General features: G+C 44.4%; 6 protein-coding genes across 12 annotated transcripts in view; 2 read left to right on the top strand and 4 right to left on the bottom strand.

Annotated features, from left to right (window-relative positions):
- NPY4R2 (neuropeptide Y receptor Y4-2) overlaps positions 1 to 953 on the bottom strand; it is a gene marked incomplete at its 3' end in the record, with an annotated part of 1,160 nt that extends 207 nt beyond the window's left edge. Inside the window, exon 1 of the mRNA XM_081158035.1 lies at positions 1 to 953. This exon is cut by the window's left edge and continues 207 nt beyond it. Within this exon, the coding sequence (XP_081014161.1) occupies positions 1 to 921 (921 nt within the window). The 5' untranslated portion in view covers positions 922 to 953.
- Positions 954 to 66,000: 65,047 nt separating this feature from the next.
- GPRIN2 (G protein regulated inducer of neurite outgrowth 2) lies at positions 66,001 to 78,880 on the bottom strand. The gene is made up of 2 exons (XM_081158417.1): positions 78,819 to 78,880; positions 66,001 to 67,837 (listed from the first exon to the last, which is right to left on the bottom strand). Exon 2 carries the CDS (start codon positions 67,829 to 67,831, stop codon positions 66,458 to 66,460), a length of 1,374 nt encoding a protein of 457 aa, XP_081014543.1. The 5' UTR covers positions 67,832 to 67,837; positions 78,819 to 78,880; the 3' UTR covers positions 66,001 to 66,457.
- A 10,314-nt stretch (positions 78,881 to 89,194) lies between these two features.
- LOC308566972 (synaptotagmin-15-like) lies at positions 89,195 to 99,473 on the top strand. Its single transcript, XM_081158050.1, has 8 exons — positions 89,195 to 89,343; positions 90,177 to 90,357; positions 90,873 to 91,015; positions 91,840 to 92,132; positions 93,635 to 93,805; positions 94,348 to 94,468; positions 95,529 to 95,735; positions 96,661 to 99,473. The coding sequence occupies exons 1-8, from the start codon at positions 89,337 to 89,339 to the stop codon at positions 96,801 to 96,803; spliced, it is 1,266 nt and encodes a 421-aa protein (XP_081014176.1). The 5' UTR covers positions 89,195 to 89,336; the 3' UTR covers positions 96,804 to 99,473.
- A 19,476-nt stretch (positions 99,474 to 118,949) lies between these two features.
- On the bottom strand, positions 118,950 to 233,194 carry SHLD2 (shieldin complex subunit 2). 6 transcript variants are annotated; one of them, XM_081158049.1, is made up of 13 exons: positions 233,147 to 233,194; positions 208,927 to 208,972; positions 208,514 to 208,564; positions 198,686 to 198,893; positions 176,144 to 176,215; positions 161,141 to 162,664; positions 158,543 to 158,650; positions 148,558 to 148,752; positions 148,293 to 148,427; positions 140,936 to 141,142; positions 135,375 to 135,603; positions 132,435 to 132,550; positions 118,950 to 122,886 (listed from the first exon to the last, which is right to left on the bottom strand). In XM_081158049.1, exons 6-13 carry the CDS (start codon positions 162,657 to 162,659, stop codon positions 122,714 to 122,716), a joined length of 2,682 nt encoding a protein of 893 aa, XP_081014175.1. In that variant the 5' UTR covers positions 162,660 to 162,664; positions 176,144 to 176,215; positions 198,686 to 198,893; positions 208,514 to 208,564; positions 208,927 to 208,972; positions 233,147 to 233,194; the 3' UTR covers positions 118,950 to 122,713. The 6 variants fall into 6 exon arrangements, with proteins under 6 accessions (XP_081014175.1, XP_081014171.1, XP_081014170.1 ...); XM_081158045.1 differs by lacking the exon at positions 198,686 to 198,893 and adding an exon at positions 232,129 to 232,232 and having other exon boundaries at positions 233,147 to 233,193; XM_081158044.1 differs by lacking the exon at positions 198,686 to 198,893 and having other exon boundaries at positions 233,147 to 233,193.
- A 294-nt stretch (positions 233,195 to 233,488) lies between these two features.
- GLUD1 (glutamate dehydrogenase 1) lies at positions 233,489 to 266,672 on the top strand. Of its 2 annotated transcripts, XR_014000241.1 has the most exons (14): positions 233,489 to 234,187; positions 247,256 to 247,336; positions 248,094 to 248,149; positions 249,123 to 249,186; positions 252,743 to 252,837; positions 256,659 to 256,838; positions 257,590 to 257,727; positions 257,924 to 258,061; positions 258,650 to 258,730; positions 259,594 to 259,717; positions 260,506 to 260,597; positions 264,355 to 264,417; positions 265,328 to 266,392; positions 266,505 to 266,672. XR_014000241.1 is itself a non-coding variant. In XM_081157950.1 (13 exons), the coding sequence occupies exons 1-13, from the start codon at positions 233,740 to 233,742 to the stop codon at positions 265,445 to 265,447; spliced, it is 1,680 nt and encodes a 559-aa protein (XP_081014076.1). In that variant the 5' UTR covers positions 233,489 to 233,739; the 3' UTR covers positions 265,448 to 266,672. The 2 variants fall into 2 exon arrangements, 1 of the variants encoding a protein (XP_081014076.1); XM_081157950.1 differs by having other exon boundaries at positions 265,328 to 266,672.
- Positions 266,673 to 279,791: 13,119 nt separating this feature from the next.
- Positions 279,792 to 282,321, bottom strand: FAM25A (family with sequence similarity 25 member A). Its single transcript, XM_081157935.1, has 3 exons — positions 282,205 to 282,321; positions 280,911 to 280,973; positions 279,792 to 279,984 (listed from the first exon to the last, which is right to left on the bottom strand). The coding sequence occupies exons 1-3, from the start codon at positions 282,275 to 282,277 to the stop codon at positions 279,851 to 279,853; spliced, it is 270 nt and encodes an 89-aa protein (XP_081014061.1). The 5' UTR covers positions 282,278 to 282,321; the 3' UTR covers positions 279,792 to 279,850.
- Between the last annotated feature and the right edge of the window lie 6,037 nt (positions 282,322 to 288,358).

Here is a 288,358-nt window from a genome sequence, read left to right as displayed (position 1 = left end):
GCACACCAAGAAGATGAGGTTGCCATGACAAATGGGAATGGCCTCATGGTACCAGTCTTCCAGACTGTTGAACACATGCAGGGGCAGCCAGAGCAGGGCAAAGGCAGCCACCATTGCAACAAGGATCCCGTTGATCCGCTTTATCTGCCAAGCCTGCGAGCTGTAGGAGCCCTTGCGGAACACCCTTCTCTGCTTCCTTAGGCGCTGGTAGATGCGCACATAGCAGACCAGGATGAAGGCCAGTGGGATGCAGTACTGGAAGAGCAGCAGGAAGGTGGTATAGATGATGCGGTGGTGGTACAGTGGCCAGGACTCAGTACAGACCACCTTATCTGCCAGAAATTCCAGAGCCTTGGAATGGTTCTTGTGAAAAACATCCTCCAGGACGCTGTTGGCCAGGAAAGGCAGGGAGAGGAAGCAGGCAGTGAGCCAGATGACCACAATCCCCAGGTAGGCCTGAGAGACACTGGGCTTCCAACCTGTTGGGTTGATGATGAGCTGATGCCTCTCTAGGGCCACAAGGACAAGCGAGAGGATGGAGACTGTCACTGACATACACTGGATGAAGGCTGACATCTTGCAAAGGGCCTCGCCAAAGACCCAGTAGTCCATGATGGTATAGATGGCCGTGAGCGGCTGGCAGATGAGGCACATGAGGAAGTCGGAGAAGGCAAGGTTGGCGATGAGCAGGTTGGTCACATTGGCCTTCTCCTTCTGCCTAATGGTCACACATATAAGGCAGAGATTGCCCAGGACCCCCACAATAGTCTCGATGCTATAGGAGGTGACAATAAAGACCATCAGGTCTAGAGAATCCTGGCAGTGGTCAGAGAAGTTATACAGGATGCCCTTTGACTTACTCCTGTTTTGACTCTGCAGGGATCCTGGGAGCAACAAGGATGGAAAATGAGAGATGTTCATGGTGCATGTGAGAAGATTCCAGGAGGTTCAGTGACGACACCTGCAAAGCAAAGGCAAAGAGGCAAATAGTACTCAAGGATTGTGCTTCCTGTGTGAAGTCCAGGGAGCAGAGGGGTGCAGGTAGAGATGTTCATGGCTGCTTGGACCCGAACGCTGGGACTTAGAGGACCCATAGCCACACAGCTAGTAAGTTAGAGGGCCCAAATTCAAACCCAGATCTGTCTGATGCCAAAACTTGTTCCAGAAATTGTCCTGACCTCAGGCCTTGAGGCAGTTTTGATAATAAAAAATATTTGGATTGTTGTATGCAAAGTTCAGGGAGAGAACAGCTCAGGGAGCATGAGTAGAAATCTCCCTGTCACATTTTATCTAAATAGAAACAACACCAATGCCACCATGTGCTAAGGTCCTTCCACGGCATGTCATGCCCTTTAGGACAGATCTAAACCTCGGGCCTTGACACACAGTGCGATCTTGGACTCAGCCACTACCTGCCCTGCCAGCCTTGTTTCTGAGATGACACATGGCAAAGTTGAAGGCTGCCAGGTATGCAGAAACTGGGTCATCAGCACACCGGCTCTCTCTTCCCACCCACCATGTGTACACACATGTCTGGCCAAAGTCATGGGACACCCACCACTCTTCCTAGGGGTTCCCTGCATGCCTATGCTCAAGTCACCTGAAACAGCTTATGGTTCCCAAATACAGCTTCCTGGCCCACACCTCCATGCCCTGGTATACCTCTCCTTTTTCCTCTGGTGCCTCCTCTGCCAAGGATAAACTGGAATTTGGACTCCAGAGCCTCCAGGTGGTGATGCCAGCGACAGATGTTCTGAGATGGAAAGCCACCATATCATTACACACACCATTGTGACTCACCTTCCTCACAAGTCCCCTCATCACCATTAAGCCCACAAGCAGTTCTCAAACTTCAGGGAACATTAGATCACTCTGGGAGCATGTTGAACATATAGACTCCAGAGCCCCCTACCAGGAGATGCAGTTAAGTGAGTCTGGAATGAGGCACAGGAATCTGTATTTTAACAAGTGACCCATGTGATTCTGACACACATGGTCCTGGGACGCAATTTGATAAACCTGTTCATAGAGGAATACTCTCAGATATTCTTTAAGTCCCATACAATGGTCACATCTGTTCTTCATGATCAAGTGCTAAGTTAGAGCAGTTATTTCAGAGTATGGGCAAAATTAACTAGAGGTCAGTAAAATCTATTTGTCAGCCATCAGAAATGTCACCGTGCATCTGGTCTGGCTTATAAAGATGAGTCCCATTTGGCCAGTACAAGATCAAGGAATGAAGTCCACTGACTATTTACAGTCTGCTTATTTTGGTCACCAGGTCTCATAGGTAAGGAGATTTTTCTAGCACCACAGTCATCTGGCAAAAGGGGCCATTTGGAACTGGACGTGACAAAAGGAAATATACCAGGGCCAAATGTGAGGTCCAGTGTTGAAGTCAAAAAACAGCACAGCTGCCTGAAACCGTGGTGGAGGCACTGTGCTCAGTCCCAGCAGCAAGTGGGACAAAAGCCCAAGGTCCCGCTGGCCATCAGCCACAGCTGGGTCAGTGGTGGGGAGCCACACCAAGAGCTCCGACCTGGCCAGGCGCAGCAGGATCGGAGAGGAGTTACCAGGCGGGGAGGAATCCAGAAAGTTCCCCGCTGCATCCACTCATCCTCTCAGTAAACCCCTGCCAAGCCCCCTGCTACAAACAGGGCTGCAAAGATGACACAGGGGGCCCGGTGTCCCCCAGCCCCCAAGCCAGAGGAACTGAGCGCAGGAATGCAGATGCACCCCTAAGACACTGCCGTCACCAGAGCCAGTATGAACGCAATCGGGGGGCTCTGGGTTTAGTGCAGCCCTGGGGAGGCCTCCACCGCGCCTGCCGCCCGCCCTCCCGTGTCAGAGGCAAACAGACGGTGCGAACACGACCAACCCCGTCAGGGGAGACGGGAGAGCCGGACGCCTGCTCTGGTCTCTGAAATCGCAGCAAAGAGCCCCGTCCCCTTCTGCCCGCGGTGCCCAGACACTTCCCACGCATCCCTTACCTCCTCTCCTCCGGCTCACTGGGTGGAGCAGCGTGCCACCCACGTCTCAGGTAGGACACGGGCTGCGGGAGCCCAAGTCCACGCGAGGGAGGGGCGCTCCTCCCAGCCCAGGCCCTCTGCAGCCCGCGCGGCGCCCCTCTCCAGGCGCGGGGCGCCTTCCCCGCAGGCTCCTGCAGCCCCGGCCCAAGCCCTGCGCCCGGGACGCACGGGGCGCGCCGCGCAGCGCCCGCCCGCCGGCCGAGCCTCCTTCTGCGTCCAGAGCGGAGCCGCCCGCCCGCCGGCCCGCTGCGCGCCCTCGGGGACGCGGGGCCGCCCCGCCCGCTGCGCGCCCTCGGGGACGCGGGGCCGCCCGCGCCCAGGCGCTGCCCGGAGCTGCGCGCCCGCCCGGCCGCCGCGGGACGCGCCCCAGGCCCGTGCGTCCGTGGGAGTGGCCCCGGAGCCGCGAGCAGGGCCCTTTCCCAGTGGCAGTGGCCGTTTATAGCCTGTGTGGACTCTGCAGACACTACCCTATTTGACCATCGCCACAGCTCCCAGAAGTGGGCATTTTTCTCCTAGTTTTTCTATTGAAGCCAAGTGAGGCTCCAGGACCGAGCCGCTTTCCCCAAGTCCCCCAGCTGAGGAACGCTCAGACCCGCCTGCCAAGGTCTCTGCTCCTGGCCCCGGGGGCGGCACCTGCTGTCCCTTTTCCGGGACCTCTCCCCCGGCTGGCCTGCCTGGAGCACTGCTCCTCCTTCCCACCCGCCGGTGTCCCCACGCTGTGAGGCGCTCTACTGCCCGGGTAGGTGGCGCAGCCTGGTGGTTAAGTTCGCGCAAGCAGCCTTGTCTCCCTACTGCCCGTGTCTAGGGCCCGTTCTTGTCTCTGCCGGAGAGCCCAGCATGGGTCCACACACGGCACAAGGCCTGCCAGAGGACCCCACTGTGATGGTGGCTTCCCGTCGTCTAAAATGCAAAATATTTCCCGCGCAGAAGCCACTCAACAACAGACAGCTGTTCCTTGTACAGGCCAGAGCTAGCACTGTCACCTGCTCCTCGTGGGGCAGCCGTGTGGGGCCTGAGCCGCCGCAGCCTCTGAGGCCTTGCCGACCAGCCCTGTGAGGCCGGCTGCCATGGGGCCCTGTTTGAGAACCACTGCCCCGAGCACAGGCCTGAGCCCTACGCCCATGGGTCAGAGCACAGCAGAGGAGCTGAGGCCGGTGAAAGCAGCGAAGGGCTCTGGTGGCAGGAGGAAGCACCTGCTCTAACTGCACCCTCACATCCGCCTGGTGTAGTATGATCGTCCCATTTCACATGTGAGAAAACTGAGCCTCAAAGAACTAGAGGGCCTTGTCTTAGCCACCCGACTTACAGATGGTGGAGCTGCGATGTGAGCCCAACGTCCGAGCTCCTTCTCCAACATCTAGTGCCCCTAAGAGGGCAAGGGAGCTGCGCGCAGCAGACTCGGGTAAACCAGCACTGCGGGCGCTGTCAGGCCCTTGGCGTCTGCTGCGGAGGGAAACAGCGCCCCCTGGTGGCAGCAAAGTGCCGCACCGAGCACAGCTGGAGCCCAGGAAGCTCCCAAGGAGAGTAAAGCTCACAAGCAAGAAGCTGGGAGCTGTACTTCCCCACTCACAGGATTGGGGCCAGGACCCCAGTCTGGAAGGCCCTGCCAGCTGGCCAGGCTGCATTCTGCTGTCTCTGGGAAAGGGGCTCAGTAAGGTTTTCTCTGCACCGTAAAAGTGGAGCTTTGTCTGACCTAGACTGACCCTCAACAGCTTAGTGACATCACCTCACTTCTCGCCCCTTTGAGAAGGTTCCACTTGAATCATCTTGGAGTCAAATGGGAGCAGGAGTCCCTCAGGCACGTTCGGCCTCCGCAGCTCACAGTGTGACCTCTCAAGGTGGGTATTCTCCTTGGCCTGATGAGAAAGCTGAGGGTCAGGAAAGGGGATGAGCTCCAACCAGCCCCTTTGCTGGTAATTACTGTTATTTTCACCACCTTGAGAGCCAGTGGGGTGAGCAGTCACATGCTGGGCTTGGAAGCCAACTCACCAAGCCTCATATTCCCTTCTTTAAAATGGAACTAATAATAAAATCCACCTTGAGGGTTTTTATAAGGAGAAATGAGATGAGATGCAAACAGCTGCTGGCACGGTCCTGGCAGGAAGCACATCCTGGAGATCTGGCAGCTGTTATGATTCCCGTGTCCTATGTGCCCGCCCACTTCCCTGAGTTTCCATCCCACAGCTCTGAGCAGTCCCCCATCAATTCTAGCTTGAAGCTCTCTAGCTGCATGGCAGGGCCCACACCTCTCACCTGAATTCACCCAACACAGTCCTAGCAGACTCGTCCACAGTGAGCTTCAGCCCCAGACAGTCAAATGAAGAAACATTGATGGGAAGGTAATGTACAGGGTTAAGGGAAAATACAAGAAATGGTGAGGCATCCAAAGACTAGCAGCAGCAGTTACCACCTTACAGCTGGAGTGAAAATCCATGTCATTAGAGCCAGGGGGCTGTGTAGGAAGGGCCACCCGAGGAGCTGCTATGGTCTGGAGGCGTGCCGCCATCACCAGAGGCTCAGCATGGAGGCAGGGGAAGTCGGAAAGAAGCGTACCAACCCTCTTCCACTTCCAGTCTCCTGTAGGTTCCTATCATTGACCAAGTCCAACAGGAATCCAGCCAGCAAAGGACCTTCCAGCGTACTGGGCATGGAAGAGGGCAGAGAGCAATGGTGGAGAATGGACTTGTGAGGAGTATGAACTGAAATGGCCAGCACAGGACTTCTCCGTAATGAAAGAGACTTCCCCAGGAATGTAGATTGAAAGGGCCTCTGGTGCTGCTCCACGTCTAGACAGGTCACTGTGAAATTTTAAAACACCAAGGATAACGGGAAGATTCTAAAATGCTCTGCAAGGGGGGAAAGGGTTGCATACAAAATAATAAATAAAGGTGAGAATTATCAGCAACCTAAGATGACGAGAGACTATGACATTATGGAAACATACTTTTTAAAGTAAACAGATCTTTTTTAAAATATGTTTTATTGATTTTGGAAAGAAGGAGGAAGGGAGAAGGAGAGAGATAGAAACATTGATAAGAGGAAAACACTGTTCAGCTGCCTCCTGCACACCCCTACTGGGGATCGAGCCCAAAACCCAAGGATGTGCAGGGACCCAAAACTGATCTGATGACCTCTTGGTTCATAGGTCAATGCTCAACCACTGAGCTACACAGGCCAGGCTGGAAACATATTTTTAAGGCTCAGGGAAATATAATTTGAGCCTAAAACTCTATTCTCAGCCATAATACCACCCACTGTACCTGCAAAATAATGATATTTCCAGATTTTCAGGAACTCTTCATGAGCCCAGCACAACTGACATTAAAAGCAAAAAAGGAGACATGAGGTGAAAGAAATGGTGAACCAACCCAGGCACTTTCCAAGTCTGGAATTTTCTCTCTCTAACCAAATAATAAACTAGCATTACTTCATCCTGAGGTTAATTTCAGAGACCCATGATATTATCAAGACTTCAAAGATGCAGGGATGCCTATCATATTCCCACTTAACTCACTTCTTTAGCTTGTGAAGAGAAGTGCTGAATCCTGGAGAATGACTATAGATTATTATCAATTTCATCAGGTGTTGCCAGGCCGGCGTAGCTCAGCAGTTGAGCATCGACCTAGGATCCAGGAGATCGAGGTTCGATTCCTGGTCGGGGCACATGCCCAGGTTGCAGGCTCGATCCCCAGCAGGGGGCATGTGGGAGGCAGCCAATCAATGACTCTCGTCATTGATGTTTCTCTCTCTCTCTCTCTCTCTCTCTCTCTCTCTCTCTCTCTCTCTCCCTTCCTCTCTCTGAAATCAATAAAGAAATTTTTTTTTTTTAATTTCATCAGGGTTGACTCCAATATTAGCCACCAGATGTGATATAGAACAACTTAACCACCCCTGGCACTTAATCTGCAGCTATTTATCTGGCTCATAATTTTTTTCCCTCTACATCAATTAGGAAGGACCATCAGAAGTTTGCTTTCACGTGTCAAGGGTAGCAGCACAAATTCAATGTCCTCTCTCAGGCTTTATCTGTTCTCCAGCTTTCTATCACAGTGTAGTGTACAGAGACCTTGATCATGGCCCAGTATACTGATAACAGTTGCTGATTGAGCAGGAGAGACAAACCAGGGGCTTCGTGTTCTGAGGATGAAAGATACACTCCACAAAAATGTGGGGACCTGCCGCTTGAGTGAGGTTTTCAGAGATCGGCCCTGAGCGGGTTCTGAAGGCACAAGGAAGTGCAGAAGCAGGCCACTCAGAGCCTCTCCCTGACCCAGGGCCGCCTCTCCCTCAGCCTGTACCTGCAACTACAAATAAACACATGGCCTGTGACCCATTGTCCTGGAGAGTGTCCTGGAACCAACTAGGCGCAAACTGTTGCAGCCTACAGTCCCACTCAAGGGTCACCCTGAAAGACAATGGGGAAGGAAAATGCTCCAGAAGGCAGAACTGCCAGCTGCACACCTGGTGTCCACTCTGCCAGGAGGGAGCGATGGCCACAAGTGGAGATCGATGCTGACCTAGGACATGGGCAGCAGCTAAACTTTGGCCAGATGACTAGTGACTCAAGAAATGACTATAGAATTGATAATAAGATCTCAAAAGAACACGTGGATGCACATCTCAGGATGAGCACAGAGTGAACTTATTTGTGTCCGATGAGAATGCTAACGCAGCACACAAGGCGATCCGTCCCGTGGGCACCCGTCAGCCTCTTTCCCCAGACACCCTTGTGTTTGCTCATGGACTCAGTAGAATGAGGATGTTTATGGAGATTATGAGTGAGCTCAGCGGCATGACCTTCCCCTCTCCAAGACAGACCCACTTGCCTGTGTTGCTGAGTGCCCATCCTGCCAAGGGCAGTGCTCATCATGGGGCTCCCGCTATGGCATCACTTCCTGGGGAGAATCACCAGCCCCCTGTTGGTAGGCTGGTTGCCTTGTACCTTTTCATCATGGAGAGCATGGGATCCGATGCTTATTCCGGAAGTGGATTCGCCTTCCTTAAGATCTTCTAGCATCCCCATCTTTTGACTTACAGAGCTCTTCTATCTCCACCTTTCTGTTTGCCCACCCAATGCTTCCAACCAAGGAACTCGCTTCCCAGAAGAAAAAAAATCTTCAGTGGGCTAATGCCCATGCAATTCACTGGTCCTTGTACTATCAAAAATTATACTCTTTTTACAATTAATACGTACTTCCATGGAGGTATACATTGAGTCTTTGTAAATATCCTGTTCCTCAGCAATAGGAGGTGGGGTCATATAAGTAAGAAAAATTGTCACTTTAATTGCTGAATGAATAGATAATGCCTTAAAATGGTAATAAAATGATAAAAATGATAACAAGTAGTGTTATACACATTAGGTTGCTTTAGGAGTTAACCAAAAGAATCCAAACTGAAATTGTTAAAAGGTGTTGCTTAAAGATCTTGGATAATTGTTGAATGTAGGGGATGAGTATTTGGAGATTATTACACTATTTTCTGTAGTTCATGTGCATTTGAAAATGTTTCAAATTTTTTATGATTTTATTGATTTGAGAGAGGAAGGGAGAGAGAGAAAGAGAAACATCGATGTGAGAAAGAAACATTGATCATTTGCCCCCACCCCATATGCACCCCGGCCAGGGATCAAACCCACAACCTAAGTATGTGCCCTGACCGGGAATCCAACCCACCACCTTTTGGTGTATGGGAGAGCGCTCCAACCAACTGAACCACCTGGCCAGGGCTCAGGTAAAAAATTTTGGTCTTTCTCTTTCGTTCCCTACCCTTCTGAATATCCATATCCATAGCTGGAATTGGTTCCAAATTCTTCTATGATGAAGAAACAAGTTAGTCCAAAAGCCATTAGGTGGGGCTGAGCAGGATGCTGTCCTATGAGGCGGGGGCTGGGGTCAAGAGCAGGGAGTTGGAGTGCAAGAGGAGTGAGAAGATGTCCCCCCAGGAGCTGATGAGGTGGCTGGAGGAGACGAGTGGGAGAGGAGTAAATCCACATAGGGCAGTGTAGCCACTGCAGCCCAACACTGTCCGAGCCAACTGTGCTGACAATGGCACCCTGTGGGGAGGCTGGCTTGGCATGTCAGAGCTGGAGTAAGACAAAGAGAGTGTTCATGTGGGGTGTGGGGATTGGCGTCCCAACACAGGGGGTTAAAGCCCAAATACAATGAAGAGGGTATCCACATGATCGATGAGAACAGCCCAGGTGGAGTGCCACAGCCCAGCAGAGTGAGGTGCTGGTGGGAGGGAACTCTGCTACAGGACGGCAGCTCCCCACAGAACGATTGCCCAAGTAAAGCAAATATATTAAGAATGATAGGAGGAGAAGGCAGCTACAAATATGGAAAGGGGGGAAACCAGAAGGAACCGTGTGGTTTGAATTAGAATTGAAGGCATTAGTTTGAACTTGTGGTTTTCAATACATGTATATAAATTGATGTAAATTTGACACACACACACAACCTCCTTGCTCTGTCTACCGAGAGAGCTGAGGAGCAGTGACATCCCAGTAGCAGTGAGGACTCGAAGCACCCATATTTGGTTTCTAAATGGCATTCTCCATTGAAAGGATCCATGGGGCAAAGAAAATGCAAGATGACCCCAAGAGATCTTTGGGAGCTGAAAATAAAAAAGGGCACTCAGAATGACGGAGCATATTAAAAAGACCCCGAATCCAGCTGGAAAGGGCCCTCACTGGCCAGATCTGGGACAATGTGAGCATTAAAACAAATAATGATAGTCATAGATAATAACCCATTGAATAAGACAGAAACCTATGAGTCTACTCCAATATAAAGAAATGAATAAATAAAAGTTTACATGGGATATTTACATGGCTTCAAGGTACCTCATCACAAAATACCTCTAAATACAAACAGAAAGGGAGTTACTTTGTAGTAGAGAAGCCTAGAAGACGTGACTTACTCCAGTGATCAACGTGACCACCGTCTCTAGCACTGAAAACTGAACTCATGTACCCTTGATAGGTTTCAAGGAGAACACAGCACTACCTTTGGGAAATTTCTGCCAAAGGTGCGTAAACATGAATCCAACCCTGAGAACTATCATACTAACAACGTGAGGGACACGCTACAAAATAACTGGCCTATAATCTCGAAACATGTCAAAGTAATGAAAGTCAAGGAAAGACAGAACTGTTATAGAAGGAAGGAAGCCAGAGACCTGAGCCAAATCTAAGTATTTTAGGACAACTGATGACACTTGAATGGAGGCTGGAAATGAGAGGAGAGTTATGTGTCAGTGCTAAGCGTCTGAGTCACAATGGTTGTGTTTTGGAAAAGTAGGAGAATGTCCTTTTCGGTAAGAAATAGACAATAAAAGTATTCTTTAGAGAGATGGATATCTTGTTGGCAGCTAACTCTCAAATTGTTCAGAAAAAAATGTTCTTTATCCTCGCTTGTAATTTCTCCGTAAGTTTAAGATTGCTTGAATTACATGCTTTAATAAAGAATATCAAAAAGTTTTCTCACCTTCATGGAATAAAACAGAAATAAAAGGTTGAAAGTAGTACCCTCTAGAAATTGAATTGGGAGAAGGCAGACTATTTACATCTGAGCAATAGGAATAAAGGTCATTTGTTTGTTTCCTTCTTGCTGCTAAAGAAGATTAATAATTCCAATTTTATAAAGAAAAGAATAAATAAAAGAAAGGAAATAACATCCCAGCACTGAGGGTGAAGAAGCTGGTGACAACCAGTTCAGCTTCCATTTTATCATCTGGAAAATAAAGGCAAGACTGGTTCAACCTCAGGACAGGCTGGTAAGAATGCAAAAGATTAATGGACAACGAAAGGATTTTCCCATTTTTTAAAGCCCTGTGGAGATGTGAGGGAGGGGCCTCAGGACTCCGAGTTGGGAAGCAAGTAAGGTCGTTCTTCCAGGAAGCCCTCTAAGTGACAGGCAGGGCTGCTGAAGAGGGCACACCTGTTATGGGAGGTGGCTCCCCAGGCTCTAAGGGATCACATGTTCTTTGTTTGCCTTGCACCCTGCTGAAGCCATAAAGAGGCTAGGCTATAAAATAACCTGCTCTGGCCACAGGGAAGAAAAGATAAGGGATGCCAGCTGGGCGACCTACACTTCTCCTGCCTCCTACCCCATACAGCTAGTCCTGCCTTGGCTCCCTGTCCCTGACTCTCTCCAGCGTAAAGCGGGACATCCCAGTGCCTTTTCCCTACCACTCCGTACTCATGCCACCCACCTTCTCTACTCTGTTTCAAGGAAGGGCAATGCAGAACACGCTCACCAACCAGAGAGAGAGAACAAAGAAGGCACAGTTGCCACCAGCCACTAAATCTCCATCCCCAGAGTCCAATCCAGGTTCTTGAAGTTGACCAGCTTGGAAAAGCATTTTCCTCCTTAACAGAGAGTAAGAGAAAAACAAGGACAAAGGAAAATCATTCCCCTAGAGGTCTATATTCCCTGTTAACCTGGCCCACAGTGGGTCAACTGACCCTCTGTGGAGGAAAGAGGAGAAATATCAAAGCATTCCAGCCTGCATTCTTTTCATCCACTCCCCCAATCCCTGCCCCTGACCTCTGGGACCTTCTGAGATTTATTCAAACAGTCCATAGTCACTCAACAAATATTTTCAAGCATCTACATGTGCTACACACTAGAGACAAAGTTCAGCTGCCCAAGACATGTTGTAAAAGGGTTTTGATCTAGAAACTTCCCAAAAAAGGTGTACATAATCCACCAGATTACCCTATGCCTTAGATGAAGAATTCACTTGATTCTATTCCCCATCTCAGATTGTGCTTAGCTGCGCTATCCTACCAAGTTTACCTGGCACAATAATGTATGGGCCAGCTATTGCTGAGTTGCAAAAAACCACAAAATCTCAGAGACATACAAGCATAACTACAAGTTCCCTGGGAGTTAACTCACCTAGGCTGGGCTCAATGGGGCACCTTTGTTTTGGGCTGTGGCTCCAAGTGAACTTGACTCTTCACTGAGGCTTGGCTCCTCCTCCTACGTTCATTTTGGGGCCCAGTTTGAAGGGGAAGTTCAAAATAATCTTTACTCATGGAGATGGTAAAAGTGCAAACTTATTTCCAGCCCTACTTGAGTCAAAACAGCTAACATCCATTAACTAAAGCAAGCTGCATGGTTAAGCACAAAGTCAAGGGTCAAGGAAGAAACCCCACCCACCCTGAAGCCAAAGCAAGTCACAGAGCCACAACCAGCATTAATAGAACCAGGAACATACTCTTATGATGAGATGGGGCAGGGGAGAGTAAAATATGTTTGAACAATAATCTAAGCTATCACTGACAATAATACAATTCCAGAAATACTAAAAGAACCAATTTTTGCATCTATCCCATTAAATTGAACCATGAAATTTCCCCCATTCTCCATTAATAAGTAAAAATCCTTTTTTCCCACAGATCATTTTAAATCTTCCCCCCAAAAGGAAACCCCTTCCATTTTCTCATGAGAAAAATGAACTCAAAACTTCCTTTTCCCAAACTTCTGGTCAAAATGGAAGAGTAGGTGAACATTGTGCTCACCTTCTTCAACAATCACATCAAAATTACAACTCAATTATAGAACAACCATTATTGAGAACCACCTGAAGGTTAGCTGAGTAGCAAACAACCTTTAACTAAGGATATAAAGAAGAAGCCACATCAAGACTGGTAGGAGGGCAGAGATGCAGAACAAGCTGGTCCCACACCCATGACGTGACGTTTAAGAATCAGGAAAGATATCTCAGCTGCAAAGTTCTCCCCTGAAGGGCAAGGGGCCACAGTCCCACACCAGGCTCCCCAGACCACAGTTCCAGTGCCAGCAAGAGGAGTCCCCATAACATCTGGCTGTGACAACCAGTGGGGATTGTATCCAAGTGAGATGGAAGCTCTTGGAGACCTATGCACTGCAGGTTTTAAAGGGCCCAAATACAGACTCACTCACTCACTCACAGACGCACTCACTCTAGGCTCCAGCATAGAGGCAGCAGTTCAAAAAGAACCAGGAATGTACTGGGGGAAACTATATTGACTTGCTTCAGGGTGAGGGCTGGAGGGGCAGGGCTCAGCACAGTTCTCTCCAGGGGCAGCATCTATTGTTCATTTGTTGAACCCTCCTGGAGCAGACAGGTGTAAAATATGAGTTCTCCATTACCCTGGCTAGCACCATTCACCCCACCTCAGTGATTTCCTAAGACCACACCCAACTTATTTGTTTGGCTGAACCTTTTCCAGCAATTCCTCTACACAAGCAATCTACCTTGCCTTGTGCTGCAGAATTTCCTAAAATCTCTCAAAGGTCAACAAACAGAAGATTAGCTGAAGCAGAGGATTAAATCTGTGATTTGGGAGACAAGGTAACATAAAACACCCAACTGGAACAGAAAAATGAAAAAAGAATTTTAAAAAATGAGGGCAGTTTAAGAGACCTCTGGGGACCTTATCAAGCATTCAGATCAGAGGGAGACCGGAGGAAACAAGAGAGAGCAAGGGATTGAGAACTTATTTGAAGAAATAATGAAAGAAAACTCTGGTGAAGAAAATAGACATACAAGTCCAGAAAGCACAGAAAAGCCCAAACAATATGAATTCAAAGTGGCCCACACTGAGGCACATCATAATTAAAATGCCAAAGGTTAAAGACAAAGAGAGAATCTTAAAAGCAGCAAGAGAAAAGCAATTAGTTACCTACAAGGGAGCATCCATATGACTGTCAGCTGATTTCTCAACAGAAACTTTGCAGGCCAGAAGGAATTGGCATGGAATATGCAAAGTGATAAAAGTTAAAGAACCACAACCAATATTACTCTACCCAGCAAAGCTATCATTTAGAATTAAAGAAACCATAAAGAGCTTCTAAGACAAGAAAAAGCTAAAAGAGTCCAATACTACTAAACCAGTATTACAAGAAATGTTAAAGAGACTGCTTTAAAAAGAAAATAAATGATGAAAAATACAACTAAGAAAACACAGGAAACAAAAAAAAAAAATTCTCACTGAGAAAGGAAAACAGTAAAAGCAGTGGATCAACAAATTATAAAGGTAGTACAAAGGTTAAAGGGAGAAAGTAGGAAAACCAGTGTAATTACAACAATAAATTAAGGGATACAAAGAAACACACATGAAAGAAGTAAAAAAATAATCACAAAAACATAAATGTGGAGAGGGTGGGTAAAAATTGTAGTGATTTAGAATGTGTTTGAACTTAAGCAACCATCAACTTAAAATAGGCTGCTATAAACATAGATTTGTATATATGGAGCACATGGTAACCACAAACCAAAAACCTGTAAGAGATAACAAGAAATAAAGAGAAAAGAATGCAAGAATAACACTATAAAAAGTCATCAACATGCAAGAGAAGAGAGTAAGAAAGAAACACAGAACTACAAAAACAATCAAAAGACAATAAAATGTCGATAACTACATTCCTATCAATAATTAATTTAAATATAAGTGGACTAAATGCTCCAATCAAAAAAACATAGGGTGGCTGAATAAAATTTTTTTTAAAAGACCCACACGTATAGGATGCCTATAGGAGGCCTACTTGAGATTGACAGACACGTACAGACTGAGAATAAAAAAAACATGGAGGCCCAGCCGGGCATGGCTCAGCAGCTGAGCATTGACCTAGGATCCAGAAGACTGAGGTTTGATTCCCAGTCAGGGCACATGCCCAGGTTGTGGGCTCTATCCCCAGTGGGAGGCATGCAGGAGGCAGCCAATCAATGACGACTCTCTCATCATTGATGTTTCTCTCTCTCTCCCTCTCCCTTCCTCTCTCTGAAATCAATAAAGATATATTTAAAAAAAAAAATGGAAAAAGGTATTTCATGCAAATGGAAACTAAAAAATAAACTTGAGGTAGCAATACTTATATAAAACTAAATTGACTTTAAAGCAAGGAGTAATAAGAGGCAAAAGGGAATTTCATAATGATAAAGGTAAACATTTATGCACCCAATATAAGAGCACCTAAATATATAAAGCCAACATTGACAGTTATAAAGAGAGAGATCAACAGTAATACAGTCATAGTAGACTTTAATACTCCCACTGAAATCAATACATAGATCACCCAGAAACAAAAGTAACAAGGAACTGCCTTAACTGACACACTGGACCTTAATTGATATTTTTAGGACATTTCACCCCAAAACAGCAGAATATACATTCTTTTCAAGTGCACATGGAACATTTTCCAAGATAGACCATGTTAGGCCACAAAACAAGTCTCAATAAATTTAAGAAGATTGAAATACTATCAAGCATCTTCTCTCTTCACAATGATATAAAACTAGAAATCAATTACAAGAAGAAAACAAAACAAAGCAAAAAACACACACATGGAGACTAAATAATATGCTACTAAACAATGAATGGATTAACAAAGAAATTAAAAGATATCTTGAGACAAATAAAAATCAAAACACAATAGCCCTTGGCACACAGAGCAATACACAGATCTTGTAACATAGAAACCCATACCTGAAACCTATATGTTCATATTAACCATTGTGACCCCAATAAATTTAATTTAAAAATTTTAACTTAAAAAAAATACACAATGGCCCAAAATCTATGGAACACAGCCAAAGCAGTTCTAAAAGGGAAATTCATAGAAATACCGGTCTACTTCAAGAAACAAGAAAAATCCTCAGTAAAATATCTAAACTTACACCTAAAGGAACTAGAAAAAGAACAACAAACAAAACTCAAAATGAATAGAAAAAAAGAAATAATAAAGATCAGAGAGCATAAATAAACAAAAGAGTCCAAAAAATTTACAAAAGATCAATGAAAACAAGAGCTGCTTCTTTGAAAAGATTTTTTAAAAATTGACAAACTTTTAGCTAGAAAAAAAGAGAAAGAGCCCAAGTGCATAAATAAAATCAGAAAAGAGGAGAAGTGACAACTAACAAGATAGGAATGCAAAGGATTATAAGAAAACATTACAATTTTCTAAGACTCAATCAAGAAGAAACAAAATCTGAACAGATTGATAACTACTAACAAATTTGAATCAGTAATCAAAAAACTCCCAACAAACAAAATACCTTGACAAGATGGTCTCACAGGTGAATTTTACCAACCATTCAAAAATGAATTAATACCTATCCTTCTCAAACTATTCCAAAAAACTAAAGAGAAGGGGAGGCTCCCAAATTCATGTTATGAGGCCAACATTACCCTATTACCCAAACAAAATAAAGACACTACAAAAAAAGAAAAGCAAAGTATACGCCAATATCCCTAATGAACATAGATTTAAAATTTATCAACAAAATATCAGCAAACCAAATTCCACAGTACATAAAATGATTATACACTGTGATCAAGTGGAATTTACTTCTGGGATGCAAAATTAGTTCAGATATCTTCAAACCAATTAACATGATACACTACATGAACAAAATGAAAGATAAAATCATATAATCATATCAATAGATGCAGAAAAGCATTTGAGAAAATCCAGCCTTCATTTATTATTTTTTTAAAACTCTCAGCAAAGTGGGGATAAGAGGGAACATACCTCAACATAATAAACGCTATATATGACAAACCTACCAACAACATCATACTCAACAGTGAAAAGCTGAAAGCTTTTCTTTCAGATCAGAAACAAGACAAGGATGTCCACTTTTACCATTTTTATTCAACATAGTATTGGAAGTCTTAGCCATAATATTCAGACAAGAAAAAGAAATAAAAGGCATCCAAACCAGAAAGGAAGAAGTAAAACTGTCATTATTTGCAGATGACATGATACTATAGAGAGAGAACCCTAAAGATTCCACCAAAAAACTATCTGAACTGATAAATGAATACAATGAAGTAGCAGGATACAGACTTAATATTCAAAAATTGGTTGTATTTTCACACACCAATAACAAACTATCAGAAAGAGAAATTAAGAAAACAATCTCATTTACAATTGCATCAAAAAGAATAAAATACTGAGGAATCAATTTAACAAAGGAGGAAAAATACCTGTACTTGGAAAACTATAGGACATTGAAGAAAGAAATTGAAGAAGATACAAATGAAAGGCTATATATATACTATGCTCATGGATAGGAAGAATTAACATCATTAAAATGTGCATACTACCAAAAGCAACCTATAGATTCAATGCAATCCCTAGCATAATAACAATGGAATTTTTCACAGAACAAGAACAAATAATCCTAAAGTTTATATGGAACCACAAAAGACCCCTAACCAGCAAAAGCAATCTTGAGAGAGAATAAGAAAGTTTGGGGTATCACGCTATCTAATATCAAACTATTCTACAAGACTAAAGCAGCATGGTACTGGCATAAAAACACAAACACACATGGATCAATGGAACAGAATAGAGAGTCCAAAAATAAACCCATGCCTACATGGTCAATTAATCTATGACAAAGCAGGCAAGAACATACACTAAAGATAGTCTCTTCAATAAGTGGTGCTGTGAAAATTGAACATATACATGCAAAAAATAAAACCAGACCACCTTCTGACATCATATACAAAAATAAACTCAAAATGGGTTAAAGACTTACATGTAATACCTGAAACCATAAAACTCCTAGAAGAAAACATAGGCAATAAATTCTGTGAACATCACTTTTAGCAACATATTCTTGGATATGGCTCCTTGAGTAAGGGAAATGAAAGAAAACAAAAACAAATGGGAAACTAAAATTTTTCACACAGCAAAGGAAAAGAAAATAAAGAAAACAGAAAGACAGCCTACTGAATGGGAGAAGATACATTTGATAAGGGGTTAATATTCAAAAATTATAAGGAACTCATACAACTTAATATCAAAAAACAAACAATCTGATTTAAAAATGGGCAGACTCATCTATGCTTCCATGTCATTGAATCTATTCTGTTCATCAGTTTATTAAGTTCTTTAGATTCCACGTATAAGCGAGATCACGTGATGAGGGATGGAGGAGGGCGGGAGGGTGGGGGGAGGGGGAGAGTAACCAAAGAATGTATATGCATATATGCACAACCCAAGGACATGGACAATGGTGGAGAGAGGGACTGGGGAGGGGGAAGGGACGGGGTGGGACGGGTCATTGGGGAGAAAAAGGGGCATCTGTAATATTTTAAACAAAAATAAAATTAAAATAAATAAATTAAAAAAATAAAAATAAAAATGGGCAGAGGACCTAAATGGACATTTCTCCAAAGAGGACATACAGGTGGCCAACATACATGTGAAAAGATGCTCAACGTCATTAATCATCAGGGAAATGCAAATTAAAACCAGAGTAAGTGTTGAAGAGGATTCGGAGAAAAGGGAATCTTCATGCAGTTGGTGGAATTGTAAATTGGTGCAGCCACTATGGAATATAGTTCAGAGGTTCTTCAAAAAATTAAAAAGAGAATTACCTTATGACCTAACAAATTTCACTTCTGGGTATTTATTCAAAGAAATAGAAAATGCCAATTCAAAAAGATATATGCACCCCTATATTCATTGCAGCCTTATTTACAATAGTAAAGACATGGAAGAAATAGACAAATGGATAAAGAAGAGGTGGTACATATATACAATGGGTTATCAGTTGGCCATAAAAAAGAATGAAATCTTGCCATACGTAGATGGACCTAGAGGCATTATGCTAAGTAAAATAAGTCAGACAAAGACAAATACCATATGATTTCACTCACATGTGGAATCTAAAAAACAAAATAAATGAACAAACAAAACAGAAACAAATTCAGAGATACAGAGAATAAATTGATATGATCACCAGATGGGAGGAGAGTTGGGGGGATGGGTGGAAAGGTGAAAGGGATTAAGATTTTCAAATTGTCGGTTATTAACACAGGCACGGGATGTAAAGTACAGCACAGGGAACACAGTCAATAACATTACAATAACTATGTCCGGTGCCAGGTGAGTACTACACTTATCACGGTGATCACTTCATAAATTATATAAATGTCTAATCACTGTTTGTACACTGGAAACTAATATAATATTGTGTGTCAACTGTGATAAAAAAAATTTAATTATTTTTTTTAAACTTCCTTTTCCCTAGAGCAGTTTTACTCCAGTGTCTGGGTGGAGTCTCTATTTCCTTAGTGTCGCTATTCAATTGTGATTTTTCTTTCCCACAAATGTTTAGTGAGTCTTGTTTGAAGGCCCATCTTAGATTGAAGTTCTCTAAGAACCAGCAGTGAGCGTTATTTTTGCTACTCGTAGGCAGTGAAGGCTGGGAAGGTGTGGGGGCTACTGTACTGCTACACTGGGTGTGCCAGTAGTTAGTTAGGCACATAAATTCACAAACTGCTACTGAATAGAAGTCGAATTAAAGAACGCCTGGATTTTGAGAATGAGCCATTCTGAGGAATGGAATTGGTGCAGTTGATCCCTGCTTGTTTCAGGGGAGGGCCAGACTTTCCCTAAATCTGGTTTTTTAGTGTTTTGTTAGTATAATTGCATTTATATTCATAAAAGATACTAGTTTGTAGTTTTCCTTCCCTGTGATGTCTTTGTCTGTCTTCAGTATCAGCGTGATAGTGGCCTCAGAGTGAGTCTGGAAGTGTCCTAACCTCTTCTATTATTTGGAAGAATTTGTGAAGAATTGGTAAGAATTATTCTTTAAATGTTTGGTAAAATTCACCAGTGAAGTCAGCTGGGCTTGGTTTTTCTTTATGGGTAGTTTTTTAATAAAAATTTTTATTACTAATTCAATCTCTGTACTTGTTATAGGAATCTTCAGGTTTTCTATTTCCTCCTGAGTCATTTTCAGTTTCCGTGTCTTTCTAGGAATTTTTCCATTTCATCTAAGGCATTTCATTTATTGGCACACAATGATTTCTTACTTTTCAATTCTATGGGTTGGACAAGTGAGTCTCCTGCTGACCTCTCCAGGACTCTCTCACATGATTGCATCCATCAGGTAGTTTGCCTGGAGGTGGAGGGTCTAAAATAACCTCACTCGTGTGTCTGGGACTGAGGCTAGAATCTCCCTTTCCCTGTGATCTCTTATTGTTTAGTGGCCTAGCCCAAGTGTGTTGCTTGGCAGCAGGATCCCAATAGGTGCAAGCAACAGGGCATCCTAAGACTTACACTTGGAGCATACCACATAACACGTTATTAGTTACACGTGAGTCATATTCAGAGAGGGAGGAGATTCTACCTCTTGAGAAGGTGAGAGGCAAAGTCACATTGCAAGAGGGGCATAGATTGGTGAAGTCAACACACCTCTCTGGCATAGAGTAGAGAGTGAGTGGAAGGGGAGAACCGTGAGCAAAGGAGCCAGCTGGGAGGCTGGGGTAGAGAGAGGAAAGGGGCCTGTGGGACCATGGTGCAGTGTGGAGGGGTGAGAAATAGAACTGACAGACCTCAGGTTAGGAAGTGAGGAGTCGAGGACAGTTCTGGCTTGGGGAACCGAGGGGAAGGGGAAGCCATTCTCAGAGGTGGTGGGGAGGAGTCCAGTAGGCCTTCTTTTACGTTCTGACTCATACCCACACCCAGGTCTGCTCCACACTCACTTCACTCCCTACATGCCTGGGTCAGCAGTGGCCTGGGCCTTTGCACAATGTCCTGCAGTATCCCAGGGCAGGCCTTCTGGCTCCCAGGGCAGCATTTCCGCTGGCTGTGCCTCCCCTGCTCCCTTCCTGCCTGGGTCCCTTTACTGAAAATGCGACACGTGGCAATGAGGTTTCAACTCATGCGCTGAAAATCCCGCGATGAAAGAATAATACAATCAACAAAACTTTTATTATTTGTTAATGAACATTTTTTCATTAAAAACCTGATACTATCATAAAAATTTAATTCAGACTCATTATAAAGTTTTGCCAATTTTTTTAATTTGACATTTGTTTTATATTGTTAGCAAAGTTTTCCAAATTGGGGCAATATATGCTTAACAGTAGATAATAAACAATAATAATAAAAGTAGCTGAGTTTTTTCACAACTGGATTCTTATTTCTGGCCAGATTTCTCAAGGAGAAAAAACTTGAACCACAGAAGATGAAAGGAAACATGATTCGAACAGAAAAGGCCAAGTGCTGATGCAGGTCTGGGCCTTCCCTGAAACAAGCGGGGGTCACCCCCCAATTCCATTCCTCAGACCGGCTCATTCTCAAAATCCAGTCTTTTTTTATTTTGACTTCTATTCAGCTTCAATTTGTGAATTTATGCACATAAGACTATTCAACAACATCTGAAAAGGATCATACACCAGGGTCAAGTGGGATTTATCCCTGGAATGCAAGGTTGCTTTAACATCCAAAAATTGATCACTGTAATCCAGCATTAATAGAAATCAAAAACCACATGGTTACCTAAACAGCTACACTTTAAAAAAAAGTGACAAAATCTGAAACTCATTCATGATAAAGACATTCAACAAACTAGGAATAGGAGGAAACATTTAAAGGGCATCTTTATAATTTTTTAATTGATTTCAGAAAAAGAAAGAGAGAGATGGAAACACCAGTGATGAGAGAGTCATTGATCAGCTGCCTCCTGTAAGCCCCCTACTGGGGATGGAGCCCGAAACCCTGGCATGTGCCCTGATGAGGAATCTAAGCATGACCTCCTGGTTCATAAAGGTCAATGCTCAACCACTGAGCCACACCTTCCAGGCTAAAGGGCATCTTAAAAAAAGAAAAAAAAGAGCTAACATTGTACTTAATGGTGAAAGACTAGATGTTTTCCCTCTAAGATCAAAAAGAAGACAAGATGTCCACCCCCACCACTGTTACTCAATATTGTATTAAAGGTTCCAGCCAGATAAGAAAAAAAGGACATTCAGATTGGAAAGAAAGATGTAAAACTATCTAATTGTAGATGACATGACTTAATACATAGAAAATCCTAAGGAATCCACAAAAAATTAGAACAAATGAATGAGCTCAGCAAGATTTCAGTATACAAGATCCGTGTTCAAAAAATAACCTCTACTATACTTAGCAATGAATGATCCAAAAATTAAATTAGGAAAACAATTTCATTTACAAAAATATCAAAAATAATACAATACTTATGAATAAAAATAACTAAAACATTCAAAACTTATCCTCTGAAAAATACAAAACATTGTTTTTGTTTGTTTTTAACATTTTTTTAAAATTTTTCAACTGCTGTTGACATGCATTATGTTAGCTTCAGGTGGACAACATAGTGATTAGATATTTATATAACTTATGAAGTGGTCACCATAATAAGTCTAGTACCCATCTGACACAATACATAGTTATTACAATATTACCGAGTGTATTCCTTATGCTGTGCTTCACATCCCCATGACTAGTTTAACAACCAGCAATTTGCACTTACTAATCCCTTTAACCTTTTTCACCCATCCCCCCAACATCACTCCAATCTGGTGGCCATCAATTTGTTCTCTGTATCTATTAGTTTGGTTCCATTTTAATAAAACATTATTGAAAGAAATTATAAAAGACCTAAATAAATAAAAATACATATAACTGTTCATGTATCAGAAGACTTAACATGTTAAGATGACAACACTCCCAAATTGATCTATCTACATAGATTTAAAGCAATCCCTATCAAAGCCCCAGAGGGCTTCTTTGCAAATATTGATAAGCTGATCCTCAAATTCATATGGAAAGTCAAGGGAGCCATAACAACCAAAATAATCTTGAAAAAAAAGAACAAAGTTGGAGGACTCAAACGTCTCCATTTTAAAATTTACTACAAAACTAAACTAATCAAAACAGTGTGGAACTAGCATAAGGATAGACATGCAGACAAATAGAATAGAATAGAGAGTCCAGAAATAAATCCATATGTCTATTGTCAATTGATTTTCTCTCTTCAACAAATGGTGCTGGGACAACTGGATATCCATCTGCAAAAGAATGAATTTGGATCAATACCTCACACCATATACAAACCTAACTAAAAACGGATCAACATCCTAAATATAAGAGTTAAAACCATAATACTCTTGGAAGGAAACATAGGGATAAATCTTCATGACTTTGGACTTAGCAATAGATTGATATGACGCCAAAACCATGAGCAACAAAAGAAAAAGTAGGTAAATTGGACTTCATAAAAATTATTTTTAAAATGTGCATCAAAGGACATTATGAAGAAAGTGAAATGGCAGCCTACATAATAGGATAAAATATTTACAAACACATATCTCATAAAGATCTAATATCCTTGAAAAAACTCTGACAACTCAACAAGAAGACAAATAACACAGTTTAATAATGGGCGTAGGGCTGGAAGACACTCTCTCCAAAGAAGAGATTCAAGTGCCAACAGCATATGAAAAGTTGCTCAGAGTCCTTAGTCATTAGCAAAATGCACATTAAAACCACTAGAATTAATATAATTAAAAAATAGAAAATAACAAATGTTGGCAAAGATATGGAAAAATTAGAACCATCGTACAATTGCTGGTGGAACATAAAGTGGTGCTCCCGCTGTGGTTTCTTAAAAAGTTAAAGATACAGTTATATAAGCCCACAATCTCACTCCTCAGTATGTACCCAAAATAATTAAAAACCAGTACAATGCATGTACATGTACATACATGTTCGTAGCAGCACTATGCACAACAGCCAAAATATGCAAAACAGACCAAATGTCCATAAAGGTGAGTAGATGAACAAACTGTGGATGATGCGTTGGTACATTGTTGTGACTGTTAAATTAGCATTTATTAAGTGCTAGTGAGCCGCCGTTCAATAAGAGACCACAAGGGACATTTACTTTTTTATTTTTTTTTATTTATCGTTATTGTTGAAGGTATTACCGATGTCCCCTTTTTTCCCCATTGACCCCTTCTACCCCCCAAACACCCCCCCACCCCAGGCCTTCCCCACGCTATTGCCTGTGCCCATGGGTTGTGCATATATGCATATAAATTCTTTGGTTAATCTCTCCCCACTCACCCTCCCCCACCTTCCCTTTGAGATTCATCAGGCTGATCCATGCTTCCATGTCACTGGATCTGTTTTGTTCCTCAGTTTATTAAGTTCTTTAGATTCCACATATAAGTGAGATCATGTGATATTAGTCTTTCTCTGCCTGGCTTATTTCACTTGCATAATACTCTCCAGGTCCATCCATACTGGAGAGTACGAGATTATTCTTCTTTACAGCTGCGTAGTATTCCATGGTGTAAATGTTCCACAGCTTTTTTATCCACTCACCTACTGATGGGCACTTGGGCTGTTTCCAGATCTTAGCTATTGTAAATTGCCCTGCTATGAACATAGTGGAGTATATATTCTTTCCGATTACTGTTTTGGGATTCTCAGGATACATCCCTAGGAGTGGGATCACTGGGTCAAAAAGCAGCTCCATTTTTAATTTTTGAGGAACCTCCATACTGTTTTCCATAGTGGATGCACCAGTCTGCATTCCCACCAGCAGTGTACCAGGGTTTCCCTTTCTCCACACCCTTCTCAGCATGTGTCATTTGTTGATTTGTTGATGGAGCCATTCTGACAGGTGTGAAGTGACACCTCATTGTAGTTTTAATTTGCATCTCTCTGATGATTAGCTACGTTGAACATTTTTTCATGTGTCTCTTGGCCATCTGTATGTTCTCTTTGGAGAATTGTCTATTCAGGTCTTTTGTCCATTTTTTAATTGGATTGTTTGTCTTCTTCACAAGGGAAATTTAAATAGAGAGGGTTTTTTCCCACACAGTCCTGGAGGAAATACCTGGCACATCTCAAGAGGCTACATGAGGAGTTTAAGGCAGGGTGCAGGCAGAGCCCATGAGGCACAGAGCTTTATTGAGGTTTGTGGCTAGAGTGCTTTGAGGTTCCCAGTCTAAGAATGGGTTGGTCAATTAAAACCAAAAAGAGTGGGGTTTTGGTAAGTTCCACTGGAGTCTTATCCAAGGGGTGCACAAGGGGAAGACCCTGAGAGTGGGGGCACACAGTTCCTCACAAGGGATGCTAAGGATGTCATTTCAAAACTTTCCATTTGCTGGAGATTTGGGGCTGTTATCTAGGGCATGTGCTCACGGGAGGGGCTAGTTTGAGTCCAAGGCCCCTGCAGGCTGCTTGGCCATGCAGAGTGGATGCCAAGGCAGCAGGATCATGGAGTAGGTTAGCCAAATTCTCAACATGCATTCTATACGTACATGTGCCTCTGGACCCTGCTACCAATTTACAGGAAACATAGAGGACAGAGGGACATGCTGATGAACACCATGAGAATGCAATCAGCAAAACATAGACTGGGAAACTCTACAGGTCAAATGACCTGGGTCTTCAATATGTAAATTATAAAGAATAAAAAAGAAATGTAGGAAACCCCTGAATATTAACAAGCATTTAAAAGATGGGTCATATTTTTATAAAATAGGTAAGACAACTATAGAGATGCCCTCCCGGGTAAAAATTAAACTACAGAGCAAAGAAAAGAAATGATTATTATGAATTAGGACAGTGGCTGCTTTGAGGGGAGGGGAAAGGATAAGGTTAAGATGGTACACAGGCAGGTGCTTCCAGCAAACTTGTATTTTCTTGGTCTGAAGGTGGTTATAAGGTGTTTGCGTTATAAAAATTCATTATCGTGAATTATTTTGTGTGGCTTCCTATAGCTTTGTTTTGTTTTTTGTGTGGTTTTTATTTTGTGGGGGTTTTTTTTTAATTGATTTCAGAGAAAGAAAGGGAGAGGAAGAGAGAAATAGAAACATCAATGATGAGAGTCATTGATGGGCTGCCTCCTGCACGCCCCCTACTGGGGATCGAGTCCGCAACCCAGGCGTGTGCCCTGACCAGGGATCAAACCACGACTTCTTGGTGCATAGGTTGACGCTCAACCACTTAGCAACACCAGCCGGGCCCTATAGCTTTGTTTGATTTTCAAACAATGTGCTAGCACAGAGATACTGACTCAGAGAGTGTGGGACAGGGCCCAGGTACGGGTTTTTTTATTAAAGTATAGTTAACATATAATATTATATTAGTTTCAGGTGTGCAACATAGCGAGTCAACATCTATATCACTGCAGTAGGTTCAGTGGTCACCTGTCACCCTTCAAAGTTGTTATGCTGCGCATTACATGCCCGTAACATACTCACTTTAAAACTAGAGGTTTGTCCCTCTTATCCCCTGAACCTTTTCACTCATCTCCCCACCCCACCCCTCTGCCAACCATCAGTTTGTTTTCTGCATATAGGTGTGTGTTTCTGATTTGTTTGTTCATTTGTTTTGCCTGTGTGTGTGTTTATTTTTATTTACTGATTTGGGAGAGAGAGAAAAAGAAATATCAGTTTGTGGCTCCACTTATTTACGCATTCATTGATTGCTTCTTGTGTGTGTTCTGACCAGGGATTGAACCCACAGCCTTGGTGTATCAGGACAACACTCTAACCAACTGAGCTACGTGGCCAGGGCTTCTTCTGTTTTGCTCATTAGATTCCACATATCAGTGAAATCATGTGGTACTTGTCCTTCTCCGACTTTTTTCACTGAGCATAATACCCTATAGGGGCATTCATGTTTTCGCAAATGGGAAGATCTCATTCTTTTTATTGCTGAGTAGTATTCCATTCTACATATATACCACAACTTCTTTATCCTAGGAAAAAACATAGGTAGTAACCTCTGCCATTGCTCATAGCAATACTTTTTTTGATATGTTTCCCATGGCAATGTCAACAAAAGCTAAAATAAACAACTGGGACCACATCAAAGTCCTAGCCGGTTTGGTTCAGTGGTTAGAATGTTGGCCTGTGGACTGAAGGGTCCCAGGTTCAATTCCAGCCAAGGACACGTACCTCAGTTGCAGGCCTGGCTCCGGTCAGGGTGAATGGGGAAGGCAACCAATTGATGTATCTCTCTCACATCGATGTTTTTTTCTCTCTCTCTCTCTCCCTTCCAGTATCTCTGGAAAGCAATGAAAAAAATATCTTCGAGTGAGGATTGAATTAAAAAAGGAAAAGAAAAAGCTTTTGCACAGAAAAGAAAACCACCAGCTACAGGACAACCTACTGGATGGAGGAAGATATTTGCAAGTGATTTATTCAATAAGGGGTTAATGTCCAAAATATATAAAGAACTCATACAACTCAGGATATAAACCAGGTATGTTTTGGAATTCCCCAGGTGCTTGATGTGCAGACCAGGCTGAGAACAGCTGAACAAGAGCATCCTGGTCAATCTTAATACTCAGGAGAAACAGAACAAGAACCAGAGCCCAGAAGTATTTGAGCCAAAGAGCCCTGTGTTCACAAAACAACTCTGAAGATTTTTCAAAGATTCATCCCTTGGAAGGACTTCTACCAGATACACTAGAGAGGGTCCTTGTGAGGAGAGATGGGAAGGAGAGGGGCAGATCAGAAAAGACTGGGAAAACAATGATAAAATAAAATTTAAGAAGAAAAGCAACTTGCCTCAACTGATGGCGATGAGTGCCATGAACTGAGGATTCTGATGGAAAGAAATTACTAACCCCATTTTACAGATTAAAAAAATAGGGTCGAAGTCACATGGCCACAATGTCACTTGTCACTTGTGACAAGCCACGAGTCTCTTCTGGTTCCTTGTCTTGTCTCTCCACTCTTTCTGCTCAATATCTTCAACATCCCATCAGACCACAGCAAACCACATTGCTGGTCACACTTGTGGGTTTGCTGACATTGGAATGGGGCATCATTCATCCATGGTGCCTCTGCCAGGAGGTCAGGCTGAGTACACATAATGAGAGCTTCCATTTTGTGAGTGTCCATAATGTGCCAAGAACTTTCTACTATGTTTCCCACTTAATCCTGGGAGTCAGTGTTATCCCATTTTACAGATGAGCAAACAGGCTCACCGAGCAGAAGTGATATGCCAGGTATAGTCAGTAAGTGGCATTGATGGAGGTATGGCAGTTGAGGCACACCCTGGGCCAAGCACAGCAGTGGTGTGCAAATCCCTGCCTACTGCACCCCTGAAAACAGCAGGCCCACCGTCTCCTCTCCAGGGTCACTGTTGCTCTTACCTCTCGCCTAGCAGGGAAAGTCCTTTGACAAGAACCAGCACCTCCACACTTGGCCAGGAGGAGCAAGAGGAACAGGACGCTGGGAGGGACCCTCTAGGGGATCCAAAGAGGAGAAAAGTCGACCACGTGTATCTCATGGCTACAGTGTTTATCTATACCTCCTTCCTGCTGGGCCTCAGCAATGCTACTGGATGCTCTTGTCCTGTGCCCAATGCTGAGGACCCAGAGGGGAGAAGAGGGGTCCCAAAAGCTGAGACCCAGTAATGAACAATTAACTCTAAGATGTGCTAAATGTCCCAGGAGAGGTGCAGAAGGCACCATGGGAACCAGGGCCACCACCATCACTGAGCTGCAGAGGTGAGAGACAGCTGCCCAGACAGAGTAAGGCACATTTGTGCTCTGCAGAATTCCCTAAAATTGTTTGAAAATTACAACTGAACAACAGTTAACGAAGATCTGTCAAACAAAACTTCATAATATTCAAATCTGAAAACAAAAAGGATTCATCCTGCTCTGCAGCTCTTTCAGAGACAGACCAGGAGCTTTCCCCTCTCCTGAACAACCTGAAATGGACAGCATCCTGCCTGGTTCTCTGCTCAGAACAGAGGGTGGCTCGCTGCTGGCCAGGGCTCCGCCTGTGTCTCCCCGACCCTCTCTGCTGCCTCTTTGCTTGCCACTCAGTGCCCAGAGCTGCCTGACTGCACAGACACTTCTTTTCTCTGCTTCCTCTAATGTCTGGTCTTCAGCAGCAGGTTCTCTGCAAGCAAACGGGGCTAATTCAGATGGAGCGGGGCAGTCTGGTCTGAGCTGCAGCACATGGGCCAGAAATGCAGCACCTCATCAGAAGCCACAGCCTCGGGAGGGCCCCAGCCACTGTCCCACCAGCACGTTGTGATGAGCTTCAACCATACCCGAGAACTTTCCACCCTGCAGGGTTTCTCTGGCTTGGCTATGAGCACCTCTGGGTGGGGCCTTAGTCATTTCCAGGTGGCCAGGGACACAATCAATATTTGCTGAATGAGTAGTTCACATATAGGTCAATTGTTTATTTTATAAATAGATATTTTGGAAACACAACTGTCTTCAACCCCTACACAAAAACCTGCCCTTTGGTGAATGGCCCTGCAGATGCCCCTCTCTGACTGTCCCTCACAGCTGTGCAGAGAGGCACAGAGGGAGAGTTAAGCATGGCCTCCCCGAGCCTGACAGATGCTTCATTTTCCTTTCCCCAGGTTTTATTAAAATAGTGGAAAACACCAAGCAGACATGCTTAGAACTCAAGAATTATTCAACCAAAATGAGAGTATAGGTCCCTGAGCATTCCCAGAGCACAGCCTTCATTGTGTGCCCACAAGTCTTAGAGCCACTTAGCTGCGTTCGCCTATGAAGGGAAACAATAAAATGAAAGCCTATTATGATCTGCTAGCCACACAATCTCGAGCGCTGTATCCAGACTTGGAGGAGGAAGGAGGAAGCAGGGATTACACCATCTCTCATCTCTTCCTTACCCTTCCGAGAAGAGACCCCCCACTCACACACCTTAGAAAGTCAGTCTGCACTCAGCCTCCATACTCTTGGCCTACCACCTGCTCTACAGAGGTGGGCAGGGAGCCCTGCTCTGTAGTTGAAGCTGGCTTGCTCCTGGGAGCACGTCACACGTGGCCTGCTGTGCAGTGTTGTATACATTCTTCAGTCACTCAGTAAACTGTTTCTGGACAGCAAAGGTCACTGGCAGCCCAACCTCTACCTGGACAAGGGGAAGGTGGTGGCTCAGAGCTCTGGACCTGCCCCTTAGGAGCTCAGGGATCTCAGGCAATTTGCCCCAATTCTCCAAACCTAGTTTTTCCCAGTCTATAAAATGGATACAAAAATAATATCCTCTCCGGATGTTACAGGGATTAGATGAGATAACAAATGTGCAAGCTCTTTGGAACTCATAAAGTGCTATATCAATATTGGTTGATCTTGCTGTTATTGAGGTTGTTCTATTAATAACTCATCTCTAATCACATATTTATAGAGGATGAGTTTGTGCTTCTGTGGGCTGGCTGCTCTCCAGGCACGGAAGCCAGAAAGATCTCATGAGGAGGCTAGTCCTTCCTCCTTTGCAGGGCTGAGCTCAGCCTGAGTGGGTTTCCCCCAAAGGGCACTCAGCTCTCACACACATGTTGGCCCCAAAGAGGCCCTTCACAAGGGCAGCAGGCCTGTCCAGCCCAACCAGAGAGGGCCATAGGCTTTGTCCATGGCCATTCCCCACAATCCATTGTACTTCACCCTGGCCGTGTACGGGGACATGGGCACTGGCTTCTCCCAGCACCAGCCTCTGCATCTGTCAGTTACGCAGCTGTTCATCACCACGTGTTTATTGCACACCTTCCAAGCACCTGGTACCAGACCACCTGCTGCATGTAAAATCCAAACAGACATGAAGCCAGAGTCAGCCCTTGAACCAATGTCCCATTGCTACAAAAGAGAAGGCCAGGGTGACCAAGGATGGGGACTGACTTGGCCTGGGGGTCTCTCTCAATGTCCTTGTTTACCCTACTCAGCCTCCTATGCCCGTTTTCACTCTGAAGAGAAAGTTCTCTCTCGGTGTCTTCTCCTGCCGTTTCCTCCCAACCTGCCTCCCACATCCTTTCCTGTCTTTTCATCTCCTTACAGCTGTGAGTTGCTTCCTCTCTTTCGGTTCACTAATTCTACCTTTGACTTTCTCATCTATTGGCTTAATTAGCATGTTTTTATACCCAGATTTCTAATTAGTTATTTTCCAGAGCCAGCCTGTGTTCAGGTCATATCTTCCTGGCTTCATTTTATAATTCATGTGCACGTGAATGCTATTCTTTCTTCTTTGAGGGTCCTTATACACTTACTTTTTTTTTAAGATTTTCTCGTATTTCCATTTCTTTGACAGTGAAGTCATCTTTTGATTGTTGATTCTATTTCTCACTTTTCTTAAGAGTATTTTTCTTGTGTGCTTTGGCATTTTGTTTGTAATAGACATTCTGTTTTCTTTGTTGCTCTTCTCGCTGCATCCACCCCTATGCCCATCCCTGCCTTCGGGGAATTTGTAATTACTCTGACTTGGCCTTCCAGAGTACTCATCACCAAAACACATTTTGCAGTAGAAAGTTAGAGCTTCTGAAATGCCAGTATGGAGGGTGCAACCAATCCAGTTGTAGGCCCAAGGCTACCTTCACAATGTTCTCTGCACCCATTCACCCTCTTAGGGATGCAGGGTTTTCAAGCCTTAACCCCAGGTAGCAGTTCCAGTTTTATCCAGACTCCTTTCACAGGTGGCTGGACCTGCCCCAGCTCCCAAATTCTGAAGTCTTGCCACAAGTGAGGTGCCTTTGGTTTCCAGAACCTTCCCATACCAGAGCCCAAAGCCAGTAAACCCATGGCCTCCCTGTTGTGTGCTCTGGGGCCCCAGAAGACAGTCACTAACTGCCCAAGGGAGTCAGGGGAGGCTGAGAAGAGAAAGCAAGTTGGTTTAAAGACTGCTAGTGTGAGTCATGGCCAAAGTAATTGTGACCTGTGGAATGACCCTATTAGAAGCACGTCAAGGGAGAGGGGGTGAAAACCAGGAGTGCCTCTCAGCTCTAGAGAGGGAAGAAGCATGAGCTCTTTGAGATCCCAAAATTGCGGGGACACCGGGGTATGGGGGAGGCAGTCATACAGGACCTTAGCCAGGTCCCCTGCCCAAAGGCAAGAAGATAAGAAAAAGCCTGTAGTTCATGAAAACTGATCCACAGGTAGACTGGTGCCACCATGAGGACAAACCGCAGAATTGTACAGAGGAGGCCACCCTTCTCCCTGCCTCAGAGACCTCCCTTCATCATCTGGCACTTCATCTTGGGCAATCGCTCCGTCCAAGGGGCACAGTGACATCTGCCTGAGTCACTAATCGGTAAATAATATGTGTGTGCCATTGGTCAGTTGTCATTTGTATGAACACTTTTTGGAATGTATGTGGGTCAACACCCATTTGGGATGGATCTAAAAGATAAATAAGAGTTCTTCGGGTTTGGGAGGTGCATCCAGGAGGAGAGAACACCAGGATTAGAGTATCAGGAAGAGGCAGAATTAGAGAGGAGCGGTGTGGGGTAAGGAGGCAGGTAAGATTCCGAATCTTGAGATTTAGCCTAAGTTGTTGAGAGGCTTTCAGAACCTTTGGGGCGGGGGAGTAAAAATGTAATATTTATATAGTAGAAAGAAAGCTGGTGGGCGGATGGGTGGGTGAGCTGTTGGAGGGGGAGAGGTGGGAGGTAGGGAAGTTGCCACAGCCCTGATGGAAGTTGATAGGAACTCACAATTTTAGGGATTGGGGGACAGAGAAGGAAGAGAGAGGGGGAAGGGGACCGAGAAGGACAGAGAAGAGGAGGGCAGAGGGAGGAGGGGGGGAGGAAAGCCTTAGGGTGAGGTGCTCCACCCTGACCCAGACATTGTGTCCATTTTCCCTTCCTATCCACATCCTGCTTCTCTCCATCATCTCTGGTCTCCTGGCTGGCGAAGCAGCCCCCAGGCCAGCCCGCGTCAGGGAGTGGCCTCCAGAACCAGGCTTTGGGCCTCAGAAGCCGGGCTGGAAAGAAATGGCATTCCTCCAGTCATGCCTTCTGGCGGCACGACACTCCGACCAGGCTGCTAGCGAAGGAGGCCCTTCTCCAGGTTGCAGTTCTGTGCTCTTGGTAGGAGCCTTGGTTCTTTTCTTGGGTACAAGCCCAGCTCTCCCATCTTCCTGCGACACTGTGAGCTAAATCCCTCCTTAAGTTCACCGGTGTTTCCTGGCCGAAGTCTCAGCAGGCTAATAGACACGGCGCATTCCAAGGTTATCTTGCTGAACCCTCGTGTCTTTTCAAAGAACTCAGGAGAGCAGGTCGCTCCCGAGGACACAGCTGTCAGACAGGCATCGGGGGTCCCAACTCCATGCGTCATTCCACCCTCTCCCTGAGGCAGGATCCTGAGAACAGCAAGCAAGGGTTCCCAAATGAGGAGTGCGGCCTCCTGCTGCAACCCAAGGCTCATTTTCAGCTCCAGGTCCTGGTATTGAACTAAAACCTAGGACAGCCCTGGCCGGTTTGGCTCAGTGGTTGGGGTGCCGGCTGGTGGACTGAAGGGTCCCAGGTTTGATTCTGGCCAAGGGCACACACCTTGGTTGCAGGTTCAAGCCCCAGCCCCGGTCGGGGCACATGTGAGAGGCAATCTCTCTCTCTCTCTTCCAGTCTCTCTGAAAAACAGTGGAAAATATATCCTTGGGTGAGGATTTAAATAAATAAATAAATAAATAAATAAATAAATAAATAAATAAATAAATAAATAATAAAACCTAGGACAATTAGGGAGGCTCTGGTCAGCCTCCCAACCTTCTCTTCATTCGTGCCCATTAGCCCCCAACCCATCCAGCAGGTGCCTGGGGCCATGCATCCCCACCTTTGTGCTTTGCTTGGGCCCACTGCACCTGGATCTGCCTAGAGAACAGAATACACAATTTCTGTTATAAGACTCTTATGTCAAGGGACAGAGGCTACAAGTGTGGCCTTACAGTCAGATCTGAGTTCGGATTCTGGTTCAGCCTCCAGCTAGCAATGTGATCCTGGTTAAGTTACTTCATCTCTCGGAAACTCAACACTCTCATCTGTAAAGCAGATGGCAAAAGCTCTCTTGAGGTTGTTTCCAGAAATGCATGCACAAGTATTTGCTAAGAATTACTGGCATCTGGAAAGTTCTGGATCTGGGTTGGCAGTGACAGCGACTGCTGCTGCTTGTGCAGTTGTCACCCCTCCTCCTGGGCACCTGTGAGGTCTCAGGGAAAAGAGCCATGTGTGAGTCACATCTGGAACAAGGCACACCTTGGAACTGCCTGTTGGACAAAGCAACAGATGATCGCTCTCTGTGCCAAGCATTAATAGTGACTCCTTTGCACCTGGCGGGGCGTGGCTCAGAGGTTGAGCGTGGACCTACGATCCAGGTGATCAGAGTTCGATTCCCGGTCAGGGCACATGCCCAGGTTGCGGGCTCCATCCCCAGTCAGGGGCGTGCAGGAGGCAGCCGATCAATGACTCTCTCATCATTGATGTTTCTATCTCTCTATCCCTCTCCTTTCCTCTCTCTGAAATCAGTAAAGATATATTTAAAAAAAAAAAAAATAGTGACTCCTTTGGGAAAACTGTGACTGCGATTTGGTGAGTTTGATTAGCCATCAGAACTCGTGCCAGCTGCTTCATTGTACTTTGGATGGGCAAAGAGCAAACAAGGGCAGGGAGAGAGAGTGAAGCCCACCCTCATTCCCAGGTTCCCCTCACATGGCCCTTCTTTCTCCTTTCTCCCCAAGCCTTCCTGACTGGAACTTTGGGAACTGAGCTCTCAGGTCAGAACATCTCCTCCCAGCTGGCCCCAGAGTGACCAGGCTTCAGACCGTCCCTTCCCTGACTCCCATCTATGGAGAATGTAACTGGCTCACAAGCTTGCCTGCTTTGAGGCAGAGCATTGCCCTGCTGGGCCCAGATGAAGTCTCTCTCCTTGACCAAACTCTACTCAGGCTCCTCCAGGCCCTCTAGGGCTCAACCTTGCACCCATCCTTGTCAGGCTTGCAGTGCCCAGTTGTGGCAAGAGACTTGCTAAGTCAGTTTAACGATAATCCCTCACCCTTGATATCTGATGCCCTCAATATCTGATCAAATTACTCCTCCCCCATACTTGGTATCTGGTCAGTCTGGCCTGCCTTCAGCAAGAATCTTGTCAAGTTGTTTAACCAGAACCCTCCCTACCTCTATCTCCTCTTAGTAATTTTCCGTTTATTGATCCCCACTCTGCTCCTTGACTATAAATAACAACATGCTGTATTTGGAATTGAGTCCAGTACTGTTCACTGAAGTCTCTTCTCCCCTATTGCAATGGTTCCTGAATAAAATCTGTCTGTCTAGCTCTAGTTTTCTTTAACAGCCCCACAAGCTTTGCCCAAGGGATCCTTGTAACAAAACCACAGCTCCTGCCTGGCATGATGCCCCAGCCTATGAGGACCCAGGCAAAGGCAGTGCAACCCTGCCAAGCGTCCTGGCTCTGAGGAAGGCACTGGCCTCCCCACGAGGACAACTGAGCCAAGCTCCTGACTGGCCCAGCTACAGGCACCCAAGGCAACAGTGACCTCTTAGTGTCCTGCCTCCCACCGTGGCCCCACCTCTCATTACCTTTCCCTTCTCTCCGTGCCCCACAGACCACACTGGCCTCCTTTTACCCACCAGCCCCCACCTTCCCTCTCATTAGCCTTCAAGCCTCCACACATTCTGAGCCCTCCCCCAGACTGGCTCTCCTAGTCTGTCTCTGCTAGTCTCCTTCTAGAAGCCTTCCTTTCATCAGCAGGATCAAGACCTGCTTTCCATGTGGTTAGAAACTCCCTGGCCATTACCAGAGTAGGGACATATTTTAATGGTTGTCAGGTGGGCCTTGTCACCTTGTCTACCTCTTTGGAAGTTTTCCAGAGCCTCAAACAACAGCAACCTCCCCTCACCCCCAAGTACCATATCTGTAGCCAGGGTACCATGGATAAGCCATAAAGTATGTTTACACAGAGAGTCCCTCTCTACAACCTCAACTGTCCTGTACATTCCCAGCTGGCAGCAGGTTGATGTGGCCCCCAGGAGGCTGGACATTCCTTTTACTCCTAGGGCCTCAACCATCACATCTGATTCATCAAGACATCCTACCTGGGCATCCCACCTGGACACCCTACACAGGCTCAGCAGTCTCTATGGAAAGTGTGGGCTGTGTCGTCCCAGGTGTCAGTTGCTTTGAAATGAGATCCCCTCTCATGTCTGCATTTCTCTCTTCCCTCACCTAAATGATTAACCTCATAAACTAACTGCCAGCAAGCCCAACCCAGAGCTGCTGAAGGGCCTTTCTCTGCCCCCTACCTCTGTTTGTGATCATTCACACACATCACCCTGACTGTGATCAATATCTTGCACAGCTGCCCCGGGAGTCTGCACCAGTGTCCCCAACACCTTCCCACGACCCAGCCACCAGGGCACTAATAAATAGCCTTAAATGGGTAAAACAGTGACGTGAATGAACTTTTGTGCAGTGCACCCATGCTCCTGTGTCTGAAACAAAGACCAAAGACCTGTCCCCATGGGACAATATCCACCTTCACATTATAAGTTGTATTAGTTTCCTGTTGTTACTATAATAAATTATCAAAAAATTAGTGGCTTAAAATAACACACGCTTATTACCTTACAGCCCTTAAGATCAGAGTCTGAAATGGACCTGTAGGGCTGCATTCCCTATGGAGTCCTCAGGGACATTCGTTTCCTTGTCTTTCTTGTCTTCTAGAGGCCGCCATATCTGCTGACTCAGCTCCTTCCTCTGCCTTCAAGTCAGCAGCACAGCATCTTCAAGTCTCTTCTCTCACCTCTACCTCTGTCTTCCATCTTCTCTGTCTGACTCGGACTCTTCTGCCTTCCTCTTATGAGGACCCTGGTGACTACACTATGCCCTCCTCAATCATCCAGGATAATTTCCCATCACAAGATCTTTAACTGAGTCATATCTACAAGTCATATCTTGCCACATGTGCAACATATCCATAGGGTGTGGGGTTAGGACATGGATACCTAGGGGGAGACGCTACTCAGCCTGCCATAGTTCTGGGTCAGAAAGTCTTTTAGATGGTAGAGGGTTTCTAGCAAATCATCCTCTTGTGCCAGGAATGCCCTTGCATGGTGTTATTGGCACCAAGCTCCCCCAGTGCTGTTCCTTCCTCAACTACCCGCCCTAGAAGAAAGTGGGGGAAGCCATCATGCAACAGGGGACTTCCACCTGTCCTCGAAACTACTGTTGGGAGAACCAGCCAGGAGTTCCATGACACCTGCCCAGCCAGCTCTGGCTGGCCTGCCTGAAACCAGCCTCGTGCACCTCACTAAGCCACCAGTGGGCACTACTAGGGGTGTCAAAATACCAAACATGGGCACCCATGGTTGAGAACCTACCCCACTCAGCCCCACACAGAGTGCTGGCCTTGACACCATGGCCCCGGTGCTCTTCAGCAGTCAGCATGTACCCCATTTTGGCCCCAAAACCTCATTTTTGGGTGTTCCAGAGCCTAGAAGCTCTGAACCTGCTTTCTTGGTTTTTGGAAACCCAGAAGTTTAGTGACTCTTTCCTCTGAGCTCCCACAGCACCTGGGACTTGCTGCAGTACCTCTCAGTACTGTTTCATTCTGTCTCCTTGCTTCGAGTGGAGCTCATGAAGGACAGAAAAGGTATCTTACTCATCCCTGTTTTTCAAGACCTAAGACATTTCCCATCATATTACCAAAATACTGGGTATATTTGCTGAATAAATAGATGGACAGTTGGGACAAATGGGGCATGGTGGATGGACGTGTGGATGGACGGATAGATGGATGGGGAGCTCAGGCTTTTCCTCTGTGCCCAGGTGACTCTGTGGCTCGGCTCAGTGCTTCAAACGCCCTGGTGTGCACAGCGCCCAGCAGTAGGTTTGGGGTCCAGCCCAGGCGTTTTCTTTAGAACCTCTTGCCAGTATCACAGCACACTGCAGGTTGCAACTCCACCAGGCTGAGTCTGGCATGTTTTGAATGAAATGAAAAACGAGAAAAGAGAAACTATCTGTGTGTGTGGACGCGAGTGTTGAGCCACACAGTAATTTGTATTTCTGTTGATTGTAGTAAAAAGTTTGAACAGCCCAGCTCCCAATACCAGCCTGCCTGCAGAAGCAGGTAGGAAAGCCAAGGGATAGGGACAGTTACATTTAACCATTCACAGAAAGAGGATCTGAGCAGAGAAAATATAGGCAAACCTCCAGGTGTCAGAGAGGAAGGAAATGTGGTATCTGCTTTGTGCTCACTGTTGTGAAGTAGGACTTAGGCTGAAAGCAGAGACTAAACACTGCAAAGGCCTCTCATGACCCTCCACCTGGCATCTGGCTCAGCTCCCAAGCATGCAAACCCCTCGAACTGGGTCTGTGCTCCCTTAGCCCTGCCACCTCTCTCCTTCACTGAGATGAAGATAGAGCATAAGGAGGTCAGGAGGAGCAGAGCTGGGCACTGAGGAGTCCTGGCCCTGACCTCTGTGCAGATGCCAGCATTTCTGCTGCAGCTCTGTGCTCAGTACCTTCCCAGGCCAGGCAGAGTTGGAGAAGGTGGGATTGTGGAGTCGGTAGATCTTGCTCCCAATCTGGCTCCCTGTCACTTCCTAGCCTGTGGCCTCGGGCCAGCTAGTCAACCTCCCAGCTCAATCCTCAGCTCTGAGAGGAAGCTATTAGAGCTGACTTGCCCAGGTGGGAGTAGGAAACACCAACAACACATGGCCATGGGGGAAATGTAGGAAGTATGACCCCTTCAGACATTTTAGTGTTGGTCCTTCTTGGCAAACGTGTATGGTTGCAGCTCAGACTGACCTGAACGCCCACAAGGACCAACCATTCCCGGCTCCAGTTGTCCAGGTAAGGGAGGTTCTCTCAGAGGCCTTCATGCAGAGCTTCTCACCCAGGCTCTTGAGGTCCCAGGGAGAGCACAGCTCCCTCATTCACCCATGACCTCTCCTGATTCCTACTTCTGACCCCACTCTGTCCCCAACTTACTCCAGTTCCCTCAGCCCCTCCTGTGGCAACCTAGCTCCTGTTCCTGACTCCTGGCTTTGCACAGTTTCTGAGCTGGAACCTCCAGACCCTCCCTAACTAGCAGAGGCTTGTGGGAAAATCTCAGTGCCCTCCTCCTGGCTGTTCCCAGAAGAGTGGGGCAGCTGCCCTCGGAGCAGGGTGAGGCAAGGCCGGAGCCCCACAAAACCCCAGACTCACGAGGCACAGCAATGCAGCCTCCTTGGGCTACAGTGGCATCTGCAGCAGTGCTGATCATTCAGGTGGCTCTAAAGTTGTAGAGCGTGCTGCCCTGAGCATCCGAAGGGAGGAAGCAGCCACATTGACGTGCTGCCTCAGCTAGTACCTTGGGACTAACGGTGATCCTCCAGCTTTAGGGCTGCTGACTTGCCTACAGAGCTGGACTAGAGCTGTGCCTTGGGGCCACCATCCTGCCTGCTTGGCCAGCCATCTCCTAGTTTCCCTCCATCCCCATGGTTCTCACCCCCAAGATTTGCTCATGCTAGTCCCTGTGCTGGGCCACTCCATATTCCCTCTGCTCTCCCATCTCTGCAGCTGTTCCCTGCTCTGTCCAATAAATACTTCTAAGGTGGACTCCACATCACAGTCACTCTCTATGGCTGGAGTCCTATATCTGGGGGCCTTAAACCCCCTAAATTAAATGTAAAAAGGGGTGTTTGTGCTTGCATGTATTTAGGGGAGAAAGAGCTCACAGCCTTCAGACTCTCAAAGGGAGACCCAAAAGGGAGGGCCCAGGGTACTGGCCCGAAGAAGGCCAAGCGCGCTGCCTCAGGAAGCTGGTTCTACTCGGGGATCCAGCCTTGCTGTCTTCCAGCTTGTGCTGGAGTAACCTGCCCCGCCATCCATGTTGCCTCAGGTGTGTGCAGCCCTTCCCAAGGCACTGGGGCTTGCTTCTCTGGCAAGTGCCTGCTCCCAGTGAGGGTGGAAAGAACTGTGGCTGTGAATGGAGCAAGGGTGACCAGGTTCCAGTCCCAGCTCTGCCACTGGCTCCACAACAGGCACACATTTAACCTCTGAGCCTCTAATTTCTCATCTATAAAATGCTAATAAGAATATAAGCCTCAGCAGAGACAACAAGATGGCACGTAGATAACTGCGGTCCCCACAGCCTCCCACAACCACATCAAAATTACAAGTAAAATACAGAACCACCGTCACTCAGAGCTTCCTGAAATCCAACTGAACAGAGCCCTACAACCAGAGAACTGAAGAAGCATCGAGACCAGTAGGAGGAGTGGAGACGCAGGCGGATCAGGGCTGAATCATGGAGACAGAGGAGGGCCGCGGGCCCACACCCGGTGCCTTAAAACCAGGAGGGATGTCTGGGCATTGCAGGTTTCCTAGAGGAGTGAGGGGTCCCAACCCCACATTGGGATCCCAGACCAAGGGTCCAGCGCCAGGAAGAGAAGGCCCCACAACTTCAGGATGTAAAATCCAGCAGGGATTGAGGCTGAGTGACGTGGGAGCTGCAGGAATCTCAAGCAGCTCCTCTTAAAGGACCCCCACACAGACTCACTCAGATGCACTCCCTCTGAGCTCCAGCACTGGGCAGCAGCTTGAAAGGAGCCTGGGATATTTGGGGAGGGTCTAACTTGACTGGAACCATGGAGAGAGCTGGAGAGGCAGCTTTCTCACAGACAGAAGAGCTGGCAGAGGCCATTGCGCCTTTGATGAGCCCTCCCAACACAAAGCCAGCAAGCAGGCACCATAGTTGAATCTCCAGCATGTGACTCACACCTCTGGCCCTGCCCTGGTGACTCCCAGAGACCCTGCTCCTCCCTACTTGTAAGCCCATCCAAGCCACTTCCAGTGGCTTTTCTATGCAAGTGGCCTCTCTAGCCTCATGCTTAGCACTTTCCTAAAATCTCTCAAACAAGCAATAGCTGGCCTCAGCGTGCCCCATACCTCTTGATAAGTGGCCCCAGGCCTGGCTCTAGTGGCAGCCTGCACTGATTCATAACTTGGCCTCTCCTGGACACCTCCAAGCCCAGCACAAGTGGCAGCCAACTATGGATTGCTCTGTAGCTCATGTTAGCTGACTTTGCACCTCCCAGGAGGCCCAGAGATAGTACACCGGGTGGTCAGTTTCAACCATGCTGGACTACAACCCTAACACATCCACAAGTGACACACTCACAGGGCAGACTCGGTGAACACAAGAGCTCCACTGAAGTAAATCCTGCTCCACAGAGGTGTCTCCAGCACACCAGCTCTTCTGCTGTAGCTGCAGCTGGTCTTCACAGCTCACTGTCCTGGGGGTCAATTCCTTCCAGTGATGCCAATAGCAACCAAAGCTCAACTACCACAGGACAGTGCACAGCCCACACAGGGGAGCACCTAGAAGGCCCGACTCAGGTGGCTGGGAAGACTGAGCCACTGGGCCCTACAGGACATCTTCTGCACAAAGCCACTCTACCAATTCCAGGAGACATAGAAGCTCTTTCTAATACATACAAACAAACACCAGTAAGCAGCCAAAATGCGGAGGCAAAGAAACATGTCACAAAGGGAGGAACAGAAGAAATCTCCAGAAAAGGAATGAAACAAAATGGAGCCAAGCAAGCTACTATATACAGAGTTCAGAATAATGTTTTTAAGGATGCTCAAGGATCTTAGTAAGACTATTAAGGAAACTAGTGAGATCATCAATGACATAATAAAGAACCAGTCAGAAATGAAGGCTACACGAACTGAAATGAGGAATAATTTACAGGGAATCAACAGTAGAGTGGAGGACGTTGAGAATCACATCAGCAATTTGGAATATGAGGAAGTAAAAACCACCCAACCAGAAGAGCAAAAAGAAAAAGGAATCCAGAAATGTGAAGATAGTATAAGAAGTCTCTGGGACAGCTTCAAGTGGCCCAACATTCACATTATGGGTGTAACAGAAGGAGAAGAAAGAGAGCAAGAAATTAAAAACATATTTGAAAAAATAATGACAGAAAACTGGTGAAAGAAATAGACTTACAACTTCAGGAAGCACAGAGAGTCCCAAAGAAGAGGAATCCAAAGAGACCTACACCAAGACACATCATAATTAAAATGCCAAAGATTAAAGACAAAGAGAGAATCTTAAAAGCAGCAAGAGAAAAGCAGTTAGTTGCCTACAAGGGAGCACCCATACAACTGTCAGCTGGTCTCTCAACAGAAACTTTGCAGGCCAGAAGGGAGTGGCAAGAAATATTCAAAGTGATGAAAAGCAAGAACCTACAACCAAGATTACCCAACCCAGCAAAGCTATCATTTAGAACTGAAGGTCAGATGAAGAGCTTCACAGGTAAGAAAAAGCTAAAGGAGTTCATCACCACCAAGCCAGTACTACATGAAATGTTGAAGGGTCTTTAAGAAGAAGCTAATGAACAAAAGAATCTGAGAAGCAAAATAGACCCAGAGACATTGAAGCATGAAACAGATGGTTATATCTCAGAGGGGAGAGAGAAGGGGGGTGGAGGGTAGGAAGAGATTAATCAAAGAAGTTATATGCATATATGCATAACCCATGGACACATACAATAATGGAGTGAAGGCCTGGAGAGGGGGTGGGAGCAAGGTGGTGTGGGTCAATGGGGGGAAAAATGGGACACCTGTAATACTTTTAACAATAAAGATAAATTTTTAAAGAAAGATAAATAGAAAAGAGAGATAGAGATAGGAATAAGAAAAAAAAACAGAACAAGGATAAAGTAAGGAAAGAGAGAGCAAGGAAGGGAAGTACGGAGCAGAGAAGGGAACAAGATAACCTTGATCTGTGGGACAACTGCGCAGGCAGCTACATCACACAACTTTGCAAAAGCAAAGACATCAGTCAGCAGTAACTCTAGAAATTGAGACACAGGGAAGGAATCAGAGGGAGGTATACCATAGCGAAGAGGTATACTATAAAGCATAAACATTAATTCACACCTTATGGGTTTCACAACATCTTTAATATTAAAAGGCATAAAATTTTGGTGAATAAATAGTGATGGTTTGGTAAAAAACAAAACAACAACAAAAAAAACTTGAGCACTGTTGGTGGGATAGTAAATTGGTGCAGACACTATGTAAAATAGTATGGAGGTTCCTCAAAAAATTAAAAGTAGAACTACTCCATGACTCAGCCTTCCCACTTCTGGGTCTTTACCTGAAGAAACCCAAAACATGAATTCAAAAAGATATATGCCCCCTATGTTCATTGCAGCATTATTTACAGTAGCCAAGATATGGAAGCAGTCTAAGTGCCCATCAATAGGCCATTGGATAAAGAAGAGGTGGCACATAAATACAGTGGAATATTACTCATCCATAAAAAAAGAATAAAATCTTACAATTTGCAGCAACATGGACAGTCCTGGAAGGTATTATGCTAAGTGAAATAAGTCAGAGAAAGACAAATGCCATATGATTTCACTTATATGTGGAATCTAAAAAACAAGATAAACAAACAAAACAGAAAAAATTCATAGATACAGAGAACAAATTGATGGCTGCCAGATGGTTTGGGGCATGGGTGGAAAAGGCAAAGGGATTAAGTACAAATTGCCAGTTATAAAAACAGTCATGGGAATGTAAAGTTCAGCACAGAGAATATGCTCAATAATATTGTAATAACTATGTATGGTGTCAGATGGGTACTAAACTTATAGGGGTGATCACTTCATAAGTCGTATAATGTCTAATCACTATGTTGTACATTTGAAACTAACATAATATTGCACGTCAGCTGTCATTGAAAAATAAAAAAATTAAAATAATAAATTTTAAAAAGAAAAAATACATATAAGGCTCTGCCCTGGCTGGTTTTCTCAGTGGTTAGGGCGTTGGCCTATGCACTGAAGGGTCCCGGGTTCGATTCTGGCCAAGGGCACATACCTAGGTTGCAGGCTCCATTCCCAGTCCCAGTTGCAGCGCATGCAGGAGGAAACCAGTTGATGTGTCTCTCTCACATCGATGTTTCTCTCTCTCTCCCTTATACTCTCTCTGAAAAGCAATGGGAAAAAATATTGGGGGAGGAAAAAAATAAATCAAAAAAGAAAAAAATCAGCCTCCTGGGGTCCTGTGATGATTCAGTGAGATGCTGTAAGAAAAGGTGCTTTGTCACCTGCAAATGCTGTGCTTGTATTTGACTGGACTAAAACCATTTTAACGCCTTAAATACCCTTAAGCCCGCAAGTCAGAAGCACCAGAGAGACAGTTGTCAGCTCTGTGAGCTCTAGGGGTGGTGTGCTCAAGGTGACAGGGCCAGAGCACAGAGAGCTCTCGAGCTGTGCCCACGCCTCCCCTCCCAAGGCTCCGAGGGCCAGGGCTGCTGTCTGCCGGGGGGAGTCAGAGAGGCTGCCCCAGGCTGTGCTGTGAGCTAGTTGGCTCACTCTTCTCCTCCCTGCCTGTGCCCCTCCCAGCTGGTGCGTCCACTGCCATATGCCCAGTGAGCCACCAGAATCTTTCCTCACCAAGCATTGCTACGCCTGGACAGCAGCTCGGAGACCAGGTCACCTAAGCACACTTTGCTTAGGGGGAGCCTTGTCTCTCAACCAGGAAAGAAAGTGGGCAAGGCCCAAATTCAGCCCTCGGGTGGTTGGTGGGGAAAGGCCCTGATCATAGGTGTGGCTACTCTCTGACTTCACACTCACCACTCTCACCCCACCACGACCTGGGCGGCAGGGCCAGGAAGCCCATGTTTTAGATGAAGAAACCGAGGCTCCACCAGGCGAGTGCTTGCCCAGGCTGCACAGCCAGCACAGGGAGAAAGTGCAGGAATACAGCCCAGGGCTGCCTGAATTCAGGGCCCGCTGTTCCTTCACACCCATGCTCTTTGTTGATCTCTTATTAACACATGCTTTTGAGAATAAATTACCTGAAATGTTAGATCCAGCTGGTGTCTCCATCAGGGGTGTCAAGGAGGGAAGGTAGCTGAGGAGCCCAGATCAGTTTAGGGGACACCCAAGCTGCCTCTGAACCAAAGTCCCCACATGAAAGCTACTGGCTCTCCCAGCCGGGCCTGCGTCCCCACACCACCGGCCCCACTCTGCCCTCCTCTTCCAAAAAGGGGGCTTCTATGAGGCAGACCCAGGTCTTGCAGAACACAGCAGGTTGTTATGTGAAAAATAAGGTTGCAAAACAGAACACACAGTATAATCTAATTTTATATACATGTATATAAAATACATATGCAAGTTTTTATAAGAAATTGACCAAAACATTGACAGCAGTTATATTTGGATAGTGGGATAATGTCCCACTTTAATGCATCCTCTGTGTGGTCAGAAACATGAGATACTCGGGAGGGAAAGTTCTTTTTAAAGCAGGTAAAGTGATGAGCCACAGGCCCCAGTGGGCCAACGTTGCTGAGGCCTCCAGGAGATCTCCCTGACCTCTCCACTCCTTCCTGCAGGCTGCTGGAAGTTCTCCCCTCAGAGAACCGTACCCACCCCGTGGGTCCCCCACTTGCCTCCCACTGTGAAGCCTCCCGGTGGGGCAGGTGGTGGGTATATGAGCTGAGGAACAGTCTGGGGTCTCCAGGAATTGATGGGCTGCCCCAGGCTGCAGCACAGCTGGCCCATGGGCCCTCGTAGAAGGAAGGTCCCCCATCCTCCCCAAGTATGCTGCAGAGCAGCCACACGAAGCTTCCACCCCAGCCAGGTGGTCTAGGTAGAGAACAACCCAGGAAAGTCCAGTGATGGCCTGGCTGTCCGTGAGAGGACTGGCTACGCGGTGTGTGGTCTGTCAGGCTTTCAGAGACCCTTGAGGGGGAGCAGCCTGCCACCCCACAGGCCCTCAGGGCAGGCACTTCCCTGCCCGGTGCATTTCCTCCCCTGGAAGACCTGGCCAGAGCTTCACCTGGAGCCCAGGATGTGGTGCAAGGGGACTCAGAGGCTGGAGGATGGGCCGGCCGCCTCACTTCGATGTTTCTCCGCACACGCTGGTGTGACAGAGCCAGCCTCAGCCTGAGGACAGCTGGAGGAGCAAAGGGAACACTTCTGTGAGGGAAGAGAACTCAGTGCTGGGCATCCATTCTCAGGGCACACTGGGCCCAGAGCTGGTCACACCCAGGGGCAAGGGTCACACCCAGGACACTCCTGGGACCTGCCCCAAAACCCCGAAAAAATGGCCACAGGGGCCATTGTCTGAGCCCCTCACTGCCATTCTCCACCTTCTTTTGCCCAGGAGGGGCTGCAACTCTGAGGCAATGACTTGCCTAAGGTTTGAGAGGAGGCAAGCTCTTTCCGGACTGGGACTGCAGAAAAAGGGGGGTACACCTGAACCCTGCCATTGGGAGCCAGAGGCCATGAAAGGGGCCTGGCCGGAGAGATCAGGAGGCCCAGTTCAGGTCCTACTTGAAGGGGCCAAGCTCGGTCTTAGCCAGGTCTCACCAGCAGCAACAGAGACTTCCAGATGGGCTGTTCTGAGCCCAAGGAGTCTGAGGAAGGCACACACACATGCAGACATTCACATGCACATGCATGCACACAAACATGCATGTGAACACACATGCACACAGACTTGAACGCTCATGCACACCATGCACTCATGCATAGACACACAGACATGTTTCAGCCAAAGGAATTCCTCCTTTCTCTTCTGTCAGGTTTTGATGGTTGAAGCTAAAAAAAAGTCATTTGTGGATTGAAAATAGTCAGCAGGATGACCCCACCAAGGCTAGACTGTGACCCAAATGACAACGGTCTCTCCTGTGGCCAGCGAAAGAGGATCCCTCCCTTCCCCGCTGGGCACTCAGGTGGGTGGGTGGCCAGACTTGTGCTTAAATCCTGCCAGTCGTGTGCACTGGCCAAGCTCCCTAACTTCCCTGAGCCTCAGTTTCTTCACTAAAACCGAGGCAGGCTTTGTACTCCTCGGGCTGTTCAAGGACTACCGCATGAAACACCCCAAGTAGTTCAGAGGTGTCGAGCCCAGGACAGGCAGGTTCACCTAGTGATCCCTGGAGAGCTGGATTATATAGGCCTCCCACTGTCCAGGGACCTGCATTTAACTCCTAAGATAATTCTTAGAGTCTGGAAAATTGGGCAACACTGATAGAGGGAGAACCCAGAGGGGCTGTGACTAGCCTACGGTCCCCGGTGAGGGTGCCCCATGCCCCAGCTCAAGCACAGTACCCTGAGGCCATGATGAGCAGAGACTTCCAGTACTGAGGGGCAGGCTGAAGAGGTGAGGGCCGTGCCTATCTCCTCCATAGCCCTAGGGCCTGCCCTAGGACTGCATTCCTCACTCCAGTACACACAGCCCTTGTCTTCGCACCCACGTGAGCCACTGCTCTCAAGCTCAGGCACTCACACCAACATTCCACAGGAAGGTCAGGCTGAGAGGGCCTCTGGAAATGTGCTCCAAGCCCACCGAACCCCAGCCAGGAGAAACATTGTGGGGAGAGGTGAACATGTCCCTAATGTCTGGGTGAGATTATAATGGAGGTCCCTGTGCTTGGGGTCATTTTGACAAGCAATCCTGGGATCCCAGGTGCCCGGACCATGAGTCTACAGGGGAGGTAAGGGTTCCGGGTCCCCTTGGGTTCTTCACCCCATGCAGAGGAAAGATCCAGAAAATCAGCACGGGGCCCAGAACAGGAGCCCTAGGTGCCTGCACCTGTGGGTGGCACTGTGTACAAATATATCTGAGGCCCACATTCTGACTTGGAGTGCTCAGCGGCAGCCCAGGACACCTAGGAGTCCAGTGGCAGTTGATGGCATGAGACAGAAAGGTTAGGGCAAGCGAAGGGAGGGAAGAAGAAAGAAAGATAAGAGCAGAGAGGGCAGGCAGAGACAGAACCATCATGTTATAGGCAGTGGCCACTGAGTATGGTGTGGCCTCCTGACGGAGATCCTGGGACAGAAGGGACAGGAGAGGAAGACCTGGGACACAGGAAAGTCTAGTTAGCTAGCACTTGCCAACGTTAACACCTAGTCTTCAATAAACAAACTGGTTTTGTGCTGGGCAAGGGTAGGCAAGACCTCTCTGGATTATCTTTACAACCCTTCTGGACATTTACTATTAACTCAAAAATAAAAAGTGTTTTTAAAAAGGCAGTGGCCACAGAGCTGGCTCTCTGGGGCCGGGGAGTGAGAGATGGCCCAGAGGGAGCCTGAGCCTCCCGGTGCTCCTGGCGGTGCAGCTCCCACCTTTGCATGTTTACCCAGCTACTTTCCCCTCTTGCTGAACTTCCTCTTTGTCCAAGGGCTGGGCTGAGAAATCGCTGAGGGGCTTAGACATGAAAAGCACAGAATGCCCACTGCTTGCTTCTCCAGAGCCCACTGCCTTGCACACAGTAGGTACTACATAAGTGCTCAAACAATGAAGTCAAAGAAAAAGGGTTAGCCTTTATGATACCCACTAAAATAGAGTGTGGAGGAGCCCCACTAAGCCCAGCATTGCCATCCCATGGGTGCAAAGGTCAGGGATGACTACAGGGCACAAGTGGTACATGGATGAGACAGACTTCAGTTGGGTCAATGATAGAGGCCAGTGTGGAGATGCCAAGGAGGCTCTAGTCTTGACAGGGAGCTAAAAGAAAATGCTTTCCTTCTCCCAGCCTTGGTGCCCAAGGTCCAGGGTGCGGCAGGGCAGGCTGGCCAGCCCAGCATATTGACTATCTGGGACAGGCTATCACTCCCAGGCAAGCGACTGCTGTAAAACCCTGGCGCAGGACCATTGGGGTGACAGCCCCTCTAAAGGTTGAGGGGGTCAAGATGCCTATGGCCCCAATACAGACACTGCTTCAGAGAAAAGTGTCCCTCAATTTTCAGCCTGCTCTCCACAGAGAGCTTGGCCACTCTCTGGCCCTGAGCAAGCAGACCCACCCTTCTGGACCCCCATCTTTCCTAGGCCTCCTGGCTCCCTCTCATGGACCACACCCTGAATCCCATCCCCCTCTCTTGAGTGTCCACCAAGTGACACCTTAGACTGAGCCTGAGCAACCTGAGCAGGTCTAGGGCAAACCTCTTCTCAAAACAATGCAAAGGAATGGAAGCCTTAGGCCCTCAGCTTACCTGCAGCCTCACCTGCCATATGGCTTCAAGCTAGAGGCCCTGAGGGGCTGAGCCGCGGTCTTCCCACCATTGAATGAGGACAGCCATAGTACCCAGCTCACCAGAGGCCAGGGAGGAAGACGAGGTGATGAGTGCAGAGTCCTTTCCAACTCCTGCCAGCTCCAGAGCACATGCCCAACTGGGAAAGCTTGCTCCAGGCCACACTAGTCTGTAGCAAATCCTTGTCACTATCATTGACACGGGTAATAATGCACTGTCTCATGGCCCAAGAAAACTGATCTGCTTTCCCTCAAGCAATGCAACCTGATTACTCACATACCTGGGCCTCCCTACCCCTCAAGTGCCTCCTGGGCTGGAGAGGCAGAGACCCATGGAAAGGTAAGTCTCCATATATGTCATAAATGGTGAGCTGGGCAGAAAGCCAGGGGGCCTGAGGGAGAGCCATGCCATTTCTTGGACCTGTCAAACAATGGGCATGAACCCAGTGATCCCTGGGGTGCTGGCCTGAGTGCTCAAACATCACTGAGTATGTGTTCCTGAGCAGATCACTTCTCTCTCTGGGCTTCACTTCCACCTTCTTTATAGATGGGGTTGAATTGGAGGATGTCAAATAGCCTACATTCCAATCCCTTGGGTTAAAGCAATTAAATTTAATAAAGTGGAGTTGGGGCCTTAGTCGCCACCTCTGTTAAATGGGTATATAAATAGTTCCTACCTCCTAGAGTCGATGGAGAGAATAAACAAGTAGCAAATGTAAAAGGTTGAGAAAGCCGGGTGACTTGTGGCACCCAATAAATGCTACCTGAAATTACTCTTGTGGTTCTGGGTCTTGTTGCCATTCTTATCATCAGTCTTATTTTACCTAATTTCTATTGTCTGCTGACTCTTCTCTCAGGTGTAATATATGCTCACAAGAGACCTGGGGGTTAGAAAGAATCCCCTCATTTCCAAGTGAAAAAGACTTCTGGCCACATCGAGGGTAGACATTCATCTACAATATTTATTATACTCCTCTCAGAAGTTCAAGGCAAAACTAGTCCCTCTTCAGTTCAAGATATAGTTCTCTATACAGGAACTGTTTCAACAAGGACATAATTAACCTATAAATCCTGCATTCTGCAGCTTTCTGGTCTGCAACCTAGGGCAATTCACTTCACCTCTCTGAACTTGGACTTTTTAATATAGAAATGGAGATAATAATACCTACTTCACTGTGTTTGTTGATGAAAGGCAAACGTATTTAGTGCAGTGCGTAGCACTTTGCAATTGTGCTGGGAAGAAATGAATGCTAAAAACATATTAATATGAAGAGGTGGGAAGTGTAGTGAACAGACACAGGTTCAGGGAGGTTTGAGATCCATGAGTGAACAGGGGCACCGGGCAAAGGGACTTAGGAAGGGCAAGGTTATCTCCCTGCACCTGTGGCCAGTCAGGCCCATAACCAACCAGAGCCCAGAAGTCTCACGCTCAAACCTCAATACTGCCTGCTTGGTGTGACCATGAACATGAAGAGGGTGCACCAGAAAGTTCCAAGAGAGGCAGCAGAAGGATGCACTGAAAGATCAGCTCTCTTCTCCCTTGTGTTGTTCAGACACAGGGGTGTCCCTGGTGAAGAAACAGGAATTGTTGGCAGTGCACTGTAGGAGTTGGATGCTGTATCTTTTAAGTGCCGCCATGCTGTATGTTGCTCCTGGATGTGCGCTCTACCCCTGGGTCCCCTGCTTATTGCTGCCAAACTAGTCTTTTTTTTTAATTATTTATCTTTATTTTTGAAAGTATTACAGGTGTCCCATTTTTCCCCCCATTGACCCACACCACCTTGCTCCCACCCCCTCTCCAGGCCTTCACTCCATTATTGTATGTGTCCATGGGTTATGCATATATGCATATAACTTCTTTGATTAATCTCTTCCTACCCTCCACCCCCCTTCTCTCTCCCCTCTGAGATATAACCATCTGTTTCATGCTTCAATGTCTCTGGGTCTATTTTGCTTCTCAGATTCTTTTGTTCATTAGCTTCTTCTTAAAGACCCTTCAACATTTCATGTAGTACTGGCTTGGTGGTGATGAACTCCTTTAGCTTTTTCTTACCTGTGAAGCTCTTCATCTGACCTTCAGTTCTAAATGATAGCTTTGCTGGGTTGGGTAATCTTGGTTGTAGGTTCTTGCTTTTCATCACTTTGAATATTTCTTGCCACTCCCTTCTGGCCTGCAAAGTTTCTGTTGAGAGACCAGCTGACAGTTGTATGGGTGCTCCCTTGTAGGCAACTAACTGCTTTTCTCTTGCTGCTTTTAAGATTCTCTCTTTGTCTTTAATCTTTGGCATTTTAATTATGATGTGTCTTGGTGTAGGTCTCTTTGGATTCCTCTTCTTTGGGACTCTCTGTGCTTCCTGAAGTTGTAAGTCTATTTCTTTCACCAGTTTTCTGTCATTATTTTTTCAAATATGTTTTTAATTTCTTGCTCTCTTTCTTCTCCTTCTGTTACACCCATAATGTGAATGTTGGGCCACTTGAAGCTGTCCCAGAGACTTCTTATACTATCTTCACATTTCTGGATTCCTTTTTCTTTTTGCTCTTCTGGTTGGGTGGTTTTTACTTCCTCATATTCCAAATTGCTGATGTGATTCTCAACGTCCTCCACTCTACTGTTGATTCCCTGTAAATTATTCCTCATTTCAGTTCGTGTAGCCTTCATTTCTGACTGGTTCTTTATTATGTCATTGATGATCTCACTAGTTTCCTTAATAGTCTTACTAAGATCCTTGAGCATCCTTAAAAACATTATTCTGAACTCTGTATATAGTAGCTTGCTTGGCTCCATTTTGTTTCATTCCTTTTCTGGAGATTTCTTCTGTTCCTCCCTTTGTGACATGTTTCTTTGCCTCCGCATTTTGGCTGCTTACTGGTGTTTGTTTGTATGTATTAGAAAGAGCTTCTATGTCTCCTGGAATTGGTAGAGTGGCTTTGTGCAGAAGATGTCCTGTAGGGCCCAGTGGCTCAGTCTTCCCAGCCACCTGAGTCGGGCCTTCTAGGTGCTCCCCTGTGTGGGCTGTGCACTGTCCTGTGGTAGTTGAGCTTTGGTTGCTATTGGCATCACTGGAAGGAATTGACCCCCAGGACAGTGAGCTGTGAAGACCAGCTGCAGCTACAGCAGAAGAGCTGGTGTGCTGGAGACACCTCTGTGGAGCAGGATTTACTTCAGTGGAGCTCTTGTGTTCACCGAGTCTGCCCTGTGAGTGTGTCACTTGTGGATGTGTTAGGGTTGTAGTCTAGCATGGTTGAAACTGACCACCTGGTATACTATCTCTGGGCCTCCTGGGAGGTGAAAAGTCAGCTAACATGAGCTACAGAGCAATCCATAGTTGGCTGCCACTTGTGCTGGGCTTGGAGGTGTCCAGGAGAGGCCAAGTTATGAATCAGTGCAGGCTGCCACTAGAGCCAGGCCTGGGGCCACTTATCAAGAGGTATGGGGCATGCTGAGGCCAGCTGTTGCTTGTTTGAGAGATTTTAGGAAAGTGCTAAGCATGAGGCTAGAGAGGCCACTTACATAGAAAAGCCACTGGAAGTGGCTTGGATGGGCTTACAAGTAGGGAGGGGCAGGGTCTCTGGGAATCACCAGGGCAGGGCCAAAGGTGTGAGTCAGATGCTGGAGATTCAACTATGGTGCCTGCTTGCTGGCTCTGTGTTGGGAGGGCTCATCAACGGAGCAATAGCCTCTGCCAGCTCTTCTGTCTGTGAGAAAGCTGCCTCTCCAGCTCTCTCCATGGTTCCAGTCAGGTTAGACCCTCCTCAAATATCTCAGGTTCCTTTCAAGCTGCTGCCCTTGCTGGAGCTCAGAAAGAGTGCATCTGAGTAAGTCCATGCACCAGCCCTTACATACCAGCTGCCTAGGACTCCAGCAGCCTCAGCCTACCTCAGCCTCAATCCCTGCTGGATTTTACATCCTGAAATTGTGGGAACTTCTCTTCCTGGCATTGGGACCCTGGACTTAGAGCCTGATGTTGAGTTGGGACCCCTCACTCCTCCGAGAAACCTCCACCACTGAGATATCCCTCCTTGTTTTAAACCATGGCATCAGGTATGGGATCGTAGCTGTGTCTCCACAATTCAGCTGAGATTTCACCCCCCAAGTCTCTGCCCCTCCTACCAGTCTCAATGTGCTTCTTCAGTTCCCTGGTTGTAGGACTTCTGTTCAGCTAGATTTCAGGAGGTTCTGAATGATGGTTGTTCAGTATTTTAATTGTAATTTTCATGTGGTTGTGAGAGACGGCGGGTACCAGGGTTACCTATGCCACCGCCTTGTTTTCTCTCAAGCAGTGATCTGCCAAAGTAGTCTTAACCTCCCAAAGCTGCAAGAGGGAGGAGGAGCAAAATAAGAAGGCCCTGTCATCTGTCCCCTCACAGTTTGTGTGCTATGACAGGGAGAGGCCACCCACATGGAACCACTTATAGAGGGAATCACCCTGCATGAGGAGTGGCCCAGGCATCAGAACCCATACACACCTCCAGCAACACCTTTGCCCAGAGCCCATGGGAGCAGTGGAGCCTGAGGAAAGGACATGGGCTTGGCCCACAGCTCTGGCCTTAGAAAACAGCTCACAATGCCTGCTCCATGAATGAGGTGCCATGGCCTTAGCAGGGCTCTTCCCATTCAAAGCCAGGCCACAGGACCCCACACATCACCCTACTTGAACCGTACATATAACTTTGCATGTTTGCATATTCATAGCCTCCTGCATGGGTGTTAGATGATGGATGGAGATGTTAGGTGAGTAGACAAATAGGTAAGGATAGATGGTGCTTGGTGGAGAATGTGGATGATGGATGGGTAGATGAATAGATTCATGAAAAATCTGAGTTAAAACATATCTTCGTTTCATTAAGAAGTACGAATTGGTCATTAAAAAATAGTCACAGAGATGTAAAATACAGCATAGGGAATATAGTCAATAATATTGCAATAACTATATATGGTGCCAGGTGGCACTGGAAATATGCGGGGCATCACTTTGTAAAATATGACTGTCTAACCACTACACTGTACACGTGAAACTAATACAAAATAATATTGAATGTAAACTGCAATTGAAAAAAAAATTAACTTTTAAAGAATACTCAAAAAAATCTTTCTTTCAGTCTAACAATTCCCCTTGAGTTATTCTGAACTATCTAAAATGGGTCTCTCAAATGTTGAGTTAGAGATTCACACCTTGGTCATCTACATAGAGCTGGACTTTGGGAGCTTTTGTCAAGTTTTATCATATGCCTTGGCCCAGAAATAGTATTATTTTTTTTCTCCTTGGTAATTATGAGCAATGGAATCCAGATACCAATGGAGGAAGGGCAAATGGAATCTCCTCCTTTCATAGGCAGGTAAATAGGCTAACAGAAATGTGATAGAACATGATTCAATGTCATCCAGTAGAAGCCCCTCACTCACTGAGGACCAAAGAAGGCCATGAACTATACCCATGTTCATAGCAGCACTATTCACAATAGCCAAAAGGTGGGAGCAACCCAAGCATCCATCAAGGAGGAATGGAAGGACAAAATTGGCATATTCACATTCAATGAGATATTACTAAGCTTTAAGAATAAAGAAAATGCAATGGTACAGCCACTTTGGAAGACAGTTTGGCAGTTTCCTACAAAACTAAAGATACTCTCACCATATAATCCAGCAATCTCATGCCTTGGTATTTAACCAAAGGAATTAAAAACTTATATCCACACAAAAACATGCACATGGATGTTTATAGCAACTTTATTCACAGCTGCTGAAGCTTAGATGCTGATGTCCTTCAGGACATAAATGAATAAAGAAACTGTGTACATTCAGACAATGAAATATTATTCAGTGCTAAAAAACAAACAAACAAACAAAAAAACGGGCTATCAAGCCATGAGAAAACATGGAGGAAACTTAATGCACACTACTAAGTGAAAGAAACCAGTCTGAAAAGGCTACATACTGTATGGATCCAACTATATGAGATTCTTGAAAAGTCAAAACTAGACAGACAATAAAAATATGAGTGGTTTCCAAGGTTTAGGGTGAAGGGAGGGATCAGTAAGAAGAGCACAGAGGATTTTTAAGGTAGTGAAACCACTCTGTATAATACTATAATGGTGTATATTTGTCCTTATACATTTGTCTAAACTCATAAGATATACAGGACCATAATGTAGACTGTGGTCTTTGGGTGATAATGATATTTCAATGTAGGAGAATCAATTGTAACAAATATACCACTCTGGTGAGGGATGTTGGTAATGGGGAAGGCCTGGGGGGAGGGGGCAGCGCAGGGGAGGAGGCCAGGGACAGGGGCATATGGGAAATCTCTGTGTCTTCCTCTCAATTTTATTGTGCACCTAAAATCTCTAAAAAATAAAGTCTATTAAAATGTAAACAAAAAATACTTGTAACATATAGTAAAAGAAGATAATATTATTAACCTACAAAGAGCTCTAACAAATCAATAAGAAAAGAGGGCCCTGGCCAGTGTGGCCCAGGTGGCTGAACATTGTCTATGCACCAAAATGTTGCCAGTTCAACTTCTGATCAGTGCAAATACCCGGGTTGTAAGCTTGAGCCCCAGTAGAGAGCATGAAGGAGGCAGCCGATCTATGTTTCTCTCTGTCATCCATGTTTCTCTCTCTCTAAAATCAATTAAAACATCTTTTTAAAAAAAAAAAAAGAAGAAGAAAGAGGTATCCAATGAAAATAGAAAATAAATTGAACTGGCAGATTATAAGTGGCCAGTAAATATATTAGATAATAATAACAGCTAACATTCACATAACCTTTATTTGGAGCTAGGAACTATGCTAGCACTTTACATGTATGATGCTATTAAATCTGAAAATCTGCCCCGCTGGGCGTGGCTCGGCGGTTGAGCATCGACCTAGGATCCAGGCGATCGGGGTCCGATCCCCAGTCAGGGCACATGCCCGGGTTGTGGGCTCGATCAATGACTCTCTCATCATTGATGTTTCAATCTCTCTCTCTCCTCCTCCTTTCCTCTCTCTGAAATCAATAAAGATATATTTAAAAATAAATAAATAAATAAATCTGAAAATCCAATTAATAAGGCATTACAAATCCCCATTTTATAGATGAGGAAACTGAGGTCCAGGGGACTCAGCAACTTGCCCAACATCACACAGCTTGAGAATACCACACAGGAATTCTCACCCAGGCAGTCTGGCTAAATACAACTTTACTCAGAAAAAAAAAATTGTGGGGAGATTCCAAGATGGTGGTGGATTGAGTGGAAGCTACACTGCTACTCTCCCAGGATCAAACTAGAATTACAACTGAAATATAGAAAAAACATCCTGAATAATCAACTGCAACTGCAGACAAGCTGGAGAGCACCCTCATAAACAAGGAGGAAAAGTGGAGGCCGCATAGAGACTGGTAGGAAGTGGGGAAGTGTGAGAAGTCTGGCTCAGGCAGCAGCTGAAGGTCCAGAGGGATAGCTCAGCTGTGGTGGGTTCCCACTGAGAACTTTGGGGTATAAACCCAAGCTGGGCTCCCCAACCCAGAGCACCAGAACTGAGAAAGGTGCCCACATAATATCTGGCTATGAAAAGCAGCAGGGTTTCTGTTTGCCAGGGAAAGATGGTTGGAAATTCAGGCACCCTCTTAAAGGGCCAACACACAAAATTTCATGTGCAGCAACTCACCTTGGACTCTGGCAGACAGAGGGTAGAATGGACTAGAGCTGTGTAAGGAGAATCCAGGGGAGCTGGCTGGGGCAATAGACCTCAGAGGGCAGCGATCTGGATTCCTGTGTTGAGTCATTCCCCCATATAGTTGAAGGGGAATTTCTCAGGCAGACATTTACAGTCCAAGCAGCTTTTGCCTGGGTTGGGGGGAGCAATTGCCCCACACTTTTGGAAAACCTCTCACCTCACCCTGTGGAGTTTCTATAGCCTGAGCCTCATTGAGAGACTAAATAACAATCAGCCTCTGGGTGCTTTGAGTCTTTGCCTGATTTGCTTCTGGACCCAGGACTTGGAAAAGCAGACCCTGGTGAACATCTTGGTCCTTTCCAAACACATCCAGCCCCAACAGAGGGAACCACAAGCTGTGGAGTGTGGAAAACTTCAAACAGGGTACTCAAGGCCAGTCACAAACAGCACCTGACATTGGCCTGCACCAGAAACCATTCAAAAGTCTAGAGTCCTAGTAGATCTACCTAATACATAGAAACAAATCCAAACAGGCAGCCAAAATGGGGAGACAAAAAAATAAGCACCAAATGAAAGAACAAAAGAATGCTCCAGAAGAAGGGCTAAATGAAACAGAGATAAGCAATCTATCAGATATAGAGTTCACAATACTGATCATAAAGATGCTCAACAGCATAAGAACAGAAATGGAAACTATGAAAGAAATTAAGAATGACATAGTAAAAATAAAAAACAAAAAAACATTGGAAGGAATAAACAGCAGATTAGGGGAAGGTGAGGATTGTACCAGCCAATTAGAAGGCAGGGTAGAAAAAAAATCACTCACTCAGAGATCCAAGAAGAGAAAAAAGAAAACAAGGGTAGTTTAAGGGAGCTGTGGGAAAACAGGAATGTAACAATATTCGCATTATAAGAATACCAAAAGATGTAGAAAGCAAGCAAGGGTTAGAGAACCTGTTTGAAGAAATAATGGCAGAAAACTTCCCTAACCTGATGCAGGAAACAGTCACACAAGTTCGGGAGGCACAGAGAGTCCCAAGCAAGAACCCAAAGAGGCCCATGCCCAGACACGTCATAATTAAAATGCCAAAAATCCAAGACAAAGAGAGAATCTTAAAGGCATCAAGAGAAAAGCAATCTGTTACCTATAAAGGAGCTCCCATAAGGCTGTCAGCTAATTTCCCACGAGAAACTCTACAGGCCAGAGGGAATGACATGAATTATTCAAGGTAATGCAATACAAGAATCTGAAACCAAGACTACTCTATCTAGCAAGGCAATCATTCAAAACAGATGGTGAAATAAAGAGCTTTCCAGACCAAAAAAAAATGGCTAAAGGAGCTCATCACCACCAAACAAGCATTGCAGGAAATGTTGAAGGGAATTGCTGTAATAAGAAGTAGAAATAGAGAGAAAGAGAAACTTAGGAATAAAGAAATAAAATGGCAATAATAACCTTAAATACAAATGGATTAAATGCTCCAATGGTAGGACATAGGGTAGATGAATGGATAAGAAAATAAGACCCAAATATATGCTGTTTACAAGAGACACACCTCAGAACAAGACTCACACAGGCTGGGGGGGGGGGGGGGACACACAACTTCTGGGGGACTTTAAAGGAGAGATTGACAGCAATACAGTCATGGTAGGGGACTTTTAACACCCTACTGACTTTACTGGATAGGTCTTCCAGACAAAAAATCAACAAGGAAACAGTGGCTCTAAATGACACACGAGATCAGTTGGATTTAATTGACATTTACAGAACATCTCACCCCAAAGCTGCAGAATATACCTTGAAAGGCAGAGCAAAATTATGGAAAGACTGAATCCTTCATGTCTTCACTGAGCCACTGAGCCTATTCTATAGCCGGTGGAGATCATGCCAGGCAAAGAATGACAAGGGAGAGACCTTCAGAATGAGTCCCATCTCAGTGAACTTCAGGCCTCAGTCCCTCTGTGACAGTCAACTCTAACTCAGACCCCTCCTCAGCTCACTGCCCCCAGCCTCCCTCCCTGCTTCTCCTCTGCCAGGCAGGGGGAGGCCCAAGGGGAGACCCAATCCTGGCTGTCCACACCTGCTCTCCCATGACCCAGGAAGGGGACCCTCCTGGGTGGGACCACAGGGCCATTCAGAGGCTCTGGGTAAATTCAAAGACAAAGGCAAGCCAAAGGGTAACAAAAGCCCACCGAATTTAGGGTCTAATGAGAAAGGCCCCTACATCCATGCCCCTTGGCCTGCATAAGACATCCAGAGTCAAAGGTGAATTAAGATGAGGCTATCTGCCTGTCCCCGCCCCAGCCAAAGGCTGCTGTAGTCACCAGCCTGGACTCCACCTCCTTCCACTCCCTCCACCTTCTCCATCTCAGTCTTCCTCTCGGGAATCTTCTGCCCGGCTGACCTGGTTGGCCCGGAGCGCCCATGGAGGGGCAGCAGGGGAGGGGAAGGCCCTGGGACACGACCTGGCAGTGACCACACCTCTCGCCACCCGCCACCCTCAGCTCCACGCCTCTTGGCCCTGGCAGGGGGTGCGGCTCCCCGCCGCGCCACTAGGGGGCGCCAGAGCTCCTGCCTTGGGCGGGCCGCCGGCAGAACTGGGAGGGACCCCACCCGGCCCTGGGACCCACACCGCAACCGACTCCCCGCCCCAGCCCAGGCGCCCACCGTCCTCAGCGCTGCTCAGCACCGGCAGGGGTGGGGATGCGCGGTGGTCGGAGAAAAGCAGACCTCTGTGCTAGGAGCCCCAAGCCCATAGCCAAAGGGTACCCAGAAGACTTAAGGCCCTGGCAGAGGAGGCCGGACAGAGAATAGGCCCAAATTTAAGGGGCCGGAAAAAGACTGTAATTAAATGTTGTGCAGTATTTTAAAATCTAAATTAATACAAAAGATAAATGATAAAGATCAATAATTCAAATAAAGGCAGAATCCAACCTCCAGCCTGGCAGCCCTTCAGCAAGGCTCAGGCAGTGTCCCTGGCGCCTCCAGCAGTGCCCAGGTCTGTGTCTCAGCCCTCCTGAGGTAGCCCGCTGGTTCCTGCCCCCCCCTTCCCCAGCCCATCTGCCTCCCCTTCCCCAGCCCAGGGGGGTGGGGGGGGGGAGGCCTGCCATGCCCAGGGGATGCAACAGGGGATTCCTGGGGGGACGGAGGAGTTCAGTGGTTGGAATCTTCACAAGAAGCCCTTTCCCCTCTCCCTGAATCCCCTCAGTTCTGAAGGAAAGAAAACCAAACCAAAGAGTCTTCCTTAACAGACGCAGACACAATGCTTGCATAAAAAAATGTCACCCTTGGTCACCACCTTCCCAGACCCTTGACTACTAAAAATGAGAAGTGACTAGAGGGAGAGTGAAACAGAAGGCTAAAGATGAGGGGTTCTGTGGGCCTGGGGTGAGGGGATAATTCCACTCCTCCCCAGCTGGGTTCTAGCACCCCAAGTTTAGTTACATGGTGAGCCATGGAAAATTCCAGCCCCAACAGAGGGTCCCTACTTGGGCCTTGCTCAGGCCTTCTCAGTAGGCATCTTCTCAAGTGCAATGACAAAATTCTCATCCCCCTGACTCCATCCCTGGTTCCTAGTCACAAGACCATTATCACACAGGACAGAGGCACAGAGATGGAATAGCAGTGTGTCCCAACTGAGGACCAGGCCATGCCACAACCTCAGTACAAGCCAAGCAAGAGTCTGAAAACGTGAAAGAGGAGATGGCCCACCTAAAGCCAGCAGATGGGCAACACCCATCCACTTGCCTGTTAGGTGCGAGTCAGGCCCCTACAAGGGTCACCAAAACTGAAGACTGGTGAGGTGCCCTTCCAACCTGATCAAAGCCTCGCACTCACCCCACAGGACAGCTGACAACTGTTTTCTCTTATTGGGCAAAAGTGATGGAAACCTGACAAAGCAACCCCAGGGTGTCCTAAGGAGGCCTCCTTCTCTAGGGAGATGCTCAAAAGCTGTCTCAAGCTCAGACATTTTAGGTTTCATGAAAAGAGAGAAAGGCAGGTGGGGAGGAAAGGCCTAGACTCATGAAAATCAGAAATGCCAAGAGCCAGACCCAGCAATGGCTCGGGGAGAAATGGCACAGACCACTGGAAGAGAGAGACTGCTGTTGGAGAAGGGATAAGGCAAGGCAGACCCTTGGCATAAGCGAAAGGAAGCAGGGCAGGGACAGTGGGACCCTTGGGATCAGAAGATTTCTAGGGGGCAAAGAGGACATGAAACAAAAAGAGAAAGGGGGAAACCGAGAGTAAAGAGAAACAGAGGGTAGGGAGAATGAGCACCAAGGGCAGTGGGTACAGGCTGTCCCCGGCTGGACACCCATGAGGCACTGCACTCCCGCAGCCATGTCCATAGGATGCTGAGAACGCATCTATGTCTTTTCTCAGAAAAGATGTTGGGAAATGAAAAGCTCCAGGCCAGGACAGACTGGGTGAGTAGCACATGGCTAAAAGCCACACACCTTAAAACTGGACACTTGCCCACCCTAAGCTCCATAGTCCCTCCACATTCTCTCCTTTAAAGTGGGGTCATGAAAAATGGACTTTAGGACACCATTTGGGAGCACAGGTTTCCTCCTTTCTCTTTTTCTGTTTCATGTCCTCTTTTGTCCCGTAGAAATCTCATTGCAAAGGTCTCACTGTCCCTGCCCTGCTTCCTTTCCCTGATGCCAAAGGTCTGCCAAAGGTTTTAGGGTTCAGACCTGCCTCCTTGCTGAGCAGTCTGGGACTTGGAGGTAGAGAAACGAGGCATGAGGCATGGAGAGTCCCTGCAGAAGTGAACAAAGGCTGTGTTTACCCAACTCCTGGAGAAAGAGAGCCAGACCCCACCTGATCATTTCTAGTCCTATAAGCTAATGCAACTTTGGTTTGGTTTTCTTAAATAAACTTCGACTTTTCCCAGTTTATTATCGCTCTATATCCACAGCAACAGAACTAGCCCCAGGTTCTTCCAAGGAGGAAGATCTTCCAGGGAGACCCTGAGCCAGCTTGGAGGACTCCCACCAAAAGGGAGGGGGAAGGCTGGATGAGGAAGGTGTTAGAGACAGGCTGCTCCTCACGCTCACAGTTACCTCCCAGGAATGTAAGGTGAGCCACGGTGTGCCCAAGAGGAGGGGTGCCAAGGGGGGTGGAATGGCTCCCAGTTTTCAAAAGGGTAAGAAGGTAGAGTCTGTAAGTCTTAGCTTGCTGTTGATCTCAAACTTCCTGAAGAGCTTGTTAAACAGAAGTAGCTAAGGGCTTAGGAAAGGAAGCCATGAGCACAGAACCAGCCTCGCGGAGAACCAGGGCCCACGTCAGGCCCTGCTACCCTCCTGCTTGTTTGGAGGTGAGGGTCTCTGGGCTGTGAGGTGGGTGAGAAGAGTGCTACTGATGTTGAAGATTTGGATTTTAACAAATTTGCCTTATACAAATTTGCCCATGATGACTGTGGATTCACAGGGACATGGGGACCAGTGCTGACCTCAGGACAGCCCAGTGACGGGCCTCAGGCTCCGTCTGACCCTGCACTGCCTAACAAGTTGGATGCAGACTGGTAAAGGACTAGTCATAGCTTCAGATGAAAAAACTGGGCCAGGACAAAATGATGAATGAGAAGGGATTTAACGTGGGCACATGCAAAGCTCTGCCCTTCAGTAACCAGGGTCCCTTGGCATGAGCACGAATGAGAGAACTCTTGCAGAGCAACTCATGGGGGGAGGGTCTGGGCATTCTGTGGGCTTCAGACTCCATGAGAGTCCACTGGGTAAGGGGCTGCTCAGGCCATGAATGCAGCTATGGCGGGTGTGCTCCCACATCCCTCAGACACCATGGTTTCTGTGCACCCCTCCCCTGGGATAGACCCTACAACTCTATGCAGAGACCTGCCCTGGGCTCCTGGAGCTGCTGGTCTGCATGCCAGAGCCAGAAGTGCCCAGAGTTTTCTCCACCCCCACCCCCTGGTGGCCTTTATCCTAAAGTGGGACCTGGGCTAGACCAGGAATCTACCTGAAATCACACCCTTGGCTTGGCTTCTGTCCCTTCCCTACCTTGTGCTCCCACCTCCCTTCCTTAATAAACCCAGAACCCTCACCCCAGCACAAGCTTCCAGGGAACCCAGCCCCAGACCAGTGATGAGGGCTGATGGGCTTCAGCACGGCGCTGGAAGCTGCAGTGTCGGAGGGCCACAGCCGAGCACACACGTCCAAGCAAGGCGCAGGCGGCAAAGGACCTGGAAGAGGCTCCAAGTGAGGAATGGCCAAGAAGGCAGGATATGGGAAACAGTGAAACCCTGCCTGTGGCTATAGAAGTGGACCCCAATACCACGAGCACACTTTATGGGCGTTGTTCCGTTTAATCTCCACAGCCAGCCTAAGAAGGAGGCACCATTATCATACCCATTTTACAGATGAGGAAGTTGAGGATCAGGGAAGTTAGTAACTTGCCCAAGATCTCACCGCTATAGGTGAGGTCCAGGATTCAAACCCAGGTTTTATACCACTAAGCTACAGTGTGCCCCACCCCTGGTCCTAAGTGCAAGGACCTGCATTGGGAAGGCATGTCTGTTGGCCCCTGTGACATAAGAATCCAGCACTTCTAGGGGACAGAGACTCAATCCAAATGGCACAGAAGGTGATGTCACTGTGGGACCAGACCACTCTCTGCTTTTCCACCCTCTCCCGCACTGTGTCTGCAGGCCAGCAGGATCTTACACTCTGGCAGGAACAGCGTCCCCCCAGGTGGACTAGTGGTTCCCTGTGAAGGCAAAAACAGCCTGGGGCTTGGACAAGAGATGCCCACCCTGTGTCCTGGCCAGGAAGCCAGGCTTCAGCTGTTGGGGGCCTGGAAGGCTGCCAAGCAGGAGAGACAGGGATATATAGGAGGGGAATTCTTGCCTGGGCAGGGAGCTCTAGTAATCTGGAACAAATACTCCAAAGGACAGACTCTACCAGAAAAAAATGACCAGTCAGGACCAACAACCCTTCCCTGGCAAAACTCTAACCTCCAATACTTTTATTTCAAATTCAAAACAAATGTACAAATAATGAGACCCCCCCACCTCCCAGAGCAGAGCCTGAGGGGACCCAGAAAGTCTGGTCAGAAATCTGGCGGAGACCTGTAATCTAAGCTGGTGGCCACCCCTGAGATCATAAACAACTGCCAGTCAGACTCCCCAGCGAGGGACAAGGTGGGAGGCAGGGGCGCTTTCTGTCTCCAGGGCAAATTCAGAAATTAAGCTACTGTCCATCCACAGTGGGCTGAGACTGTGCAGCCTGGCTAGTGAGGCCCAGGGCACAATCCTGTTGTCTCAGGGCAGCAAACTTAATTAGGATGGTGTTCTGGGGGCACCACCCTGCAAAGATTTATCTTAGTCAAGAGGAGGTGGGAGGCGGCTTCAGCTGCCCTTTCCCATTCGGGCCAGGCCTGGCCTGCCATCCTGGCATGCCAGGTGCAGCCTAGAGGTGGCACAGACTGGCACACATCAGCCAAACAGAATGACCTCATGAGAATCTGCACAGGACAGGGGAGAAAGTCTCTCCAGGAAAGGTCTCACTGGTCCCAGCCACTGTGGCAGGCGGCTCCTTACCTGGGCCTCCTGAACCTCCCACCTGTCCCAGGTGGTGGCCTCACCTCCTTTTGCTCGAACTGGAAATCTCAGCCTCCTGGAACTCCTCCTCCTGCCCAAATCCACCACACATATGTGTGCGTGTGTGCTTGTGTGTATGTGTCTGTCTGTCTGTCTCTAACAGGCCCCCTGGGCTCTTGCCTTCCACACTAATCACTCCAATGGCAGCCAAAGGGCTATTTCTAAAACAAAATGTGGCCTTACCCCTTCCATACCTCCCGAGTCCCTTTCCTCACTCACACCAGGATCCTCACAATGGGGACCTCCCTTGCCAGCTCTCCAACCCAACAAACAGCCCAGCACGGCCCAGGCAGCATGGGCACCTCCAAGCCCCACCCAGGCTATTCTCTCTCTGCTGTGTACACCCCTCCCTCTGCCCACCTGTCCAGATGCCCTGTGTCCTCAAGGCCCTGCTCAGCTGTGGCCCTGTGGGAAGGTGCCCCCCCACTCCTGTTCCTCACCTCTCCACTCATCCCCACAGCCATTTGCTCTCTCCAGTTTGGCCTCACCAGTCGCTGGGGCTTTGGGAGCCCCTGAGCAGGGCTGAGCATGAAGACAGCCCAGCACGTGTCCCCCCCAGGGCATGATGAGCTGCCCTGTACCACACAGAGGACAGGCCCAGACTATGGCCAGGACCTCAGGACAGCACGGAAGCCTGCTTGAGCCCCACCCCATCTCCCTTTTTTAAATATGATTTTATCGATTTCAGAGAGAGGAAGGGAGAGGGAGAGACAGAAACATCAATTATAAGAGTCATTGATTGGCTGCCTCCTGCACGCTCCCTACTGGGGATCAAACCTGCAACTTGGTCACGTTCCCTGACGGGGAATGGAACTGTGACCTCCTGGTTCACGCATCGATGCTCAACTGGTTAGCGAGAGGTGTCAGCCGGGCTTCATCCCATTTTAAAAGGGGGCAAGGTCAGGTGCTCGCCTGCTGTTCAGACCCACCCTTCTACCCCCCTCCCCCAATGGCAGAAGTGGTTCTCATTTGCTGTCATTTTAAGCAGGGGCAGCATTTACCAGCCCAGCTAGAAGTGGAAAGGCGTGGTTCTGGGCAAAGCCCCTGAGGGGGCTGGGAAGGCATTCTGACCGAAACACACCTTTCTCACCATGCTCCTTGGGTCTGGTAGCATATCACTCCTGCTTTCAACATGAACCCATGGTTAACCGAGTCATTTCCACCTCAGTGAGTCCCTGGGGGCCGGGGAAAAGCCTGCTGTCAGGTCCTGGGTTCCCAGGTGCAGAAGTGGCCCAGGAAAAGGCCATATCATGGGCAGGGATGCACATGGGCTGTGACTCCACCCTCCCATGCCCAGTGACCCTGGGCAGACACTAACCTGGCTCCCTCACAGGGTGGCTGGCAGACTCTGTCTCAGGAGTTTGGATTTTCAACTCTTAGCCCCAGGACGAGCACACAAACCCACTCCCATCCTCCACAGGCCTGGAGAGATCCCTGGGCTGTAAAGTCAGGCTGTGCCAACCCCTGGCACCCTGACTCCCATGATCCCCCGGCCAATGTCAAGTCAGGTGGGCAGGACTGGGGCAAATAGGCCCACAGGCCTCCCTGCCCCTCCAGAGCCTCACAGCTCCTGCCATTTTCCATCAGAGGGAGACCCTGCCCCCGACTTCCTCTCTTTTCCCACCCATCCTGCCCTCCCTTCTTTGAATAACCACATCAGCTGAAAATAAACCCTTAAGCCAAATGACTGAGGTAATAATGGTGCAATTCCAGGCGCTGCGACATATCTGGGGTCAGGTGGTGCTCCTGAGGCCACCCCAACACAATGACCAACAGGGGAGCTTCTCAGAAGCACCCTGTGGCCTTTCTGTAAAGTCAGCACCCCACTACTGAGATGACCCCTCCACACTGTGAGCTCAACGAAGGCATATGCAGCCTGTCTCATTTCCCAAGGAACCCACGGGACCTGGCACAGGATGTGGCTTCCAGAAGCTCTGCTCCCAGCTCCTGACCAAAGGGGCTGCAGGAAGCCAGCCCAGCCTCGACCAGCCCTGCTGTGACCCTCAGCTGTCCGCTTCAAGTATCCAACTGCCAAATGCCTGTGCTCTCATCTGTGAGACAGGCTGAAGGCAAAGACTCAACAAGCTAAGGTGGCGAACAGTGTGTGGCACGTAGGCGGCCTTCAGTGTCAGTTCCCTTCTCTAAAGACCCAGCTGGTCCTTGACACCTGGGGCCCCCATTTCATGTCAAGGATTCATTATGCCTCAGCTCTGCTTTAAAGTAAGGCCATCAAGACTCTGAGGGCAATCATGGAAGAGTTCTGAAGAGAATGGACAGAAGACAATGATTTTTACAGAAAAGCCAGGATCTCCCTTATACACAGTGTGAAACTCCCAAAGTTCAATGCCTGGTGTGCAGAAGTGGCTCTTAGGAATCAAGCCCTTAAAAACCAGCCCGGCTGCAAGTAGCAAGTCCCCAGGCTGAGTCCTGTGGTCTGCTGGCTGCCAACAGCAGAGCTGTATCCACAGCTGCAGTGGGTCCAAGGAGAGTGTCGCCCCCACTATCCATGGCCTGGGGCTGAGTCCATGGGACAGGACAGCTCTGAGGACCACAGCTTCTCACTCTGGGGCTGCACTGGAGCAGCCACAGCAGCTGGGGCGCCTCAGAGACTGCATGACAGCTCGCAGCGGTCCCCTCCGGCCCTCGGTGGACAGGCTGTCCTCGCTGGCAGGTGCCCGCTGCAGCTGCTCAAACTGCATCTCCAGGTGCTTCTGGATGGCCACGCCCAGCACCTCAGGGTCCAGTGCAGCTCCATATACCTCCCACGTCATGCCTTCAGCATCCCATCGCACATCCTGCACAGGGGATGGCGCGTCCTCCAGACTGGACCCCAGAGTTGCCTCTGGGAATGGGTGCAGAGCCACAGGGGCTTCCAGGGGTGGGCTGGTGGCCACAGCCTTGCACACTGCCATGGGGGTCGCCTGCACACCAGCATCCTGGGCTGGCAGAGGGCATGCCAACACTGGGGCCAAGTCACTGGCTGAGGTCATGGTCCACACATCCTTGGTCCTGGCGCCAGGCTCCATAGCTGACCCAGTGGGATCCCAAGGTTGGGCACAGCAGTGGGAATGCCCAGGAAGGCCCTCAGGCAATCTACACTGGAACTTCACCCCACGCTGAGCTTGCAGCCCAGACTCACTCACTGATGCTACTAGTTTGGGAAAGGCCAGGATCCCTGGGGCAGGCAAGGCGTGGCAGTAGCCACTGGCACCCACCTCCCTCATGCCACAGAGTAGAGCTGCTGGGGGCAGAGCGTGGCAAGAGGTAGTGGCTGACTGCCCAGTGGCTTTGGGCCCAGCCTTGGGGCTGCTGCTGGGTGTGACTGTGCCTCCCAGTTCTAGGGGCAACACCCACACCTGACTCTCTCCCAGTGTCCAGGCTGAGTTTGAAGTCCCGTCCTCTGGAGCCAGGTCCCTTTCCAGGCCTGCAGGGGCCTGACCTCCCTGGCCAGAAGTTCTGCCAGGCTGCAGCCGAGCCCTATGGACCGGTGAGCTGCCAAGGGCTGAGCAGCTCAGGCTGGCCCTCCGAGTACCACTGTGGCCCCGGTTCTGGGTGCGGACCAGGTCCGAGTGGCTCCTCTGCACAGCAGAGGCGCTGGGGCCCCGCAGGTGACACAGGTCACCACCGCCCATGGTAGACACGTTGCCCACAGTGATGCTCCGCCAATGGCCCACAGCACCAGGCCGTGGCCCAGGGCTGGAGGCCTGTGCCTTCTCCGTTCTCTCAGCCTGGTGCTCCTCTTCCTCCAGGACCTGGGAACTGGTGCTGGCCTCACCTGGCTGGGCCTGCCATACAGTGCTGCTGGCACTCTTTCGGAGCTCTGGCCTCTGTCCCCGGCCTTCAGCCAGCAGGCTGGAAGAGCTCCGGGATAGAGACTGTGGGCGGGGGCTCCGGGGAGACCCGGCACCGGGCTTAGGATGGCTGGTGTTCATGATGGCCTGCAGGAGAGAGGAAGAGGAAATGGAGTTGTGCTGAGTGGCAGCACTTCTGCTGGACTCTGCTGTGGGCTTCCCAGGTGCTAGGCACACTGTGGGGACAGCTTCAGTCCCAGCCTGCCTAAAGCATCAGAGAAATAAGTGGAACAGTGACAGGACCCCAGGACCTCAAATCAAGGTCATCACACACTGTATACAGGAATGCACTACAAATACCAAATAGCCGGTACCCAGTGATCAGAACCAGCCCCAGCACGGTCATGGAGACCACTCGCTATGCAACTGGTGACTCTTCACTGCTGGACCATGGGATGGAGGGAAGTCAGAGAAGAGGCCAAGCACTGGGGCTTTGTGGATGGGGCCTTATAGGTGGGGCTTTGAGGCAACAGCTCTTAGTCAATCAGCACATAAGTATTGCAGTATTTTAATAACCAGTAAAGCTCGACTGACGAATACTAGCCTGGTTCCTTCCCAGACTGTAAGTATCCATCTGGCTCTGGACTGGGACTGCTTGGTACACAGTGCGGGCCCAGAGAAGGTGTGTGGGATGAACAAGCAGTGAACAGAGGACACAGTGAGAAGTGCCTCGGTTCTCTCTGGCCCAGCCTGGCTGAGCTGTCATGTCCCTGGAACTCAGTTTTGGCAGCTGTGAAAGGGCAGGAGCTTCCTGACTCGCACCTCTGGTTCCAGGGGCAAGGAGAGGCCCCTGCACCAGCCCTTTACATGCAGAACTCACTCAGCATTTGCTCGTTCCACAGCCATCTCCTGAGTACCTATTGCATGCCGGGCTATGACGAACTTAGATCCAGCTATGCCCTGGGAATAGGGTCCCAAACCACCAACCAGATACACTCTCCATAAAGTTTAAACTCCCTCTTGCAAAGTGTGCCTGCACCCTCCTTCCCCCTCCTTGCCATCCCATCCCTTTCTCCAGCCACACAGACCCCTCTGGACCTGCCCATTGGCGCATCTGTAGCCTCAAGTCAGCACTGGCCCCTTCAACCTCAGCATCTCCTCCAGGGGAAGCTTTCCTGAGCTGGACTGGCACCATGTCTGCCTGGATGGGAGAGTCTTGCCAGCCATGGGCCTCTCACCAGCCTGAAGCTGTCAAAGCAGGCCTGGGGCCGCTACCCTCTGTCTGCCCAGGACCCGGCACTGACCTGACAGGCAGCCGACACTCAGAAGATATCTGCTGTATGCCCCAGACATGCAGGTTGGGCCTGGGGAGAAGAGGGAAAGGGTGCCCATGGATAAGGAAGGGGGGTTTGCAAAAGGCAGGAGGCTGTGTGTTCAGAGCACCCAAGGGGAGTAGCAGGCTGGGGCTAAGCAGGGCCCCAGGAGTGGGGTCAGGGCATCTGGGCCAGCCAAGCCCTTGCCAAAGCTGTGAATTAGGAACATCGCTCTGGGACTCCCTGCTCGGCAGGATGGGCTGGAGAAACAGGGCAGGGACAGTAGGCAACAGGTACAATTTGAGCAATTCCAGTCCTGCCCTCCCACCCCTGGGCTGTTAAGAACTGCCAAAAAACTAACCACCCTGGCCAGGTGAGCAAGGCCACCTGCAAGAGTATGGGAGGGCCCTCAGGAACTCAGTTTCTGAATTACAAACTTCTTGCTGTCCGCGCTCAGCACATGGCTGGCAGTTGCTCAAGCCACCAGTGAGGATGTTTCCCAGCTGCAGCACCCTGAGAGCTCAAGGCTGGCTGTGGAGTCCAGTCTAGCACAGCTCCTGCCATGAAAGATCCTACTCTGCACCGTCCAACACAGTATGCACTCGCCACAGGGGATCAGCGACGACTGTACTAGCCTGAGCAGTTCCAGGCCCAGCCCTGTCCTGGGCAGGAGTGTCCTATCCTGGCCGCTCCTTAGGGCTGACACCAGACTGGTCCCTGGAAGGATCATGAAAAGGATGAGTAGCCAAGAGAGACCATGACCCAGGCCCCGCCCAGGTGTCAATGATGGACATATAAAGAGAGGGGCGACAAAGCAGTAACAATCACGATGATGACTGACAATAGCCCCCAGTACCAAATCACATCCTTTCCAGCACTGTTCCATTTAATCGTCAGAACAACTACATGAGGTACATCATCATTCCCATTCTACAGACAAGGCCAACACTTAGAGAAGTTTAGTGACTCGCCCAAGACGGAGGAGGGCAGGAGGTGGGCCTGCTGGCTAGGAAGGCTATGGTCGCTGACAGCCCCTGGTAGGCAGACAACCACCCAGCTGCAGGTCCAAGAATGCCAAGAAGGCCCCATCTAGACGGCCTACACAGCCTCTGGCTGAGCTCCACTACCCTGGACCCTCCTAGGGAGAAACGCCATAAAGAACCAAGACAGGCCTGGCCTCCTGAAGAAATAGGTGGAATGAGGCTGGGGTGTCATCATACCCTACCAGGAGCGGGTGAGAAGCCATCAGTGACAAGGGTCGCCCTGTGCATGCCTCACCAGGTGGCTACCCAGTACCCAGGGCTAGCGGTGACCCAGAGAGAGCAATGATGACAAAGACCCCAGGGGAGTGGAGAGTGTTATAGATCTGTTGATTCCTCTCTTCATCCCACCTCCACAAGTGGCAGGTGATAATACTGAGACCTGGAACAGCTCAGAAATGTCAAAGAACCCACAGCTGAACCCCAGCAGCGGATTCCTCCTACAACCTGGCCTTCCCAGCCCTAACAGAAGGAAGGGCTCTGAGGGAAGTAACCCAGGTTACTTCCCGGGAAAAGAGGTTTCCCACACCCCCAATCTCAAAGAAAAGGGGCCTTGCAGAGAGTGATGGGAGCTGACCACATGTACAGTGGCATCCTGTGTGAGCAGGCGGGGCAAGAAGTCTACTTCCAACCTTCATGTGGACGCCTAGCCTCTTTGAGCCTCAGTTTCCCCAATCTGAAAAACAGAAGTAAAGAAGTAAATGCCCACCCCGTGGGTTTTTTTGTGAAGACTAAATGTGATGGCATGTGGACTGTCTGGAATAACTGTTAATCTTTTTTCCCCCTTCCAATGTGACTTCTGCTCAAGGTATTATAGGGACTAGTATTGGGGGTGGGGGGGCTCTTAGGAAGCCACTGAGACTCCTCCTAGGTTAGCCTAGGCTCACTTCCCAATCCTTCCTAACTTCAGGTCACCCTAGTCTCCACCAGTATCCCCAATGTCTTCATCACCACACTAAGTTTCCATCTATTTCAAACCTCTGGGAAGATGTGCATGCACTTGCAGGCACACGAGCACAGTCCTACACACAAGTGCAGAGTCTGCATTCTAAATGCCCAGAATGGTATGCCTACCTGCCTTAGAAACCATAGAAAAGGCTGTGGTTTCACCCTAAAGAGCCCCGGGGAAGATGGTTTAGCAAAGATAAAGGACAGGAACATAGAGGTAGCCAAGACCCCTGGTGTTCTGTGGATGACACTTGAATGTTCTCTCTCTTGCCCCAGTTGATGCCAATCAAAGTGTGCAGTGGCCAATGTCCTGTGGCCAGTGCAAGACTATCCTGTGCTGCTGTTCTACTTGGAGGAGCATCCAGCCTCACGTGCAGCAACCAACCAATGTCATTTTGATTAAAAGCTCCCAGTTCTGTAGGAACTTCCAGACTGACCCAGCCACAGAGCCTGCCAGGTCTCTTGGTCAGAGATTCCAGCTCTTGCTATGGGGCTCCAGCACAGGAGCGCAGGCCTTTCGGTGTGTGCCAAAGGGGAACAACCAAGGCAGGCCCCATCTCAGACCAGATTTGTAGTGTCCACATAAGCCCCCTCTTAAAGGCGGTGATGACTTCTGCTTCCAGCAAAACCAAAACAGGAAAGGCAAACCTAAGTGGCCAGGAGGGGAAACTGTCCAATTGTTAAATGTGGACCTTAGCCCCCAGGCACCAGGCAGAGTAGCACACCTCAGAAACCCCTCATTGCAGAGAGGGGGTGTGGCACCCCTCAGCAGGTGGTCTGATTCACCCCAGCAGCAAATGGCCGGACAGGAAGCAGGGAACAGTCCCCAGAGGGAGTGTTTGGAGGGGACAAAACTGTCCATCACAGAAAGGGCCCTCCATGAACAAGATGCCCAGGAAAAAAAGCGGGGCCAGAAAAGGGTTCTAGGGTAACTATGGGTTAGTGGCCCCAAGGACCCAGCTCTGCTCACCGGGGAGAAACCCGAGCCCCACCAGCGCGAGCTTCCTCCCCTGAGGAGGACGTTCCCACACCGCCCAGGAGGCACCTGGGGTAGAAGGTAAGCCTCCAGGCCCAGCTGCCCGCGTGCCCACCCGCACGCGCAGGGGCACCCAAGCCCCCCGCAGACAACCAGAGGCAGACGCCCGGGCCCTTCTGCGGAGCCGCCGGCGGGGGACAAGTCTCCACGGCTGCCCACCGACCGTAGGGGCCGGGGCCGGGCCAGGGCCGGGCGCACCGCGCCACACCCTCCCGGACCCGGCCCGCTCCACCTCCCGCGCGGAGCCCACCCGGACGCGGGGCTCGGCCCTCAGCACGCGCCCCAAGCCAGGCTACAGGCGCCCCCGCAGCAAAGACGGGGGCTGAAGGAAAGTGGGGCTGCGGGGCGAGGGGGACGGGGGGGGGGGAATGGGGGATGGAGGATGGAGGGATGCGGGGATGGGGGGATGGGGGAGGGGGGGATGGGGGGGATGCGGGGCGAGGGGAACGGGGGGAATGGGGGGATGCGGGGATGGGGGATGGAGGATGGGGGGATGCGGGGCGAGGGGGACGGGGGAATGGGGGATGGGGGGATGCGGGGATGGGGGGATGGGGGATGGGGGATGGGGGGATGCGGGGATGGGGGGATGCGGGGAAGGGGGAATGCGGGGATAGGGGGATGGAGAGATGGAGGGCCGCGGGAGAACCAGGGAAGAGAGGACTGGGGCGGGGCGGGGCGCGCAGACGGAGGCGAGGAGGAATGAGCGCGGAGAGCAGCAATCGGAGCAGGGGGGGAGACGGGGTCCTGGGCAGAGCAAACGGGGGGCACTGAAAACAGAGGCGGGGGGTTGGCAGCGAGAGGGGAGACGGGAGGAGGGCGGCCGCGGGGGCGCGGGGCGGGGCCGGGCGGGGGTCCCGGCGGAGAGGGGCCGAGGACCGGGTGCCGCGCGGGGAAGGGAGGCGCCGCCCAGGCCGCCCGCGGGCGCGCTCGCCGCCGCTCTCACCCTCGGGCCGGCGGAGGCGCTGCTCCCGCGGCCGCCACAGGTGCGGGCGCCGCGAGTCCCGTCCGCCGGCCGGAGCGCGCCCGGCTCGGCGGGAGGAGGGGCGCCGCGGGGACCCCACCTGGGCGCGCCCGGCCCCGCCCCAGGGCCGCCCGCCCCGCCCGCCCCGCCCGCGGCTCCGCGCGCCCAGCCCCCGGGTCTGCAGGCCCCGCGCCCGGCCTCCCCGCCCCCGCGCCCGCCCGGCGTCATCTTGGCCCCGCCCTCCCCGCCGCGCCCTGAGGCCCTGGGCCCGCCCCCACGGACCCCGCAGCCCCTCGCGATCGCAGGGCCGACCTCGCGCTCCCGCGCCCGCCGCCGCGGCCCCTCCGCGCTCCGGGTCCCCGACGCTGCGCCCTCCGCCCAGCCGGGCCCCGCCTCGGAGGCTCCGCGCCCAGCCTGCTCCCCAGCCCCGCCGAGCCCGGGTCCCCCCGTCCCCGCCCCCGTCCCGACCCCCACCGCCGCCCCCCAACCTGGCGCCCGGCATCCAGTCCCCAGCCCGCAGCCGCGGACCCCAGCAGCCGCGTGCGCAGGCCGTGCAGGGCAGACCCCCAAAGCCCGCACCCCTCCCACCGGCCCTGCGGACCCCAAAGGCCGGCCTCCTCCCACTCCGCCCGCCGCCCGGCCCCGGGCCAGCCCTGGGGACGCCGGTCTCGCCGACCGGCCGGGGCCCTGAGTGCTCTGCTCCCTCCGCACCCGCCCGTCTCCCACGGTCCGCCCGCTCCGGCCACAGGCCCGGGCTTGCTCCAGACCGGCCCGCCCTCTAGGGGCTCCTTGCCCCCCGCCCCCCAGGGCCAAGCGGCAAGAGGAGTTTGTCCTAGCTCTGGGCCCCAGTCTCCGAGAACTGGGTCCCATCGTCCGCCCTCCTCCACTGACCCCAGCTTCGGGGACCTCTGATTTCCGCACGCGGCTGTTTGCTGAGGGGTCTGCACCCCTCTGGTCCCGTGGCCCAGGAGCCTACGCCGCCTGGACGCTTCCTCCAGTTTGGGAAGGCCTCAGGACCCAGCCTCAGCGCTGGCCTCGCCCAGCCCTGCAGCGCAGGAGGGGTCTGCATTGGGCCGCCCAGCCCCGGAGCAGGGCAGAGTGAAAAGCCCAGGCAGGAGGCTGCACCGTTCCCTCCTCAGTAGTCCCCCTAGCCCGGCACCTAGCCCGGCACCTAGCCCAGGGAGGGGTGTGAGGCACAGTGCTGCAGGTGTGCCTCTGACCTGGCACCCAGCCACTCACACCTGGGTGTGTGCTCTGCGTGGGGAACCCTCCCAGTCCTCATACCCCTGTCTGTAGCTCTGAGCTGCCCCTCATCGGTTGGCTGCATGGGCCCTGGAAGACAGTAGATGCTACGAGGTCAGGCACAGCATTTGGCCCTGTGGGTCATGTCCTCATGCATCCCTGCCTGGCATTTAAACACCACAGCCTACTCCCCCCAGCCTGAGATCCTGCTTCTTAAGGCCTGGAAGCCTTGGTCCTATCTTCTCTGCCCCTCCCCACCCTGGTCAGTTACAGCCTCACTGTTGGAGTGGGTGAGGTTTTGCTCAGGAAGACCCTTTCCAGTGGGGTCTTAGTGCACAGTCCAGAGCCTGGCAGATGGCTCACCTGGGGGACCGAGCACTGGAAGCGAACAGGGGTGCCAAGCAGAGGCTCCAGGCCTTGGCCCCATCACCACACACATCCTGGAAGGGGACCCTGTCCAAGGGGGACAAATGTGGGATTTGTTTCCTGAGGCCACCACCCACTCCTACTCAGGCTTAGGACCCATCCTTCTACAACTCAGATCTTACTCAGAGTCTCTTTCTAGGAAAGTCAACTGAGCAGCAAGAAGGGATGAGTTACATGGGGTTATATAGAGTTGGTGTCAGATCCAGGACGGAAACCTGGGGCTTCCAGCAACCTGAGCACCTGAGAATCCTCTAAGGCCCTTCCTCAAGTGTCTCAAGGAGGCCTGCTTGGAGCTGGGTGTTAACAAATGTCTACCACACTAGATGCCTACAGACACAGCTGGACTGAAGCTGCCACCAGGGCCTCTGAGCATAACCCTGGCTTGGCCTCTTGTTCAACTGGTCCTCTTCTTCCATTTGTCAAGGACACTCCCCTGGCTCCCCAGGGAGAGCCTGGGATGGGGAGTCAGACATAAACTGCAGTCCTCACTCCCCCCACCCCCATTCACATACTTGTCAGTCCCACACCCAGGCAATACTGTTCATATCTCTGGGTGTTGATTCCCTCACCTGCAGAGTGGCGATAATTATACTCACAGGGCTGTGTGGAAGATGGGGCTTGTGGAAGTGTTCTGTAGTGTTCTTGCTGCTATCAGTCGTTTGATCAAATATTTCTCAGGTTCCTCCTGTCAGGTTCTGGAGATACAAGGGAGGACTGCATGTGTGGGAGTGGGTTTTGTTGGTTGCTTTGGTACAGAGAGGAGGCTCTGGCCAAGTGCCATTTCCTGAGACTCAGAACCCTGACAGAAGAGGAGCAAACATGGTGTGCTCAGGAGTTGAGTGGGGGAGCGGTGGGGTGGAGGAGACACCAGGTGGAGAGGCAAGTTGAAAATACAGGACTGGAGTTTCCTAGGAGGTCTGGGCATCACAGGCACAGGGGTCCCTGAAGTCATGGAAGTGGATAAGGTCTTCAGGGAGACTGTAGAGAAGAGGTCCCAGTACGCAGCTGTGAGCAACCAAGAGGCAAAGGACTGAGGAGGAGCAGCCAGAAAAGAAAGAGGGACACTGGGACATTGCTGGGACCCAGGGCACTTAGAGCAAGCAGCTTCAATGAGGTGATGAACCAAAGCCACGAGAGTGGACAGAGGGAGGAGTCGGAGGGGAGAATCGAAGATGGTGCAGGTGCAGACACTCTTAAGCAAAGCCATAAAGGGGGAAGAAAGAAAGGTGTCACTTGGGAAGGATGAAGGTTCAAGAGAGAGATTTTTTTGGTTTGGGTTGTTTTTTTATTTCCTTTTTAATAGGCTGCATCATGTATTCCTTGATTTCAAGCAACAGGGAAAAAACTCTGGTTAAGCTCAAAAAGGGAATGTGTTGGAAGACTTCAGGGAGCTCAGAGTGGAAGCTGATCCCAGAGAGTTGTCTTGGTTCTTTGAGGCAGAAGCCAGGTTCTTAGGGACAGTGGCTCCTCAACAGCAGGAGCCACTCCAGTCTCACGCTGTCACCACCATGGAAAGGAGGATTCCAGTTGTTGGTCCTTCATGTGCCTCTCAGCTCAAGATTCAAAGTCCCAAGGGAGGGCACCATGCTCGCTCCTCTTCTGTCAGGGTCCTGAGTCTCAGGAAATGGCACTTGGCCAGAGCCTCCTCTCTGTACCAAAGCAACCAGCAAAACCCACTCCCACACATGCAGTCCTGGCTTGTATCTCCACGGACCTATGACCATGTGCACTCCGTCCTTGGATGTGCCCGGCGAGAGAGACACCTGGCCAAGTGAATCTCTCTAGGATCACCCATGCCCACCAGGATGGCACACACAGGACCTTTTCCCAGAAGGTGGAATGGAAACTGGGTGGCCAGACACAGGTCCGCTGCACATTGTAACAAATTGAGCATATTTGACAGCAGGGGGAAGGACCGTAGAGGGAGTGGATGAAGAACGGAAAAGAGGGCACCACTGCCAACATGGGTCCCTGTGCGCTGGGATCAAGAGCATGTGAAACAGGAGGAGTGGTGGCTTCTCCATGGAGCAAGAAGAAGTGATCTAGGGAGTCACCTAGGTTTAGAAATTGAAGTGTGATGGTTTCTGCTTTCTCTGTGGAATAAAAGGCAAGCCCATGTGCTGAGACTGGAAGGGGCAGAGGGATGGGTAAAGCGGAAGAGGCCGAGAGGTCTTCACAGAAAGCAGAAGGGCCTGTCGGCCAGTGTGGGGCCGCCGTGCAATGTTTATGACCAGCAATAATATCTCCCAGAAAGAATCTTCCTCAAAGAACAAGTTTTAATTAGGACTCACTGTTGTAAGAGAGAGAAAGGAAGAGGCACAGGCCACAGCCTTCTGGGTGCTGCTGGCCGGGAGGATACCTCCTGCTGGTGGCCCGACACTGCTCTCACCAAGAGTCGATGGCTCACCAAGAGTCAGTTGAGTTTTTTTGTATCAAAGCTATTTATTCCAAGTGTACATGCTATAACTATGCAATTTAATTAAACAGCACATAAACTGACGGAATGTGATATGAAGAGTTGTGTTCCTGTGAAACTGGGTTAGACGTTTTGGAAAGTGAGTCACTAAAGCTGCTGCCCATTGGGTGTGGGGAGGGGACTTGTGGAATAAGAGGATTGTGTCCGTCTAGAAAAGGTCTGACTTACTGCGTCCCCGCTGTCTCGAAGTTAAACGACTTGCCTGTTAACCAGTAGTTTATCAGCCTCGAATGCTAAGTAAAAGAGCTAATATTGTATAGTTCAGGCAAATCAGAGGATTCGTTGACTCCAATCTCGGGCACTGCTAAAGCTAAAGGCTCCCACGATGTGGCCAGGGGTCTGTCCCATTCTCCCCTTCCTTCCACTTCCCTTGGATTAGAGTCATCCTTACACAGGCTCCCTCCCCTTGGGAAACAAGGGTGCCAGCAGCCCCAAATCTACCTCCTCACATCTCTGGATCCACAAATCAAATCTTGCTGATGCTGCTTGACAGGGGGGCATTGTACTGGGACTGACATTCCCTCCAGAGTCACAGCGTGGTGGAATGGCAAGATGCTGTTGCTAGGCAAAAGGTCAAACGACAATGAGCTGGCCCAAAACACAGAAGACCACTGGGGGAAGCATCTCTGGGAGTCTCAGAAAAGGGGACACAGAAAGTTCAAGGGTGTCGGTGTGTCATCGATGCCTAAGGAACAGAGAGCTTTGACTAGTTGTACAGTATCTTTCTCAGACCAAAAAGTCACTAGAGTGTGAGAGACTCCTCTAGCTTTATGGATCCTTGAGTGCAAAAGACACTGACTTCCCAGGACCTAGTGTTCAATAGATTGGGGGGGGGGGGGGGGAGAGAGAAGTTAGTTTATCCAGGAATACCTATCACCATCTCAGTTTCATCCACAAATATTTTAGTGAGTCCCTAGCAAGTGCCAATCCTAGGCTATGAGCTTTGAATACACACTGAATCAGATGTGCCTTGACCTCAAGGCCTGCGTGATGAGGGATTTGGGGACAGTGGTGACAGACAGACAATTAGATCAGAGTGATTAAAGGAGACAGAAGGGGCTGGGGCACACAAAGGAGAGGCACTATGACAATAGTAGACATCTGTTGCTTTTTAGCTCCCCATAACCCATCTTCCCATTACATGTGGGAGATCACCCCAAGACAGAGACTGCTAGTTGTCCCCCAATACATATTCTCCCCTTCTAATAGAACCTCTCTAGCCGAGAACATGTCTACTCAGAATCGAGGCCACATTTCTCAGACTCCATGCAGCAGGGCATGCTCTGTACTAGGCTGTCCAGTGAGATGTTAGAAGTGCATGCACTTTCTCAGTCTGCCCTTCAGAAGGAATGTGCCTCGCCCTTTCCCTATTCCCTGGCTGGCATGGAGTCATGGCGTTAAGCCAGTTTGTGTCATTTGGGGTTACCTCCCCCAAGGAGAGGGCTTTCAAAGCTTTGGAAGAATAGGCAGGGAACACAGACATTTGATTGGCTAAAGGGACAGACTGGGACTGAGACTGCTGATTGTCCCCAGTGGTCATAATTTCCTTCTGTGTTTAAAGAATCTCTTTTGTTTCCACTGGCTGGACAGCAGAGGTAGGGAAACATCTCAAACCCCATGGATACACAATACCTAGGGATAGTTGAGCAACAAGATGGGAAAAACCTGGGCTCCTGGGCTGCTTACCTGTAGATAGATGAGAAAGAAACTTCTATCTTGCTTAAGCCAATCTTACTTGAAGTCTCTCTTCCAGCAGCTCGACCTACATTCTAAAACTTGCTCAGCCTCTCTCCTCTACACCCATGTGCTTTGGGTGGATCTCAGAGGAGGAGCATATGACCAGGCCCAGACCAACCACTGCCTCATATACTCTGGCCTCAGAGGCTGTTCAGGATAAGCATGTGTCCCATAGAGCTGATGACATGCAGTGAAGAATTTCTCTGGGAGTCCTAAGAATGAAACTCACCCTTTTCCATAAGGGGGCGTGAAGGCACCATCTTACACAAAGCCTGATGCTGGAGCCAGCCCAGAGGGTGGCAAAGTGAGGATGTGAAAGAAGTCAGGTCCTGAGTACATACCCGAGCCTTGCACCCAGTTAAGGCTAAGGCTGATCTCTCCCCTTGACTTCTCAACTGAGGAAGCCAATAACTATCCTTTTTGTTTAAACTAGTTTGGGTTCAATTTCTATCCCTTGCTACCAAAAGCAGCCTTAGTGGTAGTCTTCAGCCAAGCCTGAAGTATTGTGGTGGCAACATGGAAGGCAAATGCTTAAGTTGAGTTTTGCAAAGTAAGTCAGAGACCACCTGAAGCTTACTTTAAAAAACAAAACAAAAAAGGCTTGTTATAAGGATACCTGGATTTGAACCATAATTGGAAAGTCCTCAGAACAAGTAAGATAGACAAGGAATATCCAGTGTTGCAACACTTCCTACCTGGAGCAAGACGCACCACCACCCTACTGAGGTTCCTCTGCTAGGCTCTTTCTACCAACTAGCACCCTCTACTGACACAGGATCTCTGCTGCTTGAATACCTTGAATCACCAAGGCCCTCGCATCTCCTGGAGGCATCTCTTAATGCAGTGATTTCCAACCAGTGTGCTGCTGCGACAGGCACACTGCTGTGCCGCAAGAATTTTTAAATCATGCAGTACCTGACTATGTAGTCAGGGGCACTGACCTCTTTTCCCTTAGATGGTCAAATTAAAAAATGACAACAGCCAACACAATAGCCATCTGGTGTGAATGAATCAAAATTATACCTATTTTTTTTTTTTTGGTCAGATAGGCAAAAAATATATACTTTGGTTTGCTGCAGAATTTTGGTAATTAGTTTATGTGCCAGGAGATGAAAAGGGTTGAAAGTCACTGTCTTAATGCATCCTTCTCGCTTTCCCTGCAGCCACCTTCCTCACTTCTGCCATTTTTCCACCTCATGATTTAGACATGAGGAATCTGACAGGCATAGGTCATCTTTAATGCCAGAGGAAGCCTCACAAGTCCTGGTTCCAGTGCCATCTCCCATACCATGGTCACGTGGTCTAAGCACGGCCACCTACTGGCTGTCCCCTCTGCTGGGCTGTGGGCCTGGCAGGTACCACCACTGATGTGTCTTTTACGCCGACACAGAAAGATATTAGCCAGTTCTTTTTTCACTTCAAGAGGCAGAAACTCAACTCAAATTGCCTGAAGCACCAAAAGGACTTTCCTTTGGTTCTTTGTAAGTCATGAGTTCAAAGCAGTCAGGCTTGGCTGGATCCATGAGCGTAGGTGATGTCATCAGAATTGGCACATCTTCATCTCTTTTAGGCAGGTTTGCCATATATAATTGGCTCTCAGCAGCTCCTGGAGTATATCCTTACAACTATAAGTCCATGGAAAAGAGTTTAAGGAGTTGAGAATGACACCAAGTTATTGTATGAGCTATTATTGTTATAATCACTCTCAACGGTTCCCCCCAAACTTTAGGTGTAAGTCATAATAAACTAATGTGAGTCACTGCCCAGCTCTTATCTCATCACTGTGGCCTAGAAAATGTGATGCTCTGACTGGCCAACTCTGGATCAAGCCTACCCTGGAGTTAAGGAGAAGTCAGCCCACCTTATGACATCGACTGAGAATAGAGGAAGACATGGATTTTGTCATCAGAAGAAGCAACTATTGATTCTGGACAGGAAAAAACAACAAATGTTCACTGTAATCTGAACCTCTGGCTGCACAACATCCACACCTATCCTTCTTCCCATAAACATACTTGTTAACATGTTCTTGTTTAAAATAATGCAGTTATACCGTATATCACCCAAACCTACTCATACCCACTGCATCAGAAGAAAACAGAGGAGGCAGATTCTCAATCAGTTGCTGTATCCAGCTCCAGGTCTGGACTCTCTGGGTGATGTGTGGTCCTTACAGAAAGAACTAAACTACGTGAAGCCCTAAGGCCCTAGATAAAAGGACTTAATGAATGGTCCCTTCCAAGAGCCACCAGGGGAATGAATAAATTTTAATTAGTTTCCAATCCATCTGGATTATCCCACCCAAGATTTAAGTTTCAGACTGAGAGCATTTGATTGGCCTAATCTGCATCCTTCGACCACCCACTGACCAGGGGAGAGCAGGGCAGATTGCATTTTGTGGAAGAGGGAACATGGTTTCTGTTACCATAAGAGGGAAGCTAGGATGCAGGGCTAACATGGCAAATCCTCAATGGGCTCAATGGTAGCTCCAGATATGCAGGTCTCCTTAATGCCTGGGAAACTATGGCATTTCTGTCATGAGGGCACTAACACAGCCTTTGCTGGAGGGGAAATTGTTTGTGCCAGCTCAGGCCTAGGTCTTGGCTCCTCACTAGTCCAATCATGACCTTGTCCGAAGGTCAAACAGCAGATACTGCTAATTACCTAGCTGTGTCAGGATAGGCTAGGTTACGCTGCAACAGCTAACCTCACAAAAATGTCAGTGCCTTAATTAAACAAAGGTCTATTTCTCACTTATTCTTTATATCCATCAGATATCCTCCGCTCCCTCAGGGGCCCAGCGACCGGAGGCTTCTTGATACAGGCTCTCACAGTGATCACACCACTAGGAAAAAGCACGGAGGATTGCACACCAATTTTTAAAGCTCCCTCTAGAACGTGACACGCGTCACTTCCACTCACATTTCACTGGCCAAAGCAAATCACACAACCAGGCCTAAGCCCCAAGTGGGGCTTTGTACCACCAGCATGAAAAGAGGAAAACCAAATACACTGGTCCGACATGTACTGCACTAAGACAACCACCACACACGTTGTCTCTCTTCTTTTTTGCTAAGTCCCAGTTGTATCCAGTAGGACAATGTACCCAGCTAAGTGCATTCACCTTTTTAGACTTTCTTATAACTAGAGATAGCCATGTGAAGTCGTTCTGACCACTCAGGCGTAGGGTGGACTCACAGTATAGCTCCCAGGAAAGCTAGCTGTGACGCCATGAGACGCCACAGGCATGCTGTGCACGCAGGCACAGAAGCTGCACAGTAAGGAGGGAAAGAGGGTGTGGGAGCTGGAGGTGGCGGTGAGACCCTGCCCTGGGCTGCCAGTCTCCAGGCTGCTGGTTACATAAGAACAATGCACCCCTATCTAGTTGATCCACTGATGTCAGGTTGTCTGGTATTTACCTTCAGACACAGTCCTAACTCATTTACCTTCTCTGTGTTTGAAGCTTCTCAATGTTTGACTTTAACATACAGATGATTCGTGGTGCAATGGAAAGAACTTGGGCTTATGAATTACTCAGCACCGGCTTAGAAGCCAGGGTTGGCCAGTTTCTAGCGATGTGTCCTTGGGTGGATAACTAAGGCTCTTCGTGCCTTATTTTCCTCATCTGTAAAATGGGAATAGAAATTCTGTGGCATAGATAGCCATTTCAATGTCTCTTTCCCTTGCCTGCCTTCCGCTGTAAGACTGAGAAGGTCAGATACTCTCTTGGTCTCTAAAAACCAACCCGCATGGCTGGCCAATAAGGCATCAGGGTTAATGTGCTGGGGTTTTCAGATAAAAGGAGAGAATTAAGTGAGGAAAGAAGCACTTATACTGTCCATGTTCCCTTCTTCTTCTGCCTTTGAACTTGGCATTAGAGGACAATAAGCTTGGTGCTACAGTAGCTATCTTGCAGCCTTAGGGTGACATGTGCTGAGATGGAAGAGCAGAAAGACACAAGAAGCCTGGGCCTTAGATGATCATCCTGAGCTGCCAAACCAAAGTTAGAGGCTCTCTAACTACTAATTTCTTGCTAAGTAATATCATATTTTGCCAATTCTAAGACCCACATTTTTTTCACATTTAACACTTCTGAAATCAAGGCACATGTCACAACAGGTTTGATAGTAAAAAAATTGCACCGTAGTTTCACAGTATTGTTTTCTTATGCAAAGAAGGTGGTGCAATAGTGGTGTATTTTACAATCAATGGCATCTTAGAGTAAATGGAATATGGTAATATATCTCCTTATGGTTTAAGTCACATTTAGTCAGGTTTTCTGTAGTTGTAGTCAAAAGAATTTCTAACTGATAAAAAATACCAACTAAACAGAGTGGTTGTGAAGAATGAATAGATAAAATAATGTAAGTAAAATATTTGGTGAGATTATTTTAAAAGGATGGCTTTTGGTCAAGGCTCAATACCTTTTTATATAAATTCTTTTTTCTACCATGTCCAACTACGCGTGCACGCCCACGCACACATACACACATACTCAGCAGTGCTGATTATATCATCGGAAAGCCCAGCCAGGTGATAATCGAATCTGAAACTTGGTTACTGCAGCCTCCCTGGCCCCGTGGCTCGGGCTAGCCCGAGGCAGCCCCTGCTCGCCGAGAGTGAGGCCGTCAGCATCTTCTCTTCTCTCCCCTTGCCTACTGCGGACTTCTGAGGTCACAGCACAGGGAGAGGGAAGGGAAGGCAGTATGGAAATTCTTTCCTGATGGGCTCATAGATGTCTTATGCTCTCTGGATCTGGAGGAGGTTTAGCGCTCTTGTGGGTACTTTGAAAAGTGTCTTAAAGACCTTCCCTTTCCCAGTCTGACTTCCCCATTCCCAGCTCCAGATCCCAGCAAATAAATCAGAAGCCACTTACTTTCTCATCAGCCCCTAGAAAGTTCACCTCCTCCTCCCTCCACTGCAGTCTCAGCAGCTCTGGCAGGCCTTTGGTTCAGGGTCCGAGATGATCACACACCGGCTCCACCAGCTCTCTCATTCACATGGCCCACGCCTGCTCATGGAAATAGGCACGTCTGACAAACCCCAGGAGAGGGCCAGTGGCAATACCCCGTCACACCCAGGCCCACGCTCCCACCACAAGTGGCACAGCTAGTCCCGAGGTCCGCAAGCCTTCAACCCATCATTAGAGGAAGTGCAGCTACTTCCAACACCACAGCAGTGAGCTCCAGCCTCTCACTCTCTCCACCATCTCGAACCAGAAGCCACAACTATCTATGGGCATCAACAACCAGTCCATTTCTTCTCAAACTCCAGGGAACACAAAGCAAGCTCTCAGAATGGTCCTGATGAAGCAAACACCCTCTGGGCTTGAGGGGAGGGTGTAGCTACCCCACCTGTCTCCCTTGGTGGGGGTCCCCCATCACAGCCCCAACCCTCACCAATGGAACATCACAAGTCCTGTCTCTCCTCCACTCCTTCAGCCATTTCTTTCTCACTATGGGCCAGTTGTCCAACTGGTTCTCAGCTACCTATAAAAATCTGCATCATAGTCTATCAAAACCCTTTGGAATTTGATAGATAACTTCTTAGTGTATCAATTTAACATCTTGATACATTAAAAAAGTCTTTTCCAACAGCCACCTGGATGGTATCCTTGTGTGTCTCATTGGCTAAAACACTGTCATAAGGCCACCCTTAGGGGCAAAGAAGGCTGGTCAAGTCAGAATCTAGAAAAGGGGAATGAGAGAGCCGTGAAGGGCTCCGACCATTCAGATTCAATCCCTGGGGGCTGAGCACATTGCTCACCTAACAATAGCTGGGTTCTGCTCTGAGCAACTGAGAAGCTGGAGCAGGGTCAGTGTGGGTACCGGAAGCTCGGTAGTAAATTAACTGTCATTTACCACAATGGCCCGGGTTGATAAGACCCCAACCTTGAGTGACCAACAACCCTTAGGACAGCTGCATGGCCACAGGTGGCAATTCAGAAAAGACAAGTCTTGCCTCAGTCCCTGACCTGCTCTGTCTGAGGGTCAACTCTGCTCTTCAAGAGACTGGAAGCTAGAACAGCTGATGTCAAACCCGATCAGCCACTTCTAGCTGAGTGGCCTCAGGCAACTCATCACCTCAGTGTCCCTCACCTTCAGGTTGAGTAAAATGGGAATAAAAGTCTCTCAGAGCCTGCCCCCTCTTTCATCTCCTGCCCTAATTAAGGCCCTTAGTACAAGTGGCAGAAATAAACACATACTAACTTAAGGGAAAAAAGGTAATTTCCTGAATCATGCAGGGAGAGCTGGCTGCCAGCGCAGCAGGACCAGGGGGAGCCTCACCAGCGGGCCTCCTGCTCTGCTCTGCAGCCTCGCTGGCTTCATCTCACACACAGCCCTCCGCAGATGCTCCCAACCACCACACACTTGGCTCCTTCAGCTCCACAACTCCCACAAAAAAGGGAGTGTGCCCTGTAGATCCCACAAAAACTCCAGGGCTGATTCTGATTAGGTCACGGCCCCTTCCTAAACCATGTGCAAAGCCCCAGAACAGAGGCAAACTGGTGATGTAGGGGAAGAGAAGAGACTGGCTCCTATCAGCTACTATGTGGACAAGGAGGGGAGAAGGTAAGTCCCAAGAAGGAAAAGGCAGGATGCTGTTGCCTTGGAGGGAAAAGGCTGCCAGGCAGGGGTAGGAAGGAGGGAGAACGGGGCAGGGGAACACAACACTCCCGAGGGCCAGGGGTGAACTAAGGTTCTGAGCTCCATCCTGCGACACTGAGCGGGTGTCCACAGGATAGAACACATTTGAGGCCAGCGTGGTGGAGTGGGGGACAAGAAAAGAGCTTCTGACAAGGAGAGATACTCCCTCCCAGCTCCTCAAAAGAAGGCCTTAGAGGATATTAATACTAAAGCCACCTAATAAAACCAGAGAAAAGAGATGGTGCTGGACCCTCCGCACCCCAGGAAGAGGCTGTGCAAGGGGGATGTACACAAGTGCGAGGACGCTGACTCCCATGTCCCTGGCATGGCCTCTGTTCCTAGATGAGGAGCGATGGCACTTCCTCAGATGGGCCGATTCTGAAGGTTAATTGAGAGTGGCCTTTCTCCGGAATCGTCCACAGCGCTGAATTATTAATCACCAGCAGGCGTTTACAGGCCTTTAAACACTTGGACTTCCTGTGGCCCTCCTTGGAAATGCATTTGCCAGTGAAAATATGACTTCCCTTTGGCCTTGGAAAAGAGAAGCCACGTCGACTGCTGTTTTCAGATTTCCCAGCTCAGTAAGGAACAAAATCTGAAAACAAGAAATGGGGGGGGGTGGGCAGCAAGCCAGCAAGCCATTCTGCTCCAGGTCAGCCTTGTCTCAGAGCCCCAGTGGGACAGTGGACAGAGGGGAGACTGACCACAGTGACTGTGGCTCTTGGCCTAGTTCATGGTCATCTCCACAGCAAATGGTCTCCTGGGGCCTTGCATAAATCCCTCAGCAGGTCAGTGGGGAGGAAAGAACGAGACGCCACCTGACAGGTCCCGTTCCACCACTTATTGGATGGGCCATGAACCCTCCGATTCAGTTTTCTCATCTGAGGGGTGGCTTCCTGCAGGGCTGATGGGAGGCAGGAGTGGGTGGGATCTTATCCTGCAGGGCTGATGGGAGGCAGGAGTGGGTGGGATCTTATCCTGCAGGGCTGATGGGAGGCAGGGGTTGGTGGGATCTTGTACTTTGAGCCTGTGTCATGATGCCCAGATCATAAGGCGCAGCGAAAAAGGTGAGTTTCTTCCTGCCACCTGCTCTCACTTCCCAGTAGAGGAAAAAAGACTCAACACTCAGCAGGCTGGCTGGATGTATAAGGTGCTTGCAAACAGGGCCAAGGCCAGCAGCTGGTCTACAGAGCCGGGCCAAGGAGCTCCTGTCAGACCCCAAAGCCTGGGCCCTGGATGTGTGTGATGCAGGGACAGGGGTGGCAAAAGCCAGAGCGCAGCTCCTCCTGAGGACACAAGCCCCTCATCTACCATGAGCACACCCGTGGCCCCAGAAGTGGATGCTGGGAATGCTGAGCTGAGTGAAACGTGGTCCCTGCCTTCGGGGAGGTCCTGGTCTGAGAGAGCGAGGTGGAGTGACAGTCACAGGCACCTAGCACTGCACAGGAATGGAGGCTGAGAATGGGGAGGGGAGCCTGGATGGCATAAGCTGGGGAAGGGGCAGAAGATGGAATCTGAAGAGCAGAGGGGATGCTGATGCAGTGCCCCAGGTACGGGATGATGGAGACCTCGGTGACGTTTATGGTGGTGATGGAGACGCACAGAGGAGAAGAGCTGGCAGGTGTGGCCACTGCTTGGATGTGGGTGGTGAGGGGAAAGGGCCAGGGAGGATGATGGGAGCCCTGGAAAGGCTCAGCAGGGGTGGGGGCACTTATTCACTGGCCACAAGTCTCCATTTTCCAAGAGCACCCACTCCCCACCCCACACCCAAAGGAGCCGAGTGCAGTTCAGGCCCAACCATGGAGGTGGCTGCCATGGATGGGTGCAGGCCTCATCAGGGGCAGTCAGGTCAAGCAGGGCAGCTGGGGTTTGAGGGGCCATGACAGCCGAAGGGTTACCCTGCATGGGGCACACGGACCTTGCTAGCTGCCTGGTCCCAGCCCGGGGGTCGCCGAGGGCTCCAGGCAGCAGGAGGCAGGGGAACGTGGACCTCCCTCCGAGGACTGTGTGAGCACTGCGGGCAACACAGTAAGGCTCAAGAAGACGCTGTGTCCCAATTCCTGGAACCTAGGACTAGGTCACCTCACGTGGCAAAGGAGACTCCGCAGATGTGAGGAAGTTGAGGATCGTGAGGTGGGAGGTTACCCGGGACCGTCCGGGTGGGCTCCACACCCTCACAAGGGTCTTTATAAGGCGAGGCAGGAAAAGTTGACGTGCAGATGGTGGGGGTCTGAGAGATTAGAAAATGCTGCTTCAGGCTTGAAGCCGAAGGGAGGAGCCCCTTGCAGGCAGCTCCTGGAAGGTGGGAAAGGTGAGCCGTGCCTCCCGGCCACCGGAAGGCATGCAGCCCTGCCTTCCACCATGCTGAGACAACAGGTCTGATTTTCACCACAAAACCTGTGGTAATTAGTTACAGCAGCAACAGGGAACTAAGTCAGACATCCAAGGCAGACCTGAGGGCAAAGGTGAGGAAGCCTCGGGAGGCCCAGCGCCTTTGCCGGGACACCACTCAGTGCCAGCCTGGCAGAAGAGAGGCCAGGGCCCGCTCCTCCTGACCCCGGCCGGTCTGACCGGGCCTCCGAGGGCCGGCTGGCAGGAAGGGAAAGGCGCGGGGGAATGTCCTGCCCACAGCAGGTTCCCAGCAGGGTGCGGGGGTGGGGCGGAGAGAGAGGCCAGTTTTGGGGTGTGGGGTCACCCCTTCTCACCACCTCACACCAGTGCAGACCCCACAAGAGAGTGGCCACGCTTCCTCTGCACACAGACACCCAAAGGCCCCCAGACCGGCTCCGTGTGGCACCTCAGTTCACCACCCACCGCCCAGGTCACCCAGGGTCAGGCGGGGGGCGGGCCCCGGCACCGACCGCCGACCAGCTCTGCACGCGGCCCACTCGCTCCTGCCCACGACCGCCCGGGTGCCGCTCGGAGGGGGCCTGGGCTGGGTCTTTGGACGAAACCTGCAAGGCTATGAGGCAAGATGGGCCCTCGCTGCCCCACGCACGTATCCCTCGGTCCCCGCTCACGGCCGCCGGGGCTCCGCCGCTCCCGCCAGGGGCGCCCCCGCAACGCGCGCGCTGGGAGCGGGCGCGGGGCCTGCTGGCGCGGCCCCTGCGGGCTGGCCCTAGTCACTGCACCTGTAGGTGCTGCGGTGCGGAGGGCGCCCCGCGACCGCCCTCGGCCAGGTGCCCGCCTAGCAGGGTTGGCACGCGCTGCCCCTCCCCGCTGGGCCAGTCGCGCTCTCGGCGTCCTCACGGGCACCGGCCTCGGAGGGAGGGAGGCAGGGAGGCAGTTAGTGACCCAGCGAGGCGGGAGCCGGGCTAACTGCCCCAGGAGCGCGGCCGGGCGTGGGCGCGGGAGTTGGACCCCAGGGTGCGGCTGCAGACCGCGCGCTCCCCGCTTCCTCATTTCGCCCGCGGAGCTGCGGCCCCAGAGCAGCGCCGCCCCGCGCCGGGCGGGGGTCGGGGGCCGGGGGCCGGGCCGCCCCGGGGTCTGGGCGGAGCCGGGCGGCGCTGACCCTCGGAGGGGCGGCAGCGGGCGCGGCGCATCCGGGACGGGCGCGCGCCGTCGGGGGACCGCGCGGGCCGCCGCTCCGACGGCCGCGGGCAGGGCTCGGCCCGGGAGGGGTGGTCCAGGCGCCGCCCCGCGGGCGCCGGCGGTTTCCGGGCGCTGCGGGGCGGGCGGCCGCAGGGCAGAGCGCGTGGAGGGACAGCCCCGCGCCCCTGCGCCCCCGCGCGCGAACACCCTGACCCGGGGCGGCGGCCGGGGGCTCGAAGACCAGCGACCCGAGCCCCGCTCCCGGGCCCCCGACGGCCAGCAGCAGCCCATGGCCGGTAGGTGCCCTGGTCTCCCGCCCGGCCCCCCGCCCCCCCCCCGCGCCCCGAGGCTCCCCGGGGAGCAGCGCCGCCCGCCCGGGCTGCCAGCGGGTGCGGGGCGGCCTGGGGAGAGAGGCGGGCTCCGCGCGGCCAGGGGGTCCTGCGGCCCCGCCGCCCCGCCGCCCCTCGGGCCCGGAGCCCCTCCCCTGCCGGCTCGTGGGACCCCGTGTCAGAGCGCGGCGGGCGCTGGGTGGAGCCTCCCGGGTCCCACGCAGGAGGGGCTCAGGCGCCAACAGCGGAGGACCCTCCGTGGGCCTCCTTTCCTCGCCCCGCTGCCCCACCCTCGCCCACAACCTCTCCCGCCTCTGCGGACGCCCCGGGGTGTGCGCCCCGAGAGCAGGGAAGGAGTGCGGGATTCAGGCGTGAGGCCGGCCTCCCGGCGCGCGCTCCCCCGCCGCAGGGCTCTGCGTGTCGGCGGGCACCATCCTTCCCGGGCTCCCGCAGGGCCTGGTGCCCGCGCCCAGCTCGCCCTCCCGCCTGAGCAGGACTCCAGGGAAATGGAGGTGCTGGTAAGAGGTTTCATTTCTACGCAGAAGCACGAGGAAATGGCTCATTTCAGGGAGAATCCCAGCTGCTTTCCAGGGGAAACCAGAGGCGCTGCCCAGGGCAGTGGGGCCCAAGGGAGGTGGCTTTCCTGCTGAGGGCCAGCAGGGCCAGAAAGCCTGCGTCTCTCACTCCTGGGGTCCAGCCCAGGGGTTGGGGTTGCCGTCCAAATTCTGGGTCCAGCAGGCTCCTGGTGTGAAGGGGGTGGCTTTCCTCGGGCGTCACAGTCCTGGTGGTCTCCACCCCAGAGCAGGTGGCGCTGGTGATTGGGGGCATCATTGGGGGTCTGCTGCTGCTGGGTGTGAGCTGCTGCTTCTGGAGGAGGTTTTGTGCCACAGTCGCCTACGAGGAGCTGCCCCACACCGAGGCTGCCTCCCCCCGGCAGGGACACAAGCTCTGCCCCCTGCATGCCAGGACCCAGACAAGCAGGTGAGGCAGAATGGGGGCCCCAACAAGCTCTTGGCCTTGCTTAGTGCCCTCCCTGTGGTGTTTCCCTTGAAGGGGGGCAGGCAGGCAACTCTGTTTATGAAGCACAGCCTCTGTGCTGTGGCCATGCCACAACTGTCTCAAAGAAGGCCCAGAATCCTCAGCACAGCCCTGAGAAAGGCATTATGAAGCCCATTGTCCAGCTGAGAAAACTGAGGCTCAGAGGACATAAGTAGTAAGTGGGAGAACAGGCATTCAAACCCAGGCAGGTTGACTCCAGAGGCTGTGCTCCTCCACTCACCACTGCTGTGGGCAGGCAGAGTTCTTAGCTCTGGTTGGGGGTGGGGGGGGGGCGCAAGGAGTAGCCTGGTGTGGGCCTGGAAAAGGTGCTTTTGCCTCCTACTGGCTCCCACTGGCTTCTCTTCCTCCAGCCCCTGGCACTCAACCCCTCTGGGCAAGCGCTCTGAGGCCACACCATTCCCTTGACACCTGTATGTCATCTCCCTGCCTCTGGACAGGCCACCAGATGTGCCATTTGTGGTGCCCCCTTCCCTTCAAAGCCAAGACTGGGTGCCCCTGCACAGCACAGAATGGGCCCAGGTGCGACAGGACCCCTGCCCAGCCTCGGAGCTCGTCCCCAACACCACCAGCAACAACCTTGGTGAGTGCTCCCACCAGGCCTGCCCAGAGGTCAGGGGTTTGGCTCTGGAGCATGGCCTGGATGGGCCCAGGGATGCCAGAGTTGCCCACTATTTCCAAGTACTTGAGTGTACCAGGTGCCTGCTGTAGCCCAACCGGGGCCAGATATGGCCTCATGTGCTGTTTTGGAGTTAGAGATCACCACCCACCTCTATAGGGAGAGGGACTATCACCCCATTTTACACATTCTTAAACAGGCTCCGAAGGTTAACCATGCCTTGCCCAAGGTCACAGAGACAGTAAGCTTGGAGAATGGAGCCCCAGTGTTTCCAGGGGCAGCACCTGTGCTGGGTCTGCTCCTGGATGATGGGCTGGCTGGTCCAGAGGGCAGATGGTAGGAGCTGGGCACGCAGCTTTCTGCCCACCTCTTTGGTCCCAAGGTTTCCCAAGAGACCTTCCCAAGATCCACCAATCATCAGCTTGACCCTTTTAATTTGAAGAGGAAGAAAAGAGGCAACACTTTGTCACTGAGACATCCTCTGGACACCACAGAAAGGCGCCAGGCTAGGTGCTGGGTGCTGTGACTCCCCCAAGCAGGCCCTGACCTCTGGGAGTAGGGGTTGAATACTGGGGCTCTGCTAGGGCCCCAGGAGGAGCAGGCCTGGATGGACAATGCCTTAGTGCTGAGAGGCCTCCTGGAGGAGCTGCCCTACTGAGAGGGGCTGTGTTCAGTCAGGAGAGGCCTAGAAGGGATGGGCCATGAGAGGGGCGGTGAAGTCCAGAGCTTGCTGTCCCCCAGGACTCTGCCTTCCTCTGCCCACCAGACCTCCAGTCCCTGTGTTGCAGATGTGTGTGTGGTGGGGACCATCAACCCAGAGCTGTACAAGTTTCCAGAGGACAAGAGTGAGACCGACTTCCCAGAGGGTTGCCTGGGGCGGCTGTGGTTCTCTGTGGAATACCAGTGGGAGGCTGAACGACTGCAGGTGGGCCTGATCAAGGCACAGCGGCTCCAAGCTCCCTCAGAAACCTGCAGCCCCCTGGTGAAGCTCCACCTGCTGCCAGACAAGCGACGCTTCCTCCAGTCCAAGACCAAACGCAAAACCTCCAACCCACAGTTTGATGAGCACTTCGTCTTCCAGGTGCAGCCTCTGGAGCAGGCAGGGTGTGGGAGGGAGCAGGCATTGTGCAGGAGAGCCCAGCCCCTGTGCCAGCCAGGACCCTGCAGCCCCGCAGCCCCGCGCCCAGGCCCTGCCTACAGGAGCCTTGAATGCCGGGGGGGGGGGGGGGGGGGGGGGGGGGGGGGGGGGGGCGACTTGGAGGGAAGGGAGCAGAGGGCCAGGGTCCTCCTGTCCAGCCTGTCTGGAGGAGACCAAAAGAAAACATTATTGAGTCACCTACTGAATGCCAGGTCCTCGCCCACCCGACCTGGAGGAAGCACCCCAGAGCCCTGGAGCACTACGGGGTTTCTGGCAAAGATATCCAAAGAAGGCAGAGGGTGAGACTCCCTAGGCCCCTTAGAATGGGGACAGAAACTTGCCTGTGCTGTCAGAGGCAGCTTAGGACCCAAGAGCCATCCTGGGCAGGCAGTGTCTTCTCTGGGCTGCCTGGCTCAGGGTCTGAGGTGCTGAGTAGTCAGGGCACTGAGCCAAGCTCACAGTGTCCTGGGAGCCTCAGCAGGTGACTGGGGTCCTTATGGGAAGCCAGCCACCAGGAGTTCCTGGGAGGCCTTGGACAAACATTTTTAAGAGCTGGGCAGTAAGCTGGCCGGCAAGGTAAGGAGCGGCTGGTCAGCATCCAGGAAGAGTGTGACTGCGGAGGCCGGAGCCCTAATTCTCACCCTCTTCCAAGGCTGAGAGCTGAGCAGAGGGTGGCAGGGGGCCCAAAGTCCAGCTGTCCTGCTGGGTCCAACACTGTGCGAATTCACAGATGAACCTGTTCTTGTCAGGACAGCAAGACCCGAGGTGTGCAGGCCGGCTCATCACATGGCCATGTCATGCTCACATGCTTATTTGCGTCGCTTATCACTTCCCTGCCCTGTCCCACATTAACTGACTCCTGACCTTCTCTGTGCTTTAAGGGGGAGGGAAGAAGAGGAAGGGAAGAAAATCGATATTAATTGACCATCTGTCTTAGGTCAGTCAGTTTGGCTTTTATAACCCAGAAAGTAAGAACCTTTGTTCCATTTTGCAGGTGAGGAGACTGAGTCTCAGGAAGAAGGAAGTTAGGGGGCCCAACTCAGAGAGCAGACAGGCGGGTTCCCTAGGCTCCAGGGCGGGGCCTCTCGCACTCTGTGTATGGGCAAGTCACTGGGAGCGCCTGTGAAGCAGTAGATTCCACTTCATGGGTCTGGGCTGGGTCCCAAGGCCCTGCATTCCTGACAAGGTCCAGAGGGTGGTGAGTTGTGCTGGTTCTCAGACCACAGTCTGTGTGGCAAGACTCTGGCACACATCCCACCACCTGGGGACGGCTGCTGTGCTGGCCATGCTGCTGGGAAGGGTCCCCGAAGATGCCTGGGTTTGAGGTGTGCAGGTCTCTGGTTGAGACACCCCTCACCAAAAGCTCCTGTGTCCAGAACAGTGTGCCACACCAACCCGTCTCTTGTCCCCACGCCTGTCCCCATCTCAGCCCTCATCTCCCCCAGGTGTCCAGCCAGAGTGTCACTCAGAGGGTGCTGAGATTCTCGGTGTACCATGTGGACAGTCGGAGGAAGCATCAGCTCCTGGGTCAGGTGCTGTTCCCCCTGAAGAATGAAGCCCTGGGGGCCGACTGTGGGCGCATTCTCTGGAGAGACCTGGAGGCCGAGAGCCTGGAGGTAAAGATCGAGGTCACTAGACATATGCTGCTGTGTGTCAGATTGCTGTGGGCAGCCAGCAGGGGTGGCCCAGCACCCCTACTAGCACTGGGATGGAAGGGAGATGGAGGCACTCCTGGGCAGGGAGAGGCTGCCTGAGGCTGCATGTCAGATACCTAGAGTGACTTGGGAAATGTTTGGATTCCACATCCAGAGCAGACAGCTGTGAAAGGCGATACTCCCAATGGCCCACCAAGGCTTATATTTACCTGCCTCCCCCAGCCCCCAGGAAAGACCCCATGGCTCAGAATAGGCTTTGGAATCCCGCAGACCTGAGTGTGAAGCCTCAGCTCTGGTCCTTACCACTGTGTGGTCTTCAGTAGACCCCTGTTACTCTCCAGACCTTACTTCATCTATAAAACGGCAGGAGGTGGGCTTAAAGGAGGGAATGCAGGATGTCACTGGCTCCCTGGGCCTGACTGTTGGGAGGAGGAGGGCGGCACTTGGCTCTTCCAGAACCCGCCCCTGAGCCCCTGACATGGTGCCTTCCTCCATCTTTCCAGCCTCCTTCGGAGTTCGGGGACCTCCAGTTCTGCCTCAGCTACAATGACCGCCTGAGCCGCCTCACCGTGGTCGTGCTGCGAGCCCAGGGCCTGAAGCTCCAGGACCACAGGAGTTTTGCCAGTAAGTTTTCCTTCTGGGGTAGATCCTGCCCTGTGAGCTTGGGGCCTGGGGCTGGAATCCCACCCTCACCTTGACCATCCAGTTTCTACTTGCATACTGCCCATCACGGAGCACTCACTACTTCTCACCTGCCTCCTCCCTTTGTGGACATTGGTATGAGAAGCCAATTCCTTATGTTGAACTCAAAGCAACACCCCCTTGGCTTCCACCAAAACTCTTAAGACTCCTGAGACCAAGTCAACCCCTCCCTTTTCCGAAAGCAGGGTCTTGGCTCCTTGAACTGTGCTGTCTGCCTCTATTCCTGCCTTCTCTGAGGGGCTCCAGTTTCTCCAGGGTGAGGCCTCACACCTCCCTGCCCCTGGAGGTTCGCTGAACATGGGCATGGCACTTTTCTGGAAGGAGAGGTACCCCAGCCAGGCACTCTGCTTCCTCTAGCCTTCCAGACCCAGGAGCTGGAGGAGTGGGCCCTGCACTGGCTCACCCCACACATCCCACCCTATATGGGCCTCTAGCCAGGTCTGCCACCCATGTGTCCTGGCATCTGAGAGATGGTGGTCTGCCACCTGTGTGTCTTTGCATCTGAGTGATGATTGTCTGCCACCTGTGTGACTTGGCATCTTAAGCAAGCTGGCATTCAACCTTCCACTGCTGATCCAAACCCCATCTGAATCCCACCCTCAAAACTTGGCTCTCTGAAGGAGAAGGTGTGTAAGCGGCCTCCGGGGGCCTGAGAACCCAGCACCCAACTGGGAGGGTTGAGTGTGTGGTGCTAGGCTCCTGTAAACAAGGGCCAGCCAAGCTGTGGGTGGTTCAGGAGGCAGAGAGGAAGGAAGAGGAAGGGAGCGGAGCGTTTCCTCCTCTGAGCTGAGGCCGTACACTAATCAACCCAGTGCCTCCGGTACTGCCTTCTGGCCACCGGCTGTGAGTAATGGGGTCTTGGCGCCAGGGTGGACATGTGCCACCTCCCCCACCCCCCACCCCGCCCTCACCAGACCTCCCACAGGCCAGAGGCTGGGCCCCTGCCAGCACCTCTCAGCCCTCTGTATGCACTGCCCCTCAGGGGTGTTTGTTCAAGTGTCACTGATGAACCACAACAAGTTTGTCAAGTGCAAGAAGACGTCGGCCGTGCTGGGCTCTGCCAACCCCGTGTACAGTGAGACCTTCAGCTTCAAGGCTGACCCCAAGGAACTGGACACGGCCAGCCTGAGCCTGACTGTGCTGCAGAGCGCCCCCGGGGATGGGCCAGGAGAGGTTGCTGAGCACTCAGGTAGCGGATCCCGCAGAGCTGCTGGGTTTCTGTCCTGTACCCTAGTCCTGGAGACCAGCACTAGGGACACTTGCCCCAGGGCACAGAGCTTGCCCACGGGAGCTGATTCACAGCAGCTTTCTTCCAGTGTGACCATGTGTGGCACCCTAGAGAGGGATGGCATCTGCTACCCCTCCTGTGGCAAATGACCAGAGGCAGGGAGCAGCGTGCCACCTGCCTGCGGCCAGGTGACCTGATGCCCTGGGTCACTGTGTGTCCTGTGTTGCCTCATGCCTCCTGGCAGGCCTGTATGTCCTGGGAGTCATCCCAGCCAGCTCTCCCCCACTGCCCCATACCCCATGTCCACTGCCACTATCTCTGGGCCAGAGCTTAAGACCCTCCTCCACTGCGACAGCTTGAGGTAAAGGTTTTGTCAAGTGTCCTCCTGAATGTGTAAGTGGGCTGATGAAAGAGGCTTCTTTCTGGAGCAGCCCTAGTCCCTCAGCTCTGATGCAAGGCAGGCCTAAGGTGGCCAGCAGGAGGGCAAGGGGCAGAGGGGGTGCCCCTAGGGCTGGCTCTTCCCCTGGACTTACCCCCTCCCCCAACCCTGCCATCGTCCAGCTCCAGGGCAAAGTCAGGATCTTTTCGGGGGCTGTCAGTTGACACTGAAAGAGGGAGGGGACTGGTTGCTTCCTTGGAAGGGAGGAGTAATGAGAGAGTCAGGGAGAGGGAGAGAGGGGGAGAGGGGGAGAAGGGGAGAGGAAAATGGGGAGGGAGGGGGAGTGATGGGGAGGGGGAGGGGGAGGGGGAAGGAGGAGAAATGGGGAGAGATGGAGAGGGGAGGGGGGAGAGATGGGGGGAGATGGGGAGGGGAGAAGGCCCTGGCCATGCCTGAGGTGGTGTGGCTTCTGTACTCCAGAGAATCAGATGCTCTTCCTCCCCGCAGAGAGCCAGCAGCTGGGCCGGGTGGTGGTGGGCCCCTACATGTACGCCCGGGGCAAGGAGCTGGAGCACTGGACCGCGATGCTCAGCAAGCCCAGGGAGCTGGTGAAGCGCTGGCACGCCCTCTGCTGCCCCGCGGAGTCCTGACCTCCGGACCTCCTGACCCGCGGACTCTCCACAGCCCTGGGGACAGCCCAGGCCTGGGCGCTTCTTTCTACCTTCCAGCCTCTCACTGGACTGTGGGGCCCACCTGAGCCAGGGGGTGTGAGTGCTGACATGGGGGAGAGCGGTGACTACTCCCCAGCCTGGGAGACCTTCCCAGCTCACTCCAGCTCCCTTCCTAAGGCTGCCTGGGTCCGAGCAGTCTTGCATTCATTCCTTGCATTCATTCGGAACAAATGGTCTATTTGGCGATGGCTGCCTGCTGAATGGAAGCGCAGAGCGCACTCGGGCTCTGCCGGCTGGGAAAGCTGACCCCTGGTGATGCTAAAGCTGTAGTTTTTCAGCTGTTTCTCTGCCTCGCAGAGCAAACAAACTGCGCCAGGAGGGGCATGGGGAGGAGGACTACCTCGAGCACTTATTTTGGTTGGTCCGTGAGAAACAGCACAGTCCAAGAGTGGGGCTCCGCTGCAGGTGCAGAGCAGCTGCTCAGGAGAGAGTTCCCAGGAGGCTCCCCCTGCTGCAGGAGCCGCAGGACAGGGCTGTGAGCAGCCTGCTGCCTGGTGCTGGGCAGGCTCTGGGCATCGGCTCCCTGTGCCAGGTTAGGAGGGCCTCATCTGTATTTCAGGTCCCTCCCCGGGGCTGTGTCACATTCTGCCCCCCCATCATGCCAAGCCTGGCCCACAGCCCGCCCTCAGAGTCCAGCACCTCGCAGCCCTGGTCTCAGAGGGGCCCTGCTGCTGGCTTCCGCGGTCTCCCTGGCCGGCATGGCCAGCCCCTGGCGCTCTCCCTTCAGGCAGGAACGGTGAAAGCACGTAGCCGAACCACAGCCTGAGGAGCCCAGCGCGTTTCCGGGCAGCCCCGCTCTGACTGTTGTGCTGTGGGAAGTGTCGGTGTGAAATTCATTAAGATGGAAGTTTCCACAAACCGTAGTCACTGGCCCTGAATTGTACTCAAGCTAGCAGCAGGCATTGTGCTTGCCACTGCTACTGACCAGGCAGCCTGCATTTCACCCCAATGCTATTGAACTGCCAGGCACTGTTACTGTATAACCAGAACAGAACTTTAAACCAGCATCCTCTCTTTCCTACGCAGTGAGGCAGCTTCAGCAAGAGAGTAGTGAGCCTCCCGCTCGCTTGGTTTCCACCTCCTGTCCCGGACTCGTCTCAGCCACTGCGCAAGGGCAGGACCCCCGAGTAGTGGGCACGCAGACGGAGCAACACAGCTCTGCTCTTTCTCACAATTTCACCTGCACACTTTCAACGTCGTCCACACTCCAGTAATTTTTAATAGCTTACATGTAACAGGAATTCTCTACATGATTTTATAGCAGGCTACTAAGACGGAACCTGAGACAAGAGATGCGTCCACCCCCACTCATGCCTATGGGGGCCTTCCAGGGCCACTTGGAAAAGCTGGAAAGCAACCGCTCTGCGGGACAGAGTGGCCTGTGTGTCTGACAGCTCAGAAGTCTCAATGGCAAGAGACGGGCAGGCTCTGCTCCTACGGGGAGGAAGAAGGGGTGGCTGTGCTGGGCTGGCCCCTGTCAGGGCAAAATGTACACAAGGGCTTCTGACGGGCGGGCGAGAGAGGGCCTGGGTTACCTCAGATGCTGCCGGCGAGGTGACCAGGCAGAAAGAAGCCCTTTGCATTTCCATGCATTTTAGAATCAGCTCATCGATTTCCACACACAAGAAAAGTGCTAGAATTAAATGTGTCTCACTGACTGTATAGGCCAGTTTGGGGGCCACCTGACACCTTCTCAACATTGAATCTCCGGTCCATAGCATGGCACACCCCTCCATTTCAAGGCTCTTGCAAGTTTTCTTAGGACCATTCTTGGGTTTTCAGCAAAATGCTCTTTCCCATCTTTCATCAGGTTTATTCTTAGGTGTTTTATATGTGCTTGTTGCTGTACACAGAGATCCTGTTGATCTTTTTGTGTGTTGGTTTTGTAAAAAGTGAGGGCCTTGCTAAAGTCACTTAAACTGTAGTAGTGGGTCGTAGATTGCTTGCATATAATCTTGACCTCTGCGAATGACTGTTGTGTTCTTCAGTCCTCACCCGAGGATATGTTTTTGTTGATTTCAGAGAGAGAGGAAGGGGGAGAGAGAGAAACATTGGTCAGTTGCCTCCCATATGGGCCCCGACCAAGGACTGAACCCACAACCTGAGTATGTGTCCTGATCGGGAATCAAACTCGCCACCAGCCAGGGCTGCAAATAAGTTTTATTTCTTCCTTTTCAGTCTTCGTGTGTTCTTTATCTCTTTGCCAAATTGCAGCAGCTGGGCAAGTGGGGAAGGAAAGAAAGAAAAGGCACCCAGAGAGTAAAAGAAGTAATCTACTGAGAAGGGATTGATTCCGCTTGGTCACCGAGAGGGCCTTTGTCACCGCTCATTTCAATATTGTTTTAATCTGCACTGCTTCCATGCTTAGTGTTCTTGAATATATTTCTGCATGCTTAAAAGCATTTATGTTTCCTTTCTATGAACTGTCTTTTCTTCTAACACTCTTTGTCAATTTTCTATTGTGTTTTTGGTCTTTGTCCTATTGAATCCAAGTCTTCATGTATCATTTCTTTTGTTAGTAATTTTTTCCCTTTGTTATGTTTATTTTGTGAATTTAACATCATATTATAATTTGTTTTCAAAATGTTTAAAAAAAAAAAAAGAAAAAACTCCTTTTACGGATATGGTCTTATATATAGAAAAACCTAAGGAGTCCCCCCAAAACTATTAAAGCTAATACACAAGTTCAGCAAGTTGCAGGATACAAGGTTGGTATACAAATTACATTTCCTAGGGCCTCGCGGAGAATGCCGACTGCAGCAGTAGTAACGGGTATGTGTGCTCCTCAGTCTCGGGCAGGCGGAACTTCCAGTATTTACTATTAACTATGATGTTTGCTATAGGACTTTTAATATACTCGTGACCATGTGCCCTCAATTTGTTAAAAGTATTTTTTATCACAGTGTTCAATTTTATCAAATACTTTTACTGCATCTTTCAAGATAAAAGAATAAAGGAAAAAATATGATTATTTTTTAAATTTATCTTTATTGTTAAAAGTATACAGATGTCCCCCCTTTTCCCCCACATTGATCCCCTCCACCCCGCATCCACGCCACCCCCCAGGCCTTCTCCATACTATGGTCTGTGTCCTTCATTTATGCATATAAGTTCTTTGATTAATCTCTCCCCACCCACTCCCCCACCCCGCCTTCCCTCTGAGATTCCTGTCTGTCCTTTATTCTTTTAATGATGAGTTAAAAGAATAAAGGACAGGATGAATTATATTGATTGATTTTTGACACACACACGCCTCCGGTTTCTATTACAAGCCTCCCCCACTATCAGCATCCACTACCAGAGTGGTACATTTGTTATAATCAGTGAGCCTACATTGAACATCATAATCACCCAAATATCATAGTTTACATTACGGTTCATTCTTGATGCTGTATATTGTGTGGGTTTGGAAAAACGTATAATGACATGTTACTACATTTTAAAATATTTTTGCAGTTCTGTTCCTGAGAGATTTTCTTTAATCTTTTAATGTCCTTGCACTTGAAAAGAGTGTCTTCTGCAGTGGCTGTGAGCAGGTGTTCTAAGTGTTTCTTAGATCAGGCCAGTTAATCTGACTGGTCACATCATCTGTGGTTACTGATTTTGGCGGAGATCTGTTTTTCTGTTCATTATTGAGGCATTAAAGTTTCCTACTGTGATGCTGATTCTGTTTATTTGATTGTTTATTTCTTTTAATTTTGACTGTTTTTGTTTTATATATGTTTTATGTGTTATTAAGCTCATACCCATTTAAGATTGATATTTTTCTGGTGGATTGAACCTTTTATCATGGCTCTCTCTCTACACTCATAATGGTACATTTTTTCCATTTTCCCTATATTTTTCAACTTTCTTATGTTCTTTTATTTAAAAATGTTATTGAATTTTTGGGGTGACATTGGTTAATAAAAGTATATCGTTTTCTTATGTTCTTATAATATGTTGTATCCTATAATATCTTGAATATAGTTCGTCTTACCAAGTCTGTCAACCTCTGTCTCTTCTGTATTTAGTTCATTTACATTTAATGTAATTACTGACATAGTTGCATTCATGTATCACATCTTACTATTTGTTTCTATTTGTCCTACTTATTTTGTTTTCCTCTTGTCAATGTAAGAAACGTTCAAACCTATAGAGAATTTTTATGAATTTATTTCAGCTAAACTGACAGTTGCTGGGAAGCAAAACCTCAATGGATTGAGAAAATTCTCTAGAAAATGGTAGTTTCACCATTTATTTTATACATTGGGACCAAAGGGCAAGCCATAAGGGGGTTACATGAAATTCATTTGTGATAAATTAGGGAGGCGGCAGAAAGCAAGGGGGCGGCAATCTCTGGGATTGGATAAAAAGTGAACCGATGATATCACATACTCCTTTACATGTGTAGGTAGTACATTAGAATAGGGCCAAAAAGACAATAGACAGGCTCTGGTAAAGACTGACCTTCGCCAGGGAACATTCTAGCCAAGGACATGACTGCCCGCCTTGACCCACTTTTAGTTAGAAAGTTTTCTTTTCTGACCATCCTGTGTGGTTACTGCTGGTCTCCGAGTTTGCAAGGCCATGCAGGCCTCCCCTGAGCTGGTCAGGTTTACAGTGTGGCCCCTTGTCATCCACATTCTACTTGTTTCCTTCTCTTGGATTACTTCATTTTTTATCCCATTTTACACAGTCTGTTACTATTCCATTAATGGTTCCTCTAGAGATTACAACCTATATCCATCATGTATTATAGTCTAACACAACTTTATTTTTACTCCCTCAGACAATGCTCTCACCCTACAATACCCAATCTCTGTTCTTATCCATTCTCCTTTTGTGTTACTGGTATTAATTCCATCCATATCTTACACCGAACAAGACATTGCTGCTTTTGCTGTGTTCAGCCAGCATCCATTTATGTTCACCCACATATTTAACCTTTCTTTTGCTTTTTATTTTTCCCTCATTTCTGTGGTTCTACCTGAGATCGTTTCCTTACACCTGAAGAACTATCTTTAGTATTTCTTCTAGTGCAGATCTGGGGAGCACATTTTTTAGTTTTTGAATAGAAAAGTCTGTTTCAAGTTCATTTTTAAAAATATGTTTCTATTGATTTTAGACAGGAAGGGAGAGAGAGAAACACCTGTGTGAAAGAGAAACATCAATTGGCTGCGTCCCACACGCCTGCTCCTGGGGGTCGAGGCCGAAACCCAGGCATGTGCCGGTGCGTGGAACGGTGCTCAACCAACTGAGCACGCAGCCAGGGCTCGAGTTTATTTGTAAAGGATGTTTTTATGGAAATAGAATTCTATGTTAATATTTTTTTTCTTTCTGCAGTTTAAAAATGGTATTGTCTTCTCACTTCCACTGTTTCTGTTGACAAGTGAATTATCTGCGGTACTGCTTCTCCTTAGAAAGCAATGTGTCCTCACCCCCACCCTTGGCTGCTTTCCTCTTTGTTGTTTGTTTGTTTGTTTGCTGGCAGCTTGAGTAGGGTATACCTAGATGCAGCTTTCTTTTTATTTGTCCTGCTTGGGAGTCATAAAGCTTTTTTGTTTTTGAAAAATTCTCAGTTTATATTTCTTCAGATATGGTTTCTGCCCAATTCTTCTTCTGAAACTCCAATTGCACATATATTAGGTCCTTCTGTAACTCCTCACAGAACTCATTTGCACTTAGCTGTCTTTTCCATACTCTGTATGTCTTTCTTGAGCTCAGAGTTTTTATGGAGCCCTCATACAGTTCAATACATCTGCTAACTCTAGTTGCAGGCAACCTAAATGCTGAGCTCTTAATTTCAATTACTGCATTTTTCAGTTCTTAATTTCCATTTGATACTTGGTTATAGATTCCAGTTCTTTGATGAAAATCTTTATTTTGTCAGTCACACCAATACCTGGGTCATTAATGGATCAGTTTTAATGTTGCTGATGTAAGAACATCCAAACCTGTGGAGAATTTTTATAAAAATTCATTTGAGCCACACAGAGAATATGCCTGGAACTAAGATCTCAACAGAGAAAAATCCTTCCTAGAATGAGAGTTTGCCGATTCTTTTATGCATTCAGAAACTGAGGAAGATTAAATAAAGGTGGGAGGAAGCATGGCTCGGATTAGATTACAGGATAGTTAACAAGATTTTGTGCTCCCTTGTGGGTGGTTCCGCCTCTGCCTCTGAGGGGTCTGAAAAAGAGGGTTACTCCGGCATTTCAACGGCGTGTTAACCTAGAGGCACAAGAATGATGAACAAGGGCTTGCTTGAGGCAAAGCAAACATTTTACAAGAAGTTATAGGCTGGGGTATGACTACCTGCCCCCCATGACCTGCCCAGTTTGGACTTCATGACCAGACCACCCCTTTTTTTTGTCTACATTGTGTTCTCCCCCTTTGGTCCTGTTTCTTAGCTTGCTCAATAATTCATTGTTGAATGCTGACCATTATGAGAAATTATAATGGCTCCAGGAGACATTATTCCTCCAGAGAGGGTTTGCTATAGTGACCCTTGAACAGAGTGGAGCCAGTGCAGGCCAGTCTGTGCTGAACTGACTGGAATCTGGGTTGCAGTCATTCCTAGAGTGCAGTCTTCCAAGGATCCCAAGTAAGAAGCTGGTATGTTTACTGTGCTTCTTTCCTAGGTGGGTCCTGAACTCCAATTTTTATCTCCTCAGTGTCATGATATTGCCAAAACAACAACAAACTATGCTGTCTTTCACAGGCTTTCTATATAACTTAATAATTCACAGCTTTATAATTTAGCAGGTGCTTCAAGGGGAAAAACCCATAAGTATGAGAATTACTTTTCTGTGTCTCCATTACTATTGTCATCAGCTAGCTAATATTAACACTAGGAAGAGAGTAAAAGGAAGGCCAGACATTACAAGCATGGTCATGTGGGCACCTTCACTAGGAAGCTGCAACTTTACACTCCCCAGGGAACCACCGGTCCATTCCCTGCAAATCACTGGGGGAAGGGGTTGAGCGAAGGGGAAAATGGGCACATGCGCAGCGAAAGGTGACACAGGAAAGGTGTTTGCCTTCAGTCTAGCCTGGAAAACCATAGATTGGCTAGGGCGTAGAGCCCATGCAAGCACACGAAATCCTGAAGGGTTCATTGGTTAAACTCCCAGTTAAAATCTGCAGACCAAGGAATTCTCGCTTTCTTGTTCCCCTTGTTTCCCTCTTGCTTCCCTGCACTCGCTTGCTCCATAACCTGCGCTAGCCTGCCATGTGGCCTTAGAAGTCTCATGGCCCATAGCCATGTGGATCCCATATTCAATGGACTGCAGCTGGGAACACAAGCTAAGGCAGCCTGATGCTGGACTGGACTGTGCTTTGATATGGAGCAAAGACTCTGGACACTGGCTTTAATCCTAGCTCTGCTGAGAACAAATCTGGACTTTTTCCATGGCAAGATGGAGGGAGATGGGACCTTGGAAGGGAACTCCCTTAATGTTACATCACCAATAAAGCTTTGCATGATACCTCATCCTCCTAGGGGAGCATCAGGAAATTCTCGTTCCCGTGGCACCCCAAGAAGCCGACTTCCATAAGCAACAGGTGGGGACATGAGGGGCACCCCACTGATAACATCGCTTCTGTCAGACAGCTTGGCCCTTCCAGTCCCAGCTGCCTTGGCAAGCCCATCTCCAATTTCTTGTCTTTCCGGATCCTGAGACTGTGCTGCCTTTTCTGCCCTTCGCCATGGCCCTCTCCCCAAGTGTTTGGCCTCTTAGCTACAACCAGGAAATCCCTTGAAAGGAAAGTGGTTCAGAGAATGTCAGCTCACCTGGTGTTTTCCTTCTTCTAAGATCATGACCCATCACATGCTCGTCAACTTGGCAGCTCTGCAATAACTTAAAAAGAGGTTTTCTGTATTTTGTTCAGCTTTTCTACTTGTTCTTGGCACAAACATCAGTCTGCCTCAAGCAGGAAAAATAATTATTTTCTCAGGATTCTTTTCCCAGAAAAAAAATGCTTAGCAAATAGTGATTTTATATGGGGACTTTGATTACACAACTCTTGGAAAGGCTGATGAAGTAAAAGGTGAAAATTTACTTGTATCAATTAACTATTTTTGCAATAATGGTGCATAACAAACAATCACAAGATCTTAACGCTCTACCAAAATGAGCATTTATTTCTCATACATCTATGGGTCAGCTGAGTGTGAACTGGTCTAGGTTAAGCAAATCACCTTTGAGCTGTGGGTCTGGCCGGGCTCAGGTCTTCACCCTGCTCTGTGTTTGTTGATTCTGAGCACAGGCTGATGGAGAAGCAGATACCCAGGGAAAGCTCTTTTCATGGTGAAGGCAGAAGAAGGGAAAACACAATGTCACCCTCTGCTTGTGTTGTATCACTTAATATCCCACTGGCTGAAGCAAGTCACATAGCCAAGTTCAAAATCAAGAGACAGGGAGATAATCTATGCCTTTTTGTGAGAGGAACTGCAAAGCGACATGGCAATGGACATAGCTACACGGAGGGGTGAAGAACTGAGGTGATAGCTCAATGTCCCATAATGATGTTCCCTAGAAATGGGAGTTCCAGGGGCCGGTGCTGGGCTGTGCAGTCTCCAAGGAGACCTCACCGCTGTGAGCTACTGCTTGCGGCCAACTGGTTATTCTGCAGTGACGATGGACTGCGCTTTGCAGTCATTCGCTATGTCTTTTTTTTTTTATTGTGGAATTCTTTGCCCAAATTATTGTAAGCCCCTCAAGCATCCTGCTGTCGTAATGTCAGAGTCAAAGGAAGAGAAGGATCATTTTTACCTTCTTCCTGCTTTCTAGTCTCACATGTGGAAACTCAACCTGTGAGTGTGTCTGGGAAATTAAGTTCCAGATTTCCATTTTCAAAAATGTAATGAAGACCTTTAAAGGGGATGGTGACAGTGCCGTGTGCCAGCCCACACTCTGGGCCAGCCTGAGTGAGGGAGCCTGAGGTAAGGGGTGCACACAGAAAGGAGGCCCTTGGAGAGCCCACTCGAGGACTCTGCTCCTTACTGCAGCACCAGTGACGTGGAGCCCCCGCCCTTGGCTGCTCCCTTCCCACACTCCCTCCCTGCCCTGCAGGGGCGACCAGAAACTCCCCTAGCAAGTCAGGGGAGGAGGCCTGGAAGCACGAAATGGAGCAGTAGGAAAACTGCTCCTCTCCCATTTTCTGCTGCAGCCTCACACAGGCATGAGCCAGGGGAGGGAGGAGTAAAGGGGAAGCTTAAATTTTAAATAAAGCTGGAAATTTAGACTCCTACTTCATATTGGACATGTTAAGTCCTAAATATGCAGCCTGTTTTGAAGCTGGAAGTTACAGGAGAAATGTATTGTTACCTAAGAGTAATCAAAGAAGTCAAGGGGCTTGCCCTAGATTTTGCACAAAGGGCAGGGGAGAAGCTACCTGCGAGCAGGTGTGAATGGGTCACTGGAGAGAGCAGACGACGCGGGCTGACTCTTTCAGCATCACGGACGTATTTCCTCATTGCATTTAATACGCCGTTGTGAAGGCAGATGTACTACCCGCCTGTTATGTTTTTCCCTAGTTTTAAAATACAGAATTATTTGCCCAAGTCGCTCTCCCGCTCCTCATTTTGCGTATGTCAAGAGATACGTCTCCTAAAGTGAAATGGCTCTCAAGCTGGGGGCAAAGGAACCAGCTCTGGGAACTGCGCCGTCCCCCGGGCAGGGTGTCCGGCGCCCAGCCGCCCAGCAGCCGCCTCCCACGGGGAGGGCAGGGAGGCCGCTGCTCTGACTCCCGGTTAGCACAAGGGTCGTGTGCCAACTTGTCGCTCCCGGCGCCCTCACGGAGGCCCGACGGCTCAGCCAGGCGCCGGCGGGCGGCGCAGCCGCGCCCCGCAGCCGGCCGGCCCGGTGCCCCTGGCGGCTGGCGAGGGCGCGGCCGGCCCGGTGCCCCTGGCGGCTGGCGAGGGCGCGGCCGGCCCGGTGCCCCTGGCGGCTGGCGAGGGCGCGGCCGGCCCGGTGCCCCTGGCGGCTGGCGAGGGCGCGGCCGGCCCGGTGCCCCTGGCGGCTGGCGAGGGCGCGGCCGGCCCGGTGCCCCTGGCGGCTGGCGAGGGCGCGGCCGGCCCGGTGCCCCTGGCGGCTGGCGAGGGCGCGGCCGGCCCGGTGCCCCTGGCGGCTGGCGAGGGCGCGGCCGGCCCGGTGCCCCTGGCGGCTGGCGAGGGCGCGTCTCGCCCCCGCCCTCCTGGCCCTCCCCCGCCCTCCTGTGTAAGTCACGTCTGCCTCCAGCCTGGGGCAGTATCAGCCCGCGAGTCACCGGGTTTGATCCCTCTTGGCCCTGGATCTGGAAGCCACGTCTCTATCAGGCTGGTTAACCACCTTGCTAGGACCGGCTTCCCAGGGGCGGGTGAGCCGAGGGAGCGCCTGGGCGCGCGGGGCGAGGGCCGACCGCGGCCGGGGCGCAGCGGCGGCGGGGCCCTCGGGCGCGCGTGGGAGGCGCGTGGCGCGGACAGCGAGCCCTCGGGGCCCCACGCCGCGCGTGACCGGCGGCGGCTAACGGGTCTCCTGCGCCCCCCGCTGTCCAGCATCGTGCCCGCAGCGCAGGGCCCGGCCGGAGAGCGCCCGCGGCTCGGAGCGCGGCGGGTGGGAAAGCGGCGACCCGCCCCGGGATCGCCCCCGCGCCCCTCCCAGGGACCAGCTCTCCCGCCCGTCAGAAAGGCCAGCCTGCTCTATGGGGGCCGCTTCTTTTACCACCTAACCATTCAGCCTGAAACGCTATGGGCGGTGGGGTGTGTGCTGGGTGTGCTGTGGTGTGGTGGGGGGATGTGGTGGGGTGGGGGCATGTGGGGGCGTGGAGTGGGGGGGGTGGGGGGATGTGTGTGGGGGGTGGGGGTGTTGTGTGTGGTGTGTGTGGGGGGGGATGTGGTGGGGTGGGGGCATGTGGGGGCGTGGAGTGGGGGGGTGGGGGGATGTGTGTGGGGGGGTGGGGGGTGTTGTGTGTGGTGTGTGGGGGGGATGTGGGGGGTGGGGGCATGTGGGGGCGTGGAGTGGGGGGGTGGGGGGATGTGTGGGGGGGTGGGGGGTGTTGTGTGTGGTGTGTGGGGGGGGATGTGGTGGGGTGGGGGCATGTGGGGGCGTGGAGTGGGGGGGTGGGGGGATGTGGGGGGGGTGGGGGGTGTTGTGTGTGGGGGGTGGGGGGGATGTGGGGGGTGGGGGTATGTGGGGGTGGGGGTGGGTGTTGGGGGGGGATGTTGTGTGGGGGGGGCTGCAAGTCTCCGCAGCAGTCCGAAAGCGAGCACTCTTTGTGTGGCTCCCTTCACTCCGCATGTTCTGAGACGCATCACACATTTGGGGGGTATGAAACTGGAAACGGAGTTGTTGGGTCCCAGGGGTTCTGCACATCTCCCAATTCAGTAGCTAAAGCAGCCGCCCCCGAGTGGAGGCCCCAACCCGTTCGGGCGCGGCGCCCGCGTGTGCAGGGACCCCGTGGTGACTCGGGGGCCGGCCCCCGTGTCAGTGCTGCCGTGTCACTCCCCTGCCAAGTGCTTGTTCACGGACCGACCCCTTTCTCCGTTGGGTTACTAGCAGGTTTCTTACTGACTTGTAGGAATTTCTTTCAATTTGATGTATTGCAAATGTTTTCCACCATTCTCTTTTTTTCAGTTAATATATTTTTGTTAATATATGTTTGGTTGATTTCATCCCACTTTATGGCTTTCTTTTGATAAACAGAAGTTTTTAATTTAGTCAAATGAAGCAATCTTTTATAATAGCGCTTTGCGCGTCCAGTTTTTAAGTTTTCCATGCCATGAGATCATGAAGCTGTTCTCCTATACTCTTTTCAAGGTTTATTTTGTCTTTCACATTCAGTTATAGAATCTACTTGAAGTAGACATTTGGATAAGTTATAAGATTGGGCTCAAGTTTCTTTTTCCCCATAAGGATATTCAATAATCCCAGTACCGTTTGGGGCACCACCTACCTAATAAATCAAGCACCCATATATGGAATTGCTTCTAAATTTTTTTATCTTGTTTTTTAATCTTCACCTGAGGATATTGTTTCCATTGCTTTTCAGAGAGAGTGGAAGGAAGAGACAGAGAGAGAGAGAGAGGGAGAGACATTGATGGGCTGCCTCCCACACGCGCCCCGAGGGGCCAGGGATCAAGCCTGCAACCGAGGCGCATGCCCTTGGCTGCGATGGAACCGGGACCCTGCAGCCTGCTGGTAACCTCTAACCACTCAGCCGGCTGGCTGGGCTACATTTTTCATCTTTTAACTCTAGCTGTTGTGCATAAAGTTAGTTTTCCTCTATTGACCTTATATGCGACAGTCATGCTACCCTAATTCTAATAATTTATCTCTAGATTATTTTGAGTTTCAATATGCACAATCATTGTTTTATATCTTAGTTCCAATCCTTATATTTTTTATTTCAATTTTTTGCTTTATTACCCTGGCCAGGAACACCAGAGAAGTACTGGATATAAGTGGTAACAGTGAATATCCTTGTCTGATTTCTGTTCTCAGAAATTTCCCCCCATTTCATCATTAAATAACATGCACTGTGGGTGTTAGTTCCTTAGGATAAACACTGTTAAAACCTGTTGACCCCTCTCCGTTGATGTAACGTTTGTGTTTACAGAAAGGAAATATTTTACATACTGTTTCCTAATATGATTTTTCACTTCATATATTATCAAAACAAAACCCATGTTGTTTTATTTTCCATTGTTTTGCTTACCTTATTTTTTAAATTTTAACTTTAAAAAACATTTTCTGAGATCCAACATGGCAGCGGGCAGGACTTGAGTAAGGGTGAGAGTGTGCGTGGGTGTGAGTGTGGGAGGGAACGTGTGCGTGGATGTGACAGAGGGAGAGTGTGCGTGGGTGTCAGGGAGGGAGAACGTGCGTGGGTGTGAGAGTGGGTGGGAGAGTGCCTGGGTGTCAGAGAGGGAGCATGTGCGTGGATGTCACAGAGGAAAAGTGTGCGTGGGTGTCAGAGGGAGAGTGTGCCTGGGTGTCAGAGAGGAGGGGTGAGAGTGGGAGGGGCCTGGTCCGTGGGAGCTCCACGGCGGCTGGGCGCTGCTCTCCGCTGAGGTCGGAGACCCGGGTTTTGGACGAGCCGTGGGTCCTCCACGGGAGGACACTGCAGGGAGGCTTCAGGCGCAGCCCCGCCCCAGCACCCCCCGGGCCACAGACAAGCCGCACTACCCCACAGCTGGGACCGGAATCAATGGGGCACCTGGGCCAGAGATAAAAACTCCAGGTGTCTGAACGTTGGACCTCAGAAGACCGCAGGTGGCTTTGTCATGTGGTGTGGGTTGAGGGTGGGGGTGAGGGCAGGAGGGGCACCAGGCACACCCCACCCCCTCCATGAGTGGAGCACCTGGGGCACCCCACTCCCTGTGTGAGCTGAGCTTGCAGTCCACCCCACACCCTTCACCAGCACCACGCCCTCCATCAGCAGAGTGCCTGGCACACCCTGTCCCCTCCAGCATAAGGGTGCCCCCGCCTGCAGCCGCCCCAGCCTCGCTGCCCCTCCACCAAGCAGAGCTTCCAGGATGCCCTGCCACCTTGACACATGGCTGGCCTGGAGACAGGCCTGCTGCCCAACCCAGCCTGCCCCGCACAGCAGCCCTGGGCAACTGGCCCCACTGCCTAGAGGTGGGGCACCCAGCCCGGCCACGGTAAGTCAGTGCTCCCAGATGCACAGACCAAACACGGTGACCCACTGTGCCTGACCCGTCACCCGGGAAGACCAGACCACAAAAGCAGTTGAAACCATGAATAAGAATCTGAAACACAGGGCGACAGAGCTGAGAAAGAACACCCTGGAAGGATGCAGACCAGAGGAGGCAAGCACACCTCAGCCAGTTAGGAGACAAGGTAGGAAAAACACCCATTCAGAGCAGCAACTGGGGAAACAATTCAAAAGCAGGAGGAGAGTATAATGGTGCTTTGGGACATTAAACAGAACAACATCCACATCATAGGGGTACTAGAAAGAGAGGAAGCCGAGCAAGGAATAGAGAACCTGTTTGAAGACTTAATGACAGAAAACTTCCCTGATCTGGTGAAGGGAAGTCACCCAAGTCCAGGAAACACAGAGAGTGACAATCAGGATGAACCCAAAAAGACTCACACCAAGACACATAATTAAAATGGCAAACATTAAAGACAAAAAAAGATACTTAAAGGCTGCAAGAGAGAGAGAGAAAATTACCTATAAGTATGCTCCCACTAGACTGTCACCTGATTTCTCAACAGAAAAACTTCAGGCCAGAAGGAAATTGCATGAAATATACAAAGTAATAAAAAACAAGGGTCTGAACCCAAGACTACTCTATCCAGCAAGGCTATCATTCAAAACTGAAGATGAACTCAGGAGCTTCAAAGACAAAAAAAAAAAAAAAAAAAGGCTACAGGAGTTCATTGCCAGTGAACCAGCACTGCAAGAAATGCTAAAAGGACTTGTAAGAAGAAAGAGAGAAGCACAGGCATAAAGAATAATGGCAGTAAATACATTCCTATCGATAACCTTAAATGTAAATAGCTTAAATGATCCAATCAAAAGACATAGGGTGGTTGAATTGATGAGAAAACATGACCCATATACGTGCTGTCTACAAGAGACACACCTCAGCACAAAAGATTCACACGGGACGAAAGTGAAGGGATGGAAAAAATTTTTCCATGCAAAAGGAAATGAAAAAAAGCTGGGGTTGCAATACTCATATCTGCTGAAACAGACTTCAAAATGAAGACCATAACAAGAGACAATGAAGGCCACTACATTGTCAGTACCAAAGGGGTCCACCCAACAAGAGGATATAACCCTAGTAAACATATATGTACCCAATGTAGAAGCACCCAGATACATAAACTTCTGGAGGACTTAAAGGGAGAGATTGACAGTAATACAATCATACTAGGGGACTTTAACACCCCACTGACATCACTGCATAGGGCTTCTAGACAAAAAACCAACAAGGAAACAGCAACCCTAAATGACACACTAATGGATTTAATTGACATTAACAACATTTCACCCCAAAGCTGCAGGATAAACTTTCTTCCCAAGTGCACATGGGACATTCTTAAACATAGACCACATGTTAGGACACAAAACAAGTCTCTATAAGTTCAAGAAGACTGAAATCATATCAAGCATCTTCTTAGGTAACAATGGCATGAAACTAGAGATCAACTACAATAAAAACAACCCAAAACATTCAAACACATGGAGGTTAAATAACATGTTAGTAAACAATGAATGGGTTACCAATGAGATCAAGGAAGAAATCAAAAACTTCCTGGAAACAAATGAAAATGAACACACAACAACCCAAAATCTAAGGGACACAGTGAAAGCAGTCCTGGGAAGGAAGTTCATAGCACTACAGGCCTACCTCAAGAAACAAGAAAAATTTCTAATAAACTAACCCTACAACTTAAAGAATTAGAAAGAGAACAAGAAAAGCCCAGAGTAAGTAGAAGGAAGGAAATAATACAGATCAGAAATAAATGGCATACAGAATAAAAAAACAATACAAAAGATCAGTGAAACCAAGAGCTGGTTCTTTGAAAAGATAAACAAGATTGATGAACTTTTCGCCAGACACACCAAAAAACAAAGAGAGAGGACCCACATAAATAAAATCAGAAATGAAAGAGGTGAAATAACAACTGACATCACAGAAATACAAAGGATTGTAAGAAAATACTATGAACAACTATATGCCAACAAGCTGGACAACCTGGATGAAATGGACCAATTCCTGGAAAAATACAACCTTCCAAAACTGAATCAGGAAGAACCAGAAAACCTGAATAGGCCGATAACAACAGATGAAATTGAAGCCATAATCAAAAAACTTCCAGCAAACAAAAGTCCTGGCCTGGGCGGCTTTACTGGGGGGTTTTACCAGACATTCACAGAAGAACTAACACTTATTCTCCTCAAACTATTCCAGAAAATCCAAGAGGAAGGAACACTTCCAAGATCTTTTTATGAAGCCAGCATCATCCTAATTCCAAAACCAGATAAAGACACCACAAAGAAAGAGAATTATAAGCCAGTATCCCTGATGAACACAGATGCCAAAATCCTCAACAAAATATTAGCAAATAGGATCCAGCAACACATTAAAAAGATTATACACCACGACCAAGTGGGATTTATTTCAGGGATGCAAGGCTGGTACAGTATTTGCAAATCAATAAATGTGATGCATCACATAAACACATTGAAAGACAAAAATCACATGATCATATCAATACACACAGAAAAAGCATTAGACAAAATCCAACCCCCATTTTTTATAAAAACTCTCAGCAAAGTGGGACTAGAGGGATCATACTTCATCATAATAAAGGCCATATATGACAGACCTACAGCCACCATCACAATCAATGGGCAAAAACTAAGACCATTTCCCCTAAGAACAGAAACGAGGCGGGTGTCCCCTTTCACCACTCCTTTTCTTTTTTTCTTAATCCTCACCTAAGGATATTGTTTCCATTGCTTTTCAGAGAGTGGGGAGGGGGGGAGAGACATCAATGTAAGAGAGACACACTGACTGGTTGCTTCCCGCGCATGCTCCAACCTGGGCCAGGGATCGAGCCTGCAACCAAGGTACGTGCCCTTGGCCAAAATTGAACCCAGGACCCTGCAGCCAGCAGGCCAACGCTCAAGCCACTAAGCCAAAGTGTCTAGGTCCTTTCACCACTCTTATTCAGCATAGTGTTGGAAGTCCTAGCCACAGTGATGAGATAAGAAGAAAACATATAAGGCATCCAAATTGGAAAGGAGGAAGTAATTGTCACTATTTACAGGTGACATGATATTGTACATGGAGAATCCTAAAGACTCCACCCAAAAACTAGTAGATTTAATATATGAATATGGCAATGTAGCAGGATGCAAAATTAAACCCAGAAATCGATGGCATTTTTATTAAGCAATAATGAACTCTCAGAAAGAGAAACTAGAAAAACAATCCCATTTACCATGGCAACAAAAAAATTAAGATACTTAGGAATAAACTTAACCAAGGAGGTAAAAGACCTGCACTTGGAAACCTACAGAATGTTGAAAAATGAGACAGAGGAAGATATAAACAAGTAGAAGAATATACCATGTTCATAGATTGGTAGAATCAGCATCATTAAAATGTCCATACTACCCCCAAAAATCTAGAAATTCAATGCAATTCCTATTAAAATACCAACAGCATATTTCATAGACCTAGAACAAATACTTCAAAATTTATACGGAACCAAAAAAGACCCCAGATAGCCGCAGCTATCTTGAGAAAAAAGAAAAAAGTTGGAGGGATCACAATACCAAATATCAAGTTATACTACAAAGCCACTGAAATCAAAACAGCCTGGTACTGGCACAACAGTCATATAGATCAATGGAACAGATGAAGACCCCAGAAATCGATGCAAGCCATTATACTCAATTAATATTGACAAAGGAGGCAAGAGCATACAATGGAGTAAGGACAGTCTCTTTAATAAATGGTGCCGGGGAAAATTGGACAGGTACATGCACAAAAATGAAACTGGACCCAACAACTTACACCATACATAAGAATAAACTCAAAATGAATTAAAGACTTAAATGTAAGTCCTGAAACCATAAAAATCCTAGAAGAAAACACAGGCAGCAAAATCTCAGACATCTCTCGTAGCAATATGTTTGCTGATACATCTCCTAGGGCAAGAGAAACTAAGGAGAAAATGAAGAAGTGGGACTACATCAAACTAAAAAGCTTCTGACAGCAAAAGAAACCATCAACAAAACAAAAAGGGAGCCCACTGTATGGGAGAACATATTTGCCAATGATACATCTGATAAAGGGTGAATATCCAAAATATATGAGGAACTCATACAACTTAACAAAAGGAAGACAAACAACCCAATTAAAAAATGGGCAGAGGACCCAAATAGGCACTTCTCCAAAGAGGACACTCAGATGGCCAAGAGACACATGAGAAAACGCTCAGCATCGCTAATCATCAGAGAGATGCAAATTAAAATGACAAGGTATCACTTCACACCTGTCAGAATGGCTCCATCAACAAATCATCAAATGATAAGTGTTCGAAAGGATGTGGAGAAAGGGGAACCTGGGACACTGTTGGTGGGAATGCAGACTAATGCAGCCACTACAGAAAATAGCATGGCGATTCCTTAAGAAATTAAAAATGGAGCTGTCATTTGACCCAGTGATCCCACTTCTTGGAATATATCCTAAGTATCCCAAAACAGCAATCAGAAAGGACGTATGCACCCCTATGTTCATAGCAGCACAACTTACAATAGCCAAGATCTGGAAACAGCCCCAGTGCCCATCAGTGGATGAGTGGATAAAAAGCTGTGGGACATTCACACCATGGATACTACGCAGCTGTAAAGGAGGAGGATCTCGTACCCATTGGGACAGTACGGAGGGAACTGGAGAATATTATGCTAAGCAAAATAAGCCACCCAGAGAAAGAAAATTATCACATGATCCCACTTAAAAATGGAATCTACTGAACAAAATAATCTGATGAGCAAAACAGATCCAGAGACATTGAAACATGCAACAGACTGATCTGTCTCAGAGGGAAGCGGGGGAGGGCGGGAAGAGATTAACCAAAGAACTTACATGCATATATGCAGAGCCCATGGACAAAGGATAGTGTGGGGAAGGCCTGGGGGAGGGCGGGAGCAGGGTATAGGAGGCCAACGGGGTGGAGGGCGGGAATCTGTAATACCTTCAACAATAAATATTAAACCTTTTTAAAAAACATTTTGTTTATTTTTTTTAAAGTTTGATTGAGATATAATTCACATACCATACAATTTGCCCACATAAAGTGTACAATTCAATGGTTTTTAGAATATTCGCATTCTTTTTTATTCTTAATTAATTTTTAAATCAATTTACCAACTTCTATATGCCACCCTTCAGCGACTTTGGTTAATATTGAATTAACTGCATATTAAATTTTTTCAACTGGTAAGAACACATACAATGTTTCATTGATTCCTAGCTCATTTTATTTCCTTCATGGTTTAAAATCATATGAGTAAATAAAGCTTTTAATGTTTTAGGTTTGTCTACAAGCATGATTATTTTATTAAATTTAGAACTGTATATATTATTGGTATATAGTAATATTGTTACATTACTAAGTTTAAATTTGTAAATTTATGTTATTAATTTATGTTATATGTGATTAATGTATTACCAATATATTTTGGTTGGTTTTCTGGAACTATTTTGGGGGGCATATATTCTAGTCAATCAAAATGGTGACATTTTAATTTATTTAAGACTTTATGTTACAACTACATATTTTTTTTCTGAGAGCATTTCTAATGCTGAACAGACAATTCAAAAATATTAATAGTACACACATCTGACTTTAACTAGAACATATTTATGACCAGTAAATAAAGACAAACAACCTAATAAAACAAATGTGCAAATGACTGGAGCATTCACTTCACAAGTGAAGATGTGCTGATAGTAAATAAGAACATGAAACATTGCTCAGCGTCATTTGTCATCAGGGAAATGCAGACTAAAACGCTTCCCACTCAGGAGGATGGCTACAATGAAAACGACTGACATCTCCAAATGTTGACAAGGCTGTGGAACAACTGCAATCCTCAAACATGGCTTGTGAGCATGAAAAATTGTACAACTTTGGAGCACTGTTTGCCAGTTTCTTATAAAGTTAAACGTGCACCTATCTTATCAACCAGCAATTTCAACCCTAGGTATTTTACCCGCTCTGAAATGAAAACATATGTCCACGAGACTTGTAAAAAGATGTTCATAGCAGGTATTCATAATAGCCCCAAACTGGAAACAACCCAAATGACCTTCAATAGGAAAACAGATAATGTAATATAGTCATACATTGGTATATTGCTCAGCAATAGAAAGAATGAACTACTGAGTCATGTAAAATTTTGGGGTGAATCTCAAAAATGTTGTGTGAAAATAGCAAGTAACAAAGAAATATAACCTGTATGATTTCATACATACCAAGTTCAAGGACAAATAAAGCTAATCTATGTGACAGAAATCAGAACAGTGGTTGCCTGACATGGGTGGGGACTGACTGGAAGTGGAGATGACGCAAATTTTTCCAATGATGAAAATGGTACAAATCTGGATTGGAGTATTGGTTACACAAATGTATGCATTTGCCAAAACTCAGCAAGTTGTACACTTGACACCTGTGTGTTTTACTGTATGTAAATCTTAACTCAATATTTTTAGTTCCAGGAAAAAACAAAATCTGATTGGCCCAGCTTAAGTCAGGCATCCTACTATCTTTGAAGAATCAATTTCTGCCAAGGGATCAAACTAAACAGTATAGATATGGCCAGAGAAGGGGCATAACTGAGTGGTCAGCTGTCACCCATGAAGTATCTACATCTACTATGTGGTATTAGTGTCTATGATCAAAATCATATCATGTTGTTCTATACTTGAGAAGTGAGCTTTTTAATATAGAGGATTTTTATTCCCTAGAAATTAGGGAAATCTTCCTAGTTGTTCTATCAGATAAAAATAATAATAAAGGAGAAAGTAAAACCAGGCCCTAATTCCACACCCAGGGCAACACTATACCACTTTGGTGAGATTGTTCCAGGCAGTATGATCCCAATGTTATATAAATTAAATTGCACTATATATTATGCAAATAAGGACAATTCCTTTGCTTCTCTTATGTCTGATTGTGCAGAGAATAGCTGACCTGCTCTGCTGTACTTATCTGAGCATGGGGTGGAGTGAATCGGAGGCATCAAGATGGAGAGAGGAGGTGACATTTGGAGGGAGTTAAGGGGTTGAAGAGACGAAGGAGGAGCTTGATTTCCCATGACAAGAAACTGTGCATGTACTTTGTAAGAATGACAAGCCCCCCCAAGAACCCTCGCATGCACTCCAGGCAAAGGAGTGTTGGGTGCCCCTGGGCAGAAGACATTAGCAGTCAGGACACTGGCAGGGCAGAGCATCAGATGACAGGACCATAGTGGGAGCCGATTTGTAAGGAGACTCCTGCCCCCTTTCCTTCTTTCCTCCCTGCTCCAGCTCACGGGAGGAGCTGGGCATCGGGACTGGCGACGGAACGGGGAGAAGTTGTCTCAGTGAAAATGTATGCCCTCCCTCCAGCTGGAAGCAGAGGGTGGAATGAACTTCTTAATAACAAACCAAGTTCAAGACCTCCAAAGACAGAATGACAACTGACTGGTAAACCTCATTCCCTCTCACATATTTCTCCCCATACTGACTTTAAAACAAGGGCCAGTATTTATTTCCTAGGAAAAATGAACACTTCATTCTAATCATTCTGATCCATGACCTGTACTGCCCCTAGAGACCCTCCAGGGTACGAATTTAGCATCTAAAAGAACAGGGATAGCTAGCTTTTCTGCTTCATTCTATAATGTTCTGAGAAATCACAGATGTTTTGTTCTAAGAAAGCCACGTCATAGCCCATGGTCAACTATGTGAGCTGTGTTGAACCTACAGTAATGTAAGACTAGTCTTAAACTGGGGGCCTCGGGTCACCGCAATTTAGGAGAGTCCTGGGGGTGGTGATAATTTATGACCACTGTGAAAAGGTCATCCTGTCTAAACTTTGGAGAACTGTCTACCCACTCTTGCAGGACAGCATACAGAACAAAAGCCCTCTTCTGATCCACTTCAAACCCCATGAATGTGAATTTTAGAGCATGAAGTGTTATGTCAATTTATCATCGATGTCTTTAGATTCAATTTCTAATTTATGTTAATAGCAACCCTTATTTCAGAGCCTGAGCTACAATGGTGACTTAGTTATTTGGAAGCTGACAGAACCTGTGGTTTCCCAGCACACCAGTGTTCTAGTTTATGAAGAATTGGTATCATTAAAAAATGTAATTCAGCGGCCAGGCGTGGCTCAGCGGTTGAGCATCGACCTAGGATCCAGGCGATCGGGGTTTGATGCCCGGTCAGGGCACATGCCCGGGTTGTGGGCTTGATCAATGACTCTCTCATCATTGATGTTTCTATCTCTTTCTCTCCCTCTCCTTTCCTCTCTCTGAAATCAATAAAGATATTTTTTTTTAAAAAAAATGTAATTCAATGCTTTGTGCCAATCAGTATGTTTTCACGCACTAAAGTGAACCTGTAGATAAAACCTCCATTGCTTTGTGAGTTAAGATTTCTTCGAAATGTGTTGTCTTTGCTGCAATGTCTTACGTCTCTCCTGTTCATTTGGGGGGAAGGTTATTCATTTTTTTCAGCCCCATTTGAGATGCTCCATTTCCCCAAGTATGCCATGCTATTGTATGCCCATCACTCTGTTTTTGTGGTGAAAATATTTTTAACTGCAGGTTGAATATTTCCTCCATGAAGCCTTCCTGCATCTCCCATTGCCATGGACATGTCTGTGCCTGCCTCGGGCACCCCTTCATCAACAAAGGGCTCCTTGCATCCTATGTGATTTTAGTCTTTTCAGTCCCAGTGTCCCATCCACCCCTGGTCACAGGAGGAGGGCAGGAAACCAAGCAGATTCCATGAGAGTCCTTCCATGAAATTTGTTATGTGACACTAGCAAAGAGTCTCTCTTTCCGTAAAGAGGAAAGTTTGGGGCTTCCTACAGTCATCTTTCGTCCATGACAATAGGTGGGAAAGGTACAGAAAAGAGGGAAAGATGGAGGCAAAGGGCGGGAGAGTGGGGAAAAGAAACACAGGACAGGGAAGAGAACAAGGCAAGGAAAGCAACAGGACAAATAGAGGGAAGGAAAAGAATTAGGGGTTGGTGTAACCCGACACATAATTCAAGCCAATGGATTCAGCTGTGCTTTAAGCTAGTACCACTTTCAGTTACATGAAAGAGTATCTCCCATTTTTTGCTCAAGCCAGAGTGAGTTGGGTTTTTATCACTTGCAACAGTTCTAATAAACTTATTATATTGCCTCTTTTGCCTTTTCCACACAGGTTTAATCCTAGTACTATTATTACTATTATTTTGTTTAAATGTTTCCCCACCAGCCTGTCTATGGACTCACTTCTTAGTATTACCAGTCCCTAACACGTGGCTCACTCTCAGCAAATGTCTGCAGGGGAATCATGGGTCCAACTTTGTCATCCCACTTGAAGATCAGACCTCTGTCCCCAAAATCCAAGATGTAAAAGGAAATCTAGCACAGATCTCACTAGTGGGGAGAAAGACGCATGCCTCTAAGATGGAAGAGCTGCCCCCTCCGCTGAACTATCAGCAGATGAAGAATTTACCTAGAATGCCAGATGTAGACCCACTAAATTCCTACACACTCAGGCTACCCAGTTGAGTTTTATGAAAATGAACAAAGTAGGTTGAATATACTCCCTTGCACATCTCAGGTAAGGAACACAGCTATGAGCTGAGGCTCCAAGGATCCCAATTAGATAGAGAATAATCTCTGGAGCTAAATCTGATCCCTCAGGACAGGAGGTAACAGTTTCAGTCTAAACAGGGGTTCCTGGAAGTGTTAGCCCATGAAATGTAAGCCAAAGGCTGTGAGGAGATATTGGTGTGATCTGGCGCTCTTTGTCTCATTTAAAATGGCTTAAAGGCTTCTTCTGAGTAGGATGTGAAGAGCCGTCAGTTCTAGGGGGTTACGTTTTGGTTGATACAGGAATTAGGCAAGAAGGGCAAACTTAAGAGGATAGCCCTCTTGGTGGGCTTACACTGAAGAGGCAGGTTTCACACCGGAACTCTGAATTTGCTCCTACTGAGGCTATGGTTGAAAGAGCATGGATTAGAGGGCGTACACGAATTACCAAGGGGAGCCAACTGTTTTGTTTGAATTCTAGTATCTCTAGATACAAAATAGAACAGCTCTTTCTCTACCCACCTTTACTGGTGCTAGATAAGACCTTAGAAATTCTTCGGTCTAATCTCCTTACCTTTCCCACAAATTAACTCACAAAGTTTTTACTTTTTTTTGGTCAAAGGTGCCTCTAAGGATTTACTGAAAGGCATGGACCCTTCTCCACTGAAAAATGAACTTTTGTGTGTCTGCACTCTCCCATACACATTTTTGCATATTTTTGGGAGAATCACAAAACTCCCGAGATTCATTTTTAGGGAAACCAAGTTTTAAAAAAAGAAAGAAAAAAACACCCTGAATTAGAGAAAACAATTTCAATGAACTATGTATAAGAATTTCACAAAGCACAGACATAGTAAAATAAATTTGTTCATTTCATCATGAATTTAATTGTTTTCAAGCAACATTCTTAATCTATTAACTCTCAACAAACTCCAGACTTACAGGCTACGTGCCACCATTTTATATGAGCTTCTCCTACAATCGTAATGAGAAAACCAATTGCTAAATGTGTGTTGGTAAGTAAACTCAGTAAGGCACTGAAATCCTGGGAATGAAGTAACAATACAGCTCCTCCTCCCTCTGGAAAATGAAACATGGCCCTGACTTCTTTGTTTCCAATGCTTCTTCCTAAGCAGACATACTCATCTCGAACTTGTCTAAACTTGGGCTTATTCAAACCAACCCACTATTATGTGTACTTACAATTAAGGAATCATCTCCTGCTGAGTCTATTAAAGTAGGAATAAGGAAAACCAATTTGTGAGTACAGCAGAAAGGCAATTCCTGAGGAAGCGTCTTACGCCTGTATCCCCAGCACTCAGTACAGTGCCTGGAATATAGCAAGGACTATATAAAGTGAACCTTTCATTCCTTGGGAAGGGATTGCCTTTACTGCCAGATCATTTCTCTAGAACAGCGATTTTCTACCGTGTGCTGCAAGAATTTTTAACACATGTGATACCTGACTATTTAGTCAGGGGCACTGACCTCTTTTCCCTTAGATTGTCAAAAAAATGACAACAGCCAACACAACAGTAGCCATCCAGTGTGAATGAATCTAAATTATACCTAATTTTTTGTTAGCCTGGCAAAAAACGTATTTTTTTTGGTGTGCTACAGAATTTTAGTAGTTTGTGTGCTGTGAGATGAAAAAGGTTCAAAATCACTGCTCTAGAAGCAAGAAAGGAAAACACAAAAACAAAAACCCTAACAGAATTTTCTGAGAAAAAAAGTTTTATTTTACATACTTAGCTCTGTATAAAATATATTTATTTAGCTCTTTATAAAATACAGCGATGGGCAAAAGTAGGTTTACAGTTGTTAGTATGGAAAATAATACAGTAATTAATAAACAATACAAGAATAAACTTTCGTGTACTCAAAACTGTAAACCTACTTTTGCCCACCCCTGTATATTTAAAAATGCCAAGCAAAAGCCCTGTCATTCATTGCTTCAAAAACAAGTCATTTCAGCAGGGCTGGTGTTGCACTCAGTGGTTGAGCGTCGACCTATGAACCAGGGGGTCATGGTTTGATTCCCGGTCAGGGCACATGCCCAAGTCTTGGGCTCAATCCCTAGTCGTGGGCGTGTAGGAGGCAGCTGACCAATGACTCACTTTCATCATTGATGTTTCTCTCTCTCTCTCCCTTCCTCTCTCTGAAATCAATAAAAACATATTTTAAAAAATCATTTCAGCCCAGCCAGTTTTACTCAGTGGTTAGAGTGTCAGCCTGCAGACTAAAGGGTTTCAGGTTCGATTCCAGTCAAGAGAACGTACCTCAGTTCAGGCTCAATCCCGGGCCCTGGTTGGGGCGTGTGTAGGAGGCGACCAATTGATGTGTCTCTCTCACATCGATGTTTCTCTTTCTCTCTCTCCCCGAATCTCTCTGAAAAGCAATGGGAAAAAAATATCCTTGGGTGAGGATTTAAAAAAACAACAAACAAATCACTTTAGTCTCCTTGAGCGCCTGCAGTCTCTTCACCTGGTCTCAGCGAAGGGCATGGGATGCATGCTTCACACGTCAGGGGAAAAGTCCAGCAGGGAGAAATCCTGCTGCAGCGGGTAGCTGTTTCCATCTAACAGGAAGAGGCTCTGCACCTTCAGGACACAAGGTGCACTGCCGGCTGCCAACAAGGACTGGAGCAAGTCCGCTGCAACCAGGCCGTAGGTGACCTCTGATGGGGGTGCTGCAAGGATGGAACACACATGTACAGCTCTTAGTATCCTTTCCTGGCAGGCAGAAACGCACACATTGCACTGCTCACTGTTTCCTGTGGTTTCTCAAGTACCAATCCTACTTTAAATTTCTCTTGCTCTCCCTTCTCTTTCTAGTTACAGGTTGTTGAAGGCACACTAGGATGATGGCATGCAACTCCTGCTGATCAGGGAGAGAAGGCACAGATAACACATTGTTCAAACTGACAGCATTTGCCATTGTGGTGCAGCTACTGGCTTCTTAGAACAATAGAAAAACTGAGATTCAAGTTTTCTTAAATTCAGCCTGAAACAGAAGGAATCTGTTATCAGGAAAGAATTCTTAGGCTTCCAGTCAAGATGATTGTAGGTAAACACGAAACTGGCAACAACCCACAACCATACCACACTTACAACTAAACTACAGAACCAAAATCATTCAGAACTGCCTAAAATCCAGCCGGACAGAACTCCTACAGCTAAGGACACACATGAGAAATCAGAGACTGGTAGGAAGGGTGGGGGCGTGAATAGGCTGGTCCCACATCCATGTGAGGGGGATAAAAACTGGGAGGGGCATCTTGACTGCAGAGGTACCCCCCCGCCCAGGAGCGAGGCCCCCAGCCCCGGGGCTCCAGTGCTGTGAAAACCAGCGGGGATTGAGGCTCAGTGGGACGGAGGCTGCTGGAGTCCCAGGCGGTTCCTCTTAAAGGGCCCACACATGGACTTACTCAGACTCACTTGCTCTGAGCTCCAGCACTGGGGCAGCAGCTCGAAAGGCACCAGAGACATATGGGAGGAACTGAATTGTCTGATATTAGGGTGAAAGCTGGAGGGGCAGCTTTCCCCCAGGCAGAAGTAGGGCAGAGGCCATTGTTCCTTTGCTGACCCCTCCAAAGAGTAAACAGGGGGGCGCCTTATCTGAGACTCCACCATTAGCCCTGCCCTGGTGATTCCCTGAGACCCCACCCCCTGCAACGGTCAGGCCCAGTCCAGCTGTTTCCAGTGCCTTTCTTTCTCTTTCTTTTTTTTTCTCACCCGAGGATATTTTTTCCATTGCTTTTCAGAGATAGTGGAAGGGAGAGAGAGAGAGATCAAAGTGAGAGAGACACATTGATTGGTTGCCTCCTACACCCCCCCCCCCACCGGGGCCGGAGATCAAGCCTACAACTAAGGTTGGTACCCTTGGCTGGAATTGAACACAGGACCCTTCAGCCTGTGGGCTGACCCTCTAAGCACTGAGCCAAACCAGCTAGTGCTACAGTGCCTCTTCTATAAAAATGGCCTGTCTTGGCTCAGGCTTCAGACTTTCCTAAAATCTCCCAAACAAGCATCATCTGGCGTCAGCATGCCCTATACCTCTCACTAAGTGGTCCCAAGCCCAGCACTAGCAGCAGCCACACTTGGTTCACAATTGGCTTCTTCTGGGCACCTCCAAGCCCAGCACGAGTAGCATCTGCAGATAGCTTTGAAGCTCATGCTGGGTGGCCGTGGGCAGAATATAGGCAGCAGTTGATCTTGCCCTGCATCTCCTGGGAGGCTCCAGAGCCAGCACACCCAGTGGACAGTTTCATACCGCATTGAAGCACCACCCAACCACCTCCACACGCAACACACTCAAGGGGCAGACTCAGCAGGCACCAGAGCTCCACTGAAGTAAGTCCTGGTCCATGGAGCAGATCCCTGCACAGCTGATCCTCCACAGTGCAGCTAACTGGCCTGGGGGTAAAACCCTCTGACTGATATGCCAACAGAAATCAACGCTCAATATAAAAGGAGGGTATATACACCCCACACAGGCAGTGTACCTGTAGTGCCCAACTTGGGTGATCGGGGACGCTGTGCCACTGGACCCTATAGGACACCTAATATAATACGCCACTCTACCAAGCCTGGGAGACGTAGTAACTCTACCTAATACATAGAAGCAAGAACATGGAGGCTGCCACAATAAGGAGAGAAAGAAACAGGTCCCAAATGAAAGAACAGAACAAAACTCCACAAAAAGAACTAAACAGAATGGAGACGAGCAATCTACTAGATGCAGAGTTCAAAACACTGGTTATAAGGATGCTCAAGGAACACAGTGAGAACTTCAACAGCATTTAAAAAAAGACATGGAAACCATAAAAAAGAAGCAAACAGAAATGAAGACTGTCATAACTAAAATGGATAATGCACCAGCAGGAATCAATAGATTAGATGAAGCAGATGTTTAAATCAACGATTTGGAAGACAGGTAGCAGAAAACACCCAATCGAGCAGCAAAAAGAAAAAGTAGTTTTAAAAATGAGAATAGCACCCTAGCTGGTTTTGCTCAGTGGTTAGAGCATCGGCCCGTGGGCTGAAGGGTCCAAGGTTCGATTCCGGCCAGGGGCACTGCCTGGGTTGCAGGCTCAATCCCCAACACAGTTGGGGTGTGGGGGGAGCGGCCAATCAGTGTTCTCTCTCACATCGATGTTTCTCTCTTTCCCTCCCTCCTTCCCCCCTCCCTCTCTCCCCCCTCCATTCTCTCTGAAAAGCAATGGAAAAAGTATACTTGGGTGAGGATTTTTTAAAAAAGAGGATAATTTAAAAGACTTCTGGTACAACATCCAGCATAAAAACATCCCCATCACAGAGGTACCAGATAGAGAAAAAAGAGAGCAAGGGATTGAAAACCTACTTGAAGAAATAATGACTGAAAAACTTCCCTAACCTGGTGAAGAAAAAAGACATACTCTCAAACCTCAGTTCTTGAACATCTCCCATCTCAGACTATTCATTTCTCGACCAAGTTGTCCACAGAAGAAGTGTCTCAGTTGTTGAACAAAACTTCGGTTCTCAGCCTGACAACTCTTTCAGGCTGATACATCAGCATGACAAAAAGTGTCTCTCAGGCCACAAACAAAGGAGAGAGTGCAAATCAATTTACCACTAAATCTCGAATTGTTAACATCTCAGGAAATTGTACTGTGAAGATTTTTGTGGGTTTTCTGCTTTGGTTGCTGGTGAAATGGATGATTAGCACAATTTTAAAACATAAAGAGGCCATCAAGGTGCTGATGTTGCTAAGGGTGTGAAAGTCCTCACAAAACAACAATCAAAGGCAACTGAAAAGGTAGAAAAACTGGTTGATTTGGGTAAAGGAAAAGCAGTTAGCCGGTGACAGCATTACGGAGGCAGTGACATGTGAAAAAGCAAAGATGCTGCGTCTGACCTCCTGAAAGACACCCTGGAACAAGGGCTGGAAGTGATTCGTTTAAGGCTAGAAAGGGGTGGTTTCATAAATTTAAGAAAAAAAGTGTTTGTGCATAGATTAAACAGTACATTAGATGTGTATTATATATAAGAAAGGTTAAAACGAAATCATTTGGGGGTCTGGAATGAAATAATTCAATTTACATTATTTCTAATGAGATAAAATGATTCAGTTTTTAAACAAATCACTTCTCAAACAGAGTTCCAGAATGAATTACATTCGAGGACTGAGGTTCCACTGTACAAGTCCAGGAAACATAGAGAGTCCCAATCAAGATGAACGCAGAGAGGCCCATACCAAGACATATCATTAAAATGGCAAAGGTTACAAACACATGTATGTGGGCAAATAATTTTTTACAAAGGAGCCAAAAGCATACAATGGAGAAAAGAAAGACCCTTCAATAAACAGTGCTGGGATAATTGGAAAGCCACATGCAGAAGAATGAAACTAGACCTACTCTTTGTGCTCATATATAAAAATTAACTCAAAGTGGATCATACCAGAAACAACAAATACCAGAAAACTTTGTAAGTTATATAAATGTCTAATCACTGATTGTACACCTGAAACTAGTATAATACTGTATATCAACTATAATTAAAAGAAAATTATTTTAAAAAGTACTCATTTTTATCCAGTCTACAGTTCTTATAGTTATACAGACATATATACATATTGTTTATATAACAGAACCTTGAATCAGTTACTTAATGAATATTAAATCTTGATATAAAAATATATAAAAGTATAAAAATACTAAAATTATAGACAGAAATGTCATTGTATTTTGCATTTGTCCCATATTTTTCCTCTTCTTTTTTTAGGACATCTAATCAAGTTATTTAGCAGGTTGCTCAATACTAGACAAACAAGGCACTATTGACTATGTTCCCTGACCAACATCACCAGACTTTCTACGACTCCTGAAGGGCCAATGACCCAGTTTTAGAGGTGTGAAATTCTTTAAAATGATTAAAATATTTGTATTTTCAATTTGATAAGCTAAAAAAAATCAAGATTAGTGACAGTGTGAATAGTCTGGTGACCACTTTAAAATAGGTGCCCACATTTTCACTTATGGTTACAATTTCATTAAATATCAAGAAGTGTGGTTTGAACTGTCTCCAGAATGGGCAAACAGACACAGCCTTGGTGAGACTAATGCTTCTCTGAAAAATAAAGACTAATTGACACTGTGCAAAAAATGAGAGGTAAGACTGAAAATATAATTTAAGAAATTGAGAAAAGCAATGAAAACAGCCAAAAGAATGAAAATTAATAAAGAAATCAAATAAAACACAGAGACTTTCAGTTAGGATGTAGAAAGCTGAAAAGAGCACGGCTCCTGCCTTAACAATCATCAGAAAAAAGCTGAAAAATTATAAAATTCCAATTTTTTGAACCATGAGAAAACCAAGGTTGTGCAGCAGCCAAAAAGACTGAAATGTAAGGACAGATGTAAGAGGAGCACAGGTTTACCTAAGGCAGAGCTCAGAAAGAAGCAGGTCCAAACAAGGAAGAAGAATGTGCTTAAATTTTCAATTAATTGTAAAAGTCAAGGGGAGTTTGCAGCCTCACAGGCTATTCTCATCTCCATCACATGCTCACAAGACTGGACAAAGGGCAAGATATCAGAGAAAGCTTCTAACTGTGGTGAAGGCCTGGAGAAGGGTAGAAGCTGCCATTAGAAAAAGTACAGAACACCACTCAAGACCACTCCCTTAAGGAACAAAAGCCTTAAACTGCTGGAGGAAGGATGGAAAATCCTGTGGCCCAAGAGTACAGATGAGGACCCATGGAAGACTGAGAACAGCTATGAGAAAAATCCTGCTATCCCCTGGGCAGAGGCAGAAAATCACCTGGATCAAGACTATTAGTGGTGCTCCACTGCTGGGAGAGAGGTAAGGCCATGCAAGACCAAAGACACAAGGCAGAGCTTGGCTGCCATGGCAGGAGGGACAGTATCACCGAGAAGGCGCCATATCCAAGACCCAGAGACACAGGGCCTGTGTAAGATTAGTGCTGGACCAGCATCAGAAACTCACTCCCCACCTCAACATGATAAAGGCCATAGATGAAAAACCCCACAGCCAACATTATACCCAACGGACAAAAACTACAAGTGTTCCCCTTAAGATCAGGAACAGGACAAGGATGTCAGCTTTCACCACTTGTATTCAACATAGTACTGGGAGTCCTGGCCACAGCCATCAGACAAGAAGAAAAAATGAAAGGCATCCAAACTGGAAAGGAGGAAGTAAAACCGTCACTATTTGTGGATGACATGATACTGTACACAGAAAATTCTAAAGACTCTACCAAAAGACTACTAGAACTGATAAATGAATTCAGTAAAGTGGCAAGATACAAAATTAATATTCAGAAATTGGTGGAATTTCACATACCAATTTTTACATAATAATGAACTATCAGAAACAGAAGTTAAGAAAACAAACACATTTACTATTGCATCATTTAAAAACAAGGTACCTAGGAATAAATTTAATCAAGGAGGTAAAAGACCTATACTCAGAAAATTATAGGACACTGAAGAAATAAACTGAGAAAGATAAAAATAACTGTTCATGGAATGGAAGAATTAACATCATTAAAATGTCCAAACTCTTACCCTGGCCCATGTTGCTCAGTGGTTAGAGCATCGGCCCACACACCAAAGGGTCACAGGTTCAATTACTGGTCAAGGACACGTGCCTAGGTTAAGGATTTGCTCCCAGCCCATGGTAGGGGCGTGTGTGGGAGGCAACCAGTCCGAGTGTGTGTGTGTGTGTGTGTGTGTGTGTGTGTGTGTGTGTTCCTCCCTCCCTTCCTTCCACTCTCCCTGAAAAGCAATGGAAAAATATCTTCAGGTTAAGATTAATAACAACAACAAAATGTCCATACTCTCTCTACCCTCCTCTCTCTCTAAAATCAGTAAAAACATATCCCCAGGTGAGGATTAAAAAAAGAAATGTCCATATTGCCCAAAGCAATCTACAGATTCAATGCAATTCCTATTAAAATACCAATGCATATTTCACAAATCTAGAACAAATATTCCAAAAATTCATAAAGAACCACAAAAGACCCAAATAGCCCCAACAATCTTGAGAAAGAACGAAGTTGGAGGACTCACACTACCTGACATTAAACTATGCTAAAAGGCCACTGTAATCAAAACAGCCTGGGCCTAGCCGGTGTGGCTCAGTTGGTTGGGCATCGTCCCATGTACCAAGGGTTGCCAGCTCTGTTCCCAGTCAGGCCACATGCCTGGCTGTAGATCCCCAGTGGTGGGGCGTGTGGGAGGTAGCCAATCGATGTATCACTCTCTCTCGTTCCCTATCCCTTCTTCTCTCTCTAAAAAAATCAATAAAAATGTTCTTTTAAAAAATACAGCCTGGTACTGGCATAAGAACAGATAGATAAGTCAATGGAACAGAACAGAGAGCCAGGAAATAAACCCATCCTTTATGGTAAACTAATATTTGACAAAGGAGGCAATCACACAATGGAGTAAAGACAGTCTCTTCAATAAATGGTGGTAGGAAAATTGTACTAGTACATGCAAAAAAAAATGAAACTAGACCACCATACACAAGAATAAACTCAAAATGGATAAAAGACTTAAATGTAAGTCACAAAATCATAAAAATCCTAGAAGAAAACACAGGCAGTAAAATCTCAGTCATCTCCAGTAGCAATACTTTTGCTGACATATCTCCTCAGACAAGGGAAACAAAGAAAAAAAAAAAAAAAAAAGCAATAAAAACCATCAACAAAATAAAGGCAACCAACCAAATGGGAGCACAAATTCACTGATACATCTGAATAAGGGGTTAATTTCCAAAATACATAAAGAACTTATACAACTTAACACCAAGAAGATAAACAACCCAATTAAAAAATGGACAAAGGATCTGAATACACACTTCTCCAAAGGGGACATATAGATGGCCAAGAGACATATGAAAAGATGCTCAGTGTCACTAATCATCAGAGAGATGCAAGTTAAAACCACAATGAGATATCACCTCATGCCTGCCACAATGACTATCATCAATAAATCAACAAACAAGTGCTGGTGAGGGTGTGGAGAAAGGGGAACCCCTGTGCGCTGCTGGTGGGAATGCAGACGGGTGCAGCCACTGTGGAAAACAGAATGGAGTTTCCTCAAAAAATTAAAAATGGAACTACCTTTTGACTCAGCAATCCCACTTCTGGGAATATATTTGAAGAAACCCAATAAACCCATTTGAAAGAATATATGCATCCCTGTTCATAGCAGCGTTATTTACAACAGCCAAGATGTGGAAGCAGCCCAAGTTCCCATCAGTAGATGAGTGCATAAAAAGCTGTGGGACATCTATACAATGAAATACTACTTGATTGTAAAAAAGAAGGAAATCTTACCTTTTGTGGCAGCAGGGATGGACCTGGGGATTATTACACTAAGTGAAAAAAGCCAGTTAGAGAAAGACAGTGCACGATCTTACTTATATGTGGAATCTAATGAACAAAATAAATTAACAAACAAAATAGAAACAGACTCATAGATACAGAGAACGGATGGACGGCTGTCAGAGAGAAGGGGGACTGGGTAAAAAAAGGTGAAGGGATTAAGCAAAAAAAAAAAATTATATATGTGTGTGTGTGTGTGTGTGTGTGTGTGTGTGTGTGTGTGTGTGTGTAATATGACACAGACATGGACAAGAGTGTGGTGACAGCCACAGAGAAAGGGGGTGGGGAGAATGGAAGTGGGAAAAGGGGATAAATAGGAACAGAAAGAGACTTTACTCTGGGCAATGAGCACACAATGCAGTACGTAGATGATGTTTTATTGAGTTCTACACTTGAAACCTATATGGTTTTTTGTTTTTTATATTTTATTTTTTAATCCTCACCCAAGGACATGGAGAGGGAGAGATAGAGAAAGCGATGCGAGAAACATCGATTGGCTGCCCTCCATATGCTCCCCAACTAGGGATCAAACCCGCAACCTAGACATGTGCCCTGACCGGAAATCGAACTGGCAACCTTTTGGTGCATGGGATGATGCTCCATCAACTGAGCCACTCCAGCCAGGCAAAATCTGTATGGTTTTACTAACCAATGTCACCCCAATAAATTCAATAAATAAATAAATAAAAGAAATTCACTTCTGCCCCCACTACCAGGCTGGGATGTACCAAATACCAACCAACAGAGTGTGTACAAGTTGGGCAGGTGTAAGAACGTGAAGAGGAACTCTCTCTAAGGCCCAGGTGCAGAGTGAAGGGTTAAAGCTGAGGGTAGAGCAGGAATATTAGGGAAAACTGGCATAAGCACAAGATAATGTTAGAGGAATCTGAGGCCAGTGGTGACCTGAAGGTAAAGATAGCAATAACAAACTTGAATCCAACTCAATGTCTAACAAGATTGACTCTACTCTGCCCACCCCCTGCTCCCAGTAAAGGTCTAGGAAAACAGGCATGCCCATTTCCAGGTTAAAAAAACTCTGTTTACCTCAGTCTGTATTGTTCTATATGTAATGTTCAGCATTCAAGCAAAAATTACTAGACACACAAGATGGAAAAAAATCCACTATTAAGAGACTGCCTCATCTGCTTAGAGAGTCTGAGACTGATGAGGAAAGGTATGAAGCTGGGTCATCTGATAAATGGGTTATCTTCGCTCTGTCGTCAGCCAGTGACTATACCTGGCATCACAGCTAAAGATACCGCAAATCCACTCCACTGACAGTAGACTATTTTCATATGTACAGTGCCACACATTCATTTACTTAACTAGTATAAAACTAAGGTTCAGAAGATAAAAAACTAAGGTAGTAACCGTATGCCGGTTACCAGAGGGGAAGAGAGTGAAGGGGTACGAAGAGGGTAAAGAGGGTCAAACATATGATGATGGGAAGAGACTAGACTTTGGGTGGTGAGCACCCAGTGCAATATGCAGATGATGCATTAGAAAGTTGTACACGTGATTTCAAATATATATAATGTTATTAACCAATGTTACCCCAATATAATTTTACAAAACTAGGATCCTAGTGTTTTGCTTACCAACTGACACTTTAGAGTAAGAGGAGACGAGGTGCTTTCTTCCCTCTACTCGTGTGCTGATAGGTGTAGAGCAAGTCTTACCTTATACCATCTTGTGCTTCACTCAAGCTAAATTACCCTTCTGCTTTTATACTGGCAGAAATTAAGCCTTAATTTAAAATCTAGTGTTCTTTCTGCTCCAATACAATCCTGAAATGAATGGTTTCCCCAAGAATAGCCTCTCCATGGTGTGCTGATATCTTACCTACAGCTCTGTTGAGCCAGTCAGGAGAAATGTTGAGAAGAATCTTCTCTATCAGCTTTGATCCTACATGGATGCAAACCTTATATATTCCATCAACAATGGTCATTAAAGCTGGCCTACAAAAGATTTTCACATTTTAAAAAATGTGTAAATCCCCCCCTTTACCCACATGATGATTCTAGGTCGTATCCTCTTTTTCATTCTATAATCTTGCCCCAGGCTCTCTCTCTTACTTCACTCTTTATTTCAAAAAATATGTATTCAATATTTCAAAAAGCAGTGGGTTTTTATGCAGGGTTAATTTTAATTTCTAATATTACTCTAGGATGCTCTAAAACATCCTAGAAATAAGAGAAGGGCTTTTTAAAAAGAGTTTCAAATGATAAAATAATAAATTAGATTTATTCCATATTCATTTTAAAATTTCAGATTCTAATATAAGAAAACATTATTTTACACTGTTGTGTAACTATTTTTTGAAATAAAAATAAAGATGATAACCACATATTTCCCAATCACAATTTCAAGTTATTTTTTCCCCCTGGATTCTTTCCTATCAGAAACAAACTCTTTGGCATGTCACTAAATAGGGAAGCAAATAAATAATTTTCAGTATATCATGCAATGGTATATACTATGTGGCATTAACAAGGATGAGGAAGATTTATAAGTGCTATTAGGGAAGGAACAAATAACATGAACAAACAATATGAACAATATTACTCTATGTACTTTTAAAGGAAGAAATATACATATGCTGGTATGAGCATAAGTTACTGGAAGAATATGCAAAAGCTCCTACCAGGTACGGAAGTGGCACTGATGTGAGGGGGGGGATACGGAAGATGACCTTTATTATTTGTTTCACTCCTTCCTCTGTAGTTTGCATTTTTACCATGGTATGTATTAGGTCTTTTTAAAATAAATACAATTAATAAACAAAATTTAAAATAAATTAATTTTTAAGAAATAAATTGAGAACAAAATTTAGAAACAGGCTATGAATATAGGGGAACTTAGTGTAATAGCTCAAACAATGCTACTGATTTCTCCTCCAAAAACCTACTTACCCCTTTATCCGCATGACTATTCTAGGTCTTTTCTTCTTTTTCATGCTATAATCTTGTCCCAGGCTCTCTCTCTTACTCCATTCTTTATTTCAAAAAATATGTATTCAATATCTACTATGTACCATAAACTATGCTAAGCAGTGGGTATTGTAAAATAAAAACAGCAAAATGGAACTGATGCTGTGAAGTGGGCAATCTAAGATGCAGCCTGGAGACCTCGAGGAGGCTGAGCTAGCACAGCCCCTCTATGTGAAACTGAACTTCTAAACTGGACTAAAGCACAAATAGCTACATCACAACAGTTCCTAGAAGTGGTCCTGTATCGTTAAACTATTAAGAAATAAACTGTTCACCTAGCAAAAGACATATGCAATTAATAACAAATAGCACAGTGTAAGTTTGCTTGCCAGAGTCAACCACAGCTTTCAAGGAACTGTATAATCCCTTTGGAAGCTCCCTTTTCCTGTCTTTATAAACTCTCCCTTTCTTTCCCCTCTTGGAACACATTTGGTTTTCTACCCCAATTTGTGTCTCCAAATATGCAGTTCCTAAAAGATTCCCAAATAAACCTTTTGTGCCTGGCAGTTCTTAGTCAAAATGGATTGACAGAATAGACTAGTGAACAAGACAGATCTGGTTCCTTCACTTGAAGAACTTAAGAGTTTAGTGGGATAGAAAGATAATAAGCTTTCTGACAATGATCCAAGATGATTCAATGGGGATAGAATAGTCTTTTCAACAAATAATACTGGGACAACCGGATATTCACATGCAAAAGAATGAAGTTGGACCCCTTCCTTACACCATCCACAAAATTTAAAATAAATCATGCACCTAAATGTAAGAGTTAAAACTATAGAATTCTTAGAAGAAAATATAGGAGTAAATCTCTATCATCTTGGTTTAGAAATGATACCTTTCTTAGATATACCAACCAAAAGCACATGCAACAAAAAGAAAAACAGATAACAAGTGCTGACATGGACGGGGAGAAACTGCAACCCTCGTACATTGCCGGTGAGAACACGAAGCTGCAGTAGCTCTGAAAAACAGTTTGGCAGTTTCTCAAAAGGTTAAACATAGAGTTACATATGATCCAGCAATTCTACTCCTGAGTATATACCCAAGAGAAATGAAAACATATATTCACACAATAATTTGTACGTGAATGTTCATATCAGTGTTATTTATAACAGCCCAAAGTGGGAACAATCGAAAAGCTGATCGGGCGGAAGGGGGAATGAGGAGTGACTGCTAATGAGCTTGGGGCCTGTTGGGGAGAGGGGATGATGGTGTTCTAACCTGGAACCTGAGCGCTGCTTTGTAAAGGCACGTGATTTGCAAGGTAAAAAGAGACTGTCCTAGAATCTGAACTTTCATTAACGGAAAAACAATGTGTTTTTCACCGAGCTGTTAGCCATTTTACCAGGACACTTGGGATCCTTATTTTCTAATGTGCAGTTGTGAAAACTGAAGTACAGAAAGTAAACGCCTCACGAGATTCCACAACTCAAAGGTTAGATCATAAAATACTTTTAACCTTTAAATTCCAATTATTTGTTAAGGTGGGTGACTGAATTTCTTCATTTAGATCTTGGTTAAAAGTGTGAACCAAGTAAGAACTTTCTGCAGTTCAGCTTCTTCAAGACAGTAAAATCTCCCAGTTACTGCGTTTAGAAATCCTGCTATGATTAACTGAGCAGTTTTTGCTTTCGTAAATACTATTTATCACTCGGGAAATTTTGTTCTCTTGTATTAGCTCTAATTAGTTCTCTTAGAAAGTAAGAGTTGATAAATGTAATTTCTTGGTCATTTCTACCCCTCTAAAAATAAATGTCTTCCATCGGATTGGCGTGCTTAGTTGCCTTACCTGTAGTACAGTTTCTTCATAGTACATGGCAAGCAACTAAAACATTGTTTGTAGATCTTGTTCTCATCTGTGTCTAGTTTCACTGCACATTTTGCGCAGCCAGTATACGTGATGTTGGGGAGAGAGGAGAAAATGCTCTTCAGAGAACTGTGAGCATTTATAACTATTTGCTGGGCTGCTGTAACATGAAACACCAGCTCTAAAATCTGAGCTTTGATTAGAATCACACCTACAAAAAACAAACAAAAACTGTTATAAGTTATAAGACAAAATTATAATTTACAAACATGGTTAATTATGTAGTTGATTTACAGTTACTTACTGTAAAGGATACACTCAAGATCTCGTTCCTCAGCTTTCTTCTCTTCCTCACACTTTTCCTAGATAATCTCACTCACTTATGCCTTCAGTATTTTTTTTAATTTATCTTTATTGTTGGAAGTATTACAGATGTCCCCCTTCCTCCCACTACCACCCCCTCCCCAGGCCTTTACTGCATTATTGTCTGTGTCCATGGGTTATGCATATATGCATCTAAGTTCTTTGGTTAATCTCTTCTTGACCCTCCCCCTTCCCTCTGAGAATCCTGTCTGTTCCATGCTTCCATGTGTCTGGTTCTATTTTGTTTGTGAGTTTAGTTTGTTCAATAGATTCCACTTATAAGCAAGATATTTGTCTTTCTCTGACTGGCTTATTTCACTTAGCATAATACTCTCCAGGTCCCTCCCATGTTCTTTCAAACAGTAAGGGACCCTTCTTTTTCACAGACGCATAGTATTCCATGGTGTAAATGTCCCACAGCTTTTTTATCCACTCAGCTACTGATGGGCACTTGGGCTGTTTCCACATCTTGACTATTGTAAATAACGCTGCTATGAACATAGTGGTGCATAAATTCTTTCTGATTGGTGTTTCAGGATTCTTAGGATATATTCCAAGAAATAGGATCACTGAGTGAAATGGCAGATCCATTTTTAATTTTCTGAGGACATTCCATGCTTTTTTCCATAGTGGCTGCACTAGTCTACATTCCTACCAGCAGTACACTAGGGCTCCCTTTTCTCCACATCCTCGCCAGGACTTGCTGTTTGTTGATTTATTGATTGCAGCCATCCTGGCAGGTGCGAGGTGGTACCTCATTGTCATTTCAATTTGCATCTTTCTGATTAATGATGTTAAGCATTTTTTTCATACGTCTCTTGGCCATTTGTATGTCCCCTTTGGAGAAGTGTCTATTTAGGTCCTCTGTCCATTTTTTAATTGGATTGTTTGTCTTCCTTTTGTGGAGATGCATGAGTACTTAACATATTTTGGAAATTAACTCCTTATCAGATGTATCACTGGCAAATATGTTCTCCTGTGCAGTAGGTTCCCTTTTCATTTTGATGCTGATTTCTTTTGCTGTGCAGATGTAGTCCCATTTGTTCACGTTTTTCCTTTGTTTCTCTTGCCCTAGGCAATGTATCAGTGAAAATTTTGCTACATGAAATGTCTGATAATTTGCTGCCTACATTTTCTTCTAGGATTTTTATGATTTCAGGACTTATATTTAAGTCATATATCCATTTCGAGTTTATTCTTGTGTATGGTATAAGTTTGGTCATCTAATTTCTTTTTCTTTTTTTTTTTGCATGTACCTGTCTAATTATCCCAACACTATTTATTGAAGAGACTGTCTGTACTCCATTGTATGCTCTTGCCTCCTTTGTCAATATTAATTGAGTATAATGGCTTGGGACCATTTCTGGGTTCTCTGTTCTGTTCCATTGATCTATATGCCTATTCTTCTGCCAGTACCAGGTTGTTTTGATTACAGTGGCTTTGTAGTATATAGCTCGATATCTGGTATTGTGATCCCGCCAACTTTGTTCTTTCTCAAGATTGCTGTGGCTATTTGGGGTCTTTTTTAGTTCCCATATAAATTTTTGGTGTGTTTGTTCTAGATCTGTGAAATATGCCATTGGTATTTTAATAGGGATTGCATTGAATCTCTAGATTTTTGGGGTAGTATGGACATTTTAATGATGAGTTCTACCAATTCATGAACACGGTATGTTCTTCCACTTGGTTGTATCTTCCTCTATCTCTTTTTTCAATGTCCTGTAGTTTTCCAAGTACAGGTGTTTTACATCCTTGGTTAAATTTATTCCTAAGTATCTTAATTTTTTTGTTGCCATGGTAAATGGGACTTTTTTTAGTTTCTCTTTCTGAGAGTACATTAGTGTATAAAAATGCCATCAATATCTGGGTGTTAATTTTGTATCCTGCTACATTGCCAAAATCATTTATTAAATCTAGTAGTTTTTTAGTGGAGTCTTTATGATTTCCTATGTACAATATCATGTCATCTGCGAATGAGTTTTACTTCCTCCTTTCCAATTTGGGTGCCTTTTATTTTTTCTTCTTGTCTGATCACTGTGGCTAGTACTTCCAGTACTCTACTGAATAAAAATGGTGAAAGAGGGCAACCCTGTCTTGTTCCTGTATGGCTTCAGTCTTGACCCTAGAATATAAGGAATGATCTGCTTGCAACTTAGAATGAAGATTTATTTGGCTAATTTGGCTGAAGAATTGGATATTTTCTTTCTCCCTGCCCTCTGGAATCATGCAAAATAAGTTTGATCTCTCTTAGAAAAAATCCTTTCAAACACTCAAAACTAGCTAATATATCCTCTCTGCCTACCCTCTATTTTTTTTTTTCTTTTAAATATATCTTTATTGATTTCAGATAGAGAGGAAGGGGGGAGAGAGAAAGAAACATCAATGATGGCAGAGTCATTGATCAGCTGCCTCCTGCAGGCCCCCAACTGGGGATCAAGCCAGCAACCCGGGCATGTGCCCCGACGGGGAATCAAACTGGCCCTAGGTCACGGCTCAACCGCTGAGCCGTGCCCGGCTGGGCTCTTCTGTCCTTTTAACTGATCATTGTCAAAAGCCAAATAGAAAGTAAGTTATTCTTCTATTCTCTATTTTGTCCAAAAATAATATACTGCTCGCTTATCTCCTTTTTCAATTCCCTGCCCATCATCAGCCATACTCTGGGTTTTAGTTATATAGCCATGTGAGCACTGAGAGTCCTCATTTACTATGTGACTCATCAGGAACCTCAAGCAGCTCATTCACTACTCACTGGCTCATGCGTTCACCTGTTAAAAAAATACTAAAAAACAAAACAAAACACAAAAATATCCGAGTTTCTATTATCTGCCAGACATTCTTTTATCTAATTTATCTTTGCCTTACTGTATACTAGTGAGGTCTTGGAGTTTATCAGAGCATTCTTCTCCCTTCTTCTCCATATTCAGTTTAAAGCCTTTTTTTAAAAAACAAGTAATTCTTTTTTTTTTTTAATATGTCTTTATTGATTTCAGAGAGGAATGGAAAGGGAGAGAGAGACAGAAACATCAATGATGAGAGTCATTGATCGGCTGCCTCCTACTGGGGATCGAGTCCAAAATCCAGGCATGTGCCCAGACTGGGAATCAAACCACAACCTCCTGGTTCATAGGTTGACGCTCAACCACTGAACCACACGGGCCAGGTAGTTTAAAGCCTTTTTAAAGCTTTTAAAAAGCTTTTTTCTCCTTCATCCTTTTAAAAGGTAATATACTCTATGTCAACACCATTTCGCTGTTCTAGTCTCTTTTCTGGTTAATTCTTTGAGAGTGCCATTAATGGCGACTTTCCAGTTCCTAAGTCCTTCACTTTGCTTTAGTCTTTTAGTGCCTAAAGACTGTTTGACCATCTATTCCAATAATGTCATGTATCCTTTACATGAATTACAAGAGTGTATAGTGGTCAACACATCTAATAAAGCAGAGCAGGTAGGCTCCACAGCATACCTTTCCACACACATGTGGAATCACTAAGAAACTATTTAATGAAAAAATTTAATAATTTTAGAAGAGCCCTGGCTAGGTAGCTCAGTTGGTTAGGGTCTCTTCCCAATGCTCCAAGGTTGTAGCTTTGATCCCGGTCAAGGCACATACAAGAATAACCTATGAATGCATAAATAAGGGGAACAAGTCTCTCTCTCTGTCTCTCCCCCCTCTCTCTAAAATCAAGCAATAAAATTTTGGGGGAGGAGAATGTTAACAAACTCCTAACATTTTATAAATTTATACACCTCTTTAAAAAATTCAAAGTTCATTATGAATGTGGATTCTGCTTTCAAGGGGATTACAGCCTGCTGGGCACTGGCACTCTGCTGATGGCGGGATGTGATGTGGAGTAAGCATCTTCGTGTCTTTACAAGGAGGCGGGCACAACTTCATCCCTCTCTGGCTTTTGTTAAGCTTTGTAAAACGAGCAAACTGTCTTAGGAAATTCTCCCATGTTGATCCCCCTTTCTTCCTCCTTTTATTTAACTATGAAATAGGTTAGGAAAAACGTGCTTGTACTTCCATGTGCTCTCCCCATTTCTGTCTTAAAAACACATAAACAATGATAGAAACTATGAATTCAGCCCTCATAGTTGAACCTGAAGAGAATGAAAATGGCTAAAAGAGCCTCTCTGAACACAGCCTACCAGGGACTGATTTTTAACAGTGCAGAATTTTTGCATGGTTTCCCAGTAGGGAGCGTAATTCCAAGGTTTAAAAGAATACTCCCAATTGCCAGCCTCATCCCCCAAACTGGTGAGGATATCTATATCCTTGGTACCATTAATTATCAGAGTTGTGACCACCTATTTTGTTGATTTTTTATTTTAAAATTTAATTCTAAGTCTTCAATCCCAGCAGGTAACTGTTTTATGTAAGCAGTAGATAAGAGAGTTGACTTCTCCATGACACCAAATTAAATGCAGCTCCTCAACTGCCTATGGCATTCCTTTCTGCAGTCAACAGCTCCATAAGCTTGTGGGGATTTGGGGGGTGGGACGGAACAGGAGGGGCACACGAATATGAAACTGTTTTAGGAACTTATGTACACTACAACATTACCCAAGATTTCACCAGTTAGTATAAATCTAGAGTCTTCTGTGGCCATAAGCAACCTACTTTCTATTTTGAGAGTTGTATAAAAGTTAAACAGCACAAAAACTTGTAAATTTTCTATCACGTGTGTTTATCTTCCAAAAATATTAATTTTAAATTAACTATTAGTGTTAATAAGTATTTCAATGCAGAACAGAGTATATAGAGTTTTCTGAGAATAAATTTCTGTATTCCATTAAAAGTTGTTTTTTTGAGAGGTATTATTTTTGTTTTCTACTTGTATTCCCCTTAGCTTAGTTTTATGATGTAATAATACTAATGTCCATAATTATACCTTGTAAAACATATATACATACCTATGTGAATTAACACAACTTGTAAAATTTTAATCCGGCATTCAGCCAATGTAGAGTAAGAAACTAGATTCGTGTTCCCACCTTGTGATCCCTAATAATTACAAATTAACCTCAAAAGACTGTAGGCAAAGAGCTAAGATAATGCCAATATCTGGTTCAGATATGTACGAAGATCTATATTTCACTTATACTTACATATTTTACCACAAATGGTAGCTTCTTTGCTTGTATTAAAACTAGCAATATCTTATGTATGTAAAGACCTTACCTGAACACTTATCCGCCAGGTGTGTTGCTAAATCTGACATCTTCACAAAAGAGGGCATGCTGCTTTGAAATTTTGTTTTAAATGTAACAGCCCTTATATCATCATCAAACAGGCATTCGCAGGATGACCATGGCGTTGTATGCAACTCTAGGTTTTCTTGGATGTAATTGCGCTGAACAAAAAGATATTTAAATTCCCAAATATAACCTTAAACAAACAAATAAAAACAAAAAGTTATCCAAAAGGAAATAATCTAGACTCAGAATCAGACTACACAGATTGACCTGATCTCATCAGTTAAATACAACATTTATCACACTAAGGAATTTGGGTATAAAGAGACACAACATGAATGTATTAAGGCAAGAGGGTAAGGATGGTAGAGATAATTTTAATAAAAATTTTTTCTAAAGATAGCTTAGGCTCCTAACCAACTGCTTTTCAGAGCTGCAAATTTCCATTTTGATATCTATAGGCAAAGATTTTTTTAAATAATAAGGACATAGAAATGGATACATGTCTGCCATAATCAACATCTCTCACTGATTTTCAGCACCTTAGTTTTCTTATATAAAGTTTTCGTTTTTTCCCCAGAACAAAATATAGTTGTACCTATTTTTAATTTCCTCCATAAAAATTCTAATTCTTAAAGCCGCAGTAGCATAGACCTTCTTGCCAAATAAGCTTATTTTATATTAATAAATTCAACTATAAAACTACAATAAAACAAAAAGAGGTCTCTTAGCAATAAGTTTTCAATAATAACAGCTGTCTTTTCAGTTTACCATTTACTTCAGGTAAACAACTAATTCACATGCCCCCACCTACTTTCTTAGTGTTTTTCATTTGACAGTGTTTTTTTGTCAGAGAATTTTAAAACAAGTCAGTATATCTGTATAAATATTGCATAATTAGAAAGAACTAAAGCAAAAAAAAAGAAAGAACTGAAGCATATATATTCTAAGTTGCTGCTTAAAGCCAATCACTATTGCCCAAGCTGGTCTGACTCAGTGGTTAGAGCACTGGCCTGCAGACTGAAGGGTTGCGGGTTCGATTCTGGTCAAGGGGACGTGTCTCAGATGTAGGCTCAATCCCCGCCCCAGTTGGGGGGGGTGCAAGAGGCAACCAATCAATGTGTCTCTCTCATATCAATGTTTTCTCTCTCCCTTCCACTCTCTCTGAAAAGCAATGGAAAAAATATCCTCAGGTGAGGATTAAATAAAACCAATCACTATTTTTAAAATAGCTTTCTTGTCTTACTACAAAATACACAGATAAGCTAAAAGTAAGTAAAAAAAAATAGTAGCCATAATCTCAACACCTCACAATAAATTTAACATTTGTTTCAATTTGTTTCATTTTTACTTAATATGTCAAATATATTTTTACATGCCATTAAGTATTATTCCACATTATTTTAAAATCTTCATAACATGCCATTACACAGGTAGACCAAAGTCTTAAAAAGCATTAGAGCAATCCTCCATTTTGGGGCATGTTGATTGTTTTTTACTTTTCACTATTATAAATAGTACCATGATAAACAGATTTTTAGCTACATCTTTATGCATGGCCACTGACCAGAATCGAACCCAGTACCCTTCAGTCCACGGGCCAATGCTCTAATCACTGAGCCAAACTGGCTATGGCTAGAGTTCTAGCTCTAACTACAAGCTCTCAGTGCCCAAGTTTAAATACAATCTTAACATGCACCATGGATTGCAAAACTTCCATGTGCACGCACATTTAACTTTATAATTTTTTTCTATTACTTGAAACAAGCAAAGTTATTTCCTCCTCAAACTTGAGTCTCTTGCTCCTTAAAGACAGGTTTGAAAGGTTGCCTGATCTGTATTTTATTCTTCATTCATTCATCCACAAAGAAAACAAACATTTACTAGGGCAGGCATAGTGCTGTGTAATGATGATACAATGGTGAATAAGCTATTCATAGAATTTACAATCTACTGAGAAAATTAGTTAATTACCAAGCCAACCAATAGGCTAGATAATCCCAATTGTGTTAAATGGCACAAATGGAATACAAAGAGCGATCTGATGGAGAGTAGTCATGTATACACCTGTGGGAGGCCTCCCTCCAGAGATGAAATTGGAGCTGGGAGAGGAAGGAGCCACGCATGGGGGCAAGTTGCAGGAAAAAGCACTCTAGGCAGAGGAAACATAAATTCAAGATACTGAAGCAGAAAAAGGATTGGCATGTTCAAGTAACAGAAAGGAGTCACATGCAGGTTAGTCTAGTAAGTCTGAGGGGACATGGTAATGAGGAAATTTGTGATACATTTCTATACTTGAATCATTAATTAGGGGTGTGAATGGGGAAAAAGAGCCAGAATCAGAATTCTGGTCAAGGTGGCAGTGTAGGTAAAAAGGGGACTCACCTCCTCCCACAATCACATCAAAATTACAACTAAACTACAGAACCACTATCATTCACAACCACCTGAAATCTAGCTGAATGGAGGTGGTACAACTAAGGTTATAAAGAAGTCACATCATCCCTGGTAGGAGAAGTGGAGACCCTGGTAGGAGAGGTGGAGATGTGAAAAGAGATGGCCCCTACTCACAAGTGGATGATAAAAATTGGGAGGGATATCTCAGCAGTGGAGGTCAGGGCTGAAAAGCGAGGGGTCCCAGCCCCACACCAGGCACCCCAGCCCAGCCAGGAAGGAAAACCCCCATAACTTCTGGCTGTGAAAATCAGCAGGGATTGAGGCTCAGTGAGACAGAGGCTGCTGGAGTCCCAGGCAGTTCATCTTAGAGGGTCCACACACATACTTACTCAGACTCACTTCCTCTGAGCTCCAGCACTAGGGCAGCAGCTCAAAAGGCACCAGAGACATATGGGAGGAACTGAGTTGTCTGGTATCAGGACAAGAGCTGGGGGGCAGCTTTCTCCCAGAAGTGCTGGCAGAGGCCACTGTTGTTGATGAGCCCTCCCCTCACAGAGCTGGCAGGTGGCCACTATATCTGAGTCTCCATCAACCTGGCTCATACTGTTTGCTCCACCCTGGTGATTCCCTAAGGCCCCACCCCACCCAACTTGTGGGCTCACCCAAGCTGTTTCCAGTGCCTTTTCCATAAAAGTCTTGGCTCAGGCTTCAGACTTTCCCAAATCTCTCAAACAAGCCCAATCTGGCCTCGATGTGCTCTGTATCTCTCACTAAGTGGCCCCAGGCCCGGCACTAGCAGCAGCTGGACTTAGTTCACAGCTTGCCTTCTCCTGGGCACCTCCAAGCCCAGCACAAGTGGCAGCCATCTGCAGATCACGTTGTAGCTCATGCTGGGCAGCCCCAAGTAGAACACAGGCAGAGCTGACTTTGGCCTGCCCCTACTGAGAGGCCCCAGGGCCAGCACACCTGGTGGACAGCCTCAGACTATGTTGAAGCACCACCACCCACCCACCTCCACAAGTTGACACACTCAAGGGGCAGATTAGGGCACCAAAGCCCACTGAACTAAGTCCTGTTCTGTAGGGTGGGCCCCTGTACAGGTGATCCTCCATGGTGGTCACAGCCAATCCTTACAGCCAATTAGCATGGGGGTAAATCCCTTCCATTGCAATGCCAATCAACAGCAATCAAGGCTCAACTACAACAGGAGGGTGTTCGAGGGTGGGGGCACACCTGGAGTGCCCAGCTCTGGTGAACAGGGAGGCTGTGCCACTGGACCCTACAGGACACCTACCACATTAGATCACTCTACCAAGCCTGGGAGACATAGCAGCTCCACCTGCTACATAGAAGCAAACACAGGGAGGCTGCCAAAATGAGGAGACAAAGAAACATGTTCCAAATGAAAGAAAAGAACAAAACTCCACAGAAAGAACTAAACAAAATGGAGAGAAGCAATCTACTAGATGCAGAGCTCAAAACAATGGTTATAAGCATGCTCAACGAACTTAGGGGAAGAGTAGATGAACTTAGATAGAACTTCAAAAGCATAAAAAAGGACATGGAAACCATAAAAAAACACCAGTCAGAAATGAAGGATACAATAACTGAAATGAACAATAATTTACAGGGAATCAACAGTAGACGAAACTGAGAATCAAATCAGCAATTTGGCATATAAGGAAGCAAAAAAACACCCAATCAGAACAGCAAAAAGAAAAAATAATCCAAAAATTAAGGATAGTGTAGGGAGCCTCTGAGACAACTTCAAGCATACCAACATTTGCATCAAGGGTGCCAGGTGAAGAGAGAGAGCAAGAAATTGAAAACCTATTTGAAAAAATAATGACAGAAAACTTCCCTAACCTGGTGAAGGAAAGAGACATACAAGTCCAGGAAGCACAGGAAGTCCCAAACAAGATGAACCCAAAGAGGCCCACACCAAGACACATCATAATTAAAATGCCAAAGGTTAAAGACAAATAGAGAATCTTAAAAGCAGCAAGAGAAAAGCAGTTAGTTACCTACAAGAGAACTCCCATAAGACTGTCAGATGATTTCTCAACAGAAACTTTGCAGGCCAGAGGGATTGGCATGAAATATACAAAGTGATGAAAAGCAAGGACCAACAACCAAAATTACTATACCCAGCAAAGCTATTATTTAGACTCAAAGGATATATAAAGAACTTCCCAGACAAGAAAAGCTAAAGGAGTTCATCACCACCAAACCAGAGTTATGTTAAAGGATCTTCTTTAAGAAAAAGAAGTGGGGGGGGAAGATAAAAAATATGAATAAGTCCTGGCCAGGTAGCTCAGTTAGCATCCTCCGCATATGTCAAGGTCACAGGTTCAATCTCCTGTCATGGCACATACAAGAAGCAACCAATAAATGCATATACGTGGAACAACAAATTGGTAGTTCTCTCTCTCTGTCTCTGTCTCTCTCCTCCTCTTCTCCTCTCTCTCTAAAAATCAATAAAGTAAATAAATTGTATTGTTTAAAAAATATATGAATAATAAAATGGCAATAAATACATATCAACGAATAAATCGAAAAAACAAAATAAACAAACAAGCAGAAGAGAAACAGACTCATCGATACAGAGAACAGTTTAAGGTTGCCAGATGGGAGTAGGGGAGGGAGGATGGGTGAAAAAGGTGAGGGGATTGAGAAGTACAAATTTGTTGGGGTGGAGGGACTGAGCAGAAAAGAAAAAAAAAAAGAGACAGAACTCATGGACACGGACAACAGTGTGGTGATTACGGGAGGCAGGGGTCAGAGGGAAGAGGGTGTGGTGGTGGAAGAGGGTATAGGGGCCATAAATGGTGGTGAAAAAAATAAAATAAAAAATTTTTAAAAGACAAAACGAAATAAAAAGAAGTATAAATTTGTTGTTACATAACAGTTATAGGGATGAAAAGTACAGCATAGGGAATATAGTCAATAATATTCTAAAATAACTATGTATGGTGTCAGGTGGGTACTAGATTTATTGAGATGATCACTTAGTAAGTTATATAATATCTAATCACTGGGGTGTACACCTGAAACTAATATAATATTGTATGTAAACTATAATTGAAAATAAAAAATAATTTAAATTTTTAAAAGGGTGTGAATGGGTTTCAAACCTCAATGAAGACATAACTATGATTTTGCATTAAGTATAACCACAAATATTAGGATTATTTGCATTTACTCTGTGATTAATTAGTAATGTCATGAGAGTATTATAATGTTATTTTTTAAATATTAGACTTCTATTAAATAATTTCAGGAGGATATTGTATTGAAATGACATTTAGTTCTGAATAGCTTACTTTATATCTATTCAAGTATTCTTAAGAAGTGTAATTTAGGTCCCCAGTCCACCCTCACTGGGACCAATGCTTGCTACATATGAGGCATACCAAACGTGAACTTGGAATTTCTTATTCCTCCCCAAAACATCAACTCTCTTATCACCAATATTCAATAATGACTGAATCAACAGTGATTCAATATAATTATTTCTGATTATATCACCTAAGTGTGAGTAGTTTTTTATCCTTGGGAACAAGTTAAACAAGTGCCCAATATAAAGAAAGGTTAATAGAGAAAGCTTCAAGAAACAATAATTAAATAGAATATTAACAAATTCTGGAAGTAGAAATCACTTACTTAAACGACCATTCAAAATTGGTACCATCCCATTTTTAAAAGTATCTTGAGGTTTTGAAGTGGATATCAAAACTTAAAAATCATGGTTATAAATAAAGAATGCCAAATGAAGGAAAAAGAACCACCATATCTCAGCACCTGGATTCACACATTTTCAATATTAACCTAAATACCATAGAATTATCTAGAGAAAACTGTAATTTCTCTTCTGTTAACCAAATAGCTATTCATTTTAAAAGCATATTCCTATCAAGCATGGAGCAATCTGCTTTGCTAGAGCTTCGTTAGAGCTGGAAGCACACCTCTGACCTACATTCTGATCGGCATGCACTGGACTCATGCTCGGGTGAAGAAGCAGTGGTCAGTACTGACAGTGAGTCTATCATAGACATGTTTGTCCGATTTCTCAACCAAACAAATATTTGTCACTGTTTGATCCTAACATAAAAGTCAAAAGTCAGACTTATCTCAAATGTCAGTCATAGGCTATTAATGATTAAGAGAGACAGTGTGAAAAATCAGATCTTCAGGTAACTATTTTGTAGGTAAAAGTTTGGGAAGAGACATTTGGGTAAAAAAGAATGGATCACACACTTAATCTCTGAATTAATTTAGCAGGATAAAATAACTCATAAGCCACTAATTGTATCTTTGACTGTTACAACTAAAGGATGTCATAATATCAAAAGGAAAATATACTATTCTATTGAAACATCAATTCCACATAATTCAATACATGATAAATTATTAATTTATGCTGTAAAATAAAATGTAATCATGGATCATATTTTAAACATAAACATTCTATGGACAGCTAATAGTCCATACATTTAAAATAAATGGAATAAAAACCTGGAAGACAGTCATTTATTAAACGGTAACATTGTGACTTGAAAGAGTTAATGCAAGCCTCTTAATATCTGCCTTATAACCATAGAGTTTCCTTAGCAGAGTACTTTGGCTGAATACAAACTGTAGAAGCTTCTCCAGAATTAGAATTTTAAAGAACATTATCTGAAGGAGATAGGATCTTCACTAAAATGGTAAAGTAGTATACCTGGGAATAAATGGAAGTTTTTATTTTACCACCATTAATTATAGAAGACTTTTTAGATTACTGATTTGCTTACAGGAGGTATGAAATTATAATAGAAGAATATTTAATCATGATCTCTTATATTTCAAATGTAATCTAATCTCTTAAGATTCTCTTCATCCTACGCTCATAAACATTAACCACTTACCTAACTATAAATAGGTTAAAAGCTTTTTGTTGTATTTACCCTTTTTCCTTTGAAGCTGAGGGTACCAGGCTGCTCCACGACCCCACAGTACAAGCACGAAATGTTGACCTTGGGCCTGTTCCACCGTTAACAAAACTTTCCTTTGTGTCTGTCCTCTATAACTATATACTGCCTCTGGAAAAGAGAAAGGACTATTTGTTATAATGTCTAATGATAAATATATAACGATAACCAAATTGTACATCGAGAGGGTCTTGTATCTTACTTTAGGATCTAAAATTAAGGAGGTGCCCCAAATGATTACCTGTCAGTACAGTGATGTTAACAACTCTCAGTACTGCATGGACTAACACGTCAGGCTGGAGCTGCTCCAGATCCACAAATTCCACACTGCTCATTTTCTGAGGCTGCCTCAGGGGAAGATCTCCAAGATAGGAATGTTTTGAAGATACATAGGCCAGTAAGTCTTGAAGTACAACAGCACTAACTATGCTGGAATCTAAAAGAAAAAACAACACACAATACAAAAGATGGCAACATTATATTTTGTAAGTGTGATTAAACATAAAACATGATTTCGTTTCTACAAAGCATGTAGTTTATTCTTGACTCAGCTCAGATGTAAAAATAAGCTTGATATTTTCAATCAACAGAAACAGAACTATTTACTATCTCCAAAAAACTTGCCCTGTTCCCTCATTTTTCTATTTTGTTATTAATCATCTTTTTACTGATTAAGCGAGACCAACACTTCAGTTACTTTTGACTCCTCCATTAAGTTCTATCCAATTGGTTCTCTAATCCCTGACGATCATGTCTTCCCCAACTATTCCATCCACTGCCATTCTTCTTCAGGCTTAGCACGTCACATCTGAAATGCTACAAAAGTCACCTGACTTTCCCTGAACATGCCTTATTCTTTCCCACTTCTCAGCCTCTGTCCTCACCACTTTCACTGGCTGCAATGCTGTCCTCTCCACCTACCCAAATACTGCACACAGTAGTAACGACCGCTTCAGGCTCCCGGGGATCTCTCCTTTTATCTCTAACTCTCACGTGGCATTTGAGTATGTGCTACACTGTAATATTTCTCTTGACTGTTATATCAGTTATTTAATTCATCAGTTATTATGCCATTTAGATGTTTTTCTCTTTCCTGTCTCAATTTTTTTTCTAGTTTTTTATTGAGATATACTTACAATCTTTTTTTTCCACGCCCTGACCAGGGATTGGACCCACATTGGGATGATGCGCTAACCAACTAAGCTTCCCAGCCAGGGCCATTGAGATATACTTTACATACAATAAAACTCACATATTTTAAATGTACAGATTGATGACTTTTGCTAATTAAAATGTATTGTTTTTAATTTTCTTCTTTTGTTGATTAAATTTTAATTTCCCTGAAGGAAAGGGAGATATGTTTGAATATGACTGATTGTTGACCAAAGTAAGATCTTAGCAAAAAACACTTAAGTACTTTTTAGAAAGCAGAGACTATTAGCCAATTTCAGTAGGAAAAAACAAACGGTTCTTGTTTCCCTCCCTCAGCAGTGTTTGAGTCCTAAAGTATTTCCTATGCTACATGAACGCCTCGTTGTTCACTCCCTCGTCAGTAGACCATCTATATGTGACAGGCTTTATACCAGGGGCTAGGGACACACAGACATATCATATCAGGATCCCAACACTTAAGGGACTATCAACCTAGTTAATAACAAACAGTGGGTTAAAGTATAAGAGATATACGTAAGCGTGCCTAAGAAAACACAAAAAGAGCTGCCCAGAGAAGGTGGAAGAGGTTTTATTAAGGGAATGCTTGACCTGGGTTTTGGAAAAATATCTAGTTTTCTAGGTAGTAACTGGGGGTGGGGGATATATTTCCAGGCAAAGAGACGGGGTTTGCAATCCTTTAGGTGCCACAGATACAGAGTCTGATAAAGCCTATGGACCCATTATCAGAATAGTATTTTTGTAACAGCTTTATTGAACTATAATTCACACACATAAAATGCACTCTTTTAAAATGTACAGTTCAGTGTTTTTTAGTCTTTCACAAAGATGTGCAACTATTACCATTACCTAATTTTAGAATATTTTTATTACAGAATATTTTAAATGCATGAAATAAGATAGGATTACAAAGCCAATACATGGACATATAGTAATCAAATTATTTTAAAACTGTGAGATAATTTATGTGCCTTGTTAATACATTAAATAAGAAGATGCAGCAGAACATGTAACACTACTATAATTTCAAAGTATGCCCAAGTATCATGGGCATAGATTATGCTCAAGTTACCTTCAACAACTGAAACATGATACGAAAACCTATGTGCTCTCCATCGGCGACCAAGTCACAAGCACTGCTAACATTACTGTGGATTGTTTCCTTATCATAATGAAGAAAATAGTGATTTTCAGTTAGCAATTAGTGAAAATGAAGATATAATGTCTTCCCTTCCAACTTTATGGACCCTATATAAAGGAATCAATTTTCACAGAGAGAGTAGGAGGAGCCTTTAGGAGGGTAGTGACCGTCCAATCGGGATATGAAGACACTGGAAACCGGGCAAGGCCGCCTGAAGGGAAAGGGCGATAGGTCTGTGAAATAGTTCAGAGGCAGAATCCAAGAAACACTTAGAGGTGGAGGGTAAAAGATTAAAGATGACATCACGATTTCTAGCACTGCTGAATGGATGGATAAAACAAATGTTTTAAAGTTTTGAAAATTTGATACATGAAATCTATTCTAATTAAGATCACTCAATTCCTAAATGAATTTTATGAAACAATGGTGATATCACTAATCAAGATAACGAGCAGGGGAGAAAAGAACATCGTACGAAAGGTGAGCGAGAGGAGCGCGGGGTAGGAGCTCCAGCATGCTACAGCAAACCCCACTCCGAGCATCTCCCACGGCTCCGGTCCGCTCACAGAGCTCCCTCATTCCGCTTGCACAGTACCTCCAGCACATCTGGAAGCAGAGTCAATAATGAGTTCTGTGAGTTTGTACATAATTTCTCTGGGCTTTATTCTTTGTTACAATATGGAGCTTTGGGGAGAAAAGAAAGATCCCTTATCCCTGCTTCATAAAACTTTATGCAGAAACATCTGATTATTTCGATTCTAAATAAAATAGTGTAGTTCATGAATCACTGTGTGAACCTTTGATTATGTATTTAATAATGTTTAATTTAATAATATTTAAGATAAATTTATATCCTCTCACATGATGAGGGCTAGGTTTATAAAATATGAACACACCTCACTATAATGAGAAAGTCTTTTCCAAAAGTATAATATACTGATCAGAAGAATGCTCTCAAGATTTGTTACTACTTGCAAAAAAAAAAAAAAAAGAAGCTAACCTTACCAATTTATTCTTTCAGAATAAAAACAAATGCAATATTCTCTACCAACTGATAACCATTTCCCTAAATCAAACAAAAAAACCTTAGATATGCTTTATTTCACTACTAAACTGTGAAAAAAGGCAATATAAATTCCTAGGTAAGCATAAAACCAAGACTTTGAAATAGCCTCTCTAGGTTATCTAATTGCAATTAGTACAAGGCTCTACATAACTTCACACTGTCTACAAAAGCCTTAAGCTCCCAGGGGTTCCACTTGACAGTCTCCACCAGAATTAGGTCCTAAGATTTTTATGAAATTATTGAACTAGATCAGCCGGACTTGAGTTCAGATCAGCCCTAAAACCAGATCTACAGTATCTATCTCCTAAATCCCTTACACGATATTTTCATACCATAGTATTTTCATTATTTCAAAGCATTCCTTACCCTTCTATTGTACTAACATCTATAAAACTATCATTAATTTTACTTAAAAGCCATTTAGCTCCTTGGAAATATGCCTTCCAAGATGTGGCAACTTCAAATATTCAAAATAAAAAATTAAACTTAAATCTTTTAAGGAAATCCCCAAGTTAAAAACTGACTTCACCACTCATTTAAGTTGGTGTCTGCCAAGTTTCTTCACTAAAAAATTATTTTTCTCTTGTAAGCTGATAACTGTCTCAGGGAGATACTTTGAGACTATGCTGTGCTATTTCTCCCAAAACTTCCACCTACTAATTTTAGGACCTACCAGTGGATCCTTGTCTACAGTATTTATTACTGTGGTGTTTGCCTGACAATAATTCTCTAGTTTTCTCTTCCCCCTCATACTTATTCACGGAAGCTCCAATGTGAGGAATAGGACCTTCTTATTTGTTTACTTAGTCAGACAGTCAGTTGAAGGTTTATTTATATCGGTATGGACCCATAAATATCTTAATCTATGGCTTTTACTCTGATCCTACCCTTATTTATTTGGTTAAACTGTTCCAGTTGTGGCCAGGCAGTGCTCCTTCATGCCAGCTCTCTGTTCCTCTCTCTCCCCTGTCCAGTCCTGTAGCCACAATTCTAGCAGGGCTGGTCCCTTTCATCAGAGAACAGTGTTTACAGGTCAGGTCTGGGCACCATGCATGCTCACGGTTGCTGCAGGCGCTGCTCCTATGTCCGCTCTGCAGACAGACTAGGAAACCTCCATATGTATTTTAGCCCAGCCGTACACACACACCTCTATATTTCTGTACCTTGTTAATCTATTTATCTACCTATCTATATACTGAAAACCATGAGTTCATAACCAATACCTCTGGCTCCAAAACAGGAGGTTCTTTCTAGCCTTGCCCCTTTATTTATAATTTCTTTCTATGACAGTGAGAAACCCAATTCTGGTTATCTACCATGTATTCACTTACTTGTCCTTTTATTATTATTATTGATTTGAGAGAGAGGAAGAGAAAGAGAGAGAAAGGTTTGTTGCTCCACTTATTTGTGCATTCATTGGTTGATTTTTGTATGCGCCCTGACCAGGGATCAAACCCGCAACCTTGGTGTATCAGGACAACACTCTAACCAACTGAGCTACTGGGCCAGGGCCTAGTTGTTCAATTCTAGTGCATACTAGACTTGTTGCTCACTCACTCCCCTGAGAAACATGTGCACTAATCCAACCACGGCTCGTGCAGCCCTTTGTCTCGAGCCTGGCAGAATCCAGTAGATTCTGTTTTCCACAATCACTTATATTTGTTCTCCCCACCACGGCCCTCTGTGCAGTTATTTCTTCACTGTAACACTGTTCGGTTCATTTGCTAGTGTGTGTGTTCCACTTTGGGGCCCCTCCACCACATTCCCGACGGTTTCAATTCTTTGTTTACTTGGGGGTACAGGAAACATGGCTGCGGAGCTGGGAGGCACAGAAGAGCCGCTGCCTCGCCATCAACGCTGCCCTATTTCCATTTCCTCCCTCTCCCCTTTCCCACTCACTCCCTGTTGGTAACCAACTGCTTTCAGTTTATTCTTCCTGCTTTTCTTATTTTTGCACAAATGAAGAAATACATGTGATTTTATTATTCCTCTCTTCCTTTTTACATGAAGAATGGCATACTGCACATACTTTTTTGAGCTCTGTGTTTTTCACGTAACAGTATGTCCTGGAAATCACTTCATATCAGTTCATAGAACCCTTTTTCATTTTTTTATAGTTTCAGCATTCCACTACGTGACTGTACCATAATTTAATCAACCAGTCTGTTATGTAAGGGGATTTCTATTTCTTCCAATGTCTTGCAATTACAATGAATGAATTTGTGCATGTGTATTTTCATATTGTTATAGCTGTACCTTCAAGATAGACTCCTAAAAGTAGGCCTATTGGGTACTGCCAAACATCCCTTCAGGAGGTCTGTAGCAGTTTCCACTCCCTCCAGCAATTATAAGAGAGACCATTTCCCCACAGCTTTACCAACAGAATATATTGTCCTATTTTTTTAACTTTTGCCAATCTGCTAGGTAAAAAAATATTTTTGTGTAGTTTAAATTTGAATTTCTCCTGTCTTTTTTCCCACCAAGTCCTTTGTCATTCAATTTTTAAGAGTTCTCTATATATTAGGGATATTAGTCTTTCATCTAAGGTGTATGTTACAAATACCCTCTCAAAGTTTACCAGTTGTCTTTTGACTTTGTTTATGTTGTTTCAGTCATTCATAATTTTATTTTTCTGCAGTCAAATTTATCAGTCTTATTTTTTACTGCCTCTGGATTCTGAGTATTAGTAAGAAAGCCTTTCCCTCACTACAATTAAAGAGGAATTCATCTGTTTCCTCCTAGCAGTTGTATTATTTTTTATATTTAGATTCTGAATACATTTGGAGTTTATTCTTCTATTTGTTATGAGCTTGGGGTATAATTCCATCTTTTTCTAAATGGCTACCAGTTGCCTCAGCACAATTCATTAAAAAATTAACCTTTACCTCAGTGATTTCAGATACCATCTTTATCATATACTAAATTATATGTATGTGGGTCGAATTCTGATCTTTCTATTCTATTCCATTGGTCTATTTGTCTAGTCATGCACCAGTATCACGGTTTTAATTACAGAGGCTTTATAGTATGTTTTAATGCCTAGTAAGCCCAGTCCCCCATAGCTTTTCTTTTTCAATGTTTTCCTAACTATTCTTGCATATTAGTTTTCCACATGAATATTAGTATCAACAAACTCTGGTAGATCCACACAATGGAATACTACTCAGCACTGAAGAGAAATAACAACTGATATATGCAACAACCTGGATGGATCTCAGGGCATTATGTTTACTGAAAAAAGCCAATCTCAAAAGATTACATTTGGGTAACATGATTTCACTTGTAAGTGAAATCATTATTTCATTTCCATGAATCATTTACATGATTCCATTTATATAATACTCTCAAAATGACAAAGATGAGATGGAGGTGAAATTAGTGGTTGTCAGAGGACAGATGGGGATTGGACCAGGGACAGCGATGACTATTGAAGAGATAGCATGAAGGAGATCCTTTGTGGTAAGGGAACAGTTCTGTATTTTTATTGTGGTGGTGTTCACACACATTTACACAGGGGATCAAACTTCAAAGAACTACACACACACAAACACACACATATGGATGTGAAAACTGAATAAGGTCTACAGTCTAGTTAATAGTATCAGCAATGTCAATGTCACTTTCCCAGTATTGATATTGTCCTAAAGTTATATAAGATGTCACCATTGGGGAAGCTGGGTGAAAGGCTCATGAAACTTTATCCCTTATAAGTCTATAATTTCAAAAGTAAAAGTTTTTTAAATGATAAAATAAATATCATCTTTATGCTACTGTGATTCTGACACCTATTCCAATGTTTTTTTATTCCATACCACCAAGCAATTAACTCAATTCTGACACAGTCTACCTTGAGATAGCATCAGATCCCACAAGTTCAGGGCTCAGTTCTACAAGATGGTCCCTCCTCATTCCCTCATCTCAGATGCCAATCATAAGTCCAGATTGTCACCTGTGCTTGTGATTGGCCTACTATCAATCAGAGGTTCCCACAACCCCCTCCTCGGATTCAATTAATTTGCTAGAGGGGCTCACAAAACTCAGAGAAACATTTAGTTATACTTACCAGTTTATTATAAAGGGTGTATATTAAGTTAGATGGGAAAGATGCAAGGGTAAGGTATATGAGAAGGGGTACAGTGCTTTCACGCACTCTCTGAGCACTGCACTCTCCCATACCTCCACATGTTCAACAATCTGGAAGCTCTCCAAACCCTGCCTTTTTAGGATTTTAATGGAGGTTTCATTACATAGGCTTGATTGATTAAATCACTAGCCACTGGTGATTGATTCAATCTCCAGCCCTTCTCTCCTGGGGGGGAGGGGTACAGAAATTTCCAACCCATTAATCACATTGTTGGTTCCCCTGGCAACCAGCCCCCATCCTTAAGTGCTTTCCAAAAGGGGTTCATTATGAATATCAAGACAACTTTATCACTCTTATCACTTAAAAAATCCCAAGGGTTTTAGGAGCTCTGTGCCAGAAATGGGAAAAAAGACAAAATAAATATATATTTCATAATATAAATCCAATAATGCGGGCTCTGGACCACTCCCATGGCTTTCTTCCCTCTCAGTGCGCCTCTTTACTCTTCTCTCCTACACTCTAAAGGTCCCTATGAGACTTGTAAACAGGGGAGCAACAGGCAGCAGCAGGCTAACCCCCTGAACTTGTCTCCAAGGCCCCCTTTCCTCTGACTTTTCAGTGAGCTAACAGCAGCCCCACCGTGGCTCACTTCTGTCACTGTGACTTTAACTTCTCATTGAGTCCACACAGCCCAGCGTGGCTCACTTCTTTCCTATAATCTTTCCAGAGAGCCAAAGTAGAGTTCCGCCTAGGGCTCTCTTCTGTTGCTTCTTATACCCTAAGTCCTTCCTTTGTTTCACTGTCCCCAGCTTTAATAAATGTACTCTCAAAATAAATTTTAAAAATACATCAATCCCAATAACACAGCTAATAATTCTAAAATTTATATCTTTTTTTTTAATCCTCATTGACTGGTTGCCTCCCGCACGCACTCCAACTGGAGCCAAAAATCGAGCCTGCAACTGAGATACATGCCCTTGGCCGGATCAAACCTGGGACCCTTCAGTCCATAGGCTGACGCTCTACCCACTGAGCCACAGTGGCTAGGGCCTAAAATTTATGTGTTAATTTCAGACCTTTCCTCTGAGTTTTGGACTTTGTTTCCAATCCCTATATGACATCTCCATCTGGATACCTCAGAGATATCCAAAACTTAACATATTCTCAAAACAGAACCCTTAATTTTCCCCATGAACCTGTTTTCTCTCACTCTTTCCTAATACAGCCTATCTAGTTACTGAAACCAGACACTCAATACCAGTAGATTGCTCTTCTTCCCAATCCCCAAAACCACACCATCAGAAAATCCTGTTAACTCTGCAGCTATATCTCAAATCCATTAATTTCTCATGATCTCTGCTAGCTTCCCCATTATCTTTCAACCTGAACTATTATAACTTCTAACTCTGATTCCACTCCACAACCAGCCCTTCACAACCACAACCATGGTGTTCTTGCCCTTAGTTATTTTCCTTCATAGCATTCATTATCACCTGCAAATATTTTATTTACATGTCTGTCTCCCACAGAGGAATGGGAGCTCCACAAAGGCAGACCAGGTGTCTATCCCACAAACAGTGAAAACATACTGGGTCGATGAGGAACTTGGTTTTAGTTATCTTATGAGAATATGCCAGTGCTGATTTTCTGCTAACTAGGTTCCCTAGGACACAGGGAAATCCTGCCCTTTCCAAACACCACTATTGCTGTTCTAATTGTTACCATTCTCTTCTGCTTACTCTGCCTTTCTTTGAGAATTCTTATTATTCAGAGGTTGGAATTCCATGCTTTATCTTCTTCTTATTCTAATTAATCTCCTGTATAATCTTTATATACTGATAGCTATTTTTCTATGACACTATTGCAGTATTTTATAAAACATATTTTGCTTAGTACTTCTCCCACTAATATTAATATATTATATGCAGGTTCAACACCTCATGTTCATTCTCTCATTTAATCTTCACAACAACCATATAAGCTATGTGTGTATTTTTATTTCCATTTCACAGATGAGGAGAAAGGGTATAATGAGGCCAAGTAACTTGCCTAAAGATATAGACTCTGGAAGTTGTAGGATCAGGATTCAAATTCTGGTCCATTTGACTCCAGAGACTATAACCACCAGTTTATACTGCCTCCCTTACTTTATTTTCTTTCTTATTTCTTGGAGAAAAAGATACCTGCTGGTTTCTTTACTCAACAGCTTATTTTAAAGAAGCAAAAATTATGTCAGAGAAGGAAGGTAGTTTTCCTAGTAACGGCAGACAGAGGAACAAGGACTTGAACCACAACTGGCTATGACCCTATTTTTCTCATTGCCTCAAAGATTCTTAATCAAAGGCTCAGAAATTCCACAGAACTTGGAGGTCCATGAAGCCACTTAGTACTATATGCAAAATTTTATGTCTATCTACTTAAGTCCATTTTTCTGGAGAAATGGCCCATAGCTTCTCATACAGGTCCATGGCTCCCAAAAAGGTTAAGAACCACCACTACACTGATTCTCTAAGAAAATGAAACATGAACCCAATATTTCTTAAAATATATATGATTTACAATGCACAATTTCACTTTTATAAATTCTATTTTCATTCTTACTAAACAAATTAAAGCAATACTCTCCGGCAAACTTATTTAGAAAACATTTTATATAATCACCATTTTAACCACTTTTTTCTAATATATATATATATATATATATATATATATATATATATATACTTTAAATACTAAGATATTATTATATGTAAAATGTGCCTTACATTCTTCAGGCTGGACAGATGAATAGCTCCCAAGATTTAATAGCTGACTGGTACGTGTTGATTGTAGTATTGTCTCACCAACCCAATGACCTTCATGAATAGTAACATCTAGAAAGGGGGGAAACAAGTTCTGATCATGCCATATATTCCTTCATACTGTAGTTAACTTTCCAACCATAACAAAATATTATGCATGCCTCCCACATACAAATTAAAGCCCAAATATGTTAAATGACCTGCCTAAGGAACAAAATGATAAAATAGCAAATCCGAAATCTGAACCTAGGTATGTCTGTCTGTATGTAAAATAACAAAATTGCTTCTGTATATTCAAACAGTGTCAATATGGAAGCTTACTGCTCCACAGACAACATTATGGCTTTTGTTTACATAAGATACATGCTACAATGAACATTTCTGATCAAAAGTAAATTATTCAGGACCAAGAAGCAAAATAGTGGTTCCAAAGCAGTAGTGCCTAGAAGAGTAAATAATATTCAGTGTGCAGTTACCCCTTCTGCTATAAACGCAAATATAGTATGAGGCACTCTTGAAGGACTTTTATTGTTTCTCCCTAAAGAGCATGGTAATCATCTTCCCTGGATGTTAAGAGTGAAAGACTCGCCCGGCCGGGCGTGGCTCAGCGGTTGAGCATCGACCTAGGATCCAGGCGATCGGGGTTCGATTCCCGGTCAGGGCACATGCCCGGGTTGCGAGCTTGATCAATGACTCTCTTGTCGTTGATGTTTCTCTCTCTCTCTCTCTCCCTCTCCTTTCCTCTCTCTGAAATCAATAAAGATATATTTAAAAAAAAAAAAAAAGAGTGAAAGACTCTGGCCCTCGCCAGTTTTGTTCAGTGGTTAGAGCGTCGGCCCTTGGAGATAATAAGAAAAACAAAGACGCATGAATTTCAAGTAATTATTTCCAAACTTAATTCCAGACCTCAGTTTCAAACCCTTTTACCCATTTATCCACAACTGCCTAATGGGCATTCCTGACTGGATATTCTATTGGCTCCCCAATCTCAGTATGGCTCAAACCTGCTTTGCTCTTCATATTATTCATTTCATTTGTTGGCACTATGCTGCTAGCCAGGTAAATTAAAATGTGAGGTCATCCTGAACTTCCGCGCCTCCCTTCCCACCTTTGTCACCAAGCCCCAGCTTTTGACTCTGCCTCTTGAATCTGCCCACAGCCCTGCCACCACTACTGTTTACATCATACACCTGGTAGGAAGTTTACACGGAAGCCCATCATGACCAAAAAGGGTTGCTCAGTGGGCACCGAGTCAGAACCAAACGAGTTAGAGGAATTGATTTGCCAGCAAATAAGATGATATTGCCAGTGGGACGAGATTATGCTAAGCCTGTGAGTTTCAATCCCAGGATTGTCTCCTTTATTAGGGACAGCACCTGACAATCTTACACAACTACCAAGGTATATTAGGTAAGGTTCTCATTCCCCCAGCAAACAGTTTGGTAGAAACCACTAATGACTGTCTTGATGGTTTCTTTTTCTAAACTTTTAAGGCTGACCCTGTACTTCCTCTCTATCACATTCTTTCTTTAGATGTGTTATTAAGCTCAATCAACTTCCTCCTGGTCTGAGGTTCATCCTTAAAACAACTGGTGTCTCTCCTCTAATACACTGTGCATTAATTTTAAATCAATAGAGAAATGTAACAAAATACTAAATTTCTTATGTCAGGCAAAAAAGCAGAATAAAAAACTATATGTTCTTTATGGTTACAACTATATAGGAAGGGTATGGATCCTGGAGCCCAGATGAAACCTTCCCAGCTTTGGCACTTCCTAGAAGTGCACGACATTGGGCAAGCTGCTTTACTTCTCCGGGTCTCAGTTTCCTCAAACTGAAAAATAGGAATAAAAACCAGGACCTTCCTCATATAGTTGTAGAGTTGATATACATGTTAAGTATAAAACAGGGTTTGACACACAGTAAATTCCCAACAAATATCAGGTTTTGATATATAATATATGCATGTATACAAATTTTAAGAAGTATAGGAAAGATAACTGGTAACACTCCAAAATGCTGCTGGTAGTTATATGAGGTTGGTATGATACCAGGAGTTTCCCTTTCCATATTTCCAAATGTGATTAATATAATTTCAATAATTTAAAAGTGCAACAGAAATTCTGTATCTGTTCCCGCAATAAGAATGTAATGTGCACAGTATTATTAGGGATTAAGTAAAGCAATAGAAACACTGTCTTTTCATCATAAAACTGCTAATATAAAGGGTTGAAAATAAGACATACACAGACAAAACCATAAGAAAACAAAGAAAGAGCCTGATAATATAACCTAAACGCCAACATAATGAGGAGCAGTGACCAGGAAAGGCTTCTTCAAGAGATGAGTGGAGGAGGGAGAGAGCTGAGAAGGCTGGGACACAGGCCCAGAAATGGCAAGGCACAGAATACCAGGCAGTGGGGAGAAGGCCAGCGCGGATGCTAAGGCATCAGTCATGCTGGAGCCCAGGGAGGCAAGTGGGAAAGAAAGAGCCCTTCAGTAGGAGGGAGAAAACCTTACAGCTTTATAAACTAAACTACCACTGTACCACGATGACCTTACCTGTGAGTAAAATTATATCTCCAAGGAACACCGTAAGTGCCCAAAATGCGGCAGTCCTCCACAGAAACACCTTCTTCTTAATTTCTGATTGGTCAATTATCACAATTGTTGCTAAAGGCACTTTGGAGCCAGAATTTGGTCCAGATTTTATATTTATTTCTTTGACATGACATGGAGAGAGCACCATGACTAAACAATTATACTTCTGACTTTTAGAATCACAGTTTTTTATTAATGATGTCTCTTTAATACCCTTGCATTCAGACACACTCCTCTGGTGCTTTGCTGTAGTAGGACCTCCTGCATTAGAAACCAGCTTAGTTTTCTTAGAAACTTGGAGGACTTTAAGACGGCCCAATTTATCATCAGAGGTCCAGTTTCGTTTAACAGAACCTTTGTGGGAGGAATTTACTTGGGAACACAGTATTCCTGAGCTATATGACTCAATACATATCTCATTTGACGGCAGTTTATCTTCAAAACTGAAAAGTTCTTGAGATCCTGTATTTTCTTCAAGACCTTTATCAGACTTTATGTGAATGTGGCTACTTTTTGTTTCAGGAAAAACAGGACTAAAAAGTTCAAGGGAATATGCTTGGTTTTGTCGACTTTCATATCTTTCTACAAAATCACCATCAGGCTGAATCAAATTATCTTTAGTTATTTTTACTTCCCCATGACTTGCTCCTGGTTCAATCTCCATGTTCACCATCCCTTTATTTATAGAATTCTCCCCTGTATACTTCCTTTGAGCTAAAAAAGCAAGTTGGCTGGAGGTCATTATACTGAGAAATTCAGTATCAGTAGATACCTTAAGGTCTGAGACCTTCCTAACCGCTCTTTCAGACCTTGGCTTACCTACTGTGTTAGAACTCTTTCCCAGACACCGGTTTTGAATTTCATGACGCTCTGTTGGTATACAGCTCGTGTCAATAGCTCCTGGCCCTGTATCAATCTTTTCAGTACTACAGACCAAATCCAATGCAGCTGCACACTCATGGTCTAGCTGAAAGACCTTTTTTTGGATGTTCTGACCACATATGTTTGATTGATGTTTATGCTGTTCAACTGTGATTTTATTTTCACTGAAAAGCTTTGGATACTTTCCTTCTTCAGTTAAATGCAGAACTCCGCCCTTACATTCACACACTTGGACATCAGACTTAGGTACCTCACTCATCCAGAAGGGGTGACTCTTTTGGAATTTTAAAGTCTGTGTTTCAGAAATACAATGTATAAAGTCATCTTCCACATGAACAGATCTATTCATAGAGTTTTCTAAAACAGGACCATGAAGAAGATCTGGAGGACCAGCAGCTTCTAGGGTTTGATCATCTCCAAGAGTTTTATTCTTGCATTTTTCATCCTTCAGATGTAAAGAATGCTCACTGTATAAAAGCTGAACTTTTTCCCATGGGTCAGCCGTGGACATTAAAGAAGTCGGTTCCTGTGATGCTGTCATTTTCAATGGACCCATTGGAGCACCCCAAAAAATGTGGACTTCAGATCCTCTACTCATTGTTTCTGAAAAAAATGAAATATCTAAAATGAGTATTTTGGCCCAGTGTGGCTCAGTGGTTGAGAATCGGCCTATGATCCAAGAGATGGCAGTTCGATTCCCAGTCCAGGCACATGCTTGGATTTCGGGCTAGATCCCCAGTGGGGGGCATGCAGGAAGCAGCCGATGACTCTCATCATTGATGTTTCTCTCTCTCTCCCTCTCTCTCCCACTCTCTGAAATCAATAAAGACATGTTTTAAATAAATAAATAAATAGATAGATAGATGATAGATAGATAGATAAATTGAATATTTTGTTAGATTTTTATATCTTGCTATTAACTTAATAATATACCAAAAGCAAATATAATTAAATTACTCATCAAAAACACAATTAATAGAAGTGATTTATATTGGTACTCCATTTAATTACAAAACTCATAAATATACAAGAAATCATGAAGGCAAATAAAAATATCCAGAAAAATATTCATGTAAGGCTCTAGTAAATTAAATTAGAGAGAGGAAGAAGATGGTGGTGCAGTAGGTGGCAGTTATACACACCTCCACCGGCCTGAACTAGAATTACAACTAAAATACAGAACAGTCAACCTGAATGACCAACTGAAGACTAGCTGAACAGAAGTCTTATAACCAAGGGTTCAAAGAAAAAGCCACATGGAGCCTAGGAGGAGGGGTGGAAAGGGCTGGCCCCACACCCACAGGCAGCCACTGAGGATCCACAGGGATATCTCAGCTGCAAAGTCTCCCCCTGAGTAATATGGAGTCTCAATCCCAGGTAAGGCTCCCCAGCCAGAAGCAACAGAGCCAGAACAGGCGCCCACATAACATCTGGATGTGAAAATCAGCAGGAATTCTGTCCACCAGGGAAAGACTAGAGTCAGCTAGAAACCCAGGTGCTCTCTTAAAGGGCCAGTGCATAAAATCTTGCTGGAAGCCACTCACCCTCCACCCTGTTGGAGGGAAGGTGGCTTGGAGTGAACTGGAGTCCTGTGAAGACAGACTGAGATGTGTGGCTCGGGGAAGGAGCTGAAGAGACAGCCACCAGGGTCCCTGTGCTGAGTCTCTCTCCTACCCTGCCCACAGACACCATCTTTCCTGGGTCAAGCACACGCCTCCAAACTGCATCTACGGGGCGGGGGGCGATGACACTGCACAAGCCCCACCCTCCAGCCCCCTGTTGCCCTCTCCAGCTGAGCTCACACCATGCAGAGGGACCTGCTGCCTGGGCCTGTGCTGTAGACTTTCTCGGTAGGATCTTGAGGGCAAACTCGGGGAGGATCAGAAAAGGACTTGTGTTGCTCTGGGGAAAAAAACAATTCTCCTCCCCCCACAGTGTGCTTCAGTGCGGGGAGAGGGTCTCAAGTGGTGACAGCCCACTCCACGGGCCAGAAAAGTGGCACCTTATCCCCCCAAGGGAGATCCACTAGCCCCACCAGGAGAACCAGAGTTTCACCCTCCCCTCCCAACTCCTGTTGGCCCCCGCCCTGCTGAGGTTGCAATAGTTTCAGCAGGCTGCGGCCAACCTAGTGTCATCCCCCCCTACTCCTGATAGAAGATTCACCAGGAGGTTGGGCAAACTCTGGGAAAAAATGAGTTGTGTGGTTCTTCGGCAGGGCCATCATTCCCTCACACGCCAGACTAGGGCCACAATTCCTGTGCCGAGCCCTCCCTTCACACGGCCAAACCTTGGTCTGTTTGATCTTGATGAAAACTGCTGGCCTCACCCTAATGACTCACTGAGGCGCTGCCCCACCAAAAGGTCCACAGGCACTGGTGGGTGGCAGCTGACCTTGGTGTACCCTGAGACTGTGGCTGAGTGGCCTCAAGCCCAGTACTGGTGCCAAGTTTGAATATGTATCAATCTGGTAAACACCACTTGCCTCTACCTGGTGAATTATGCAGCACACATACATTCTTTTGAAGTACACATGGAACATTTTCTAGGACAGGCTGCATGTTAGAACACAAAATGACTCTCAGTAAGTTTAAGAAGACTGAAATCATATCAAGCATCTTCTCTGACCACAATTGTATGAAACTAGAAATCAATTACAAAAAAAAAAAGGGAAGAAACACAAACACATGGAGGCTAAATAACATGTTACTAAACAACAAATGGATAAACAATGAGATCAAGGAAGAAATCAGAAGTTACCTTGAGTCAAATGACAATGAACACTCTAGAATCAAAAATCTAGGGGACACAGCAAAAGCAGTCCTAAGAGGAAAAATCATAGCAATACAGATCTACCTCAAGAAGCAAGAAAAGTACCAAATATATAATCTAATCTCATACCCAAATGAACTAGAAAAGAACAACAAAGAAAACCCAAGTGAGTAGAACAAAGGAAATAATAAAGATTACAGCATAAATAAGTGACATAGAGACTAAAAAGCAATACAAAAGATCAATGAAACCAAGAGCTCACTCTTTGAAAAGATAAACAAGATTGACAAATCTTTAACCAGACTCATCAAGGAAAAAAAAGAGAGATTCTAAGATTGCAGTGGATTGAGTGGAAGCTACACTGATACTCTCCCAAGATGAAAGTGGAATTACAATTAAAATATAGGAAAACCATCCTGAGTAATCAACTGCAACTGCAGATGAGCTGGAAAGCACCCTCATAACCAAGAGGGAAAAGTGGAGATCACATAGAGACTGGTAGGAAGTGTGGAGGAACGTGGGCTGGCTGGGCTCCCACAGGCAGCAGTTGAAGGTCCAGAGGGATAGCTCAGCTGTAGGGGTTCCCACTGAGAGCTTTGGGGTCTAAACCCAAGCTGGGCTCCTCAGCCCAGAGCACCAGAACTGAGAAAGTTGCCCACATAACATCTGGCTGTGAAAAGCAGCAAGGTTTCTGTCTGCCAAGGAGAGACAGCTAGAATTGCAGGCACCGTCTTAAAGGGCCACCACATAAAGTTTTGGGTGCAGCCATTCACCTTGGGCTCTGGTGGAGGGAGGGCAGAGTGGGGTAGAGCTGTGTAAGGAGAACCCAAGGGTGCTGGCTGGGGAAATAAGAGATCAAAGGGCAGCCATTTGGATTCCTATACTGAGTCATTCTCCCATACATAAGAGGACCTCTTTCTCAGGCAGACATTTAACTTCCAAGTAGCTTTTGCCTGGGGGGGAAGCAATTGCTCCACTCTGTTGGAAAACGTCTCGCCCCACCCTGTGGAGTTTCTACAGCGTGAGGCTCATTAAGAGACTGAATAACAGCCTCTGGGTGCTTTGAGTCTTTGCCTGATTTGCTTCTGGACCCAGGGCTTGGAAAAGCAGACCATGGTGCACATCTTGGTCATGTCCAAACACACCCAGCCCCAGCAGAGGGCACCACAAGATGTGGAGTGCACAAAACTTCAAACAGGGTAGTCAAGGCCAGTCACAAACTGTGTCTGACATTGGCCTGCACCAGAGACCATCCAAAAGATTGGGAATCTTAGCAGATCTACCTAATACACAGAAACAAATCCAAACAGGAAGCGAAAATAAGGAGACAAAAAAACAAGCCCCAAATGAAAGAACAAAAGATTCTCCAAAAGAACTAAGTGAAATAAAAATAAGCAATCTATCAGACAGAGTTCAGAGAATACTGACCATAAGGATGCTCAACAGCATGAGAAAAGAAATGGAAACTATGAAGGAAATTAAGAATAACATAGTAGAAATAAAAAAAAATAAAAAAATAAACATTGGAAGGAATAAACAGCCAATTAGAAGAAGCTGAGAATCAGATCAGTGAAATAGAAGACAGCAGGAAAAAAATCACTCAATCAGAGAACAACCAAAAGGAAAAAAACAATTAAAAAACAAGAGGACAGCCTGGACAGCATGGCTCAGTGGTTGAGCATTGACCTATGATCCAGGAGACTGAAGTTCGATTCAAGGTCAGGGCACATGCTCAGGCTTCAGGATCCATCCCCAGCAGAGGGCGTACAGGAGGCAGCCCATCAATGACTCTATCTCATCATTGATGTTTCTATCTCTCTCCCCCTCTCCCTTCCTCTCTCTGAAATCAATAAAAAAATAAGATAAAGTAAAATAAAATAAAATAAAAAACGAGGACAGTTTAAGGGAGCTGTGAGACAACATGAAACAATATTCGCATCATAGGACTTCCAGAAGATGTAGAAAGTAAGCAAGGGTTAGAGAACCTGTTTGAAGAAACAAGGGCAGAAAACTTCCCTAACTTGGTCAAGGAAAAAGTCACACAAGTTCAGGATGCACAGAGAGTCCCACGTAAGAAGAACCTAAAGAGGCCCACACCCAGACACATCATAATTAAAATGCCAAAAATTCTAGACAGAGAGAGAATCTTAAAGGAAGCCAGAGAAAAGCAAGCTGTTACCTACAATGGCGTTCCTGTTTTCTCATCAGAAACTCTACAGGCCAGAAGAGAATGGCATGAAGTATTCAAGGTAATGCAAAACAAGAATCTGAAACCATACTACTCTATCCAGCAAGGCTATCATTCAAAATAGATTGTGGAATAAAGAGCTTTCCAAACAAAAAAAGGCTAAAGGGGTTTATCACTACCAAACCAGCATTGCAAGAACTGTTAAAGGGACTGCTGTAATAAGAAGCTGAAATAGAAAGAATGAGAAACATAGGCATAAAGAAATATAATGGGAATAGATAAGGACCTATCAATAACAACCTTAAATATAAATGCTCCAAACAAAGGACATAAGGTAGCTGAATGGATAAGAAAACATGACCCAAATATATGCTGTCTACAAGAGACCCACGTCAGAAAAAAAGACTCACAGGCTAAAAACAAAACAAAACAAAAAACCAACAACAAACAAAAAACTTCTGGAGGACTTTAATGGAACGATCAACATTTCCCCCCAAAGCTGCAGAATATGCATTCTCCTCAAGTGCACACGGGACATTCTCAAACATAGACCACACGTTAGGACACAAAACAAGTCTCTACAAGTTCAAGAAGATTGAAATCATATCAGGCATCTTTTTGGACATTTACATCATGAAATACTAAGCAGCTGTAAAAATGAAAGGTCCCTTAGCCTTTGAGACAGCATGATAGGACCTGGAAAGTATTATGCTAAGTGAAATAAGCCAGTCAAAGAAAAACAAGTATCACATGATCTTACTCACATGTGAAATCTAAAAAACATAATAAACTGATGAACAAAATAGATCCAGAGACATAGAAGCATGGAACAGACTAACAAATCTCAGAGGGAAGACAGGGATGGGTGGGTGGGCAGAGACTAACCTAAGAGCTTAAATGCATATATGCATAACCCACAGACACAGACAACAGTGCGGTGAAGGCCTGAGGGGAGAGTGCAAAATGAGGGGATAAATGTGGGGGAAAAGGAGAAATTTGTAATACTTTCAACAATAAAGATAAATTAGAAAAAGAAAAGAAAAAAAAGAAAAGAGAGGATCCAAAAAAATAAAATCATAAAAGAAAGAGGACAAGTAACAACTGACACTACAGAAATACAAAGGACTGTAAGAAAATATTACAAATAACTTTATGCCAACAAATTAGACAATCTGAAAAAAATAAATTCCTAGAAACATACAATCTTCCAAGACTGAATCAAGAAGAAAGAGAAAATCTAAACAGACTGATGGTCCTAGCAGAGTATCTCAGTTGGTTAGAGTGTCGTCCCAATACACCAAGGTTGCAGGTTCAATCTGCAGTCAGGGCACATACAAGAATCAACCAATGAATGCATAAATAAGTGGAACAATAAATCAATGTTTTTCTCTCTCTCTCTCTAAAATCAATCCATAAAAATTTTAAATATATATATTAGCAAACTTAATCCTGCAGCACATTAAAAAAATCATACACCATGATCAAGTGGGATATATTCCTGGGATGCAAGGTTGGTACAATATCAGCAAATCAATTAATGGGACATACCACATAAACAAAATGAAGGTTAAAAATTGCATGATCATATCAATAGATGCAGAAAAAGCATTTGATAAAATCCAGCACCCATGTAGATAAAAACTCTCAGCAAAGTGGGAAGAGGAAACATACTACAACATATTAAAGGCCATATATAACAAACCCACAGCCAACATCATACTCAACAGGCAAAAACTAAAAGTGTTTCCATTAAAATCAGGAACAAGACAGGGATGTCTGCTTTCACCACTCTTACTCAACACGGTGCTGGAAGTCCTAACCATGGCAGTCAGACAAGAAGAAGAAATAAAGGTCATCCAAATTGGAATGGAAGAAGGAAAATGTCATTATTTGCAGATGACACAATATTGCATATAGAGAACTCTAAAGATTCCACCAAAAAGTTACTAAAACTGATAAATGAATTAGGTAAAGTGGCAGTATACAAAATAAATGTCCAGAACTCGGATGCATATCTATACACCAACAATGAACTAACAGAAAGGGAAACTAAGCAAAAAACCCTTACAATAGCAAAAAATAAATTAAAATAATAAAATAAAATAAAATATAAAATACCAGGGAATAAATTTAACCAAGGAAGTGAAAGACTTGTACTCAGAAAATTATGACACTGAATAAAGAAATCAAAAAAAATACAAATAAATGGGAGCATATACTATGTTCATGGATAGGAAGAATTAACATTAAAATGTCCATACTGCCCAAAGCAATCTATAGATTCAAAGCAATTCGAATCAAAATACCAATGGTGGCTCTACTGGTTGGGCCATAGTCCCATACACCAAAGGTTTCAGGTTCAATTCCTGGCCAGGACACATATGTAGGATGTAGGTTTGATCCCTAGATGGGGCGCATTTGGGAAGCAATAGACCGATGTTCCTTTCTCCCCCCCCCCTTCTTTCTCTCTCTGTCCCTCTTCCTCTCTCTAAAAATCAATAAAAACATATCCTCAGGTGAGGATTTTTTAAAAAGATATTTAAAAAATATCAATGGCATATGTCACAGAACTAGAACAAATAAGCCAAAAATTTATATGGAACCACAAAAAACCCTGAGAAAAAAGAACAAAGTTGGAGGAATCGTGCTACCCTGTTATCAAACTATACTACAAGGCAATAGTAATCATAACAGCATGGTACTGGCATAAAAAGTGACATATAGATCAACGGAACAGAATAGAGAGTCCAGAAATAAACCCTCACCTATTTGGTGAAATTAATATTTGACAAAGCAAGGAAGAACATAAAATGAGGTAAAGGTGATCTATTCAATAAATGGTGCTGGGAAAATTGGACAGACACATGCGAAAAAATGAAACTAGACCACCTTCTTACACCATATAGAAGAATAAATTCAAAATGGATTAAAGACTTAAATGTAAGACTTGAAACCATAAAAATCCTAGAAGAAAGCATAGGCAGTAAAATCTGACATTTCTCTTAGCAATATTTTTTTATAAATAGGTTTTTATTGATTTTAGAGAGAGGAAGGGAGGGAGATAGAAACATCAATGATGATGGAGTCATTGATCAGCTGCCTCCTGCCCACCCCCTACCAGGGATGAAGTCTGTAACCCGGGCATGTGCCCCAACCGGGAATAGAACTGTGACCTCCTGGTTCATAGGTCAACACTCAACCACAGAGCCACACCAGCTGGGCTCTTAGTAATATTTTTTATGATATATCTCCGTGGGGAAGGGAAACAGAAGAACTACATAGGACTACATCAAACTATAAACGTTTTGCACAGCAAAGGAAACCATCCACAAAACAAAAGACAACACACTGAATGGGAGAATATATTTGCCAATGATATATCTGATAAGGGGTTAATGTCCAAAATTTATAAAGAACTCATACTACTCAACATCAAAAAACAAACCAAAAAAAACAATTAAAAAATGGGCAGAGAACCTAAAGAAGCACTTTTCCAAAAAGGACATTCAATGGCCAACAGACATATGAAAAGATGTTTATCATCACTAATCATCAAGAGAAATGCAAATTAAAACCACAATGAGATATCATCTCACACCTGTCAGAATGGCTATCATCAATAAATTCACAAATGACAAGTGTTAGCGAAGATGTGGAGAAAAGGGAACTCTTGGGCACTATGGGTGGGAATGCAGACTGGTACAACCACTATGGAAAACAGTATGAAGTTTCCTCAAAAAATTAAAAATGGAGCTGCCTTATGAACCAGCGATTCTACTTCTGGGGATTTATCTGAAGAAACCCAAACACTAATTAGAGAGAATACAGGATGGGGCAAAAGTAGGTTTACAGTTGTTCATATGGAAAATAACAGTAATTAATAAATAATAATACAAGAATAAACTCTGTTTTGCGTAGTCACAACGGTAAACCTACTTTTGCCCCACTCTATATATGCACTCCTATGTTCACTGCAGCATTATTTACAATAGCCAAGGTATGGAAGCAACCCTACTTCCCATCAATAAACAAGTGAATAAGAACGCTGTGGTACAATATACAATGAAATATTACTCACCCATAAAAAAAGAAAGAAATCAGCCCTGGCACGTGTGGCTTAGTGGTTAGAGCATCGGCCTGTGAACAGGTCATGTGTTTGATTCCCGTGATTCCAGTCAAGGACACATACCTGGGTTGCAGGTTCAATTCCCAGCCCTGATTGGGTGCATGCTGGAGGCGACCAATCGATGTATCTCTTTCACATTGATGTTTCTCTCTCCCTCCCTCCCTCCCTCCGCTCTCTCTAATAATCAATGGAAAAAATACCATCAGGTGAGAATTAAACAAAAAAAAGGAAGGAAATCTTACCACTTCCAACACCATGGATGGACCTAGAGGGTATTATGCTCAGTGAAATAAGTCAGTCAGATAAAGACACCATATGATTTCATTTATATGTGGAATCCAAAGAACAAAATAAACAAACAAAATTGAAACTGACTCATAGACACAGAGAATAGACTGGTGGTTGCCAGGGGGGAGCAAGGTTGGGAGACTGGGTCAAAGAGAGGAAGGGATTAAGAAGCACAAATTGGTAGTTTCAGAATAGTCACAGGGATGTAAAGTACAGCATAGGGAATACAGTCAATAGTATTGTAATAACTACGTATGGTGCTAGGTGGGTACTGGAAACATCGAGGGGAATATTATGTAACATATATGATTGTCTAACTGCTAAGCTGTATACTGAAACCAATACAAATAAAATTAAAAGTAAACTGAAAAGAAAAAAGAGAAATAATGAAAAGAAAATAACAAATTGAATTAGATACGATTAAAAGATACTCTTTTTAAGGAAAATAAAGCTAAGTATTCTAACATGTATGCTCATTTCTTGTGTTATATAAATTTGCACCATTTATTTATTTATTTATTTGTTTTTAATAGATCTTTATTGATTTCAGAGAGAGGAAAGGAGGGGGAGAGGGAGAGACAGAAACATCAATGATGAGAGAGTCACTGATCAAGCCTGCAACCCGGGCATGTGCCCTGACCGGGAATCGAACCCCGATCGCCTGGATCCTAGGTCGACGCTCAACGGCTGAGCCACGCCTGGCCAGGCTAAATTTGCACCATTTAAACAACAAGTTAGTAGAGAAGGGGGAAAAGGAATTTGTTTATTATTATAGTCCCCTTTAAATTTCCTGTTTTCTTTACTATATAGATTATTTCAGTAAATTTAAGGTCTCCTACATTCAACTGTAAACTCGGTTTCGAAGACCAAAACAGAAGGCTCAAACCATAAGGGTTCAGAGGAAATAAAAAACTGAGGCTCTCTTCAAAATTATTACCTATCTTCACTCCAATTTGTTGGCACAGTCATTAATTGCTTCTATCTTTTTTAAAACTTTTCTAAAATACAAATATAAAGATTAAGAATCACCATTTTGTAGTATACAGATAAAGAAACTCATAATTTAAGCTTTCTTCATTAGCTGTGGCACCTGATATGAGCATCATATTTACTGAGATAAAAAATAATCATACCACTATTTACTTGACAATAACTGATTTTCAAAAAGTATATATTAAATAGATCTACTCTGGAGTTTCCTGAAAACGTTTTAAACAGTGCTACAGGGGGAAAAAGATAAGTTCTTGACCTGAGGAAACAGTCAGCCTGGTTTTAAAAGAACAGAAAGGAGAGCAAAACCATGAACGCTTCCAAGTAATGGAATAGATACTCCAAGCTATTACCAGTAGAGACGGCACACGGGGGAAGAACGCCACTGTGGAAGGCAAGCACGGTGGAGAGAGCATTAACCAGAAACAGCATGTGCAGAAGCGGTTATGGGAGAGCATGGTGTGGTCAAGGGCTTTTGATTAACGCACAGGTCCTATTACGACGGGTGAGTTGCCCACGCTTCTATTTGGGGCCATCTCTTCTTCACTGAGACATCAGATCTTAGTCCCTCTTTCCTACTCAGGCTCCAAAACATCTCCCCTTCTCTCTACATCACTGACTTCTCTCTGTACGGAAGCAACTCCATCCACACAAAAAGATGCTGTTGTTTTTCTCCTGCTGTTATTCCTCACCTCCTATACCCTTCCGCCTGTTGCACCACTTTTCTACACATCTCTACAGTGAAATTCCTTGAAAGAAAAATTCTCTATACTCCCTCTGCTCCTATTCTCTTAAACCCACTCCACTCAAGCTTTGGTCCAGGCCGCTCCACTGAAACAGCATACGTCAAGGTCTCCAATACCCCCTCCACACTGCCACCAGTCAGCTCTGCACTTCATTCAGCCCACTCGCCTGCCAGCGGCATCTGACACTGCTGATCACTCCTTCCTTCTTGAAACTCTTTGATTTGGCTTTAGGGATAGTGCATCCTCTGGATTCTCACTCTACTTCATATTCCCTCACCAGCTCCTCACCTCAATTTCTTGCTCAAGGGCCCAGTACTTGGATCTCCCGCTGTACTTACTCCCCAGGTGATTTCATTCAGCCTCAGGGCTCTAATCTCTTCCATAGCTGATGACTACCACATGTACGTCTCCATCACAGCCTCTGACCTCCTGACTCCTTACCCGACTTTCTGCTTACTCCTCATTGTCACAGAAGTCCAACAGGCATCTGTGCAGAAAAGGGTTAACAGAGCAGGTCGGCTTATACCCAAGGGCACAGACAATGTGATGTAGGCCTTGGTGGGCTGGGTGGAGGGGGGTAAAAAGGGGTGGGGAAATGGGGGACACCTGTATGTCAACAACAAAATAAAATAAAAAGGCCTGCTTGCAAGGTAGACCCTTGGCTGGCACCTGTGGAGTTATTTCAGGTGAGTTCACACCATTCCTTGGTAGGATCAGCTCAGTGTCCTAAACCACCCCTGTAAATGATGTTACAATGAACGCCTGCTTTCCTTCTGAGAGACAGGAATTTTAGTATGTACTAGGCAGAGGGTGGCTATGTGGCCAGGATTCCTTTGAGAAATGGCTGATTGTAGTTCTGGTAGAAAATATACAAAATGAACCTAAAATATCTTGAAAGCAAGAAAACTATCAAAGACTACTAGGATTGTGTTAACAGAACTCAGGAGTCAACTTCAAGAGGCTCCCACTGGTCAGAGTTGGGCAATCTGAGCATCGGCGAGAGTGATTACTGTGTGGATTAGAACGCATGAAACCTGTTTAAACCCATGAGTTCATCAGATAACTACACAAACTCACTCAATGATCCCCTTCGAGGATACCAGGTGACTAAGTAAGTGTTTTAAAAGTTGGTGAATGAAAGAAAATTTATTCTTTCTTTACTAACAGTATTCAAGATGACCAACAATTTGACGAGAGGATAGCTCCCTTTATAGAAATATTCTGCTAATATCGAAAAAAAGGAACAATAGAATAGCACCATTTTGCAACTTCTAATAAATTAGTGGATTTTCTAGGCAATGATCATTAATGGCTGCTAACATCTCAAGGTAGGTGTTACAAGGGAGGGGAGGGACTCTGTAGAGTGAAACCAACTACAATATATAGACCTTATTTAGATTCTGACTTGAAGACACATATGCAAACATATAAGACAACTGGAGAAACTGAAACTTTGATATTTTATAACATCATGAGACTGTTATATTTTAGTGAGATAATGTTAGTGAAACTATGTATGAAAGAGTCTTATGCTGGAGATGCATAAGAGTATCTGCAGATAAAATGGTGTGACATCTCAAATCTCTTTGGAACACTGGGAGGGGAGAGGGAGTGAGGACACAGAGGAAACACGATGAGCCATGTTGATAACTGCTCAGGCAGGCAAAAGAACACACAGAGGTTCACTGCATTAACCACTCTGCCTTTGTACATGTTTTAAATATCCTGTAATATGTCTTCTGTTTTTGTTGTGCTTGTTAAGAAATATTGTTTCATTCCCACAGGACTGGGAAGAGATATAAGCAGTCTAAGAATGTTCTGTATTAGGGAACTCTTAACTGCTGGTAGAACAGTAAACCAGTGGGCTACTTTGAAAACCAATTTGGGAAAGCTGAGGATGCAAACACCACACCATTCCACTTACAAGTTTCTGCCCTGGAGAACTCTTGAACATATGTACACAAAAAAATATGTACAAGAGTAATCATGGAAGACTTTATAAGCAAAAAATTTAAAGCTAAAAGTGCATGATTTATTTATTCCATAAATCATGGAATATTCAAAGTCTACTATCTGGAAGCAAAAGTAAATGACCAAGAGATATATGTTGACTTGGATACATCTAACAAACATAACTTTAAATGAAGGACCCATTTGAAGTATATATAACTTACGATATCGATGTACTGAGTTTTAAAGTGGGCCTGAGAATGAAACACCAAATTCAGGGTTGTGCTTACCCTCATGAGGAGGTGGGAACGTACTGGTGTGTGTGTGTTTAACTAGGCGTGGTTACAGAGTGTTCCTATATTGTTTTAAATATGTTTCTCAAAATCCTAGGATAAAAAACATTGAGAAGCAACATTAAGGATAATTTTTTAATTTCTATATTTTAAAAGTTTGATTGTAATGAGTAATGAATGTACATTACTTCCATAATAATCAAACCTTTTTGTTTGGTAATTCAGGCTTTTCTTTCACAATCTTCAAACTAAATATGATGTTCCAATAGTTATGTAACAACGGGCCTAAATCTAACACTGCAGAATAAGAGCTAGAACAATGACAGCAGCTGTTGATGTATTAGCAGCTAAAGCAAAGATGCCCTGCAAAGTTCAAACAGTTAATAAGAGGGAATTATCACCAAGGAAACAAAATTATAGTAAGTTTAGATCAAGTTTTGACCCATAACAAGTCAAAGAGGACTGAGCATCATTAATTGCTATAACCACATATCTCACCCTCATCTAATCCTTATAGAAAGAATAACTTGCCTAAGAAATAACTTAGTATATTACATCTAATTAACATTTTACTATTTACATGTCATTATTAGATTGGCCACTAGAGGGCCCCAAACAGCAGAGCAAAAACCTTCAAAAGCTCTCAAAACCAAGTCGAAGAGCAAGAAACACATTCCCCTGACGCGCAGGTGGGCACACTTACAGGTATTCACATTAGCTGCATAAACTTACTGTGATAATGGACATCCCTGTCTCGAATCCTTGGGTATCTCCCCAATGGTTTCTTCCCCTTTAGCTTCAAATCTTTAAAAACAAAACAAAAAAACCTTCTTTGTTGCTTTTTCTTGTGTTTTCACTTCCCGTTTATTTTCAACCCACTTAAAGATGGCTCTTACTCCAATCATGTTGCTATGACACTATTTTGCTATGGAAACCAATAACCTGTAACAGCCAAATCCAAAAGTCAGTTTTCAATCTTCGTATGACTGCCATTTGAAACTGTTTATCAAACCTCATTTTCTTAAAACATTCTACGTTTTTGAACCTGTGAGACCATCAAATTGGAATTCTTGTGTGCTTAAAAGACAAGTAATTACTGATTTACTCATTCAATCATTCATGTAACAAATATCTACTCGATGCTACAGGTCAGGCATTATGCTGGGCACTAGGAATCAAACAATAATAACAAGGAGCTTTAAGAGTCCAATGGGAGAGAGAATATGACAATTATAAAATAGTAATATTGAGCTCCCACAGGATCAAATGCAGGGTGTCCCTAGGAGGGAGAAGCCTGGGGCAACTCAACCAAAGGAGAACTGCCCATTACCTGCAATTTTAGTGACAAAACTTTATTTTATTATTTATTTACTTATTTATTTATTTATTTTTAATTTACCATCATTAAAATTTTATTTTATGACACCCAATTTTAAAAAATAAAATTTTCATATTATTTATTTTCCATTCCACACCTATATATATTTGTTTGTTTGTTTAAAATTACAGATGTCCCTTTTTCCCTCCAATAACCCATTCCACCCCGTCCCCTCCCCCTCCCCAGGCCCTCTCCCCACCATTGTCCGTGTCCTTGGGTTGTGCATATATGCATATAAATTCTTTCGTTACTCTCTCCCCCTCCACCCACCCGCCCTCCTCCATCCCTCTGAGATTCATCAGTCTGATCCATGCTTCCATGTCATTGAATCTATTCTGTTCATCAGTTTATTAAGTTCTTTAGATTAGTGAGAAAATTTTAAAACTGAATTTAAATATTCAGAAAAAAAGAGGACAATATAGCCCCTGAGTCACCCCACCTCCCACCCCAACACAGGATCCAGGACAGCAGCCTGAGTTGCCTTACTCAAGGGACAGGCCTGCTATGGGTAATGGCCAAAGTGTTTAACGAGAGTGTAGGACACTCACTGCTTCGATGTCCTGAATGTCCTGCAATCTGACCTCTATTTGCCATCTGTATTAAAACAACAGTGAAGTCCAAATTGTATAAGTCTCACAGTGCTTGACTACTCCGACTGTGAAACTCTCCTGAGTTTCTAGAACACTCCTCTTTCCTAACTAGTTCTTCCACCTCCAGTACTTCTCCCTCTTCTTCCTTGGGCCATCTCTTCTTTTCATTCCACACAACTCTGCAGAATTTCACCTCAGCCCACTCATTTAACTACTAAATACCCGATTATGCTTTATCAGTTAACTGAACCAACCACTCTCCCTAACATCAGACATATTTCTAGGATCACTTTATTTGACACAATTACTGTAGATGAAAAAGCAATATTGTTTCTATTTAGCCTCTTTCTTTTTATTTTTTATTTTTATAAGAGTTTATTTGAGGCAAACTGACAACATATGCCAGGGAGCAAGATCACAAGTGTTCCTCAGCCTCTTTACTGAAGAGGAAATATGACTAAGTGACCCCATGTCCAGACTGGATTAGAGTCTTTAAATTCAAGTTCGCCCTGCAGGCAGGGGGATGGTGACAACACGGGTGACACAAAGCAGTCTTCAGAGTTCAGGGAAGATCTCCCAGGATAAGATATCTGAAGAAAATCAAGGTTCTATAAACACAGGTTATTTGTACATAATAACTACTTCAGTGTGCCTTCACTTATTTGTCTAAATATATACCACTGTAGGCACCAGACTCCCCCCCACACACACACAAAACTGACTAGAAAGTATGGTCCTGTTAATTCAAATTTTTTTAAAAGTCTTTATTCCTAAGGCTACTATGCGTGTGTGAGCAGGGCAGGGATAAGATGCAGGGAGGGCAAGGGGAAACAAAGTTATTTATCAGAGCAAAAATCACAGACTGAGAGTTAAGTTATGGACAACTGATAAATTTCAATGACTCTAGATATGTTTTGGGTGTACTCAGAGGGTTAAAGCTCATTAAGATACCAGATGAAACTTGCAAGTACATGTCCATTACCGGAGTTAATAATTATACAATTTCTCAATCTGCAGAAGGCCACTTTGGTCAGAAAGACCAATACAACCATAACCCTTTATCTTTAGAGTGGTCAGAGTCTGATGAATGGGTCAAAGATTTTTAAAACAGGATGAACTGTATGTATCAGCAGGTTTGTCTTTGTAGAACACTGCAACTAAAAATGCTTATTCCAAAGTATATGTAGTTAAAAGACAGTGCTTTTTCCACCTTACCACCAAACTAAAAAGCTCAGTTATATGCCTCTCCATTCTATTTTATCCAAAACGCTAAGCACCATAAAGTCCTCAATAGCACCAAAAGGTAAAACAAAAAGACAGCATAGGACTGTAATTAAAAACACGGGTTTTGAGGTAAGGTTGTGGTAGTTTGTTAAAACCCTACTCTGCAACTTACTAAAATGTAAACTTGAAATGGTTGAAGCTAGATGATAGTTACATGGGTTCATTATATATTCTTTCTTTTTCTGTATATTCTGAAACTATCCACAATAAAAAACTAAATTTCTTTACCTGTCAAGTGAAGATTAAGTTTCTTTATCTGTCAAATGAGAACATCAATCACTATTTGACAGTGACTGTAACATGGGCATGGAGTAATTACTCAAAAAATGTTAATCTTAAACCTCAGAAACTCTAACCCGAGGGAAAGGGGGTGGGAGAGGTAGAAGAGGGTAGAGGGAAGATAAATTGTGTTGGAAGGAAACTTGACTTGGGGTGGTGAACACACAATACAATATACAGATGATATATTATAGAACTGTACACCTGAAACTTACATAATTTCATTAACCAATGTCACCCCAATATATTCAATTAAAAAAGAAAATAAACTAACTCTACACACACATACTTGGTGACACAAACAAAAACCAACTAACCGTATTTCCTTCAAGTTTTTGTTCTACTGTGTATTTGACAGTTGTAACCATAAAATTGAAGTGATTTTGTATTCTACTTCAATCTATATATGCCACCTATAGCCTAGAATCTTCCTAATCATTTTTAATTTTAGCCTAATATTTTAATAATGAATCTAATTTAGTTAACCATTACTAATTCATTAATTTGCTCTAAACTGTCACTATTATAGCCATTGCTGCAATAAATTATTTGGGGCAGCCAGCATGAATTTTCAATTATTTTTGTGATACACCCCCAGGTATGGAATTACTGGGTCATATGGCTCTTGATATTCCTTATTATGTTGTTTGCAAGGGAACTGGACACTCTGGAATGCCATACACCATGGCTGAGACTCCCAGTCTTAATCACAACTTTGACAGCATCTGAAAAAGTAAGTCTGCTAGTTCACGATGGCACAGAAGTGCTTTACAGTTGCTTCATTTGCATTTCCAACTGAAAAATAGTGAATTTTAAATTACAGTTGAATTAGCATCCTTAACATATGAGGAGTATGCAAGCATGTACACATGCAGACATACAAAGTAATAGAAAAGCAGGTTAAGAAGACAGGCAGGTGTGTATCACAGAAAAACACATGGTTAGAAAAACTAAAAACATTCCCCTTCCTAATAAAATGAAAGAAAAATTTATAAATTGATGAGAAAATGTTTCTACTTATCAAACTAGCCAACATTCCTGAAGAAGAAACAGGGGTGTCAGAAAGGGGCTGGCACTGGTAGGAGTGTAGCCAGTAAAGCTAGTGGGGGGCAATATGGCCATGCACACCAACGGTCTTAAAATCCTGACCCCTCAGTCTCCACCTTGTGCTTCTAGGAATATGACCTAAAGGGGAAAACAGTATATACACTCTCACAGATCAAGCTACGAGGACGTTCACGGCAGTGCTGTGTGTATGCTAGAATAGCTAAGAACATGAGCATTGACTGGATCTGGTTGAATAAATTATGGCACATCCATACAAAGGCAAACTATATAGCCACTTAAAATCATGAAGACTATAAAATATCATGCAAAAGGTTTTCTTCAATATACTGATATGTAAAATAAGGAGACTATAGAAAATTACATATGGAAAGATCTTATTTTCTATCTTTAAAGAACAGTATTCAGTTTACCACCATTTGCCTTGACATTAGAGGCCATCACCTCTCCTAGGTAAGAAACACATGTGTTGTCCACATGACTGGTACAAGTGGTGGTAAAAAGAAACCGTTCTTTCATTCTTTCATCTCATTTAATCAGTACAAGTTGTTATCTTAATTCATTGTGCTAGGAAGTAACACTGAGTACTGACAACCTGAGTACTAGGTACCTTCCTGCTGAACTCTTTATTCCTTTTCTGTTTCAACTGATTTTAAGAGAGAGAGGACGGGACACAGAAAGAGAAACATCCATCTGCTTGCTGTTCCACCCATTCATGCATCATTGGTTGTTTCCTGTATATGCCCTAACCAGGAACTGAACGCACAACCCTAGCATACTGGGACAATGCTCTAACCAACTGAGCTCCCAGACCAGGGCTAAACTCTTTACTCTTAAGAATTACTAATAGTGGTCCTGGTCGGTTTGGCACTGTGGTTCAAGCGTCGGCCCACAGACTGAAGGGTTCCAGGTCTGACTCCAGCCAAGGGCATGTACCTGGGTTGCAGGCTCGATCTCCCCCTTCAAGGGGGAGATAGCCAATCGATGTGTGTCTCTCTCCCTTTCACTCTATCTGAAAAGCAATGGAAAAATATCCTCGTGTGAGGATTTAAAAAAAAAAAAAATTACTAATGGTGGTGCTCTCTCTCAGGAGCATGCGCACAACTTTCTTCCCTCTCAGGCACGCATCTCCTACTCTAAGGGTCCCCACTAGACTTGCAAACAGGGGTAACCACCTGAACTTGTCTCCAAGGCCCCCTTTTCTGACTTTTCAGTGACCCAAAGCAGCCCTGCCTAGGCTCTCCTGTTGCCCTTCCTTGTTTCACTGTTCCCTGTTTTAATAAACATACTCTCAAAATAAATTTAAAAATTATTAATAGTCACTAAATTCTAATACCTGAATTTCATATCTAAAATGTTAGAACACTGACATATTTTATGTGACTTATGAAAAAATATGCATTATTTGTCCCTCAAAAACAAAAGCAATTGAAATTTAAAGATAGTACACATTTATCTGAAGTTACTAAAACAAACCTGTGAGAAGACAATTGATGGCTTAAATCTCTGTGCTTGAGCTTTGATTTCCTTTGCAATAGTCTGGTTTTCAAGTGAAACACCAGTAACCATGTTCTCAGCACCACATGAGGTTAGTGAGTGCAGTGGGCTGAGTCCTGCTAGAAGTACAGTGGGGATTTCTCCCCCCCACCCCTGTTCTAGGCATCTGTCTTCTCCCAGTAAAGTCCCAGCATTTAAACAGGAACTGTACCTTAATCTAGCTGCTTTTCTGCCTTAAGAATAGGGTGAGCATACTTCTGACAGGCCCAGGTCAGTCCCAGTTTAAGCATGCTTATCTGGTGTCCTGCTGAGTCATTTTCCTGGTTCACTCTTACGAGTTTAGGTTTGGAGATAAATTATGTAGTCGCCCAAGTTAAGAACACATAAACACAGGAACAAATGTCCTATTAGGGAACAGTGTGCCTCCTAATACATTTTATCAGTAACATTGGTAAAGGAAAGCATTCTGTTCCGTTTTCCTGTAAAATTTTTAAATAATTAAATACTAATTGAAATGAGGTTGAATTGTACCTAAAATCATAATACACATTGGGGAATCTCACAGCAGAGATACGAATAAATGAGGTAGAAAAGAGTATTAACCTGTTTGGTAACTAAGAGGAATAAGAGATTGGCTGGCAGGTTCTGGGTCAACCTTGGGGTTGACCTTGGGGTCCAGTTCTCCTACAAAATGTCTCAGACAGTGAGATGTCAACTTGTCCAAGGCTCACCCTTTCTGAGGAAGGTGGCAGGAGAAATCCTAAAATGGAACACTTCACTTCCCCTCCCCCACACCATGTAATATCAAAAGGACTAACCCAGCAACCATGATTTCATAGGCATAAGGTGGGTCCCAGGCGTCTGCCTGCCAACCCCTCCGCTTGCTCTCATTTCCACCCACCCCTAAGAAAGAGGAAAACAAAACGAAATCAAGGGCGGGGAAAACTCTGCAACCTAAGCCCTGGCATTCCTTTGTAGAAAGTCATACTCAACTCAACAATTCTTCCAGTTCATCCGGCTAAAAACTTTGACATCCTCACTGATTAATTTTTTTCTACTTCCAATTTGTCATCAATTTTTTCCATCCTACCTAAAAATTCATTCAGAATTTGACCAGTTTTCTCTGCCTTCACCTGCTACTGCTCTGGTACAAATCACCACCACCTGGATTATTTACAGTAGCCTCCTGACTGGTTTTCCTTCTTCCCCTCCTGCCAGCTCAAGAACACTGAGGTTTATGAAGTTAAGGAACGTGCCCAGGTAGCATAGCCTGTAGGTAGTGGAGCAGGACTAGAATGCAGAAAATCAAACTGCAGAGCCTAAGCTCTTAACCACTGGGCCACACTGCCTCTCTGGTTTTCTGTCTGCACAGCTGTGGCGCTAGAAGCCCAGCCAGCCCCTCGCCATCGAGTCATACACAATATAACACACAAAGCACTGACCTACCTAGAGAGGTATGAAAAGAACAAAACTTCGACATAAAGCAGGGGTGGGGAACATCCAGCCCACAAAATAATTTGGTCTGGCCCTGCGAAGGCAACTGCAGGCGGGACTCGAAATTCAATAAATCTAGGAGACTTTTTCATAGCTAATTTTTAAGTTGATAATTTTGTATGGGCTGCAAGTGATGTTATAAATATCCAAATGGCCCTTGGCAGAAAAAAGGTTCCCCGCCCCTGGTATAAAGGATCATCATTACCAAAGAATTCCACTGGAAGGTTTACTATAAACTTAATGAGGTGAATAAATGGCTTTTCAGAGGACATCTCTCTCTCCTTTAAATCCCTTGCTCCCTTCATATCTGAAACATTCTCTCTTCCTCCTTCCTTGCCTCCTCTCCCCCACCTTTCTCTCTCTCTATTTTAATAATCTGGTAATGAGATGCTAAGCTTCCAAAAAATTAAATATTCAATTTAAAGTCCTGTTGCTTAGCAAGTTACAGAGTAAATCTAACAAGCTGCAGATGACAGAGCTGCCGTCCTGACCCAGGCTGTACCACCTCACTACCCCAGAGCACACCTCAGCACTGCACACGTTGTCCCCTCAGGCTTAACCATCCTTTCCCTAGACTCTAGTTTTAAAATGTTGTTATAATTAAAATTTGATAATATGCACAGGTCTTAAGAGCTCTGTTCAATGACTATTGACAATTGTCTATGTACATGTAACCATCGCCCAAAATAAGCTACAAGTAAGTTCCATGAACCTCAGGAAGTTCTCTCAGGTCTCTTTCTAAATAGTTTCCCACCCCTGCCAACCAACAATTATTTTCTGATTTCTAACAGAACCTCAATTATTTCTGATTTCTTTCACTTCAAAGTAGTTATAACCCATATAGTAAAATACTCATTTATGTCTATTTTCTTTTGCTTAATAAATGGTTTTGAGATTCATCTGTGTTGTTAGGTATATCAGTTGTGAACACTGTGAATACACCACAAATTTTTCAATCAATTTTTCCTATACATGGACAGTTCAGTTGTTTCCAAATTGGAATTATTATGAATAAGACTGCTATGAACATCCGTGAATTTATAATTCTGGGCACGTTTTCATTTCTCTTCATTAAATATCTAGGAGTAGAATTGCCAAATCACAGGATAGATAAAAATGTCGAATTTCATTAGAAACTGACAAATAGTTCTCCAAAGCAGCTGTCCCACCTTGCACACCCCACTGCAATGTGTGCGCTCCCACCGCACCACATCACGCCCACTTCGCATCGTCGGTCCTCTCAGAGCTGAGCGTCTGTGAGGTGTGAAATGGTATCTCGCCGCGCACTGACTTTGCATGGCCCTGGTAAGGGAGGTTTAGTACCTCTGCAAGTGCTTACTGGCCACCAGTATAGCCTCTCTGGGGAAAAGTCTGTCCATGCTTTTTCCTCACTACATTCGTGGGTTATTCCTCTTTTCCTCTTTTTGCTGTTGGGCTATTGCAGTTCTTCGTATACCCTGGACAGAAGTCGTCTGACAGATAACTGTGCAGGAAATACTGTCTCCCCACTCGATGCTGACCTACTTATCTTCTTAGTGGTATCTTTTAAAGGACAATCATGTTAATTTAGATAAGGTCTAATTTATCACTTTTTTCCTTTTATGTATCTTGTTTCTCTTAGTATCTTATCCAAGAATTCTCTGAATACCCATAAGGATATAAGGTCATAAGGATATCTTGGGGGTTTTTCCCGCTAGAAGCTATGGCAGTTTAAAAACTCTTGGATCACTCACTCTGAGGGAAGCCAGCTGCCCTTGTGGGGGGACTCAAGCAGCCCTAGTAAGAACTGAGCTCTCCTGTCAACAGCCAGTGAAGAGCTGAGGCCTCTGACCAACAGGCACTGGAAGCCACCGTAGAAGGGGATTCGCCAGCCCAGCTGGCCATCAGATGACCGCGCTCCGGCCAACATCCCGACTACAACCTCATGAGAGACTGCACCAGCGTTATCTAGCTCAGTTCCTCCTGAGTTCCTGACACAGGGGAACTGCAATGTAATAAATGTTTGTTGCTTCAAGCCACTAATTATTGAGAATTTGTCATGAAGTGAGAATTAATACAAAAGTTGTATGGTTTTTCCTTTTGCATTTTAAATATATAATCCATTGCACATTTGTTTCTGTGTATGGATTTGAGGTGGTAGATCACAGTTTTCCATCGATACCAAGTTAGAGCAACATGTGTCTTCCTTCTCCCACTAATTTGGCACTTAGGTGGGAAAATGTGAGTCCATTTCTGAACTCTCTATAATATACCATTGATCTACATATATGTCTATCCTTATGCCAATACCCTAACATATCTTGATTACTGTAGCTTTATGAAAAATCCTGATATCAGGAAACAAAAGGCCTCCAACTCTGTTTTTTTCAAAATTATTTTGGCTATTCTTACGTGTTTTGCATTTCAGTAAGTTCACAGAATCAGTTTATCTACTTCTTCAAACAAAGCCTCCTAGGATGCTAATGAAGATTAAACTGAATCTATAAGTCGATTTAGAGAGAATTCCATCTCAACAATACTGAGTCTTCCAATCTATGAATTTGGTATATCACCATTCATCTAAGTCTTTTCTTTTTTAACTTAACATTAGCAACATTTTCTACCTTCCTGTGTTGAGAACATAACCTTAGTTAGATTTATTCACAGGTACTTGGTGTATTTTTTAATACTCAAAAATGATAGTTTTTATTACAGTTTTCAAATTGTTCATTACTTGTATAGAGAACACAAATGATCCTGTGCACTGACTTTGCTAAATTCACTTGGAGAACTGTTGTTCTGTAGATTCCACAGGTTTTCATATCTATACAACCACATCATATGTAAATAACAATTTTACTTCTTTTCCAATGTTTATGCCTATTTCCTCTTTCCTGGCTTATCATACTTTCTACAACCAATACTCCAATGTTGAAGAGAAATGGTAACAGTGAAATATACACTCATATTATTGTTTTAATATCTGTAGGAGCCATAGCCAAGGCTGGCAGTTTTTTTCTAGAAGTGGTCAGAAAGTAACAATCTAGGCTTTGCAGGCCACACAGTCTGTACAAATAGTTACACTGCAGATAGAGCCAAAAAGTAGCCACAAACAATATGTAAAGAAGTGAATTTGGTGAGGCTGCAATAAAGGTTTTGGGTACCAATACCTGAATCCCCTTCAAACTGCGAATCCATGTGTAACAAACTGTCTCCTTTTGATCCTCTTCAGTCATTTTAATACGTAAAAGCCACTCTTAGGTCACGGGCCACACCACAGGTGAGGGACTGGGTCTGACCCACAGGCCAAAGCTTGGTGATCTCTGGTTTAGACCACTGATTTGAAACCTTTCTTCTTTTCTAATATAAGCATTTAATGCAATACGTTTCCCTCCAAACACTCCTTTAACTGCATTATTATTTGTATAATTTCTGCCTTGTACCTTTTTAGCCATTGCTATGGGATTTTTAATTAATATACTTAACACAGTCTGTCTCCAAATAATATTGTACCATTCGACTTAATTTAAAGGCCTTACAACAGCATTCTTCCCTTTTCTCTTCCTATTCTTTGGGCTATTTTTATCATACATTTCACTTATTTATGTCATAAACCACATGATATACTGCAACATTTTTCAATTTTTTTTAATCTTCACCCGAGGATATGTTTTTATTGATTTTGAGAGAAAGAGGAGAGAGAGAGAGAGAAACACTGATGTGAGAGAGAACATAGATTGGTTGCCTCCCATATGTGCGCCAACCAGAGACCGAATTGCAACCTAGGTTAAGTGCTCTGACTGGGAATCGAACCCACAACCTTTCAGTATATAGGACAAAGCTCCAACCAGCTGGGCCATACTGGCCAGGGCTATGCTGCAACTATTTTTGATTTATATAATCAGTAATCCTTTAAAGAGATTAAAAATTAGTTAAATATCTTTACAATATACCCACATAATTGCTATTTCTGGAACTCTATGCATACATTCATCTTTCCTTCTGGTATCGTTTTCCTTTTGCCTGAAGAATTTCTTTCTTTCTATCATCTATCTATCTATCTATCTATCTATCTATCTATCTATCTATCTATCATCTATCATCTATCTATCATCTATCTCCTTCTGGCTTCCTCTAAGCATGTCCTCAGGTGAGGATTTTTAAAAAAGAGAGAGAGGGAGAGAGAGAGAGAGAGAGCACTCTGCCCCCTGGTACAGAAAGAACAAGGGCAGCTCAATAGGGTCCTCTGTTAAAGACTTCAGATAGGAGTGGTTTCCCCAGGGAATGAGTCAATACCTCTGAAACTACAAACCAGCTGGGTTAGACAGGGCCACAAGCAGCAAGGCTGTCTGCCCCCAGGCTGCATTAATCTCATTCCAGCGCACAGGGACATTTGGGAGGCTGCCCACTCTAAAATTATTGATGATGGCCAAGGGGCCATCATGGTGGATCTCAAGTGTTGACCTGAAGGGGTTGGTTTTCTCCAGCCAAGCTAGCCAAGCCTAGTGGCTGGTTCTCCACACTCACCAGTCCGTCATACAGTTCTAAAAGTTGCCACTGCAGCTTCTGTAGTCCCCACGGTACTGCCTTTCCTGCTGATCCAGCATCTCAGTCTCTACCTGGGTTGCCTCCAGAGCCACAGCTGCTCTTTCTCGGTTCTTCTCCACCTTCTCCAGCTCCTGGACCAGCCGCGCTTCCTCCAACTCCACATCCTTCAACTCCTCCTGAAGTGTCTCCCTCTTGTCCTCACTTATTCTCTCCCTGGCCTCCAAACCTGGTCTCTTTTGTCTTTAGCTCATGAAACTTATTTTAGCATTTCTTGGCAGTCCAAGTCTGTTAGAAACAAATTCTTTCACTTTTTAATCTGTTTAAAAATATCTTTGCCCAGTCAGTGTGGCTCAGCGGTTGATCAGGGTCTGGGATGTGAGCCCAGGTAGGATTCCAGAGATGTGCCTGTGCTTCTTCACAGCTAAACCACCAGTTTTCAAAACTGTGGGAGTACTTTGCATGTACACGGGAACTGAATCATTAAGTAAACAGATGGCAAATGGTGTGAGCCAGCTTTCTCACTATTGGAACAGGAGTTTACAGATAAGCAAGGGGAATGATGGATTAGAGTTGGATACCTCAGCAAGAACTCACATTTAGCATAATATAGACATAGAAATATTTAAAGGTATGTGCATATACTAATCTGCGAATATACACATGTATTTCCGGACTCTGTCAGCTGAGAGGACCTACAACCAACAACACACCAGTAGCATCAAGCACATCTAGCACCTAGATCTTGGTTTCTCTATTCTCTAATAAAAGGAACCAAGGCTCCTTGGAGAAATAGCCAATGAGGGCAGGAGATACACAAAATAGAGCATCAGCTAGTGCCAAAAAGTAAGAAAGTGCATCTTTCTCTCTCTCTTTCTGTCTCTCTCTCTCTCTCTCTCACACACACACACACACACACACACTGATGGGGGTAATGTCAAAGAGACATAGGAGCCAACTGAAAGAACCAAATTTGAACAATTTCACCAACAAAATAAAGTAATAATTGCATTATAACCCCAAATATGATTGAATAAATAAATACATGAGGGAGAAGAGACAAACCTCCTGCACAGAATTCCAAATAATTTATGTAGCTAGTCCATCAAGGAGGGGGAGCATAACTACCCATAGAGATTCTTTCCAAAGAGTAAGTATGGAAAGAAAGAATGAAAGAGTAACTTTACAGTTGAGAAACTTGACAAACACTACCCTGACCTGGTGATCAAGGTCAACATCAACACTGATAAGTCATGTTGACAATCTACCCTTAATACAATGTACTGAAAATGGCACTGTGATCTTTCTTTGAAAAACCCAAAATCCCAGTCTAATCATGAGAAAAACATGAGACAAATACCAATAGAGGGACATTCCATAAAATGCCTGAACAATACTCCTCAAAACTGTCAAAGTCATCAAATACAAGGGAAGTACGAGAAACTCAGCCAAGAAGAGCTTAAGGACACATGACAGCTACATGTAGTGTGGAACCCTGGATGGGATCCTGAACAGAAAAAGAACATTAGGTAAAAACAAAGGACAGGGCATCAAGTATGGACTTCAGCTAAAAATAATATATCAATATTAGTTCAACACTTGTAACAAATGTACCATACTAATGTAGGTTTTAATAATAGGGGAAACTGGGTGTGGCGCATCTGTACTATCCTTGCCATTTTTCTCTAAAGATAAAACTACTCTTAAAAATTAAGTTTACTTTAAAAAAAAAACAAAAAAAACAAGACGACGACAACAACTGGGGGCTCTCTTGGTGCTGTAAGCATGACTGCCAGGCTTTTCATTTGCTAGAGAATTCTCTTTGCCCTCCAGTCCCACACCTTGCTGTCTGCAGCTCTGGTATCTTTCCTCCTCCCCAGCCTTCCTTCTGGAGGGCAGCTTCCATGCATGACGTGGAGGACGGGAATGAAAGGGAGGAGTATCTCTCACCTCTCCTGGCCCGTCCTCAGTCCTTGGTGACTGAAAGCACAGAACGCCAGAATGCGGGGTGGGGGCCATCTCCAGCTCTTTCCTGGCCTTCAGCCTTCCATAAATAAAAGCTTCCAGTGCCTCTGGCAGGTCATTCAGCTCTCCTGCTCTATTCCTTCACCCTTCCTGAACCCCTTCTTCTAAGGGTGGCTGCCATGCATTTGGGGAAGTTCCATGTGCCTCAGGTAGGATCTCTGTCAGCTCTACTTCCCTAGCCCTTACTCCCCAGGTAGGATCTCTGTCAGCTCTACTTCCCTAGCCCTTACTCCCCTCTCCCCCCACCGGGGGGACATTTAGTGAAGACCTATGGTAAGAGCTGGGGGGCTGACTACAGACTTGCCTTTTGGTAGAAAGGGAACAGGGACTATTCAGGATTTTACCCAGTCAGACCAGCCCAAGTATGGCCATTACAAGAATGTTGAAAGTTTGGCAGGTTCTTTCCCCATCTATAGTTGATGCCTCTTCCACAGCAGCCACAGCAGCCATGGGTTTCTTCTCAGCTATGAAGTTTCATTACTTTCTTCAGTTTAGTTCATTTAGGTTTTCTTATGCACTCAACTCTTTGAGGAGTTTTTAAAAATGACTCTTATTTGGTTTCTATTGGTTTGCAGGGTGAGAATGACACTATCTTATAACTTTGTACCTCTGAAGAAGCAGAATTCTTTCCCCAGAATTTTCTCTTTTAATTCTCACCCGAGGACATGCTTAGAGAGAGGGAGAGGGAAAGAGAAACATTGATCAGTTGCCTTCCATACATGCCCCAAACAGGGATCTAGGATTTATGCCCTGTCAGCTCTACTGCGACTTGCAACTTGGGAGAATGGAAAGTAAGGATATAGGTACCTGGGACTAAGTTGAGGAGCAAAGACTTTGGGGCCCCCACCCCCCTTTTTTTGTTAATATATAATTACTGATTTCATAATTACTGATTTTATAATTACCCTGAAAGGACACACCTGGAAAGCTAGGTTATGCCCTGACCGGGAATCAAACCAGCAACTTTTTGGTGCACAGTGCTCAACCAACTGAACCACTCTGGCAGGGCTCTTTCCCCAGATTTTTGATGGTTCAATCTCCCAGTACATTAACGTATCTGCTCAAAAATCACCTCTTTAAAGATGTATTCACTGATCACATCATCTAAAAAGTCTCCTTTTTGTCTGTTCCATATATCCATGCCTCTAGTTCTATTTTGTTCGTCAGTTTGTTTTGTTCATTAGATTCCACATATAAGTGAAATCATGTGGTACCTGTCTTTTTCCGACTGGTTTATTTCACTCAGCATAATAATCTTCAGGTCCATCCATGCTGTCGCAAAAGCTGTATTTCAGCTCCAGGCCCAGAAAAGCAGCAACGCCAAGCAGGCTGCCGCCCCACCACAGCTGATATCAGGACCAACTATGATGACTAATGAACCCCTGCCCTGGCACTGAACAATTAGTGGAGACCACAACCCTGAAAGGACACACCTGGAAAGCTGATGAAGATTCTATTGAGACAGTCCCCTGGGACCTCCCCTAAAATTCCCAACCTTCGAGGTCCTTAGGAGGACCTAGTGCAGGTATATCTGTGATGCGCCCTTGCTTTCCCCACCCTCTTCTTTCCCCAGTACAAGCTCTCTCTCAAGACATGCTGAAGTCTTTGCTCCTCAACTTAGTCCCAGCTACCTATACCCTTACTTTCATTCTCCCAAGTTGCAAGGGCCCCCACCCCCTTCTTTTTTTGTTAATATGTAATTACTGATTTCAGATAGAGGAAGGGGGAGGGGGAGAGAGAGAGATAGAAACATCAATGATAAGTCATTGATTGGCTGCCTCCTGCATACCCCCTGCTGAGGATCAAGCCCACAACCTTGGCATGCGCGCTGACCGGGAATCGAACAGTGATCTCCTGGATCCTAGGTCGATGCTCAACCACTGAGCCACACACAGCCGGGTGGGCCACCCTTTTTTTTTCCTTCTGTAACTTGTTTCCTAAGTCCACACAGCCCAGCTGGCTCAGTTTTTCCATGGTTCACTTCTTCTACCTTTGTGACTTTCTAAATATATATAAGTGTTCAAGGGGGGGAAAAACCTAGAGGGGAAAAAAATATTTGCAAAATATATCTGAAAATTATCTAGTATTCAGAATATATAAAGATCTCTTATAACTCAACAACAAAAGGGCAACCCAAATTAAAATGGGCAAAGCAGGTGAGATTAAAGATGGTGGAAGGCTGAGTGGAAGCTACACTGACACTTTCCAGGAACCAAACTGGAATTACAACTGAAATACAGAAAAACCATCCTGAATAATTAACTGCAACTGAAGACGAGCTAGAGAGCACCCTCATAACCAAGGAGGAAAAGTGGAGACCACATAGAGGCTGGTAGGAAGTGCGAAAGCACAAGAGGGCTGGCTGGGCTCCCACAGGCAGCAGCTGAAGGTCCAGAGGGATACTGCAGCTGTGGGGGATTCCCACTGAGGACTCTGGGGCCTAAACCCCAGGCTGGGTTTCCTCGCCAAAAACACCAGAACTGAGAAAGTTGCCCACATAACATCTGGCTGTGAAAAGCAGCAGGGTTTCCGTCTGCCAGGGAGCGACAGCTGGAAATGCAGGCACCCTCTTAAAGGGGAAATGCACAGTTTCGTGTGCAGCCACTCACCTTGGGCTCCAGCAGAGGGAGGGCAGACTAGAGTAGAGCTGTGCAAGGAAAATCTAGGCTTGTGGGCTCTGGAGATAGAACTAAGAGGGCACCCCTTTGGGTTCCTGTGCCAAGTCATTCCCCCATATTGCAGAGGCACACATTTGCCTTCCAAACAGCTTTTGCCTGAGGGGGAAGAAATTGCCTGACCTGCTGGAAAACCTCTCATCCTACCCTATGGAGTTTCTACAGCCTGAGGATCATTAAGAGAATGAGATTAACCAGTCTGCAGACAGAGGCAGACTTCAGAGTGCTCTTTGAGTCTTTGCCTGATCTGCTTCTGGACCTGCACCTTGAAAGAGCAGACTTTGGTGTGGGTCTTGGTCCCGTAGAAATGCACCCAGCCCCAACAGAGGGGACCTCAGGCCATGGGTTGTTGATAGCTCCAAACAGGGTACTCAAGGCCAGTCACAAACAGTGTCTGACACTGGCCTTCACCAGAGACTGTGCAAAAAGACTGAGTGCCCTAGCAGGCCGACCTCATACATAGAAACAAACCCAAATAAGCAGCCAAAATTGGAGAGACAAAAAAAACAAGTCCAAAATGAAAGAACAAGAGAAGTCTCCAGAAAAGAGCTAAATGAAATGGAGATAAGGAATCTATTAGATATAGAGTTCAGAATACTGATTGTAAGGATGCTCAATAGCATGAAAAAAGAGATGGAAACTAGGAAGGAAATTAAGAATGACATAGCAGAAGTAAAGAATACACTGGAAGAATAAACAGCAGATTAGAGGAAATTGAGAATCAGATCAGTAAATTAGAAGATACAGTAGAAAAAAATCACTCAATCAGAGATCCAAAGAGGAAAAAAAAAAAACAAAACGAAAAAACAGGACAGTCTAAGGGAGCTGTGGGACAACATGAAATGTAACAATATTCCCATCATAGGAGTGCCAGGGGCGGTCGAAAGTAAGCAAGGGTTAGAGAACCTGTTTGAAGAAATAATGGCAGAAAACTTCCCTAATCTGGTCAAGGAAAAACTCACACAAGTTCAGGATGCACAGAAAGTTCGAAGCAAGAAGAACCCAAAGAGGCCCATGCCCAGACACATCATAATTAAAATGTCAAAAATTCAAGACAAAGAGAGAATCTTAAAGGCAGCAAGAGAAAAGCAATCTGTTACCTACAAAGGAGCTCTCATAAGGCTGTCAGCTGACTTCTCAACAGAAACTCTATAGGCCAGAAGGGAATGCCATAAAGTATTCAAGGTAATGCAAAACAAGAATATGAAACCAAGACTACTCTATCCAGCAAGGATATCATTCAAAATAGATTCCCAGACAAAAAAAAGGCTAAAGGAGTTTATCACCACTAACCAGCATTGCAGGAAATGTTAAAGGGACTGCTGTAATAATAAGAAATAGAGGAACATAGGCATAAAGAATTAAAATGGTGCTCAGCCGGGCATGGCTCAGCAGTTGAGTGTCGACCTGGGATCCAGGCGATCAGGGTTCGATTCCCAGTCAGGGCACATGCCCGGTTGTGGGCTTGATCAATGACTCTCTCATCATTGATGTTTCTGTCTCTCTCTCTCCCTCTCCTTTCCTCTCTCTGAAATCAATAAAGATATATTAAAAAAAAAAAGAATTAAAATGGTAATAAATGAGGACCTATCAATAACAATCTTAAGAACTTTAAGGGAGAGATCAACAGAAATAAAGTCATAGTCATGGACTTTAACACCCCTCTCACTTCACCGGATAGATCTTCCAGACAAAAAGTCAACACAGAAACAGTGACCAAATGGCACACTAGAACAGATGAATTTAATTGATACTTACAGAACATGTCACCCCAAAGCTGAAGAATATACATTCCTCTCAAGTGCACATCGGTCATTCTCAAAGACAGACCACATGTTAGGACCCAAAACCGTCTCTACAAGTTCAAGACGACTGAAATCATATCAAGCATCTCAGATCACAAGGGCATGAAATTAGAAATCAATTACAGTAAAAACACTCAAAAACATCAAACACATGGAGGCTAAATAGCATGTTATTAAAGAATGAATGGGTTACCAATAAGATCAAGAAAGAAATCATAAACTTCCTGGAAACAAAAAATGAGCACACAACAACCCAAAATCTATGGGACACAGTGAAAGCAGTTCATAGCACTGCAGCCTATCTGAAAAAGTAATAAAAATTTTTAGTCAACTACCTAACCCTACAACTTAAAGAATTAGAAAGCTCCCCTGTGAAGCTTTCTGGACCAGGGCTTTTGTTTGCTGGGACTATTTTTATTACTGCTTTGATTTCATCAGTTGTTATTGGCCTATTCAGGTTTTCTGATTCTTCCTGATTCAGTTTTACATGATCTCACTCATATGTGGAATCTAATTTAAAAAACAGACTGAGGAAAAAATAGATCCAGAAACACAGAAGCATGGAACAGATTGATGAATCACAGTGGGAGGTGGGAGTGGGGGAGTGGGTGGGGAGAGATTAATCAAAGAACTTATAAGTGTATATGCATAACCCATGGACATAGACAATAGTGAAGGGAGGCAGGGTGGAGGGGATAAATGAGGGGGATATCTTTAATATTTTCAACAATAAAGATAAGTTAAAATAAAATAATTTTTTAAAAAAGAATAAAGGAAGTTCGCAAAATGCCATTCCTTTTAAAATCACTGTTTTTCTTAATTTTCAAGAGAAAAAGGAAAGCATAAAGCAAGAACCCATGGATAAAGCAGAACCCATGGATACTGTAAAAAAAAAAAAAAAAAATTAAATAAATAAAAAGATAGATAAAAATGGGAAAAGCAGCCCTAGCTGATTTTTCTCAGTGGTTAGAGTGTCACCCTGCAGTATGAAGGATCCCTGGTTTGATTCCTGCCAAGGGCACATACCTCAGTTGCAGGCTCGATCCCCAGACCCTGGCAGGGCGTGTGTAGGAGGCAACCAATCAACACTGATGTTTCTCTCTCTCTCTCTCTCTCTCTCCCTACTCTCTCTGAAAAATAAAAATAATAAAAATAATTTTTTTTAAAATGGCAAAGCAGTTGACATTTCTCCAAAAGAGATATTCAAATGGCCAACAAGAAAAGATGCTCAATGTCATTAGTTACTAGGGAAATGTGATTGAAAACCACAATGAGATACCAGTTTATACCTATTAGAATGGCTATAATAACAAGTTTTTAAAGGAAAATAACACATGTTGGCATGGATGTGGGGATGCTGAAACTCTTCAGTATTGCTGGCAGAAACGTAACATGGTGCAGCTGCTGTGGAGAGAAAGTTAACAGTTCCTGAATAAGTTAAGCATAGAATTACCACAGCAATTTCACTCCTAGGAATATACCCCAAAAGAACTGAAAACAAGATTCTCTGGAGGAGGGGGATGGAATAAGATGGTGGTGTAGGTAACCGCGATACCCGCCTCCCCCCCAACCACATCAAAATTACAACTAAAATAAACAACAATCATCACTCAGAACCTCCTGAAATCTAGCTGGAGAAAAGTCCTACAAACAGGGAAATGAAAAAGCATTGAGACTGGTTGGAGGGGTAGAGATGCGGGTAGATCTGGGGTGAACTGTGGAGAGTTAGCCTCAGTCCCACACCCAGGTGCCACGGTTTAACCCAGGAGGGATATCTCAGCGGTGGAGGTTTCCCAGAGCAGTGAGGGGGTCCCAGCCCCACAGCAGGCCCCCGAGCCCAGGGTTCCAGGGCTGGGAAGAGAAGTCACAACTTCGGGCTGTGAAAACCAGTAGAGAGTGTGGCTGAGGGACTCAGAGGCTGTGGGAGTCCCAGGCAGTTCCTCTTAAAGGGCCTGTGTGCAGACATACACGGACTCAATCCTTCTGAGCTCCAGCACTGGGCAGCAGCTGGGAAGGAACCTGGGACATTCGTCGAGGAACTAACTTGCCTAGAAATAAGGATAGAGCTGGAGGGGCAGCTCTCTCACAGACAGGAGACGTGGCACAGGCCATTGCTCCATTGACAAGTTCTCCCCCCACAGAGCCAGCAGGCAGGCGCCATATTTGAATCTCCAGGAATGTGATTCACACCTTTAGCCCCACCCTACTTGCAAGCTCATCAAAGCCATTTCCAGTGGCTTTTCTATGCAAGTGGCCTCTCTAGCCTCATGCTTAGGACTTCCCTAAAATCTCTTAAACAAGCAGCAACTGGTCTCAGTGTGTCCCATACCTCTCAATAAGGGGCCCCAGGCCTGGCAGTAGGGGCAGCCTGCACTGGTTCATAGCTGGGTCTCTCCTGGATACCTCCAAGCCCAGTACAAGTAGCAGCCATCTATGGCTTGCTGTATAGTCATGCTGGGTGGCCCTGGGCAGGGCACAGGCAGAGGCTGACTTTGCACCTTCTGGGATGACCTAGAGTCAGTGCACCTGGTGGTCAGCTTCGACCATGCTGGATTACAACCCTACCACATCCATAAATGACACACTCAAGGCGTGGACTCGATGAACACCAAAGCTCCACTGAAGTAAATCCAGTGACACCAACAGCAACCAAGGCTCAACTATACCAAGACAGTGCACACAGCCCACTCAGGGGAGCACCTAAAAGGCCCAGCTCAGGTGACTGGGGAGGCAGAGCCACTGAACACCACAGGACACCTATTACACAAAGCCACTCTACCAATTCCAGGAGACATAGCAGCTCTACCTAATACATAGAAACAAACACCTAAAAGAAGACAAAATGTGGAGGCAAAGGAACACGTCACAAAGGAAAGAACTGAAGAAATCTCAAGAAAAAGAACTAAATGAAATGGAGCCAAGCAAGCTATTAGATACAGAGTTCAGAATAATGGTTATAAGGATGCTCAAGGATCTTAGTAAGACTATTAAGGAAACTAGTGAGATCACCAATGACATAATAAAGTACCAATCAGAAAATAAAGGCTACACGAACTGAAATGAATAATTTACAGGGAATCAACAGTAGAGGAGAGGACGCTGAGAATCACATCAGCAATTTGGAATATGAGGAAACAAAAAACACGCAACCAGAAGAGCAAAACGAAAAAAGATCCAGAAATATGAAGATAGTGTAAGGAGTCTCTGGGACAACTTCTAGCGTCCCAACATTCACATTATGGGTATGCCAGAAGGAGAAGAAAGAGAGCAAGAAATTGAAAACCTATTTGAAAAAATAATGACAGAAAACTTCCCCTACCTGGGGGAAGAAAGAGACTTACAAGTCCAGGAAGCACAGAAAGTGCCAAACAAGAGGAACCCAAAGAGGCCCACATCAAGACAAATCATAATTCAAATGCCAAAGTTTAAAGACAAAGAGAGAATTTTAAAAGCAGCAAAAGAAAAGTAGTTACTTACCTATAAAGGGGGTCCCATAAGATTATGAGCTGATTTCTCAACAGAAACTTTGCAGGTCAGAAGGGAGTGGCAAGAAATATTCAAACTGATGAAAAGCAAGAACCTACAACCAAGATTACTGTACCCAGCAAAGCTATCATTTAGAACTGAAGGTCAGATAAAGAGTTTCCCAGACAAGAAAAGCTAAAGGAGTTCATCACCCCAAACCAGTATTACATGAAGTGTTGAAGGGTCTTTAAGAAGAAGCTAGTGAATAAAAGAATCTGACAAACAAAACAGACCCAGAGACACTGAAGCATGCAACACACGGTCATATCTCAGAGGGAAGAGGGAAGAGGGAAGAGGGGTGGTATGTGGGAAGAAACTAACCAAAAAGTTACAGGATATGGATATATGCATAACCTATGGACACAGACAATAATAGGGTGAAGGCCTGAGGGGGTGGGTGGAAGGTGGAGGGGGTCAATGGAAGAGAAAATGGGATACCTGTAATACTTTCAACAATGAAGATAAATTTAAAAAAAAAAAAAGATTTTTCGGAGCATTTGAGATATTTTCCCTTGGCATATGTCATCACTTTGACTCAAACTGTTATAAATTTTTTTTAAAATAACTGAAACAAATATTCAAACAAAAATTTGTACACAAATGTTAACACCAACACTATTCACAATAGCTAAAAAGTGGAAATAACCAAAAGTCCATAAACTTGTAACTGAATAAACAAAATGTAGTATTATCCAAACAATGGAAATTAGTCATAAAACAAAGATTTGTGCAACACCGCAGATGAACTTTAAGTGAAAATATGTGACTCAAAGACCACATATTGTATGATTCTATTAGATAAAATATCCAGAATAGGCAAATCCACAGAGACAGAAAGCAGATCAGTAGCTACCAGGGACTGGGGAAAAGAAGGAATAGGAAATGACTGCTTAATGGATATGGGCTTTCTTTATGGAGTGGTGATAAAGTTCTGAAACTAGATAGTGGTGATGGCTGTGCAACATTGTAAATGTACTTAATGATACTGAATTATGCACTTTAAAATGGTTAATAAGGACACAGGGAAGATGGCAGCAATGTGAGAAGCAGCAGAGCATCCCCGCTCCCAGCCACAAACTTGATTTACTCCTAAAATCCTACATAGCCAGCTTGAAAAAAACAGAGAAACATACCTGAGTGGATGGTGTGCAAGTGGGGAGCACTGAAGAAACATCACGGAGTCCCGTGGGGGGGGGCGTAGGAAGGGGGAGTCCCCCTGAAGCCTGTGCTGGGCTCCGAGCCTGGAGGCTTGGAGGCTGCGGAGTTCCCTCCCCTCGGGAGTGCGGACGGCATCCAAAAGCAGGGATCCCACACCCGGACCGACGAGAGGGGAAGGAGCGCCTGTGCACAGAGCAGAGGGACCCAGGGGAGCGGTGAGTCCGGGAGGAGAAGGCGCCTTCCTAGGAAACAAAGCCTCTAATGGCGGACCGCGCCTTCCTAGCAAAACAAAGCCTCTAGTGGCGGCTGTGACCAGCGCCTGGTGCTCGGGGTGCCGACCATAGGGAAGGCTGTCCCAAGGTCTGTGGCACCCAAGTGGTAAGGGAACAGATGACTGCGCTGAGCAGCCGTACACGGGGACCCTCTGCCTCCCTGTGGAGCATTGTGTTGAGCCCCAGAAAGCACTGAATGGGCATGAGGGAGGGAAGGAGCCCTCCTAACCTGAGCTCCCGGTGCCCAGAGGCTGGGATCTGTGACCAGCCCTGAGGGGCGCCATGGTGGCGCGTGGAGCCGCCCCAGCCTTGCTGAGACCAGCAGTGCGGGGAACTGCGTGGAGCTGGCATTGGGTCCCCTCCTGCTGGGTGCCTTGGAGCGAGGGCGGCGTGACACTGCAGGGCGGACTGTCTGCCTGTGTGTTGCTTTGTGCCTTTGCCAGTTTGATCACGGAACTGGTTCCCACCTTCCCAGCCTGCACTGGGGGACAGACCAGCAGACGCTGGGATTGGGGTCTGCACAGTAGATGGTCTGAGGGGCGGGCCAGGGGTGGCCTGGTGCGACCAGCCAACCAGAGCTGAGCAGGAAGGGGAGGAGCCCGCCGGCCTCTCCTGCTTGAGGGGGGAACCACACCCATCAGGAAAGGGGAGGGTCCCGCTCACTGAAGCCCCAGACACCCCCAAGGGAAAGCAGCTCACAGGAGGACATTACAAGAATAAGACTCTCAGGGTCTGTTGTTTGGGAACTGGAGGAAACGCTGAAAACCCCTGCTGGGGGCTGGGCAGGCAAAGGGCTCACCAGAATGTTTTTTAATTGAACCCACTGAGCCCAGGCTGCTGAAACGGCCCAGGCAGAAAAGGCAACAGGCTGAAATCAATCTGAGCCTGCAGCAGGCCAGAGCCTGGGGAACTAGAATCAGAGAACAAGATAGGGGCTGAGGAGCTGGCTGTGGAGCAAAGACTAACTCCCGCAGAGTGAGCGCCTGACAGCGACACTTCTAAGGGGAGTGATACCCTGAGCTACACTAGCCACCCTGCACCCTAAATACTCTACAAAAGACTCTGGAGCAAGACCAGGCAACTACAACGTTGCAAAATTGCTGACAAGAGGAGGTGGTCCACAGAGAGCCTCAGACCAACCATCTACCTAAGGACACCAGAGCCAAACCCAGACGGCTCCTCACACTGGGTGATACACAAGCACCTTCCAGGAGAACGGAAATCAGCCCACAAAACAGTGACCCTCAGACAACATAAGTTGCCCAGAAAAAACTCACCTGATTGAGCACCTTTTTTTCTCCTGTTTTTTTGTTGTGTTTAGTTTGAGTTTTTTTAGTTTTTGGGTTTTTTTGTTTGCTTTTTGTTTGTGGGTTTGTTTATTTTTTCTCTTTTTTCCTTAGGAAGAAGAGAAAGAGGAGAATATTTGTTTTTTCCTTTTTTTAAATTTTATAATAATTTCTTTTAATTTTTTTGTTAAACACTTTTTTAACTAAATTTTTTTCGCTTTTTTATAAAATAATTTTGTCTTGCTTAGGTTATTTTTAGTTTTGTTTTGGTTATTTGCTTTGTTTTGTTCTATTCTTGCTTCTAATATCAAGACTTGCTTGATATCCCTGCTTAACGACTGGGACTTTATCATTATAACCACGTTTACTGCTTTCCTCTATAGTTTCCCCCAAATCTCTTACCAGACTCCCTCCCTGCCTGGGCTTTATCTCTCTCTCTCCTCTCAATCCATTGGCATAACTTTTTTCTTCTTTTTCTTTTTCCTTTTTCTACTTTCCTTTCATTCTTTCATTATGCTCCTTTCTGTCTTCCTGTCCGACTGGTAGTTTCTCATATTCTCTTTATTGTATTTTTGTTTTCTTTCATTTTCAACTATTATCCTATTCCTATTCTCTCCCTTAATTTTTTGCTGGCCCTTCTTTCAGAATCTTTTCTCTGCTTCTGTTATCTTCCAGTAGCTTGCCTATTTTTTACATTTTAGTTTATTATTATTTTCTAAATTTTCACCAGTATTAACAACAATATACATCTCTCTCTCTCTAAGCATTACTTTTCCTTCTCTCTTTTTTTTAAGCATTTGTGTGTGTGTGTGTGTGTGTTCTCCCTTTACTCTCCCAGTTCTATTTTCACATGGGTTGTTTTCATTGTGACTGTCAAGAAATTTTGTAAGATACCTCTTGTTTCCTGGAATTTTAGTTGTGTATTGTCCTGCCTTGCCAGCACCTGTACAACAGCTTACAAGTTGAGGTTGGGGCTGAGACACAGTTAGCCAACCTGAGAGAAGGGTCCTCTCAAGGACTGATCAACAACAATCTAGACCCAACCACAACGGGAGAACATAAAGAAACCACAAAAGGGGCACCCACAAGAGGGACACGCCTAGAGCAAAGAGCTCAGAGGTGTAAGGAAAACACACCTCTGGGCTCCACTGGACCCACTGGACAAAATCCCATCCCACAAGACTGGGGGACAACAAATATATCTAATATGTAGATACAAACACTAAGACCTAACAAAATGAGGAGACAAAGAAACAACCCCCAAATTAAAGGAAAAACCACCAGAAAAAGGCTTTGATGAGATGGAGTTAAGCAAGTTATCAGAAATGGAGTTGAGAGTATTGATTACGAAGATGTTCAAAGAACTTAAGGAGACACTAGATGATAAGATCGAGGAGCTTAGTGAAAACATAAAAAAAGAGATATATACCATAAACAAAACTCAGACAGAAATAAAGAATGCTGTATCTGATATCAAGAATGCACTGGAAGGAATTAAAAGCAGGCTCAATGAAGCAGAGGATAGAATAAGTGACTTAGAAGACAAGGTAGAAAAAATCACTCAATCAGAGCAGCAAAAAGAAAAACACTTAAAAAGCATGAGGACAGTCTAAGGGGGCTTTGGGACAACATGAAAAGAAACAACATTTGCATTATAGGAGTGCCAGAGGGGGAGGAAAGAGAGCGAGGAATAGAGAACTTCGTGGAGGAAATAATGATAGAAAACTTCCCTATGCTGGCGAGGGAGAAAGCCACACAAGTTCAGGAAGCACAGAGGGTTCCAAACAAGAGGGACCAAAGAGACCCACTCTAAGACACAAATAATTAAAATGGCAAATGTCAAGGACAAAGAGAAAATATTAAGGGCTGCAAGAGAGAGACAAGCAGTGAACTACAAGGGAACCCCCATAAGGCTGACAGCTGATCTCTCAACAGAGACTCTTCAGGCCAGAAGGGAGTGGCATGAAGTTCTCCAAGTAATGAAAAGCAAGAACATGCAACCAAGATTGCTTTATCCAGCAAGGCTATCATTTAAAATTGAAGGTGAAATAAAGAGCTTCCCAGACAAAAAAAGGCTAAAGGAGTTCAGTACCACTAAACCAGCATTGCAAGAAATGCTAAAAGGACTGCTTTAAGAAAAAGAAGGAATAGTGAGAGAAAGGTACCTCAGCATAAAGGGGAAATGTGGCATTAAATAAGTTGATATCAATAGTAACCTTAAGTGTAAACGGAATAAATGGTCCAATCAAAAGACAAAGGGTAGCTGAATGGATAAGAAAACAGGACCCAAATACATGCTGTCTACACGAGACCCACCTGAGAGCAAAAGACTCACACAGGCTATAAGTGAAGGGATGGAGTAAAATATTCCATGCAAATGGAAAGGAAAAGAAAGCTGGAGTAACAATTCTTATTTCTAATAAAATAGACTTCAAAATAAAGACCATAACGAGAGACAAAGATGTTCACTACATATTACAAAAGGGATCAATCCGACAGGAGGAAATAATCCTTATAAACATTTATGCACCCAATGCAGGAGCACCTAAATATATAAAAAATTTCTTGGGGGACTTTAAAGGGGAGATTGACAGCAACACAATCATAGTGGGGAACTTTAACACCCCAATGGCAGCATTGGACAGATCATCAAGACAAAATCAACAGGTCAACGCAGACCTTAAATGAATCACTAGACCTAATAGATTTAATTGACATTTACAGAACATTTCACCCCAAAGCAGCAGAATACACATTTTTCTCAAGTGCACATGGAACATTCTCAAAAACAGACCACATGTTAGGGCACAAGGCAAGTCTCTACAAATATAAGAAGACTGAAATCATATCAAGCATCTTCTCGGATCACAATGCCATGAAACTAGAAATCAACCACTATAAAAAAAACTCAAAAGTTTTCAAACACATGGAGGCTAAATAGCATGTTATTAAACAATGAATGGGTTACCAAGGAGATCAAGGGAGAAATCAAACACTTCATGGAAAGTAACGAAAATGAACAGACAAGCCAAAACCTATGGGACATGGCGAAAGCAGTTCTGAGAGGAAAATTCATAGCATTACAGGCCTATCTCAAGAAACAAGAAAAAGATCTAATGAACCATCTAACACAACAACTGAAAGAACTAGAACGAGAACAGCAAGAAAAGCCCCAAGGAAGTAGAAGGAAGGAAACAATAAAAATCAGAGCAGAGATTAATGGCATAGAGACTAAAAAAAACAATATAAAAAATCAATGAAACCAAGAGCTGGTTCTTTGAAAAGGTAAATAAGATTGATGCACCTTTAGCCAGACTCACTAAGAAACAAAGAGGACCCAAATAAATAAAATCAGAAATGAAAGAGGCGATATAACAACTGACCCAACAGAAATACAAAGGATTGTTAAGAAAATATTATGAGCAACTATATTCCAACAAATTGGACAACATGGGGGAAACGGACAAATTCCTAGAAGCATACAAACTTCCAAAGCTGAATCAAGAAGAGGCAGAAAACCTGAATAGGCCAATAACAACTAATGAAATTGAAGCAGTAATCAAAAAACTCCCAGCAAACAAAAGTCCTGGACCAGATGGATTTACAGGCCAGTTTTACCAAACATTCAAAGAAGAATTAACACCTATTCTATTCAAACTATTCCAGAAAATTCAAGAGGAGGGAAAACTCCCAAACTCTTTTTATGAGGCCAGCATCATCCTACTCCCAAAACCAGATAAAGATACTACAAAGAAAGAAAATTACAGGCCCATATCCCTGATGAACATAGATGCTAAAATGCTCAACAAAATACTAGCAAATCGGATCCAGCAATACATGAAAAAGATCATACATCATGACCAAGTGGGATTTATTCCGGGGATGCAAGGCTAGTACAACATCTGCAAATCAATAAATGTGATACATCACATAATCAAAATGGACAAAAATCATATGATCATATCAATAGACGCAGAAAAAGCATTCGACAAAATCCAGCCCCCATTTCTGATAAAAACTCTCAGCAAAGTGGGAATAGAGGGATCATACCTCAACATAATAAAGGCCATATGCGACAGACCTACAGCCAACATCATACTCAATGGGCAAAAACTAAAACCATTTCCATTAAAAACCGGAACAAGACAGGGATGTCCACTTCAACATAGTACTGGAAGTCCTCGCCATAGCCATCAGATAGGAAGAAAACATAAAAGGATCCAAATTGGAAAGGAAGAAGTAAAACTCATTATTTGCAGATGACAGGATATTGTACATAGAAAACCCTAAAGATTCCATCAAAGTACTACTAGATTTGATAAACAAATTTGGAAAGGTAGCTGGATACAAAATCAACATCAGGAAATCAATGGCATTCTTATACACCAACAATGAACTTTCAGAGAGAGAAACTAAAAAAGCAATACCATTTACCATTGCAACTAAAAAAATAAGATACCTAGGACTAAACTTAACCAAGGATATAAAAGACCTGTACTCGGAAAACTACATGACACTGAAAAAAGAAATAGAGGAAGATTTAAACAAGTGGAAGAATATACCATGCTCATAGATTGGAAGAATTAATATCGTTAAAATGTCCATACTACCCAAAGCAATTTATAAATTCAATGCAATTCCTATTAAAATACCAACAGCATATTTCACAGACCTAGAAAAAACATTTCGAAAATTTATATGGAACCAAAAAAGAATCCAAACAGCTGCAGCCATCTTGAGAAAAAAGAACAGAGTGGGAGGGATCACATTACCAGACTTCAAACTGTATTACAAAGCCACTGTAATCAAAACGGCCTGGTATTGGTCCAACAACAGGCCTTACAGATCAATGGAACAGAACAGAGACCCCAGAAATAGACCCACACCATTATGGTCAGTTAATATTTGACAAAGGAGGCAAGAGCGTACAATGGAGTAAAGACAGTCTCTTCAGTAAGTGGTGCTGGGAAAACTGGACAGATACATGCAAAAGAATGAAACTAGACCACCAACTTTCACCATACACAAAAATAAACTCAAAATGGATAAAAGACTTAAATGTAAGTCACGAAACCATAAAAATCCTGGAAGAAAACAGGCAGTAAAGTCACAGGCATCCCACGTAGTAGACTTTTCACTGATACATCTCCTAGGGCAAGAGAAACAAAAGAAAAAATAAACATCTGGGACTACATCAAACTAAAAAGCTTCTGCACATCAAAAGAAAACAGCCTCAAAATACAAAGGAACCCCACGGTCTGGGAAAACGTATTTGCCAAGGATGTATCTGATAAGTAGCTAATTTCCAAAGTGTACAAAGAACTCATAGCACTCAGCAAGAGGAAGACAAACAACCCAATTAAGAAATGGGGAAAGGACTTGAATAGACACTTCTCCAAAGAGGACATACGGATGGACAAGAGACACATGAGAAAATGCTCAACGTCCCTAATCATCAGAGAGATGAAAATTAAAACCACAATGAGGTATCACCTCACACCTGTCAGAATGGCTCCATCAACAAATCAACAAACGACATGTGCTGGCGAGGGTGTGGGGAAAGGCGAACCCTAGTGCACTGCTGGTGGGAACGCGGACTGGTGCAGCCACTATGAAGAACAGTATGGAGGTTCCTCAAAAAATTAGAAATGGAGCTGCCGTTTGACCCAGTGATTCCACTCCTAGGAATGTATCCTAAGAATCCTGAAACATTCATCAGAAAGAATATATGTACCCCGATGTTCATAGCAGCACAGTTTACAATAGCTAAGATCTGGAAACAGCCCAAGAGCCCATCAGTACATGAGTGGATAAAAAAGCTGTGGGACATTTACACCATGGAATACTACGCAGCTGTAAAGAAGAAGAATCCAGTACCCTTTGGGACAGTATAGATGGACCTGGGGAATATTATGCTAAGCAAAATAAACCAGGCAGAGAAAGACAAACATCACATGATCTCGCTTATACGTGGAATCTAAAGAACTTAATAAACTGATGAACAGAATAGATTCAATGACATGGAAGCATGGATCAGACTGACGAATGTCAGAGGGATGGAGGAGGGCGGTTGGGTGGAGGGGGAGAGAGTAATCAAAGAATTTATATGCATATATGCACAACCCAAGGACAGGGACAATGGTGGGGAGAGGGACTGGGGAAGGGAAAGGGACCGGGAGGAATGGGTCTTTGGGGAGAAAAAGGGACATCTGCAATATTTTAAACAAAAATAAAATTTAAAAAAAAAAAAGCAAAAAAATTTATATATATATATATATATATATATATATATATAAAATACAATAATAAAATTAAATTAAATTAAAATTAAATTAAATTAAATTAAAAAATAAATAAAATAAAATAAAATAAAATAAAATAAAATGGTTAATAAGCCCGGCCAGGCGTGGCTCGGCAGTTGAGCGTCGACCTAGGATCCAGGTGATCGGGGTTCGATTCCCGGTCATGGCACATGCCCAGGTTGTGGGCTCGATCAATGACTGTCTCATCATTCATATTTCTATCTATCTCTCTCCCTCTCCTTTCCTTTCTCTGAAATCAATCAAGATATATTTTTAAAAAATAAATAAAATGGTTAATAAATTTTATATGTATTTCCCAATAAAAAAATTAATAGACAAATAAAAGACTAAACACACAAAAAATCTAGACTTAGATTCTGAGTAAAAATTGAAGATTAACCACACATTTAATTTCATTCCTTCTCAAAATTGTGCTAAAATGCCAAGCAGGTATTTTTAAGGCATGAACAAAAATCTGAAGGCTGGAAAGCAGATGGTAACTAATGCTGAATCCTAGACCCACAGGGTGGAAAGCCAAAGCCCACCTGGCTTAGTTCACAGAACTCTCTAAAGGGTCAGGAACTGGCAACAGCACCTCCAGAAACAGGGTGAAGGGACCACTAAAGCTCTGGGCGTTATCTCTTGGTGTCTTCCATTCCACATGGTTGGCTTACTTTGTCTCGGTCAACAAGGCAAAATTCTGGAGGATTATTCTCTAAAGCGGATTTCTGAACAGAGGGACACAAAGCACCTAGTGGGGAGGGCTTAATGAAACCAGGGGGTAGGTAAACACATCTACATATTCTTCCCTCACTTAGCTGCCAGAGAACCAGCTTTCACACACCAGGCAGGAGATTAAGACTTCTGTTCTTGGAAAGGGAAAAAAAATGAGGAGCAGATATCAAGGGCTCCCTAATAAATGGCAAACTCGGCTCACTCTACAGTGAACCCATAGTCAGTGAGTACCAAAGATGTACTCAGAGCTTCCAATCAAATTTTAGGGCCACACCTAAAAAAACTGGAGGTCTAGTCAAGATAATTCAATACCTGTGCAACAGAGGCGAAAACAGGGAGGGGAAAAATCGATGAAATAATTTACAAAAACGTCCCAGAATTAAACAATGTAAGTTTACTATTTGAAAACCCAGAATGCACAGCGTAATAAATTGTAAAAGTACATCCATAATAAAGCAAATCTTTTTGAAATTCTATAACAGTGGAAACCAAGAGAAGATCCTACAAGCTTCCAGACATGGAGAAACAGGTAACGATAGATGAAAAATCAAAATGATTTTGAACTTTCAGCATCCACAGTGTAAGCTAGATGACAATGGAACAAAATCATCAAAATTCTGAAGAAAAGCAATTCCCAATCTGAATTATACATAGACAGGCCAAAGTATTCATCAAGGCTAAGAGGAAAACACAGGCATTTTCAGAAATTCAAGGTTTCAGATAATTTGCCTCCCATTTGCCCTTTCTTCAGCAAAATGTGGGAGTCAACCAAGAAGAGGAAGACACAGGACAGGACAGAAGAGAAAAGAGAACTCCCACAGAGAGCGGGCACTAGGAGGCATGGAAAGTGCTCCAGTCTGGGGGGGCTTCTTCAACATGATGTCACTGACAGAATAAATTACGTGGAAGAAAATAGGAAATGTGGGCAACTGGGAGGAAAGCTTGGGTTCAGTTAGCGATAAGGACACAGAAAACATGTAAACTCGGGAACATAAATCACAGGAAAATACCATACAGCTAAGAATTGAGAATGGTTACCTCTGAGAACGGGAAATAAGGTGAGGACTGAGGAGATTTACCGTTTGTCTGAACAATCCCTACAAACTACTTAACTCATTAAACTGTAACTTTGAAAAAACAAAGATAATAAAAAAGTGGCAGACAGAGACATAAGGTACCTAAGGATTTCCCAAGGACATAAAACCTACCTTGGCTACGAAATCTGACCTCTGGACACTAAGAAGGCTTAGAAACTTGTCCTGCAAAGCAAAAAAGAACAACAAAAAAGAAATGAGTTTGGCCGGAGGGGTGAGGGGAGCAAGAGAGGAACACATTACTCTTAGGCTGTCATAATTCTTGCCAAAAGCATGATATCAGTAGCAGAAATCCTCGGGTTCCTGTGCTCCAGCACCTACTCTGCAAAGTGGGTATAACAGTCTCTCTGTCACAGGGTTGTTGTGAGGTTTAGGTTTATAATGAACATAAAGCACTTGTAGCAATGCCAGATACAAATATTAACACAGTTAATACTTTACTTTTTTAAAAAACTGAAATTATTTTTATATCAAATTATTCAATTCAATTGTCACAATGATACTAAAGAATTCACTTGAATGCTTACCTTGTCTACTCAACCGTAAGGCCTCTCACCCTTTCACATATGTCTCCTAAAAAAGGGAATAGGAAGAGAAGCCATCTGATTATCCACGAGAAACAGAAATAACAATCAATGAAAGTTGTTTATAAAGATGTTTATCATACTGAAAAATTGTACCTGAAAAACGACCCAGGCCACCCTCCTTTCTCTTACACTTTTTTCTTAATTATGATCAATCAACTAACTAAGCAAGTCAGCAATTAGAATTGAAAACTTTATACCAACTATATATTAACTCAGTAATGTTGAGGCAAGCATTTCTCCATTTCAAAATAGGTTGAGTCTCAAACTTATTCACAGACCGTGTTCTCCAAGTTCAGTTACACTTTATTATAAAACCTGAGAAACATGTTTAAAACCTGAGACACAAAATTATGAAATAAACTTGAGAACCTATGCAATATTCAAAGGCCAATTTAATCCATAAGCACCTAAGAACCATGGAGAAGGAAGGGAATAAATATAACCATATTAGGTAACTTTCAACCACTTCTTTTGTGCTCTCACATCTAACAAAATAGCCGTTTGAGATTAAGGATTATGTCATACTTTTTTTTTCATCTTTGTATTTTTGTAAACATAAACAGTATATAACAGAGTACCTGCCTTCTATCAAGAGCTTCAAATATTTACTTAATGAATGAATAACTAGAAGAGGACTATTTGAACCATACTCTTTCTACAGAGAAATGCACTGTAATTCCCAGTAAAGGATCAATTGCAGGAACTCTGGCAACAAGACCCGAGTTTGGACACTAAGAGCAATAAAGCATGGCCAGATTCTACTCCATCTACACAACGACCACTCCTAGCAGAAACCACATTCTGGTCACAGATCACCATACGGTTTCTTAGTGTGCATACACCACTAAGTTGGTTTTTCGTAATATAAAACTTGACTTCCAAAATTTACCTAGCTTCTTTCCCTTTACCAATACCTTAAAATAAAATAGCAACCATAACATTTTATCTGGTAATGTATTCTCCCCAGTTCTACTGCGGTATAACTGACATAAAACATTGTATTAGTCTAAGTTGTACAATATAATTATCTGATATATGTATATACTGAAAAATGGTTATCACACTAAGTTTAGTTAATATCCATCACCTCACATAGTTACAGGATTTTTTTCCTGTGATGAGAACTTTTCTTCTTTTTTATATGAACTTTTAAAATCTACTCTCATCAATTTTCAAACATACAGTATTGCTAACTACAGTCACCATGCTGTACATCACGTCCCCAGAACTTACTCATAACTGAAGTCTGTACCTTTTGACCACCTTCACCCATTTCCCCATCCCCTACCCCTGCCTCTGGCAACCACTAACCTGTTCTCTATTTCCATGCCCAATTTTGTGAGATCATACAGTATGTCTTTCTCTGTCTGATGTATTTCAGTAATTTCACATGTTGTCACAAATGGCAGGATTTCCTTCTTTCTTACAGCTGAATAATATTCCAGTGTATGTGCGTTCACGTGCATGTGCGTGCACGTGTGTGTGCACACGCGCATGTGTGCGCGCACATGCTCATATACTTCACATTTTCTTTATTTATTCATCCACCAATGGGCACTTGAGTTGTTTCCATGTCTTGGCCATTGTAAATAATGCTGCAGTGAACATGGGGGTGCAGATGGTCTCTTTGCGATAGTAATTTCATTTACTTCAATATATACTCAAAAGTGAAAGTGCTGGATCCTGTGGTAGTTCTAATTTTTTGAGGTAGATCTTTTTATTTGCAATTTCAGTACTACTTGTTAGTACAGAAGGTTATCAACTGCAAACTTCATACTATGGCCAAAAAAAATTTTGTAATCAATATTCAGACAAAAATTCTGATTTAATTCCAGTATTTCTCTAGCTCAAATGCAACTATGTTTACTTACACATTCCAAAAGTGAAGTAAACATAAATAAATTTAGGCACCAAAATAATTGCAAAAATAACTGAAAATTATAGAATTCAGCAAACAATATATTCAATATCCACAATGATAATGACTTCCATATTTTGAAACCTGAAAGAAACTTGCCTAAAAAAGAACTCCTTTGATTTTGATTTTTCATTACCCAAAACAACTGAATTTCTGTACTATATCCTTAAAAAATAAAGATTAATTTATCCTGGAGAGCCAGAGCTCACTTCAGGCTTTATGGAGTGACTGATAATCATATTTCTTCTTCCAAACAAATTCATATGGACTGTCACCTTAAATGAGGTAAGGTGCAAAAAGCACTTACGCTCCAATCTAGCACTGGAAATTACTCCATAAGTAGTATTTCTCTTGAGTACTCTTTCTGCTTTGAAGTTCTCTACCCCCAATGAAACCAATTATTTACAATTTTGTTTTATGTAAATTTAAGAAGGCTGTATAAATATTTCTGTGAATGAATACAGGAGGTTGAATGATGATGATGACTTGTGAGCAACAGAACAGCCATGGTAGTGTTAACAGCAGGGTAGACAAAGCAACTCTAAACCACCTACTACGTTAAAAGAGTATCTTCTACACAAGATTTTTAAGTGAGATCTTTATGAGATATTTTTGAAAATTATTTTTACATCCAAGAAAACTTAATCATAACTAATTAAACCTATTTTGAATTTTGATTCAAGAATGTTTTCCATAGAAATATCAATGCTCAATTTCTCTGACTAGTGGACTATGTAATAAAATATGAAACTCACTAAGGAAAACAAAGCCAGAACCTTAATGCCGCTTTTAGAGACCTATTCTGACGTGAAAGTAAACATCATCCACTGGAAGCATATTCCAAACTTTTAGGAGAAGTAGGTAGGTGAAGGAGTAAGAGAGCATAAAAATTTGACACTATTTCTATGGAGCAGGTTTGTGTTTTAATGTTTTCATTCTGAAAAGGAAATGAAGTAAACTCAGACCTCCATCTGGCTTGCCAAAAGGGCTATCATGAGGACTAATATTCTTAGGTTAACATTTTAGTGAACTTTTCTCTTATTTGTTCCAAGTATTTTAGCATTAAAAACCATATAACATGATGCAGCTGCTTTGAAAAAAGTTTGGCAGTTGCTCAGAAAGTTAAACATAAAGTTACCATATGACCCAGTAACTCCATCCCAGGTATATACCAACGAGAACTGAAAATGTATGTCCAGCAAAAGATAAAAATACAAAACTTTCAGATAGCAAAATCTATGTGGTCTGCTTTAGTACTCATGAACCTATCTGACATTCATTTTTTTTAATTTTGATATTCAATAGAGAAAGGCAACATTTAAAAAAAGCCGTGCCAAATGTAATAACAGCCCATTAGTTTATTTTGCTTCAAATACAGTAGAAAATACAACTTCTGCTGAACCTGATTCTAGGCAAGGTCAAATTCAGTCACCTACATAATATGCCCAAAGTTCATTCACAATCTTCCTGACTGCTCTTAACGGGGTTCCCGTAGAGCAGGCTCCCGATATACATTAATTATGTAAATTATCAGATTAAATAATAGTTTCAACTTAATAAATAACATCCATTTTGGGCCTGCACAAACCAGACAATGAACTAGATGCTTTATACATCTTAGTACTCATTTAGGCTCCCAATACTTTACACAGGTTAAATAACTTGCATAAGATCATAATGTTAGTACATTACAAACCCAGGATTCAAACCAAGGTCTGTCAGGCATACAATCATTTTTGCTAAAACATTCCAAGTGTGGGCTACAAAAGAACATATTTTCAGTTTAATTGCCAAACATTCATATTCTCTCTTGAACACAGCTTCTAAATGTTTAGGGAATGAGAAAGAAAAAAAGGAGTGGAAGAGAGCATTACTGAGGAATGAAATGAGGTGTCTGGGGGAAGACAATGCACTATGTGTCTGCTATGTGCCATGTGTGGCGCTGGCTATTTTATCTTTAAATTTTTATTTATTGATTTGAGAGAGAAACATCAATTTGTTGTTCCACTTATTTATACATTCATTGGTTGCTTCTTGTATGTGCCCTGACTGGGGATCGAACTCTCACCTTGGCTTAATTGGGGTGGGAGAGGGGGACACATGCTCTAACCAACTGAGCACCTGGCCAGGGATGCACAAGCTATTTTAAATGCATAAACACTTAATTGTTACAATCCTGGGAGATAAACATTGGTACCTCCTGTTTTACATAAGAGGCAACGGAAATTTTTAGAAGGTTCAAGGTTAAAGGCACAAAGTTAGGACTAGAAATCAAATTCAGTCCATCAATAAATATTTACTAAGTGTTTACTATGTATCAGGGCTATAAGAGGCATGTAGAATAGAATATTAGAGATCCCCCTCATACAGCTCAAACCAAACCCATTTTGTTTTTGCTTAGGAAGTAAGTCATTGTGAAACTGAAAAATCTCCACAACTTTGTTTTAAATGATTATTCATGCTTTGGTTATGTGTGCTGAGTACTGCCCATAAACCCCAAAGTTGATTGCCATGAAAACTGAACAAAACTCCAGTAGTAAATGTGAAAATATAATTCTGTCCAACATTCATGACTTTGAACATATTGCTAGACAGAGAAGATCACTTTGGAAAATATACCTCACATGTTTTCGAGAATGATTTAAACCATTAAGCATCCTACGAAGCTTTTGAAGGTCTGTCAGATTTTAAATGACAACAGTGAAATTTCAAAAAGAACAGGAGAAGTCAGCACCAGAGCTAGTTTAACATTAATAATAAGTGATCTAATAAATAGGTCTATGTTTGCCCAGTCAGGTTTTGCTTATTATGTCAGTTGGAAAGCAGGAAGGAAACTGGTTTTAGCTCCCATATAGCCTGTATCAGGACAACATCAGTTTATCAGCAATGTAGCTGATATCAGCATAATACTGAGGCCATTCAAATTTAAAACTGATCTTTCTTAAAACTATTTTCATAATTCATTCACAGTACAGAATTGAGACAACCTCCTTAGAAAAAAACACAAAAGGGTAATAAACATTTGAGAGCCCTTTATGTGCCAGACACTACATGAATTTTCCCACTTAATTCTTATAGCCATCCTGCAAAATACTAACCTTGTCTTTTAGAAGAAGAAACAGAAGTTTTGAGAAACGAAGTAACTATTTGCTAAGGCCACATACCTAATAGAAAGGCGAGCCAAGGTTCAAACTCAGAGGTCAATTACTATCATGTTCCACAGCTGTCAGTTTCTTACCTTGTAAAGCAACTTTTATTTTTTTTAAATTATGATAATATGTGAGCAGAGAAAGCAAAGTTAAATAGTGATTTGGATTATAAACTGTTTTAGCACCGCAAAAGTACTATAGAGTGATGCTGACCTTGAAAAAAGTCCTGAGGTCACTGTGAAGAATATGAAATGCCTCAAGGTCAAAATATTAGGCTTTCAAGTAGAAGAAAATAACAAATAAGTAAATATAACATTTAATATTATCAACAGAAAACCAAGGTAAAAAAATTAGAAACTAGTTCTATTCTAAACAGTGGTGTTGAAAAGACTGCAGATCACCAGTGCAGGCTGGCTCAAAGCGGCATCTCCCAGAGAGAATGAGTTTCTACAAACAAGCTTCAGAAATGCTGGCTTAACACTAAACCAGTTTCATTACTGGTTACAAACAGTACAAAGCCCTCAGAATCCCGTCTATCTGGGTTTGAATCCTGGTCCTTCCACCCACTAGCACAGCCATGTCACTAGCATGCTGTTTCACCACTCTGACAACTGCAGAAGGTAGAGTTGTACAGATTAGAAAGATTGATACATGTGGGGTTGTTAGAGCCTTAAAATAAGAAGTGCTCAAAAAATGCTAAATTATAAGTACTAATATCATTTCCCTGAGCCTTTACTAAGCTGATGAAAGCTGATGTTCATAGTGAATTGCCAAGGTGGGTAGACATTCAGTTTCCCAAAATTATAGATGGAACCCACTTTTTCAGGCCATCCCTCAAGAAGACTGGTTAATATCTTTTTTTAAAATGTTTTTGGAAAATAATAGAGAATTCCATTATTAGAGCAAAATCTGTTTTTAAAAAACAAGGTTGGTGCTTCGATTGGCAAACGCAAGGAGGTGCTGGAATGGCAGCATGTCCGGAGAGGGTGGAAGCTCCATGCCCCTGCCTCAGACCTCCCCTGTGCCTCCCTTCCATCTGGCTGTTCCTGAGTTGTACCCTTAACACTAAACAGCAGTATCTCCTTGCAGATCCCAGCATGTGGATTCCATGCTGGAACATGTGCATGTGGTGGAAAGGAACATTACTTTATTTGCCCTTCTTATAGCCCCCAATGGCTTCAAGAGGTTGTCTGCCTAATCGGAGCAGTCACTCCATTACCCAAGACGCTGTGTGGAACCTCTCAGTCATCATCCAGCCGGGAATCAACCGAATAAGGACAAGAACATTTTCCATTATCATGATATGGCCATCTCCCTAAGCCCCACTCCATCCACTGTACCGGCCTGAAATCGACATTCAAATGATGGTGTTTTATGTGCCCATTTGTGAAATTTACAGTCATTACTGAAAGTGCCAATTATGCTACCCTTCCATTTAGAATTTTTTCTAAGGAATACATGCCAGGACCTGCTCAGAAGCACTTATACCCTTCACCAATCACTTCCACCCCTGCCTTCCTCCCCTCCTCGCCCAGGGCTAAGTCTTGCCAAAGGAAAAAACAGCTCCATGCTAGGGTTCTCTACGACATGCTGAGCAAAGGCCACGAGTGCTACACATTGCTAAGCAAACATGAACACAATGAAGCCATCTAGCTTTGTGCCTAAACCAGAATCTGAGTTTGTCAGCATAAACACATCTTCCCACAAATTAACAAAGACCACCATGCTCTACATCATCACCGCAATCATCCAAAATGTAAGCCCCTCCAATAATTAAGCCTCTCCAACTAATCCCTCTTTCCTGCTGCACTCTGCTCATTTCTCCTCCTTGAAAATCACACATTCTCCAATAGCTATACTTCCTGATAACCCTTTACATCGTTCCACTGTAAACAAATTAACCCTAAACACTGAACCAATCTTATTGCCTAGACGAAAGCATGAGTGCAAGCTGTTCTTTCTCCCACCAGCAAAGCATGGAAGTCATGCCTTATTCACCATCACAGTTCTTTACCACAAATAAAAGTACCTCTTTTGAGGTTTATGTCATCTGTTGTTACCTCTGTGTCCTTGTTACTGTCATCTACTGACCTCTTGGTCACTCTCCCACATTCACTGAAGACCTTGGAACCTGGTTCAAAATCTTTCTACCCTGTGCTCTGCCACCATCCTGAGCAACTCACTTCTGTATACCTGACTCCAGTAACACCCTGGCTTTACAGTTCCCTTATCTCCTCAACTCCAATAAACTTCACTCTCTCTCCACTTCAGAAACCTACTCGATAGCAAGATTTTGCATTCAGTCTTAACTGGCAACCATTCCTCCTGTTAAACCTTAAATTTCAAAATCCATCTTGACCACTTCATATTCCAGCAGCTACTTTCTGGTTTCATCTGTTCCTATTGAGCGTAGACTCAGTGGCCCATCACCTCGCTCACTCACTGCTGGAACCTCTTGCCTCCTTACCCCTTCTGCCACAATGGCCGGTAACACCCAGACCAAGATCAATCCCACTGCTCCACTTGTCTGCTTAGCCTTAGACAATTAGGCTGGTGGCTCAAGAAAGAGAGGAAATCATCACAGAAATATATATACCAGAACCATGAAAAATGCATTATTACAATTCTTATAAGTAATCCAATTCAGTCAGTCTTCTCATTTCTTTCCCTCAAGGGCCTCAAAATTCTCCCCTCTTCCTCAAGCTCTCCCCCTACAATTGTTACAGAGCTCAAGGGGTTCGCAGCTTGAGGTGCTCAATTCAAGAACTAGCCCTGGTTGTCATTAGATAGTTTTGTTTACTTGCAGCAAGTCAAGGAGACAGAGGATTTACATCCAAAGCTCTGTCTCCCCAAAGGGAGGCTTAGCTATTGCTTACAGACACTATTTGGTCAATTACATGTGGATTTCTTCTTTGCAGTTGGCTACACTTAGGGGGTTAGGTTCCTGTCATGCTTATCCAGTTTACAGCTATGGCTGCAAAATACTGTGCTACAGTTTAGTAAGAAGCATCCAGGCCTTGAGACAATTGCCATCTTTCCCCCTATAATCTGAGCTGATGACATTATCCCCCCACTACACTGAAAAAATACATCAAGTATGCTGATGCCCCAAATCCTTACCTTTCACCCAAACACTTTTCCCACCTGCGCCCTTCCTTCTTCGTTAGTCCTGCTTCAGTGGAAACTATGTTCCTGCTCCTACTCAACGGAAGGTTCTTCACTCCCTTCCTTCTGTTCTTCAGGACAATGTTCAGTCCCTCTTTTTCCTACACCTTCAGTTTTTCCCTTTCTATTGACTGTTTCCATTTAGCATGTTGAGTCTCTTGCGTCATGATATAACAAGCCCTTTATCCACTATCCTATGTCTTTTTTCATAACCAGACTTTTTGAAAAGAATGTCTTCACTTCCTGTTCCCACTCTTTCACAACTATTCACTCTATTTTTAAAAATGTTTTTATTGATTTAGAGAGAGGGGACAGGAGAGGGGCAGAGAGATAGAAACATCAGTGATGAAAGAGAATCATTAATTGGCTGTCTCCTGCATGCCCCCGACTAGAGATCAAGCCCACAACCTGGGCATGTGCTCTGACAGGGAATCAAACCAGTGACCTCTTGGTTCATGGGTTGATGCTCAACCACTGAGCCACCCCAGCCGGGCACAACTATTCACTCTTCAGTCCTCAGCCAGCTGCTATGTGTCTCTACCATGGAGACCCCACTGAAACTGTTCTATAGAAGATGTGCTTATATTAGTTGACCTATTTGCTACACTGGACACTGCATGACCACTCTTTCTTAAAACTTCCCTCAAAAAGCTTAAAATCAAGTGGAGGAAGCTTCTATGATAATTCATACTCTTCCTTCAACCTCCCAGGTCATTCCTTCCTTTCTCTAGTCAACCCTTAGGTACCGACAATCCCCCAGGGCTCCTTTCTTTGCATTTCTCATATCAATTCCAGCATTACCAATATTTATGTTACCTCTTAACTGATGATGAGGAAATCTGTATCTCTTAGAATTCTATTCTGAATTTTGAACCCATTTACTCTCTAAAAAAAATACTGGTACTTGCATATCTCACAATCTTCATGGTGTTCTTTAATACACAAAAGTTTTTAATTTTGATGGAGACCAATTTATCTTCTTTTTCTTTGTTTTTTTGTGCTTTCAGTGTTATATTTAAGAAACTGCTGCCTAATCATGAATATTTACACCTATGTTTTTTACTAAGTTTTAGAGTTTCAGCTTTTATATTATGAAACCATAATTCTTAAAAACTAAGAATTTCAATTGTAGTATCTAAGGCCTTAACAGCAAAAAGAGCTTTATAAAATTCTAAACCCATGGCTTTCAGTATCAGACCGCAGTGTGGAGAGACTGTTTAGTGACTTGACTGCTGTCTGACCCTTGAGATGGATGGGACCAGAACAGAGATTGCTTCCCATAAATCCCCTCAGAGACTGACAGACCCCTCCCCTCTGCCCTAGGTGTGCTGGTTCCTGGAACAGGCCCTTGCCCTTCCCCAAGTAAGCATATAAAGTATTTTCCCCTTATCTGGGGAGGGTCACGCCCTAGTACCCCTGTATCCAGTCTTCCTAGCTCTATATAACTCCTTAGAGCCTACTACACAGCACAGAGGATATCCATGGTGTCTTGCCCCTACCCAAGAAGTGCCTCATATGTAAGTTCCCTTAATAAACTCTTGATGTAATGGTGGCATTGTCAAACTCTTTCTTTGGTCTCTTGGCCCTGGAAAATCTAGTGTAACACAAAGCAAGAAAGCTGCTGCTGACAGAGTTAATACTATAAACTACAGCAGCTATTTCCAACCAATGTGCTGCGGCTGGCACACAGGTGCGCTGCAAGAATTTTTAAAGCATGCAATACCTGACTATTTAGTCAGGGGCACTGACCTCTTTTCCCTTAGACTGTCAAATAAAAAAGTGACAATAGCCAACACAGCAACAGCTGTCTGCTGTGAAAGAATCAAAATTATACCTGTTTTTTTTTGTCAGATCAGTAAAAAATATATTTTTTGGTGTGCCACAGATTTTAGTAGTTTGTGTGCACCGTGAAGTGAAAACAGCTTCAAATTACTGAACTACACAGCACAGAGAAAGTGGCAGGTGACACTGTTAAGTGCAATTCTCCCATAACAATTAAAAGGACATAAAAACCTGGGGGAGGAATGTGGTAAGGAAGGAGAATTAGAAGATAGCTTAGATAGGAGGTCAGAATTCTTACCATCTGTCCCATTTGTTACTGTCTTGGGGTGAGGAAAACCTCCAGTATGTTTGTGGAGAAGAACCCAGAATAAAAAATAACTATGTTTTCCTTTCCCAAGTGATGGTCCAGGAAACTGCAAGCCTTCAGGCAAAACCTTGTGCCTAACGCTACGTCAACGTGGCAGGGCAGCAACAGCCAATGACGTGCCTAGACCAGAAAAGCTGCCTCCGGATCCGGCGCCTGCCAGCACGATGGGAGGACGGGAGAACCATTAAGGAGTCTGCTTTGGGCCATTGGCCCAGAAGCCTATGCTTAAAGAGAAGCCAGCACGCACAAGCCCGCTGAGCAGGGGCCGTGGGAGGAGCACAGACGTTAGCTTCAGATGCAGCCCAGCAGACAGCGCTATGCAGGACAGCCCACCGGTGTAGCACTGACCAAGGGTAGAGGGTGGCACAATGAAATGCCCCCTGTTCAATGCCAGGAGAAATTAAAAGGCTCTCCACCCATACTCTCCATCCCAGGAAAAAACGGGGGGGGAGGGCCTATGTGGAAAAACTAAAATGTTATCCAAAGGACTGATTATTTACCCAAGGGTCTGAGTTACCCTAGAATTCATTAAGTTAAACCAGAAGCTACTGATTTTATCCTAAATTGGCAAGATTATTTTCTACTACCCAGTAGATAAGAAGCTCCAGAGCTAAGGAACTTGTAGTTATAAAGAAATAAAGTTACATCTTGCACATTCAAGTTTGTAGTTTAGAAAATGTATGCCTGCTCTACTTCCAACTGGGTTTCCTGCCGCACAACAAGTAAAAAGTAAAGCCCTTTCCTCCATGACCTACCTCTCCAAAATCAAAATATGTTGTTCTTTACCTGGACAACTATAACCACACTGGTTTCTGTCCATTACTAAAATATGTCAAGGGCTTCCCTAAATTGGGGCTTTTCCACATGCTGCTTCCTTCCCCTGTAACATCTCACAGCTCTTTATATAAGTTTCTCCAACTCATCCTTTGGCTTCAATTTAAATGTTTCTTCCTGGACAAGGCCTTTTCTGACCACCACATATAAAGTAGGTATTCCCTTTCTCTTGTACATAGCACCCTATTACTTCCTTTCTAGCAATCTTCCCACTATAACCTTCCCACAAAACATGAAAGCTCTGTTCTTATGTGTCTTGTTCACCAACTACCCCAGTGTATGAACAATAATAGTTGCTCAATAAATAGTTCCTACATGAATGAGTGAATCAAAGTAAGGTGTGATAGACAAAATAAACTTCTTTTAACTTCCTGTAAATCCAAGTATTAAAGAGTTTTAAAAAATTAAAAGTAGCCCAGCCAGTGTGGCTCAGCAGTTGAGCATTGACCTAGGATCCAGGAGATCGAGGTTCGATTCCTGGTCAGGGCACGTGCCCGGGTTTCGGGCTCGATCCCCAGTGGGAAGCGTGCAGAAGGCAACCGATCAATGACTCCCTCATCATTGATGTTTCTCTCTCTCTCTCCCCCTCCCCCTTCCCCTCTCTCTAAAATCAATAAAAATATATTTAAAATAAAAAAAATATTAAAAGTAGACAACCACCATATTTTAATTTGGATATCAAGGTTAAATAAAAGAAGTTTCTATTTTTGTTGCAATTATGGAGTTTTAGAAAGATGGTATGTAAAATCACAGGGTGCATTTTTCAGCCTAAAGCTCTTTAAAACAGAAATATAAAACAGAACCAAACAAATCCAACAAACCATCAAGACAGTGTCCCTAAAACTAAAGAACAGCAACAACCATACAGTTCAGAGGAGTAAAATTTAGCCTATAGAAACTTTACTGAGGAACAAGAAACTGAATATAATAAAAGACGCTCCAGACTCTCTCATGGTTAAAAAATAACATAAGTTATCATTTCTCCCCATATGAACCCATATATCTACTATAACTTCAAGTAGATTATAAAAGGATATTGTGTTTTGTAAAAATATGTTTTATTGATTTTTTGGAGGGAGAGGGAGGGAAAGAGGGAGAGAGAGAAACATTGGGACTTGGATCGGTTGCCTCCCGCATGCACCTGATGGGATCAAATCCGCAACCCAGGCAAGTGCCCTGACCAGGAATCCAACCTGCGACTTTTGGTGCCTGGGATGACACTCAGCCAACTGAGGCACACTGGCCAGGGCTTGTGTTTGGGGTTTTTTTAAAGTTAATCATGATCCCCTGGCTGGGTGGCTCAGTTGGTTGGAGCATCATCCCATACACCAAGAGGCAGCAGGTTCGATCCCCGGTCGGGGCACATACGGGAGGTAACCAATCGATGTTTCTCTCACCGATGTGTTTCTCTCTCTCCCTTCCTTGCTTTCTAAAATCAATAAACATATACTCAAGTGAGGATAAAAAAATAAAATGGGGTGGTTGATATTATATATTATAAAGATGCACACAGATAGAAGTGAAGTTAAAACTGGAAAGCCATCTTTCTAAGTTCCATCATAGGTTTCCTGCCAGCATTTAGACTAAACATGGCTGGGCACCTGCCTGAAAGGCAGTCAGTCATTTGTAGCCTGAGGAACAGGGAGTTAAGGTCACGCTATCAAAGAGGACCACCTAAAGGGGCTAAGGGCATAGCAATGATCATGATTAACACCACAGTGCAGCTCCAGGTAATTTGGCAAAACGCATGTTGTTCAACATGACGATTTGGCTGACGTGACAACCAAAAATAAATAAACCTGCCACCATGCCACCAAAGTTAATTTCTTTAAAAATTGTTGTTGTTAATCCTCACCTGAGGATATTCTTCCATTGCTTTTAAAGTGGAAGGGAGGGAGGGAGGGAGGGAGGGGAAGAGAGAGAAAGAAAAAGAAAGAGAGAAACATCGATGTGAGAGACACATCCATCAGCGTCCCACACAGGCCCCACCCGAATGTGCAACCCAGGCATGCGCCCTTGACCAGGAATCAAACCCAAGAGCCTACAGTGCGCAGGCTGACACTCCAACAGTTTACATTCAACATTATTTTGTATTCGTTTCAGGTGTACAGCATAGTCATTAGACAATTATATATTTTACAAAGTGTTCCCCTGGTATTTCCAGTGCCCACCTGGCACCACACATCCAAGTTCATGACTTAGTGTTGATAAGTGTGTTGTGTAAGGGTTAACATTAGAGAAAGGTAGGTAAGCTAACTCTCTGCAGTATCTTTGCAAGTCTTGAGTAAATCTAAAATTATCTCTAAAGAAAAATTATTTCAAAACAAATTACTATAAATAAACTATTTCAAAAAAAAAAATCTTTAAAAAAGTGGAAAAATTGAATATACCTAGTCATTTTTTCTCAATTATTAGTACCTTAATTATATAATTGAGTGCTTTTATGATCCTAGATACATTTTAAAGCATTATTTTCATTTTTCAGAATTGTCAGGTTTTACCCTTTTTTAAATTCTAACTCATTTTTTCTTGCCAGTTATTGCTGCTTTAACTGATTACTGTAGAGAGAAAAACCTTTTTAACTTAAATGTTCCATGAGAGCCAATATGAAATAGTGATATAGAATAGAAATAAAATGACCCTACAGAAATAGTTTAGGAGTAAAATCTAAGTATCCCTTACTATCCCATCAATTCTGTTTTTGAGTTCACACAGACAGCAAAGGTGAGTCAGTGAGGAGTACCTGTAGCTGAAGATGTAGTTATTGTGGACTTATGGGTACTCTTTCTGCTATTCTCATTTATACACTTAATTTTCCCTTACAAAAATGTTAAAATAAATGAAAACCATAGAGGAAAGGAACTGGAATTTCTCAGGGTTTGGGTATTTGTTTTTTACACTTAAGGTTTTTCTAATTTAAAATGAATTGTGATTGCTTCTCTAATGTAGTTTGGCTCACATTTTTAGTGTTTATATTTTAAAAGAGACAAGAAAGACCATGAAATTACTGAAGACAGTGAAAGTCTATAATTAATTAAAATAGGCAAGAAATATTCAAGGTAATTATTATTCAAAATAAATTTCATATCCAACCTAGAAAAACACATGGAGGAGAAACTAACAGCCCTGATTTAATTTGAGCCCTTTCATCACAAACTTCCTTATTTCTGAAGTCCTGGTATGTCTTCTGTCTCTGGTTTAGCACTGTCCCACTGCCATACTGCTGTTTACACACTTCGTCCATCCTTTTAAAAATACCTACCCAGACTTTCATTGTTGATGCTGGCAGACATCAAATTCTGAATCTAAGATGGAATCCCTTTGTGTTTCATTGCTTTTAGATGTCCTTCCAAGAAAGCAATCATAATGGTTCCACATTTGATGAGGAAACTGTAGGGACAATAACTAGGTAAAGGGTGCCTTGAATACCCACTCCATGCACCTTCAAAATAGACTTATCTCCAGCTGTGCTTTTCATAGTGTGTTGCTATACCACAGAGTCCAGTGAGACTGCCATTTCTACCCTTAGCACACAGGCAAGAACTCCTAATTTCAACATAAAGACCAGGTTAGTCCTCTTGTTAATTTAAGCCACTTGCCTATGTGCAACTCCAATGAGAATAAGTTGCTGATGGCAGCTTCACCTGAAAATCTGCTGAAACCATTTGAACATCTGGCATTTCATTATAATTCCGGGATTTTCCCCAGCACGTTGAGAGCAGGTTTCTATTCTGTCCATTTGTCTGGCAACAGAGTAAACATCACAGATTGGAGTTACTACCTTACAAACTGTCAATGGTAAAAAGCTGTTCAAAAAAGGAGGCATAATGTTAAAACTATCATCATTATGTAAGATTTCAAAAGGAACTAGACTCTGCAAATTTCTGTAGAGAACATGACCATTCTCAAAGGGAATATTAGAATCTGCAGATTTCTCAGAGTTGAAACCCCAAGCATCATAATTCCTAGTGTCATATTTAACAATGTTTCATCCCTCTTAAACCTTGGATTCTAAGGAAATATATTATCACAATAAGATATCACAGAGCAGGTCAGTTATTTTCTGTGGCAAATTAGGCTAAACACTGTTGATTGCCAATTTAGCAATTATTTCTTCCACCCTTTTTTCTTTGCTGGCAGAACCTGCCTGTACCTCAGAAGCTAAAAGTGCCAGAAAGTCTTCCTTCTAGCTTTACAGCAAAGGCATGGGCACTGACCCATTCCCAGCTGAAGAGGCCTAAGAGCTGGCAGGCAGGCTTTTGGAAAAGGTTTTCTTCACTAACAGAGACCGGTGAGACGAAACTCCTGTGCTTCTACGTAGCACTTAGTTGTGTCTGCATAAGCACTATGGAACTGCCGTAGCAATTTTACAACCCCGAGGAAAGATAATCACCAACTTGCTGGATTTAACACAGGGAAAATCACTTGGGTCACAGATGGTATCACTGAGCCCTGTACCAACAATGGAATAGCCTTGCCTTGGGAATTCTTGTTAGATAATAGCTATCTTGGTTAGTTTATGGCTTTAGTTTGAGCCATTTTTATTTGAATATTATTACTTGAGGGCCAAAGTATCCTAAGTTATTAGCTAGCAAATATCTGTTCACTGCATGCTATCTAAATTAGGAAGTTAGCCGCTGTTACTTTAGCTGACTCCAGCCATTACCAGTGTCTCTACCTTGATCCCTACTGCTTCATTCATGTTTTTCCTTTTCTTTCACTAAGGAACAAACTAAATGTAATTATATTCGTATCTATGCTTCACAATAAAGTCTGTTTCTTCTGCAACTCTTCCACAATGGTCAACAGGAAAGTACTTTGAGCTTCTCCGGTATATTTTCCAGTTACATCTGCTTTTAACAGCATCACAAAAGTGTCCCAATTTTTAGCTTACACTTTCTTACTATACAAACTCCAATCCCATATTGAAATCACAATTTACGTAAAATTTCCAAAGAGAAAATGCTGATAGAATAGAGTTGCTTAAAGAGGGTCATTCACATTGATCAATAAACGGAGCCGATGGTGAGGCATTCTGGATGATGACTAGATGAATGTGCTACCTTTTTTACATACAAGGAAAACAAAAAACTTAACCTCAACTGAAAAACAAAGAAAAAGACAGATATGAGTTGTATACAGGTGATTTCCGAATCCTACCGTAGTACGATTAATTTTTATGAGACCTCACTTGTTTCTTGCATGCTCTGCTTTATGGGATAAAGACCCTACTATTTCTCATGTTTACTCACAACATGGAAAGAACCCTTAGCGAGTTGATAAAACCTTTGTTGGATATTATTCAGCAATGCAGCCAACTGAGCCACACCAGCCAGAGCAATATATTTTCCTTTTTTTTTTTTTTGCTTATTACAAAAACAAGCTCACTAAAGGGGGAAAAATTTAAATTACAAATTTTTCTAAAATCAATTCAAAACACAAAAATAAATATTAGAAAACTTTTTCCTGAAAACTATGGCACAAAGTCTCAAAAAAAAATCCATAATGCACCAAAATTACCAACACTTGAAAAAAACAGAAGCATTCTGATATTCTTTTTCAACCAAACTACTGTTTAAGCAAAATGGTCAAATTGCTTTTAACTAAAGTATATGCTACCATATGTTTTCAAACCATGGTCTCATTTATCTTTAGGCGTTTGCATGTGGTGGTCCAGTAGGACAGGGTACTCTCCTCTCCCCACACTCATCTGGCTGATTCATGAAGTACTGACAAGCACTTGTGAACTAAAACCTATTAAACTTAGTAACATGGAGAACTGATTTAAAAAATCAGTTGTTTGTTTCTTGTTTTAAAAGCTCTGTTTAAAAAATTAAATATTTCATTTGTGATATCATTTAGTTTTATTATATCATTTTTAATCTCTAGATAGGGTAACAAATTTTGCCAAATATTTTTGCCAACTAAGCAACTTTATAAGAAAAAGTGCTGAAGACTATTAAATTCTTTCTATGTTCATATTCACTGTTCATACTTAAGAAGGTCCTGAGATGAGAGTTTGAAAACTGATACTCTATGTAGTAATAGGTTATTCACTGTAGTACCACTGTAACTTCAAGATACTGGAAACAGCCCATATATCCATCAATGAGAGACTAGCAAAAATAATTTTGGCATATCCATATAACGAAATATTATGCAACAGTAAAAGAGAATGAGGAACAATTAGGCAATAAAACACATCCAGATTGAAAAGAGAGAAGTAAAACTACATTATAGTCTGAAAAGACAAAACATTTCTAAGAGAAAATTTAAAAGACCTAAATAAATAAAAAGACATCAAATGTTCATAAATCAGGAGATGTAATATTGTTAAAATGGCACTACTTTCCAAATTAATCTATAGATTTAACATAATCCCAATCCAAATTCCAACCAGCTTTTTTGCAGAAATTGACCACCTGATCTTAAAATTTCTATGAAAAGTCAAGGGTCTCAGAATAACCAATCTTGAAAAGAACAAAGCTGGAGGACTCATACTTTCCAATTTCAAAACTTACTGCAAAGCTACAGTAATCAAGACTGTGTAGTACTAGCATAAGAATAGATATATGCACAACTGGAAAAGAAATGAAGAGTCCAGAAATAAACCCTCACATTTAGATCAATTGATTTTCGGTAAGAGTGCAAAGACAATTCAGTGGGGAACAAATAGTCTTGTGAACAAATGGCTCTGGAACAAATAAATATCCACATGCAAAAGAATGAAACGGAACTCTTAACATACAAAAATCAACTCAAATTGGATCAAAGACCTACATGTAAAAGCTAAAACTATAAAACTCTTTGAAAAAAAGTAGTTGTAAATCTTCGTGCCCTTGATTAGACAATGATTTCTCGGACATGACACCAAAAGTGCAAGCAACAAAAGAAAATATTTATAAACTGGACTCCATCAAAATTTAAAACTTCCGTGTTGCAGAAGACACCATCAGAAAAGTTAAAACAAAACACTTGCAAATCACGTATCTGATAAGGGATTTACATCTAGAGTACATAAAGAACTCTTACAACTCAACAATAAAAAGACAAATAATCTAATTTTAAAATGAGAAAAAGATGTAAATAGACATTCTCAAAAAAGATATACATGGCCAATGAGCAAATGTAAAGCCACTCAGCATCATTAGCCATTCAGGAAATGCACATCAAAACCCAAATGAGGCCCGGCCGGGCATGGCTCAGCGGTTGAGCGTCGACCTAGGATCCAGATCAGGGTTTGATTCCCGGTCAGGGCACATGCCCGGGCTGTGGGCTAGGCAGCCGATCAATGACTCTCTCATCGTTGATGTTTCTCTCTCTCTCTCCCTCTCCTTTCCTCTCTCTGAAATCAATAAAGATATATTTTACCAAATGAGCTCCGATTTCATACCAGATAACGGGGTTGAGGAGGATGTGGTGAAATTGGAAGCCTCGTACACTGCTGGGAAGAATTAAAACGGTGCTGCAGTGGCTATGGAAAACAGTTTGGCAGTAGCTCAAGAGGTTAAACAAAGGCTCTCATATGACCCAGCAATTCCACTTGTAGGTATATACTCGAGAATTTAAAACATATGTCTACACAAACACTTGTACAAGCATGTTCATAATAGCACTATTCACAATAGCCAAAAAGTGAAAATAACCCAAATGTCCATAAGAGATGAGTGGATTAAAATATGTGATATAGCCATACAATGAATACTCCTCAGCCATAAAAAGAAATAAAATAGATACTGACACATGCTATAACACACATGAATTTTTAAAACATTATGCTGCCCTGACCAGTGTGGCTCAGTTGGTTGAGCGTTGTCCCATGCACCAAAAGGTCACCAGTTTGATTCCTAGTTGGGGCACATGTCCTGGTTTCGGGGCCTGGATCCCCAGTAGGGGGTGTGCAGGAGGCAGCCAATCAATGTTTCTCTCTCTCTCTCTAAAAAAAATCAATAAAAACATATTTTTTAAAAAACATTATGCTAAGTGAAAGAAGCCAATCACAAAGGACCACATATTGCCATGATTCCATTTAAATGAAATGTCCACCATAGACAAACCTCAAGAGACAGAAAGTAGAAAATATGTATTACCTTTTCAAATTAAATTACTTTTAAAACAGCTACATTGTTCATGTATTTGTTATGTCTTTCTTCATACTAAAATTCTTTTTCTAAAATATTTTTAAAGTACTTAGAAGCACAAAAGCATGTTATGAGATGAAAAGACCCAGAATTTTAACACAGCTAAGGTAAACTCATAAACTGCAAAGGCAGAAAAGTGATTTCTCTGTTGAATACTATCAATGACCAAAATTCCCTTCAAGCTTAATTCTGGTCTTCTTTTGAACTGGAAGTTACTACCAATAATCTTTAATTTGCAAATATCTGTACATTTTATAAAAGCAATCACCAATGTAAAGCTGAAACTCACTGGACTTTACAGCCTAGTAAATAATTTTTATATTTATATACATATATATATCTTTATTGATTTCACAGAAAGGAAGGGAGAGGGAGAGAAGAAACAGAAACATCAATGATGAGTCATCACTGATCGGCTGCCTCCTGCACACCCCCAACTGGGGATCAAGCCTGCAACCCAGGCATGTGCCCTGACCAGGAATCGAACCGAGATCTCCTGGATCCTAGGTTGATGCTCAACCGCCGAGCCACGCCTCGCTGGGCAACAATTTTTTTTTTTAATTTTAAATATGTCTTTATTGATTTCAGAATTAGGAAGGGAAACAGAGGGAGAGAAAGGATCATCAACGATGAGTCATCATTGATCAGCTGCCTCCTGCATGCCTCCTACTGGGGCTCATGTCCACAAACCAGGCATGTGCCCTGACTAGGAATCGAACCGTGACCTCCTGGTTCTTAGGTTGACGATCAACCACTGAGCCACGTCAGCCGGGCCCTAGTAAACAATTTTAAACTAAATGCAACAACTACTTAAAATATTTCTTGGAATAGTAAAAACTGCATACCTTTGGAGTCAGATAGACCAGTGTGAATCTTAGCCTGCTGTTTACCACCTAGGTGATCATCAATTTACTTGGGCTATGTGAGCCTGGCCCCCCTTCTGTTACATCAGGAATTAGAATACCTAGTTGAGTGTGAAAAGAAACACTCCAACTACTTACAAAATGGGGGCAGGGGAAAATTTCACTTTTTTTTTTTTAAACTTATTTGTACTGTTTGAAGTTTTTTACAACATGTATATAATTTAAAAACATAATGATTTTAAAAATAAAAACATCTACTTTGTAGGGTTCTTGTGGAGCCATTTTGTAAGATATCTACATATAGGAGACTTCCACTTAAAAATAATTTCCTCGATAAATGTCTGCCTGAGAGGGATGTCCTCTGCCACATGGGGGAGTGACTCAGCACAGAAATCCAGATGGCCACCCTCCCCTCCCCAGCTCTGTGCCCAGAGCCAGCATTCCCAGATTCTCCTCACACAGCTCTGGTCCACTCTGCCCTCCCTCTGCCAGAGCCCAAGGAGAAGGGTGAAAATGCTGACTTCTACAGCCAAGTTCATACTGGAAGTCAACTTTATTTCAAAGCAGTTCTCCAACTGCAGATGTGATGATCCAAATGTAAAAGAAAGTTTTTTGATTTAGAAGTAAACTGAATGCACTAGGCCATAATAAACGTAGTTTGCAACAGCAATTCACTTCTAATCAATCTCAAGTCTTTTATATGTGTTAAGTCAATTCTATGTCACATGGATATGTATTACTTGATGCAGCATTTGGAAATTAAAGTAGGTTACTTTCCTTGGTAACATAAATAAATAAATAATTTTCTCATTCCTTCCATAGCCCTTCTGTTACCAGAAAGGGTACCTGGACTTTTACCAAGTCTGCCCAAGGCTGGCTGGTAGTGTGTGGATTCTTGACTTGGTGCAAGAAATTTCACAACACAAGTCCAAGTGATTTTTAGAGGATGTTTATTAAAGCTGGGGACAGTGAAACAAGAAAAAGCTGGGGAAATGAGCCTGGGCTGGTCTGCTTTGGCTAAGAAGTCAGAGAAAAGGGGGTCTTGGCAACAGGTTCAGGGGTTTTGCCCAGAGGGAACTGCCCCTGCCCATTGCTGTCCTGGTTGCAAGCCTCATGGCTTTCCTTAGAGTAGATGAGTGCCTGTGGTGGGAGGAGAGGGGGAAAGAGAAGGGAAAGGCGCAGGCGCTGGGACCTTTTTGAGGGTTTTTAAAGGCTGGGAGTTTAGAGGTCTTAAGGGAGGATCTCAACAGACGATTCATCAGCTTTATGCTGCTGCGCCAAAATGAGATTTATTCCCTTAACTTCATCAGTCCTTGAGTGTGGCTGGCAAATGGCACTAACTAGATTTCTGCTGTCTGTCTCACAGAGTCGGGTGATTTAGCTTTTTACCCTCTGGTTGGGGAGGAGAAGTGCAAACCATTTACTCTCAAGTGTCCTTGGTTTAGGGAAGATAGGATTTACTAGGTGACTGCAAACTGCTGCTTAATTGTCTGTCTCAGTTTCCCTTTTCCACTTGCCAAGGAATTATCCTAGCTTTTTACTCTCCTGCCTCACTTCCAAGGTCCTGAATTCAGGTAAACAAGACTTGGAGGAAGCAAAGTTAAACATTTATTTTTCTGTAGGCAATGGTTATCAAAAAAGAGATAAACAAGGGCAATAAAACTAAGCTTTTAAACCACTTTCCTCAAAACCAAAGAAGTTCACCCGAAGAGGAAAAAAAAAGTCCACGTTTACTGATTCTAATCACTCTATCTGGAATATTAAGGCTTTGGGGGGGCATTTTGGCAATGGTAATGGTAATATCGTCAAGTGAAAAGGAAATTTGGTACCTTAATCTTTTGACCAACAAGACAAATTCAAGATTCAGTTCAGAGAATATTTTTCACTAAAAAAACACAATACAAGTATAAATTGTGACTATTCTATCTAGCAAATACTGTAAAATATTAGTGCCATCTTTTTTGCTTTGAAAGTACACTGAGAGAGTAATGTAATTTAATTGACCTAGGTTGTCATCTTATACTTTGCAGGATAGTGTGAGAAGTAAGAACATTCTCTTCCATATTCTAATACATGAATAAAATGAATGTCAGAGAGTGAAGTAGTTTTGAAAGGTGGCTTTCAAAACCTCCCAAGTACACTGGGATAGCTAAAGCTGGTAATGTGCCCTTTGGTTGTGGTGTTTAAAATGGAAACAGTGCCCTAGCTGGTTTGGCTCAGTGAACATGTCAGCCCAAGGACTGAAGGGTCCCAGGTTCAATTCCAGCCAAGGGCACGTACTTCAGTTACAGGCTCAATCCATGGCCTTGGCCAGGGTGCAGGAAGCAACCAATGGATGTGTCTCTCACATCGATGTTTTTCTCTCTCTCTCTGCTCCCCTTCCACTTTCTCTGAAAAGCAATGGAAAAAATATCCTCAAGCGAGGATTAAAAATAAAATGGAGACATTACTTTTACAAGCATCACACTTACCCACAAGAGTAATTAACGTCAGCATTTCCTATCAAGTGTGCTTATGTACATAATTAAATCTTGTAGCTTAAAGTTTACAAATCCTATTGTGGTCCATTTAATATATACATACTGAGAATAAATTTCCTGGAGTGTCTTTGTTTTTATTTTTAATTTTTTTAAATATGTTTTTATTGATTTCAGAGAGAGGAAGGGAGAAGGAGAAAGAGATGTAAACATCAACGATGAGTCATTGGCTGCCGCCTGCACGCCCCATGCTGGGGATCCAGCCCACAACCTGGCAGGTACCCTGACCAGGAATCGAATCTTCATCTTCTGGATCACAGGGGACGCTCCACCACTGAGCCATGCCCTCCAGAATATTTCAAAACCATTATTTCTGTCTGCTTTGGTCAGTGGTTAGAGCTTCGAACTGAAGGGTCCTGGGTTCGATTCCAGCCAAGGGCACTTACCTCCGTTACAGGCTCCAGCCCAGGCCTGGGCTCCTGCAAGAGGCAACCAATCGATGTGTCTCTCACATGGATGTTTCTTTCTCTCTTTCTCCCTTCCACTCTCTCTGAAAAGCAATGGAAAAAATATCCTCAGGTGAGGATTAAAAAACAAAAACCATACTTCTGTCAACGTAAGAAACGTTGAAACCTGTAGAGAATATTTATGAATTTATTTAAAAAACTGAGGACATTGCCAGGAAACAAGCTTTCAAACTCTCCTGAAAATAAGTTTTGCAGTGTCCTTTAGGCATTTGGAAGTAAAGAGGGACCGTGTGGAAGATCACGTTAAAGTGGGAGGGAGGAAGGCTGGGCTCAGGCGCCCCCCTCGGGCGCCCTGCAGAGGAGGGGCAGGAGGGGCCTTTCGAAGCCCCCGCCCCGCCCGATGCCGAGCCCCGCCGGGCCTGCTTCCGGTGCGCCGCCCACCCCCGCGGCGAGGTCAGGGTTCAGAACAGCCCCCTCCTCCCCACGCGGAGCGGAAAGCGCCGGGAAACCTCAGGAAGTCGCACCGGCTGCCCGGCGGGCGGGGCTCAGCGGGCGGGCATCGACCTGGGCTCCCGGCGATGGGGCTCATTCCCGGTCAGGGCACAGGCCCGGGCTGCGGGCTGCGTCCCCAATGACTCGCTCATCACTGCTGTTTCTCTCTCTCCTTTCCTCTCTCTGAAATCAATAAAAGCTATATTTTTTAAAAAAAGAAAGTTACAACGGTTACTTACATAACTGTTTTACTCAACACCGCTGAGTGGTTAAAGGGGACAAAATGAAAAAGCGGTGAAAGCCAGTCGGTTAGGGATTCCCCAGATGCCAGGCTTCCCCGCTCCGGTGTCCGCGAGCCAGCAAACCTGCGGCGCCGGCGGCACGCGGTTCCTCGCGGTCCCCACGCAACAGCGCCCCCTTCACCCGCGGCTTCTCCCTCTGCCCCGGACCGCCCGGGGCAGGACCCGGCGGCGGGGCGGGAAGGAGGGGCACCCGTGACACTCACCGCTGCGGGCCGCCAGCGCCCGCCGCCGCCGCCTCCGCCGCCTCCGCCGCCTCCGCCGCCTCCGCCGCCTCCGCCGCCTCCGCCTCCGCCTCCGCGCAGCCCCGCGGCCGGCCCTCAGCGCCCCCCGCAGGCAGGCGCGGCCAGTCTCCGGACAGGCCCTTCCCCCAGGCGGCCCCCGTCCAGTCCCCGGCACCCGGCCGGGAGGCTACGCGGGGGCCTGAGACCCCGCCCCCCGCCCCTCGCCCCGCCCCGCGGCCCCCGAGCATGCGCGCTGGCCGGCCCGCCCGCGCCTGCGCGCCCCCGAGTGCCCGCGCGCCCCCGGCACGCGCGGCCGCCAGGGAGGCCTGGTGAGGCAACGGCGGAGGCGAGGCCGAGGCGCGGCTCCCGGGCCGCGCGCGCCCCCGCGCTGCCACTCACGGGCGACGTTGGCCCCAAAGTCCGGCCTCTCGGTGAGGAGGTTGAGCCCGGAGGGGAGGGGACAGCTCAGGAAGGCAGGAAGCTGCGGCTTAAAAGGGCAGCGGCGCCGGGCCCTTCCTCCCTCCCGCGGTCGCGACCCTCCGAGAGAGCCTCTCCCGCGCCTCCGCCCCGCCGCCATGTACCGCTGCCTGGGCGAAGCGCTGCTGCTGTCCCGCGCCGGGCCCGTTGCCCTGGGCTCGGCGGCGGCCGACTCGGCGGCGCTGCTGGGCCGGGCCCGCGGGCAGCCAGCCGCCGCCGCCCCTCAGCCGGGGCTCGCGCCGCCCTCCCGGCGGCACTACAGCGAGGCGGCCGCTGACAAGGAAGACGACCCCAACTTCTTCAAGATGGTGGAGGGCTTCTTCGACCGCGGCGCCAGCATCGTGGAAGACAAACTGGTGGAGGACCTCAGGACCCGAGAGAGCGAGGAGCAGAAGCGGAACCGGGTGCGCGGCATCCTGCGGATCATCAAGCCCTGCAACCATGTGCTGAGCCTGTCCTTCCCCATCCGGCGCGACGACGGCTCCTGGGAGGTCATCGAGGGCTACCGCGCCCAGCACAGCCAGCACCGCACGCCCTGCAAGGGAGGTGAGCGCCGGCCCCGACCCTCGCGCGGCCCGCGGCCCGGCCTCGGGCGCCCCGGCGCCGCTCCGCCGCAGCGGCGGGCGCGGGCCCTCCCCAGAAACCCCGCCTCGACGGGCCGCCCCGGGGCAGCGGATTTTCCGCCCCGGCCCCCGCGGAGCGGCCGCGGCTCCCTCCCGGTGCTCCCGCCCGCGTGGATGCCGCGCGGAGACCTAGCGGGTGACGCTGGGTGGGTCCTGGCGAAACGCGCCTGGAAAGGGAGCGCGCGGCCCGCCCGACCGCGCCGCGGCAAGTTTTTGTGGGCTTGAGTGACTCACCCGAATGCAGGTGATGGGATAATTTTCCGATTTTTTTCGCTCTTTTTACACCAGTGACAGATGATACAGTAACATACAAAATGAACTGCCTTCTACGTTTGAAATTTAGACCGTTTTATTAACCAAACGAATTTATTAATTACACGTTGATTTTTTTACATTATTTTTCTACCCTCACAGCTTTTGTTTTGTACAAAATGATAGTACATGAGCCGTGTAACATCCCTGACAAACACCGGGCGTCCTGACAGTAAATCAATCTAAAGGGTGTAGACCGCAGGGTGGCCTGCCAACCAATGGAATGAAATAGCCCAGGGGGTGTGTGCTGTCCTGGCTAGCACCAGGTTTGAGCGTGGGGAAGAGATAAGTAGACGAAGATGGGCGCTGAGTCGGTTACAATTTGGAAACACCAAGTTATCCTGTACATAGTTTTAAGTTTTTGAGTGTGGATTTGGTTTATGCAGTCTTTGCTTCCTTTGAGGAAATAAAAGTACGGGGGGTTTCCATTTTTCCTCCAATAAATTTCACTATAGATTTTTAAAGGTGCTTAAAAGTAATTTAAAATAGGCAGGTGAAGAATCTTGCTGGAGTTTGCAGAAAGCTGTAGGGCTGTGCCCTTTGTCTCCATAAACCTGATACAGGGTTCTATTATACCAGCTGACTTCTAAGGATAATTTTTAGAAATCTCTCTACCAGAAAAAAATTGACCACTGCTGGCATTCTCAGCTGGGGAGCAAAGGTTGTTTTAAACTGTGTAATGATTTACTTTTTACTTGCTGAATTTGCGTTGACCCCACCCACTTTTATGACTGAATCTGTGGCACTTAATTATCCTTTACCTCTGTTAACCCTTCTGAAATCAACGTTGAACCACTTTGACCTCTAATTTCCCTTTTCAGCTCCAAAATTATTTAAAATATACATACTTTTAGTCTCCTACATTGCCTTCCTTCTTACCACTCCCTTATTCTCTAAACCAAGAATACAAGTTCAGCCCCACAAGAAAAGCAAACAGGATTGTTGGAGAAAGAAGCAAAGTTAGCATATATTAAACTGCAGTGATTCTTTAAAATGGAGTCAAGTTCATACTAGTATCTTGTTGTATTTTCCAGTGGCTTAAAAGATATACTAATAAACTAGTTTTTCTGCAGGAGCTGATTCAGTCCAGAAGTTCTTTATATTCTTCAGTTCCTTATGTGCCAGGCCCTCCCCTAGCTTTATAAATCTCACTAAATAAGCTTTAAATGTTTAATTGGAGAAAAAACCCCACTGAAAGTTAAGTTCCTCTTAGAATATACATTCTCTGCAGTCAGACAAGGGTGATAAGTGGGTAGGAAGATCCTGGAGTACCATGAAAGCAAAGCATGGAAGTCTACAGTATCCAAATTTTTCCTGATCATCCATTTAGTACACTGTTCATTATTTAAGCACACTAAAATATTTTTAAGAGCTTTCATAGCGATACAATCCTTCCCAAACATATTCCCTCCATACTTTCAAATTCTGAAAGAGAATAAACCTATCTCTAAACTCACTAAACAAACTCACTAAAGTGACTAAAGTTTGCCATAGTTTGTCAGTCCCCTTCCCCTTGTTGCCACCGCAGTCTTGATACCATAATGTTGAACCTAGCAACAAATTGCATCAGCCATCCTGAAGCACTGTTACTGTAGCACTTTCTTGTACTAGAGTGTAAGATACAATTTTCTGTTCCATTATCCCATTTATAAGAAAGCATACTGCTGAAAGCTCTGTTAACTCCCAACATACAAACATTGAGAAACTTAATTTGAACTAATAAATAGTAGCAAGCATTGCAAGATAATATAAAAGAAATTCGACCTCTATAAAGTGATAGGTTTATTCTCTTTCAGAATTTGAAAGTATGGAGGGAATATGTTTGGGAAGGATTGTATCGCTATGAAAGCTCTTAAAAATATTTTAGTGTGCTTAAATAATGAACAGTGTACTAAATGGATGATCAGGAAAAATTTGGATACTGTAGACTTCCATGCTTTGCTTTCATGGTACTCCAGGATCTTCCTACCCACTTATCACCCTTGTCTGACTGCAGAGAATGTATATTCTAAGAGGAACTTAACTTTCAGTGGGGTTTTTTCTCCAATTAAACATTTAAAGCTTATTTTGCCTTAAAAGAAGGTTGTTAACCTCTTTGGTTCCACTCTGGTCTTAGAAGTACAGACTATATTAGTTAGGTATTGAGATTTAAAAGATGCTTTGTATGATCCCTAAAAACTTCAGTCTTTCCCTCTTGAAGCATACTTTAAGCATACCTTGGCACACTTTTTTCACCCCACTCTCACTTAACTGCCTTCTCTACCAATGTTCTTAGCCAAAAAAAAACCCATTCTGCTCCTCTTTATCTTTTTCCCAACCCTCAGCTTTCTGTATCTAATCTTTCCTCAAGAGTGACTTTATACTTGAATTTTCCAAAATAAAATTCTCAAGGTTAAAGCAAAGCAAGGATCTAATTATAATCTCTAAGGGAAACAGGTGGTTTTAAGACCTCTAGGGGGTGGCTGACGTGTACTTTATTCCAAGTAAATATTTAATAATACATATTATTAAGTTCCTGTTTGTGTTTGAAAACATTTGTGATTGTTTCTCGTAACTTTTCGGAATAAATTCTGTATTTTATTGGCCATGGTTCTGCCTGAGACCAATATAACCTTTTAAAGGAAGTTTATCATTTAAAAGTCAGTTTGAGGGGAAAGTACAGATAATAGCAATTCATTGATGTTGGAGCAATTTAATTTTCTCTTCCAGCCTGTCCTTCCCCCTCTTGTCTTCATAGTAAAACTATTAAGTCAAAATTCCCTGTGACTGATTCTTCCTGTCATAGAAGTTTCTAAATTATAATTTAAGTAAAATTGATGGGCTGTAAATAGAATCCTTTGATACATTAATCCTAAATCTTTTATTTAACTACAAATATCAGTACCCCCCCCCAAAAAAAAAAGGTGTTCCCTATGTTAACCCATTGACTTGTTTTTTAAGAGCCAAAATACAAAAGGAACAGTAGGAAGTAAATGGTCTTTGTTCTTGTCTTTGGGCAACAGGATGCAGGGGTGGAGGCAGGAATGGAGCTAAGGCTTGGTTCCCCTCAGCCTCTGGGATGTAATTGTGTGGTGAATAGTAATACTTTGGAGAAGAAAGTGTGAGTGTGTGTCTGCATCTGCTGCAACGAGATAATGTAGCCTTTGTAGGTAAATTTAGGATTAACTCAGTCTGGAAGTTCAGTTAGATGACAGTTAATTTGTCTGTCTTCTACCCCATAGCCCTTAGCCCTGAGGCTTTTTGTTGCTGCTGTTGTTGTTTTTAGTACTTTTTAGTTAAATATGGAACTGTGTTGCTACTATAAAGAAAGACCTTTTATTTCAGGAAAGAAAAAAAAATGAGGGAAAAGAAAGCCAAATGCCTCTGGACTCACCCCAACCCCTCTGCATGCCAAATATACTAAGGAAGGAAGAGCTAAGATAATGGTGGAGAACCATATCAGAGTATTATTCAATCTTCCCATAGCTTTGTGTGAATCCATCTAGCTAACTTGCTTTTCCAATAAAAACCCCACGTGCAAGAAGACAAACACTGCTCACTCATTATATGCAAAGTACACTTTGCAGGAATTAGAGCATCAAAAATTGGAGGACAAGCGCCAGTATGTATTAAACGCCAATCTGGCAGTGTTGAAATTTTAAGTTCAAGAAATAACAATTGGACATGAACTTTCTGACTTACAGTGGAAAGAAAGTGGGTTTAGCACTGTTTTGTTTGTTTGTTAAATTGGCTTTAGAGAGAGAGAAACATTGATTTGTTGCTCCACTTATTTATGCATCATTGGTTGCTTCTTGTATGTGCCCTGACCAGGGATTGAACCCACAACCTTGGCTTATGGGGACAGTGCTCTAACCAACTGAACTACCAGGCCAGGGCCAGCACTGTCTTTTGTTTTGTAATGAAAGTTACAAAGTGAAAAGTGAAGCAGCTCTACCCCCAGTCCTTCCCCACAGAATAACTATGAACAATCCTAAATCCAAAACTTACTTAAAACTGGGCTAGATATCCCGATGAATCAATATTTTCCCCGTTCCAGAGGCAGAATTTAATGTAGATTGAAGTCCTCAGTATCAGAACTGAAGTATTGATGTGTGAAATCCTGTTGATAAAGCCAGGAAAGGTTTTATGAAGGACAAGACCTACCTTCTTCCCCGAAAATAAATGCATATTCAAACAACTGCATGTAAAACTTGTTCATAGATGATATCTTTAGAGGCCCATTTATTCTAGTTACTTAGTTAATGAAATAACATTTTAAAGAGAGTTTTCCATTAAAAGAGGTTTAAAGAGCTTCAGTGTTTAACAGGTTAATGTGTAGCCAGAACAACACATTTCTCAATTATTACAACTATCTTTAAGGGTTTTCAATGGAATAATTTTATTTATTTTTAAATATATTGATTTCAGAGCAAGGAGAGGAGAAGGAGAGAGAACCATCAATAATGAGAGAGTGTCATTGGTCAGCTGCCTCCTGCACAGTCCAGGGGACCAAGCCTGCAACCTGGGCATGTGCCCTCACCGGGAATGTTTGCAAACCCCCATCTGCTGGATCCTAGGCTGATGCTCAACCACTGAGCCATGCCAGCCAGGCTTCAATGGAATAAGTTTTAAATGGCTTTCTTCTGAGGGGCTTTTCCTTAAAAACTAAGAAGGGCCTTTTTTTATCAAGACTTGCTATTATTTCTCTCAATTGTTCTTGAAGTCAGACTGTAAGACCTAATTTTCTGAATTTCTTGGCTAGAGGAAAAGAACATGACACATGACAATTACAGAGGTTGTCAGTCATGTGAGCCCTTCTGCCATTTATCATTGTCACGAACATGTCAACATAAGCCTTTCTAAAAGTATTTTGTACACATTGGGCCTTAGGATTTACGTGAACTCTTTTTAATCTCTTACCAAGAGAGAAACAGCAAAGGAATAATCCAGGATAATGGTGCCTATATTGGGGATTTACTGAGTCAGGACTGTGTTCATTGCAAACTATGGACTGTATTCCAAGTAAATCAGTTTTTCCATTAGGTGGGTTTTTTCCCTTGTAGGCAACAGTCTTAAACTTGCTATTTAAAGAACATTATTTAGTTCATGGGAATTTCTGATAGTGCGTTTATTGCATGTCTGTTAATTGTGTTCTCTGTGTCAGGTACTATGTGCTGGGGAACTATCCATAAGAGAGTTAAAAACAAAAAGCACACACTGATTTTTTTGTTTTATTTTTTGAAATGTTTTTTCATTGATTTCCCCAAAATAGAGCAGAATCCAAAGTCTCTTCTGCACCGTATCATTCTCTCTTTGCTTTAAACTTAGTACATTTTTTCTACATTTTCCTTTTCCAGAAACCATAAATAAATGACAAATTGAAAGCACACCAAACAATGTGTTGCCGTAATTGGAGTTCAGAGAAGATCCTCGGGAGAGACTGTTGTGATCTGGAAGGAGGGAGGGCTATACAGAAATTGAGTAGGGGAAAGGTCATTTAGGAGAGAGAAGTAGAGGGGTGGCTTCAGCCAGGCCTAAGGCGAGACTATGTGATAGGGTCATGGGGACACACTGTGTTTGTAAGTAGTGAGAAGTAAGGTTTTGTGGCATAAATGTTTGTTTATTTGGTCTCTTGCACCACCCTCACCCTCTTGCTAACACGGCTCCTAATATCCTTGTAATTTCTGAGTGATAGGTGTGCTAGAAGTATCGTTTGTGCTAATATTTGGTCTTTAACTCCAGTTCCTGACACAGAGCTCCTAAAACCCTTGTAATTTCCTGGGTAATGGGAACTTCTTTTAACCTAATGAGGCAACTCTTGGTGGGCTTCTGGGTGGCTTCAAGATGGCTCTGGTCACCAGAAAAATGACCGGAGATTAGAAGCTTAGAACTTGCAGCCCCACCTTGCACCCTCCAGGGAGGAGAGAGGAGCTGGAGACTGAGTTAATACTTCATCGTGCCTGTGTGAGGAAGCCTCCATAAAAATGCCTAAACTCGGCTGGGGGAGAGCTTCCCAGTAGGCATTCATGTGCCAGGATGATGGTACACTTCAACTTCTCAGGGACAGAAGCTCCTGTACTCAGGATCCTTTTTAATAAACCAGTAAATGTAAGTGAAGTGTTTCCCTGAGTTCTGTGAGCCATTATAGCAAATTATCAAACCTGAGGAAGGGGTTGTGGGAGCCTCCAGTTTGTAGCCAAGTTGGATAGAAGTATGGGTACCTTGAGCACTCAGTGCTTGTAACTGAAATGGGACGGGGTCTTGGGGCTGAGCCCTTAACCTGTGGAGTGTGCCCTAACTCTGGGTAGTCAGTCTCAGATTGAGCTAAATTACAGGACACCCAGTTGGTGTTCACAGAGAAGTGGAGAATTGCTGGGTGTGGAAAACCCCATACATTGGTGTCAGAAGTGTGTAAGGAGAAAATTTTCCTTTGAGGTCTGCTGGATGGGTGATAAACCTAGGAGGACACAGAAAGCTAGCAGCAGTGGAACTGGGAATGGCGTGGTAGGTAATATCAGAGGAAACGAAAGTAAAGGACAGTAAGACATTTGAAGAAAGGACAGTATTACCCAACAGGTATGTATGGATTGAAGGGAAGAGTCAGACCTCACATTCCTAGCCTGACGCACTAGTAGGGAAAGTGGTGGTACCAGGGACAGAAGAGTGTTATTAGGAAAGAGGAATGGAGTTTGAAAATAAGGGAAATCTGGTTTAAAGTGATCCTTAGAAACATTAGAAATACAGGCATATACTTTCTCCATCTTACCCTTGAAAAGTTAACAAGATCCTCCTTTAAAGTGCATATTCTTTATTCTGTTCATTGGGCAGTAAGTTAAATACTTAAGCACAAAACAAAGTTATATATTCTGTAGTTATGTATATACATAAATACAGGGAAATGATTTGGAAGGATACATATACACTTCAGTTGCTAAGAATGGTCACCCCTAAGGAGAAGACTGGGGTCACAGGTAGTAATCAGGGGAGACTTCAGTTTTTTCTGTATTTAAATTTTGATGAAAACATACATGTGTTACATAATTTTAAGTGAGAAAGTAGACTCTGCTGAGTAAATACAAAAGTGTTGCTGCATGGATTTTAAGAGTTGTGAGCGTTTCTGGGGCTTCTGTGCTGGTAGAGGAGGTTGTGGTTACTGAGCAGCTTCTGAAGAGCGAGTGGAGCGAGCACAGCTGGAAACTGGGTTTCTGGTGAATAAACCACACCCTGTTAGAAGGCACGAGCTCATGCAATCTTAAAAACTGTCTGAATTTTCATGGATGTGTTTAATGATTCTCAATAAGAAACAGTGGTGACTTGGTCGCTAAGAGCTCTTTGTATGTTTCTGGGTGTGTGTCAAAAGGAAAAACATTGAGGCACATTCAAGTTGTGGTTTCCACTGACTCTCACGCTGGTCTGTTTTCTTCATCACCATAGCAACTTAAGCTAGTTTTTGCTTTTGATTTTTATTTCTCATAGAAAAACTCAGTGTACACCACCCTCGAGGATAGTAAGGAATATCTTTGGTGATTAAGTTAAAAGGCAGAAATGTCTTGTGCTGTGTGTAGTTTACAGATGGCTGCATTTCATTAATGTTCTTTTGAGACATCTGGATACCAGTTAGCTCAAAGCAGCTCATTTTGAGAATAAAAGGGGTGCTTTCAAAGTTCCCATTGTAAAGTAGGTACTTAATTCTACCCCAGCCCTTCATCCAATTTTACCAAGTTTGATAAATAATAAAGATTGTCATGGGTGGTTTTCTTTAGTTTCTCTGGTGAACTGACAGCACAGATTACTCTGTTGTCCATCAGAAAGTGGTCCTTGCTTTTAGACCCATTTCTAATGATAGCAGTCCTGTGGTCCACACCTGTGTAATCACCCCATTTGCTTTCTAGTTTAGCCAGCTTTTCATTGAAAATGCCAACCCTGTTCAAAGACTCAGTTGATTTCTTCCCACACATTCATAATGCTGGTGTCAACAGAGGCTAACAAACAGTGCTCTAAGACTTGAGGATACCAGAAAAACTTAATTTACTTTTCACCATTTCAAGAATAAGAGTTTTCTTTCTCTTTTCTATCCCTGTGCCCCCATCTGATCTCTGTTTGGTCCTGCTCACCTTTAGCCTTCTCTGCCACGCTTCCCATCCCACAGAACAGGAGGAAAGGCTTGGTTTTATAAAAAGTGATGATATTTAGACCGCAAATAGGATCCTCCTTGATTCATTTTGGTTTGAAACATTTTACAGTTTTCTGGCTTTTTTGTATGTATGTGTATATTACCTGTTATCTGGCATTATTGAACAACTTTGTCTTCAAATTGAGTATTGAAATATTAGGCATCCAGTAATGCTTTTTTCCTTTTCTTTCAGAACTTCGAAGTATGTGTCCTATCCTTTTGTCCTTCAGTGCTCCAGCTCTGCTGTCTCTTAGTCCACCAGGTTTAGTTTTAGTGGAGTATATCTTCTTTTATACAGTCATATTCTTAGTGTCCAGTAGAACGTGGTTAAGATTTTTCAGGTGCCCAGCCAGGCATGGCTCAGCGGTTGAGTGTTGATGTAGGATCCGGAAGATCGGGGTTCAATTCCCGGTCAGGGCACATGCCGAGGTTGCAGGCTCGATCCCCAGTTGGGAGCCTGCAGGAGGCAGCTGGTCAATGACAATTCTCTCATCACTGATGTTTCTATCTCTCCCTCTCCTTCTCCTTTCCTCTCTCTGAAATCAATAAAGATATATTTAAAAAAAAAAAAAAAAATCAGGTGACAGTGTATTTTCAGTAATTGTCTTTGGTTTCCAATCCCAGAACAGGAAGAGCAATTCGCTTTCCTGCATGTGGGTAACTCCTTTATTACTAGGGTTTGTTTCATCTCAAGTATTGCTACAAAGTATTTTTTTTGAGACTTTATGTTTTTCAGAATAACAATTTGAATAACTTTTTCTAGCATATCTGCCAGGTTCTAGAAATAAAAACATTTACATACCATTGATTAATTTGAAAGGTAAAATGAAAACATGTTTCTTCTTTAGCCCAAACTACCACCTGCATTCACCTCTGGGTCCCACCCTCTCAGCTCCAGCACTCTGCCCCTCTTTCCTGCCAGCTCCTCCCTGACCTCTGGCTACTAAAAGTTCTTCGTTGGTTCATAGCCTGCAGAAAAGGCCTGCGGTTGGGAGGTACTTCTAATTCTTGCCATGGAAATCTCTAAATGGGTGTGGCTAGGAAAGAAAATTTTTCTTACAAACCAGAATTCCTGGGTCCTGTCCGTTGGAAACATGTTTTTTGTTACACACGCACAGTGTTTTTGACTCATCATTCCAGGACTTTTGCAATGAATTAGACATTTTATTTACACCCTTTTGTAAAAGGAGGAGTCTAGTTCCTAATTAACATCTATATCCAGAAGATGTTTCCCCTGCTCTCAATAAGCTATCTAAAAATAGTGTTCCTATTAATATTAAACCTTTTGTAAGCCGAAATGGTGTGAATCGAAGAAGCAATTACCATTAATTTATATGGAAAAAATTTTGAGCACTCTCAGACCCAAAAAATAACCTACCAAATAACACATAGAACCTATAATAACACTAAGATATTAAAAGCAGTGCCACTCCTGCTGCTCTGGGTGCATGCTGCCCCTATGAAGGTGCGCTGCAAAGCAAACACTGAACACTTTCCTATTTTTCATAAAACTGAAGATCTCTTTGGTTTTCTTTCTGTTAGCACAGACAGGTACTGGTGTAGGTCTCATAAAAGTGAAGAGGCATAACGCAAAACACAGGATGCCTGTAGTATTAGGATTGCTGGTTTCCCAGTGAATGTTAATTATAAGCACTGAAAAAGGGAAAGTAGCTTTTTCACCCACTTAAGACAGCAGGGAAAATTGAAATAACTTAGTGACTACTTCCACAGGCTCTAAAAGGTAATGAAAACTATGCTTTATGTGTAATAGGAGGAATACTAACTAATAGTAAACTATTTACTATCTCCATGAATTTATCTTGAGAAATAAGGAAACCAAGATTCATTAAGCCTTGCACGCATTGCCCTGTGTGATCCTGACATGAAGCCTAAGAGCAGTGTGTGGGCCTCCCTGGGTGAGCAAGTGCAGACACCCCCAGCAGATGGTCCTGGACTGGGTCACTGGTTAGGAAGTGCTGGACACTGCATCCAACCCAGGCCCCTGGCCTAACATTGTTTTTGCATTTCGTTTTAAAAGACACAAATGCTTGGGGTTTTTTGCTTTGGTTTCTTTTTCGATGTAGGAGGCTTTTTCAGAGGAGGAGATGACTTAGTCTTCCCAGAAGATAAACCCTCTACTTTTTTTGAGTTGCAGATAGCCTCAGTGCAAATACTTGATCTTAATATTACTTAAAATTTTTATTTTGTTTCTGTCTGGAGTACATTTTAGGTACCAGTACTTTCGATTTTTAGTGCTTTGTAGTCCTCCCATAATATATATGAACACTTAGGGTGAATTATATAGAACCTACATATATATCAGAATTTAGTGGCCATGGCTTTTCTCTTTCCATCTTAAGCTTTAGGAGTCAAGGAATATTCACGTATTATTCAGCATGTGTTTGGGTGCCTAATACATGCCATTTTTTGTATGAGGCGTCAGGAATTAAAGCAGTAAACAAAGCTGTGTCTTCACAGGGAAGCCAAGGTCAACAGATACAGTCAGTAGTAAACCATTAAATAAGATAGAAGGGGCTGCCTGGCCAGGCATGGCTCAGCAGTTGAGCATCCACCTAGGATCCAGGAGATCTAGGTTTGATTCCTGGTCAGGGCACATGCCCAGGTTGCGGGCTCAACCCCCAGTCTGGGGCGGGGCGTGCAGGAGGCAGCCGATCAATGACAACTCTCTCATCATTGATGTTTCTATCTTTCCCTCTCCCTTCCTCTCTGAAATCAATAAAGATATATTAAAATAAAAAGATAGAAGGGACTAGAAAGTGGGGATGTGGAAGAGGTGCTATTTTAAATAGGGTGGTCAGGGAGGGCTTTTAACAGGGACCTCAGAGAAGTGGGGAAGGAAGCAGGCTGTACAGACATGTACTGAAAAATAACAGTATACTTGTTATTTCTCAATCTTAATAACAAGTACGTTTATTCCACAAATGTTGTGAGAACCCATTATATGTAAGATTCTAAGAGGCCACCTTTCTAAATATAATCATTTTATTTTTCTAATAGGCCAAAGAAACGCCCAGATTCAGCATTTGTTCTTTATGATCACATACATAAAAGATAAAATTCTCTTATGACAGGTCATTTATGGCCGTAGCCTGTTTGGCTCAATGGTTAGAGTGTTCGCCTGTGAACTCAAGGGTCCCGGGTTCAGTTTCGGCCAACGGCATGTGCCTTGGTTGCAGGCTCAATCCCTGACCAGGGCACATGCAGGAAGCAGCCAGCCGATGTGTCTCTCTCACATCGATGTTTCTCTCTCTCCTTTCCACTCTCTGAAAATCAATGGAAAAAATATCCTCAGGTGAGGATTAAAAAAAAAAAAAGGTCATTTATGTAGAAGTAGATGTTTTCTGAAACATAAGAAACTAGCTTTTAAAAATGACTACGGAAGTTTTCCCAAACTACCAGTTCATTAGATACTGTATATTTCTATCTGAAAACTTCTTTTTCCCCAGAATTCTTTGAGATGTGCCTGGGTTCCTCCATTTCTTGTGACTCTCAGTGAAGTTGTACCCAATTTCATCTAGATACCCTTCATCTCACAAGCAAACACAGCATCAGGGAGCCCCAGCGAGTGTGCAGACAAACAGCAGCCTCAGGCCTCTCTCTTCCTTGGGGTCGAGAAGGAGAGGACCATGGAATACACCACATGGTTAACCCTGCAGAACTTAGATGGTGATTGACCAAGACCTAAACCAAAGTAGTGGGCAAACCTAGTTTCTGTGTTCCCGCTACCAAACACCTGTGCTGCTAAATACAGGGGTGGGCATTAAGACTTAGTTACCTATCTGCTTGGCTACCTCCTGTCCTTGCAGAAAGAATGAAAAGAATTACTCATCCCCAGGAGGAAGAGATGACTTTCTCAGGTTCTTATTTCTTGGTTGAAAGAGGCTAGCAGTGGGTGAGGGAAGGAACAGGTAAGGCTCTCTGAGTATACCCATTTGAAGCTAAAACCTCTATTTAGCCATCTGATATCGAAGTTGAATCTGTTATACCATTTGCCCATATCTGTATGTTGTCAGAAAGCAAATTTCTTGAACTCCCCGTTACCAAATCACCCAAACCAAAAGGTAAAAGAAAATAAAGCTTTTGCTAAGTTAGCTGCCTTCCTAAAAGTGTAAAAAACATTCATTTGAAGGTAATTTTTTTTCTTGTGAAATCATAGTTACTGTTGCTTCTCACTGGGTTGTAAGTCCCTGAAGGACAGGGCTAGTTCTTACTCCTCTCTAAATCCCTAGGAACTCTCTTGGATGCTCTTAGCTATCAGAATGCTTAAAATCACATTCAGTGTTCATCCTGTAGCTCTTTCTGAGTATCTGCTGAGCAGCTTTTCCTTTTGGTCTTTCATATTGACTTTTTATTATAAGCTACTTGGAGCGTCCTTGAAAATAACCGGGGTGTAAAATGTAAAAAGTGTGGACATTTTCCATATGTAGCATTATTTTAACCTGTCAGAAGGATGTTCTAAATGCATTCCCTTCTTTCTCACCCCCTCCCTTTTTTTAAAACTACCAGGTATTCGTTACAGCACTGATGTGAGTGTAGATGAAGTAAAAGCTTTGGCTTCTCTGATGACATATAAGTGTGCAGTGGTTGGTAAGTGATCTCCTTTGTTGTTACCTAACAAGAGCTCTTTGGGGAAATATGTTTATATACGAGGTTACTTGTAAGATGTTAGAGAAAAATAGACTTTATCAGAACTGATTTTTTTGTTTCACAGTTTAAGGCTTGTATCATTTTTCAATTAGTCTTAATTAAGATTTAACTTTTTTTTTAATGTTATTGTTTTTTAATTGATTTTAGAGAGAGAAGAGGAAGGGAGAGAGAGAGAGAAAGAAACATCGATGTGAGAGAGAAACATCGATCAGTTCCTCCCATACACAGCCCAGCCGGGGACCAAACCCGCATCCTGGGCATATGCCCTCACCAGAGTCAAGCTGGCAACCTTTAGTGACTCTCAGCCAATTGAGCCACACCTGCCAGGGCTAGATTTAGTCTTCTTTTAAATGGGGAACTTTTTATAGCAATTAATTGGATTTTCTTCCTTTAAGTGTAGACCTCTGTGTAAGGCCTTTTCTGTCTTCTTAAGACCGGATCACACTAGAAGGAAAATAAGAATGCTGTTTGCTTTCAGAAGTAGTAAAACACGCTGATTAAATATGCATTTTAACTTCTGTTAACTAGAATTTTAAATCACAACATTTTAGAAGAGGTCAATATGGGTTTATTGCTTGAATTTTCTGAAATTAAAGCTTAAAACATCGCACATTTTTGTAATAGTGCATAGTGCTTTCTTCTTTTTTAAGTTTGTTATCCTTTCTATGGAATAACAACTTTCAGCCTCCTCTTTCAGATGTGCCATTTGGGGGTGCCAAAGCTGGTGTTAAGATCAATCCCAAGAACTATACTGTAAGTACCGTAATGACATTTGTGCACATGGCACACTAGCAAAGGACTTGATTACTAGGTGTTTGTGTGCCCCACACCAGTGAGATCAGTGGTCTTTAAAAGGAATGGGAAACAAGCAGATAACTGACTCGCTGAGCGCTTGCCATGTGAAAGGTCACCAGCTTCTCCTTTTTCACTCTCTTATTTGGTTAAAAGGTAATTAATACTTTCATATTCTTAGGCCCTTACATGCATATTTATAAATTACCATGATCTGAGATTTTTGTATCAGGATCTCAGGATTCTAGTGACAAATATCTGGTAACTAATCTGGTAACAATCTTACTGTTTATGCTATCAATTCCAAGATAATTAAGCTAGTTGTTACTATGTTTGGTTTTTTGTTTGTTTTTTAATATGTTTTTATTGATGTCAGAGAGAGGAAGGAAGAGAGGGAGAAAGAGAGAGAAATATCAGTGATGAGAGAGAATCATCAATCAGTTGCCTCTTGCACGCCCTCTCCTGGGGATCAAGCCTGAAACCTAGGCATGTTCCTGGACTGGGAATCAAATCCATGATCTCCTTGTTAATGGGTCAATGCTCAACCACTGAACCACACTGGTTGTGCGTTACTATGTTTTATATAGTACCAAATTAACATCTGTTAACAGACATACAAATATATATGATTTTATTCTTTTAAAAGTTTGCCCTTTAAATGAAATATTCCGTAGCAAGTGCTTATAGGGTCTTATATTAATAAAGAGAACAGGAACTGGAATTTGAGCCCTACTTCTACTCCGTTGTTTGTATAACCTAATTTCTAATCTCTCATTTTCTTATCTTTAAAATGGAAATGCCTGCTTTATGAGTTCTGAGAAAAAAACAAGAAGCTGTATGAAAATATCCTATAAATAGAAAATATGATAAAACTATTTTTTCTACAAGTGGATTTCCTATCAAAGTCTTTTTTGTTTTTATTTTTTCTTTACAGGATAATGAATTGGAAAAGATCACAAGGAGGTTCACCATGGAACTGGCAAAGAAGGGCTTTATTGGTAGGTGTTGCCATGTTTTTTACTTTGAGAGACTGGGTTCTGTGATAAGTATGGTGAGATACCTAGGCCTCTTTATGACACATCTCTCATAGAAAAGTTCAGGTTCCCAGTTTGCAGTATGGACACCAGGAGAAGCCACTTCCATCTCTTCCCTTGGACATAGTAAAGGGTTTCAGTAACTCTTAACAGCATTGTACAGTCGCTACTGCAACTTCCAGAAAGACCAAGGCCATACATTTAGGAACTAAACAATACCTGTATTGTAAACATTTTTAATATGTAAAAAGCATTTTTACAGTAGTAATCCTGTTGTTCTGATAGCAGTGAGAAGTCTGGTGCCTTTTGGAACTGGAGGCTTGTGCCACCTGTGCCTTGAAGCAGTGGGCACGGGCAGAGATGGGAGGCTCATGCCAGTGACTCGCTCTGTGTCACTGGCTGATTTTGAGGATTCCTAAGATTCTTATTGTTTGTTACTAGGAGCTTTTGCAGACTAAATTTCTGAAGGTGCTGATCTTCATTTGGTTGATGTTTTCGTATCATACTAATAATTATCTGTGTCATATGTTCTTTGTGAAATAGGAATCTTTTCTGTGATGTATGAATATTTGTCAATCTTTAATTTGTAAGCACTGAGTCTCTGTATTTCTTTTCTTGTTCTAGAAATATTCTGATTTATTTAATAAAATAGACCAAATTACTTACTAGAATGTTTGCCTTTTCAACACAGTCAAACTAAAGAAGACTAACATAGGAAAGATCTACTTTTTCTCCTTTTCTGCCCCTGTGGTTTTTCCCCCTAGTACTCCCCCCATTGTTGATAAGTTCTGTGAACTTAAGATATCCTTAGGGGAAAGCGTGTGAAATAAACTAATATAGAAATAAATGTAGGTAATACTAGAACTTTGCTAGATTTGACCTGACATCCATTTCAAAGGCATTTGGACTCTTGGCATGCCTCCTTTCCTCCACACCGCTGTGGACTTGCATCAGTTCGTGAGTGGACTCCCTACTGCACAGGAGTGCCTACTCATCCTGAGAGTTATGAATGGAAGTCATGTTCAGCCTGTTGATAGCCTTCATAATTTTTTATCTTGTATTTCCTCTTCTCTGAAATCTCAAAAGTATTTAATAGTCTTGAGTGATTTCATATTTTATTCAGTTGTATTTATTGCCCATTATCCAGAGTATATTCAGCTTAATTTTCTCTATATTGACAAAGTATCTTATAGTTCCAAAGGTTAAAAAGTGGTTCGTGCCTTAACCTGTTTGGCCCAGTGGTTACAGTGTCAGCCCACAGGCTGAAGAGTCTTGGGTTTGATTCCAGCCCAGGGCATGCACCTCAGTTGCAGGCTTAATCCCCAGCCAGCCCTGTTGGGGCGTGTGCGGGGGGCAACCAATTGATGTGTCTCTCTCACATCAGTGTCTCTCTCCTCTCTCTCTCTTTCTCTCTCTCTCTCTCTCTCCCTCTCCCCCTCCCCCTCCTCCTCCTCCTCTCTCTCCCCCCCTTCCACTCTCTCTGAAAAGCAATGGAGAAAATATCCTTGGGTGAGGATTTGAAAAAAAAGTGAGTCATCGAAACACTGAGCTTAAGTATTAGCAATTTGACTTCTTATGTGCAAAAGCCTCGTTCCGCGGTAACCCACAGTGCAACCAGACCAGACCTCCAGGCCTAGAAATCTGTCTCTCCAGGCCACAGAGCTAGTCCTGGGCACGCCTGTGGAATTGCTGTTATTTCTCTGTTATTTCCTCACTTCCCTTTCCACAGAGAGTTTCAGGTTGCAGTTGTAACCTGAGTCTGAGTCCTGACCGTCTCACATTGGGTCAGCTTTTCAATTTCTGCAAAAACGTCAGCTGGGGTTATTTTATTCTTTTTGATGCTGTTCTAAGGAATATTGGTCTGCAGGATTCTTTTCTTGTGAGATCTTTGATATCAGGATAATAGTGGCTAATAGAATGAGTCAAGAAATACTCTTTCCTCTTTTATTTTTCTAATTTGTGAAAGGTTAGCATTAATTCGGTTGTGTAAATTTAGATTCATCTTTATAAACTCTTAAGTTTACAACAGTTTACTTTGTAAACTTTGAAAAAAACCCTTACAATAACCTAATGTGTCCTGTATGGCCCTTTTGTCAGAGAGTGTGGCTAGAATATAGCATTACTTCTTCCATGGGGGGAGGGTCTTAGACTTCATGAGATTTATAAGATGCCTTAAAAAAGGTACCAGGGCATAGAGTTCCAGATTGAGTTGGGGAGGAGGGTGGAGTGAGAAAAGCAAACCGTGATTATTTCAAAGTTGTCTTATATCCATATCTATATCCATGGCATCCTAACTTGTACAAAAAAGGACAGTGTCTAGGACCTTGGTCCTGAAATGTAGAAGATATTAAAATGTACCTTATATTGCTGGTTTAAAAGTAAAAATTATAGAAAGAACTTGAGTACAGTTCTTAGAACGATCTTTATTTTGGGGAAACTTAACAGTTTAACCATTTTTAAAGTTGTGTTTTTCTTTTTATAAAGAAAATGAGTTTGTATTATACAATTAAAACAACATAGAAAGCTATAAACAAGGCTGAAATCCAAACAGTGAACAAGTTTGTGCGTATGTTTCCAAACTCTACACACATATATGCACATGGAAGTCTGCATACTTAGAGATATATATATATATATATATATATATATATATATATATATATATATATATATATACATGCATAATATATGAAACCTGCATTTTCCCTCATGTCTGTTTTGGTGATGGTGCCAAGTCATTTACATGGGTGTAGATCATCCTCTTATTCTCACTTTTTTTGATAGAAGTATTTCTACATGGTTCTGCCTTTATGGATTTGAGTGAGCATAATTTAAGACATTTGTATCTGAATCTCACCGTGACCATCAATAGTGTGTTGTCATTGGTACTTATTGCTGCTTTTGAACTAACTTGTGATTCTCCAATTTTTTGTTTAGTGTGATCTGAGTAATTGAACGCCAAGGCCTAAAACTTTTATGTACACTGAATAAAAGTCAAAGCAGCATTCCATCACGGGTAAAAGTAATAGGGGGCTTCATACAATTGCTTCAGCAATGTGTCTTTATTTTTCCTTCTTCTATTTGCTGAGGAGCTCTTATACCCCAGTAAACGGTGTGTTACTGCACTGTCTGATACACATATACTTTCTTACCACAACAATCCTCTTCATCAGAGCGCAATGGTATCATTATCTCTGGCTGCAGTTTAAGGAACTGGATCCAAGAGGCTGAATTGATTTGCCTATGCTTGCACATACAGAGTCCTATTGAGTGGCTTATATCTGTATATAGCTATTTTCCAAGTAAATGCTAGTGGGAGAAATTTCCATGTAACATTATGGGTGTATAAGTTTGATAGTGAAACATTTAATAAGTATTTCTGTGACTTCAATTAGTTACCTAAATGAAATCTAAAGTTTCCTAGCCACTATAGCTTTGTTACAGAGAATCATAAGGATCTTTGTGTTTGAGATGAGTTCATCTTCAAAACTGGTGCGATGCCCTTTCCCTGTGCCCCCAGGTCCGGGCATTGATGTACCTGCCCCAGACATGAGCACAGGCGAGCGGGAGATGTCCTGGATTGCTGACACCTATGCTAGCACCATAGGGCACTATGTGAGTACCCACCCAAAGGCCCAGGGGCTTTGTTTGCTATCTACAAGAAGTAACAATTTGTGTTATGTATGAAAGTAAAGAATTCACTGGGGTTTTCTCCTCCCCTTTAATCATACCTTGATTTACATGTTATTTTACTTCTATTCTTTTTGTTTTTGTGGGTGTTTTTTAATACATATATTTTTTTATTGATTGATTTCAGAGAGAGGAAGGGAGAAGGAGGGAGGGATAGAAAATCAATGATGAGAGAGAATCATTGATCAGCTGCCTCCTGCACGCCCCCTACGGTTTCTAAAACAAGATTTCCTGGAAGAAGTATTTGGACTAGACCTTGAAAATGGGTAAAATTTGAACATAGGGAGATTTGGGGAGGTTGGAGGAGAAACAGTAGAGCTCAGATTGTTTGAAGGTAAGGCATAGTTAGAAAGGTTATAAGAGAATGTAAAGGTAAGAAGGCTAGGACAAAAATATTAAACACTGGTGTTTCTGTTTTACAATTGCTGGTCAAATGGGAGCCTTTGACACTGACTCTTCCTTAGGGGAGGGTGGACTGAAGGCAGTGTTATGCTCTACCAGCAAAGAGATAACCTTCTTCCCAGGGGTTGGGGAGAGGCATTGGCATCTGGCAGAAATAGACTTGATAGAACTGGATGAGATGCCTGGGATCACGGGAAAGGACAGTGTCAAGTTGGAGAGAACCAGAAGGACTTGAGCAGAAGTGCTGCCACTAGGGCAGAACATAAGAAAAACTAACTTCCTGTCCCTAAAGGGATTGAACCCTGAAAAGCAAACACTTGAGGAGGAAGAGAAAGGGAGTTGAAAAAGACACTTAAAATATGTGTGGAGTGCCTCCCCGCATGCACAGTGTAGTGGGGTAAAGGCTAGGAGTCCCAATGCCACAGGAAAAAGAATGGGGACCCGGCCCACTCTCTGGAGACAATGAGTAGACATCAACTAGAGTAAGGTGGGGCAAGGGTTAGAGGCAGAAGGAAGCGCCTGGGTGGAGGATCTCATGCAAAAGAGGTGAACTTGAGAGAGGACCATGGTGACCAGAGTAGAGATTGAGATTGTAGGCCTAAGAGAGGCGGGCAAAGGAGGGTCAGGCCAGATTGTTGCCCTGTAGGTGACAACAGGACTTTGGTCTTTGTCCTGTAAACGGGAACCAATGAAGCACTAATTGTGAGCAGGTGTGTGACACAGCTAAGTATGCCTTTTAAGCTTTGCTCTGTGTGTGGCAGAGAATGGGATTGTTGGGGGGCAGGAGCCTGTAAGGAGCCCAGAAAAAGAGGTGACGTTAGCCTGCCCTAGCATTGGAGAGAAACGGGCAGATTGAAGAGTCAGCTAAAAAGAATGAGAAGCACTGGAGGCCCATATTGAGGGTGTTGAGGGAGGGACGGAGGCAGGGGAGCCGCTGCAGAGGCAGGGCAGTCGGGAGGGGAAGTAGGGCGTAAAGAGTAGTCTCCACTTGAAGAAAAACAGAAGACAACTGGGAAGATGGCTGTTGTCCCAAGAGAAAGACTTTTGTTCATTCGGCACGTTGATCAGTTCTTAGACCACAGATTTTGTGGTAGAAGACACGCCTTGTCAGACACACAGCGTGGCAGACGCAGCAGTCTTCTGATGGAGCCAGAATGCCTCGAATGATCAGCCTTGGAGAGGGGAGGACTAGTTCTCCCTCAGGGAGGAAGGGGCTGTGGTGTCCATAGAGATCAGTCTCACTTCCAGTGTGGTGCTGTCTAGTGGGGAGCATGGATGCCACCTGGATTCCGGAACTGGGTCCTTCGCACCCAGCTCTCACCTGTGTCAAGTGCCTCAGTTTCCTCATGTGTAAAATGGCAATAATAATAGTACTTACTTCATGAGACGGCCATGAGAACTAAATGAATAATAATATAATGCCCTTAGCACAAAAAATAAAGTACCGCATCAGGTCAATCTCACAGATCCCCTGAAATACAACAGGAGCAGTATGAGGCACTGCAAAGAATTTTGGTTTTGACTGTCATTCCCAAAAAGGATGTTTTTTCCACGTCACCTGATGAGCTCTGGGCATGGTCTCTTGTTCTTTTGTTCTTTTTAAGCAAGACACTAGACTGAAGAGTACAGGGCAGTATATCGTCAGTCATAGCTCATTCTCAGTGGTGACAGCAAAAGAGTGCTTTGTGAGGTGCTGCCAGCTAAAACCTCAACTGTTCTGATAAAAAGCTTTTCCTTCTTAAAATGATAGGAAAGTAAAAATCAGGACTTAGGTAAGGAAGCCGTAGTTCTTGTTATGTATTTCCAGACGTGAACCTAAACCGTGCAGCTCCTTTTGTGTAGCCTCACCTGGAAGAGCCAGTGTTGGAGGAAGAGTGCGCTCTCCTCCTGGGGCTCCCAGGAAAATTAGATATGCTGGGGGCTGGGGGCCTGTGGCTGGCGGCCACACATGACCTGTCAGCTCCAGCATTTGCATTTCCACTGTATAAAGCAGTTGGCACTAGGTTTGCAATTCTGTATTCATAAGTGTTAAGTATTCGTGGGAAAAACTGGGAAACTACTAATTCTGTAAATCACTTCATTAGACTGCTTTTTTTAAAAAAATTAATTTTATTCTTTTTGTTGGCAGTTAGATGAGTAATACAGTTCTCAGCTCTCTCTGTAAAAATATTTAAACAATACAGAAAACACCAAATCCCTTTTTAACTCACCTCACTAGGATATCTATTGGGCGGTAGGGGGTAAGTTGTGAAGTGAAGCACTTTATCTTGTTTCACATGGGTAGTAAAGTGCTTTAAGTTTGTTAAATAGCGTATACTTTAGCCATGATGTAAAATGCTTTTCGAAATATAACAGGGCTATCTAGTTTCTTCTGTCTCACTAATCAATTTGTCTACTCTGCACTATGTGGTACAGTTTATAATATGTTTGCTACCTTGGAAGGGAAGCCCTCCCAAGCCCTTTCATCTTTTTTCTTAATTATACTTGTTTCTGAACAAGAAGACATGCACATCAGTTTGGTGTGCAGAAAGGTGGCGGTGAAGACCTCCCTCCCACTTCACTTCCCAAAGTGAACCACTGATGCCAGAGGTACTCTGTTCACACATAGTAGGGACCTCTGTGCCTTACCCACATGTATGTTTTTTTAAAACCTAAATGATACCGTACTAAATATACAAGAAAATTGAATTTCTCTCAGTAGAATTTCTGGGTTAGTGGGTATTCTTATTTTAGTAAATATTCCATATTGCCCCGAATTATTTTGTTGTCTTTTGTTTTCCTTGAGTCCTTTTGCTGACCCAGTTTTTTAAAGGTGAACTTGAGTTTTAAGTTCTTTTTTAAAGTGGCGTTTTATTGAATTTGTAGATTAGTTTGACAGAAAAATGTTTTTACAACATGGAGTCTGCCCTTTCAAGAACACCATAATGCCTCTTCCTGTCTTAAGCTCTGTTTTGGTGACATACTCAAGTCTTAACATTAGATTTTAAAACAGTAAAAGGGTTGGATATACCCTGACTTAGTAGGGCTTACGTATTTGTTAAAGGAATAACACTTTTAAGCTGAGCTATCTCTATTTTTGTGACTTTGTTTCTTGTACGTATTTAATGTTAAATTCGTAAATGCCCTGTTTCTCCCACTGGAAAATATAGTCTCCTTTTGCACATTTTCTAGGAACAGAAATTTGAAAAAGTGAGTCATGTGCCTTTTGATGACACACATAACTCCTAATGAGCATATATTAGTTAAATGAGAACATATTTTGGCTTTAATCCTTCATTCCATTGGTTCAGCGTATGAAATTCTCCTTGAGGTTTCATCTTTGAAGTTTTGGCTTTCTCTTGCAGGATATTAATGCCCATGCCTGTGTCACTGGTAAACCCATCAGTCAGGGTGGGATCCACGGACGGATCTCTGCTACTGGCCGGGGAGTTTTCCATGGGATTGAAAACTTCATCAATGAAGCTTCTTACATGAGCATTTTAGGAATGACACCAGGATTTGGAGATAAAACATTTGTTGTTCAGGTAAAAGTTTTTGTTTCTCAAAGAATAACTAATACATGTATATATGTGTGTGTGTGTGTGTGTGTGTGTGTGTGTACACACAATATATACACACACACATATATATATATAAAGTAAGTTTTTTAATGTTTTTAGATTTGCAATTTTTAAAATTTAGAATCTCTGAAGTTTTAAAATGGTTGTGTTCAGAGTATTACATCCTTTATTGTTTTAGCCTTGGTATGATTCATGTGACTAGAAGTGATTTAAGTATCTCTCAAATACATATGAAACTATCACCAACTTCTTTTGATCAGTGTTTAAATTGAAACTTGTTTCCAGAAGGGGAAGTCTCTTAAACTATTAAGGGTATACAGAAAGAATTGGTTTGGTATTTGATTATTTTACTTAGATAAATTAAGTTAAGTGCTACTTTAAAATAGAATTCATATTCCTTCCAATTAGTGACTTCCAATTAGGACTGGGGTGGTATGGTTAACACCACTGTCATTTCTCTATAAATCAACAAGGCTGCACCTAACTAAACTACTTCAGGTCTTGTTATCAACAGAAAACAAAGGGTTGGGCTCCACATGTTAAACATAGAAATTTATTGTTGAAGAGAATCCATTTAGTCCATTGTTTCTTTAGGCAAAAAGGATTTTGAGAATTGCTTCTAACAATGTCTAGATGCATTCCTCAGAGTATGACTCTTACCATCTATCTGTAGTAGGAATTTGTTTTTTGTGTCATACGGAATTGTTCTTTACAGGGGTTTGGTAATGTGGGCCTGCATTCTATGAGGTATTTGCATCGCTTCGGTGCTAAATGTGTTGGTGTTGGTGAATCTGATGGGAGCATATGGAATCCAGATGGTATTGACCCAAAGGAACTGGAAGACTTCAAATTGGTATGTTAGCTAATATCTGAGCAGTTTAACTTCCCTGAATATTGTAACGTTGCAATAAGTTTTATTTAAATCTATTTCCATTGCTTATTTTTTAAAATGTAACTTTAAAGATAACTTTGTCTTCCTATCATTAGGCACTAAACTTAAGCATTTAAACTCTCGTGCAGCCATTAATTCTGATGTTCAATCTGTACAGCAACATGGGTCAATCCTGGGCTTCCCCAAGGCAAAGCTTTATGAAGGGAGCATCTTAGAAGCCGACTGTGACATACTGATCCCTGCTGCCAGTGAGAAGCAACTGACCAAGTCCAATGCACCCAGAATCAAAGCCAAGGTAAAAGCAGAATGGAGACTAGGTTCAACCTCACCAAGGCAGAGGACATTGAAGGGCATAGAAAAGTGCTCGTTTTGGGTCTCCTCTATTTTTTTTGTTTTATTTTTTTTACAGCTTAATTGGGATATAATACACATACCATACAATACAGTTCACCCAAGTATACAGTTTAATGGCTTTTAGTATAGTCAGAGTTGTGCAACCATCACCATGGGTTTCCTCTTAAACCAAACTTCCAGAAAGTAGTTATGGAAATAGAAAGGTGAAAAATGGTTTTATATACTTTAGAGCAAAATAACTTTTATTAATTTTTATTATTACTGATTTTAGAAAGAGGAAAGGAGAGAAACATCTATGTGAGAGAAAAACGTTGATTGGTTGCCTTCCTTACGTGCCTTAACCAGGGATCGAACCTGCAATCTTTTGATGTACAGGATGACCTCTAACCTACCGAGCCACACCAGCCAGGGCCACTTAAACTCAAATTACTTTTTCCTACAACCTCCTGCCCATATGTACACATCTCTTGAGTTCATTGGAGGGGATTTGGTGGTGGTGGTGGCATTTCTATATGTTCCTGACTTACAGATCATTGCTGAAGGTGCCAATGGGCCGACAACTCCAGAAGCTGATAAGATTTTCCTGGAGAGGAACATTATGGTTATTCCAGTAAGTCACCTGATTGCCAATTTTTATATGTACTTGGAATCGTAATTGGTTTTGTAAGGAATTGGAGGGACGATCATCAGTTTCCCAGGCTGTAGTGAATTCATTGTCAGTTTGCCTTTCAGAAGGTAAAGTAGAAGAATGATTGTTAGTATAACAAGCCTGTCCATTTTCACCTGAACGTTTTCTTGTAACTTCACGCTCTTTCTTAAGTGTTTAGCCTTCTTTAGAACCTAATTATATAAATGTGCATTGTGCTAGAAATACTGTTCTAACTTAAAATTAAAGATGGCTTTTATGATCCTCACCGTATATATTTCACCATATATATGTCCCTGCTGCTTAATTCAGAAAGCTAATATGAGGAACACATGTTGGGTTTTTCCGTGGATAAGTGTGGAGTCTATGCCCAAAGATTATTGAAAATCAGAAGTTAGTGTGGATTTAGGGAGCATTTTGAAGAACCCCTTTGCTGAAAGCACTTAAAAAATTCAGTTTAACAGAATGAGGCTGCCTTTAGGTGGTGGGAGGGAATGCTACTCTTTTGGTGAGGTACTCCAGGCAAGCCAATCCATTGTATTGGGCAGCAGTTTTGTCAGAAAACTTTTTTGGTGGAGAAGAGGCTCTAACCATAGTTGATTAAATACTTGATTAATAAAAGTTGAAAAGACAGCTCAGCTCGATTGGGAATGGGAGTTGTTAAATTTAAGTGTGAAGTTCTGGATACTATCTAAGATACATTTGGAAAATTTGAAGCTTCATCTGCTTTGATATTAAAATTGAGCTCTTATGTTTATTGTAAGCTTTATTTACAACCATCATCTTCTCATATCTTTGATGTCTTCTTGTCACATTTTTTAATATAGGATCTCTACCTAAATGCTGGAGGAGTGACAGTGTCTTACTTTGAGTGGCTGAAGAACCTAAATCATGTCAGTTATGGCCGTTTGACCTTCAAATATGAGAGGGATTCTAATTACCACTTGCTCAGTAAGTTCTGATGATCTTGTTCTCCAAAAATAATGTTTTAGGCCAGCTAGGAGGCTGGGAAAAGCTTAAACTTAAGATTAGTTTCCTTTTTGTAATCCTAAAGAATTTAATTTCAGTGCAGAAAACTATATTATTCTGTCTCATGAGTCTTAGGCCAAAAAAAACACAATTTCTTTATGGATAATTAATATATTAGCTCTCTCAAATATATTTATATTCAGATGTTTGTTCTGTAATGTAATGTTCCAAGAACATAATCTACAAGTTAGTAATAGAAAGGGTATCAGTTTAAACTGGGAACTTCTGTTGGTGCCTCTGGTTGCTCTTAGGAAAGGCTTGTTTAGTATTGAGAATGTTTCAGTCTTGGATGGAGAGTACTGTTTTCCCTGGACAAGGGTAGGCTCCAGAGTTAACGTTAGAATTTTCAACAAGCTGAAATGAGACCAAGACCTCCAACTGAGAGCCTTTATTCAGCCCTCTCAGGATCTGGGTGAAGTGATCCATCTATTTCCGTTCCTTTTCCCTCAGCATTTTCTTTTTTTAAACAGCCAAGGAAAAACCCTGGTAATGGGTGTTATGGAAACAGAGCAGTGACCTAAATTCACATTTATATAGGAATTTGGCCAAGTGCTTTATCCTTTTAAATGATTAAACCTTTCATGTCATTGGTGTTGAAGGTTTCTAAAACTCTTAGTTTGGGGTTGTGAGTCTAGTTTGGGACAACTTTTGGTTCTACTTTTTTTTTTTCTTCTACTAGCATTGTCTTATCATCTCTTGACTTTTCATAGTGTCTGTTCAAGAGAGTTTGGAAAGAAAATTTGGAAAGCATGGTGGAACTATTCCCGTTGTGCCCACAGCAGAGTTCCAAGACAGGATATCGGTGAGTGTGCCTGTGACAGTCTCGTTTTACACATACTACCTGCCCTCCTTAGACTCGGGCCAGGTGGGTTGGATTGACAGGTTGTAGTCAGCATGAAAGTAATTATATGACTGGTATGTGCTTTGTGCCTTCCTCTTTCATTGTGTTCTAGACACAGAGTTCAAAGTAAGTAACTCATGGCTCTTCTGCTTTTGCACTTTGACAATGTGGATGACTCAACAGTGATTCCAGTGTCGTGGCAAAGAAATAATATGTATTTAACTCCTCTATGCTTCAGAGAAATAAAAAGAAATGAAAAGTAAAGATTGGAAGTATAAAAATTGGAATTACTATATGGATATGAATAAGAGTGAAAATAGATGAAAAAGCGTGTTTTATGTTAATTAGCGATTGACAGGGTCTATTAATAGTGCGCACACATCACAAAGAGAAAGAGCTTCCTCACCGGGAAAGGCCGAAGATGTGGAACGCAAGTCAGAGGAAATCGGCCTAGACAAAATGTTTAACCTAGCTGCTTAACAATACAAATTAAACTAAGGTTTCTTTAATGTATTAAACTAGCATAAACAGTTAATGGGTCTTGCACTCACCATGTCTACTGTGAAACTGTTGTGCCTTTACCTGAGAACAGTGCAGACTGGTGCTGCTCTTTGGAAAAATTGAAGAGTTGTTAAGGTGCTCCTGCCCTGCTTAGTTATAATGTATCTTCTTATGAAATATTCAGTCATGGAAAATAACCTAAGACTCTTTCAGCTGTTTTCAACCGTGTTCATCTCATGGCACACATAAACTAATTACTAAAATTCTGCAGCACACCAAAAAATATATTAAATTTTGTGCCAATCTGACCCAAAAAAAGGTTTAGTTTTGATTCTTTCACACTGAACGGTTATTATTGTGTTGACTGTTGTCTTTTTTTTTTTTTTTACCTGACAGTCTAAGGGAAAAGAGTTCAGTGCCCCTGACTAGTTAGGTATTGCATGTTTTTAAAAATTCTTGCAGCACCCTGGATGAAAATCGCTGAACTAGATTGAAACATGGGGAAAAAATTAAGGGTTTTATTTTGAAGGTGCTTGTGCTACTCTAGGTCCTAACTGTTCCCCTAAATGAATCTACCTCTTTCCCAGAGTCATGTCTCTGTTGGTTCTGTCCTCTCTGTTGGAAATGCGCTGACCTCTCCTTGCTTAGGTATCACCACATCTCTGCACCTTCCGTGAAAGTGCCCTCTGCGAGCCAGAGCTGCCTGCATCCTTGCACCACAAGTAACCACAGTTCCTTGGCAGCACTGCCACTGCTCTTCTATGGGCTTCTAGCTCCTCCCAGTGGTCCCCCCATGTCCCAGCACCTGCCTGGCACACGTCACTCAGATGGAAACCTCCAGAGGGAGTACAGGACAGCCGGTTAGGACAACAGCTGTGATGACTTTCTTTTTCTCCTTTTAAAATAATTGTTGCCCGATGTATTGGTCTCTCAGTTTTTGAATGCTTGCAGTGCTTCTAATTTTAAACTTTCGTGCTATTTCTCACCTCTTATCTATTGTAGGAATCTTGTAATAAAGTTTCAGTTGAAAAACCAGCTCTTTTCCTGCTCCTCCCTCTACTTTCCTCTTCCCTAGCCACACTCTGGCCCTTCCAGGACCTACCATCTTTTCACTGTCCCTTATAACCCCCTAATGTCCTCAGTTTTCTCCGTATCTAACTTAAATTCCATGTTCTGTCATCACACCCCCCCTTTGTTAACACCTGAGCCCTGATACAGTCCAGACCTCTGCCCCCTGCCTGCATGCCCATGCCCCTGTGTCTGGAGGCCCAGGGACTGCTCAGATCCTAAACACTAGCCTCGAGCAGGCTCTTAGAGCTGCCCAGCAATGATACTGCTTTCCCCTGTTCCATTTATTTTCTCATTCTCTTGAATGAGCATCCTATTTTCTCCTCCCTCTCCTATACTCCAGCTTATGCCGTGGTATATGCTCACAGAGAAAACTGAAGCAATGAGAGAATTTCCCCATGTACCCAGCTCCTGGCATCCGTATCCTGTCTGTGTCATCTCTTCCTTTGTTACAGAGCAACCCTCTATACTTCCCTCTAAGTCCAAGCCTTGCTCTGGGTATTGGGTGGCCCATTTTCAACCTACCAAGTGCACAACTCAAGTAGACCTTCCCTTCTCGTCTGCATCAACCCTCCCTCTGTGCAGTCACTTCTATCAGTGTACCAAATGCTGTTTTAAAAGTATGTAAGTCTTAATCCCACTTCCTCTTCCAGGTCTTGCCATCTTTGTTCCCCTATGGCAAGCCTCGTTAAGAGCTATATATACTCTGTGTCCAGTTCTTCTGTAATCGAACCTACTCTTATACCCATCACTCCACCAAGACTGTTGTTGCCAAGGTCACCAGTGACACCAGCACCACCAAACCCAGTGGCTGTTCTCAGTCCTTGTCTTCCTTCTGTCTGCAGCTGTTGTCACAGAGCTGCCTTCGCCCTGGAATATTTTCTTCTCTTACCTTCCAGATACCGCACTCACCTGGTTTCTCCCTACTTCACTAGCTGTTCCTTCTCGTCGCCTTTTGCTTATCCTTGTCAGCTCTCCACTCACTTAACATTGGGAGGGACTTGGTTCCTGAGCCAGTTCTCTGTCTGAATTCAATTTCGGTGCTCTCACTCATCCTCATGGTTTTAAGTCCAAGTGCCTCTTCCCACCAGAAAATAAACTCCATGAGAACAGAGAATTGTCATCATTGTATGTGCTGCTGTGTTCCCGGTGCCTAGAAGAGTGCCTGGCATATAGTAGATACTCAATAAATGTTTTGGTGGATGAGTGACTGAGTCTAAGAAACAGCAGTATCCACTGTAAAGCAAGATATTTTTCTTCTTCCTAACTTGGTAGAACAAAATAAATCTTAACCGAAATGTTTCTTAGTTCATACAGATGTTATAGAAACATACCTTCTTAATTGAATAGAGTGTTAATTGGGTGAAGTTCAGCATAGATAACTTGTATTGGTGACCTGCTTTTTAAGTTTTTATCTGGCATATCAGGTATGTGTTTGTTAGCTATATATGTCATATTAGGAGCGGTGGTGATAGGTAATGGTCCTAAAATTCTAGAAAGCATTCCAAAACACAAATTAAGTAGAGGACTCTCTTGAAACAAACTGACTCACAGAGGTAATGGGCATAGGAAAGAGATGAGCTGACTTTTAGTGGTGGAAGACCCTGGGTTATGTTGCAGCTCTAAAAATAACCACTGGTAAACTTGGCCAACTTCTCTGGTCAACTTTCCTCATCAGTAGAATTAGGGAGTTAATTAGAGCTGCTAACATTTGTCCAGCTTTAAAAGTTGTGACACTGCTGAATATAGCGTCAGGATTCTACCCCAGAGCTGCTCTTGGAGGCGCAGGTGCCTTTCTGTGCCGTGTGTGTTCCTGTTGAATGCCAATGCACTGCGGCGTGACTGGTGGAGCCTGCGCTGTGGTGTGGCAGCATCTCTTGCCTTCATGTTTCTTGGTTCGTGCTTTCCTGTGCTCATTGTTTTATTGTATAAGATCTTACTTTTATGAGTGTTTGTTTGCTATCAAATACAATGAAAACTAAATTATGGTTAAAATGCAACTGCCTGATGAGGTGTGAAGGTATTCTACAAAAATTAGGTCTATCTTTACAATTCTGTCTTGCTGTGTATTGACTTAACCCTTTATGCTCACATAGGTGAAGCATGTGTTTGTGCAGTGTTATTAACTTTATGTTCCTTTTCCTAATAGGGGGCATCTGAGAAAGACATCGTGCACTCTGGCCTAGCTTACACGATGGAGCGCTCGGCCAGGGTACGTGTGCACATGCTGTTTCTGCTCATGACGTGAAGGGCAGCCCAGCTATCAGCTCAGCCCCGAGACTGTGCATAAGCGTGTGCGGCAGTGGAGAGCAGCAGTCTGTTCTTTTTAATGTTGAATGATAAGCAATGTTTTAGGGTCTTGTATATGTTTACCAGGCTTATGGAAATAAGTAATAATACCAAGTTAGGAGGGGGAGTGATGCTTGGCAGTTAGCTAAATATCAACTAGTCAGCCAAAGTGTTCTGCAGCTCAGTGCATGCTCAGTATAGCTACAGGAAGCTACCTCACTATAGAATTTGATATAAATAAAAGGGTTTTTGACCACGTGATTCTTATTTCAAGGCCTTAAACACAGTTTAAGTCCAGTTTCTTTAATTTCTTGAGTTTAGAGTATCTGCTTGGATTTAAGTTGAAATAGCACAAACAGGTATTAAGAAGAAGGTGGTGTTTGTTGTTAATTTTTTTGAGGTATAATTGACATACTGTAAATTCGCCCTTTTAAAGTAGATAATTTAGCAGCCTTAGATAGCTCCGTAGCCACCACCACTAACTGCAGATCATTTTCCTCACCCCATTCTTAGTTCTTGTAAATCATCGCAAAGTATGTCAAATGAATTCACTCCAGGTAGCAGGACATCTAAAGGACACAGTGATAGCTCACCCCTAAAATTCTGAAGAGCAACTTCTTACTGCCGCCTAGATAGTGGTTGGTTTAATTCCAGAGAATCAGTCCTTTCTGACTAGAGGTGGTTCTCCTGCCTGAGTAGTTTCTCTTTGGCTGCCCAGGTCCTGCACTGAAGTGGTGACAGGTACCTCATACCAGTCCCATACGTGCCATGTGTGTGCATGGCCAGATGCTGAGGTGGGGGTGGTCTTCACTGTGTTTTCTATTTCGTTTCAGCAAATCATGCGCACAGCCATGAAGTATAACCTGGGACTGGACCTGAGAACAGCTGCCTATGTCAATGCCATTGAGAAAGTCTTCAAGGTGTACAATGAAGCCGGCGTGACCTTCACATAGATGGACTGCAGCTGACTTCTTCACTGCCCTCCTCACCTCCTCCTCTGTAGACCTATCGCCAGTTTACATGTAACCACACATCTTTCTCTCATTACTTATTAGATAATGGACAACATTCTCACAGGTCAATCCAAATCAGCCCCTTAAGAAAAAAAATTAAAGTTAGGGATTGGTGTACAAAGCTGAAAGTAGATGCCAGAGAGCCATTTGGGTGTTTTGCCTTTAAATAACAAGTCCCTTCTATCTGGCTGCACCGCCTTGCTCCCCGGCTGCCTCCCAGCACTCAGAGCTTGGCCAGGAAGGTACCTGTAGTCCAAGAGCAGTTGGTTATTTGCTGCTTCAGCTCTGGCCAAGCCTAAGACGTGCTGTAACTTTGACACGTTTAAGAAGCACGTGTGTGGCATTTTCAGAAGGTAGCATGGTCCTCAAGTAAGTTACTGATATTTTATATCAGCAAAAGAACTCAATTCTGTAGACTGCAACAAAAATAAAAGCTATTTCTTTTTATGCATTTTATTCTTTTAGAATAAAATAAGTACATGCTGCTGTAATAAAATTGCCTTTAATCACTTAATAAGCCTAACCTTGACTCAAGCAGTGAATGCCTATAAACATAATGAATGAAAAAAGCTAGTATTTTTATAACAGTATCATTTATAGCTTATCAATAGTATATTGTTAAACAAAAAAAGCCCAGTGGAGAATGTTATCTTCATACATATCATTCACTAGCAAATGATGGAGGCTGTCGGAATTTACTAACCACAATTATGACATATAGTCCAAAGAATGCAGTAACCTCCTCATGTTAATTAATTGCTCTTTTCTTTTCAAAATCTATTGTGCTGACTGATTGAACAATAATTCAAGTAGAGTGTCCCAGAAAAAAAGCACTTGGACTCCCTCTCTGGAGTCTGGCTGGCAGCTCTGAGCACTGCCAGTAATGTCCCAACTCGCCCTGACTTCGTGTCCCCTTCCAGGGGCCTCACATCCTGCGCACGGCTTCACCAACAGCAGCCTGAACGCAGCCTGGAACTGAGTGTGTGTGTTTTGCCAGGGCCTTTTGAACAGTGGTGTCCCAATGAAGTGCTAGATATTATTTATGTAAGAATGAGCTTTTTTCTTTTTTTAACAATAATATCCTGTCAGAAATTTCTAACTACTTTGTAACTGCATGACTTAACCTGGTGATAAAAGCAGTTATTAAAAGTCTACCTTTTCCAAAGCTTTTGTTTCTTTTCTGTTTTTATATTTAATAGTGTCTCTTAGTAGATGATAAAAATACAATTGGGTTTCGGGAATTTTTGATACAACCCCCTGTATAATGTTACTATCCACTGTATTGTGAGCGATTGAACAGTATAAATGGCTATTCTTGGAAGAGTTTCTAGTGCTTAAAGCTGATATATTAAAGTAATTTTTTAGTGCTTTTTTTTTTTAATGAAGGAAGGGTTTGTTTTTAATCATTTAGCTACAGAATATATCAATTTAAGACAGAATACTAACCATAACGAGCAGAAATGGATTCTAGACCTGATTCCACCAGTTACTTAGCTGCCAAATCTGGAGCATAACTTGTGTGGCGGCTGGAGCGGGTAGGCCAGGGCCATTCCAGAGCTGCCTGTTCCTGCTGCACTCGAGGCAGAGCACTGACTGTGCTGGAGAAGCGTGAAAACAAGCTTCAGGATAGAACACTGCGCAGTGGGGATGTAGGTTCAGGTCTTGTGATAAGCAGGATGGTAAGTCTTAGTCTTGGCCCTTGACTAACATACTGGGAGTTAGTATTTTTCTAAAGATTCGATAAACACTGATGTGTGTTATTGATATTAATGTTAGAAAAGTGGTAATGTCCATGCTACCTATAGAAAGACAACATAGCACTCGTATCAACTTTGCTTTCTGGAGCTTTGAGTTAGAAAATTCTGGTCAATTTAACTATTACCTCATAAACCCCTATGCTAGAATGTTTTATCCTGGTAGATGAAGTTCAGGGAAATGAGAAGTAAATGCTTGATTTTTATTTTTTTTTAAGCAGTATTTCTGGCAACTCAATTACTAGGATGTTTTTCTATCAGAGTTTCACATAGTTTAGACAGTTTCTCAACCTCAGCACTATTGACATTTTGGACCATTGGTTTTGGGGATTATCCTGTGCATTGTAGGATGTTTAGCACCCCTTAGCTGTGACAATCAAAAACGTATTCAGCCCGAACAGACATGGCTCAGCCGTTGATCATCGACCTAGGATCCAGGAGATCGCAGTTCAATTCCTGGTCAGGGCACATGCCCGGGTTGCAGGCTCGATCCCTATAGAGGGCAGGAGGCAGTTGATCAATGACTCTCTCATCATTGATGTTTCTCTCTCTCTCTCCCTCTTCCTTCCTCTCTCTGAAATCAATACAAATATATTAAAAAAATAAAAATAAAGTAACCAGTATTTAACCATTAAAGGGAAAAATATCTTTTAAAAAAATGTATTCAGTGAAGTTCAACATAGGGAATATAGTCAATAATATTGTAATGACTATGTACGGTGCCATGTGAGTACTAGAATCATCAGGGGATCACTTCATAAATTATGTTGTACACCTGAAATAAATATAAAATAAAAATAATATTGAATGTGAATTGTAATTGAAAAAAATTAAAATTTTTAATGTATTCAGATAGTCAAATGCCCTCTGAGGGGCAAATTCATGCCCTATTGAGAATTACTGGTGTAGAGCCAAATAGTTCTTACTGTGCACAATCGCTTGTCCCCTCTAATTCATATACCCACCTCACCATTTCCACTCCCCAGAGGCAACCACTTCCAACAGTTTTAAACATTTTTATTCTATGCAAATCCTTTGCCCATTTTTAATTAAGTTATTATTTTACTGTTGAGTTGTGAAAGTTCTTTATATAGTTAAATATGTGACTCAGATGATTTGCAAATATTTTCTCTCTATTAGTTTTGTCTTTTTACTTTTCTTGATGCTGTCCTTTGACACAAAATCATTTTGATAAAGAGTTCAAGTTATTTTTTCTTTGGTTGCTATGCCTTGGTTGTCATATCTAAGAAATCACTGCCTAATCCAAAGTCACACAGGTCTGACGAATTCTAAAATATTTAAGGAGTTAACATTAATCCTATTCAAACTCTTTCAAAAAGACAAGATGAGGGAAAACACTTCCTGACATCTTCTATGAGGCCAGTATTACCAAGATACCAAAGCCAGACAAAGGTATCACAAGAAAACTAACAGAATCCAATAGCTCATAAGTATTACACATCACGACCAGGTAGGATTTATCTCAAGAATGCAAGGGCGCTTCAACATAAAGTCAATGTAATACACCCATTAATAGAATGACCCGACAGGGGGGCCGTCACATAATCTCAATAGCTGTGGGAAGAAGCATTTGATAAAATTCAAGATCTTGTCACAATAAAGCCAAAGTAATAGAAGGAACTTCCTAAACATAATAAAGAGCATTTACAAAAATAAACAGTTAATATGCTCATTGGTGAAAAACAATGCTTCCCCTTAGGAGGAACAAGACAGATTCTAGTCTTCGCCACTGTTATTTAACATTGTACTGTCTCAGTCCTCCTAGCCAGAGCAGTTAGGCAAGAAAAAGAAATTAAAGTCATCTGAACTGGAAAGGAAGAAAAACTGTCTGTAAAGGTTACATGATTCTATATATTAAAAAAATCCCATAGGAGACGCACACAAAACCTACTAGGGCTAATGAGTTAAGCAAAGTTGCAGGGTACAGGAGCAATACACAAAAATCAGCTGTTTTTTTCTATACACCAGCCATCTGTAAAGGAAATTAAGAAAGCGATTCTATTTACAGTAGCATCCAAAAGAATAAAATATTTAAGAATAAATTTAAGGAGCCTGGCCAGCGGTGCTCAGCAGTTGAGCATCTACCTAGGATCCAGGCGATCCTGGTTTGATTCCCAGTCAGGGCACGTGCCCGGGTTTTGCCCAGTGGGGGGAATGCAGGAGGCAGCTGATCAATGACTCTCTCATCATTGATGTTTTTGTGTATCTTCCTCTCCCTTCCTCTGAAATCAATAAAGACATTTTAAAAATAAATAAAAGTGAAAATAAACGGATAAACTTAAGGAGGTGAAAGCCCCTACACTGAAAACTACAAAACATAGTTTAAAAGAAATTAAAGAATAAGTGGAAAGACAGCCCATGTTTATAGATGGAAAGCCTTTTTTAAAAAAATATTTTTTCTTTATTGAGAGTTTTTTTTGATCCTCACCTGAGGGCATTTTTTCCATTGCCTTTCAGAGAGAGTGAGGGAGAGAAACATTGGTGTGAGAGGGACACATCGATTGGCTGCCTCCTGCAAATGCCCTGACCAAGGCCACAGATCGAGCCTGCAGCCAAGGTATGTGCCCCCATGGCCTGAACCAAACCCGGGACCCTTCAGTCCGTGGGCCCAACCCTCTAACCACTGAGCCAAACCTACTAGGGCAGATTGAAAATCAATATTAAGAAGCCATGACTCAAGATAATCTATAGGTTCAAAATTTCTATCAAAATTCCAGTGGCCTTTTTTGCAAAAATAAAAAGTCTGATCCTAAAATTAATATGAAACTGCAAGTGGCCCCTAATTAGCAAAATATTGAAAAACAAAAGTAAACTTGGAAATCTTCATCCAATTTCAAAACCTAATGCAAAGCTTCCATACTTAGAAGTGTGGTGCTGGCGTACAAACACGAATGCCAGTCCGGGACATTATGGTCAATTGATTTTCAACCTCGGTGCCAACACTATTTCCTAAAGCTGTCTTAACAAAGTACCACAAAATGGAGATGTAAAACAACAGAACTTGATTGTTGCACAGTTTGGGGGGCTATAAATTGGTGTCTGAAGGGCCGTCCTCCCTCTGAAACCTGTAGGGGGAACTTCTTGGCTTTTCCTGGCTTCCAGTGGTAGCCATCAATCCTTGGCACTCTGGCTTGCAGCTGCATCACTCCCATCTCTGTCATTTCATGGCCATCATCCCTCTGTGTGTCTGTGATACTGAATTAAAGGCTCACCCTATTCCAGTATGACATCTTAACTAGTTACCTCTGCAATCACCCTATTTCCAAATAAGGTCACATTCGGAGGTTCTGTGGGTTAATCTTTTTGGGAGACGCAATTCAGCATATAACACTATTCAATGAAAAAAGAATAGTCTCTTCGACAAAAGGCACTGAGACAACTGGGTGTCCACAAACAAATGAATTTTGACCTCTTACTCATACACAAAAATTAACCGAAAATGGATCAAAGACCTAAGTATAAGAGGAAAAACTATTAGAAGAAAACATAGGGGTAAATCTTCATGGCCTCAGGTTTGGTAATGGATTCTTAGATTTGACATTAAAAGCACAAATAACAAGGAAAGTAAATTGTAATTTATTAAATTAAAAGCTTTTGCCCTAGCTGGTTTTGTTCAGTGGTTAAAGCATCGGACGCCAGACTGAAGGGCTCCAGGTTCAATTCCTGCCAAGGGCACACACTTGCCTCGGTTGCAGGCTCACCCGGGTCATTCGGGGCACGTGCAGGAGGCAGCCAATCGATGTGTCTCTCACGCTGATGTTTCTCTCTCTCCCACTATCTCTGAAAGAGCAATGGAAGCAAACCTCAGGTAAAGATAAAAAACCAAAAGCTGTTGCTCATTAAAGGACGTTATTAAGAACATAAAAAGATAACCTACAGAATAGGAGAAAATATACACAAATCATAAATATAACAAGGATTTAACATGCCTTTAAAGAGCTCTTAATAGCAAAGAAACCTCTTAATAACATTTAAAAAGTAGCAAAGCACTTGAAGAGACATTTCTCCAAAGAAGATACACAAATTTTCTCATCAGAAAATATGTGTTGATGATGTAAAGAAATAGGACCCCTTGTATCCTGCTGGTGGGACTGTAAAATGGTACAGCCTGTGGGGACAACAGTTTGACAGTTCTTGAAAATGTTAAACAGAATTACCATATAACCCAGCATTTCCAGTCCTAGGTAGATAAACAACAGAAATGTAAACACATGTCCACATAGAAACTCGTACATGAATGTGTATAGCAGCATTATTCATAACCAAAGGATGGAAACAACCCAAAATGACACCAACAGATGAACAGATAAACAAACTGTGTGTACATACAAAGGAATAGTATTCAGCCATAAACAGGAAAGATATACTGATTCATGCTACAACTTGAGTGAACCTCAAAAACATTATGCTAAGTTAAAGAAGCCCAACACAAAAGGTCACATTGTGGTGTGATTATTTTAATAGAATATATCCAGAGTAAGTAAAGCCATAGGCACAGAAAGCAGATTAATAGCCAACAGGTATATGAAGAGATTCTTAATATCACTAATCATCAAGGAAATGCAAATTAAAACCACAATGAGATACCACCTCACACCTGTTCGAATGGCTCCATCAAAAACAATAGATGGCGAGGATGCGGAGAAAGGGAACCCATGCACACTGTAGGTGAGAATGTAATTGGTCCATTGGTACGGCCATTATGGGAAAAATTAGAGGCTTCTCCAAAAGAGAACTACCATGTTTGATACGGCAGTCCCGCCCTGAGTACATCCAAAGGAAGCGCAATTCCTGCCTGAGAGAGCCCCGCACTCGCGTGTTCGTTGCAGCGTTGTTCGCAGAAGCCACGGGATGCAGCAGCTCGTCTGCGGACACAGTGCTGCCCCACCCGCCATTTGCACCCCTAACAAATTGCAGCTGATGTGGTGCTGCTGGTATGAGAGCTACTCAAACAGTGGGATGGACTGAGAAGTGAACAAATAGGTGCTGGCCCACCTTCCTGTACCTGTTGTTTTCGGCTCCCCCTTAGTAGTTCCAGGATCCATCCCTAACTGGATATTAGCCCTGACTGCCCTGCTGGTCCTGCTGTGACAGTGCCTGATGATCCTGACGCACGTGAAGGCCTAGAGCCGCTGGGCGAGGTGATTCAATCCGAGGGAAGCAGCTATCAAAAGAGAACCGTGCCCTGCAGAAGAGAGAGTGGTCGCTGCGAGGAGGGGCCACGTCCAGTGGGGGGAGGGAGGAGTGGAAAGAGGGCGGGGTCTCCCCCAGACGGTAACAGGAGAGGCTCTTCACCAAGCCTACCCCTAAATTCAACAGGAGGAGCCCAAGTTCCATAGAAGGAAGACAACAAAGTCAATACTCTGTAGTAGAAGCAGCCAAATTAATGGACTGGCTAAAATAAGAATTTTAAGTAAAAATTTTAAAATAAAACCTACATCCTCAAAAAAACAGGGAGACTTACAAACATGAGCCAGAAAAAGAGTCATAAGGAGGTAGAAACTGGATATTCTGAGTATGAAAAACATAATAGCTGAAATAATAACCTCAAAAGGGAAGCTGAAGGGCAGAAAGAATAGTGCTGTGAAGAAAGCACCTGAAAAACAGGGTGAGGCGAGTGAGTCCTGTACGATACCATTCGTAAAAGGAAAGCCCAGATAAACGGAACAGCACTAGGTATCTTTCCAGAATATGTACATGCACACATCTCAATGAACACACAGTGACTAGTAGGGGTGTGAAAGTAGAGTGTGAAAGAAAAATGAGAATAAAATGAAATGAGGATGCCTTGCGCAGACCACTGCTGTGCTCTGCTATGACAGAGGGAGAGGAACTCGATTCTTTGCCTCTGAGGACCAAATTATGATTCTTTTTTATGGAATGCCATTTTTAAATACTCTAAGGAAATACACAACGTAATAATAGTTGTGCTCATATAGAATAAATTTACAGGTGTGTTTTTCTATTAAAAAAAAAAAAAAAAGGAGATCAGTGGCTACCAAGGAGGTAAGGAGTGGGTGAGGAGTACTTAATAGTTATGGGGTGTTTTTCTGAGGTGGTGACAAGTTTTGAAACTAGAGAGAAGCTATGGTTGCACAACATTGTGAATACACTAAATATCACTGAATTGTATCCTTTAAAATGATTAACTGTATGCTATATAAATTTCACTTCAATTAAAAATAAATGATGGGCCCTGGCCAAGTGGTAGCTCATGTGGTTAAAGCATCGTCCCAATAAGCCAAGGTTGCAGGTTTGATCTCCAGTCAGGGCACATACAAGAAGTAACCAATGAATGCATAAATAAGTGGAATAACAAATAGATGTCTCTCTCTCTCTCCCCCCCCCTAAAATCAATAAACTTTTAAAAATTAATGTTGGGGGGGAAAACAACAGCCAACTTTAAGTCGAACCTCAGGAACCATCCAGGGAGTCTAGTAGTAAATTGGCCAACGTTAATGAGGAAGCAGATGTGCACAGCAATTTTATCCTGTGAGCTGAGTGGAGATGGGTTCTGCACTAAGCCCACCCTCTCCCAGAAAGCCTGCAGTAAAGAGTGATAGCACAGAGCAATGTCCTCAGGGAGTTGCAGGAACCTGGGGATGTTTGGGCTTTTGCAGCCCTGCAGTAGGTCATGAAGCTGTGGGGACAGGCCACAGCCTGGGTCCTACAGGTCTCCCCTGATGACAGCAGGATCAGAGCATGGAGTGGTCATCCCATAAGTTAGGTGTACTGTGCCAATGTGAGGTGAGGAGGCTGTGGTTGCTGGATATGGAATTCTTAGTTGACAGTTGTTTGTTTTCTCAGGACTTTGAAAAGTCTTCCCACTGTCTTCTGGCCTCTCTGGTTTCTGATGAGAAATCACCTGTTAATCTTATTGAGGCTCTTTTTCCTGTGATGGCTTGTTTTTCTCTTTCTGTTTCAGGATCCTCTCTTTGTCCTTCAAAAGTTGATTAGGAGATACCTACTTTGATTCATTGAGCTTCTTGGAAATATAGATCGTCATCGAATTTGTTGTTTTCAGCCATTATTTCTTCAAATAATCTTTCTTTTTCCCTCTGGTACTCCCATTATGCATAAAGTAGCACTCTTGACAGTGGCCCACCAGTCTCACCCTCTAAGTCGCTGTTCTCTTTTTTAAAATGTTTTGCTTTCTCTTCCTCAGGTTGAATAATCTCATTTGATTTATCTGCAAGTTCACTGACTTTCATATGCCTGCTCAAATCTGATGTTGAGCCCCTCTAATGAATTTTTTTTTTATTTCAGTTGTGCTTTTAACTCTAAAATTTCTATTTTGTTCTTTATTGTAACTTCTTTTTATTTGTATTATTTATTTGGTATTGATCTTATATTTCCTTTAATTCTTTAGATGTACTTTCCTTTATCTCTTTGAACATGTTTAAAATACAGTGGGGGGGGGGGCTCGGCCAGCTTGGCTCAGTGGTTGAGGGTCTACCTATGAACCAGGAAATCACCGTTCGATTCCTAGTCAAAGGCATGTACTTGGGTTGCAGGTTTGATCCCCAGCCCCAGTTGGGGGGTCATGTGGGAGGCAACTAATTGATGTGTCTCTCTCACATTGATGTCTCTCTCTCCCCCCTCTCTCCCTCTCTCCCACTTTCTCTAAAAAAAAATCCATTGAAAAAATATCCTTGGGTGAGGATTAACAAAACAAAAACAAAAAAAAACGGGGTGAGGCAAAGCAGGTGTACAGTTGGGAATATGTGAAACAGAGTTTCATTAATAATCCTTGTATTATTATTTATTAATTATTGTATTATTTTACACACAAACAACTGTAAACCTACTTTTGCCCCACATTGTAATTGATTTAAAATTTTTGTGTAGTTAGTTCAATTTCTGGGCTTTTGCAGCCATAGTTCCATTTTCCTTTAAATGGGTGATAATTTCTTTCCTCGCATATCTTGTGACTTTTTTTTTTTTGCTGAAAATAGGACATATTGGGGGTCAATGGGGAGAAAAAGGGGGACATCTGTAATACTTTCGAAAATGATAAATTGAAAACAAAGAAAAGACTTGTTAAATAATATAATGTGGCAACTCTGGAAATCAGATTCCACACCCTGCCTCCAGGTTTGTTGTTGCTGCTGTTTGTTTAGTGACCGTTCTGAACTAACTCTACAGTCTGTTTTTCTTGTGTGTGGCCACTGAAGTTCTACTCAGTTTGCTTAGCGATCAGCTAATGATTGGACAGAGATTTCTTTTTTTCTTTTATGCTCACCTGAGGATATTTTTTCCATTGCTTTTCAGAGAGAGTGAAATGGAGAGAGAGAAGGAGAGAGATAAAAACATCGATGAAGAGAGACACATCCATTGGCTGCTTCCCACACGAGCCCCGACAGGGCGGGGATCGAGCCTGCAACCAAGGTGTGTGCCCTTGGTCGGAATCGAACTCAGGACCCTTCGGTCCGAGGGCTGACGCTCCAACCACTGAGCCACACTGGCAAGGGCAGAGATTTCCTTACGTACAGTAAAATCTCGGTTCTCAAACATCTCCCATCTCGAATAATTCGGTTCTCGACCAAGTTGTTCGTGTCTCCATTTTTGAACCAGGCCTCAGTTCCCAGCCTGACAACCCCTGCCTGCAGACACATCAGCATGACAAAAGCATGTCTCAGGCCACAAAGGGGAGAGCGTGAGTCAGTTTACTGCTAAACCTCAGGTTGTTAACACCTTAGGAACTGCTGTGGATGTTTTTGTGTTTGTGGTGTTTTTGCTTTTGTTGCTGGTGAAATGGACGATTAGCACAATTTTAAAACACAAAGCGGCCCTCAAGGTGTTGATGTTGCTAAGGGTGTGAAGGTGCTCCGAGAAACAACAATCACAGGCAACGGAAGAGGTAGAAACACTGCTGCTGATTTGGGAAAGGAAAAGCAGTTAGCCGGGGACAGCATTCGGGAGGCAGTGACCTGTGAAAAAGTGAAGATGCTGCGTCTGACCTCCTGAAAGACACCCTGGAGCGACGGCTGGAAGGGATTCGTTTAGGGCTAGTAGAGGGTGGTTCCATAAATTTAAGAAAAATGTCTGTGTGTAGATTAAACAGTACATTAGACGTGTACTGTATATAAGAAAGATTAAAACGGAATCATTTAGAGGTCTGGAACAAATTAATTCAATTTGCATGATTTCTAATGGGAAAATGATTCGATTTTCGAACCAATTGCTTCTCGAACAGCCTCCCAGAACGAATTAAATTCGAGAACCGAGGTAAGTCTCCCATCGTTGCCCAGGGACTCTGTACATGTTGGGCCCCACCTTCAGCATTCAGCGGGGCGGTCAACATTTCCCCGTTTTCCCTTCCTGCTTGCGCAGAGCTCAAGGTTAGTCAAAGGAGGCACTTCGAGCCCTCTCAGGTCTTTACCGAGCATGTGCACGCTCCTACACGTGTGTGTGGCCTTCTAGATTCCCAGGAACGGGCTGGAACTTTCAGACTACGGATATTTTATTCCCCAGCTTTTCCTTTTAAGCTTTTTGGTTAGCCTATTTTTTGTGCAAACGGTTATCCACCACCTCATGCAGCCACCAACTTAAAAATGGCCTCTAAGTGCTTCATGACAGAGGCCCAGGAAAAGGTTTTCTGCGTTAGGTGAGCGCCTAGTCAGCACAAATGCAGGCAGCTTGCAGCGGGGTCTTCCTAGGAACCGCCAGTCAGGTTAAATAAGGAGAGTCTCCGAGAATGAGGCCCTGAAGGAATGCCCAAGTTCTGCTCTTTCCGGTAACTGCCAGGCAGCTGGTTTTCAAGGCTACGGTGGAGCTGGAGAAGGGGGTGCAGAGGTAGATGAGAACAGAATGTACCCAGTGAAAAACATCAAAACCTTGCTGTTCTTAACAAGATTTTGTTTGTTTGCTTTTAGTTTGTTTTACATAAATTCTCCATTGATTGCCATAAGACTTTGGTTAATTTCCAGAGTTCTGAAAAAAGTTCATTCTGACTATATTTTTACCAGTTTTCTCGCTACTTTGATGAAGGAGAGAATGTTTGGAGGTCCTTGCTCCACCGTGCTGACATCACTTTCTATTGCTTTTTTTTAATCCTCATAAAGGATATTTTTCCCATTGCTTTTCAGAGAGAGTGATGGGGGGGAGGAGAGAGAAACATTGGTGTGAGAGAGACACATCGATTGGCTGCCTCCCACACGCGCCCCGACAGGGCCGGGGATGGAGCCTGCAACGGACCCTTCAGTCTGCGGGCCGATGTTCTAACCACTGAGCAGCCAGGCCAGGGCTCTATGGCTTGTACAACACATTCAGAGTTTGTCTTAGTTTGATGTCATATCCCTCATTGCACAACACACACAGTTAAGAGAAAATGAGAGATGGGAGAACTTTTTCCAGAACAGCACATTGCAAGGAAGCGTGGGCAGTGCTTCTCCAACTCTGCCGGGGAAGGACCAGTTTTTTGGGTTTTTTGATTATTTCTTCCATTTTTTAAATTTATCTTTATTGTTGAAAGTATTACAAATGTCCCCTTTTTCCCCCCCATGGAACCCCTCCACCCTGCACCCCCCCAGACCTCCCCTACACTATTGTCTGTGTCCATGGGTTATGCATATATGCATATAAACTCTTTGATTAATCTCTCCCCACCCGCCCACCCTCCCCCGCCTTCCCTCTGAGATTCCTCAGTCTGTTCCATGCTTCTATGTCTCTGGATCTGTTTTGTTCGTGTTTGTTTTTTTTATTATTGTTTCTTAATCTAATTCATCATGGTATGTGGTCCTACTTCATGGGACTAGTTCATGTACAACTTGTCATGCAAGTTCATCAACCTGAGTTGGTCTATACCCTGTTCAACAAGAATCGATCATCTGCTCACACTCCGGAGGTCCAGGCAATACCTGAGAGTATCTAAATGCATTCAGTTGCTTGACTTACCTTGTTGCCAGTGGTAACAAAGTTTGCAAACCAGCAAACTTTGAGTAGCACTTGAGTAGGAAAGAGCCTTGAATAAACTAGAAGGTACCCTCCCCAACCACATTTTAAAATACACCTGCATTGGTTTTCTCTTAAATTCAAGCATCATGGAAACACGTAATACGGGAAATGGAGATTCCTCATGTTCTCAGACACACAGAGATGAGCACTGTAATGTGATTGCTATCTATATGCTACTAGTGTTTTCTCTTTGTGCAATGACATGTTTGCTTTGCTTTGTAAAGAGGAACTTACCTACGTGTATACTTTGCATCTTATTATTTGACATGCTCCCATCGGACACACGTAGGTCCCCTCCCCTTCTCAGCCGTGCAGCCTTCTGTTTCACATGGAAGCAGCCCCTGTTGGTGGCCATCTAGACACAGGTCCCATTTTTCAAGCTAAGACACTGTAATGCGCTAGAAGTAGTAGGTGTCATCTCTACCTTGCATCTCGAACTTAATAAGCAGGCAAAACTTGCCATCCAGGTGATGGATGATTAGCCTTTTAGGGTGTTTCCAGCCTCTTGCTGGTACAGACGCCTCGACGAGCCTGTGTGCTCGCCCTTGGGGCACCTGCACGTGCCTGTGCTCAGCTGAAGGGTAAAGTCTGGTAGGAGGAACTGCCGTCCAAAGAGGCTGTTCAGTTCCCTCTGCCACTGACAGTGCTCATCCTTCTGAGAGTGGGTTTGCATTGGGGGATTTCAAAAGTCGTCAGAAACCAAACCAAGCGCAAGGTACAGATGGAGCTGGACAGTGGCAGGTGCCCCAAGCCGGGACGCCAGGTCCCTGGGCTTCAGAGACGTGTGAAGCTCATTCTAAAGGGAGTCAAAAGTGTTGAGCAGCTAACTTGTTCTTTAAACACTTTTCCTCTACTTTTTTCTAAAAACAAATTACTTCCAGCGAGGTACATAAGCAATGCCATCTCTTTACAAATCAGTTCCTTTTCAAAAATCCAATGTTAAGTAAAATGCTGCTTAAACTTATATGTTTAACCTTTATGGTACCGACTCACTTGTGGCAGGAAGGAGAGAAGGCCAAGTATCCTTGCCCACTGCCACCGATTAGGCCCAACAGGAGTACCAGAGGGGGGACCCGGCAGCCGCTTCAACAGCCAGTAAGCAGTGGACTCAGCTCCTCCTGGACCTGGTTTTGAGACTGACCAGAATAAACGCTGCTCTGAAGCCTCTTTCAGAACGCGAAGCATCTCGGCCTCTGAGCCTGTCCTGCTACCCTCGCAGTCAGCCTGGCCCGTGATCTGCCTGGACCCCGTGAGAACATGTCCAGGAAAGCCCAAAGAATATGTGAGCTGGATCACGGTCCTCCCTCGGGTGTCCTGAAGCACTGAGGTATCAAAGCTACATACAGTCCCTGGGAAAATAATCTTTTAAGAAGCATAGCACAGACACTAGCAATCCTGAAGGAGGTCCTTGCTGAGATGAGAAATCTTAGTGTGAAAGCAGCACCTCTGATTAACAGGGCACCTTTCGGACCCCCAGCTGGCGTCGGTGTGTGACAGCAGGTGCAGGACACACGCACTGGTTGCCTCCAAACAGGAATAAATGCAGGCGTGGTGCACACTTTTCACAGCTTTTTATTGAGGCTCAGGAAGAGTCTGCCGGTGGCGGACGTGCTCACTGTCCCAGTTTGCCCAGGCCTTCCGCGGCGTGAGTGACGGCGTTTGTGACTTTGTGGGTCACCGTCTCAGTGACTTCCTTTACCACTTTGTCCCCTGTCTCCTGGGCCTTCTTGAAGGCTTCGGCAATGGCTGTCAGTAAGAAAGAGGAATAACGTCTGTGTGAGCAAAGTAAACATTCGAGCCACGTGCTGGGCTAGTGTCACCTGGAGTGGCCCGAGGGAGGTGGCGCCTCCCTGGGCCGCACCCTGGAGGAGCCCCAGCCTGGGGCAGGCCAGCAGAGCTCCTGGAGGAATGCCTGCACATTTTGTTTTATTTACTCAAACAACTTGCATTTATTCCTTCGATTGTGAGACGAGATCTGCTCCCAGGCAGGTCACCTGCTCCAGGGCATTTTTCTGTGAACTGCCTGCTTATATCTCCTGATCGGTTTTATATTGGATTAGCATTTCCACTACAAGTATTTCCCTCAGTTTGTGGTTTTTCTTTTGGCTTAGTGCATAATTTTTTTTACTATGGAAAATTTGAAGTATTTTATTGTTAGATTTAACTAACATTTCCTTTATGGTTGTTGGGTTTTCTGTCACAGTTAAAACAAGACCTCCCCCCCTCTGAGATTATGCTAAAATCTCCTATGCCAACTCTAACAATTTAATAATTTCATGTATTTACATTTAAGTCCTTGATTCATTTGGAACCTGTTTTGCTGTAAGGAATGAGGTGCACCTATGCTTTTTACATAGTTATACTCACTGTCCACATACACATACAAACACTTATGTAAACATGTGTTTATATAAGTATATAATTCTATGTCTTAACTGTTCTGTCCCAGCATGCTGCCGCAGTCTTTTGTGACAGTCTTCTTACGGTTCCAGGAGGGGCCTGCCTAGCTGGGTCCTGCCTGAGGAAAGTCTGCAGTGTGGCCTCAGATAGTGTGATAATTGCACACCATCTGGAAGGGTGCAACGTCTGGGGCAGGACTGACCTGCTTAGTCAAAGAGCAGGTGGCTCCCAGCACCCTGCCGCCTCCTTCCCTCCTTCCGGGCCCCCCATACCTTTCTCTCCAGCCTCCTTGGCGTGCTCCACCACTTCCTTCACCACTCCCTCCACAGCATGAACTGAAAAGGGAGACAAGCCCAGAGTGAGAGCACAGTGCCCGCAGCTCCTCCTCACCGCAGGGCTCAGACAGCTCTGGGTGCCGCCCCAGCCCCGACAGGCTGGCTCAAGAGAAGGCCCCCCAGCTTGCTTCTTGAGGAGGTTGGGGGGAAGGTCTGGATGCTGGGAGAAAAGCTGAGTGAGGCAGACAAAGGCGCAAGGCCCTCTGCGCCCCTCGACCTGCTGTGGCCTGGAATGCCAACGAGCAGGCCCTCCTGCCAGCTAGGGACCTGGTGCCAAGGCTGAGCCTGTTTCCCAGGTTACCACACCTCTCAGGTGTGCTACTCTCCTGCCTCAGGCCAGGCGGAGGCTGCAGCAGATGCCAAATCCGGAAGCCTCGCCAGCAAAACCAGTTCCCCAAAGCCATTCCTCCAGTAGGGGGGCATCGTGTGCCCGCCCGGGAGTTGGTGAAAGTTTGAGTGCCGAGGCACGGTGCTGATTATAAAAGCCCCGCCACGGCGTGGCTCCCTCACCCGCGAACAGGACGCAGAGGGCCAGCGAAGGAGGGCACAGGCCTGTCAACACCCGCTAGAGCTGACCAATGAAATGCAGGCATGTCCGCAGCCATTTAGAAGAACGCACACTAACTCAGACTGCTGGGCCGGGATTAGCCTCCCCGAATATGGCTGCTGACGCCTGCATACAAAAGTGGGCTTCTGGGGACTTTGAAGACATTGAACATCCTTTGTGTAAACCTCAGGGGCTGACCGTGACAGAGTCAGGCTTGTTGGTTTCTTAATAGAGAAATCTTTGGAGCTTTAAAGTTATGGTAAAAATAACACCGAACTTCCTGTGCCTGTACAGGATATTCAAAATAGGCTGTTGGGGTATGGAAGGGCTCCCAGGTTTCCAGAGGGAAGGACTCAGGCCGCAGCTGCTCACCCAGCACCTGGCTCCCCTCCCCACTCCCCCTCCGGCCCGGGGCCTCCTCTGAGATGGCCTCCCTCCTGCCCTCAGCCACAGGAATGAGCGCTGCTTGGGGCAGTGGACCCTCCTGGCTCCACCCCAGGCTGCCCTCCTCAGCTTCTGCACCGCCCCCCCCCATCCTTGTGAGTCTGATTGCCCAGAGCTCCTCATGGGGCCAAGGCCTGCCCCCAGACTGCCGGGATCAGCATCCAACCGCCCGTCAAGTCGGTCCCCAGTCCCTCAGCCTGAGCACAATGGGCCAGGCAGGAAGGCGCCTCAGGTCCTTACCAGCTTCCTCAGTGGCCTTCTCAGTGCGGTGGGCCAGGCCCTCAGCAGCAAGTTTCCCCAGGCCTCCCAGCATGGTGCCGCGTCCGTGCCCACTGAGCAGGATGTTGGGGCCTGGGCCAGTGCGCTTTTATAGGTACCTCTGGTGGCTGACTGGGCTCTGGGGCACCAGCCCTCACCCCACAGACCAGGTGAGTCAGCACAGGCATTGGAATGAGGAAAGGGCTGGGTGGGGCCACCCTCGCACCCTGGCTGTGGCATTGCCCCTTGGGCAGCATGAGACCCCCACACCCTACATTCTGGGACTCTGTGAGGGGCAGGGGCAGGGAGCAGGACCAAAGCCAGACAAAAAGGTCAGTTCCCGGACACACTGCTCCCCTAAGGCAGAAGGCCTCAGGGCCCTGTGGAGTGAGGCAAGGGGACAGCAGCCCTGCCCGCCCCCGGGCTTCAGGTTCTCCACAGCTGGGCCAAGGTGTGTAGCCAGACGAGGCCGAGGACTCAGGCTGCTGTCCAGGGTCCCCATGGTGGCCCAGTCAGGGCTTGGGGATTCTGTAGGCCTGTGGACCTGGGCGACCCCTTATGCCAAGAACACAGGCGAGTGGAGGCTGCTGCCTTCCCCATTCCCAGGAGCTCAGTCCTCAGAGTGGCTCTGCAGCCCCCACTGGACGGGGGGCTCGAGGTGGTGCCTCGCCCAAGGCAGAGTGGACACACTCCAGGCATTCCTGCTCGCAGCCAGCTGACTGGCACTCACGGAGGACCTGAGTGGCCAGCACTGGGCAGGGAGCAAATGAGGGAAGCCGGCTCTCCCCGCACCTTGGGGCCTGGTCTCTTGGGAAGGCCCTGTGAGGTGAGCAGTGCCCCCCAGGAGGTCCTAGAAGAGTAAATGAGGATCCACCACCACCTGGGCGGTGCCTCCAGCCCTCGAAAGATTCCCCAGAAAGCTGCACTACCGGCCCCGATGAGCCACAGGCTTAGTGGCCAGGCTGCCTCCCTAGTTACTCAGGATAGAGAGAGATGCCTTAAGCCTGTCCCACATGCTACTTCTCTTAGTCAGTAGCCCAACCTGAGCCTCAGTTTCCTCATCTATAAAATGGGGACAGCCATGCCTTCCTGGGCATGTCACTGATAGTGGTTGGGATCATGTGAGTACACTCTGGGTGAACTCCTGTTCCCTTCCCCTCATCACTGCTGCACCAGGGAGGGGCCGCTTGGCAGTGATGTGGCCCCAATGGGCAAGAGTCATGGAGGGAAGGTCCTCCAAGTCCCTATTCATGCAGTTCAGGCCTGGGGCAGGATTCTGAGGCTGCCTCCCCCGTGCTAGTTTCCTTGGCGGTCAGAGCTGCCCAGGAGGGCGTTGCAGGGCCTAATTAGTGTTTACCTGACCCCAGGCCTCGCAGCCTGGGTCCTACAGTGCTGAGGCCCTCCCACATTCCTGAGTGGTATGGGGAGGCCCCAGCTTCGGCCGGCCCCCCTAGGTCGGTAGTGGGCCCTGTGAGCAGCAGTAACTCTGGGTCACAGGTGCCACCCATTTGGCAGGAGTGGTTGGGCTTTAAACAATTTGGAGAGGTCTTCTTAAGAAAAAAAATACTGTGACTCTTGCAAGTTTTACTATGTGTTTGTATGGAAAATAATGCAATAATTAATAAATAACATAAGAATGAACCCTGTTTCACGTACTCACAGCTGTAAACCTACTTTTGCCCACCCTGCATGTGACCCTGTGGACTCAGAGAGGCCTTGTTACAGCCAATACCAGCTGTGCTGCTCAGGGCCCAGGGCAACGCTGCCAAGGTGGCGAGACTTCTGGGACACGGCTGGTGGGAACTGGGCTGAGAGATCCTCAGGGACGTTCCCTGGGCCCATCAAAGCCCCTTTCCTCTTTCCTCTGAGGTTGCTTGTGTCCCTGACCACTGCAGGGTCCTCTTTGTGACCATTCCCCTGACAGGATGACCCATTCCCACCAGGCCCCACCCTGAGATATTCTTCACAGTCCCCTCTGCTCAGGAGCTCACCAGCTCCCTGACAGGCCCTTGTCAGGACTCAGCCACTCAGTAGAACTCTGAGCCCTGTGCCAGCCCAGAGCCTGCCCCACTGCAGCCTACAGGCCACTGCTCTCACCACATCATGCCCCTACCCACGAGAGCCTGCTCCTCTTTAATGCGCTGTCCTGGTGTGAGCACACAGGCTCCAGTCTCAACACACTATGGCCCCAGATCTCCTGGCAAGGCTGGGCCCAAACACAGATCCCAAATGCCCAACAGGGAGAAAGCAAGAGGCCTCGAGAGACCAAGCTGCCCAGGACTGGACTCAAATCCCAGGCCTTGGTGCTCTGGCCCAAGCCCAAGCCCACTTGCCCTTCCAGCTCCAGCTATGACCACCACCCCATCCTCTCAGCCCAGCTCATGGCTCCCTAAGCCATGGACTCCTTTCTAGCTAAAGAACCCAGAGCAGGCCAAGATCCTCCTAACCAGGGCTGGACTCCTGGCACCTCCTACAAGGAATAACCTTTCCTGCTTGTATATCTAAAACTAATACAAAGTAAAATTGAATGAAAAGTAATTGAAAAATAAAAACAAAAACATTACCCGCCTGGATGAGGCTGAGGATGACTCAGGTGGGATCGCCCTATCTCCGAGGAGGCCTGGCCCATGCTGGGCCCCAGTGGAGCAGCCCTTGGACACGGGCCCCAAGTCAGTCCTGAGTCAGAAGGTCACGTCCAGCCCTGAAGGCAAGGAGAATCAGGCCGCGGCAGGAGCCAACTCATTCTCCAAGGTATTTGCTCAACAATACCTTTGGCAAAAGACCAGCTGCCTGCATCACCAATTCAAGGAGAGACAATTTTCAAATAGCAATTTGCCAACTTAGCAATTAACAATTCAGGAAAAATATTTGTTTGTTTTAAGTATTTAAATATTTCCGGCTGTCTTCTGTCTGACGCATGACGATTTCTGGTGTGGTGTGAACAGGAGATATCATGAATGTCCCGAGTTTCCCGATTGTCCACCCTGCCTATGCCCCTCCCACTCCTGCGTCATGGATTCAAGCTCACAGTGTCCCATGAGCCCACATCTCCTGCACACACTGACCCCTCCCAGGCACCGGGGAGCAAGCCCAGTCTCCTAGAGACTACGTGTGTCAGTGAGCAAAGAGGACTTCCTCAGCATTCAGCGCGCAAACCTTCACGGGTCGGTCAGGCTTCTGGGGAAGATCAGAGGGTGCGTCAAAGGCCCACCTGGGGAGCGGGACTGTTCGCGCCGGTGAAAACAGGCCGAAGGGAACTCAGGTGGGATGGCCAGGCGAGGCGCCCAGAGTCCAGCAGGAGTGGGAGCTGTTACCTGCCTGGACCTGGAGGGGCAGAGGGACTGACAGACCCTAAGGGGAGCGGTGCTTGTAGAGGAGGGTCACCAGACAGGAACTGCAGCCACAGGCAGAGGGGCACGGCCACTGCCACACCACGTCCAGCAAGGAGGGAGCAGGGGTGTCCGTACCTCACTCTCCCCGCAACTTCGTCTTCCCCGTCAGCTGCACCCAGCCGAGGCCAGGCCAGGCCAGGCCAGGCCAGGCCAGGCCAGGCCGAGGGATCCTGGGTGGCGCAGTTCAAGAGGGCAGGTTCCCAGGGCGAGCGGCGGAGCAGGCGGAGAGCCGTGGGGTTTCTGTAAACGGAACACCCCAGCTCATTCTGCCAGACTTCCAGGCCTGGCAGGGACGGGCCAGCGGCTTTATTCTGAACGGTCGAATCTCTCCTGGAAACGGTAGGGCACAGAAAGGAGCACGGGAGGGGGACGTGGGCAGGGGAGGCAGCAGCAAGCCCACCGCCACCACAAACCCCAAACTTGGGAGAAGCTAGGAAACCGCTGGCGCTGGCGGGGAGGTGGCCTCAGGTGTTGGCAGCAACGCCCATGCCCAGGAGGAGAGGACCTCGAGCAAGAACTCCTGCGGGCAGAACGAAGACCTGGGGAAAGGCAGACAGAAGAGGAAGGTGACCAAGGAGGTCCAGACGGTGCACCTCCCGGGAGAAGGGGGTCCTTGGCAGCAAGGGCTGCCCGAACCCCTGCGAGGCCGAGGCCGCTCCCGGAGTCTTCCTCAAGCCGGTAGGTTTCTGAGAGGCAGAGGTCACAGCTGCACAGGGAGTCCAGCACTTTTGGGAAAGAAGCAGGCTCCTGAGCCTGGAGCCTGGGTAACAGCCCTGCCCTGCCCCTCCACAGGAATCTCTGCTGACGTCTGAGAAATTCCACTGCAGCTTTGAACTTCAGATTCCCGGCAGCCTCTAATACGTCATGAATGCAAGGGCTTTATGAATGTTAGGGTCGCTTTCTCTCTTCCAACTCAATGTTAACTGAGTTGCAAAAATAGTATAGTTTCCGCGTCTTCCTCAGTCTCCCCGGTCACGCCCTACATGACCACAATACCATGATCAGAATTAGGGAAGTAACATTACCATATTTAGCTAAGTTAAATGTAAAATTACTTGATTAAATAATACGTTTAAATAAATTTAAATAAATTAACTAAGTTAAAAGTTGGCATATTAACTAAAGACCTTATTAGAATTTCACCAGTTTTTCCACTAATGCTCTTTTTCTGTCCCTGAATTCTCAGATCACATACATTTAGTTATTCCTCCTTAGTCTTGCAGTTTTGTAGGACTGCAGCAAAAGTTCCTCCGTCTTTCCTTCCTTGACACCTTTAAACCGTACTGATCAGTGATTTTGTCAAATGTTTCTTATTTGGGTTTGTCTGACATTTTCTCACAATGCATTTTGTGCAAGAATACCACAAAAATGTGTCCTTTCCAGTGCATCGTATCCCAGGGTTCCTGATGCTGATATGTCTTATTACTGATGGCATTAAACTTGATCATTTGGTCAAGGTGGTCTCTGCTGGGTTTCTCCACCCTACAATTACTATCTTTCTCCTATAGTTAATAAACCTCTAAGGAGAGGTACTTGGAGACTATGCAAATTATTTCTCTTCAAACTTAAAATTTTAATTGTGGTGAAATACACATAACATAAAATTTACCGTCTTAACTATTTTTAAGTGTACAGTTAAGTAGTGTTAAGTATTCATTGTTGTGCAACTAATCTCCAGACCTTTTTCATCTTGCAAAACTGAAACTCTGTACCCATTAAATAGTCTCCCCTTTCCCCCTTCCCCAGCCCGCCGACCACCATTCCACTTTCCGTTTCTATGAGTCTGACTATCCTAGGGACCCCATATAAGTGGAATCAGACAATACGCGTCTCTTTGTAACTGGCTTACTTTACCTAACGCAGTGTTCCCACTGCTCATCCATGCTGCAGCTTATGTCAAGATCCCCTTCCTTTTCAAGGCTGAACAATACTTCATTTTACGTACATGCCACGTTTTGTTTACCCACTCACCCATCGGTGAACATTTGCATTACTTTTACTTTTTGACTACTGCGAATAACACTGCGAAGAACATGGGTTGCAAACATTTTTTTCAAGACGCTGCTTTCAATTCTTTTGAATATGTATAAGGAGAGCTGTTGCTGGATCATATGGTAATTCTATTTTTAATTTTCTGAGGAACTCCACACTGTTTTCTGTAAGGGCGGCGTGATTTTACATTCCCACCAACAGTGCACACCCTCCTCCACATCCTCACAACACCTGTTATTTTCTGTTTTTTGACAGTAGCCATCCTAATGGGTATAAGGTGACATCTCATTATAGTTTTGATTGGCATTTTCCTAATGATTGGTGATGTTGAGCATCTTTTTATGTGCATATCAGCCATTTGTATACCAGCCATTGTATACCCTGTGATACGAAGAAATATCCATTCAAGTCCTTTATTGATTTTTAATTGGATTATTTTTTACTGTTAAGTTGTGAGAGTTCTTTCGATATTCTGGATATTAACTCCTTTTCAGATATGGCTTGTAAGTGCTTTTTCCCACTCCACAGGTTGCCTTTTCGCTTGTTGGTGTGTCCTTTGATGCAGTTTTTGATTTTGAGGTTGTCTGATTTATCTAGTTTTTCTTTTGTTCCCCGTGCCTTTGGTATCATATCCAAGAAATTATTGCCAAATCCAATGTCATCAAGCTGTCTCCCTGTGTTTTCTTCTAAAAGTTTTATGTTTTAGGTCCTACCTTTGTGTCTTTGATGTAATTTAATTTTTGTATATAGTA

The sequence above is a fragment of the Miniopterus schreibersii genome (genome assembly GCF_964146895.1).
Source record: "Miniopterus schreibersii genome assembly, chromosome: 14".
NCBI classification, from domain to species: Eukaryota; Metazoa; Chordata; class Mammalia; order Chiroptera; family Miniopteridae; genus Miniopterus; species Miniopterus schreibersii.
Note: the sequence above shows the minus strand (reverse complement) of the source record. Positions and strands in the feature narration are given on the sequence as shown.

What these genes read in the sequence shown, in the direction of transcription:
- GLUD1 (XM_081157950.1), top strand. Translation starts at nt 233,740, where the DNA reads ATGTACCGCTGCCTGGGCGAAGCGCTGCTGCTGTCCCGCGCCGGGCCC. An exon ending in AGTTCCAAGACAGGATATCG is followed by an intron (nt 260,598 to 264,354) that starts GTGAGTGTGCCT and finishes TTTTCCTAATAG; the next exon opens with GGGGCATCTGAGAAAGACAT. An exon ending in CGATGGAGCGCTCGGCCAGG is followed by an intron (nt 264,418 to 265,327) that starts GTACGTGTGCAC and finishes ATTTCGTTTCAG; the next exon opens with CAAATCATGCGCACAGCCAT.
- FAM25A (XM_081157935.1), bottom strand. Translation starts at nt 282,277, where the DNA reads ATGCTGGGAGGCCTGGGGAAACTTGCTGCTGAGGGCCTGGCCCACCGC. An exon ending in GAAGGCCACTGAGGAAGCTG is followed by an intron (nt 280,974 to 282,204) that starts GTAAGGACCTGA and finishes CTCCCTTTTCAG; the next exon opens with TTCATGCTGTGGAGGGAGTG. An exon ending in CAAGGAGGCTGGAGAGAAAG is followed by an intron (nt 279,985 to 280,910) that starts GTATGGGGGGCC and finishes TCTTACTGACAG; the next exon opens with CCATTGCCGAAGCCTTCAAG.
- GPRIN2 (XM_081158417.1), bottom strand. Translation starts at nt 67,831, where the DNA reads ATGAACACCAGCCATCCTAAGCCCGGTGCCGGGTCTCCCCGGAGCCCC.
- LOC308566972 (XM_081158050.1), top strand. An exon ending in ATGAGCACTTCGTCTTCCAG is followed by an intron (nt 92,133 to 93,634) that starts GTGCAGCCTCTG and finishes CATCTCCCCCAG; the next exon opens with GTGTCCAGCCAGAGTGTCAC. An exon ending in GGACCACAGGAGTTTTGCCA is followed by an intron (nt 94,469 to 95,528) that starts GTAAGTTTTCCT and finishes ACTGCCCCTCAG; the next exon opens with GGGTGTTTGTTCAAGTGTCA.
- SHLD2 (XM_081158049.1), bottom strand. Translation starts at nt 162,659, where the DNA reads ATGAGTAGAGGATCTGAAGTCCACATTTTTTGGGGTGCTCCAATGGGT. An exon ending in ATCTGTCCAGCCTGAAGAAT is followed by an intron (nt 148,753 to 158,542) that starts GTAAGGCACATT and finishes TTTTTCTTTTAG; the next exon opens with ATTCCAGCATAGTTAGTGCT. An exon ending in CCTGGCGGATAAGTGTTCAG is followed by an intron (nt 135,604 to 140,935) that starts GTAAGGTCTTTA and finishes TGTTTTTTGTAG; the next exon opens with GTGTGATTCTAATCAAAGCT.